The 272907-nt window shown below is 40.7% G+C and overlaps 14 protein-coding genes across 18 annotated transcripts; 6 read left to right on the top strand and 8 right to left on the bottom strand.

The window, feature by feature from the left end:
* Positions 1–356: 356 nt before the first annotated feature.
* On the bottom strand, positions 357–3263 carry mrps25 (mitochondrial ribosomal protein S25). Its single transcript, XM_069723974.1, has 4 exons — positions 3044–3263; positions 1542–1648; positions 1362–1449; positions 357–836 (listed from the first exon to the last, which is right to left on the bottom strand). Exons 1-4 carry the CDS (start codon positions 3175–3177, stop codon positions 647–649), a joined length of 519 nt encoding a protein of 172 aa, XP_069580075.1. The 5' UTR covers positions 3178–3263; the 3' UTR covers positions 357–646.
* Positions 3264–3474: 211 nt separating this feature from the next.
* Positions 3475–17266, bottom strand: nr2c2 (nuclear receptor subfamily 2, group C, member 2). Its single transcript, XM_069723987.1, has 15 exons — positions 17084–17266; positions 14421–14505; positions 14060–14155; positions 13647–13847; positions 13376–13481; positions 13047–13226; positions 12169–12325; positions 11967–12057; positions 11733–11878; positions 10891–11062; positions 9884–10005; positions 8496–8635; positions 8002–8139; positions 7224–7329; positions 3475–6705 (listed from the first exon to the last, which is right to left on the bottom strand). The coding sequence occupies exons 2-15, from the start codon at positions 14478–14480 to the stop codon at positions 6531–6533; spliced, it is 1890 nt and encodes a 629-aa protein (XP_069580088.1). The 5' UTR covers positions 14481–14505; positions 17084–17266; the 3' UTR covers positions 3475–6530.
* Positions 17267–18870: 1604 nt separating this feature from the next.
* b3galt4 (UDP-Gal:betaGlcNAc beta 1,3-galactosyltransferase, polypeptide 4) lies at positions 18871–21766 on the top strand. Its single transcript, XM_069723999.1, has one exon. It carries the CDS (start codon positions 19605–19607, stop codon positions 20718–20720), a length of 1116 nt encoding a protein of 371 aa, XP_069580100.1. The 5' UTR covers positions 18871–19604; the 3' UTR covers positions 20721–21766.
* Positions 21767–22463: 697 nt separating this feature from the next.
* On the bottom strand, positions 22464–31588 carry wdr46 (WD repeat domain 46). The gene is made up of 14 exons (XM_069724022.1): positions 31521–31588; positions 31099–31260; positions 30449–30529; positions 30241–30353; positions 30046–30133; positions 29317–29378; positions 28577–28681; positions 28302–28452; positions 27254–27489; positions 26248–26401; positions 24082–24229; positions 23669–23859; positions 23124–23237; positions 22464–23020 (listed from the first exon to the last, which is right to left on the bottom strand). The coding sequence occupies exons 1-14, from the start codon at positions 31572–31574 to the stop codon at positions 22901–22903; spliced, it is 1779 nt and encodes a 592-aa protein (XP_069580123.1). The 5' UTR covers positions 31575–31588; the 3' UTR covers positions 22464–22900.
* Positions 31589–33715: 2127 nt separating this feature from the next.
* Positions 33716–37015, top strand: LOC138636169 (cytosolic sulfotransferase 3-like). Its single transcript, XM_069724046.1, has 8 exons — positions 33716–33805; positions 34210–34348; positions 34821–34949; positions 35615–35715; positions 35926–36052; positions 36156–36253; positions 36353–36527; positions 36609–37015. Exons 2-8 carry the CDS (start codon positions 34210–34212, stop codon positions 36719–36721), a joined length of 882 nt encoding a protein of 293 aa, XP_069580147.1. The 5' UTR covers positions 33716–33805; the 3' UTR covers positions 36722–37015.
* A 272-nt stretch (positions 37016–37287) lies between these two features.
* LOC138636144 (proline-rich transmembrane protein 3) lies at positions 37288–54300 on the bottom strand. Its single transcript, XM_069724010.1, has 4 exons — positions 54046–54300; positions 46278–47199; positions 45856–46176; positions 37288–41920 (listed from the first exon to the last, which is right to left on the bottom strand). Exons 2-4 carry the CDS (start codon positions 47116–47118, stop codon positions 39915–39917), a joined length of 3168 nt encoding a protein of 1055 aa, XP_069580111.1. The 5' UTR covers positions 47119–47199; positions 54046–54300; the 3' UTR covers positions 37288–39914.
* A 4289-nt stretch (positions 54301–58589) lies between these two features.
* ogg1 (8-oxoguanine DNA glycosylase) lies at positions 58590–61738 on the bottom strand. The gene is made up of 7 exons (XM_069724035.1): positions 61325–61738; positions 60838–61196; positions 60564–60743; positions 59735–59913; positions 59497–59644; positions 59345–59394; positions 58590–59267 (listed from the first exon to the last, which is right to left on the bottom strand). The coding sequence occupies exons 1-7, from the start codon at positions 61432–61434 to the stop codon at positions 59049–59051; spliced, it is 1245 nt and encodes a 414-aa protein (XP_069580136.1). The 5' UTR covers positions 61435–61738; the 3' UTR covers positions 58590–59048.
* A 259-nt stretch (positions 61739–61997) lies between these two features.
* qars1 (glutaminyl-tRNA synthetase 1) lies at positions 61998–69814 on the top strand. The gene is made up of 23 exons (XM_069724137.1): positions 61998–62172; positions 62604–62754; positions 63169–63278; positions 63370–63445; positions 63529–63593; positions 63704–63757; positions 64161–64224; positions 64311–64385; positions 64864–64949; positions 65049–65135; positions 65219–65318; positions 65412–65490; positions 65570–65809; positions 65895–65987; positions 66077–66214; positions 67035–67122; positions 67225–67371; positions 67474–67575; positions 67674–67766; positions 68552–68679; positions 68765–68831; positions 68919–69044; positions 69191–69814. Exons 1-23 carry the CDS (start codon positions 62062–62064, stop codon positions 69239–69241), a joined length of 2331 nt encoding a protein of 776 aa, XP_069580238.1. The 5' UTR covers positions 61998–62061; the 3' UTR covers positions 69242–69814.
* Positions 69815–70693: 879 nt separating this feature from the next.
* LOC138636231 (transcriptional regulator QRICH1-like) lies at positions 70694–77761 on the top strand. 3 transcript variants are annotated; one of them, XM_069724148.1, is made up of 12 exons: positions 70694–70900; positions 71664–71954; positions 72048–72143; positions 72238–72378; positions 72472–73260; positions 73361–73538; positions 73703–73857; positions 73984–74098; positions 74596–74704; positions 74928–75076; positions 75178–75268; positions 76476–77761. In XM_069724148.1, exons 2-12 carry the CDS (start codon positions 71700–71702, stop codon positions 76660–76662), a joined length of 2265 nt encoding a protein of 754 aa, XP_069580249.1. In that variant the 5' UTR covers positions 70694–70900; positions 71664–71699; the 3' UTR covers positions 76663–77761. The 3 variants fall into 3 exon arrangements, with proteins under 3 accessions (XP_069580249.1, XP_069580257.1, XP_069580267.1); XM_069724156.1 differs by having other exon boundaries at positions 72472–73248; XM_069724166.1 differs by having other exon boundaries at positions 71725–71954.
* A 139-nt stretch (positions 77762–77900) lies between these two features.
* Positions 77901–83415, bottom strand: LOC138636246 (receptor-type tyrosine-protein phosphatase V-like). Of its 2 annotated transcripts, none has more exons than XM_069724189.1 (11): positions 83163–83415; positions 82794–82895; positions 81391–81490; positions 81219–81309; positions 81045–81121; positions 80778–80912; positions 80097–80219; positions 79796–79956; positions 79498–79633; positions 78603–78664; positions 77901–78510 (listed from the first exon to the last, which is right to left on the bottom strand). In XM_069724189.1, exons 2-11 carry the CDS (start codon positions 82796–82798, stop codon positions 78279–78281), a joined length of 1122 nt encoding a protein of 373 aa, XP_069580290.1. In that variant the 5' UTR covers positions 82799–82895; positions 83163–83415; the 3' UTR covers positions 77901–78278. The 2 variants fall into 2 exon arrangements, with proteins under 2 accessions (XP_069580290.1, XP_069580281.1); XM_069724180.1 differs by having other exon boundaries at positions 77901–78513; positions 83163–83412.
* Positions 83416–84747: 1332 nt separating this feature from the next.
* Positions 84748–92613, top strand: LOC138636260 (periphilin-1-like). The gene is made up of 7 exons (XM_069724198.1): positions 84748–85107; positions 85939–86034; positions 86150–86253; positions 86348–86541; positions 88982–89040; positions 90984–91139; positions 92049–92613. Exons 1-7 carry the CDS (start codon positions 85072–85074, stop codon positions 92259–92261), a joined length of 858 nt encoding a protein of 285 aa, XP_069580299.1. The 5' UTR covers positions 84748–85071; the 3' UTR covers positions 92262–92613.
* A 1844-nt stretch (positions 92614–94457) lies between these two features.
* On the bottom strand, positions 94458–131895 carry LOC138636215 (prickle-like protein 2). Its single transcript, XM_069724126.1, has 9 exons — positions 131436–131895; positions 103581–103765; positions 100337–100450; positions 100078–100215; positions 99593–99796; positions 98327–98513; positions 97714–97868; positions 96761–97562; positions 94458–96676 (listed from the first exon to the last, which is right to left on the bottom strand). The coding sequence occupies exons 2-9, from the start codon at positions 103710–103712 to the stop codon at positions 95718–95720; spliced, it is 2691 nt and encodes an 896-aa protein (XP_069580227.1). The 5' UTR covers positions 103713–103765; positions 131436–131895; the 3' UTR covers positions 94458–95717.
* A 24327-nt stretch (positions 131896–156222) lies between these two features.
* Positions 156223–163843, top strand: LOC138636176 (rhodopsin). 2 transcript variants are annotated; one of them, XM_069724057.1, is made up of 2 exons: positions 156223–156388; positions 162807–163843. In XM_069724057.1, the coding sequence occupies exons 1-2, from the start codon at positions 156337–156339 to the stop codon at positions 163841–163843; spliced, it is 1089 nt and encodes a 362-aa protein (XP_069580158.1). In that variant the 5' UTR covers positions 156223–156336. The 2 variants fall into 2 exon arrangements, with proteins under 2 accessions (XP_069580158.1, XP_069580166.1); XM_069724065.1 differs by lacking the exon at positions 156223–156388 and having other exon boundaries at positions 162719–163843.
* Positions 163844–166204: 2361 nt separating this feature from the next.
* LOC138636199 (membrane-associated guanylate kinase, WW and PDZ domain-containing protein 1-like) lies at positions 166205–204691 on the bottom strand. Its single transcript, XM_069724091.1, has 22 exons — positions 204576–204691; positions 202530–202718; positions 201099–201366; positions 200749–200796; positions 200392–200474; positions 199871–199909; positions 196692–196749; positions 196361–196473; positions 194404–194526; positions 193608–193793; positions 192805–193416; positions 185613–185647; positions 182679–182934; positions 180016–180107; positions 178963–179158; positions 178509–178811; positions 174986–175189; positions 173733–173817; positions 173568–173625; positions 171311–171454; positions 171039–171177; positions 166205–169481 (listed from the first exon to the last, which is right to left on the bottom strand). The coding sequence occupies exons 2-22, from the start codon at positions 202603–202605 to the stop codon at positions 168355–168357; spliced, it is 4245 nt and encodes a 1414-aa protein (XP_069580192.1). The 5' UTR covers positions 202606–202718; positions 204576–204691; the 3' UTR covers positions 166205–168354.
* Positions 204692–272907: the final 68216 nt, after the last annotated feature.

Consider the following 272907-nt stretch of genomic DNA (forward strand, 5'->3'; position numbering starts at 1 on the left):
TTAAAAAATGTTTTCAAATTTTGTTTGTTATTTTTAATCACACCGTTTGTTTTTTGTTATAAATTAATTATTTGATGCTATAAAAAGGTGTGGCGGTGTGATTGACAGCTGCTCTGATTGTGGTAGTTGTTGAGACGGAGTCAGACAGGTGTAGGCTTTGACCTTGACACTGCAGCTCCACCCTTCGATTGATGCTGGGCTTTCCAAATGACATCAGTAACTTAAGATGGCTGCGCCAGTATCGGGGATACTTCGGCTTCACTTTTGTACAGCGGGAGGAGGAGATGTGTCATCCATCTTTACAAAGAATCTATCTACAGTCTAGAATTATAAATAATAAGCTTATTACGAGTGAAAAATGTAGCTCGGGCAAATGCAGCTTTTATTTGTATTTTTACATTATGGTGTTCAGTTCTGGGTCGACACCGCTCGAAGTAAATCGCATGAGGACGAGCTGATTCTCCAACCGGGTACCACAAAGACAAGTTGTGGTGTCGGGTCGTCCGAACTAAGCCCAAAGCACCGACTGCCGTCATGTACTGGTTCCCGCTGCTTCGGGTGGGGGTGAAGTGTCAGTCTTTCTTATGAAAACAGACCAAAAGTCACAATGTTGTCCAGTAAATGTTCAAAAGTCCGCTGTCACTTCTCACTCCTGCGACGCTGCCATCCGGGCACGGTATTTGCCCGTCATCTCCTTGGGCAGCGGCGTGGTGCCAGGACACGGCACCTGGCCCGCCACCTCGCAGATACACTCCCTCAGGCAGTACTTCTTTGGTCCGAAGTTGGCGGGGTTGGAGGCCTGCATTTTGGCTCGAGCCTCAGCTTGTAACACTTCTCTGTGGAGAGAGATACATGAGCATAGAGCTGGGCAGTACATCTTTCTCATATCAATATCACGGTATGAGAGTACATATCTGTTTTTTTTAAAAGCTGCATTACAGTAAAATTAGGATCGTACCGGACTGTTATATTATTTGCCTTTTCCATGTAGTCAATATATCCACACAGCGGATTATTTATTACAAAATCTCACCGAGTTAATATCTTCTGAAAACACCAATAATCATCCCGATGGTATCATCGCAATATTGATATTAATGTATTTTGTTATAATTCGAACACGAACATTTGTTCTGATATGCAGAAAGCAAAATGCACCTGATCACAACTCGGAGCTGCAGAAAAGTGTCTGAATATATAATCTGAGTATTTCCAGTTTTTGATTTTTAACAAACCATTTTGGATTACTGGGTGTAGATTGATGGGGGGAAAAAAATGACGATTTTAAGCATTTAAATACGTTAAACAGACAGGTGTCATGAAACATGGTTCACGCATAGAAATAACTCTGAATATCTTACTCTGATTTGCCTAAAATCTTCTTGACATGTTGTGAAATTTGTTTGTGGTCCTTCCCTTCCACGTCCACCAGAACCTGCTCCCCTTCATCTGCACAGAGACGGACGGAGGACATAAGCGAGAGCCTCATTTCCAGTTGTACATTATGATGCAGTGGTAAGAGGACACTGAAGGATACACACCCAGGTAGAACTTCAAGAACGGTGACGGTGTCATGTTCTTGAACATCATTATTTGGACCCACGGGTTTTTGTACTGAATCTGAGGAATATTGAAGAACACAAACTTTCTGTAAAACACACACAGAGAGAGAGAGAGAGAGAGAGAGAGAGAGAGAACACAAGTTAGAAATTGCTTCACATCGCAGTTGTTCAAACTCTATACTTTATATTTACTCAACTTTTAACAAGAAAACTTTCAAACAAATGCTGCATTTGTTCCTGGATGTTTAAGTTACCCTTCCGCGTACGTTCTGTAATATTTGTACTTATTAACAGTCATATAAGAAAAAGGACATTTACGATTGTAAGTAGGATTGTAACAGCCAAGTTATTTGATGTAGCCAAGGAAACAAAAATCACAGTATTCAAGATGTTTGAACATTGCCTTGTGTGCGCATAATTATATCACTAATGGCCGGCTGCTATAAAAGCCCAGTAAGTTTGTGTTCCATAATTATATATTTTTATTTCTAATACGAAAATGCATCGTTGTGGAAATATTTCGACTTGCTGATGTAATGGTGTCATATCACTGCATAGTGTAATGGTGAGTGCGTCCGTAACTCGCACAGGAACAAGCACGGCGGCTACGTTTTATACACAATCTGCATCTGGTTTCTGTTTGGTTTTAATTAAAGTCTGAAGACAAAATGTGTTTCCTGATTTAGGCGTGTTCATTTCAACGTGTGTGTGAACTTAAAAGCTCATTTGAATTTACCATTTATAATTTGAGGCACGCTTGCAATATTTTTGGTTAGATTTGCGTACTTTAAAAAAAAAAAAAAAAAACATGACTGGAGTTGTGGCAGCTGGATAGAAAGAGGACTGGGGGGAGGGGGGTGGCTGAGGAGTCAGTGATGCAAAGTTAGAGCTGAAATGATTAGAAGATCAATAGGAAATCGATTTCCAACTATTTTGATAATCTATGTAGTTTCTAGTTTTGGATTGTGGCATGCCATTTTGTTGTCGTATTTTTTACTCCCTGAGATCTCCTTGAGTTTGGAGATGTGTCGGAGCAGTTATTAAATCACAACCTGACCCCCTTAAGAACATCAACACTTAAACAAGTCATGAAAGGACTTTTAACAAGGTAAACTGTGAAATAAATCTTCTACTGGGTTTCAATTACAACTGAACCGATCAAGAAACAATCTGGCAGATTGATTGGAAATAATTGTTACGCGAGTAACATCTGGTTCCAGATGCGCAAGTCTCGTCAGTGACGGATATTTACACGCGACCCCGTGACTTTATTATCGTCTGACACAGATTCAGGTCGAACCGCTGCGTCGTAGGAAGAAAAACTGAAGCTAGTGGTTCTCAGCAGTTGTATTCTGCTCTGCCATCTTTGCTGTGGCATTAGATTCATTTCTATCAAGAGTAATCTGAGAGTAAAAAAACAAAACAAAACCCCCAGATGTGTACGTGCTCTCCCGCCGCACGGCTGGCCCGTCAGCTCTGACCTTGCTCCGTCGCTGAGCTCTCCGTGCGTGTTGTAATTCACCGTCACGATCTTCACTCGGTTCTTGAAGATGATGTCGCCCTTCTGGAGATAATCCAGGGTCCTCCTGATCGGAAACCTTCCTTTCATAGGCATTTTGAACCGGGTTTTTTTTTTTTTATTTACAAGATACCATCAGAAACCCCGACAGTTCGCCTGAAGTCGACGCGCACGCGGAAGAAGACGCATGCTGGTGACGTTTTAAGTCGTTGCCTCCTGAACTACCGAGGGACGACTGTAGTTGTAGTTTTTACTGAAACTCTACTACTGTTGGATATTCGACAGAAGTGTCCACATTTCTGAACGAAAAATTACTGATATTATCCACACAAGTCTTTGCCAAGAATAATATAGACTTTACAAATTTTTTTTATTTTTTTTTATTTTGGAGTTGTTAAGAGAGCAGTAGAATACTTTTTTTTTTTTTTTTTTTATTAGAATCACTGAATCGATGAGGCCCAGAATACATCTCAGATATGCTTTAAGAATATAAATCGGTTCAGGGCTCTTCGATTCAAACCAAACGTGGTGAATCAGCTTTTAGTGATTCATATTACAGTAAAATTCTGGCAAACCGCCATCAAATCTGACCGTTACAGACTGAGAGAAACAACTTGTCTCATCCATTTGCATCATAAAGAACTTGAGTCATTTCCTATTTCATGAATAACTGTTTATTTTGTTTAAAATGTGTGGCTCCAGAGAAGTCAGACTTAGAGACTGGAATGCCGTTACAAGAGCTCAGTCGTTAATACATATGTTTTATATCTTCATCGATGTGAGGTAGAAATGTAGAGTTGTGACCAACTTCAGCAAAACACAAATGCCATTTGAATTTCTCAATCGCAACGTTTGAAGAAATACATTTTACATGAGCAGGAAAACAAAGTACATTTACACAGTATAAAATTTTAACCATATGACACTCAATCCACAAAAAAATATTAGAAAATAAAAAAAAAATTTAAAAAAAAAATGCTCTAATACCCTCTAAAGTGGGAGCTGCTCATGGTAAATATTTTAAAGCCACAACATTTAAGTTAACATTTTTCAGATAGCATTTAATAAAATGCGCTTAAGCAAAAGTTTTTCATGCATTGCAATGCACTATAAAAAAAAATGATAACAATGCTCCTCATCAGGGCAGACAGCGACAAGATTAGAAAACCCTGCTTAAAAACAACATGCACTCATTTTAATGAAATTACATGTACAAAGGTCATTTCACACCAGTGCCTTTACAAACAGTCGGTCTGGGTTTTCAACCCAAATATTACAATTGACATTTATTTCACAAGACATAATCCTGGTTGACTTATTTACATCCTCATTATCATTCATGTTGCTGCGGATGCGTATTCTCAGCCATTATACAGGAGGGTAAGCCGATGCATATCTCCAGATTGTCTTGAAGACGTCGATGCACTCTCGAGACTCCAGAAAATCTCACTCTTTTTTTTTTTTCTTTTTTTTAATCAGGGAAACCTGCCCAAAAGTACTTTAAGTACACTTAGTATGCAACAAGCAAACTTGTTTACAACAAATGAGAGTTTTCAGAAAACAAACAAAACAAAGTTTCCGTCAGCACCGACGCGGTGGAACGCCACAGAAGCTGATTGATGTGCACCAGAATGCAAATGCAAACACAAAAACAGCAGCATAGCTACACGCGAGTACGATTTCAATTTCCTGGGAGGAAATAATCGCCATCGATAAATACACACAGGAAATGCAGATTGAGCAGCCCAGTTATGACACTGATGGGACAGAAGGAAACAACATATAATTGATTGTCACGAAGGGAAAAGTGATTGCACAAGGTTATATTAGCAACATGTTCATGATCACCGGGAAATAAATGTACGACATAAAAACACGTGCGCATAAAAAAAATCTCTGAGATGTCGTTCAGGTCAAGAAACGATATCAGGTCTGAGTGGCTTATTCGGCCCCCGGAATTTAAAAGTAAAACTGAAAGACAGGATGAAATCAGACACCTGATTGTGTTGTGATGAGCTTAGAATGCATGTTGCTTTCATAACCAGCCTGTTTGAATACTGCACAGATTGAGGATTCAGTAAAACACTCTACTGAGGTTTGGTATTATACCTGACTGAAGTTGCCTTTCAAAGTATTATTAAAGAATTCTACATTAATGTCAATTTCAAAAGAAAGAAAACGTACAAAACAAGATTAGAACGTCCGTATGTAGGGCTCTATTTTAACGATCTGAAGCGCACAGCACGAGCGTGTTTACGGCATGTCCAAATCCACTTTTGCGAGTTTAACGGTAGATAATCGGAGAGCAAAAACGCTCATAGGTGTGTTACGTGAAATACAACAACCAGTGTCATCTCCCATTCCCTTTAGAAGTCAGGAGAGCTTGAACCCTGGCAAATTCCAACATAACAGCGGATTCGCAGAGCGGGAATGAACACTTGACTGCAACAGACAATAATAATGTTTCACCTCTTATTTCTAATCTTTTGCGTATCTGTGTGTAACGAGCAGAGCGGAACTCTGCTGTGCGCCTCACCACGAGGTACACATCACTACGCGCACTTGAAATAAAAGTGAGAAAATGCCGCGCTGCTGGCGTAAATACATGTTTGTTTTGGTCGATCGCACAATCGCTTTCCGCCGCGTCACGATGCCAAAAGTGCACCTGAACACACCTCATTTTGAGGGCAACACTCCCGCCGGTGCTCAGACGGGCGCAAGTACATTTCCTATTTTAAATAACGTTGGCGCTGGATTGCTAAAATGACAACTGCGTTGGTCTGAAACCAGCAAAGACACTTGCATTGTACTTGGTGCTGCTTTGCGCCGGGTGTAAGATAGAGCCCTTCGTCTTTGTTAAAGCCTGAATTTAACTGCAGTCATTAAACAGACCAGTTCAACATAAACAAAAACTTTTACTTCAGTTTTTTTTTTTTTTTTTTTTTTTTTTCTTAAAAGGTGAAGTTCTTCATGTAACATTTCTGAAAATGAGATTCTGCACTGTTTGTGCATCTCATTCTGATACGGGCATCCAGAGCCAGTGTTAAATTATGTATGTGATCAACATGAGAGCACGGTAAGGCTTAGATAAATCGAAAACAATTCAAAACGCTTCGGTCAAGAGGTGATGTGATGAGGCTGAAGTGCTATAAAGACATTAAAGGAGACGAGCACAGCGGCAGCCGCAGAGCATTCTTTTTTTCCCCCATGTAGTTCAAAGCGGCGGACTTCATCAGCCACAGAAAAACATTCCCAGTCATCCTGGCTTTCCAATGGAATCTTGATCCACCAAGGACTCCTGAATGACTCTGCACCATGCGTCTTTAGAAAACGAGGGGCTGCCGCAGGACTGCAGCTCAGCACTGCAACCCTCGAGGGATAAAGAAAGTACCTGAAGTGGAGACTCACTCATCTTTAAGCTGACAGTTGTGGGTGTGGGAGACGGGGTGTCATTCTGCAGAGTCACAGTCCTGGCTGTTGTACTCGGCTGTCTCCATCTTGAGGATGTAGGGAATGATGCTGTCAATGGAGACGTTACCTATTAGGCCGGTGAAGAAGAGCTCCTCTGTGATGCCGGAGTTCATTAGGCGCAGGGCGGGGAGACGAGTCAGGATACGCGTCAGCCTGGAGAGACAAACACACAACAGTTCCTGCAGAGTCTTCTCCATTTCTTCTATTCATTTGTTGTTGTTTTTTAGCAGTTTTTTTTTTTTTTTTTGTGTGTGTGTGTGTTTCCTCACATTCTTAAAGAGCCAAATTTGTGTCAATTAACCAGACAAACACACGCCTACTCCTGAATAAGACCCAGGACGAAGCCTCTGCTCATTCTGACGTGCTGCTGCTGTGTGCGACTCATAATTGGCTCTCCAGTCATGCTTACCCAGCAGATATTGCTGACCAGCAGCAGAGTGGGGGTGTGACACTTTTATTTTAGTGTCATATGCAGACTGGGACATTAATACGACAGCCTGCCGGCGTTTCGACACCACTCATGGCAAACATGAGTGGTGTCGAAGCGATGAATTCCTGTTGTGACAGCATTATCAAGATTAAACTAGTTGCCATGTAAAATGTCTTCGTTCATTTTACTGTCACCTGTGATTGGTTATGTTTTGAGAGTTGTACCGCAGCTACCAACGCACCTGTAGGTGTCATCTGGATATGTTTTCTGCACGTAGTCCTGCAGCTCCATCAGAGCTTTCTCCTGGAACTTCTCGATCTGCCCGCTGCTGTCCACGCCTGGGTGGTCTGACGAGTCAAACACACAAAACGGTTTATACTCCAAAATGCAAATACTCGTCATTCACTCAAACTCTTGTGTGAAGAATCAGACAAGCTGCAGTTGATTTACAACGCGGCTGCCGGAGTCCTCATGAAGACTAAAAAAGGAGATCATATCACTCCAGTTCTCAGATCTTTCTGCTGGTTTCCACGAATTGATTTCGAAATGTTACTTTATAAAGTCCTGAATGGTTCAGGGCCAAAATACAACATGTCTGTGGCAGGTCTGGTTTCTGTCTCCAGAGTCAAAACTAAACACGAAGAAGCAGCGTTCAACTTTTATGCTCCACATATCTGGGAAAAACTGCAGGTCTGCTACAACTCTCAGCTCTTTTAAATCAACACTGAGGACTTTTCTGTTTGTTACAGCCTTTTATTAAATCAAGTAATTACTCATTTCTTGCACTGCAATGTAACTTTTACTTTTGTATTTCCTATTTTTATTTTCTACTTTTTAATTTCTGTTTCTTTTACATTTTGTCTTGATGCATTTTATGTTCTATGTACATGTTTGAATTGACTTGTTGCTGAAATGTGCTTTACAAATAAACTTGCCTTGATTTCAGTGGAATCGCTTCAATATGACTTGATCCAGCTATTATGTCCATTTATTTTTCTGAGGAAGAAAATCAGACTCACCGGGGCTGAACAACACTATAGCCTTCAGATAGGCGTATTCATAGCTGTCAGTCTCCAGCCTCGTCATGCTGTTACAGAACTCCTGGAACTTCCAGATATGCTCCATCACCTGCTTCACCCTCTCTCCTGACAGCTTGTCTGAGATGGAAGAAAATAACCAGTTTGGTGTATCAATACTCGTGGCTGACTGATTTTTGTTTAAGCTTTATCTAATGAGGAAAGACACTTAGCGACACAACAACAACAACAACAACAAAAAACATGACATCATGAAAAGATGCATTTCCCCAACTGTTTCTTTGTATGTCTTTATTCCTCTTTATCGGTGTGTGTGTGTGTGTGTGTGTGTGTGTGTGTGTGTGTGTGTGTGTGTGTGTGTGTGTGTGTGTGTGTGTGTGTGTGTGTGTGTGTGTGTGTGTGTGTGTGTGTGTGTGTGTGTGTGTGTGTGTGTGTGTGTTCTACTGTGAAATGAAGATGAGCTCTGTGGTCCATACCGTCCTGGATGTTGCTTTGAAGGTGGTTGATGATGGCAGTGAGGATGGTGGAAAGGTTCATCACATGAGCGCACTGAGCGAGACCCAGAGTGAACAGCTCATTCCAGCAGGCTCGCACCAAACTGGTGTTTGCTTCCTGGCTGGGAAATACAGAGGGAGGAAAATATAACTAAGTGTGACGCAGAGTGACAGTAGTGCACTGCAGTCCGACGGTGTTTGCAAAGCTACATCTTGGAAAAGCATCATTCAACAACAATGGGGCTTTCGCACCATTCGGTGCTCGTACCCTAATTAAAAGAAATGAGGAAAAATGATGTCAGTACAGAACCTAATGATATAAAACAATTAATAATAGGGGCATACACTGGTAGCTCCAAATCAATAATCTCACAACTTTACCAGAGAATTACAAAAGGTAGAGGAACTACCACAACCTATATTAAGGAGAGATGGGGGAAAGAATTAGAAGATAAAATATCTAGTCACCAATGGCAGAACATGTGGGAAACTGTTTTTTTCTACATCTTGTTCTATGTATTGCCGGGAGTTTGGTTGGAAGAACCTCGTTCGTTTCTTTGTTTCTCCTAAAATGAAAACACTTAACTACAACAAGCCATACATGCTGGGGAAATTGTGTGGATGGGTGTGATAAACCATCACCACATTTGTTTGGAGCTGCCCCAAGATACAACTATTTTGGGAAAAGATTTGGAGAATTATGCATCGTACTCTTGAGCAGCAGATCCTGTTCACATGTAAGTCACTTTATTTGGCCGATCTACCGGAAGGAATAACAGGAAATGACAGATACCTCCTGAAAATATTAACTGTAGCCGCAAAAAAAGGCAATTACTTATAAATGGTTACAAACCGACCCACCTTCAGTAGAAAACTGGATTGAAATCATCAAAGACATTCATGATATGGAAAGATTAAGAAAAGACACATACTTAGCAAGATGGATTAAAAATGGATCAAATATTGGTCAGAATTAGGAAATTGACTGGTGACTTGCCCTCCCTAACCTCACACATGATTTCTTCTGTGTCTCTCTTAAAATGTCAATTATCTCCCTCTTGCTGGATGCTATGCCATTCGTGTATAATTCGATTTAAGTTTAATTATTGCCGTGCACAGACCCCCTTGTATATATTGCTTAATATATGTTTGTTGGACTAAATTTATGTATGACATAAGCGTCCGGAAAACTCGTTGATGTGCTGTACCGCTGCTGTTTTTTTTTTGTTTTTTTTTAATTTAGTTGCTTGTTTTATTCGTTTTTTTGTTTGTCTTTTTCTTGCCAAAAAAAAATACTTAAATAAAAAAATGTAACTAAAAAAACAAAAAAAGCTATCGTTTAAGTTTTCTTGCGTCAAATGCTTTCTCACCCGAGAGCAGAGAAGGCAGGGATGGAGCGCGCCCAGTGCATGGAGAGGAAGAGGAGTCTGGAGGCTGACTCACAGATGTAGTGTACATTCAGATACTCGGGCATGGGACTGGGCATGGTCAGCTAAAGGAGAGAAGCAAAGACAAAGAAGGGCATTGCAAAAGGTTATTACGTTGTTTTTTTTTAAAAGCGCACTATTAGCAACAGATGAATGGCAAAACAAATAAAATACTAAAAGTGTCTTAATTGGGGCGACCTAGTATCCTAATGGTTGGGAAACGTCGCTCGTAGCGCTGGGCAACATATTGATATCACGAAATGAAACTAGATGAGGTCTTTTCTTTTCAATGTTGTGGTATTGTGATGTGGGACAAGAATTGCATTTTCCTGGCTTTAAAGGCCGTCATACATTAACGTGATGTATTTCCGAAGCTTACCTCCAAGAGTCAGCTGTTTTATTATTCTCCCTTAACCCGCTTAATCTATATATCCACATTACTCATGATTATTTATGAAAAGATTTTGTTAAAGCACCAATTGTCATCTCTAATACTCATAATGAGGTGTTGGTCAAAATTATTGTTATATTGTATTTTGTCCGTATCACTTAGCCCTGATCCTTCATAACTGATTTGTCCTCAAATTGACTCCCGGCCAAGGAGCTGCATGTTATATGTCAAACCCTTCTATCTTTCTGCTCACATTTTCTGTCTGTATCTCTACAAGCTCTATCAAATACAGGCAACAACACTAAAAAAAAAAAAATCATCTCATTAAAAGTGTCTCAACTCCACATTGGAACAAGTCACATGAATACCTACATAACTGTTATAATAAAGGATTTCTAAATCTTGACATAAGAATATTGTATGCATATATATTGGTCAAATAACAGTAAACACATGTTAATAAAGATTTATTTTTTTTGCCTCTTCTTGATATATATATATGTATATATGACTATATCCCCCAATTATCAATTAATGTTCATGAGTGGACTCCACCCACCTTAAAGCCGACATGGCTGTCTGTGAGCAGCGGTCCTTCCACCTCAATGATGGGGGTCTCTTGGTCTCGACCAATCAGCTGGATCGTTGTCCCACCGACACACTTATCAGCCAGATTCTGTCCGACCCCGACCTCAGGAGGGTTAAAGACTTTGGCCAGAGTGTCAAAGGCACTGTGTGCAAACACACACACACACACACACACACACACACACACACACACACACACACACACACACACACACACACACACACACACACACACACACACACACACACACACACATAGAGACACAAACACACCTTTAGGTTCACTAATTTGACAGGAAGCTCTCTACAACATAAATACATGTTTCCTTCTCATGTACATAAACTTTGAAATATACCTGCACAAAAACAGTTTACAGCGCTTTTATCATCTAAGCTTTCGGTTACTGTTTTTTGTACGCAGCGCTTTTTTAATTTTGTGGTACTGTGCGGTAGAGTTTACATAATTTCATCACATTACAACCCAAAATGTTGGTTAACTGTGGCCTTCTGGTTTGAATACGTAAACATGATTCAGACTTATGGATTGATTTACTTTTTGTTACATTGCACTTCAAAATAAAAGTTAGAGGAAGACTTTTGTGGAAGTCATTGTTTTATCTTTGTTTTTTTTGTCGTGATTGATTTGTTTTGCCTCGGCAGAGACAAACATGGTTCTTTTTACGAGGCCACTAACCTGACAAGTGAGACCAAAAATGAACAAGCAAAGACAAGACTTTACAAAGGGCCAGTTAAAGTGAGTGATGAAACCCCTCACGAACACAATCCCCTCCTTTCTCTGCACGGCTGACTGACCGTGTTATCTCGCTGGTAGACTGCTCCTCGTGTTGGCTGTCTGACGTATCGCCATTGTTCAGGTTTTCTTTTAGTGAGTCACTCAGGTTGGCCAGTGATGTCACAACGTTGGCTAGCGTCCCCAAGTCTCCGTGGCCAGAATCCATCTGAAGACAAAATATATATACAAAACGGAGTATCTTGTACAGACTGTCAAGCTCAAACAAACACGGCCTCTTAGATGATCCGATGTACCTTCGAGTCAGTCGCCAGCAGCAAAGTTCCGTCACTCTGGATGACCGGCTGCTGGATGTTAACCAGCATCCCCTGATCCAGCAGACTGGATCTGCACATCACAGAGAGCAGTATCGCAACAAGTTAACACAACAACAACAAGATTGTCCAACTCAAAGAGCTCAGGTCTGACGTTTTGTCTTTAGGTCTAATTCCCACTGACCTGGAGCCATCTGTCTCTGTGTCGGAGATGAAGGTCGGCGTGGCTATGAGCGGACTGTTCAGGTCTTTTCGGATGTAGATCTTCTGGGTGGAGGCGGCGCAGTTGGCATGTTTCTCTCTGGGCACGATATCGATGGGCTTTCTCTCACTCTGGACAGCTGATGATTAACAGCGAGCAGATTCAATTTATATTTTACCCATGCTTATAATGAATGGTTATACAACTACTACTACCACCGCTACTACAAATAATAATAACAACAGTCGTAATATATGACAGGAAAGCAAGATAAAAGAAATCCAGTGTCTTCTTGAAGGACACTTCAGTATTGCTGCAGATAAAAGGTCCTATATTTTAAATGTCCTGTGGTTTAAATGGGTGGAATTCATCAAATTGTTCAAGAACCACATTTTAGAGGTTGAAGCACGGCCTCTGTTCTCTCCAACCTCCAGCTGAATAAAAAGGATTTCTGCAGTGTTCACCAAATTTAAGTCTCTCAACACAGTTTAAAATGTAGATTTGTAGATTAGACTGGATGGATCGATGGATGGATTGATTAACCAAATAACTGTTGTCTATTATGAGAAGTTAAGCTTTGTAGCTACTGTAGCTAGCTTTAGTAATAAGAGTTTAGTAAAGATCTGATAGTGCCGACTGAACGGCCTCCTGCAGATTCATTCATCCACTGTCTCACTTCTAGTTTATGCAAGAAAAGCAAGAATAATTTAAAATATCCAAGACCTTTGTGAATGAATTTAGAATAACTTTATAATTTGTAAGGGAGATTAATCAATTCTCTCGAAGACTTTTTTTTCCCCACTTGTTTCTGAGTGGGCCTCTATTTTTGTACTGTGTTCTGGATTTGGCCACAAACTCACACTCGGTCTTCATCCCCATCTTAAGGCATTTCCTCAACCGACAGAACTGGCAGCGGTTGCGGTGGTGTTTGTTGATGACGCAGTCCTGCTTGCTGCGGCAGCTGTAGGTCAGATTCTTCCTCACGCTTCGCTTGAAGAAACCTTTACATCCCTCACAGCTGACCGCTCCATAATGACGCCCTGAGCACAAACAGAACCAGTCAGAGCACCTGAGTCACTGAGCAATGCGTGGCTGAGACTGCCAACAATGTGAAGCCGAACATACCGTTGGACTGGACATCAGGAAGCATTCGTCAAAGTACATGCAGCTGCAATGCATGCTAGAGTACCTGAAGCCTTGTCCCCGCACACCAAACAGTACTCCACCGGCTGTGGTCGGCTCAGATCCCCCGACTGTCCTAACAACCGTTCCATTGACACTGGATCAGTGACAATCTGAAAAGTCAAACAGAGGCCATTAATCTGGAGTTTCACCTTCACACATGGTCAATATCCTGGTTTTAACAATATGTGAAAAACAGACGAAAATATACAGACCAAGATATTACCAGTAGCACTGTCACATTATGTACTGTGGGTTGACATTATGGGGGATTGTACCTGTATCCTTCCTGGCATCAGGCTGTCTGCAGCAGTGAAGATGAGCTGCTTAGTGCTGTGACTGTCTGGTGAGGCCAGGATAACCTTGCCTGCCCCTGAGCTGTCAGCTGTAGTCAGAATGAACTGCCGCTTTGGAGCACTGGACGGGTTCATCGCTGTCACTATCTGGATCTTCTGACCAGTCTGCTGGTCGGTTACAATCTGCGGGCGTTAGAGATGGAAGAGGCAGACAGAGAGAGAGAGCGAGAGGGAGGTGAACACACACCAATGGGGTTGAAGTAGAGAAAAGAAGGGAGTGACATTGATGGAGCTCAGTCACATGTTCTAGCATCAACTTGCTCATTGCAGCTAGTAAAAGGGCAACAGGTAGTGGCAGTGTCACGTTCTCTGAAGTTTAAGAGTGCAGTACTCACCTGTATTCGCTGTGGTGTCGTGGCAGGCTCAGCGGAGATGACCTGAAAGCGCTGAGGAGATTCGCTCATCACTGAGTCAGATGGAGAGGATGACACCTAACGGCGTAAACAAATACAAATGATCATTATCAATAGGTCTGCCACACAAATGTAATTCATTTGAGTTTGTGTGAAGCAAAACATTTTGTTACTACACACTTTCAACACTTTTATGTACAAGCAAGTGCACACACAGCACGGCCACAGAGTCAAAAAGAGTAGCATGGTATTTTCGATTAAAATACTTTTTATATGGGTTATATGGAACAACTGACACTCATAACAAACAGGACATCATTAAACTGTGCCTCTGCCCACTCACCTCTGCCTCGTGCTCGGAGTCCACTTTCTGCTGAGGGAGCAGATTCAGGTTGCTCGTCATGATGATGTAAGGTCATTAGTGAGGTCTGTTTGGAAAGATGCCACAGACGTGATTCAGCCACAGAGGTGCAAAGATGCTTGATGACAGTGAGTGACACAGAGTGTTATATCTGTCATGAAAGGTAACATCTCCTTCATGTCCTTTTCTGATTTGTGGTACTTTCTCACTGGGATTACACCGTTTAGAGGCATTATAAAACACAGCAGTTTCGAGAAGAGGTGACACAACAACCACCAAATGCACGCCCCAAAAGATTCCTCACAACTCATACAGTCTTCACGATCACATATTGGTGTCCTCAAAGAAAATGCTGTCATAAAAAAAATACTCAAGGCAGAAATATAAAAAAACAAAACAACAACAACAAAAAAAACTCTTTCTCAACACATCACATCACATGTTCATGAATGCAATTATTTAACAGTGGCTGACAAAAGGCCTGTCACAATTATTAAGCAATTATCTAAGCTGACCACAATCATTTCACAAAATGGTTTCCAGTCACTTTGCATTTCGTTGCGCAGAAGAACTGCTGTGGTTGAAGCCACATGAGTGATGAATTAGCTCCATCAACTGTTTATCTTGAGGCACTTAACTTCTAATATTCAACACACCGCATTTTGATGAGCATCTACTAAAGTCAAAACCACGGTTTCAGCTGCAAAGACAAACAACACAATGCTGCTGTCGGCACATTTCAGTTTTACGCTAAATAACGTTGTAGGAGGCGATCTGTCACTTGTTGGTATGTTACAACGTTTGATGCCAAAAAATGGCTCTTGTTCTTCATAAGGTGTATGTTTATCATTAAACTACGATTAGGCTTGTACCTTAAGAGTGACATAAAATAAATAAAAAGAAGGCGATTGAATCGTTAATTGCAGTTATGAAAATAAATAATCAACTAAAATGTCATGATCGTGACACCAAACTGAAAATACAATTGACCAAATATTTTAAGCAGTCCTTTTACTGCCCCTACTGAGAGTAATTATTCTACATGTTGCAAATGCAAAGTATAATGATTTTCAAAATGTACATGCAAAATCAAATTAAAAATTAAAATTAAAACATATTTTAAATGGAGCAATGCCAGCAATTCAGTCAACTTAAGCTGCTCTGCTCTATTGATGTGACACACCTCACTCTCCAAAATCATCTAACATACACACCCTCCCAGTTTGCCGGTCTATTTATTTTTACAAAAATCTTCTATTTCTCCCGTTTGTCTGTCAACAACTCTGCTGACTGGCATGCTGTTCTTTCAGCCTCACCGCCACCCCAGCATCCACCTGCAGGCTCTGGAGGAGTAAGCCTATGATTATGTTCTAAAGCTGTCGTAAACATTTCAAACCTGAGGTGCCTCGCTGAACTTAGGTTGTCTAAAACATGCTGTTTACTTTTAAGTAACATTTTCTTTTAAAGAGACCTGTAAGGTCAGATTTATCCTATTCAAAACAGACTTTAATGACGCACTTACAGAGACAATCCTGTCAAATTTTAAACTGTTTCATTTAGTCAGGCATTTGGTGTAATTGAAGGATCATTTTTATCCACCTCTCATATCGGCAGATATGTTCATTTCGGGGTGATGCTGATATTCAATTTGTATGCCTTTATCAGCTGATACCAACGACATGCCAATAATATACTATATATAATATATATACATCCCTAACATCTTCCCTACACATTGGAAGGGTGTTTTGAAACCTGTGCATCAGTTGTGAAAGCCATTGCATAATTTCCTGGTAGAATTAAGTAACAGGTTCTACTTCATCCATCAACCTCCTCCATGCAGTTGTCAGCTTTGACTCCGTCTTTGCTGATATGGTGTTATATTATAACAGTGATAAAGAATACAGTACAGTGAAAACTAATTGACGATTCTGCAGCATTAACACAGACTCGCTGAGCAAAGGGAGGAGAACGCAGCTTCATGTCGTTTATTCATTCGTCTTGAGTGTGTTCATCATTACCACAGTCCCCAAACGCATCACAACAGAGAACAAAATGGAGACTCTGGCAGTCAGCCAAAAACACCGGAGACGAATCGTTATCATAAATATATTACGGCAATTTTCTTTCCACCCAGCACAAGCGGGTGTCTGCTGATATCCTGACAGTAAAAGTATAAATGCAGCTGTAGTGAATAAAGACAAAGTCACAGTGGGTTTTTTAATCCGCCGCCGTCCCCGGGATGGCAAAGGTAAAAGGGTCGAGTTCATCTGCAAGCAGCTGCAGCTTCCTAACGTTAGCCGAGACGCGACAAGGGGGCTGCAAGTGAGAGCCGCCGGTCTCTCCCCCCCCCCTCCCCGGTCTCCCCACCGGGTCTGTCTGTTTAGCAATGCAGAGGGGATTAACTCAGGCTAAATCCTCAGCGGTGTCCGCTCGGTGACAATTAGTTAAGCGCGGTCAGTGCGGTCGCGCAGCGCAGCGCCCCGGCGTCTCCCGGTCCGGATCCCGGATCCCGGAGACGACGGGCAGGAAGGGAGCTCTGCAGCGGCAAGCTAACGGGCTAGCCGGGAAATTAGCTGCGCTCTTTTCTGATCCAGTGTCACAGAGAGCTTTGTACTGTTTTCAGTCCGGGGCTCAACACTTACCTCCGGGAAGCGGCGGTCACAGGTTTTGAGCGCTCGTCTGTTTTATAAAATATTTGTTTTGGTTTTCTTCTGTTAAAGGTCATAGTTCGTGACCCCGCACCGACAGCGCGTTGATGATGGTTGAGGTTTTTTTTTTTTTTTTTTTTTTTTTTTTTTTTTTTCTTCTTCCTCTTTCGCGTCCCCGCGTGCCTCCAACACCCCCCCCCCACCCCACCCCGCTACCCTCGGCGCGAGCCAGACAGGACTGACGTCATTATGTCTGACTGTCCAGAGACTTTGTTGTCAAATTATACGTCACAAGAAAATGGTAGAAGAACATATTTAATAACAAGCATATTAAAAACTAAATAGAAGTACACTTTCTCCGACAAAGTATCATTTTTCTGCTGTCCTCAATGACATAATAATGCACCGTTTTTAAGTCAATCAGGTCATAAACGAGATGTTATATTACAACTAATGTTATTATAAATTGTAACATTAGTGTTTTGATATGGAATTAAATTTTCGCAGAGAGAAATTGTCAAATTTCAAGCCACGTTTTTGTTTATCATTTAACATCATTTATTGCACTTCCAATTGCAATTAAAAGAACTGTTATATGTTGTTATTACTAAGACAAAACAATGCCTGAGTTGAAGAACAAAAAACAAATATGACATGACTTTTCAACAGCGCATAATCAGTTACTGTAATTCAAAAAGGCCAAACAACAAGACGATCTACAAAATTAATATTGCTTTAGCAAGGAAAGAAAATATAATGAATATGTTTCAATAGTTTTTCTCTCATTGCTTTTACTATGCTATATCTTTATGAATATTACACATCTGAATTATTGAGATCTGATATAATTAAGTAATTTTTTTTAAGTATTTAATTAATTAGACTAGCATCACTTCATAATCATGCCTATTCAATTCTGTTAAGTTTTTATATAATTATCATGAGACACACACACATACAGATACATTCAAGCAATAAATGACTTACCTGCTCAATAGAATTGTCCAGCATTACCACGGATATAAAACAAACAGTCACAAAACGCAGACTTAAGCGAATTAAATTAAACATGAAGACAATGATCAAGGAACAAAGGACAAGGAAAAAACACATTAGAAGGCTAAAGCTTGAAGTAAAGATTGGTCATATCAAAGATACTATAATAAATATAGTCTACCATATGCCTCAAAGTATAACAAATAAACAAAATGCTTCTTTTGTCAGTTTGTGGTAGAAGAGAAAAGGGGTGGTGGGCTATCGAGGGGCATTTTACACATTTTATGCTGTCGAGATTTTACTGAATTACTCAATTTTGTCCTTGCACCGAAACGTGTTTTTTTTTTTCATTGTTATTTGAATGTATCAGCTTCGCTGTGCAGGTTATTTTAAAACTTATCTGATGTGGAGGAATTTCTCTGACATCCACTAAATCCTAGTTTTACACTGCCAGTGCCCAACTGTGTGTGAAAACAGTTTAAGATACTTGTTGGTATCAAGATTTTAAAATTTGCTGCATTTCTTTCAGCACTGAGCTAACGTTAACTGCACCGCCACTATCAAATAAACAACTACCCTATTGTAAATAATAAACAAATGACTCAACCAGAAGACAGAAAAAAGAAACACACACACAAGATAAACACTGGACAGGAAGTAAGCATTGCCGTTAAATGACCGGCAGGTGTCGCCATACGCCTCCAGGTGTGGCAGGAGAACAATGAGCGCACGGCAGCGACATTCATTCAATTGAAGTATCATAGAAAACGTCTCTTAAATCTTTACGCTTCCTTTGGATGTAAACTTCACATTGGTCTTTTGTCCACCTGATTTAAGGTCTTTTACAGACATTAATTTTTTTTAGATCTCCATCCCTGTAGCCAAGAGATGCTTATACTAGGTTATATTTTCTACACAGTGCAATGTGGGACCAGTTTTATTGTGAAATAGCATTTTAATAATCAATGCAATTTGATAAATACTATCTAATAGGCCTGAGGAAATGCAAACATGAAAATATTTGGCTTTGGCATCAAGCCAACATCGATGAGCTGATGCAAACAGAATTTTGGGTTTCCTGCGGAAATATTGTTTACAGGAAAGAACTGCTCATCGCATGCAAAAGCGATCATTGACTCTGCTGCTCTTTCACAGATCGACATCAGAAGCTCCACGTTACAGCAAAAGAAAAACTGCTTCAGGCTTTAGTCGAATCGACTGCTTCATTTGCGCAGCTGCGTATCACACGTTTTTAAAAGCGGGTCGGCGGCATCAAACACAAAGGATATCCGCTGCTTTACCGCACCCTCAATGACACTGGCACTCTCATTCGGCTGCTGCTGTGGTACGCTGACTCTCTGAGCAAAGGTCGGACGAGGAGATCGAGAGGTGAGGAAGCGCACAATAACGCAATGACCGTGGAGAGCTTCTAGCCGTAGACAGGGGAGGAAAGAGAAAACGGGGGAGTTATCGCCGCTATAGTGGTCTTCAGAGCTGCGCAGTGGTGCCAAAGGAGGTCATGGTCGGACGGGGATTGTGGATGTGTAAGCACCGGTTTGGAAAGCGAGGGAGCAGCCTGGGGATCGTGCCTTTTCTGTGCGCGGTGACAGCGGGCGCAGCCCTGTTGGCTCTGCTCTTTGTGGACTTCATCGAGTCATGGGTCACCTCCATGGGCCTGAACACGGCGGTGGAGCCGCACGCGGGCATCATCCCCCCGCAAAGCGTCCCTCCCACCAGACCCGAGGAGTTCCTGCTCATGCCCAGCCCGCTCGTGTGTCAGCGTGCCAAGCCTTACCTCATCGCCATGGTTGCGTCGGCTCCAGCCAATCAGAGGGCCCGCCAAGCAATCAGGGACACCTGGGGAGGAGAGGTGGAGGTGAGAGGCCTGCGTGTCATGACCTTCTTCATGGTGGGTGTGGCATCTGACCCTGGACTAGCTAAACTGCTGATAGAAGAGGCCCGGGAGAGAGGAGATCTGATCCAGGGGCGCTTTTTGGACACATACTCCAACCTCACTCTGAAGACCCTGTCCCTGCTGGGCTGGGCCCGCCGGTTCTGCCCTCAGGTTCACTTCATGGCCAAAGTGGATGATGATGTCCTGTTCAATCCAAGCACCCTACTATACTTCCTGAACAAGAGCCGTAACCCATACGAGCAAGGAGACTTGTACCTTGGCAGGGTGCATCTTCACGTGGCTCCGGACCGTGACCCGGATAGCAAGCACTACCTCCCTGCCGGGGCCTACCCTCCCTCAGTATTTCCAGACTATTGCAGTGGTACAGCCTACGTCCTTTCCCGCTCTGCATTGCTCAAAATCTCCCTGGCAGCCTCTGCGTCACCTTTATCCACACCTCTGCCCCCTGAGGATGCGTTTGTTGGTCTGTGTGCCCGGGCAGCTGGAGTGCTGCCTTCACACTGCCCGCTCTTCTCTGGCGGTCCAGCTGTGCCATACGGGCGCTGCTGCTATCAGGCAATGGTGTCCGTCCACCACATCCCACCCAGAGATATGCTGCACTATTGGGCTGATGTCCATTCATCACCACCTTGCTCCTGGCTGAGTGTGCGAGCCTCTTTGGGGCTGTGCAAAGTCAGGTCGATGCTGGGCTCAGCTCTGGGTCTGGAGCAAGGATTGTGAGGGCTAATGCGGAGTAAAATTGCACTTATTGGGGCTGTGCCTTGGCTCAGTACTGTGAACTGCACAAGTGCTCTTCAGGCTATGAAGCTTTACTATGTGCAATGAGAAAAAAATGTCCCTTTTATTTTTATAACTTTATTTTTTTAAACACTACAATGTATTCAACTGGCTTTTTTGCAGAAAAGGGGATGATCAGCTGGTAGTTTGGAGAACTGTCATCTTTAACCTGTCTTTAGACAGCACCCTGCATTATTATACTGACACAAACTGTAGATGTAGAACAAACGGCATGCTGATATACAGGAAGGAAACAGCTGCTTATCTGAATGCACATCAGAGCAATGTTTTTTTACACACTATGTCTGACATGTACAAGCTTCTGCCTTCATATTTAACACCTGTGTACACCATCACCAGGTACTTTAATTCTAGTAGTTAGTATAAATGCATGTCTCCAAAAATAGATATTAAATCACAGGTTTATTATACCCAAATAGGAAGGAAGCGTTAATTGATCAAAACCTGTTTTCTGGAAAACAATCACTAAGACTTTAGTGAATGAATTGAATTCATGTTGTAACTCAATAATGAGGACGTCATGATATATGGATTGAAAAGCCATTTTTGAAATTGGGTACAGTGGGATCTATTTGGCACTTCTGAAAACAGACAGAAGTTGTTTTCTTCTCTTCAGAGGCTCAATTATCTTGCATCTCATCACCTGATAATGGGAACTACTGATCATGAAACCGATGTGATACACAGCTATAATGCCACTGAATACAAATATTTGGAAATTCCCCGTTACAATATCTGCTACGCCGGGCTGGGATGACGCACATTTTAAACGATGGTTTGTAATTTCTCCAGTATAGAGCGTCAGGCTGTCGTGCTTCAACCACAAACAGAAAACGTCAGTGTGTTAACACTCAGGAAATATATGTATGAATGAAATACAGTCGCCAATAAACCACTCTAAACAAAAAACATGTCTGCAATGGTTCTATTAAACCGTATTTTTATGCTTCTCCATGACAAATGAAGTAAAGTAAAGTAAAGTAGTTGGGCGGCACGGTGGTGCAGTGGTTAGCTTTGTCGCCTCGCAGCAAAAAGGTTCGGGGTTCGAATCCGGTCCTGGGCCTTTCTGTGCGGAGTTTGCATGTTCTCCCTGTGCTTGCGTGGGTTCTCTGGGTTCTCCGGCTTCCTCCCATCATCCAAAAACATGCAACTCAGGTCAGGTTACCTGGCGCTGTGCTAGTGGCAGCCTGTTGCAGCAGCGCCCCCTGCTGTAGCAAAGAAATTTCCCTCAGGGATTAATAAAAAGTGAAAAAAAAAAAAAAAGGAAGGTAGGTAACCACAAGGGAACAAACGTTTGGGCGACATGAACAGGCAGTTTGATTATTTATGTTAACAGATGAAGATGTGGGGAAATCATTATTCTTTGAGACCAGAGTTGCTTTTCCACAGCTCTAAGAACCATTAGGAGAAAGTACACTTTGTTTCGTGTCTACGCTGCAGGAAATGAAACCATTGTAGTTTTTGGAACTGTTTTAGTCTTTTACTGACGTAAAAGGTAGTTCACAGTTCTTTATTGCCAAACATACTTCCTTGATGATGTGCGGTATAATAATGGTTGCTACAAGAGGAATTTGTTCACAAGTTAGCTAAAGTGCTGACACAGTGAACATACTCTAGCATGTTTTCTATTTAGTTGTGATTATAAAAAACAGTGTTAATTCAGAATTAAGTCATTATATTGTTTATTTTTAGACCTCATTTATATAAAAACATATGCTCAGTCAGTTCAGGCACCAATGAACTCCATTTGACAAGGTCGAAAATCAAAAAATAAAGAGACAATAAATGCAACTTGACACAAATTCTGGATGCTACCCACGCCAGCTTTGGCACATCACATGATCTTCTTATGCAGACAGGAAGTGCTTCGGGCTACAGGCATTAAATAGCAGTGGACTGCTCCAGCACTTAACATTGATTTGTTGAGCTGTTGCCTATCAGAATGAGACCTTACATGCCGAGAGCATCCAGACTTTCTGCAGTTGGTGTTTTGTTCCCACATGGGAGTAATGTGTCCAGAGAGTGTGTCCTTTATGTGAAGTTCAAAGGTCACTCCCACAGAATGTCATTGGGTTTGGAGCTGCACAAAGGCTCCTGCTTTTCTATTTTTTGAATCTGTCCAGAGCAGATTTCTGGCTCGATAGTGCAGCCTGCTTATCCTCCCTCTTCTTTCTTTCTTTTTCCATTTTCACTTTGTCCTCCACGGTTTTTCTGATTTCATCCTGTAGGGTAAACAAGTTAAGTGAGATCAGCCACAGACTGCAGATACAACATAAAAATTACCGTTATTCAGTCAAACTCCTTCTTATATTCTGGGCTACTTACCCTCTGGTCCTCATGGGCCACTTGTTTCTTGCGCCTTTCAACAGCGCCAGCAGAACTACGACCTTTTTTCTTAAACTTGGGAACAAACTTTTCTTTAGCAAGTGGGTCAAAGCCCTGAAAGAGATAAAACAGGATTTTGGAAAAGTGTCAATAATAAGTAAATGGCCAATTGTGTTTCAAAAAATGCAAATAATAGTTTTGAAGATTTTCATTTAAATAGATACTTGTCAAGTCACTGTCTAAGGCCAGATGAGATAGCACAATGGTAAAAGCCTTTGCATTTACAGTATTACAAATTAAACAAGCTGAATGGCTTTGGCAATATTCCCGCAAAAATTTACAAGCAGCGCAAAATGGGTAGGCGGAGCTAAAGGAACAGGCTCGCTCTTTAACTGGCAACTGACTGAGGGCTCACAGGTGACACTGTTTGGATATCTGGGAAGTATAGTCAAGTGAAACACAGCTGCAATTACTGCTTAGGTGCTGCCAAAAGAACAAAACTTTGAGATTGTAACATTAATATAAAGATGCTTTCAGACACTGACCAGAGCTTGGACCCTGTCTTGATGCCTCTGCTCAAAGGTGCTGTGGTCAACTTGGCCCAGCTCAGTGGGGTCAAGGGTGATGAGCTCCGGCTGGATCTTCTCCAGCAGGGCTTTAACCTCCCATTCCTGCCTCTGCTTCGCACTGCGGAATGGATTTGCATCCAGACCATCAAAGTTTGGCTCACCCGCACCTATAAATGTAAATGAGAGATGACAAAGGTGGACAGGTAGGGCGGGAACAGTCTTAATGCACAGAAAAATGTATGCCTGTAATTTGCTCTTGTAATTTGTTTTAACGATCAGGAAACACATCACCACAGGAAGCTGCTTATTTTGGTCTTGACCATTTCAATGTGCCCTTGTTGTTCAGGCTACTTTTAAACATGCAAGTGTGACATAAAATTGAGTCTGACCTGGCACGAGCATGCTGGAGAAACCCTCTCCGTGCCCGACTCCGAGGACATCCTCAAATGGACAGAAGTGTAGCCCCCACACTGATCCCCGAACTCTGTGAGCCATGTAGGGTTTAGTCACTGGAGTGCTCCACACATCCCTGTACACCTGTAGGGAGACAAACACAGATTGACATATGGGTAAAAGGTCACCGGTATGCAAACAGATGCTGCCGTTTTTTTGTAAAAACTGCATTAATTGACACCTAAAGCTATACAGAGCCCCCAGAGGGTCATGGTGGGAATTCTCTTCTGAACTAATACATTTCCCCCCCCATAATGGCTTAGGAATTATGGATTCATGGCTAAAGACTGAGCTATAATATGATACAGCAGGGGTCTTCAATGTTTTTCAGGCCAAGGACCCCCAAACTGAAAAGAGAGATGGAGCAGGGACCCCCTACTATATATATTGTATAACATTGTGTTTTATATAAACTGGAGGAGTGCAGGAGGCTTGGAGGGAAAGGTCCAGGCTAGTCTCGCGCTGTGAGTGAACCGGTGCCCAGCTTGAGAGCTCCTGTGTGTTGCTAAATGTGTACATTTCTGTTTGAAAGATAACATCTTCTGCCTCCATTTATCCATTCGCTACAATATGTTGGATTCATGCTAATGTGTATTTAAAAACATTTAAATTTGTGGAATTTTTTTTTTTTTTTTTTTAAAAACCCCAACCAAAATGAAAACTCGTCTAATCAACCAAAAATTTCACGGACCCCCTGCAGTACCTCTGCGGACCCCCTGTTGAAGACCTCTGTGATACAGCATCCTGTATTATGTGGTAGTCTGCTGCTATGGTCTCAGTTGTGTCTGGCTCAGGCGTATCTGTCACATTGCAGTTCCATTAATGACTAGCAGAGACTGCTGAGGCCAAGTCAGTCTGCAATCATGGCTGTGGCTTATAATATGTGTAACACTAACTTCATGTAGGGGTGTAGAGTGGCTTGAGATTGCTGGGCTGGCTGAGCATTTTAATGAAGGTTGATGTATTCCTGATCTCTTGTGATGTTTTGGTAGCACAGCAGTTATATCTGATAGAAACACTGCAGGTTCTTGGGAAGAGCCAAGCGTAGCCACAATACAGCGACAGCAGAGATATCTGTAGCACCGTAGTTTAAACCACAAATGCAGCAGAAGCACGAACCATATCCAAATAGTTATGGCTTCAATCACCACAGCCCAGCACAGTAATGAGCAAAAAAATGGTACAATAGCACATTATCTCTTATTTCTGTAATATATGCAGGTTTTCCCTTGGTTTTACATGTGAAAAGTAATGCAAACAATGTTGTGAAGAAATGCAAAACTAAATACAAACTCCCACCCTGACATCACGCCATATGGTCGTGTTTAAGTAAAACAAGTTATAAAAGACAGGTGAGCCATTGTTAGCAACACCAGTTAATAACTCATTATGCTGTATTTTGCACATATAAAGAACATAGCAACAAGTCTAAAGAGAGAAGTTGGGCAGCACTGTGTGTATGACTGATTTAATTAGACATAAATATTAATAATGTGCTAAAAAAAAACTGTTTTACTACTACTGTTGATGTCGAGCTCGCCTGGTGTTACGACACCCAAACTCACTGTGCGGATATATTGGACAGGCCATACTGCTATCCCGTTATTTCCTTAAAGAGGGGCTGATAATTAACTGCAGAAGACACAGGCATACAAACACAACACAAGTTTTCAGTTGTAAATTAAGATGAGTGATTTCATATTTGGATTTTATAGTGCAGTTTCTTCTGAGGAAATTTATCTGGAATTAACAGCCGCTCATGAACTTATATGTGATTAACTGAACTCTAACATCTGCCAAAGAACCATTTTCACTGTAATGTCCAATTTAATAAATATTTACAGAAAACTTCCCCAAACAGCATCAGGAAATCAGATCAGTAAAGGTTTTAACTTCCAGCAAAAGTCCTTGATACTATGACTTTAATTTTTCCTTTTCTTGTGTCCCAGGTCTGCACTTTTTCTTCCATGGTGGTTTCACTGTTCAGGCTACATATCCCGTTATTTTCACTCAGAGGAAACCACTTCTCTAAATACAAGAAGCATTTCTTCCTGTGTGCCAGACTGTTATTCAGAAGTGTGCAATGTGGGTGTGATAATGACCTGAACAATATCCCCTGTAGCTGCAGACAGCAGTCCCCTCTGGCTCAGCGACAGACAGGAAGCTCCAGCAGGGAGGAAGTAGGACTTGAGAGGTTTCAAGGCTCTGATGTCATAGACCTTCAGCTTTTTATCCATACCAGAGGTCACCATGTAGCTGTCAAAAACAGGAGATAGTAACAACAGACTGCCCTCTGGTGGATGTTAAGGAAACTGTAGGTCACTCGTCACCACAGAAAACATAAGAGGCTGCACACACGTGGCATTAACATGCATCCTGTGTGATCCGATCACAAGTGGACAGCTCTAAGTAGATCAGTTCACACCTAGCATCATCATGCTTCTCCACACGTGCCCAGAGTGACCAGAGTGGTTTATATATATATAAACATGTACAGAAACGGGAGGAGTCAACGCACAAGGCATTGAACAAAATGAGATATCTTTACTCACTCGAGCCTCAATGTAATGCAGCGTTTACTAGAAATGTATGCCGTACTTCAAGCTCCAGAACTGTGGGTCTAAATTGTGTCCAAAATTGCATACGAGGTCAAATTAAAAGGTACTACACCCAGAAGATGCTTTGGTGAAAAAAAGCGTCACAAACAGCTTGTGTTTTTAATCACTTAATGCCAAAGCCAAATTTACAGACTGCTGCTATGGATTGTATTAATAGGCATCTGCATTAATGAGAACTCGTAATCCACTGCTGTGTGTATCCACAGAGTACACTACAATTTTGGCGATTTGGTCACAAAAATAATAAAGTTTATACGACAGAATCCTTAAAAATATCTTGTCTTGAGGCAGTGGGAAAAAATAATGTTACCATGTTAATGGTTACAGATGCTTCTTAAACTATAAAAGAAAAAAGTAAAATATTAACATTACTGTTTTTATTTGGGGAACTGTGAAACAGTATCTACATGAACACAGCTTCCTGCCTCTAAAGGAAACACAAGATCCACGTTGTTTTATAAAATCAGTGCAGAGTTTTGAAGCAACTCACGTGCCCGTCTTGTCCACAGCGACTGAGCGCACACTGCCCTGGTGGCAGAGCATCTTCACGAGGGCTTCTTTCTGGTTCGGTGACCAGAGGGTGACCGTGCCGTTGGGGTGGCCGAGGTGGATGATGGCGTTATGAGGGTTCTGGCACATCACGTCAAGTCTGCCCGTCTTGGTGCAGATAGCTGCCACCTCCTTTCCCACAGACACATCCAAGTACTGCAGGAAGCTTGTAGCACTCTGAAGACAAGAGTGAGAACAGGAATGTTAAACAGACCTGATTATTGTGGGTGAAATCAGTTTTAACGCATCTGGAAAATTGCACCAGTGGATTTATTTACTTTGTGAGACGCAGCTGGAGAGATGCGAGGCAAAGATATGGTGTCAAAAAGGGTCCTCATTTACATAGATTCAGTGTAACTTACACTCCCTGATATCATCATTATCTCAATAAACTTCCATAGATCCACTTTATAATTACAGAAAAAGAAACTAACTCTAACTCTTAATTATGTTGAAGTTTTCCTCAATATTAAAGTAATCCAGTAATTTTTTTTTCTGTACATTTAAAGGGAACTTGCAAAAAGGAACTGCTAATAGCTAATGTGGCTTACATTTAAAAGTGGTAATGAGCAAAAATGGAAACGAATAAAGAGGATAAAACCATGTCCTTTTTTTCTGTGAGGAGCATACAGTGTGAGACTGGCGTCAAGATAGCTCTGAAAAGTCGTGTTTATGTAACTTAACTTGATACTGTTTACACTCTTTTGCAGTGTGTGATAAGTTTGCTGGTGTTTATTGTCATTATGGTAACAATATTTCAGTGCTGCTGCTTCTTAGTAAGGTCTCTCTTGAATAATGAGACTTATACCTAGAAAATAAATGAAAGGCTTTACCAAAGAAAGAAAAATAACTGGTTTCAATTGAGCTCCTGATACATAACATCAGGATTTGTGATGGATTCAAGATTCAACAGAAGACAACATTCGTTATTGATTTAATACAAGTACTCGGGACATGATACGCTATAAGACTGCTGTTAATGAGCTCACCGCTGTTGCTAGCAGAAAGTGATAGGGGAGGAACTGCATTCGAAGGACGTCGTTGAATTTCCGTATGCAGTGAAGCTCTATTCCGTTGGAGTCATAGATATAAAGCCACTTCTTCTGAGCCACTGCGTACATCGCCTCACTGTGGAGCCACCTGTACAAAGAAACAAATGTGTTATAGTCTGGAGAAGATGTTGAATATGAATGATAATGATTTCAGCTGCTGGTAGGTTTTCTGCTTTGTGTGGTGTCACACAGTGTAAATGTGGATGACTTACTTCACATCATTGACAGACTCCATCACATTTATCTCACACATCAGCTGTTTGGACTGCCAGTCTATACAAGCAACATGGCCTCTCCTCCCACCAAGCAGCAGGTGACTGAAGTGAAGAACACACAAGGTACGCACAACTCAGACATGTAAAGTTTTACTCATCGATATCTTTATATCAACAATGGATGAAAGGAGTGTGACTTTGGGACTATGTCCATTTCAACTTCCAACGCCAGATGTAAACAATAAACATGGCTGACCGCAAGAAACTCGACATCTTATGAATCAGCAGAGCTTAATTATATATATATATATTAAAAAACGCAGAACAATAAATGAGAGATTTTAGAAGGTGCCCTTGTATTTTACTATAATTTAGTTACAATAGCCTAACAAGTTATTCTCCCGTTTCAAAAAGTCGATGTAATTGTTTGTCATTTAAAAAGACGAGTCGCCCAATGTTTATTAATGTCAGTGTCACTATAGTGAGTGACTTTATTTAGGGCTGAGAGTTTCCAATTTAGGATTTCAACTTCTATCAATTTTTTTTTATGAATTCCAGGTTGTCTGGAACGCAACATTAAAACAGTACAAACAACCCTGCTCTGCTGACCAGGCAGCATAAGAGAAAACACCTGCAATCGAACATCAAAAAGCCGGCCCTGAAAAGATGAAGTACTTGGAATTCCTTTTATCTTGTAAAGATTAAAAGTGTGCAGCCACACAGGCTGTGATACTAACCGGCCAGTCTTGCTGTAGTCCACTCGATAAGGTCCAAACTGAGACAGTTTAAGGTTGAAATACTGAGAAGGAAGAAAAAGAGAGAAAAATAATAAATTAATAAAATCCAAAACGGCCAGAATCTCCAACCTGGGGATAAATATATATATATAAAAACCTTCAAATTAAATATAATCTTTCCGTGTTTTGCAATGGTATGTTTATGACTGACTCATAAATGTACAACATTAACCATCTCATATCTTGAGCACTGTCCATGTAACAGTTTGACTCAGATACAGAAGACAAAGCACATAAATTATTGCTTAAAATGAACATTCATGTGTAAATGTAAAATTCAACACTAAAATGCATTTTGTTCTCCTTGTTTTCGATTATCATTATTACTATTATAATTTGAATGAAATCAAACTAGTGCTAATAAAAAAACATATTCAACATGCAAGAAGCTGGAAACCATGCCAAGGTTGTGATGTTTTCTCCTTGTGTAAGCCCGTGTATATACTGTTTTTGTCTGTTGTTTCTTTACTCTGATGTGTGTGCGCGCTTCAATTTACCAATATACATACAATATGTCTAACCTAGAATTTGTGTAGTAATAAACTAATAACTTCTTAAGACAGATTTGCTCCTCTGTCATGGGTTTTTCTTTAAATCATTAATTCAGATAAAATTTTATTGTAAAAAAATGTCAAAATGGAAATGTTAATATAATTAAGGCCCCAGTACCTTTGCTCCAGATGTTATGTCCACAGCATCTGCAATATCCTCCTGTGAGATTGTACATGTGTCCTCATCCTCATCTCCTTCTAGAAACCTGTGATTAGAAGGAAACATGGCTAAAAGGGACATTTTATATCACCTAATCTCGGTCACAGGATACACTCGAACGCAAAGAAGCCAGCATTTGTTAGCAGAAATTACCCTGCGTCCTCTGGTAGTAGGAGGTCAAACCGAGCAGCTTGTTTTTGGGCCATTTCTGAAGCTTCTTCTGAACGAGCAATCATGTCCCTCAGCTTGTAGTGTTCGCGATGAGGCTGAAACAAGTATCAAGAAATTAGATGTTTGCAGAGATGACAGCTAATTACACTTACAAGAAATGGTAAATAAGAGACCTTAGAGTGCCGTTTACCTTTTTCATTTTCTCTTTCCTCTTGAATTTCTGAACCCTGTCTTCGGGAATAGGAGCAGGCCCAGGGAAAGGGTCCGGTTTCTGAGGGAGTGTGAAAATTAATTAGCACAATGCAAAAAACAAAACACACTGGATTTACTTTGTTGAACAATAAATAAAATATATGTTCATGAAGATCCATTGACAATATAAAATACTGGAATTTTAAAATAGCCATTAAATAGTGTCTTCTTGTAGGTGGATAAGCAGCTTCAATGCATTTGAACATTACGGAGCTCTTGATCCAACATATGGATTTGATAAAACTACACAGTTAAAACTATAAACACTCCTCTGATGCAGATTATGCTGTATGGCAACATAAAAATACTTATTATGTTACACTGAAAGGTGCTGCTAATATTTTGTCACCCCTGTTCATATCAGTGAGGTTCCTAAATACCGCATTATACAAATCTCTATAAAACCACCAGAAGTTAACTGAAAATTAATCTAATATTGACAACTCCTAAAATTGTTTTAACAAAAATAATATAACCTCCATGAAAGTGATTATTGCCTTGACCGTTATAGTGTGGCATAAAATTATCTTTTGCTTCAGAAAGGAGACACACAATGAATCCTTACAACAGTCATTCTCATTCTCTCACCCCTGATATGAACTTCTTTCCATCTCTTCGATCCATTTCTAGCTTTCTTTTCTGTTTCTTCTGTTTCTTCTGCTCCTGCTGCGGCTGCGGCTGCAGAGGACGCTCAGTCTTTTGTTCAGATTTGTCATTTTCCTGTGGCTCCTGCCAGTAACGAGCTGCTGGCTGCCAGAGAGGGCCAACAGTTGCAAGTTAGCAGAAGTGACTTTAAGAAACGCGAAAGACGTTTCGATGCATTTCTTCACCAGGATTCCGAACAGAAAATAACCACGTGAACTGTCTGGTGCTAACAGATAATGAACCCCGGTTACTTTTAATCTGTCCGTTTAAAAATGTCCATGATGGCTTGTGTTGGCTACAGACATAAAATGCCTAACATGACGGCAGTAACGTCCTCTTACTGACGATTTTTTTTTCGTATTTACCTTCTTTTTCCCCACGTGCGATATCTTCACCGATGCCTCGCCGGGATCCGCCATCTTTGTTGTATACGTTTGCCAGTTCCGGTGACGTCACTCCTGGCTCCATCACTTCCGGAATCCAGAATTATTTTTTTTTATTTATTTATTTTTTTTTAATTTTTTTTTTGCGATTTGCCTCAAGTGGCTTTGTGCCCTTATATTTACTCTTTTTTTTAATTTTTGTTTTAAATTATTTTTTATTAAATCCTTAAACGTTTTTAGTTCATATTGTAACATGTTTTTATTTGCATTTCATGCGAGGCAATAACTCCTGACAATCTTAACTCAAGTTCCACTTTTTAGCATTTTCAGACCTTTCAATCACATCTACTGGATTTTCTGATACAAATTTTCACTGTTTTTACTGGAATATCCTTTTCAATATTTATTCTGCATTTTCAAGGTACTTTCTAGTTGACTGCAGAAACACTAACACCAACACACAGTATATACAGTCAGCCAATATAGGCTTATGTATTTATTGGCCCAGCTGATTTATTGCCTGGTTTAATCTGGCTAACTCTATAGTCAAGATTTTTTGTTACAATGTCAGAATAAATCAAATGGAAAGAAACAAAATAGAACAAAACATACATAGTTGATAATTTGTATATTTTCACATTGCTAATCATTGTGTGGAGAGGAATGTGAGCTTTGCACTATCAGTGGAAATTGTTGTGCAACTTCCAAAGTTCAGCTCCTGAAGAGGCATCTATGTTTCCAAGTATACACTCAGACTGAAGCTATTTTGTTTTTCTTTTCGTAAAACAGATTAAGTAGCATTAGAGCCTCAGTTTATAAAGATAAAAGGCCTGATTAAGCAGCTTCTGTAAATCTTTTTTGCTTCTGTGAAGGATTAAGTCAGAAATGGTGTAAAGCTGTTTACAGAGTAATTTGCTGCTTGTAAGACTCATGGAGATAGTTAAGCAGGGGCAGTGGCTGGACCGCTATGCCAATTCAGCAAGGTGGTCCAGCATGTGAAGTTTTATCCTCACTCGTATTGAGAGATATAAGGTCAAACAGAAATGATTTATACTTTGCTTTGGGCAAGTAGCAGTTCAAAGGGGCCTTAAATCAGTGATAGAGAATGATTTCACCTGCCAAAGGGTTCAGAAGACTTATGAGAGCGCAGATACTCAACGCGGGACTTAATGAGACATTATATATAATAGAAGTGGGAAGTGTGAGCATATTGTTCATTAATCCTCCAGAACGGAGCCTGAGATCTAAAATGCTTTTCTTCCCATATAGAATAACCTCAAAGAGACTTTGAAGGATAAAGAATAGCATGTGGTAGGAGTTGGAGCAGCTCACTCTTCAGGCAATTCAAAAGTGACTGCATTGTTTTAATCTGCATACCACATGTTTAAAGCTGTCCGGAAATCTGGGGGGCCCGAGAGGGGCGGGACTTTCAGATAACATCCTGAGACATTATATACAGTATACTGTATATATATATCTGGGGGGCCCGAGAGGGGCGGGACTTTCAGATAACATCCTGAGACATTATATATATATATATATATATATATATATATATATATATATATATATATATATAATAGAAGTGGGAAGTGTGAGCATATTGTTCATTAATCCTCCAGAACGGAGCCTGAGATCTAAAATGCTTTTCTTCCCATATAGAATAACCTCAAAGAGACTTTGAAGGATAAAGAATAGCATGTGGTAGGAGTTGGAGCAGCTCACTCTTCAGGCAATTCAAAAGTGACTGCATTGTTTTAATCTGCATACCACATGTTTAAGCTGTCTGGAAATCTGGGGGGCCCGAGAGGGGCGGGACTTTCAGATAACATCCTGAGACATTATATATATATATATATATATATATATATATATACATATATATATAATAGAAGTGGGAAGTGTGAGCATATTGTTCATTAATCCTCCAGAACGGAGCCTGAGATCTAAAATGCTTTTCTTCCCATATAGAATAACCTCAAAGAGACTTTGAAGGATAAAGAATAGCATGTGGTAGGAGTTGGAGCAGCTCACTCTTCAGGCAATTCAAAAGTGACTGCAACAATGCATACCACATGTTTAAGCTGTCCGGAAATCTGGGGGGCCCCAGAGGGGCGGGACTTTCAGATAACATCGTGAGAGGAGAACATGCTATACCAGTGGAGTGTTATGTAAGGAGAAGAGAAGGGGGAAGTTCGGTTGTTGGGTAAAGAATTTCAACAGGAGAAACCAGACAGAAACCAGGAGCAAACAGAAACACTGACAAGGTAATGTGAATAAATCAACCTTAAATTGATACAGTATGTTTTACTTTAAGTTTGTTTCTTGTTAAGCATACAATGCTTATTTTAATGTTTTAAATGCATGCGAGAGCTATAAAGTTTGAATTGCTTGTGCAAACGTTTAAATATTTCAGACCCTCCTTTCTTCAGTCAGCACTTCCTTCTTTTTAACAACATAACTACTTTTGGAGTATTGATTAATTGTTTTCTCTCCCCCCCCTTTTTTTTTAAGATGAATAAAAACAACCCTCAAAGACAATCTGTCTTCACTATCTACATCTGATAACACAGTTTTTCCCTGTTCTGTTTTTCCAATTAAATCTCTACAATTGGAGATATTTTGTTTTGATTATTTTAATTCTGTTCTTTTCTTTTCTTTTTTTTAAAAGATGGATTCACCTTTTCGACCACAACTGTTTGATTTCCATGGAGTCTCAATGACCCATTTTTTCACAAACAACTGGGAGGACATTCAAAACTTTCAGGCCAGACCGGATGATATACTTGTTGCAACATACCCTAAAGCAGGTTAGTCCACAAATGTGTGTAAACGCTTTATAGCTCATAAACATGTACATATAGGTAGGTAGGTAGGTAGGTAGGTAGGTAGGTAGGTAGGTAGGTATATACTTTATTAATCCCCGAGGGGAAATTTTTTCACCACAACAGCATACATACAGGAGCAATAATAGAAACAATAGAATAAAATAATAATAGAATAGAATAATATAATAGAAAAGCAATAAAATAAAAAATATAAATATAAAATATAAAATGCACAGTACATACAGTATATATACAGTACATTAAATATCTATATATATTATATACAACAAACCAATAAACACAGTCAACATATATATATATATATATATATATATATATATATATATATACAGTATATATCTATATATATCTATATATATAATATACGTATATATAGTATATATATATAGAGGTGAGGAGTTGGAATCTTCTTATTGTCCTCTTTCTCTTTTAGGGACCACGTGGGTCTCCTACATCCTTGACCTGCTGTATTTTGGTCAGACATCTCCAGAGCGTCAGACATCGATCCCCATCTATAAGAGAGTGCCTTTCTTGGAGATCAACATCCCACATGCAGCTACAGGTTGGCTATCAAACATTATCACCATAAAAATCTGCAGTGCAGAAATTTTTGCCCCTTCTGCCAGTGAAAGTAGTTTCAAAAACCCTGTCAACACACTTATGCTGATGTCATATGTTCCGCCACTCAATTATTACTGTTGCAGCCAGGAAACAGTGGATAAATTATGGGTAAATTAAATAAACAGCATTACAACTCTTCCATTTGATCCATTCGGTCCAATAACATTTGGAAAGTGAAGAAGATTAGCATGATTGGATTATTTTATACCCATTCAAGTTAACATAAAGCTAATCTGTAAATTAATTGGCTCGGCCGGCAGAAGTTTATAGTGTGCATGCTCAGTTTGCATTTGAACGTCACCTCAGACAAACAATGTAAAAACTCTGTTTTTGTGAGATAGACAGAGAATTATCCAGCAGTGGTAGATTTAATGAGAATTGTGTCAGTTTATCAGGTGTTTAAATGTAATGGACATTCATTTATATGCAAAAATCCTGCACTACAGCTTTAAGCTTATTTACACATCAGTATACCCTGTGGTGGCTTCCTATTGCTTAAACCTGGCTGAAATCACACCATCGTATCACAATTTTCTCATCGTATTCCAATAACACTTGAAGTAGTTACAGGATCAGTGTTTACTCACTCTTCACCTCTTCACACAGGAAAAGACCTGGTAGACAAGCTCCCCACCTCGCCTCGACTCATCAAGACTCATCTTCCAGTCCAGCTTTTGCCAAAGTCCTTCTGGGAGAAAAACTGTCGGGTACAGTAAAGCCTCCGTGTTGTTGTCATTGTCTGAGTGTATGATCATAAGAGGCTGTGACACCAGATGATGGAGCGCAACCTAGGGCAGCAAACCGGCTTCGGCTGCATCTCGGACTCATATTTCATTTGATATCAATGAATGACAACATAGAGGAACATTCAAAATTTTTGTTTCTGGCTAACTGTTAAGTGTTTTCATTCTCTATAGGTAGTCTACGTTGCCCGCAATGCAAAGGACAACATGGTGTCGTATTTCCACTTTAATCGCATGAACATGATTCAGCCAGAGCCTGGAGACTGGAGCAACTTCTTCCGTAGATTCATGGAGGGAAAGAGTATGTATAAAATACGATAATTAACTAATAAAGTAAGTTCAGTGTTACAGAGATGCAGCTTAATGTTCCACACTGCTCTTTCTTGTATTATGCATCGCCTCAGTGGTGTTTGGATCCTGGTACAACCATGTGAGCAACTGGTGGACAAAGAAGCAGACTTATTCAAAACTCCATTACATGTTCTACGAAGATCTGATTGAGGTAATTTACCTGTGAAGTTGGTTCTCTTCCATTTCAGGCCACTTTTATATAAAGCTCCAGCTGGTTATGATATGATGATATGTAACAATGTGTTTCCAGGATACGGGCCGGGAAATAGATAAACTCTGCTGCTTCCTTGGTTTGTCTCCTTCAGCTGAGGAGAAGAAAGTAATTATAGGAGGAGTGCAGTTTGATAACATGAAAAATAATGAGATGGCCAACTATTCTTCAATTCCAATGATGGATTTCAAAATTTCCCCCTTCATGAGAAAAGGTATGGTGGACAATAATATGAGACCAGAAAAAAAATGACTTTCTTGCACAAAGACCTGACAGATTCTCTGTGGTTCTGCAGGAAAGGTTGGTGACTGGAAGAATCACTTCACTGTGGCCCAGGGTGAAGAGTTTGATGAAGACTACAAGAGAAAGATGACGGACCCCACACTTCAATTTCGCACTGAGGTTTGAACAGGAAAGGACACACATATGTATACGTGTCCAATTTGCAAACTTTATCTGGAGTACATATTATGAAGCTCAAGAAATGAAATGATTAGCCATGTCCAAAGAATATATGTGGAATATATGTGCAAAAAATAATCAAAATATATTCTGTAGTTAATCAAAAAAGCTGTATAACTGTGAGCTGCATTTGCACTGATGTGCTGAGACTAGTCTGTTCACTAAAATGCATGGGTATCTATATATATATCCACATTTTTTTTAACAATTTTGTATTCATATTAAAACAATTAGAGCTTATTTGTATTAGTCATATTGTTTTCTTATGAGTGAAAGAAATATCAAAATTTGACCTCCTTTGCCACCTCTGAGTAGTCAGTGATCATGGATTTATCAGGAACTGTAATTAACATCTGCAGCTACAACTGCAGGTTATGATCCACAATTTTTGTCTATCAGTGTTTACCACAACACAAGGGGTCAAGGTGGTAAATGCAAAAAGGGAGCTTTTCTTTCAAGTAGTTGATTTTACTCACACTAACAATTTAACACACCATGTGACAGTAAAGGGATTTCGAGTTTTCTCATTTTTATTTAAATCCAGACATGAAACGCAGCAAGAAATACAAGAACAAAACTTCAATGAGCAAAGTAAACAGATGAAACCAACACTGTTTAACATTCTTGCAAAGTGACTATGGACCGGAGGGGGCACATTGATTGTATTTTCTATGGCACGTACTGATTTGTGGGAAAATACTACAGCTGCTGGAAGAACCACGGTAGCCATGGTGTAAGTACAGGTACTGGCGAGTACTGAAACAGTGAAATCACACAGGGTCATTGGAATGTAGACAGCAACAAAAGGCCATTGTACTGTAAATACTAAACAAGTCAAGCATCTCACAACACTGGAAGGTACTGCGAGTCACTGAGGTACCAGTAAACAAGCAACAGACTGGCTCTAATTAGGAACATAACTAAGCTTTACTTCAAATGCTGTTCAAACACCTTGAAAAAATTTCTCTTTATCGTTACACATTCAAAACAGCATCCCAAGATAGTATTACAGGTATCAATCTAAGATTGATCAATCAAGTCTTCTTAAAAAAAAAAAACAATGATAGATATCTCATGTTGGAACAAAGCCTTTCAAATCTAAGACTGAGGAGGGAGCCACCAGGCTATTGTCAGGATCAAAACAGTTTCAACGGAATTAAATGACCAAAAATACTTTGTCGACATTTAAAGGACCAGTGTGTAGGATTTAGGGGGATCTATTGACAGAAATGGAATATAACATTTATAATTATGTTTTCATTAGTGTATAATCTCTTGAAACTAAGAATCGTTGTGTTTTCTTGCTAAGAATGAGTCCTTCATATCCACATTAGGAGCGGGTTCTCTTCCATGGAGCCTGCCAAGATGATTCTACTGTAGCCCAAAAGGGACAAAACAAACACTGGCTCTACAGAGGGCCTCGTGTAGTTTGCAAATCTTGTGGCTAAGATAGATACTCTTACACACTTGAAAGGGGAGGGTGCGGCGAGTGGTGCCTCTAAATCCTACATACTGCTCCTCTAATGATTAAAAAAAAGAAAAAAACATTAACTGCACATTATACAAAACCTGCATCATTATTACAATCCTGAGCACAGCCCAGAAAGTCCTTGACAAAACCCCAGGGGTCAAGTATCAACTGTCACAGCTCTGCGTGTCCTAAACAGGCCACAATCTGACATCAAAATAGCATAACTGTCTGCACATTTCAGACACATAAGCAATACCACTTTAGATTGTCTTTCACAGTAACAACTAGGACTATGTTTCAAATACGCCTTTATTCAATAACATCAAAAATAACAGTATTTACATTGTTGCTCATACATCATATATTTTTGAAAGGTATTTTCCTCTTGGGTAGTAAAATACTTCAGTCTAGTGCTCAGGCTTAAAGTTAAGTGCTCTGTTATTGAGTTAGGTTTAGTATAAGAGTTCTGAGGTTCATGCCAAGCCAGTCGTATGTGTTGCAGCCTTGCAAAGCTGTGTAGCATGTAATTAAATATCAAACAATTTGAATTGATTCAGTGCAACTGATAAGAGCATAATTATGATGTATATTCATATTCAGTCTTTGCAAAAGGCTTCAATTATGCATGATTATTGATTGTGAAAGCTTTGTCCAGCAGCAAATTAATATAACAAAATGTATTGACCTCACAGGTGAATTTCATTTTAATATCTGGCAATTTCTTCCAATAGCTAAAAGCCTGAGCAGCAGTTTCACATGTAAGCATGTGTCTGCATGTCAGCTATGTCTCCGACTTTTGTTTACTACCTGTCTTGACGTAACCCGCTTTAACATACAAGGCAAACTGGACAAGTACAACAGCAGCAGCATGTTAAGAGCTTAGACGTAGTAATCTGCAGCTGAGTCACTATGATACTGACACCAGGGAGAATTAACCCAAATAATGGGTCTACAGATCCATTAAAAATAGCACAAAAAACAACCATGATTATGTATGGCACATCTTTACATCACATAGCAAACCAAAATATGGGAGACAGCGAGTAAACTCTATTTAAGCAATTAAATTCACGATCAAATATATGCAGATATTTTTTTCATAGAAACAATAAGACTGGGACTTACAGACACTTTGGGCCACATATGTCTTTTACCTTTCAAACTTAAAGGTGCTAAGTATGTTCCCAGACAGGGAGCTAAAGGTCTAAACATATTAAATGCATTTCAGACTTAAGCATGGACCTGCTAATAGCCGTTCTCAGGAAATGTACGTATGGTCCCAAAGTACTCGGAGTTCTATCAGTGTTATACAGAGAAGAAAGAGGGGGAGATAATGAGTGTGAGAGAAAGAGATGGAAAGAGTTATGAGTGTGTTGTGTTGTTTATGTGTGCTGTTTCTCCCATTTTTGCTCCCAGAGTAAAATGTTTACCATATCTGTTCCACAAACACAGTTGTTGCAACCTTTAACAAAGTAAAAGGCAACTAGGGGATACATCTTTTACGTTCCTCACCCAGGTCCTCTTTTTGCTATTTTCCGTCTTCTGAAAATAATTTTTTTTTAGGCAGTTTAATGACCAAATCATCCCAATATTTGTGACAAGAAACAGTATTTTTTTAAATGGATGTGTTTGATGTGCAGTCATTGGTCCTTATCCCCAAGTATCAGTTCATAAGTCAATAATTTCACTGCTGACACTGGCAGAATCGTCATGTCGACTGACTTCCAGGTAACTGCGCGACCCCACCGGCCTCCCGGCTCTCCCTCGCGCCCTCTCAGAGTCTGGGGTGATAAACGGTCGTGTGTCTTCCACTCCGTCCTCCCCCAGATGTCCCGTTGATGTTCTGGAGGGACGGAGTGACACAGGGCAGGACACTGATGAAGGGACGCTTCCCATCCCATTCCCAGCCCACCTGTGACCCTGGTGGGAAGGTGTAGGGGGAGCAGTCACCTGCCTGCTGGGCACGCTGCTGAGAATGCTGCCCCCTAGTGGCATGGAAGACTCTGTCGGGGCCTCGCTGCTCTCAGAGAGCATCTGAGGATCACTGTTCCTGCGAAGCCAGGGCCCCTGGCTGACCCCTGAGCCTTGAGAAGGGGATTGTGAAGTTGGGTTCAGAGGATGAAACAGACTCCCTCCTCCAAGCAGGTGTTCTCTGTGCAGAGCCTCGTCAATACTGCGGGTCAGGTCAATGGGGGAGGGCGGTCGCAGATCAAACTCATAGAGAGACAGGGAAGTATCCCTGTCCTGATCCAGACTGCCACTCACTGAGCGCTGAGGAGGCCGGCCCAACGCCTGCAGTCTCAGCAGGGAGCCAGTAGAACCATCAGATATGCCCCGTTCTGCAGAGTGGCCCCTGTGGTTGCGTCCCCGGTTGCTGTCTTTGACGCAGCGAGGCTGGACAGTGGCCTGCTCATGGTTCTGGTTCCTGATCAGACTCTTGCTGATGTCAGCTCCAGGACGCTCCTGACCAGCCCAGTTGTTAGGCACTTCTCCTACACCTCCTCCTACACCATTACTGTCAGACTTTCTACAGGGCTTCCCTCTCAGGCTCTGGACTATCTTAGACCAGCAGGTATGTCTCTGAGTGGAGCCTACAGACTGGCCGGGGGATGGCAGGTCTCCTGCTGCTCTGCCATTTTGTCCACCTTCGTCCCTTCCCCGCCAACCCTGAGGCCTCCAAAACACCCAGGAACTCATGAGTAGGAGGGAGAAGCCCCAGGCCAGCTCCAGGAGCCGGGCCCAGAAGTGCACTAGCCACCATCCCCAGTTGAAGCGTGTCCACTCTCCTAACAGTCCATAGAGCCACAATGTAGCATGGACATGCAAAGCACAACAAAATGCTCCCATAACTGCGCACACTGCCAGCACTCTGCCCAGGACCACTCCTATCCTCCCGCTCCCTGTCCAAGCCTTCCTTCTGGGCTCTTCAGGGATTCCAGGGAGGGGAATAGGAGGACAGCGTATACGTGGAAAGACATAGCAGAGGAAACCCAGACAGAGAGCCAGACCCCAACACAGGGAGAGGACCTGTAGGGTGACAGGTACCAGAGGAGACAGGGCTGTGGAGAGCAGATCAGCAGCCAACAGCAGGGTGCACTGCAACACAACCAACACGGCCACCAGAGGAGGACGCTCCAAAGTTGAAGGTAGCACACTCACTCCTGCCAATCTCAGTGCCAGCAGTGCCACGGCAGCCTGCGTCCATACTAGCAGGTGCAGAGGTAAGTTGTAGAGGGCTGTAACCGCGGTGCGAGGAAGGACATTTCGTGTGCCATAAGGGTCAATGAGAAAGAGAGCTGCTCTGAGTCCTCCAGCCAGAAACAACAGGGTGTTGGCGAGTGCAAGAGCACCCCGATGAGGACAGTTCGTGGCAGGGGACAGGGTGAGGCCAAGAGCAGCTCCAGCGAACAGGAGGAGGAAGAGGCTCGCTGAGCCGTAGACATGCAGTTCCCAGACGAAAGCCAGCGTCCGGCTCAGATCACCCCAGTAAAGAAGTGTGCTATTAGGGGACGGCTTGGCACTGGGGGAGAGGGCTGGATTAAAGGTGGAATAGGGAGCTTGGTGAGGACGTCCCAGGTGAGATTGGTTTCTCTGATGAATACCAGGCTGATATGTGGGGCCAAACCTCGTTTGGGTGCCAGGCACAAAACTGGTGGAAAGGAAGGTAGAGGCCCCTGGAAAAAGAGAAAGAAAAATTAAATACATGAGACAAATATGTTAAATTGTTCCTAGACGCCATTAATCTGAAAAGCAGAGTAATAACACAAAAATACATGAAGTACTACTGAGAGCCACTAGAGGGGTGTAGCTCTCCATCAAAGTTACAAGCTGGAACTATCTGACAATCTCAACTGTTTGTAGTAATTTAATCAGTTCTGCAGAGACACATTGTCCAAGGTCTAAATAGCTTCTCGACACAAAGACAAAAGTCCACATAAATAAACCAATCTGTACATTCTCAGTAAAATTTATATAAAAAAAATTGGACTAAATTTGCATCAGTTTCTTTTCTCTCTCCTCTCTGTGAGGATCAGGTTAGTGTGCTGCTCCATCAGCTGTACAATCGTTTTAAAAAATATGGCCTAAAATGCAAATAAAATAAACTAATCCAGACAAAGTGTACAAAAATTTAACAAAACTGAACATATTATGCCCCAAAAGGCCTAATTTCAATGCTAATACCAACATACAGCTGAAATGGTTAATCATATCTAGCAAACTTAATATATAATGTGTATGTACATCACAAGTTGATCATCCCCTCTATATTCATAAACACGCGTGTCTAAATTAGCACTCTGAATCACCTAGAGGTTATTGTGTGTCTTAATTGGATTAGATTATGTCATTATCAAGAACATCTTAGTTAGGCAACACAGTGCAGTGTCACAATGGATCTATCAACCAGGTCAACCCTCTGTTCAACGTTGCCGTTGTACGAAACAAAACTCTGTCTGTTGACAAGACACCTTGACAATACGGTATCTCACTCTCTCTCGAATTTTCTCATGCTCACACTGACTTGTGTTTACTCAAGTTGCTCCACCTTATCCTGCAGTAACACACTGGAAACACCCAACAGCATTCTAATCATAGGGCCATTCTTCCCTCAGTGCTTAGTGCTTGACTGTAAAGATAACAAACAGCATAAAAACACATAACACAAGAGTCGAGTAAGAAGCAGGAAATTATGTAACTAACAGTACTACTAAGTGTAAAAATGGATGAATACCTTTAAGGAAAACAGCAAATAGATCAAATTATTTCTTAGGTTTCGCAGTTTTAAAGCTGAGGGAGGGTGTAACAACACAATTAGTGGTAAAACATTAAAACAATCAGTCACTTGGAGGACTTTAAGCTGTCCTCACCCTGTAGAAGACACCCATAAAGCTGATACAAAGACCGATGACTCACTCCTGCATGTGTTTCACTTCCTAGCTTTCTCCCTCACTCTAACCCTCCCTTCACACACACTCCCATCACACACACTCTCACACACGCACACACACACGCACACTTTCAGGCTTCACATAGGTGGGCGCTGCATATAGATCAGACACACTTCTTTATTTTTATAAAGGTATGTTTTACTTCCTTCCCTCAGACATTTCTTTCTAACAGGAGCAAGATCGAGACACATTCCAGATGTGCTGATCACATTACACAGCTGGATACACTTAAACTTACCCCTACCCTTGAGTTTTCTCTGTAACACACACACTGCTTACACTGCTTTATATGTCAACATGTTGCAATGAACTAAAAAATAAATATCCTGTTCCATCTCATAGGAAATACACTCATGTTTATGATCCAGTAATAAACGGGCACACACATGCGCACGCATGAACATGCGCACACACACACACACACACACACACACACACACACACACACACACACACACACACACACACACACACACACACACACACACACACACACACACACACGCATGTACGCAAACACACAAGTATACTTGACTTAAAAGAGTAATAATTAATAAGTTTGATGGACTGGCCAAACCAGGTGACTACAACTTAGTGTTCATCATGTGATGCACACGGGTCTGAAATGCTTTTTACCCATACACAACTGTGGAAAAGAAGAGTGGCTGTAAATACATGTTTCTGAATGTCACAAAACAGACTGTCTCTTAGAATTATCAGAATTTGTTTAATTTGGTCCAATAACATTTGGAAAGTCTCAACAACTCAATGTTTATTTTAATCTAAGTAAAGTTTTGAGCATGCACACTCAGCTCGACTGAGAAAAACTCAAGAGCTAACAGCTTTGTGAAACTTATATCAGACTCTCTTTTTCTCCAATTCTGGTAGTCTGTTGGAGCTTTGACAGGCATTAGAAACACATTTATGGCCCTATGACAGAGTTTTGTTGTGGTGCAGCGGAGCTAGGAGCTCTCTAAAAGCTCTCTACGAGAGGTTTCCTGATGTGTCTGTACGGGACGGGGGTTAGATTTACCGAGCCCTGTGTTGTTCGTGAATGTTTTCTTCAAAACAACAGCATTCATATGCAATTTTCAGCAGCAAAACTTTCAAATGATCAAAAATTATTAGTTGGGCGGTGCAGTGTCTAGCACTGTAGCTTCACAGCAAAAATGTTCTGGGTTCGAACCTCTTGGTCCAGTGTGGCATTTTGCATGTTTTCACTAAGCCTGCGTGGGTTTTCTCAGGGTGCTATTGCTTCCTCAGTCCAAAGACATCACCAATACAAAGATTGGTCATTCTAAATTGGCCTCGTGTGAATGTGAGCATGAATGTTGTCTGTCTCTCTGTGTGCCGGCCTTGTGATGGACTGGCAACCTGTGCAGAGTGTACCCTGCCTTCACCAAAGATAACAGCAGGATGAATAAACAGAGTTTGGCATGTCTGTCAAAGCAACAGCACCTCCGTTTCAGGAAGTCAGGGATTGAGAGGAATATAAACCATTTACCTTTTTCAGTTCAGTGAGTGGGATTATGTAGTCGACGCTCTGGTCAAGCAATGAACAATTCGGTTAATGAATCTTTTTAATGCACTGATTCTATTGATTTAGCACACTGAAAAGAACTTGTCTGCACATCGATTGCTGTATGCTCTTTATGACAACCAATGCTACTGTTTGTCAGTCCTAAACATCTTTTTAAGTTCATGGCCCATGTGTTGGCTTTACCACCACTGTGAGAATTAAATCGTGTTCATGTACAATTTGGTTCCGGTGCTTGTCAGGCTTGTTAATACCAATATCTCCGCAGATATATGTGAGAAACATAACCTAGGGCTACCCAGTGTGCTGCTTTTTACACTCAGCGCAGCAGCTGCAACCACAGTCGAGATTTTCAATGTATTTAACAGACCTCGGAGTCACAACTATTATGTCAAGGTTAAGGAGGTGCCAGAGAGTTTGGCTGAACCGAACACAGCTAATTTTGAACAGAAAAAGAATCGCCCCTAGCATCATATGCTAACAAAAATTTGGGATTATGTTCAAGCACCAACAAATTAGTGTGTAGCTCCCTATTTAAATGCGATCTGATGGAGAACATGGCTGTTTAAAAGTCATTAAGATGTTATTCTCTTGGTATCTAAGCGACTGGCTCATGTACCCCATGTGTCATGCTTTTCCTTTTCCATTTACTTTCCCTCATCTCCCCTCCCTTCATCTCTCTGCATCTGGTTTTCATTACCATTCCCACTCCCTGCCTTTTCTATGCCTGTACCTTCCTTTGACCACACTTTCACCCACCCTGTCTACTCTCTCTCTCTCTCTCATCTGTATTCCCAACAGTCTCTTTTTCAGAGCCTACTTTTTCCCTCTTGTCTCTTATCTCTTTGCCTGGCTGCAACTCCAACTTGCCCCCTGTTCAACTCCCCCCTCTCACCTCATACTTTCTTCCCTCACTGTGTCTACCCCCCACAACTGCAACCCTGCTTTCCATGGAAAAGTGTTTCAGCTTTTTCCCTACTTTGAAGCTGTTTTTTTTTTTTTTTTTTTTCAAATTCTTCCAGTAAAAAAGTCCCAGCTGTACAAATAATTCCAATTTATCATCAGACGACAGAGGAAACTCTAAAACTAGTCCACCACGGAACACAAGACCCTTTTTTCTTACCTGTCTTGGATGACTGCACAGTTGTGCTTGTATGCTTTCCTAATTGTGTCATTTTGCCGAGTGGAGTTGTTGTTTTGGAGGATGTTCTCACAACCTCCTGTGTAGTAAGCACAACAGTCGTTGATGTGCTTGTCAGTTGTGGTGTTGTGGTGTTTGATTGCAAACTCTTCTGGCTCTGGGCAGTATCTGGTTGTCCTACAGTCTGTGGCTGTTTATCAGTAGAACCGGTGGTGACAGATGTGGGCTGGGGTAACGTCACAGCAGCAGAGTCCTGCTTTGGACTTACTCCATCAGTGGAAGGAGTTTTGGATGTCAGATCACCTAGAAATTTGAGGAAAAGATACATTTATGACATGGTGTGACATCTGATCCAAACCCTGTAGTGTCAACAAGCCTTCATTCTAACATATTTGGTGTCTCACCTGTTAATACTACAATCTGAGGTGTTTGTTGTGTGACCGCAGGGGACAGTGTGGCTCTTGTCTTTGTCTGTAGTGTTGTAGATATCGTACTGGTTGTACTGGTTGTTGTCAGCATGAACAGGTGAGGCTTCACAGTCTGACTGTCCAGTGGCGGAGTTTTTATATCAGAAACTTCAGATATCACCGTCTGTGCCTGTGGCCGATACTGTGCCAGTTCATCATCAGCCGTTGGCACAGGAACAGGCGATTCCTCCTTCACAAATGTCACAGGTGGAGTGCTGCCTGATCCCAGGTCCTGTGACTCACCATCCTCTGTCCCTTTGATTGATCCTCCCTCTGGATGTCCTGCTGTCACTGGCTTATCACCTGCAGGCTCGGCGACAGCAGTGGAGGGCAAAGTGGGCAGAGGTGGAGTTGAGCCTTTTGTTGCAGCATCTCCCTTTGTCATGGCCCTGATGAATGCTAAACTATCTGTGTCAGTCCTGGACCTGGAGGCTGTTGGCCGAGTTACAAGTGGCCCGCTGCTAAGGTTTTGCGGAGAAAGGGCAGACATCAAAGAGGGACTGGTCTCCGTTGTCGGACGGGTCATCCCTTGCTCCTGCTCCACAGCATTCATAGTTGTTATCCTATCCCGCATTGTAACTCTGATGGGCACATCACTACGGCCTCTGGTAGGCAAAGAGGGCCAGTATCGAACAGTCAGCTTAGTCGGTGGAGGTGAAGGAATCCCAGGCAGGTCCAAAGAAGTGAAGGAGGAGGAATAACCAATGACAGTCTGAGCATCTGACAAACAGAGGAAGGACAGGAGGTAGGCCAGGAACAGGACAGACTTTTGGGCCATGGTCTGTCTCAGATTGGTGTGCAGTGACTGGTCCCTCTGGATGTCTCAATCTGTCTGTAACACCATCCTTCCACTGCGTTTCTGTAGGGAAAAACAAGCATGTAAATCTCATCAATATGACACAAGCATAGACATAGACATGAAACACTACAACAATGTAGAAATACAGTAAAAAAACATATTTATTACGGTAAAGTCAGCACACAAAAAAAAGCTTGACTTCTTTGCAGAAGTCAAAGTATTTTTGTCATTTTATCTGCAGTGGTCTTGCTGAAACTGAATTCATGAAATAATGTCAATCAGTCAGAGATTAAGGTTATATATAATTTAAGGGATGCGTGTTGCAGCCTCGCTAAGCTGATTCAGAGGGCATGTCACTGAAACTCCTATACAGTTTTAGCAGCATGACAACAGCAGACAAACAGGGTGTGGTGAGGTGTATGGTTTCAGAAAACATTGCACATATTCTGACACAAGAACACACACAAAGGCAAGCTTGTATGGTATATAAAAAGTAGCACCCTCAAAATGATCAAGCCAAAAAAGGGTAGGAGTCCCAGATGGTTTCATTCAGTGGCAGATGGACACATTAACATTTGTCCTCACTCTGTGTGCCATCAAATGTTCTGTGGAAGAATATCACTTTCTCTCTCCTCCAAAGTCTTCAGGATTTTGTTTTTATTCAAAGCAGTGGGACTCGACTTCCTTTACTGCGACTTCTGTTTGAGTCATAGACGCCACGAGCTGACAGCTGTACCACCGAGTGTGCTGAGGCTCAGAGAGCTCAGAAACCCCTCAGGCTCATGAGAATTACACAATCCCACGAGTCATCTAGACAAACAGCTGCCAGTCACATCTCCGAAATGAGCGCCCTTGTTCTCTGTCTCTGACTTACACAAACCTCCCTTCTTGTCACTAGTTTCCACCTACAGTATGGCTCACAGTAGGAGATAGCATCAGGGTGCGTACTCAGGATTAGACCAAAACTTGAGCTGAAACATTAGGAGGGAAAGCACAGAAAATAGAAATCAAGTGACGATGGGAGAATTCATTCGGCTGCTTATGAGTCACCTTAGGTCCATTCACAGCCACGATGTGCAGGTTTCAGAGATGTTACTGCAGCTGCACACCATAGCTGGCATGTGCTCATGAACATGTGTTCAAGTGTGAGTAATCTGTGTGAGTATATGGAAAATGTGTTTATGTATGTGTGTGTGCCCCAAGCAAAAAGTCACACAGTATACTGTTAGTTGGGATGTGAGAAATATCTGACTAGTGCACAGCAAATCACAATCTTGTTGCCACACACGAGCATATGAAGAGAAAAACTGTCAATGAGTACAGTAACATGAGAGGTAGTATATCTCAATCTCCACCTGCTCACAGTAGCCTCAGTGTTTATTTTCCTTTCTGTCTCAGCCTCCTCGTCTTTTCTCTCTGGTGGGCTGTTGGCTAATCTTCGTTTTCTTCCCCCTTTTCTTTTTTATTGTCTCTTGTCCCTCATTTAACTGGAGTTATTTTAACACAGCCCTCCAGCATGCTCCTGGGCGAGCGTTGAAAGAAAGCCCTGAAGACAGAGAGATGGGTCGAGAAAGAGTAGGTGGATGTACAGTAATAAAGTGGCTCACAGAGAGGATGGGCAGAGGGGGAGAAACAAAGATGGAAGAGTGGAAAAGGTGGAGGAGGCTTGATGTGATGAAGCTGACTGGAGGGTACGGCGAAGCGGGGGAGGAGGCGGGGGGTTGAAAATTGTGACAAATTTAAGACTGAGAAGGAGAGAGGGCTGTAAATCTAGAGCTTGAAGACAGAGCCAGCTAGTTGATAGAAACTGACAGAAACCAAGGAGGAAAATATTTGAGAAAAAAAGAAAGAGTCACAAGGAAACTATGTTTGAGTATTAACAGGTTTGTTATGGTCCCAGTGCAGATACATCCATCTATCCAGGAAGGCATGCGGAGAAACTGAGCCTGCTTCACCTTTCCTGTGAGGCTAACCGGCAGGTGCGCGGACTTTGGCAGTCGAACATAAACAATGTGACTGCTGAGACGTGGCTTTTAGTAAACATACCTCTATCGTGACCCAAAGCAATCCAGCATGTGTCGGGCTACGTGTGTGAAGATAGGTAGTAGAGATTAATGAGTTTCAAAAGGCATTTGGCCAAATAATCTTCAGCGAGAGAGGAGAAACACTCGGCTGCTGTATTTGAAATGCTGTCAACATAAATCTCATCTCCACCCATCGTCCAAAAGCACAAGCACGCAGCCCACACACACACACACACACACACACACACACACACACACACACACACACACACACACACACACACACACACACACACACACACACACACACACACACACACACACACAGAAGCAGCAGTTGCCAAAAATGTCCTTCTTGACTGGATCTGGGCAATTTGACTAGAAGTTTTCATTGAACTAATGCAAACAGGCTCGGAGACTCAAGCAGTCTGAAGACAGGCCAGGAACAGCCTTGTCCGGTGTCACTCCTAACCAAACACTACAAAATTAGATCAGTGTAATCAGATTTTTGGGGTAATTTGGCTTGAATAAAAATGTACTCCTTTAAATCCCTCCATGGCCCATCTTTGCATATTACATCCTACAGTACTGTGACTAAAGCACACACACACACACACACACACACACACACACACACACACACACACACACACACACACACACACACACACACACACACACACACACACACACACACACACACACACACACACACACACACACACACACACACACACACGAATAAGACAGAACGTCCCTCTGTGACTGTCCAAGAGAGAGAAGGCAGATGGGAGATGGGTGCACTCTCAGTCAGAGTATTTTTATCATGTTCAGCCCCTGGGGGACAGGGGACACATCACTCTGTATGTCATTTGCATGATGGTGAGCATGTTGTGTGTCTTGAACAATATGTGCTTTGTCCAGAGCAGGAAATGCCCATGGATAATATCCAATATTACAGCAGCAAGCAACAATCTGAAGATTACTATAAATTCCCTGCCCACAATATAGACCTGCTGGTTACACAATCAAATGACTCAGTACTACAGCAGCTGCTACTAATCAGTTAATCGGTGCTGTAGTGATGTCATGTCTACGCCAATGTTTTAATAGGAAGAGGTAATATTCCAATATTGCATTAGGAACCAGTCAGTGGGGGTTTACAGTCAAGTTTTCAGAGAATCTTCTCTGTCTATGAAATGTTTTCTTTCTCTGGCAGATTCCAGACAGGCTGGACTATTTCCATGGGCTGATACAAGTCTGTGGACAGAAGGATATTTGTCTTTTGAACAAAGACCGATCTAATGCTCGCTTGTCTACATCAGGGCTGGGTATCGAACTTTCGGTAATAACCGAAAAGCGTCCTGAAAAAACAAAAAGAAAGTACCGAATGTCCCGTCAGAAATCTTGTTTACTTATTCTTTGATCAGATGGTTCATGATTAAATTCAAAAGATTGCTTAAACTGTAATTTACTTAAGCAAAGTTCTTGCACAGCTGCTTCTGATTCAACAACAACATTTGAAATCGTTGGCTTCTTTTGAAAGGTTTTGAATTAAAACATGTTGATTTTCACCAAAGTCTCGTGTCCAAGCAAATGTTGCTTTGTTTCTGCTTTGGGTACATCAGCACAAATACTGCAATAACAATTAGATTACAGCCAGGATAGCAGCTCTGTGAGGCACAGTGGCACATTGAGCTGAGAGATATATTTCAGTCTGGACTGACCAATGGAGCCATTACTGTTATTGTGACTAAAAGTTCAAATTATAACCAGCCCCAGCCTCCATCACTGCTTATTAGAATATGTGTGGCTGCAGACTTTATTATGCAAGGCCACCCAATCATAGAGTGAGCACACAATACCTGAGTGAAGTGGTAGGATCTAGTATCAAGATGGCTCTTGAATGAGCCCACAAACATGCACAGAAAAAAAATAAACATTTGAAAAAACTAGCAAGACGCTGACTGTAAGAGAGAGAGAGAGAGAGAGAGAGAGAGAGAGAGAGAGAGAGAGAGAGAGAGAGCGAGAGAGACCATTTCTACAGAGGGAAAGAAAAGACAGAGGAGTAGTAAACATGGACAAATAGAGAAAAAAAAGATCAACACAAATTGATGGCAGACATAAACTGGAATAAACCAGCTGGGAGCTGAGTGTCATTGTGGACCTCTGTACTGCCACACAGTTCAGTTAAGTATTACTGCTTGCCCATCAGCTTCCATATAGATGTGTAACTTGTTTGTACTGCGTTGTGGAGGGAGTGAGGTGAGACTGAAGCAGTGTAAGCATGTGGATATGTGTGTATGTGAGACAGAGAGACAAACAGAGAGAGGAGGGAAATGGAAGAGGGAGTATGTGTGGTTATGTTGGTATGCAAGTGGTGGGGGAGGCCGCTGGTTTGTCCGTTAAAAATTCCACACCTTGAAAAAACATATGGATTGCAAACAGCTTCCACAATATTCTCGTGCTACAACATTAAATCATTTTAATAAAACGGGCACGTAACTATTCTGTTTAAACTGTACTGATACATATTAAGACATACTCGAGCTCTCAATATGTATAATAGATTCTCCAGAAAGTTTTCCAGGTGAAGTCACCCAATTTCAGACTGAAGCTGTCCATTTAGCTCTTAAGACAATCCAAGGCCTGTTAAAGATGCTTCTCCTGAGGCACTCTGCTGCCTTGAGAGGGTGGGAGGGGGGCTGTCAAACTCAAGCAGAGCAACAGACCACACAGCGAGGTCATGCTATATGAGGAGAGGAGGCTCCTGAACCAATCGCTGATGCTTTTGATGCCCACTTGGAGCGGATGTCCAGCTTAAAAGTGCTGAGCCCCACAACATCTTTCACTGATGTTCTACCTTCACACGGGCCAGAGATCAAAGGCTGAAGGACAGCCTTAAAGGGTAAGGCACTTGAACTGCACTATGACTCCACGCACACAAGTCAGACACGGCCTTTCGTACACAAGGATAAACACAGACTGGGAATATTGGCAAACGACAGGTGATCATGGAAAGAAAGTTCACCAGAAATGTTACGCTGTTCACACCGAATTAATAAATAAACATGACTTGACAGTGCTCATGTCGAAATGACTGCTCATGCATTCCTAGAAACGGACCCTGAAAGACAGTGAGCCTGGTGACTGACTGAGACTGCGGCCAAACCATGCCAAGCCACAAAACACTTTCAGGAAAATAGATTACAGGCATCACAAGTCATAAACCGTTTGCCTGTGATAGGGGGTTAACCACAGCGGCACTTTAACCCAAGACTCTCACATTGTTACAGCTGCATGCAATAAAATGGTGATATGTGGTAATTACTGGGTTGGTAAGTAGGTTGTGTGTAAAATGAAGTATTATCTTGTGAGAGAGTGCTGGTGATGTGTATTTCCAACTTTAAAAAATGTAATAACGCATTAAGTTGGACTTCATCTTCTCATAGCCAAAAATAGCTTACTTAGATTATGTTTAGTGGACCGGTGCTTTGTTGATAAATTATTGTTTTGAGTTATGCTTTATTTTCCACTAACAATTCAGGACTGTCTGTTCTGGCAAGTGTGTCCCCTCAGCTGTTAACTGGAAGGTATTATTTAAATATCCTGCCAGTTTATAGGCCTCTCGCCCAAAATATGAGCGAATGATAACCTGTTTAAACAACATAATCCACTGCAGTACACCATTTATGGGATATTCAACACAGAGGAATGCAGTCATGGATCATCTTCTGTCCTGTCACACCTTTTTACTCCCTAAAAATCTCACTTCTCCATGAAAACATGTCACAGCAGCCAGTAAATCTGTCTCGATCTGCTTTAGAAGTAGGCAGGGCCCTTTTCTCCTGTCAGTAGATCAGGGTATGTGTTTGTTTTTTTTAGTTTTGTTTTTTTTACTTAAAGTCATCTGGCAGGGCTCTGTGTTACATCCAGTGGCACCTTGGAGCAGCTCTGTTGTTGTGCGTTCAGGGAGAGGCGCATTGGATGGTTTCCCTACACTGGTCTTCTCCCTCTACCTTTTGATGCGTTCAAATTCCGATAAGGAAACCGATAACTTCAGATCACCTGAATAGACTATGTGAGGTTGTAAAACCCTCATAAATACACTGTGAACACACACATAGACACAACAGGTCGCGCACCTGCCAGCGGTTGCCAATTAAATAAATAGTAGCCTACTCCACTTGTTGCTGTCTCACCGAAGTACACACAGGTTTTTCTTCTTCCTTCATCTTAGATTTCCTGGGATATTTGAACATTTATGTCGGACTGACGTTCAAATAAATTTACGAGGGGAATGTCAAAGTCTGAAGTTGTTACTGTAACGTGTCACACCGTTATGTTTTTGAGCTGTTCCCAGTGTAACGTTAATTGACGGTAGGTAAAACAGGTCCGTTTAAAATTAGTTACTGTAGAGGACTGTGGTAGTTTTTAGATGAAAAATGAATTACATTCATACATACATAAATAGGGCGATAAAACTCAAGACTAGTTTTGTATATTTCCGCAGTCGAGCGTTGTTCCCCGCTGGTCACGAAAAGCAGTAACAGCGTTACGTTACCGTCCTTAACGTCAAGAAGACGCTGCTAGACCTTCAGCTGCAAAATTCACCTAAACTGCCGCCTTCTTTGTTCATACGATGGAGAGAGGAGCTCTTACTTCGTGCTCAAATTTAAATACCACAAATGAGACCAGGCATGGGTAAAAAAAAAAAAAAAAAAAAAAAGGTGAGTTAAAGCCGTAGTGTATTAAATTGACGTAAACGTGAGCAAACGGCTGTTACCGCGGCGCAGGTAGAGACAACGTGCGCATGGATCACTGCGCAAAGTATCGCCGCATAGCGGCTCCCCTGCCATCCATCCGTTACTGGCAAACGTACCTGCGGCAGGTCTGTGCGGCTCCTCTTCAGTAGTGTCCGCTGTGGCAGGATATCCTATAAGGACTAGGACATGAGCGAAAGGAAAAGTGTAGTCCAGGTGCGCAGCTTTTTACCCGCAGGATACAACCGCCGGGGGTGGAGGTGAGAGACTGGTCTTCTGTCGACATACAGCAGCCTTGTACTGCTGCCAGCTCTCTAGCCATGAGTTAGTAAGGAGATGTACGCCCCCTCCGATCGCTCCATCTCTCTCCACATCGCCCCCTCCCTCTCACACACAGCCCCCCTCCCTCCCCTCACAAGCGGATAAAACACGATTGCCTACCTACCTACCCACCGCCCGGAACGTCTGTTACGCAACAGCGGTCGAGCACGCAAGCTATCAATTTATCTACCTTGACAAAGCAGCCTGTTTAGACAGTGCCCACTGAAAATATGACGACACTGGCACTGACATCATCACGGCATGCAGTGCCACTATGCAGGTTCTGGGGTTTTTCTCAAGATTGTAGCTGGAAAAAAAAAGATGTTATGCACTAAACTTGGTCGTTAAAGTGGCCTTGTGGTGGAGAGGAGACAGATGAGAGGTGATACAGCAGCGAGGACAATACGTTGGGTACAGATCTGCACATGAAACCCAAGCCTCCCTCTCCTTTCATGCCCTCCAACCACGGTTTGCAGACAGGGGAGCAGGCCAGAATGAGCCGAGTTGACACTGTTTCCTCATGCTGCACCACCTTGGCTCAGTGCCTCTCCTTCATCCCCCACCTGATTGTATCTACACAAACATAAAATTCTAGTTTGGACATGCAATTGAGGATTTGCCATGACTGAAACCAAACACAGGCATTATTGCAGACAAAAGTCTTCAAGCACACTGTGGACTTTAACCTTGATTGTTCTCAGTAACCATTCTCTGCGTTTGTCAAATTCATTATGTCATCTTGACTGTACAGCCGAGTCCTAAAATAACTTCAGTGCTTCGGAGGATTGTCCTAATGCCATTATATTACTACTGAGCCAGCAGGAGACACTGAAGGGTTTGGACAGGTGGAGCTAGGACACCTCAGGATAGTGATCACATTATTGTACATGGATTATGACTAATATTCTATAGGTAAGATATCAAACCTTACCTACGTGAAAGCACTCAACGGATATAAAAGAATAGGAAGTGAGTGTTATGCAATCGGTGTCATGTAATTTAGATAATTAGCACATCTGCATTTTTGTGTCTTTCCTATTGAGTACAGTGGTTATGAATTCATATTGTCTGCTCTCTCAAGATAACAGTAATTTTATTTTACAGCATGTAGTATGATAACAAAATTTTATTATACAATATGTTCTGTTCCTGTCACTTACTCCCCAGTTATCTTTGGTAGCTTCTTCAAATTTGGTTCTCATAATTCCAGATGGGATGACCATCATCTTTTTCCTTTTAACAAAACAAAATTTGGCCAACATCCCCTGAAATGTTCTGTCTTATAGATTTAGAATGCTAAAGTACATATTATCAAGGGTTTGCTATCTTAAAACAAAAAATAACTATCATCCCATTTAATTCATGATATCGAAATGAATCTTCATAATATTTAATTATTTCTGTGGTTTGTATATGCATTTTTATTTTTACACAAATAATCAATGTTCCTCGTTTCTATATCAATCCATTTTATTCATTATATGCTGTTGTATGTGTGAAAATACATAAATGAAATAAAATAAAATAATAAGAGATATTTGAACGTTGGCGTTCCTTTTAAAATGAATACCCTGACATGAGCCAATTTGTCCTCCTGTTATGAGACATAAACCACAGTGAAACAGAGAAGCCCCACCAAGGTGGTCCTCACCTCACAAGTATGAATTTTCACCGAAATAAGACTTACATTTGATTAAATATCACATTACTCATTTGTTTTTGCAAAATAGTTTGACCTACTTTAAAAAAAACTTTTTCTCATTTACAATAAAATAATTGTTATTTTCCTTATGACTGAGAATAAAATAAATTAGTGTATGTTTGCCCCTCTTATGGTGAATAAAAGAAGATCAGCCCTGTGACGTACATGTATATGGAGCTGACAGCTCTTGATTCATGGGGGGGAATATGAGTGGGCTTTAAATAAAGTGAGAGGGGAGTTTTATTTAAAGCTTGCTAAATGAACAAATTCTTAAAAAGGAAGGAGTTCGCTTCACTGACATATGCCAAAACCACACATGGAACTCATGCTACCCCATATATACTGTGGGTAGTATTTCTATACCATCTTTGTCCTGGAATGTGGTGAATACTTTCCACTTAGTCATTAGAATTGATCCTGGTAGGAGCTCTGAAATACAACGCTGGAGCAGACGGAACTGTTTCTTCCTCCCAATCTACAAGGCGTTGAACCTTAATCACAGCCAGCCAAGCAAGGATCCTATCAGATGGTAGAAAGTATTCATTTTTTCCACAATATAAGCCTCTTTCATTAAGAACAGCCAAGACAGTCATATGCTAACGTCTATCCACACTTTTAAGTCAGACATCTACAATACCTCTGCCAGCTCTGTGCTCAGAGTCTTTCTCTCTGTGGCTTACTCCTCACCCTATGGTTGTCTAGACACCAAAGAATAATCTCCCCATCTGTGGGCCCCAAGGACACACTTCCATGTGGGGACTGCCTCCCCCGTCCATCAGGCTCTTCCCACAGCTGCCTCCAGCGGCATTTGATTTCACCACATCTAAGGTGAATAAACTCAACTCTCTTTAAATTGTATCCATCTTACGGAGTCTATCAGATACGGTTATATAATACGGTCTGTTACTATTCAGAAATAATGACATCCATCATTTTAAGTGGTAGACAAAAAATGTAGAGGTGCATGGAGACCATTTTTGGGCTCAAAGCAGAAAGAAACTTTCACAGTCTGGATATGAAAAGAGATTGTTTTGAATAAATGGATAGTAATACTCTTTCTTTCTTTCTTTCTTTCTTTCTTTCTTTCTTTCTATCTATCTATCTATCTATCTATCTATCTATCTATCTATCTATCTATCTATCTGTGTTGATATGTCATTCATTTAATTTACAGGTTAAACCAAGGAGAACACAGACAACACGATCTGGTTGTTTTTTCTATTAACAGTCCTTGTAAAGATTTTAAAATATTTCAGACAGTTTCATCAGATAAACCTGCGAAATCTGAACTTTTCCACCATAAATCCCTACTTTACAAAATAATAATGTGATAGACAACATAAAAGAGGAATTCAATCTAATTATATGTATATTATTAATGCAGTCCAGTAGCACCACTAACTATATGTGACAAAATATAGAGCTGCTGTGGTTCACATTCAAATGTATAGGTGTACCTATGGCAGGGTACAAGGTATAGTAATGTTTAGTGTGTACCAAAAGGTATCACCCACTTAAAGTGGATCTGATTTTGACAACATATCTCTCTAGGTCAGCTACCACAAAACCCCCTCACCTGCCATCATCACTACAAACAAACAGTCCAGCTGCTGCACTTCTGCAAGTACATGGAGGCTTTTTCCGTTGTGCTGGAGCTCCAAAAGTGGCGCCTCCTGGTGCTTGTAGGAAGTAACGGTGCCCTCTTATTCGAGGAAAGAGGAGATGTCCTTTCAACTGAACAATCCTCGAGGGCATAACACAAGCTGAGACCCATCTCTTACATAATGTACAGGCCACGGTTGCCTTGTTTCAGTCTTTGTGTGCCAACTACAATTCCTATTCCTCCCCCCAGTACACTTTCACCTATCCTCCCCCTTAGCACACTTTCACCTATCCCCCAATCGCTCCCACTCTCTTTTTTTTCCTTTTTTTTTTATTTCCTGTTCTCAGCTCTATTTTTATTCTTTTCTTCTTCACTGTGACTCTGCCCTAAAGCTGGGCCCCAGCTTCTGCCCAGCTCAACTGGAATGAGGATGAAAGATGACTCATATTCATTAACACACATGGCTGCACTCTCCTCCCCAAATAAAACACTTCTATGGATGCAGGACACGCACATACAGACACACACACAGATGCAACAACTAATGCATCAACTCATTTTAGCCTGAAGATATTTCTCAAATTAGGTCTTGATAGAGATGTATGCTGCTTCCGCATTTAAACAAATTTGGCCTCTGTATATTTTAAACAAAGGAAAATATTGCTCTGTCATTGCCGAAAAGGAACCGTAATAAGTCAAACACCCAGAGACATGACCGTGCTGTCACAAGAGAGAGTCACAGTAGCCCCTAGCACTGACAGCAGATAACTGCAAGCCCTGCTATAAAAAGACCAGCTGACACAGTCAACCAATGCCTATAGATAAACATACAAGCAGAATGGCACATCATAGCCACCCAGTTAAACCAGATTTTATGATCCGACCGACAGAAATGCTATTTTGATGCAGGGAGTGGACTGAAGAAACACACAGCACCATTTTGGCATCCTTTGACCTTTTCCAATGTGCACACAAATGTCAGGATGTGTTAGTACATGGTGGAACAAGAGCCGGGAGGCTTGACAGAAAGTATTCACTCAGGGAAAAAGTGCAATTTATTCTCAAATATTCAAAAAAGCAGGCTACAGAAAATGGCCTATGTGATATGGTCTTTGAGAGCAATATTTTGTGATGTGTAGTGCCACCTAGGGGCTGCTTCTGGCAATATGTTGAAGAGCCAACATGCCAGTAATGGATTAGGTGGGCTTGGTGAGAATGACTTGTTCTTTTTTTACTAAAAATAAATCACTAGAGTGCCCTATTTGTACTAGAAAACTAGTAGGAAAGTAGACTGAGGAAAAGTTACAGTAAATGACAAATTATACAAAAAACCCTGAGAAATCTATACAATAATCTGTTTTATGATAAATTTCTGAATAATAAATCACCTATGCATTTCATTTCAGTGGGTTTTGAATTGAAGCTAAATCAGCAATGTGTGTGAAGATGTGCAGTAATAAACTGTGATGTGAATCCTGATGTTAGAAGCTTGTACCTCATACCACCTTCTCTTTCTTTACGGACATCTTTGCTTTCTTGTGACATGCTGACTTGGCTTTCAAGGTCTTCACAGTTCCATCGTATTCTCTCTTTATCTTGGTTTTCTTGCACTCTGCTATTCCTCCCTCATCATCCTCTTCCTCTTTCTTCGGCTGCTTCAGATGTGCCCTTTCTTTTAGGCTTTTGAACTTCTGGAGATCAGCACAGAACAACACCTAAAACAGAGAGACATTCTTAGTTTACAGAGGACTAAAATAAAAGACAGTTACAGTTACAGGACAATAACACTCACCGACTGTGCCCAACCAGCGTAGGGTCCCCACAGCTTTCTAAAGAAATCCCCTGTGTAGAAATATGAGATTGCACATTGTATTAGCATTACCTGGTGTTTACAATCAGTGTAACACTTGAAGAACACTACATAGCAGGTGTGTGAATACTAACCGATATCTCTGTGAAGTTGATCTGTGATGCTCTTTTGTCTATTGTTTGCACCATATTTATAGTCACGCTTAGCAATCTGCCACATGTGTGTATCGATGGGTACGGCCTCCAACTTATCCAGGGACATCAGACATACACAGTTTGCCACCTACAAGATGACACGTCAGCCTTAATTACATGCTACTGATACCATACAAGAGTATCTGTAGGAGGCTAACAGCTTCTGTTGCCATTGTACCTTGGTGCCAACACCAGGGAGAGTCCGAAGAGCATCACAGGCCTCCAGATATGGGACTGTGCGCAGATCGTCAAGCCACTGGACCTTTTGGGTGTCAAGAATCTGCTTTGCACTCTGCTGGAGAAACCGAGCCCTGTATCCAAAACGAAGTTCCCTGAGGCATGCCTCTACATTGTCGTCTGCCAATAACAGTGGAGAAAACAACACAAATACGATGACAGTAAGCGTTTTGTTTGCATGTACAAGTATTTTTTTAAAACCAAGTTAAAGATTTCTGATGTCTAACCCTTCCCATAACAGGTGAAAATTACTTTTCAAGGCAGAGGTAAATGTACGCATATGGCTGTATGAAATCTTAAGACTTGAAGAAAAAAACTGTTGCTGCGGCAGTGCCGAAGAAAGGATTATATATCAATAATGATATATTTTTCTGGTATAGGGGGAAAGAAAAAGTCTGGCTTGTTTATATATTTTTTAAACCAGTCACGGGAGGCTTACACAAACATATACAGACATCCGGTGAGTCCGACTACTCAACTATCCACTAAATGAGTAACTCCACTGTAGGTAATGGTTAATAAGGCACTTCTTTCTTTTCTGTAATATGACTGAGGATGAAAATATTGTTTAATTGCAAACAAACTTGGGACTCCTGGCTGGCTCCCACTGAACCACGACAGTAACACAATGACAAAAGTAAAGGGACAAATAATATCCTTGGAGATCCAGGGTCCTCCTGGCACAGTTGTAAATCCTGCATGGACGACAGCAACAGTGCTGACAAGATAATACGCAGGGGTGTAAGGTCTGTGGCATAAGTTTAAAGCACCTGCGAGTGATGACAGCGTAGGAAAGTCGTAGTAAGAGGTTTGATCCAGCTGGCACAGGGGGGCGCCCAGAGCCTCGCAGAGTCTGTCCACCATCCCCTGAATACGAGAGACGTTGTTGTTGGAGGTGCAAATGATGGAAAACAGGCATTCAGTCGGATCCTGGCGTAGCATTCGCACGCCTGGAGAAAGACCAAACAATTTAAGCAAACATTTCAGTTGTGATTTACGGTGTAGTAATAAATGATAGCCTATCAAGCGTGCGCAAACACTGACCAGTGAAGATGTTTGCTATGTGCTTGAAATGGCAGTCTGCTTCTCCCCATTCCTTATACAGATCAACCAGCTTCACATCCAGCTGGAAGTAATCTCTCAGCATATCTTCTTCCACTCTCTCGACTAAAGTAACATTCAGCGGCTCATCTTCTTCCTTCTTCACAGCCCCTTTAAACCTCTTCTCTGCCTTACTTTCCTGCAGGAGGGAAACACCAGCTCCTTTGTTCCCGTCACCTCCCATCTCCTGTTTGTCCTGTTTTTTGTAAACGTGGTACCAAAGAGTGTCATCTGTTTGGGTCAGAGTCCACACTCGCCCTCCCATCACTCCTGTCCAATGTCCGTCTGCAGTTTCTCTCCAGCTGTGTGATGAGATTACGTGTTAACGTAGAGAACACAGAGGATGATGTAAACTGTAGTAAGTCAAACATGTGGCGCGCATGGTACATTTAATGTTTAGACACTGTATCTGAAAGTTTAACCAACATACCGGAAGGATTGTCCACAGGCAAGAGTGAAATCCAGACGCAGCTCTAACTTTGAACAAGCCATAGATCTCCACATTTTATCCCCCGATGACAGCACAGCATGTTTAGCCATTCTTGTTTTGATGCTATTCGTTTTCCTGTTGACTATTCAGAGGTAATGTAATGAGATGTATATGGCAACGTAAACGTAAAATTATTTTTTTTTGTTTACGGGGAACTACAGCTTCCTGTTTATGGCAGTCAGTGTAAATAACTTTCGCGGAGTTGTTTTCGGTAGCATCGCTTGCGATGGACAACAAAGACCTTACACCGCGTTAGAAAGACGCACATATTTTTGGAGAAAAGTTTTTGAAAAGTGCAAAATTGAAGAAATATGTATTTAAGACGCTGCCCAGTCTAAATAATAAGTGATAATCGTCCTAATTTACTGTTAATAGTCAGAAATGACTGAAATGTTAATCTGATGCAACATTACCGCTTCCGGTAACCGCCTCCCTTACTGATATCAACACAGCTGCTGATTGGTTCATTTTTTTTAAAGTAGGTGGTAACTTTCAGCTATCTCATTTGCCATTGGTCAAAATCATCCGCGCTCGCGGTGCCCTATTGGCTAATATTTTGTTCTGCGCTTTCTTTTTCTGTAGCGTACAGGAAGTCGTCCCTTCTCGGAGACGAAAAGTCGTGTGTGGCGGTGGCGTGTCTGTCTGGCTCCGATTTACCCGGTGAATAAGGTGGACAAATGGCGGATACGTTGACGCTTTTCACTTCAGTTGGGCTCAGTGAGCAGAAAGCGAAAGAAACGCAAAAAAATGAAGCCCTGAGTTCTGCCCTGAAGGATGCAATTACTCAGGTAGGACCTCACGCATATGGAGAAACTCAGCTGCCTGGAGGGACAGCTGTGAAATGTGGCTGTCATTGACTTATGCAGTTTACTTCTCGTGTCTGTTTTTCTCATTTTAAAGTTATTCAAGATATGGTTTTAGGATACATACGCACTTCATTACCTTAGCATACAGTTCTTATAACTTTTATGTTTGTTGTGGCATAGTTCTTTTAGCTTTAATTTATTCTACGTATTGTGATGTTTTCATCTGGACTTCAGTCTGCAATGCAGTTTTGGTATACTTTCATTTTCACATTCCTTTGGGAGTTTACACCATGTCCTCTTAGGTTCAAGATAAGAAGCAGTGATTGTGTTTGTCTTATCTTTAACACAGACCATTACACAGTTTTTGAAGGAGAAAACAAACAATTCTGCTCTTTCCTCTTTGGTTTCAACAGGCGAAGCGTGTCCATGGGGCATCAGGAGTGGACAAAGCCATGGGCACATTGCTGTACAGCATGGCGTCTCGCCTCAAAGACACCAAACGCCTGGCATTTCTGTCAGACATAATAGCTCAGCGCAAAATCTGTACAGAGCTCCAGCTGGCAGGTAATTTCAAATATTTTGAGACATGTTGCATCCTGATTGACAAGTTACCAAAACAGTGTAATTATTAAAAAAAATGTATAGACATATTTTTTTTAGGACATAAGCTTAAATCATTGATTCCAACCTGATCTGCATTTGAATCTGGTCACTGTGGCTCTGAACATGTAATAGTATGGATCAAATTAAAGCTTGACACAAACTCCTTAAACAAAACATCTGCAAAAGACAATATACAAAATGTTGAGACCAGGGAGGCACAGCGAGTTTGAAGGCATCGTGACCGCTGGAGTAAGCAAGAGGGACTGAGCACCTGCCTGACATATGGACTCTATGGATGAATTAGAGCTGACATGAGTGATTGGATCAAATTATTTCCGCCTGCTCCCTGATATCTTGAGCCCCATTTCTTTGCAGCTGCTTTGGACTTTGTGAAAAATCATCCTCAAGACCCCATCAACCAGAAGGAGTTTGATGAAGCATGTGGAGTGGACGTAGTCGTAACACCGGAGCAGATTGAGGACGCAGTAAGTGCATGATCTTACACTGACCAAAAGTGTGCAGTTTTACAAGCTTTACTGGCCGCGGTGTGTTCGGTGACAGTGGCATGTCATGCAGGTAGAGTCCGTGATCAAGAAGCACAAAGAGCAGCTGGTAAAGGAGCGGTACCGCTTCAACATGGGACTGCTAATGGGTATGATCTCACGGACAATATTGTAACCATAAATGCATGATAGACAACCAGAAAGTGTAACCATGCTTGTGTGTGTGTTGCAGGTGAAGCCCGTGCAGCCCTAAAATGGGCTGATGGAAAGGTGATCAAAAATGAGGTGGACATGCAGGTACGTTTGGAAACAGAGAAGTGTTCTCGGCAGCTGTATGTCTGTCATTGTGATTGAGGTTGTTCTCATGGCATAGCATAATAATCTCTGGTTTATTTAAACTCTTGAAGGTTCTACACCTCTTAGGTCCCAAAACAGAAGCTGACCTGGAGAAGAAACTCAAGGTAAGACAGCTCATATAGTTTAAAGGAACAGTTCAACATTTCTGGAGCCACACCTATTCACTTTTTTGCTGTGACACGCAAAGAATGTCCAAAACATACCCTCATGTAAAACCCCACTTTTGGTTCAGATTAAAGAAATGATTTACAATGTAATGTGATCATTAATGAGCTTCAGAAGTGATATTTTTTTAACCTTTAGACAAAGCCAAATTAGCTGTTCCCCCTTAGTTCCAGTCTTCATTTAAGCTTCAGTTTTACTGTACTGGTTTGAGTTTCAATCATCTCATTTAACAGTGTAAAAAAGGCAATGCACAAATTTTCCAAAATGTCTAACTATTCCTTTAAATTGCTGCACCCTCAATGCTTTAATTTGATCTGTGGCTAATCTCTAATTATCTTGCAGCCACAGAAAGCTAAAGCCACAGAGAATGACGTGAAGGTTAAGAAAGTGGAGGTGACAGCTAATGGTAAGCAGCAGGGAGAGTGGACAGCAGGCCTGAGGCCTTAACTGTTCAAGTGTTCTCTTCAATAACTGCGTTTATTCGTTGTTTAGGTGATGTGATTTCTGGAGAGGGAAAGTCGCTAATGGAACAGCTCAGAGGAGAGGCACTGAAATTCCATAAAGCAGGTGAGAAAAAACACTTGAGGAAATTATATTTTGTGCAACTGAATAATATGAACCCCAGACAATGTTCTGAGTAAAAGGTCTGGACTATGTCTATAATTGCCCTTTTACACAATGAAAGATTGTCTATGTCGTAAAAGTTCTCATGTTGTTTGGTTTAGAGAGCAGGACTTGACGCAAAAAGTACATTGCAGAAATTGCATTGTTTTGTTTCTAGTAATTTGGTCATAACCAACTGAGTCATCAACATGCACACTTGCTCACTTTGAATTCTAAAGACAATGACCTGCTCTATTCACACACGGGCTCAATCGGATGTTACACAGACTTAGTACTAGAGGGCTGGCAGGGTAAAGTCTGTTTAATGTACGTTATGTTTAGGAGTTTAGCGTTCTTTAATAAAGCTCCGGGTGATGTCTCGATCACTTCAGTGTTGCAGGTCATGTGTGTTGACTTTTCGTCTTCGCCTCCCATCATGCAGGAGAGAATTACAAAACTGAGGGCTACGTGCTCACATCGAACACCATGAACTTGATTAAGAAACATCTGGAAATCACTGGTGGACAGGTACAACGTTTATATGAGTCACCCTAACTTTTGGAAAGGAAATGTGCTACTTAGAAAACAATCACCTGTACTGATTTATCTGTGTCTGAACGTCTTTAGATCCGCAGCCGTTTTCCTCCTGAACCCAACGGTATCCTTCACATCGGACATGCCAAGGCTATCAACTTCAATTTTGGTTATGCTAAGGTAGGAATCAGTTTGTCCTCTTTTACGGCGGTATAAGCCGCTCTTGTGCAGCTGCTTTCTCTAAACCGGGTCCCTTCCTGTAGGCAAACAACGGGATTTGTTTCTTGAGGTATGACGACACAAATCCTGAGAAGGAGGAGGAAAAGTACTTCACCGCCATCAAGGATATGGTGGAGTGGCTGGGTGAGTTTAATCGATACTTGTCTGATCTGATGCTTTCAGGCTCCCTCTACATTCACAAGGCTGGTTTCTGATCATAGTCTCTGTATTACACAGGCTACAAACCTTACGCTGTCACACACGCTTCCGACAACTTTCAGAAACTCTACGACCTCGCTGTGGATCTTATTCGCAGGTGAAGGTCGGATGTGAAGCGCATGTACGTGTTGGTAAATGTGTGGACAGATCATGTTTAATTCTCTGTCTGCCTCCAGGGGTCATGCGTACGTGTGCCATCAGAAGGGTGAAGAGCTGAAGGGCCACAACGTGCCTCCATCGATGTGGAGAGACCGACCCGTTGAAGAGTCACTGGTGTTGTTTGAGAGGATGAAAAAGGGCCTGTTGGCTGAGGGGGAGGCCACACTCAGGATGAAGATGGTCATGGAGGATGGGAAGATGGACCCTGTGGCGTACCGAATCAAATTTACGTCACACCATCGGACAGGAGATGAATGGTATGAAAACCTGACCTGTGTTATTTTTCTGATACTTTCATTTCAATATTTTACTTACACTTGCTTCACTTGTCTTTCTCTGCAGGTGCATCTACCCCACCTATGACTACACCCATTGTCTGTGTGACTCCATGGAAGATATTACACATTCACTGTGTACCAAAGAGTTTCAGGCCAGGTACACATGCATTCTTTGATATGAATTAGCTCAGCTTCAGAGGCCTGCAGGCTTGATGTCATTGTTTTTTCTTTGTGATTGTCTCACAGGCGTTCATCCTATTATTGGCTGTGTAATGCTCTGGATGTGTACTGTCCTGTTCAGTGGGAATATGGGCGCTTGAACCTCACCTACACTGTCGTGTCCAAGAGGAAAATCATCAAACTGGTAGAGAACGGTGTTGTCAGGTAAAAGGATGTTTCTTTTTGTTATTTGTTTCCAGTCTGATCGTTTTTTTTGTTTTTTTACTATTTATATTACTTTTTTAAATTTTCTATATGGCTACACTATATGCTAAAAATTGGATAAGCAAAGAAGGACCACTTCTTGTAAATGTCCAGTAATGTCAGGATAAAGCTGCGAGTAACATGTAAAAATAACTGAATGACAAAAAAACCCTCATTTTAACTGCTGCATGAATTCAGCTATCAAACATATTAAAGGCGATCAACACAAATCTCTTGCTGCAGATGGATAAGTCAACCATCATGAGTGAATTCAAACTATATATTCTCCTCACATTCTGTTGGAAAAATTACTCAGAGGCTTGGTTCAAAATCAAACACATCGGACATTTATTCTTGCAAGAAGGAGCAAATACATGCCACCCTCAAAGAGAGGTGTCCAGCAATGCTCCCCCCAGCAGTGCTCCCAGATGTCCTCCGCTTTTATACAGTGTGACAAACAGTTGACAGTCACCCCCATTCCCTTTGTATCTGCTTTCGTATGGTAATACTGAGTTGGTTGTAGGTCACAAGACAAGGACACAGGGGAGTCGTCAATTAGATGCAGAAAGTAAAACAAAAAGGAATCACTTGCAAATAAGAGCGAAAACAAAAGAGACTTTTCAGAGCCTGCTTGAAGAGAGACTTTCCGGAGCCACAATGCAAACAAGAGGAAGAGACAAATCTTTTTTTCCATCACATTCTCCTCCAGAAGTGCTTGTGGTTTCTTGTTAATATTGCAGACTGTGACTTAACTGTTATAATGTATCTTTTGTAATTGCAGAGACTGGGATGATCCCAGACTCTTCACCTTGACGGCACTCAGGAGAAGAGGTTTCCCGCCAAATGCAATCAACAACTTTTGTGCACGGGTACGAGGAGTGGATCGAGCGATGGCCGGTTAAACAGAACAACAAGTAATCAAATATGAAAGCATGGTGCTGTTGGGTAATAATACGTTACCTCTCGTTCAGGTGGGAGTCACAGTCTCCCAGACAACAACAGAGCCCCACCTCCTGGAGTCATGTGTGAGGGACGTGCTGAATGACACAGCGCCTCGAGCCATGGCCGTGCTGGAGCCGCTCAAAGTCACCATCACTAACCTCCCCGAGAACTTCAAGGTTTGTGCATTTCTTAAACACACGTAACAAACGCTGTCTTTTACATTATATTCAACCTGAGGACCTGCTGCATTATCCCACTGTCGTCTTCTTCTCTCCCAGTCAGACGTACGGGTACCAGACTTCCCTGCCAACGAGACCAAAGGCAGCCACACGGTTCCATTTACACGCACGGTCTTCATTGAACAGAGCGACTTCAGAGAGGTCAGACTGAAAAACCCTCGGAGTAAACAAAGCAGTCTTTCTTTGTCTCATTTTTGAACTGTGGACAGAAGATAATTGTGGTCTCTCTCCTCTTACAGGTGATGGAGAAGGGCTACAAGCGTCTGACCCCAGAGCAGTCTGTGGGCCTGAGGCATGCTGGGTATGTCATCTCTGTCCAGAAGGTCATCAAGGTAAGAATCAAAGTTTTCTTACTCAGTAGCTCCTAAAGACACAGTGAAAAAGAAAATACATTTTCCAAACTCTAACCCTGTTTCGTAGTGTTAATTATTCAGTCATCTCTTGTTGTCTTTCTTTCTCCTTCTGTAAAACATTATGACATTTTTGAGGACTCAATGTGACTCATGGGCCTCTACGTATATATTTATCCAATCAAATGGATTTGGGTCGAGAACCAAAACCTTCTTATCCTGAAAAAGCCCAGGTGGAATCGGTTGTGCAGCGTTGTGATATGGAAAATAAAAAATGGGTAAACGGAGTCCCAGAAGTGCAACAAGATATTTTGATGTACGCATCATCAGTTTTTTCCCACGTTTTATTGTACTCTTGGTAGGCAATACCAATTGATATCTGATTTATTAATATTTCTGCCTCCTAATTGAACAACATGGATGAAGGCTGAAGACTAACAGTCCTCTACAGCTCTGTCCAAGTGTCGTCACAACCTGATTTACATTCAAACAATCTAATATAATCTGACAGTAATAATTCTGTTTGGATATATCTCAAATTATGGAAGCGAAAGACTTTGACTGTAAGTTATCTATAATAATTTTACTGAACCTTTTTACAATAAATGTTAACGAAACAGCTGATCATGGTCATTTAAATTCTTAGTGGTGTTTGCTTCCCTCTGTGCATGTCTCTAATTCCATGTATTTTCCAAGTAAAACACTGTTTTTCATGCCATCTGGTTCATGTCCATAAACACGTCCTGATTTCTTTCGCTGTCTCTCAGGACTCTCAGGGTAAAGTAGTGGAACTGGAGGTGACCTGCTGTAGCTCTGAGACTGCAGAGAAACCAAAGGCCTTCATCCACTGGCTCAGCCAGCCACTGACGTGTGAAGTGCGACTCTATGAAAGACTGTAAGTTACAAACAATCACTGTTGTTTACAACTAACGCTCCGTAAAGAGAACTAACTCAACCGAAACATCTCACCGTCTGTGTAGCTTCTTGCACAAACATCCAGAGGATCCATCTGAAGTGCCCAACGGCTTCCTGAGTGACATCAACCCCGTGAGTCTCTGAGTTCTTGTTACAGAAGGCTGAGATGTGTCAATGGGAATACTGATTGTTTAATTTATGTCTTGTGGTTTTATTTAGAATTCCATGCAGGTGATCAGCAGTGCCTTAGTGGATACCTCAGTCAAGGGAGCAAAAGTTTTTGACAAATTCCAGTTTGAGAGAGTTGGATATTTCTCCCTGGATCCTGACAGCACCGCAGACAAGGTACAGTAAGACAATTAAACACAGTTTTATACTACAAATGGAAGCTTCTGGTTTGAGTAAATATTTGTTACATTGACTCTCGATCTGGATTAAAAAATATTTACGTAATATGAGCACAAACTCTCATCTTTTTTTTCTCTCTGCAGCTTATCTTCAACAGGACAGTCACCCTCAAAGAAGATCCTGGGAAGATCTGATTGACTCTCAAGATCAAATCTGCACTTCCTGCTTCCCATGAGCCCACGGATACATGTCCACATTGTTTGCATCGCTCACTGTGTAACCCCAGCCAGGACACAGACTGCTCAGGCTGAGATTAAGTCATATCAGATACTGGAATATTTGCATGGATTGATCTCAAGGAAACTGGAAAATGTCATTATTTTCCTGGTTGTTGGTTGTGGTTTCTACACCAGAGTACTGTGGCTAAATTATTCACTGCAGTACCACTCTGACTCTAATCTCTTTGCTTGGCCAGTCAGTGTTAAGAGTGCTCTAGGGTTTTTTCTAACATGCCACAGTGGTATTCACTGACAACGTTTTCTCTTCTTTGTTGAATGTATGCAACTTTGATCGTTGTTCAACAAAGATCTGGTGTAAATTTGATATTGACTCTAAGCTGGTGTTACACAGAGGAGATGCTCTCAAATGCCTCACAGGACTTTCTGACAAAGGCGGTGGGACACTGCTAAACCACCATGTGTTTTAAAAAAAAATTCAGATGGGTCCTTTTGACAGGAGGAAAGAATAAATAATACCATTAAATAAAACTATTTGTCAGTATTAATGGCATGAAGTAGAGACATGCATGTGTTTTAATATCCATATAAATATCAAGGATTTTCCTTTGTGTTTTTTTTTTTCCCCCGTTTTTTTTCCATTTTAGTTTTAATGCCTTTTTGTGAAAGCAAGATCTCAGGAATTTCTTGAGGGAATTTATTTATAAGGATAGAATGAAATGCCATTTTATATCCAAAAAGTAAACTTCACTGTAACATCAAAATGTTCTGCAAAGGCACTTTTCTGTCCATTAATCAAGCCATGACTCAGAAACAGAAGGGGAGAGACTTTAAATTGGTTGGCTGATCTAACAGCTATGTAAAGCAACCTAATCACTGACAGAAGGGATCGATTGGGTCAAAGAGGATGGCATACCATACAGGAGCAGTACGACTGTTTTTAGGCTGCACAGTAGTTTTGATCTTGTATATATTAATCTGAAAAAGTTACAAAGCGTCCTCCACTTTTCCCGGTATTCGATAGAAAGGTCAAATAAATACTCAAGTACATCTTTAGTCCATGACAGAAGTCAAGAGTGGGAGCTGCAGACCACGCTGAACTGTAGTGCGTGGGAATTAACCCTCAACTGCCCGCAGCCTCCTGAGCACCACCCAAATATTCAGCGCATCTCTCGGGGACCACCTTAAAAGATTCAGAAGCCAGTGAACCACTCGGAGCGTCTGTCTTGGCATAACTGCGTTTTAAGGTGGACTCACATCTAGCGCATCTTCCCGGCTACTCCGCTCCGCGTGTGTCGCCTTTAACGGAGTACCTTCCAAGCGTCAAGTTCTCGCGAGATCACGTGGTGGAAATCCCGCGATAACACGACAGAGTTACAAATCGCTCGCCTATTGGTCTGAGTGGACTGTCGTAAGATGGCGCCCAGCGAAATATGAGTAGTCTGGAGAAAAGGGAAAAACCACAGCTAACGAAAACCTAAAAAAAATAAAATAAAAAATAAAGAGTAAAACAGCCACAGAAAAACACCAGTTTCCCCTGCTCGTCGGAAGAGGAGCGCCGTTTCGAGGGCAGAGAAGCAGCGCTTTAACCCCCCTCGGCCCGGCTGAGGAAGACAGGTAGCTAACGCGCCTGCTAACGTTAGCCTGCTAGCTGTGGAGAAAACAAGAGTAATGTAATCTGTGCAACGATAACCGACACGAGAGAGTCAGCCCAGCTTCCGCCGTTGTCTGTACAGACACCCTCTATTACGAAGCGAACTTTTTTTCATTTTTTTTTTTTCATTTTTTTTACGGCTTGAATCTCTTTTATTTCCAAACACAGTTGTCGGTTTTTTTTTTTAGGGTCTTAATTTGCAAACAACACGCGGCTAGTTAGCCGTGGACCTGGCTAACCTAGCTCGTTGTGTAATCAGCTGTTCGATTGGTAGTTTGGGAGTTTATTGCTCCGGACACGTGGTAATAACTTAAATGTCGCTTAAAGCCGGCGCGTTTTTTTGTGTGTGTGTTTTTTTTTTTTTCGTGATGCAGCTGTTTCCGCCGCTGCTTTGAATACCGCATCGGATTTGGAAAGTGACCGCGCTTTTGTCCCAGCTCGTTTACACTCAGCCAGAATTAACCCTTTCGTATTTACCATCCGTCCGCGTCGCCGCTGGACACCCAGCTGCGGGTCTGTCTGTAAAGACGACTTTAAACTGATGTCAGCGAAGCGATTTTGTTGCTTTTGTCTCATTTCATTTCGTCGAGGTCATCGGCGTTTAGAAGTGTCGACTGGGTTACTGAGATTTGATTCGTTGCCATGCCTTGTTAATGCTGTCACAAATGCATGATCCTTGTATTCATTATACTCGATGGTAAATAAAATAAATAACTTCTGTAATAGGTTCCACCTTTTTAAAAGAGAGCCCTGTCAGCGGTAATGAATAACTCCCTGGATGGTACAGGCTCCTATGAGGAGCTGGTGCGTCAGAAAGCTCGGAGCATCCCGCAGCATCGCATGAAGGAGTTCCTGGAGTCCTTGGCCAGCAAAGGTCCAGATGCCCTGCAGGAGTTCACCCAGCAAAGTGGAGATACTACGACCACCACCACCACCATGGTCTACCAACAAGAGGCTAACTGCATCTACACAGACAGCACAGAGGTGGCGGGGTCATTGTTGGAACTGGCCTGTCCGGTAAAGACGCATACCGAATGATCATAAAGCAGCGTGTTCAAGAAAGAGTCCTTAAAAATGAAGCTCTCTGACAGGCAATGTCCTCTGATGCAGGTTCAGGTGCAGGTCCACCCACAGCAGCAACAGATACAGGAGTCCACGTCTCAGCAGCAGACCATACAACAGAATACAGAGCAACAGATAGTGCAGGTCTGTACCTCTATTGCATATTTATATTGAGTGCATCAACGAATCCTGCTCTATGTAATAATTAAAGGTTGGCCTATAATTTTTTTATTCTCAGGTGCAGATCCAGGGTCAGCATCAAGGTCAGATGCTGGGTCAGGTTCTCCAAGTCCCCTCTGGCTCCCATCAACAGCTACAAGGTGTGACCACTGCACAGCTGATTCAGCCTGGGGAACTGACAGAGGAGCAGCATCAACAGGTAAGCATACAAACAACTCAACATCATTTGCACGTTTTGTCATTAATCGCCGAGTTTAATTGACTGTTATCATCTTCATCCAATGTGTTTTAGCTGCAAGCTCAGTTAGTGGCAGCCGTCGCAGGAGGACAACAGATCCAAATACAGACGGTGGGGGCCCTCTCTCCCACCCACCAGCACGACGGTGTAGAGAGGAGACTAATGGGAACCACAGTTGCCACATCCCAGGGAGCAGGTGTCCTCCAGCCAGCCAAGAAGCGCAAGGTGGACATGCCCATCACTGTGTCCTATGCTCTGCCTGGCCAGCAGGTTGCCACAGTCCTGGCTATCCCTCAAGGACAGGGCCAGCAGCAAAGTTATGTGTCTCTGCGGCCGGACCTCCTAACTGTGGACAGTTCCCACCTTTACAGTGCAACAGGCACTATCACCAGTCCCACGGGAGAGACCTGGACCATCCCTGTGTATTCTGCACCTGCTGGGTCTGGAGGCCGTGAGCAGGTCACACATATCGCCATCCCCCAGGAGGCTTATGGAACCGTGCAGGTCACTGGGGCAAACACTACAACAATGACCACAATGCCAACACAAGTTACTGTTGAAAATGACAAGCTGAAAAGCCCATCCAGTCAAAGTCAGACTGCGCAGGCTGTTTCCAGCATTACAAGCTCTGGAGTAATGGGGAGCCAGGAAGAAGTGGTGCACACACTGGCTGCAAACACACTGTTCCCTGCCCAGCTCATGAATGGCAACATTCACATCCCAGTGGCTGTACAGGGCTACTCCAATGCCACACAGTCGCTTATCTGGGACCCACAGCAGCAGGTGCTGCACACACAGGGGCTGTCGGGACAGGACGGACAGCAGCTACAGGTGATAACACAGGTGTTCACCTATGTTGGATTTTCATCTTGACAAGATAAACATGTACATGTGTATTTTAACACTGGCTGAGGTAACCGTTTGTATGTCTATGTCTGCGCAGGGTCAGACAGTGGTAACAGAGGTAGATGGTCAAGGCCAGCAGCAAGTGCAGGTGCAGGAGCTCCTGCTGCCGGCCACTCTGAAGCCAGAGGAGGGGCTGGATGTGTGGCGGGTTTGGGCTCAGCGGAAAAACGTAGAATTGGACAAATCAGATAAAACTAAATTGGCCCCAATTGGCCGTAAGTGTGCTTACCCAATGCTTATAAACCAGTGACACCAGCATAAACGCGTGCATTGCCATTCCAACTAATTACGTGTGTGTGTGTGTGTGTGTGTGTGTGTGTGTGTGTGTGTGTGTGTGTGTGTGTGTGTGTGTGTGTGTGTGTGTGTGTGTGTTTTTTAGGACGCCAGGCACTGCGTTTCCAGGAGGACTTGGTGTCATGTGCAGTTGCTGAGCTCTGCATGGGTCTCTCTTGGATGACAACAGAGGCCCGGGGGCTGGAAGGGGAGGTTTATGAGGCTGATGTTCTTTACTATGTGTTTCTTTGCTTACAAAAAGTAAGTCCACCATACATACAAATACACAATGTCCTTGCAGCATTCATGAAATCTCTCTCACTCCTTGTTTGTGATGTGGCAACACTGATGGACCGTATCTTTCCTTTTCCACCTACGTGTCTGCAGTATCTGTTTGATAACGGTCGCGTGGACGACGTTTTCTCAGATCAGTACTACACTCGCTTCGCTCATAGTCTGCACCAGATCCTGGAGCTTTGGAGACCATCTATTCATCCGTTAGGTGAGAACATAAATAGTTTATCAAACTCTTCTAAAATAGACCAAATGTTTTATCTGCTAAATTTATCTCAGATACAGGTTGCAAGAATGAAAATAATAACTTCAGGAATGTCGGCGAGTTTCTGACTCGATCTTCATCCAATCTTATATTTTCCCGAAACGACAACTGCATTGCGAAACCCAAAATAAGCCCATATTAGAATAACTGAAGTTATTTAAGTTGTTCTGCCTTAAGAACATTTTGCCTGTATTGGTTTCTGTTTGTATGTTGTCCAGTGGCGTTTCTTGTGAAATCTGTTTGGAACTAATTGTCAGTCTTCCCGTTTTTTGGGTGTAAAAAGTTGGACCGGGTTCGGACAGCATCTCGGAATGAAATCTAAATGTTAAAACAAAGTTTTGACAAACACAACTTCAGATATGTGGCATTCCTGTGTAATGAAAAATAAAATAAAAATATTGATCATCCAAGTCTTCATAATCTGCTGTTTCCCCTCCCAGGTTACGTCATCCCCAGTCATGTGACGGAGGAGATGCTGTGGGAATGTAAACAGCTGGGAGCTCATTCTCCCTCAACACTGCTCACAACTCTAATGTTCTTCAACACAAAGTGAGTTTCACGGCGCTTACTGGAGTCATTTAATGTATCATATTTGTTTACGATTTATCCTTACTGTTAATTGGTTTGAAAAAAATCACACCCATGATAAACAAGAACGAATGTAGAGCGCAAAAAAAAAAATCCCAAACCTACAGTTATACAAAATACAATTTGATGAAGTACAGTTTTTCTTCATGACTGCTGACATCAGTGATAATCCATCTTTTTGCAGGTATTTCCACCTGAAAACGGTGGATCAGCATCTAAAAGTGGCCTTTTCGAAGGTGCTGAGACACACGAGAAAGAGTCCCAACAACCCCAAAGACAAGAGCACCAGCATTCGATACCTAAAGTCCACTGAGAGGTTCATAGGACAGAAAGGTAAACGCGTGCATGGATCTCATTTGTGCTGTGATGTCCGAGTGGACACACCATTTTAAGACTGAACTAACAATTACCGTTTGGATGCTCTTTTGGTTCAGTGACTGACGACATGTACTCAGAACAGCTGGAAGACCCAGAAAACCCGCTGCGATGCCCCATCAAACTCTATGATTTCTACCTCTTCAAATGGTAAATATGAACCTTTGTGAAGGGTCCTATGAGATATCGGTGAAATAAACTAGGAAGTGAAAATATTTTGTATTATAATTTTGGATGCCCATGGAAACATGACTGAAACATACATCCAATATTGAAATGTGCAAAAACAGTAAACGGTAAGAATGGCAGTTTGAATTACCGTGTGGTGCTTTTGACCCTGAACAAGGTTGGAGTGAACAGAGGTGCCGCTACCTTCTAAATAACGTGTTGTTATTGACGTGGGACGTGGATCACACATTGCACTGTGTTGAAGTGCTTAAATGTGTGAGTACACTGTTGCTAGGCAACTGGTAAAAACTCTTCCTTTGCCCTCATCTCCAAAAAGGTGAATCATTTTCAGCTTTCCTCCTTTCAACATTACATCGGATTAAAGCTACTAACTTGTTCGGCGTTCACTGTTTTCAATAAATGTCAGTGTCAATCACAATCTGTTAAAATGGAGGAAAAATACCATCGAGCAGATTGTTCATAAATTTGGAGTAAACGCAACCAAACCCCAAGTTATTTTTGTAATCCTATATCAGTTTTGGCCACCAGTTCTTTCATTTAAAAGACACCTTAAATATTAATATTTATGGAACCAAAAACCAGTTTATCAGGTTCACCTTGCTAAAACTAATACAACAATCCTGCTGTAGATACAACATTCATTAAGGCAATAATGTTTACTTTTTTGGTGAAAGTATTTATGCTTTTGTGGTGGTGGTTAAAAACTCTATTGACTCGTACCAAGAGGTGTTGTTCAGCCTATCCTCATTGCTATCAATTAGGTCGACAAATTCATTGAAAAACCTCTATAAATTTATACCACAAAAGCACGACAAGCTGCTCCTCCCAAGATGACAAACGGCTCTCTAAAAAATATGAACACAAATTAATCAGTATTGCACAATTGTTATGTTAGTTTTTTGTACTTAATAAACAGACAATTGAGTATATGTTAAGGTAGTAACGGCCCACTCTAAACTAATAAGACCCAATTGTATCTGTAATAACTTAATCTGCTGTTATAAAAAAAAAAAAAAGAAGGTAGAAATTTGATATAAAAAGCAAGCCTTCCCTTCACCCCTCCCTCTGTTCCCACAAATAGCAATTCATAAATATGTGCTTTAGGCAGTCTAAAAACTAAACTTTGACATCTAATTAATGATATCCCCATACTGTGTTTTCTCGTCAGTCCGCAGAGCGCTAAAGGCCGCAATGACACCTTCTACCTGACTCCTGAGCCCGTGGTGGCTCCAAACAGCCCCATCTGGTACTCAACTCAGCCAATCCCAAAAGAACAGCTGGAGCAGATGCTCACCCGCATCCTCGTCATACGCGAAATCCAGGAAGCCATTAACATGTCAGAGAGCGTGCACTAGTTGGACTGGAAGAGAATTTAAAAAAGAAAAAAAGAACTGGACTTTCCTCCTTTTCTTCACCCAGCCTTCGATTGCTCATTACGAGTAGTTTTTTTTATTCTCTCACACCCTCTTGTGGTCTTAAAGGGTGGCATGTATATGTTTATTTTCATCACGTGTCAGCATATCTCACATGGATTGTATATACACATACAGCCAGTACACATAATGTTTTGTCTCATTGAGGCAGTCACTTTTTTTGTTCTTTTTTTTTTTTTTTTTTTTTTGGCCAAATGATGTAGTGTCTAATCTTTTTATTGAACCTGGACTCTAATTTAAATGGTATTTTAACTGTTGGTTCTCTTTACCGATAGTCTGGAACAATTTTCTTTCCTGTTTTGTTTCAGTCTGTAAAATATTTCAGATATATTTTCACAGGGTTTGGCCTGTGCTACGCTGCTTTTCTTAGACATCCCTCTGCGTTGCTCTGTCTGTCCTTCATCTGCCTTGGTCACTGTTCGGTCTCACAGTGAATACCTCCAGTGGTATTAAAACTGCATTAAGTAGCCAAACGTTAGCTAAAAGCTCATTCCCAACGTTTGTGGATTCTCTTTCTTTGTATTTCACTCTTGTCTGCCTCCGAGCTGAGTTCTCATGCGGACACACTGAACTCTGGGGAGGACCGGCCTTGTTGTTGAATGCTGCTTTGGGCCGTAGCACCCCCTGTTGGACGAGCTCAGCAGCATCGACTCGCATGAGGACTTTCAATCTGCTGTGAACTTGTTGGCAATCAACACCCGACCCGCAGCTACTAGCACTTGCTACGCTTCGGAGAGTACGTGGCAGAAGGATGACGAGGGGATGCCGACTGTTGCTGGATCTTCTTTCCTCGGTACATCACCAACCCCGAACCTAACCTGAAGAGGCATCTCTTGTATCATACATGTCTATAACATGACATGAAAGACTCTTTAAAAAAAAAAAAAAAAAAGTGACTTAGCACTTAATGTTCTATACTGTATAATATTCATAGCTCCTTCATGTACTGTAATGGGTCAGTCATTTAAGGAGAATGGCAATGCCTGTGTGTTTTTGAAACATGACCTTTTTTGTACAGTCACTATACCATGCGTCTGCCTTTCTAGCAAAGTCCCGTATCAATTCTGCCCATGCATCCTGAATTACTGATAGCCTGCATTGTGTGATATAAGTTGATGCACAATGATTTTTTTTTTCAAAAAAAAAAACCTTAATAAAAGTCATCTCACAATGGCACTTTATCAATAGTGGAGGTAAACAAACATTAAAAAAAAAAAATAACAATGTGAACTGCCCAGCTGCACAGAAGACATCATGGGGTTAACATGAGTTACCAGTATTTCACTGCACACACAGGTAGCAGACTCTAATGTTTCTCATGTATCTCGTGTTAAGTAATAGTCGAAGAACAGGTTTGACCTGATATGGCAGGAAACATTCTTCCTGCATTTTGCCGGGTCAGTTTTCCACCTGCAGGGCCTGTCCTCACACGGTACACGCAGCATTATTTCTGCAGTCTTTATCCTTTCGCCCGAGCTACTGCGAGAACATTTAAATGTCCTGTGTCTTTACACACAAACATCTTGCAGTATGTCAGTTCAAGAAGTGTGTGAGGCTGGATTCAACTGGAACGAGGAGGGCAGTAGCCTCCTCAGCAGGTTCCCAGGGTGTAAAATCTGCTGCAGTGTGTTCTGTGGTTGGTCTGCTGGAGGTTTTTGTCTATGGCGGTGATGTCTCCTCCTCCCTGCTCGCTCTCCCCGTCCTGAGGAGCTCTGGGATCGATCCTGAAAGTGGTGGTTAGCACTCACACTGGCTCCCTGGATCTGTGGGCTGCTGGAAAAGAGAAGACACCTAATTAAAATGTCGCCATTTGTTACGGTGACTAATGGTACTCTGCTGGGGGCTTATTTCTGTATTCTCACCATGCAGAGGTTCCTCCACTGAGCCAGTGTAGCAGACAATGATGAACAAACACGTACTGCTCCTGAGTACAAACAAAGGAATGAGCTGGTAATGAGGATGCCTGGTCATTTATTTGTTATGAACTAGTAGTGAACAGTGTTTATGAGCATGGAGGTGGCAGATTTATAGTAAGCATGAGAGCATACGAGTGATTTATAGGTTTGCATTTAAAAACTTATAATACTACAGTCTTAGGTGGAATATGTTGTGTTTAACATGACTATTGTGTTTATTTTATGCTACAGATGCCATATTTTGCTTGCTTTATTTTATGCTATAGATAAGTTGACAGCCTCATTCCACCTGTGCTCACTTTTTATGCTAAGCTAAATTTAGTTAACTGCAGCTTTAAGCCAGCTGTTCCTACCTACACTCATTTTTTGTTATGCTAAGCTAAGATAATAGGCTGCCTTAGCTTACATGAGAGCAGTATCACTCTTGTCCACTTAACTGTGAACAAAACGGCAATTAGACCGTTTCCCCAAAATGTTAAACCATTCCTTTAAACCAAACAGTATCTCTACTTCAACCAGCTAAAACAAATATGCTGCTTACACGTTGAATTATGAATAATAATGTGATAACATAATATGTAATAATGTAGGACAGGACAATTTCCCTGCATTTATGGGTACTTTTGATATTTAGAGTCTGCACGCTTGTGATTTTTTAAAAGAAAACATGCTGGTTTATAAAATATGAAGTACTGTTATGATGTATCAAAATAATATGATTAATGTAACACTCTAAATGGTGCTATTCTGTATGAAGACATTTTTCTTTACTGTTTTATTGCTCCTTTTATTTTTGTAAACTATCTTTTACTCTTACAGGTGAGTGTTATTATGAACTGACCAGAGACTGGACCATCCACATCCGATGCACCCGCAGGTCCTCCACAGCGGCCCGGATATCAGGTCGGATCCCCCTGACACACAGCTGCATCAGCCACAACAATGTCACAAATGTCCCTGACCGGCCAACACCTGCACTGAATTATAAAAAAAAAAAGAAGCATTGGCTTTAAACACCGTCTCATGTACTTATTGATGGACCTCTGAAAACTGCAGAAATAATGCTGACAGAGACAAGTTGTTAACACAATGTGTTTCTTGAAGGAGAGGAGAGATGGACTTAAAGTCAGAGGTCACACCTGCAGTGCACCACAGCTGGCCCCAGACAAGGGATGCCTTCTAAATGTTGCCGCACATGCTCAGTGAAGGCACAGAGAGAGGATGAGTCTTTTGGGATGCCCCGGTCTGGCCAGGAAGGGTAGTAGTAGTGTGTGATTATCCTGTCTGTCGGGCAGTCTCTCTGAAACACAAACACTTTCCTTTGACACACCCACAAGGAGCTACTTCTTTGATTGATTTCAGGTCCGGTCAGTGCACACAGAAGTCAACAGCGGCACTTCAAAGGCACCAAAGTCTGAGATGAATGTGTCTTGCACTCACCTGTCGGAGGTGGATGGTGGTGACAAAATAATTGGGCCCTTGTTTGCGGGACACTGTTGTCACTTGCATCAATCCATAATAAACTGTCCCTGGGTCCAGAGGCCAGTATTTATCACACAGCACCTGCACACACACAGGATCAGAGGGAGATGCCCTCATATTACTGTACAAACAATAAAAAGAAAAAGCATGGGAACCCTGTGTGGGTTTCTGCATTAACTAATAAAATATGATCTGATCATCGTCTAAGCCACAAGTACAGACAAACACAAGGAACACACTTATTTTCTTTTGACACTGTATAATAAAGGGAAAGGTAGACATTTTGGGAAATACACTTATTCACTTTGTTGCTTACAGTCATGTGAGATAATGGGTACCACTTTCATATCTGTATACCTGTGCAAATATTACAGTCAGCAATACATTATGTTTATGTGAATTAAATTAATAGTTACATCTTATTTGTTTATTTCATCTACCGGTAAATGGAAATAATATAAAAAGAGTTGTAGTTTTACAGAAGTTAAATATTTCATGGGAAACTTCCTTTTCTGTCTGTCAACCTTGCATTAACAACCAGCTCTGGTACATATACACCCGCATGTATAAAAAGGCCACACACAAATCTGCATACAGACTGACGCACAAACACACACACAGATGGAATGTGTCTCTCACTATGTCCTTGTGTCTCAGGGCTGTCACCATGACAAGTATTCTGACGTTTTGCTCCCACACCATCCTCCAGAAATCGGCCGTGGTGTTGGGCAGAGGACCCTGAGTGCAGATGAAGTCTCTCTCTGATCCTCCACCCTGAATGCAATCACAATAACAGATGCAGACAGATGTAGAGACAGACAGACAGACAGACAGACAGACAGGGTGCCTGAATAATAAGGATGCCCGACTAAATGAATTAGGTTGAGGAAGTGAATGAGAACTTACAGGCACAAAATTGGCATTGATGTAGTCGGAGTGTGAATAAGAGCTGTGAGTCGACAGCCTCACCCGACAGTGATCATCTACAACCAGATGTGTGAAGCAGACAAATAAAAGTTTTAAAACATTGCTGCACATACCTGCTGTAATCAGTTCCAGTATGAGGAGTTTTGCACTTACATGGTAAAATGTAGGGGTATCTGTTCTTTTCTCTGTTGAGCTCCAAGTCCCCCGCTCTGGTGGGGAGGTCTTTGCCAACTTCGTTCAGCTCCTGCACAGAGCCAAAGACTTTAACAAAAACTTTACAAATCGTAAATGTAATCTAGGTTGCATTTCTATACAAAGTAGTCACCTCAAACTCCTGTTTAAAGCCTCTGTTGTCGTTGGCAGCCAGTGCCTGGCATTGCAAATTAAACTCCTGTAGAATCTGCGCCCTTGAAAATGTTTGCACCCTGTGAGAAATGAATGTGACATTAAACCATATGAGATCCCAGATATACCCAAACAATGAAGATAAGTCTGGTGACAGTCTATATTTTTCAAAGTATTAACAAATGGAAAGACAAATAACAAGTGTTCACTGTGGAGCCAAAGCTTATTTTTCTGTGCCACTGTTGTCCAAAAATGATAAAAACACAGCTAGAATCATTGCCACAGGGTTGTTTGCCTCTTCTAACCAGTCAAGTACGAGTTGACATCCGTATCTGTCCAGACTCATTTATTATATGTAATAAAGAATTTGAAGGAATTTGGTCAAAAAAATGGTGTTCTGATAGACCATTAAGTTGTAGCCATGACAGTAATGCTTTCAATAGAGATGCTGCTGTAAAGATGCCACAAATTCTAAAATGCAGATACTTCAGACACATCTTCAATCTGATAGAACAGAAGATTTCCACAGTCACCAAAGTTTCAAGGTGGACCTCTGAGAATATTATCACCATTTCAGTGTTGTGTAAAATTTTAACGATCTCTCCCTCTGATCCTGAGTTACAGTGTTGAGTAATGGCCAGAAAACTGTTTTTGCAGATCATTTTGATGCGCTATTTGACCTTTGACTTTTAGATGCAAGATGTTATTAACTTATAATGTTATACCATTAGGCATTTATGTGAAATTATGTCATAATTAGTGAATCAATTCTGGGGTTTTGGCCACAAATGTGTTTTGCAAATTCACACTGACTTCTGACCTTTCGCTACCAAGATCTAATCACTTCGTTCTTGAGTCCAAATGGACATTTGTGCCACGTTTGAAGAAAGTCCCTCGATGCGTTACTAAGATATTGCATTTACAAGGAGAATGAGGCAGTACATGCATCTAAAAACATAATCCCTCTGGTTACGTCTGTCGCCAGTGCGGAGGAGTAAAAACTCACCCTGACATGTTACTTTATTACAATGAACTTGGCCAATGGAGTTTTTTTTTTTAGTCAAACCAACCAATGAGCTGCTATAAACACTCACTTGAGTACCAAATTTGTAGCTGAAAATAGTCCCCAGTAAATGTGTGTTATTCATGTTTGAGTAATATTTTCTAGAATCCACGATGTCGACCTCTTATTAAAAAAATTAATGAATATATTATGTAACCACGTGTCTTCAATTAGAGGCTAAAAGCTGAAAGCCACAGACATGGTAGGAAATACATATATTGTTATTCTTGTATTTTAATAGATTTAGAAAACATAGAAAATCAGCAGTTTTGAGCATACGGAGAATTGTCGGGATGCTACAAGGAATTTTGCATTCTTACCTCATGTCTTTTCTTATAGGTGATCTTGTACAGTAAAAAGAAACTTAGTTGGGAGTGTCAAATGAAGCCAGGATAAATTCAGTGTTGATCATGTGAAAAATCCTGCAGGATAAATTGAACATTTTTATGAAGCAAACTGAAAAAGAAAAGCTGAGAACATTGTGTTTTTTTTTTTTTCCAGTTGTCCCCTCCCCCTCTCAGTAATTAAAAAGGAATTTTACCTTCTCAACAAAGTCATGTGAAACCAGAAAATATTTTTTCTGTATCAGAAATTATTTATTGCAGGTACCGGTATACTATACCCCTCTTATAAGCTTACATACCGAACACAGCCCAACATTAACACAGAACAATTGGTACCATACTGACCTGACAAGAAAGAAAACCTGCTCCAACAAGTTGTCAACCCCAACACCAACAGTGGAACAAAACAGAGTCCCGACAGCGTCAGCGTTGCAGGATTACCTTTGTAAACAGGTCTATCCTTAATGTTTTAGGTCTGCCACGAGCAAAAGAGAAAAAGTAGAGGACCACATAGCTCACAGTCATCTTAAGGTTCTCTGGCTGGTTTTAATAAAACTGTGTCTCTCTCTTTCCAGACAGGAAGAGGTGTGATGGGTGGAGACTGTGGGTGGAGAGAGGAACACAAAACTTCAGGGGAGGGATGTCAGCATATGATGACCTCAGCTATTCTTTATTCTCACACTCACCTTGTCATTTCTCGCACTCGCAAAACAAAACAAAATGTCTTTATACATACATTTGCAAATTGTTCCTTTTGTGTGAGGGAAGATAGTTTATTGATGTATACCATACATTCAGGTATTGTTCCAGCGATATAGAAACAGACAGGTCTAACGGTGTCCAGGAGAGAAAAATCTATAAGATATATGATTAGATAAATTATGTGCTTTATTAAAATATCCTACATTTCTGATGATCAGCATGGGAACTTCATGGGAAGCCTGTTTGCTGTCTTGGCTCCTAAATGGTGGAATGAGCTCCCCAATGATATCAGGACAGCAGAAATTCTGTACATCTTCCACCGCAAACTAAAATCACACCTCTTCCGACTTTACCTTGAACAGGTAGCACTTTAGTAGCACTTAACATGGCACTTACTGATAGCACTTTGTAGTTTGGCTATCTTGAAGAAATTGTATTTTCTTGATTCTTGTTGCTCTGGGTTTTGTACCCTCATGGTTGTAAATGCACTTATTGTAAGTGACTTTGGATAAAAGCGTCAGCTAAATGAAATGTAATGTAACTTGAGAACTTGTTAAGTATGTGAGTTGAACTTGGGGATAAGTGACAAAGTTCTGTGCTTATACTGTGATGTTAAGGTATGTCATCATCACAACAGCATTTGAGTCCTTGTGTGGTCAGGAGGATATCAATACAGTAACAAAAGCCTTTGCATATTTATATTCTAAGGATTCGTCAGCACATGCAACATTTCGTTACAAAATAATTTTTTTTAATTTTTTTAAAAATATTTTTAATATAATCATTCTTATCTGTACAACAGTTGTATTGCCACACAGAGTCACAGGTTCCCACCATAGGTCTTTTAAGATGCAACATCAATTTTATTTGACTACAAGTTCACTAACAAGAGACCGTGTTAATGGCAGGAAGTGCGAGGTCGACAAATTGGCCACTGCCCTTTGTGTTGATGTTGAGGAGTGTGTTGGACTACATTTCTGTCACAGATACTCATAGAGGTCAAAGTCTTTAGGTTTCCGTGTGAAAAAAAAAAAAAAAAAAAAAATCTAATCTGAGCACCTCTTCCAAATGTTGTTGCAGAGTGCACATCGGCACACCGAGCCGGGCCGGGAAATAAAGGTAAAAGCAGGCGACAGCGTGGGGTAGATTGCGTGGGGTAGATTGCGCCTGCGCGTTTTTAAAGAGAAACGCCTGTTTTTTTTTTTTTTGTGATAAGCTTTCATGCCTGCAGTCTCAACCTGATTGGGCGGTTGTAGAAAAAGGAAGTAAAAACATGTTGCGTTATTTTCCTGCGCAACACACCATAGGGAACAAGTTGTGTTTGTCGACAATAGGAGACATTGAACAACAAGTTAAACGTTTTAAATAAATTGTGTTTACGTTGCAGCCCGGGAGATAATAGGTTACACAGCGACAGCAATGCAAATGTTGTACTTTACAGATGGACAGACGGGACGCATTTGAGACATCACACGCACTTCCTGGTCTGTTGGACACGAGAGAGGATTAAAGTCTGTCATACAATTTCAATCAGCGCTACAAACAGGCAGAAATGGACTCACGACCGCAGGAAACTCAGGAAAACAAGGTAAAAAGAAAAAAAAAGTGAACAGTAAACAGTGCCCGCTGTCACAAACCGTCTCAATGGTACATATCGAAAGTGTTGGAAATTTAGCGGAGCTGCCTTTATTTTCCACTTTACTTTCATTTCAGAGAGAACTTGATTCGATTTCCTGGTTTGCTGATTCTCAGTCTGACACTATATTTAAAGCTCCAAGTGGAGACTGAAACTCTTGTGGAGCCTACTTTTAACAATAAAAAAAAAAATTCGGAGTAAAACCTGCATCAAAACTGTTTCAGCATGGGCTATTTGCACAATCTGTCCAAGACTAAAACTAACAGTCATTATCACTCACTTATCTGTCAGTACTTTTTTTTTTTTTTTTTCTTTACTCAGGCATTTGTTTATGAAATTTGAGTTTAAAACTGAAAATGTGATTGTTTGGACTTTTGCTTTGAGAATGACTCATTGATTGTTAAAATATTGTTTGTTAGAAAAGAATAAAAGATGATTTCTTGTGTGATTGAATCTCAGATATAAATCTGATGGTTTGATTTGATTTGACTGCGCAAGTCTTTGAGTTATCCACGAACTTTGACAGCAAAATGTGTTAGGCACGGATCAAACAGGTAAACACAAGGCCAGCCTCAAAGTAGGCAACGGGATTACAATACAAAAATGTTGAGCATGAAGACGAACCGGACAATTACAAGGTTTTGGCCAATAAATATAGAAAAAAACAACAACAACACGCACATATGTTAAAATTATTCGATTATTTCCGCTCTAATAATATCAAATACTACTTTACTGTAAAATTATAATACCTGTCAATAAAACTCTGCTTTTGCTCCTTAGGACCCCGTGTCAAGGTACACAAATGGAACACAATGGGAGCGCAGTGATGAGCCTTCCTACCAGACGCCCGCTGACAGCGCTGCGTCTGACGCACAGGTACATCCTGTCTCGGATGTCACGTCTCAAAATGATCCTCTCGCACCGTACGATTGTTCTGTTGTCTTTGTAAAGCGCCAGAGTGTGATGAACGGGTTCGCCTCTGTCCATTCAGGACGACAAGAGGCCGATCAGGAGAGTGCGGAGTCCGACCCGGCCGAGGGCATGGTTGTCCAAATCTTACAAACCGAAGCCTGGCGAGCCCTTCAACAGGCCTCGGTACGACTTGCGGGTTGAGAACAGGAAGCACTTTGTTTTTTAGTGGGTCCAAAGTATTGATCGCTCTGAAAGCCTTTTTCCTCTAATGATGCAGTTTTCCAAGGGATGACCCTTCATTCTACAAACCTGGCTTTAACAACCAGAGACGCCAATACTTCGACCCCCGAGCTTACGGCTTGCAGAGGGATCACTTCCAGCATAAACGTCACCACAGCACTCCGAGGGAGAGGGAGCGGCACGAGCAGAGAGAGAGCACTGATGGAAGCTCATCCCCTAAACAAAACAACAGTGAGTTTTAAAAAAAAATCTGCAGCAGAAGCCTGTAAAACAGTTATAAAACATGCAATGACACACACCCTGAATCCCTTTTAAACATTTACAATGAGATCAGATCAAGACATGGACAAAATGTTCACTTTATGGCCAAACATTGATAAATGATTTAGTGAAGAACTGTTTCAGCATAACGCCATAGATTAGGTGAAGTCCATAAAAAATGTTTTGATGTGGAAGAACTTGAATTCAACACTATCCAGCTCTTGTGGTGATTAATATGTTGACCTCCTGTATTTTTTTGTGCTCATAAAGAAGTTGTGACCGCACAACTTCACTCAAATTTATGTTCAGCTAGTAACGATGGGCTACAGTGAAATCAGTGAAAACACAGACAGTAAAATAAAGTTTTTGCAGGTAAGGCTTTCACAATACCAGTGCTTATCTGCAGAGACATAAATTGGATAAACTACTGATACAATACTGTAAATGAGCCAGTTTGAAACTGTAAAATATTAGTTTTTTTTGTTTTCAAGATTTTCAAGATGTAATTCCTCCTTGATTGAAGATCAAATCACACAGGATATTAATGGGTATTAAAGTATGAAATTAAATTGTACACGATTCCTAATTGGCCATAAACACCCGCGGGGCAAGTTTGGCCTGTGCTGTCTTTGTTTTGTCCCAGCACGGTATTTGAGCTCATGCTTTTTCTCCTCATTCTTAAGTACTGTAAAAATCCCAAATTGTAATGACTACCAACAGTAAACTTTGTGCACCTTAAAAGTACAAAATGACTTTAACAGCATAGAGCTGTTAAGCTTCGCTATTCAATCACTTTGGCTTACATCTTATCTACAAAGAATAATTGTATTCTCTCTCTCTCTCCTCTGCTAATGCTCATTATCTGTTAGTGTGTCCTACGTCACTGCGTCTGGGCTGCCAGTCAAGATGAGACATCCAGGCAGTGGATTTAAAATGTAAATTTTCTGTAAAATATAGAAGATTTTAATGAAAGGTAATTTCACATGACAAACATTTATTTTTGGCGCGCGGCCCTCCGTCTAGATTATATTTGGCTGTTTACAGGAAATAATTTTTGCACTGATGTAGTTTCAAAAAAGCCTTTGGTTAAAGGGCTAAGATGTTCGTCAATTAGATACATATGAGTGTCAACATACTTTTGGCCATGTTGTCTGTGAGTTGCAAGAATCTTATTTTTCGGCACTGTCAACCATGTCAAGCACTGGAGCAAACTCAGTCTCTTTTGCGAACATAAACATGCTGGTTAGACACTATGACTGCAGCATGCTTACACTGTAATATACTTTAACAGAACAACACCACAAACCACAGCCTGAATTTTTTTTTTACATTTCCAAGCAAATAACTCTCCGACAGTCCCAACAAAAATGAATCATTGTTAACATTTCAACATGTTAATGTTATTGCATCCACCTCTCCTATATATGATCATAGTCATAGATTACATAATGTACTCTACAAGCTTTGCGTGATCTTCTTGCAATTTTATCAAATGACCATCGGGTGGCAGTGTAAGCAAGCAGAGGCGCACTCACGCATTTTCATAAGCACTTTGCATTACAAATACTTGGAGGGCATTTTGCTCATCGTGGTATCTGGTGGTTGTGGTAGCAACAAACCCTTGTTACATAATGCTGATCACTAAGATGCTTTTCCTGGACTTGATAGATTGATTATGTCATCAATGGACTGCTAGTAGTCAGGCCATCATACAGTCTGTGCCTCGTGTGAACTGTGTGGTGTAGTTAGTCAGAGGTGGGTTTGTTAGACACTCGAGAGTTACTTTATCATTTGTCAGTGGGAGGAGTCTGAAAGTAAATCTCTTATTACAACGTTTCCTTGGTTGTAACACTAATCGTAAAGTCCACGTTTGAGATTTTCGCTCATATAAAGTGGAATAATGTTTTGTTTTGAACCGAGCTGCTGGTACTGTATGTTTTTATCTTCTCCTGCTCACAGCCACTGTATCTGTGTGCGCACTGCCGCACTGTGGAGGTGTGTGTTTGTGTATGTGTGAGTGTGGAACAGGTTTTTTGTGTGCCTGAGTGATGGTGCGATGATGGTGACTCATCGCTGATTTGTGTGTATATTGCGAGTGAGAGAGAAAAGGAGAGGGAGAGACTAGCCAGCAGTATATAATGAGCCACAACGAACCTATTGCTTCGCATAGGAACACTGCAGTCCAACATTGCAAGGAAAATATCCCAAATATCAGCCATGTTCTGCCAAAACTTGAGCTGGGTTCTGGCACTCCAGCCTAACATCAGTGGTGACATAAAGATACTCCTGGTACCTACAGGCCTTGTAAATACAAAAAGGAGACCCTGCTAATATGTAGAAGTCAATTTGTGTTTGTCTAAATTCTCTTGTTGTTTTGTGGTGTTGACCTTGTGGTTTGTCTGTTTTCCAGCTACCAGACCTTTCTTACCCAGGTCTGCTTCCAGCAGAGACAAGGACACGCAGTTCACCGTAAGTTCACCAGCCCCAAATCCACTCTGATTTCCGTTTGGTTATGAAATGTTCAAATATCTAGTGGTCCTTTCAGAATCAGATAATATTGTACTATTCTTTCTCTCAAAGTATTAGTGTGGTGTAGAGCAGCACAGTCCAACTGAAATATAATTAATTCATAGAGATTTTTTGACAGTTTTGCGTTGAAAAATCAAAAGATTAAAAGATGACAACAGCTGGTATGAAAATGATTTCTTTTTTGTGAATTACAAGTGCAACATGTCAGTTAATCAATTTGTCTTTAAAAATAAAATTACCCAGCAACTGTTTTGATAATCATTAATTATTTCAGTCATTTTTAAGCATTAATACCAGAATATTTCATGCTTTTTGGTTCTTAAATGTGACTATAGACAGACTACACTAAATTTAAAAACAGTAACTTGTGCTGTTGGACATTGTGATGGGCCATTTTATTTTCCTCAGTTTTATTATGTTTTATTGACCAAATGATTAATTGTAAATAAAATGAAAATAGAATAGAATGAGAAATTGCACCCCTGCTGTGAGTGAATTGATTTCCTGTCGTGTGTGTGGTAGAAATAAGGGCCTCAACTAACAGGGATTTTCATTATCATATTATCTGTACATCATTTTCTTGATTAATCTCTCTGTTTACAAAATGTCAGACATTATTGACAAATGCCCACTCCCTAAAAGCTGAAAGTAACATTTTCAAATGTCCTGCAGTGGCTGATTTATTTTTCTGTTCATTGATCAACTGCTTAGTCCCCTAATTGTAATAGTAATGTGTATGTACATCCGAGTAGATGGTGTGTTTGTTTTTTCATCAGACAGGAGTCCAGAGCACAGACTTCAAAGCAAACAGCCCAGGTGCTGCAGAAAAGGCTGAAATCAAATGATCACATAAATTTCTTGGCTGACCTTAACACAGCACGGAGCAGAGAAGCACATGATCAATCGCAGCTGGTTACTGTGGCAGTGAAGTTAAAGTGAAGAGGGAAATAGAAATCCAAGAGTGACAGTCTGTTTTTTTTTTTTTTTTTTTTTTTAACCACATCAGTCAATATTAATCAGCACAGTGATCATAAATGTGATCTAGCTGTTGAGAACATTTGCTGCTTAAAGTTACAAATCTGTCATACACGGGTCTAATGTCATATAGGTGTTTTCCTTTCCTGATGTTTCGTTATGATTTGGTGAAAAACCCAAACCCTTTTTTCCATTTAAAAGTTCAACAAGCCATGATTTATAAAGTCTGAATTTAAAGTTCCTCTTTAAGATTATGCTGCTAACACTTTAAAAAAAAAAAAAAAATCGTCCATAGTTCAACTTTTTAAAATCTTTTTTCTCTATAATTCCTGTTGACGGCTAATGAAGTAAAAAGCACAATGTACAATGTAGTAAAAAGGTTTAAAAAAAAAAAAAAAAAGATTACCGAACATTTATAAGCTTATTAGAAGGTGAGTAAGTCAGTGACTCATTAAATCTGGATTAAGTGATTGTGTTGTTCCCTTGAGGGCAGCGGAAACAGCCTGCGGAGGCAGCACAGATTTATCATCACCTTATAAAGATGAACAGAAAACAGTTGCTTATTTACACTTTCAGCAGGTGACATTAACCCTCATTTGGAGTCGAGTTTCTGGCTCCGTTTTTGGTCTCCACCAGCTCCTGAGGAAAATGGATTGCACATGGATTCACAATGAATTGCATGCTTTCTTACCTGTGAACACGTATACAGTCAAAACAGTTGCAGAACTTATAATTCACTTGGCTCAGTGTTACGAGCTGACATGTGACACTTCAGTCATCTCCTGTTAATTAGCAGCTCAGTCATCAGCACCGTTTGTACCCGTGTTCTTTGACCAACTGTTTTGATTACTACAGTCTAACAACTCCTGTCTTGCTTTTTTTAATTTATTTTTTTGTTTTTTGTGCAGGTGCAGAACGACAGGAACCAAAGCAGAGAGAGCGATCACAGAGGGACCAAAAGCAAAGAAAGAGAACGAAGCAGAGACTGGGAGCTCCCTTCAACTGGGAGCCAAACGGCAGCACGAGACCGAGCCATCCAACAGAAGAGGAGGGAGATAGATGAGGTGGTGCAGCGTTGTTAGACGAACACACACACACACACACACACACACACACACACACACACACACACACACACACACACACACACACACACACACACACACACACACACACACACACACCCCTACCTTGGGAGAAGGGATAGTTATGAACAGATAGAGGAAGAGAAGAGATAAGAGAAGCTGGGATTAGAGAGAGAGGCGGGGGGGGGGGGGAATCTTAGAAGATCCGGGAGATACGAGACAAGGAAAAAAAAAATGTTTGTTTGCTGGAGTCTAAAACATTTTGAAATGCCTGTGGCAACATGAGTGTCATTACTGGCGTCACTTTGCTGAGCCCGACAAAGAAGGTCTTATTCTGTGTTTGACATGATTAATGATGCTATTCCTCTATTTGCATTTTTCCAAGTGATCAAAAACATACAGCCAGGCAGGCTCACCTGCATCAGAGCCTCTAGCACGTGCTTTAATGCTGCCTTCAATGTGACAGACATCACATGTGGCTCTGCTCATCGTCTGCTGCGTGTTTGCGCGAGAGAGTGCGTGTGTGTTTCCACCCACTTGACGGAAAAGATGGCCTCTTGCTTTTCACATCTCCATGGTTGCAGGATTTTAGGGGCACTGCAAGGAAAAAACAAAACCGTCTGGCAACAGGTAGCTGATGCAGAAAATGTCCACAAATCTCCGCACACACAGCACTTGTGAACAGCCTGTGTGCGAGCGCTTCCGTGGTTAATCCATTCAGTGGTAATTGGGAATGCACGACAAGACTTCTCGGCTAACGCATTTGTTCTGCTCTTCTTCTCCTCCAACACTCCCACTTTCTCCTCTGTCTGTTGTCCCCCTCGTGCTTCATCTCTCTCCTTCCGGGAGCATTTTTGCCCTAAAACCGTGATTGTGTTTTTCTTTCAGGTGTACTATCAGGAATGTGAAACATTTGGCCTCGTAGCAAAGATGCTGATTGCAAAGGATCCGTCTCTGGAGCAGTCCATCCAGTCCTCGCTGCAGGAGAACCTCAGGGACATCGGCAAGCGCTGCGTGGCGGCCATGGAGAAGTTCATAGAGAACTACGACTCCAGGGAGCCGTCGCACTGCTCAGGCTCTCAGTACTGCCTGTATCCTTAGCATTTTTCCTTCAATTTAAACTGTCGAGAGTTTTATTCAATTTGATTGGACACGGCTTTTGTGTCGTCTTACTTGTTATAATTTTGTAAAGTCTTGTCTGCTAGCTGTAGTAAATCCCACTTCGTGTTCAGTCTCATGCTGAACATTTGTGAAAAATGAAAGGGAAACTTTGAAGATTTGTTTGCTGCTTCCAATTTTGAGAATGTGATGACGATCATAAAACATACACTGGTTGTATTGCTATTAAGGTTTTTTAAGAGTTCAGAAAAGTACTTTGACATCTGTTTGAATTTGTTGTCATTTGCCTTTTAATTAATAATGTTGTATACAAAATAATAAACATCTAAATATTTTCAGTGATTTATTCATGGTTTTATGGTAACATCAAATCATAGCAGGGAATACATTAATGGGTCATTAGGTGACTAGTCCACACGATGTTGTTAATGGTTAAAGCACTTGTAGAATGCGAAAGAGAGCTAATATTTTTTTTATGTTTGATCCAGAGCCTGACTCATTCCTCAGCATGGCTGATAGGCTATTGGCTTATCATGGAGGTTTTTTATCGCTGTAAGTGTGAGCCAATAACAAAAAACTGCAGCAGAGAAATGCCAAACATATGTTTGAATATTGTTCAGAAACATGCCAGATTTACAAGATTATTTAATTTCCCAACTCTGTTCAAACACAGATGACCCAAAACATCATGACATGATTATCTGATAACCATGTGAAAGTCCTTGATATTAGATGGTAAATGAATCGTTGATTTTCCTTGTTAACCTATTGGATGTGTGAAAATGGACATGGTCACACAACTGGGTCTCTGAAACAGCAGGGCTTGGAGGTTTTCCTGGTGGGCAGTGACGAGCGCCTCCGAGGATGGACCAACCAAAAAAAAAACAACAACAAGGTTTTAGGAATTGGCTGGAACAGGTGTGGTCCATGGCAGCTCAAAATATCAGCTCACATTACTGAGAGAATCTGCTACTATAAAGTCTCATTGCCTGACACCACAGAGCACTTTCAGGGTCCAAGTCTCAGTGGGTTAGAGCTGTAAAAGCCATTTTCAAAAGACTTAAAGGAGCACGCCACTGGTTTGACACATGGTGTTCAATTTGCTATATATTTTCTTCTGAGGCTCTGGAGGGAGCTTTGTCAAGCATTGAAAAAGTAACACAGGTCATCATCCAGTTACATTGTGGGAATTGGAATCTTTCTTTTTTTTTCTTTTTAAAATTGTTCTTTTTTTTAAAATTTTTTTTACTTTTGCCCATATTAGTTACTAAAAGTTGGGGTATCTTGGTTTCTGCTGCTTCTTTTTTGATTAATCTCAGTCTGAGTCCGGAGTACCCTTTGCACAACAAATATCAGATAGATTTGTTGTGTATTTGATGTCAGTATCAGTTCAGTAAAGAGTGAAGTATCGGTCAGGCTCAAGTTTGATAACATTAAACTGCTGTGTCCCAAATCTATTCACAAACTCTACAGAATGTAAAACACTATTTTGTTCTGTACACAAGTAATTCAACAAACTGACATCACCGTTTGCCAGAAAATAATACAGAATATGTGTTCAGTCGAACTGCTACTCCTAACTTCATCTAGAAAGCCACTGACAAAACATTGCAAAAAGAAGAACTGTTTCTCAAAGATTTAATGCATATTATTAGCTTACTCATTGGCATGGTGATTACAGTATGACCATCTTTGTCAAGACTGAAATGTCTCAACAAATATTGGAGAGTTTGTGGTGAAATGTGGAACAAATATCCATAATTCTGAGAAGATGTATCTTTCTTTACTTTGGTTACCCCCCTTACGGTTTCATCATCAGTTCAATGATTTAAAAAAGAAATGTATTTTGCACCTGTAAGCAGCTCATTCATTTTCTCTTTGCCTTGAATTGTGTTGTGCTGTTTAAAAATGACAACATTCCATTTAGCTGAGCCAAGCTGTGCTGTCAGACACTCGATGGAACATTTGTTTCCCGGCGCTTTCTTTGCTCTGCTAAGTAAAAAAAACCCTGACATGATCTGTAACATGCCGAGCAAAGCTGACCCTTCTCAGTTACCGCTTTATCACTCCTCCAATGTTTACAAAACCTGCTGAGAGATCGTATGTAGTACGCCTCAATCAGAAGTCCATCTCAACCGACCACAGAACTCAATACAGCTTATAAATACAACTTCCTGGTTGTTCATTGAAGTACACTTTATTTTCAGTATGAGACAACAACAACAAATGAACATGCAAGCCTCCCTATCCCTACATCATGTTATACAAATAATGATTCTTTAGTTACAAAATATATAAATATTTAAGACCATATGTACAGAACATTTACATTACTACATCCATTATTAATGTTTATTACTATATATACATCTAACAGGTATTATTCTTTAATATTATTATCATTATTATTTGCATTATTATGATTATTGGTAGCATTATTATTCTTATTCTTATTCTTATTCTTAATCATCTATAGGTTACTCTCAAAAAACAAAGCATGTTGCAGAAGAGAAAACGGGACCATACCTGACGTTACTGTGCCTGAATGGTCAAGGAGCAGAGGCTGTCCGGCGCTCTGTCCTTGGTAAAGCATGGAGAGCTGGCTATGTAGAGCACAAGGTTCAACAGACTATTTGTACATGGTGGTAACAGGGCTAGCGAGCCAACACTATATTCCAGCAGCATTTGGATTCCACTGAGGTAAACAATGACATAGCTTGGAATCTAGCACGTAGCTTTCACTATCCCAACACAATTTATGGTTTGTCCACACAGAATAAGTTTGACTGCCCAGGGCTTGGATCTCTGAGCTGCGACGTAGGCGGTCACGTCACCGCGGCTTGACCAGTGTTACTTTCCTTTTCAGAATATAAAGGAATTGTTCATTCTCTCTGTAACATGGATTCACACACAGACACGCACATACATCATGTTATTTAGCCTGACCGCAGTGTACTTAGTAGTCAAATTCGTCGGTGCTTCCTGGTACCGTCAGCGGAGTTGATCTCCATCACTGTAAACATTCATGTTGTGTAAGCCAGCTGAGCTTCCTCTTATGATTAGATCATTCTGTGTAGGTGTACACAAACACTACCCGCTGTAGAGTTGTGTAAGCTTACAAGCACAAAAAAATAGGCCTTTTTTTTCCCTCTTCAACCCCACTACACACACACACACACACACACACACACACACACACACACACACACACACACACACACACACACACACACACACACACACACACACACACACACACACACACACACGCAGACAACCTCTCGATTCACTCTCAACTGTATCACTCTCACCTTCCCACTCCCTCCGTTCCTCCTCTCTGCCGCTTTAACCGTCTTCTTCCCTTTCTCTCTCATCTCTCTCATCTCTCTCATCTCTTTCACTCTCCTGCCCATCCCTCCCCATCTCCTTGATCTATATCTAGGAAATGATGCAGTTTTTGCTCTTCCTCCTCTGCCGTGTGTGCATCTGACCATGAATCGGTCCGTGCAGAGGTCCATGATGGCCGACTATCCCAGAGGGGCTGTAGCGATGGCGCAGCTCCTCGTTGTTGATGTAGCACAGCTGCACGGGCCGAGGGATCGGTTCACCCAGGAAATAGCCCTCATCTCCCTCAGACTCAGAGGAAGAGGAGCAGCTGGAGCACCAGGGGTCAGCAGCCTCCATATACCCGTCGCCCCAGCATGGCCCACCCAGTCCCGCAGGTTGCCAGCCAGCATTCTGCAAGGTGAGATCAGAAGTGGTGCGGGGACAGGGCCGGTGGGGCTGCTGTCGGTACCCGCCTGGATCCAGGCCGAACAACTCCCGAGCAGCATGACCAGAGGGGAAGCGATCATAATCCTCCTGAACGCGGCGGTAGGGCAGCTCCACCATTTGGGTGGGCCGGTCTGCCACGAGGTGCAAGGCGTTGTCAGAGCGAGAACGGCGAGAGCGTTTGTGGTGGCGGCCACTGCGGTGCTGCCCGCTACCGTGGTTTCCACGATGGTGTTTGCGGCGTCTTGGCTGTGGCTGCTGTTGCTGGGACACGGGTTCCTGGCCGTTAATGCGTCGGCGGGGCATTCTGTCGCTCATGGGGGCCATCCGCAGGTTTCCGCTGCTGCCCATCACGCCGACGCGACCTTTGCCGTCGAAGCCTAGCGGCTGCGGTCCATCCCAGTACTGCAGGGGGTAGCCAACTTGCAGTGGAGTGTACATGTTGTTGTTGTTGTAGGGGCGAGAGGAGGACAGCGACTCTGTGCTGTGGAACTGGACTGAGGAGCTGAGGGTGCCCATGTTGCTCTTCTCAGACACGTTTACACCGGAGTCCTTACTCAGGTCGGGCATGGAGAACCTCGACAGGTGCTCCTGTCGCTTAGTGACCCCATCCAAAGAGTTACCTGCTAGAATCACAAATCAAATGTCAGATTTTAGTATCATGTAATATTACCATCACGTGTCATTCTGTATCATTAATGTCATTGTACCTGTAGCATTGGACATAGTGAGGGAGTCAATGGATCCACGGGGGGTCTGTTCTAGAGGAGTGAGGGGCTCATTGAAGCTCATGGCGTTGATGGGATTCCTCCTGGTCAGCGGGGGTCTGCCGTTCTTCTGGAATCCATGCAGGCTGATGCTCCTCTTGTCAGAGATACCCTGGTTTTGGCTGGACATCTCATTGAAGCTCATCTGGGTGCGCAGCTTGTTGGGCCTGAACTCATCCTGGCTGTGATGGATCCAATTTTCATTAAAGGAGTGGCCTCTCAGGGCGGCCATAGGGGTCCTCTTGGCATTGCCCTGTTCCTTCCCCCAGGAATCAGGCCTCTTAACTGGGTTGGCAGGAGTCTGGGCAGGTGGATGAGCATTTGCATTGGGATTGTATCCTTGCCTGGCGTTACACTGACCCAGCAGATGTATAGGTGCAGGGGTTGGGGAGGGCTCCCGCTGGGGGCCCTCATAGGTGGCAGGGATGTAGGGTTCATCCCGGCTCATCCACACCTGGTTAAGGCTCGGGGCACGACTAGGAGTGCGGCTAGGCGTGCGGTTTGGTGTCCTGCTTGGAGTCTGGCTCGATGAAAGGCTTAAACGGTCCATCTGAACAGACATGGGATCAATTTCAGCGGACAGGCGGTCGGGCATGGGTGGAGGAGCTGACTGGCGGGCCTCGCCGCTCCGACGATCCTGCTCAGCATTTCTGCGCTCTTTTTTTCCAATCTTGGTGCTGTGCCGGGACTCACGGGAACGAGCACTTTGGAAAGCAGAGTCTGAGGAGTCGGACTCCTCTGGATCCTGCTCGGTTCAAATAAAACAGATTAATACAATTATGAAACTTTTGAAAGGTAATATTACTGAATATCCAAAAGTAGAAAGCTAAGTAAATGTGATTTGAAAACAACAACAATACAACAGTCTAATAAAATTCTAGCTGTGGTTTCCTTACCTGTCCAGCACTGCAGGATCGTGAGCAGAAGATCTGCCCCTGCTTTGGCAGGAAGGGGCGGCCGAGCAGAGAGCGCTTGCAACGGGCACAGCAAAAACATTCCTCAGTTGCGTGCCAGTGTTGCCCATCGTATGTCATCTGGCCTTGGTCAATGCCTGTGGTGAGATGGGAAAGATTTTTTTTTTTTTTAATTTTTTTTTAGCAAGAACAGAACTTTTTTTTTTCTTCCAGAAGTGAGAATTTGTGATTCCATACCCATACATGATCCCTCCATTTATAAGAGGCACGAATACATTTCAGCAGCCCTGCTCCCCAGCTAGAGGAAGTAATCATCTTTTACCGCTCCCATCTGGATACAACATGGGAGCAGCCTCTGAAACACACTCTTTCACTGTTACTGGAGCTTGGGATGATAATAACCATCCACATCTCAGCGCACTAGATCCGCCTCTCCACAGCTGTGGCACACGAGGCTCACAGAGCGGATAACAACCACACTTATAATAAATGGCTGGTGGAGGTTTTCTAGCATCAGAAAATATGTCCATGTGTTTCAGTAACAGCTCATGTATGTTAGAGGACACTAAAAAGGTGTAGAAAACATGTGCTGTACCTATGTGTTCTCCACATGCATCGCAGTACTCTGCATAAAGGGACTCAAAGCAGTTGCAGCAGTGCGGCCGTCCGTCCTTCATGATGTAGCGCTGGCCACCGAGGGTGGTCTCACATTCGTAGCAACAGAAGTGCTTCATGTGCCAGTGCCTGCCCTCCGCCTCGGTGCATTCATCGGCGAAGATTATCTGCATGACCCAGACATTAGCAGACACGACACATTGATTGTATTGAGTTTAATGACATTCATGACAGAATATTGTCAAAAAGATTTATTGAAATGGTTTTAAACTGGTTATACAAACATTTGCAACACTGACTTTTAATGTTGCTGCAGAAGGATTATCTTATGTTGTAATTATGTTTGGCATACCTCAGTCCTCCATCCTTGGGTCATTATTTATTTATTTTTTTAATCATATTATTGTATGTTATCCTTTGGACAACCTTTTTGTTTTTGGACAACCTTTTTGGCCTGTATGACCCCTTAAAATGAAGCAACATCTACCTGCAACCAGTCACATATTGCATATGTCAGTGAGTTGTTAGCAATTCCACCATAGACCGATTTTTTTTTAAATTTCTTCTAATTGGATAATTTAGAACAATAAAATATAAAATGTTTTGTTAACAGAAACATATACAACTGTATATTTTGTGAAACAGCTGTCTGTCTTAACTGTTGTTTTCTACTTTCTTATTCTGTTAATCATCATATGACACCTCAGATTTATTCATTAACCACTGTCCCTCAACATATCATTCAGGAAAAAAAGACACTGTCTTTCATAATAATGAAATAACGTTGTACATCCTTTCTGACTGTAATTTTTGACATTCACACTGGATGTCACTGCGAATGTGAAGAAATATATAATATATTTACACTAAATTCAAAGAAATCCTAAATGGTTGATATCATAAAGAAAGTTATCATAAAGAACTTTTAATGTCACCACATGGCAGAAACTCTCACATCTTCATCAAATGAAAATGCCCACGCACTTTGATGAAAATGGACACCTGGGCCACAACATGCTTCATTGTTTACCTAAACCAGCCTACCATCGGGCCAGAGTTAATGACATTGTTATCTCAGCCCTGCCTGCCATAAATTACGGTTAGAAAACAAGCAGACTTTCTGAGATGGCAATGATACTGAGACATCTTTTCTCTCCAGACCGGTTTCAACCCCATCCAAGTCTGAGAGCTGTGAACCATTCAGCCATTTCCAACCCCGAAGGGCTCTGAGCCCAGACAGGCGCACCTCATCACAAGCGCAGCAGCGGGGTTTCAGCCTCTCGGCATGGTGCCGGCCGCAGAAGACCTTGCCATCCTGGTGGAAGTAGATGAGATCCACCAACAGTTCCTCACACGTGCCGCACACAAAGCAATGAGGGTGCCAGCATTTTCCATGGCCTGCCCTCGGAGCAAAAACTACAATGTCCCCTCCGTTTATCTGACCACCACACTGTAGGAAAGGAAAGGAAAGGGACGGAAAGAGAGAGGGGAGGAAAAGAAAAAAAAGTGAGGGGGGGATAGGAAAGGAAAGCATGAAAGGAAAGGAAATCAAGGGAAAGGAAAATAGAGGAGAGGAATCAAGTCAGGGTGGGAAAAAAGGCATGACCCCTTTAAAGGACTGAAATATTTCCATAAAGAACCCTTAAAGTTGTTTGGTTGCTGCTGATATCCTCAGTAAATAAAAAGTAGGCCAACAGGACGAGAAGAAGTAATGTTAATTGTTGGGCTTACCTTATCACAGATGGCCCCGTTGACGGTGAGGGGGAAAGGACGGACGTTGCCTCTGCCCAAGTTATCCTTCTTCCGCTGGTTGCTGAAGAGCTTAAGCTCTCGTTTCTCCTCCTCGTCCAGCGCATTACAGTAACGTACCTGAAACATCACGGCTCATCGTCAGACATCACTATAAAAACTAGAAAGCTTCCAAACTGCCGGAAATCAAACGTGTTCATGTATAAATGAGAAACTTGCTGTGCGGTCAAGTAAGTTTTACCTCATTGTCATGTGGTGGCAGCTGCTGAAGCAGTTGTTTGATGCGATATTTCTCTCCAGGGCTGTTAATGTAGGGGACCTTCTCTTCTGGCAAGGAATTATAATACTGATGCACCTAAAACCAAATCATAAATGTGATTCTGATCCTGCCAGAGAACATTCAAATATATATTAAACCTGCATTGTTTTGACAGATTTTTGGAAAAAAATTGCCAACAATAGGGACAAATTATCACCTTACAGAGTTTTATGATATGACAAACTTGTTAGTACACAGTTGCCTATTTGCACATCCAGCAGATATGAAGCAACATAAGCATTCATTTCAAGGTGTGTTTTTAGACACTTGACAAATGCAGGGTCAATGTTCACTCTCCTTTCAGCTCTGTGTTTAGTATTCACTAGCCCCGAGATAAATACCTGGTGCTCGGCCAGTAGTGTACGACGCTGATGAGAGCAAACCAAAACAACAACAGAAAAATTGCGAGAGCTGGAGGGAACTGCAGAGGGATAATTCTCTGTGGGCTTGGCACTACAAGCGACACTGTTCGCGTACAAATATGTGATCTATTGTTTGAATTTAAAAGTGATAACTAGTATAAATCTGACTTACACAGTGCTATCTGACTCACTTTATGTCTGTTAATTAGAGTAAAAGGTTGGCCAGTTTACATAATCTACCTCATTCTATTAATTCATGGTAACAAACGCACCGAAATGAATCTGAAATGACTTTCAAATGAATTCTTCATGGTCTTCATGCCAATACAATTTGTCTTTGTTTTGCTCTTTTGTCATTGCCCTTGGAAGTCAGTGTCTTGAATTGAAAGTGAGCGGCACAATGAGCTCTGTGCTGCTGCTGCAGACACAACCTTGAACAGTATCAGGTTCTTTAAATTTTCAGCAGCTAATATTCACTTTGCTTGAAGGAAATCTCAGTTACCCTTTAATTGGAATTCACGATGCGATAGCACTTGGAATGCACGGCCTGAATATCCTTTTGTATTTACATGCTAGAGGGTGAAACAGAGAAAACCTTGATTGGCGTTCGAGAAGTAAACACTCAAAAGGACAGAAATCAATCTTGTCTTTCATTTCTGATTTTCGGGAAAGCGGCCTTTGACACAGTGTTCTGACATTCAGCGCAGTGTGAAGATCTGTTTTTTTCAAGTTTTTCACATACAATTTACATAATCAGTGAGAGGGAAAGCAAGTGACCGGTGAATGCTGCCCTTGATGTCCACTTGTTTTATTATACGCTGTGGAGGTGACATTGACCGTTATGGTAGATTTGAAAGTCAAGATGAGTAACTTTTCTCCAAATTCCTCTCCTTCACATGAGCTTCGAATGATAAGAAGTGAATCAGCTTTAAAGGACAATTGCAAGTGAATTAATGTATTTACTAATGAATATTAGTAAATTCATTAATAATTAGTCACTGTAGATTTGTTTTGGTCAGTCAAGCTGCAAAACCACTAAATGAAACACTTTTGTGTGATGCAACTAATAATCTCTTATTTTTTCTGTTTTGGTAAAAACAAAACTCACTTTAGTACAGCCAACAGTTAAACAGTTAAAAAACCAAATGTACATAATTTACTATTAAAGAAAAACAAACTACGAGTATTCACATCTGAGAAGTTGGAACAACTGAACTCTTGGTATTTTTGTTCAGAATTTTTTTTTTACAATAAACTAATTATCAAAACTAATGCCAATGAATTAATTAAAACATGAATCATTTAGATTTTGAACGGACTGGAATCTCTATCACACAATATCCTGTATGCTGACGCTCTTGAAAAAACTAGATTTATTTCAACTCTTTCCATTGTGAAAAAAGAATAAATAGGTAAAATATTTCTTAATGTGTAATGTGTTAATAAATATTGAGATTATCTTCCATGAATACAGTTTGTGTCTCCTGGAAACTGGGCCAGAGTAGTCGGCAGTTGGGAACAATTTGTCAGAAACATGGGAAACAAAACATTTCATTGAGCCAACCCTGCCTCAAATTAAATTTTTTGACTGAGTAAATGTAGTGCAAAACTGGGGATTTTGAATTCTGACAGCTCACTAAATGAAATGAGGACTTTCTTTTGAAATGCGAGTCTCTTTAATGACATTGCACTGACAAAAAAACAGAAGTGACAGGATTAAAAAATCATTACATTCAAGTGCATTAATAAAGGAACAGGCAGCTACAATTGGCTGCACCTCCTGTTGGATGACAGAGGCTGGTGCCTCTTTCAGCATCCTGTCAAGATGGCTGACTGGAGAAAATGACTGTTATCAACCCGTCCTGTCATCTGTTAACAGAGCCCTCGGAGGTCTGTTGCATTAGAGTGCCTCTCTCACTAAATAAAGACAGAACTGTTTATACTCAATATAGTTGAACACAACAGTGTTTATCTTATGTCAGAGCTGACAAAAACAGGCAAAAAAAAAAAAAAAAAAGTAAATAATGAGGAGATATCTTCCTCTGCATTTGAAAAACGGATTACATTAGCTTGGTCATGCATGCAATTAGAAGGCATTTAAACTGCAAATGAGTCCAGACAGGGAATTGTGAAACCTGCATGCATAAACACATTGGCACACATTTTCAATTAGAGTCATCCAAACATTCACAGATTCAAATTACTTCCATTCCTCTGGGTTTAAATTTGCAAGCATACAGTAAAGTACAGAAAAAACTGAAGCTTAGCATACCAGAAGCATCACTAGATGGAAAATTACTATATACCGTATACTAAATTGTGATGCATCTGCATATCTTATCTCTAAAAAATAAGTAATCATGTACTTGTTAGTGCTTTTGGTTAAATGTAAAACCTCCTAGAAGAACACAAGCAATACATTTGAACATATAAAACAATAAAAGATTGATTAATACACAATGTCATACTTGTGTGACAAAGCGATTCAGACATTTGATCAATTTATTCATGGCTTCACATCTGTTCTCCAGACAATGAAATCAACTAATCAGAGTGTGGTTTCTTTTCACGATGGCTGTCATTCTGTCTGACTGAACTTAGTTCCTACACAGCGTTAGCTTTAACACTGACAGCTGAAAAATGTCTTTACAATTATTCTTCCCTTGAAATGCCTGACAGCTAAGTCTCAGTGATTTGTATGTCATCCCCGCACTTCCCTTCTCCCCACTCCAACCCAAAGAGACTAAAAGTGGTGGGAAATGGGTGTCATAAGTGAATTAAATAACTTTGTCGAGTTTGTGTACCTGCTCAGGACTGAGGCCGGGGGGAACCCAGGCGTATTCCTCCAGGGCACATCCAGAGTCATCATCAGAGGTGGAGTTCCTCTGGAAGTCGTACATCAGCTTGGTGATGGTCTTCTCCATCTCCAGAGACATGGCTGTCACAACATGCTCCACTACACAAACCTCTTCTGTGGACACAGGTATTCCTGTGGAGGAAACAGACAAGAGTGACAGCGAGGCAAAAAGTGAAATTCAAATATAAAAGACAGAATACAAGAACCCGAAAAGGCAGGAAAAAGCGGATTCTTTTTTACTGGTATTTCTGGCCATACACGGGCAGATTTAGTTTCTCCAGAGGTAAAAATTGAGAGTACCATGACTATAGATAGTTTTCTCGCTCACTCTCAATAAACACATGAGTGGTCTAGAACTGTAAAAGGCACTCGAGGTATATTAAAATTAAAAGTCTACAGCTATGCCAGCGGCTCTGAGATTTTTGAGCGAAACACTAACATCACCACACTTAGATGCACCTTAGCTTAGCGTGATAGCATGCTAACATTTGCTTAGACAAAGCAGTGACAGGATCACCACAGTTATTAACGTTCATCCTGAAGGGAACATGAATATCTGGGGGAAAAAATGAATGGCAATTCAGCAAGTATTTTAGACATTTCTAATGAAAACACAAATGTCAAGGTGGCACTGGAGAAACAGTTAGAGGATTTCCAAAGTACCGCTAAAAATGCCAGTACGGAATTATGTGCAAATCTGTTGGGTAGATTTTGTGATTTTTTTTTTTTTTACAGGATAAGTGAACATTTTGTTTTGCTGGTGGCACCAGAGATAAAGTCATGATATCACCATAGTTAGTAGGATTAATTATCTGGGGATGATGACTGTCTGTACACGATTTCATAGCAATCCATCCAATAAATATTTCAGTTTAAACCAAAGCGGTGGACAGACAGACGGGGTCAAATTTCCATCAGTGATCCAAATCTGTAAAATGTATTCAAAGTACTTCAGATTGAGATAAGAATCAACACAATATGACATTAGTAATGCAGCCCCAAGACATCATTATCAGCAGACGCAGCTTTATCGGCATTTACTGGAATGTATGGATTAGAAATTAATTTGATCTTCTCCTCCTCCGTCTTTCCATCTGAGAGGAGAACAGCTGCACACATTAGTGACTCATGAATAATTAACAGGAGCAGGTATCGCCTCCACCACCAAACTATGATAATCAAATGCAACTAATTTTGCAGACATCGAGAATATTTAATGAGCCAGCCATGAGCGTAAGATTGAGTTGTGTTTACATCTCATGGGTTGTTATTTTGAAAGCTGAAGATTGGAGCGATATTAGAATCAAATAATGTAAATTAGAGGAAACAATCATTGTTTCTAGCAATGTAAAATACAAAGTGGATACTTAACTTGTAATGTAATCAGAGAGCGCAATCTGTCTAATGTGGAGATGCCAACAGAGAAAATGCGACAGCAGATGAGGACGTTTGTTGTGTGTCTGCAGGTCACGTTTCAAGGTCACAGCAGTTCACAGACAAAAACAACACTGGATGATGGTCGGTGAGAAAGTGTGAACAGGCCCTGACATTTATGATTCAAAAATGATTTCTCCCAAACTAGGAGACAAGTCCTCTCTAACAGTTTCAGACAGCAACACTATTTCCCACAGATTAGAGATCACAGAAAAAGAGTTTAAGCAGCAGCCAAGGAACAGCAGACATTTCCACAGACTGAGCCAGTGAGTCAGCCTCCATCCAAGCAGAGCTGAGTACTGTTTATCTCTCTAAGATGGGTGCTGCTGATTTCTTTGTGAAGCGAGATCACAGGTATGTAAGATTGAGTCTCGAGCCTGGCCTCTGGCTGTTCGTCATTAGTGCATGGAGGCTGAGGGCGAGTGGACCTGCTGGGTACCCTGCAGCCTGTTGAGCTAGTTAGACATCACTTCAAACACGACGTATGCTGGCAATATAAAATCAAATCAGTGATTCAACGCCGAGCAACCTAACAACAATTTTAGCTACATTCTGCCAGTAATAGAAATATTACTTTTCCACCATCTACTTAGAAAGGAAGCTGGAACCTTACGTGGCCATTTGTTGTTATTGTCAATATTAAATAAATATATATATATAAAAAAATTGGGGTTCTTTCTTCTACAAGTCTGATTACAGTAATTGACAAAAGCTGAGTGAGAAGCTACAGCCAGCAACTGGTTAGCTTAGTTTAAAGACATAAAGACTGGAAACGGGGGAAAGATCTAGCCTGGATCCGTCCAAAAATACCAAAATCAACCTAATAGCACCTCAGACGCTCACTAAATAACACATTATCAAATTTGTTTGTTGAAAAGAGTCCATATAAACGTCGCCCTCACAACCTCTGCATTTTCTGAAAGCTGCAAAACAGTTGTGAAGTGTTTGCTGATGTTTTCAGGAATTTCAGAGGCCATGAAAGTAATTTTTTCATTGGATGGTGAGATAATACATTCTATTTTTATTCATTTTTCTCCATATTTTAATAATTTGTCTAAGGAAAATGTTGAGATTCCAACAGCCTCGTCTTTTCTCTCTAACATCATGGCTTTGCATTCCTGCATTGAATTAACCACCACTAGCTGGCAAAATGTTTACCCTTTTAGACACTATCAATATTGCTGTAGCCTTACAATGGTGTACTCATGATTTATCCACTTAAGAGACATACCATGCACACGGATTTGTGTGTTGTAACCACCAGCACACAATTTCTATTTGAGGGAAGAAAGGGAATGAGTGTATTTTCCAACCTGTCAACATATTTCGTTTTAAAGATTCCTATCACCAAGAGCACATTAAATACTTCTAAGCTAAGCAATTGCATCACCGTTCATAATGTTTGTCAGTAAGATTGCATCACTGTGACAGCCTGCTGATTATCTCTATGGTTTTGTAGTTCTTTCACTAACTTTTAACCTCAAACATGCTACTTGTATATTACATTTGATATATCTATAGTATGTTTCAGCCTCCAGTGCTTGCAGTTTTTGATTTAGGATATTCAGATCAGCCGCAGGATTTGGTGGTGACGATTTTTTGTCCAAGTAGTGAACACCTTGATCTGACTAATATTTTCAGAAAGGAGAATGTGTTCAGCCTGAAAGCATAGGAGACACAGCTAGCCTTCATCTAAATACATAGAATATGACAACTTCAGCTGTGTCTTGTGTGCTGAAATGCCAGCCAGAATTAGATAAGAATAATCTGAGGTTTGCTTGGTTAAAGTGTGCAAAACTGGTGCAAAGCTCACTGTGGCAGGATTTGAAGAGGTTGCATGTTCGGCTGCACCGAGCTCCAATCTGTAAACTGCTCGTTAAGCAACAATATCTTGTTTTGTATGGTTGCAAGTGTTAACCACCCCCTCCAGTGAAAACCAAGTTTTTAACCTTGTTAACATGTCCATATGGTGTCTTTTTAAATGCTATAACACATAACTGTGTCCTCGGTAAAATACCCAGTCAAACCTATGGCTGAGCATTTATGCTTTCACAGTGTGCCACTGACAGTAACAGAAATGGGCCTGGGTTTTTTACGTCACATGCCTAAAGAACCAATCTATTGCAGAGTCTGGCTTTTGATGTCATCAAGCCACAGGCAAGCGGTAGAGGGGTAAAAAAAAAAAAAAAAAAAAAGAAGTATTTCGATAACCAATGATGAGATTTTTGGGATTAATCAGAAAACTTGAAAAAGACTTTAAATACGCGAGATACAATACGTGCAGTACGTCAGCATGGGTGAAGTTGGAGTACACTTTTGGGAGAGTTAGCCTGGTTGTTTCTCCCTTTCTAAATTAGATGGAACTTGACACAGAGGTGATTCAGATGAGAGTTATTATTCTGTCCTTTTACTTCAGGTATTTCACATAATGTCATCGTATTCTTTAAAAATAAATAAAGTTTGCAGAGTGAAGGTATATGACCCAAAACATTACATTTTTAATAAGTCTTTTTCACAGAGGACCTTTTGACGGGTCATAGCGGGAGCAAGGAACAACATTAGTAATGGCCGAGGCCATGTAATTGAGCAGGCTGACTCTGTGACAAGGTTTCTTTCAGTCAAGTGAAAATATCTGCTGTGAAAAAGATCTGTCAACAAGTGTCAATTTATGTGTGAGTGTGGTAATGAAACTACAAATCAATACTAACAATGGAGAAGCCAACTGGTTTTAATAGAAGCAGCGTTCATCCTTTCCCTCTGTAGGCCAACATTAGTACAACCATTGAGAAGCTTGTGCAATTTATTTTGCACACACTCTGCTGGAGGGAGCGGACGACAGCATCACTGTTCGCACCAGTGCTTCGATTAATGGTCCCTTCACACCCTACTTATTAAGATGTACCAAAAGTCTCTACTGAGCATTGTCAAACAAAGACACAGCTTTAGCAACCGACAGCTTCAACACAACGGTTCGTCTTTACACCCAAACTTTTGACTGAATGCATATTCAGCTGGTACAGAAGGCTGCTGATGAGTGTGTGACTTTTTGACGTAATACACACTCGCCAGGCCGACTGGTTAGTCACAGCACACTCCTCTGTTCTTCCCCACCAACACAACAAGAAGTTGTGAAGTTCTGTTTCCTGGAGGAGGCTACTTTTGGGTTATTCATTTTTCACAAGGAAGTGGTAATATGTTTAGGGAGAAAAATAAATGTCTCAGAGTTTTCTGGTTTGTTATTTTCCACATGATTTGTTTTTGGATGTGAAGCTTTCGTTTATTGTGCTCACATTAAGAGGCCTTAGTAAATATCCATTTTAACAAAGTTGTGCTCTGTCGCGTAATGGTTGATTTGCTGAATGCTGCGTCTGTTTTGTAGCAAATCACAGTAAATCATTAAGTGCAATTAGTTTTTTCTCTTAAGTGCATGACGGTAATCTTTAATTTGAAATATTTTTAAGAGTTTATGTTCCAGAAACACTCCATTCATGTTAATTATTTAATGTTTAAATATTCCCTAATTATTTTATCAATAGATAACATGCAGAAATGACTGGAGACACTGCTTTCAGACGTAATTTAGTGCTCCAAAGCATATTTGTTTGGCATTGTACGTTTTTTTTTTTTTTTGAGCACAGGATGCACGCCTTGCTAAATAACTGTGTGTAAAGGAGAAGTAAAAATAGCCAAAGCTGTGCAGGATCAAGAGATTGTGCAACCAATCAATACACTTTTAACCAGACCGAAATAACTAATCAGTGACATCACCTGAAGGCATGATTGGCAGGAATGAAAAGCTATACTATCTGCCCTCCACTGAACATATAGCCTACAATAATTTCAAATCCCCCCCGCCCCCCCAAAAAAAAAATCGTTTGGGATTTTTCTCCAGTTTTTACTCAATAGTTGACCTTTATACCACAATGGTGACCCAATTATAATCTATGATACTGTATCAGAGACACTTTCTGGGTCAGATGAAAGTAAAAATATCTGACATTCGTCTCATGAGGAAAGACAGACTATGTATGATGTGTCAAATCTTAACTCATGGTTCATTACAGCAGTGATGTGAATTTGTGGGGTCAAACTATATTCATGAAAAGTTGCACCGGACAGGAATCATGAAGGTAAATATTGTTTGATGTCACATCTTTATATTCCCCCACTGATCTGTCTTCACAGTATATTTAAAATAATGAGTTATAAAATTATGTATGTAGGGTCTATACAATGTTTTCATGCTTTATAAGGCGGTTTAATGGGGATTTTTTATTTTGACACGGATCAACAGAAAAAGTCCCATTAGTGTCAAAGAGTGACTTTTTCTTCATCACTCTCCCATAATGCTGTGACTGTCGAAGCACCAGGCCAAATATAGTTATTCAGAGTTTTTCTGAGGTCTCTTGCTGACCTCCATCACTGGTCTACTTCTTGCAAGGTCACTCAGGTTTTGAGGACAGCCGGTCCTGGGCAGCTTTACAACTTGTGTCATACTTTTTCCATTTTTGAATAATTAATTTCGTCCGACTCTAAGGGATGTTGACTGACTTGAAAAGGTTCTTGTTTCCACTTCCTGACTTGTGCCTGCCAGTAAACTTTTCTCAGACTCACAGTAGACTGAAACACTTTGACGACACACAACTAATTGGGTCACTGATACTGCCTTTAAATGGGGTCATGGTCAACGTGTTTACGAGAAGAGTCCATATGAAGGTCGCCCCTTTGTGGTATTTACAATATTGGAATTTTCTGAAAGGTCAGAGTTCAAATATTTGGACGAGATTGGTGATGTTTCCAGAAATGGCAGAAGCCACGGAAGTTCATTTTTAGTTGGATGGTAAGCTAATATATTGTAATTTTAGTAATATCGAGTATTTCTTTGTTACTTAAAAATAAAATATCTTAAGATAATGTTGGTGTTCCCAAAAGCCATCTCTTCTCCCTCTGTCATTATGCCTTTGCATTTCCTGTATTATGTTACCTGCCTGATAGCTTGCTAAACTGTTAGCCTCTGTAACTTATAGACACTGTTCATTGTGTTTTCCAACCAGCAATGCTCTTATGACTTAACCACTCGAACGCCAAGCATACTGTTCACGCAGTTTCTCATGTCATAACTGCTTCGTAGAAATATTATTACTGTGACTGTGTGTGGCTCTGTCAAAAAAGTGCACATTAATGTACTTTTATTCAATCTGTTGGTAAATAATTTGTACAGGCACTAAAGTCATTATTAACTCCAGTATATTTGAAGAACCAGCTGCTTTCAAGGTACCTTTCAATCAGGTCAACCTGTGCCTCCGTGACCAGATAATGATGACTGAGTGATGGATTTACAACGTAGTTTGGAAATACAGATTTTATTTAGTTACATAATGATTCCACACTGATGGCTGCTATTTTAACCAGGTGCAGTGACGAGTATATAGAAGAAAAGACGACTCATCTGAAGTGTACCTCGGTGAGGCAGCAGTCAGCTAACTATAGGTTAGTTGGAGAAACTCTGCAAGTTGCCATGGCAACCGATTGTGTGCACAGTCTTGAACAACACCCATCTACTAGAGTCAGTAGAAATGTGTGATTTTATTGATTTAACAATAAAGTACAAGCGGAGAGAGACCTGTGATATATTTTTCTTTCGGCCTCCATCTTGGTTGGGAAGCATGAATCTTCCTTCCACCGTTTTTTTCTTTTTCTTTTACATACTGTGACAGGTCCATGAAATAATGGATAATGTACATGCTGTAGGCAGATCGTGTTTTAAGAGATCATAAATCATCACTCAACCTGGATTTAGTTTTTCCATAATTTGCCTCTTCTTCAGCTGAATCCAATTAGCAGTGTCTTCATTTACACATAAATTAAATGAGATTAATCAACATCTCTTTGCCAGAGGAGAGAAGATCTTCACAACAAATTGGGTAATTTTGAGAACAAAGAGAAGACGCTCTGCGTATAAATTCACAAAAGCTTCAATTTCATTGAGAGAAAATACTCTCGAAAACATACGGTATCTGGAAAGCGAAGGAGAGAAGAAGAAATAGAGACAAACACTAGATAAAGGGATGTAGATGCAGTGTTAAGAGCAACGCTTTTCCTTTTTCACGTGTCATGCATCACCCACCTCCCTCCTTCCTCCTCCCATCCTCATGTGCCTCTGACAGGCTCTGTGTGGGTGTGTATGAGAGAAAGAAAGAGAAGGAGAGGGAGTGATGGAGAGAAAAAGCTCTTATTTATGTAAAAGCTGACACGAGAGGAGGTGCTCGGCTGAAGCACAGAGCCTGACCAAGGCTCTATTAACTCTTCACAGTCAGCGCAATACCAATCACACCAACTACATGCCCGCCATGTTCGCAAAAATAAGACAAAGCTGACTTTGAATCTCTTCATCTGTTATCGCAATACATTGCGTCAACTGTAATTGCAATTTCCCTTTGGCTGATGAATTCCCTGCCGCTTTAGATTCATGATTGTCCCTTTAAAACAAAACCAAAAGGGAAATGAAGCAGAAATTGGAGTATTAAGCTCTTCATGGATATGTTCAATCAACAAGAAAAACTAGTGCTTTGAATTTAATCAAAGAATTAGACCAAAAGTGGCAATCTGGAAAACTGGCAAAGGGTCTTAAATTGAATGTGTTCACTCTCCTAATGCACAAAGGTAAAAAGTGGATATTAATTGTCTCAACAGGTTCTTGGTTGTCAGCCACTGTCAGTGCAGTATGTAGGCAATTATGTCATTGTAAACAAACACTGCGTGGAATTATTATTCTAACATACAGTCATTAATCACCCTTTGTCTGTTGCGGACTTGGCTGCAGTATTTTGGGAAACACATCTGTTCAGGGTTTTAAATGCTGTTAAACCATTTGCTGTTACAGCAGCCTGATGCACAATAGTGGAAGAGGCGTCCTGGGTCTCATCCTGTCCCACACTGGATTAGACATCAAAATGCCTGAATTCAGATGTAACATTCACTTCATTCACGCCTCTCCATTGGTAATGGTAGCACTTTACAACTTTCAACAGCTTCACTTCTCAAAGACTCAGCACATACATCCGATGGAATATTAAAGGAAGAACAGTGGGAGGTTTGAAGCTTTTAGCTCATACTGTACATTTTCTGTGTGTGTGTGTGTGTGTGTGTGTGTGTGTGTGTGTGTGTGTGTGTGTGTGTGTGTGTGTGTGTGTGTGTGTGTGTGTGTGCACTATGTGTAGTTGCTAAACATATGTTCAAGAAGTGACAGTGGTTTAATTTCGTCTGCAAAAGAGAAAAACACTAACAATGCCCTGGGAAGATTGTGGCATGCAAATACATGATGTTTCCAAGAACATACAAATTATTGCAAAATTGAAATGCAATTTTCTTTGAAGGAGACTTCAGTGTAGCTCAGGAGGAGAATAAAAAGACAGAAGTAGATGTTTCTGTGCTTTAATGAACTGTCTAAGCAGCCAGGCCTCATTTATTTACTCATTAATTTTACAGATCCCACTAAAGCAACGGATTATACAGAGATATCAAGTGGCTGAGCTGTGCTGAACTGAGAGCGCAAAAAAAAACCAATACAGAATCAGCAGCCTACATTTGGCAATATTTGTTTAGTAGTTGTCCAAATTTGCCTAGAAAACACCACTGAAACAGCGCAGTTGTTCTTTTTTCTTATATTGCTCTTACAGCATATATGATGAGGAAAATATTCACAAACAGCACCACTTTGTATTTTCCTCTTCACCCTTAGTGGTACAGCACTTCAGATGGTAGTTATCTGTAAGTAGCTTTCAATAATCAGGTGCTTTAGCAAAACAATAATTTAGATTATAGCTAAGCTTTAACAAAATAAAAAGATAGAGTAAACTAATATGCTTTGCTATCCATTTGTTAATATTTGTTTCATCAATTGACATTGGGATCCTTCATGATGCCACCCGCTGCAGTACTGTGAAACCAATTAGGTGGCTCATCTCATCCTTCACTTATATAATCAACTGATATAATCAATTTAAGGGGACCACAGATGGCTGAAATCTGGTATCATTCTCCTCACCTCTACCAGTTTCCTGATGCAAATGGCTCTCAAATGGCTCCGCGGGTACAGTTTGGTTTGGCACTAACGGTTGAGTGTGTTGAATTACGGTCCAAGACACAAACAAGACAGATCTCGAAGTTTAAGAATAATCCTGTTGGAATCAGCCACAATGCGACATCCTTTCACCAACATTTAAATACATGCAGACAGACTCACTGTGACACAAGAAAGCACAGGTGGCAGGACTGAGACAGTAACCTACTGCTGCACTGACGGTGGAGCGTGAGCCTCCCTGCTGGACTAACAACAGCCCAAAATGTCAACCTTTGGCCTCTTCCCCTCTCCTTCTGCCCTCACAGCTATCTCTGATTAATAATAAATGGTCATAGACACACACACACACACACACATATATATATATATATATTCTGCCTGCGCACTTCAAAAAGTCTCAAACTGTGAGTCTTTCTAGCCTGTCCTCCAGTGACGGGAGAATTATCCTACACAGCGGGGAACAAGTGTGCCAGAACACAGTAACCTTCTATACAGGATAATGGTACGGGGGTCGGTCGCCATGGAGTCAGCCTGATTCAGTAAATACAGTAACCTTTGCCCAACTCTCTCATATATACACTCATGTAATAAAAAATAAAAAACTTAGTCCCAACAGGGCAACCGAGCAAGAGGCTTGACAGGAAATGTGCGTGTCGTTTATCTAAATGTAAGTACAAGCATGCCGGAGATGACAAAGTTGTTTGTGTATTCTTTGTTTTGAGAGGGATAGAAGATGTTTCTGTCAGATTAGCTCTCACTGAGACTAATAATTATTTTAAAATGGAATCTCTCAAGCAAGTTCAGTGTCCTTCAATCGTCCATCTTGTTTCTTAATCCATAATGCGCACAGAAGGGTGTGTGTGTGTGTGTGTGTGTGTGTGTGTGTGTGTGTGTGTGTGTGTGTGTGTGTGTGTGTGTGTGTGTGTGTGTGTGTGTGTGTGTTTGTGTGTTCAATGGCTCTCTGAGGTCTGCATGGAAAATGATTATCAAGGACACTCATAAAATCAGACAGATACCCCGCCAGAACTTGTCTCTTGATAGAGGCCAGAAATCATCTACTTTTTCAGTGAAGACGAGTTTATGATTTTTAATGACGGCTCATTAACTGGTCACCGTTGATTGGCTGTCTATACAACATCCATCCAGAGTTATGTAACCCATCGTTTCACTAACAAACAGTTCTCTCGTAGCGCCAATCAGCTCATAATCCAGTTATGAGGATTAAATTCTTACTGCAGCTTATTTGGATCAGGACTAACAAGAAATTAATTGAAAGGGGTTGACCCTATAGGAATAAAGCTCTGCAGTTCAGCTGGCAGAACAGACTGAGAAAAGCTCAGAGTGAGTGGCAACACTGGTGATATAATTGGGAACATAACACACACTCTAACTGGCCGTCTGTATTACTCACACGGTGTTGTCATCAATAGGACATAATTCTCATGTGCTGAAGCTGTGGATCTCCAAAGAACAAGCAACACACACACACACACACACACACACACACACACACACACACACACACACACACACACACACACACACACACACACACACACACACACACACATAGACACTACTGCTCATGTCCCAGATGTGCTAATTGCTGGAGGTGTGTTTTCTGAAATCCAAAGTGGGACTCTCTTACCTACAGACGCACAAAATTTCACAAGGACCTGAAAAGCTGTAATTAATGGGTGACACATTTCTGCTCCTCTCCCACTGTGTGTGGGATGGCCTGAAATAGAATTGCAGGGTTTCAACAGGCAAATCGCAAACTATACCGCTGCACAAGCGCACATCCTGCGACACCGTGAGGGGAAACGGATATTGTCTGTGTTCGCAAAGCCTCTCCTTCTTTGTGGGGATTTTTACCAAATGATTTGACAGACAGGCGTGATCAGGTATGATGACAGGCGGGGCTGAAGAGGAGCAGCAGGCTGCCACAGGAGAGTGAAGGTGTATGGAATGGCAACACACACACGCACACACACACACACACACACACACACACACACACACACACACACACACACACACACACACACACACACACACACACACACACACACACACACACACACACACACACACACACACACACACAGTCAATCTCCAGTCCGATCCTATGACCTGAGCGAGGAGTGGACAGCGGCGCATGTTCTCTCGAGTGCTGCTGGTGATTCATAAATTGAGGCTAATTCCTGTTTCGTGATGCCATTTACATCATTCGCCTGAGGGTGCGTTCTTTAATATAGGGCCATTATTATCCCACAGAGTCTTGTGTTGGTGGTGGGGTGCAGGGTACATGCGTGCTATAGCTGTGCAGGCGTGTATTTATTTGTCTGTGCATGTGTGTTTGTTGATGTGCTTGCGTGAGTCTGTGAGAGAGAACAGGAGAGAAAGAGTCTGTTGCTATGCATTTTTACACGTCCTCCCACTGGTCTCTTCACATGAAACATCATGGCAGAGAGGAATCGAACACACAGAGCTGAGCCATTTTCCTCTGATGCCTACAACAACATTTTAGCAATAAAAGCGCAGAGAGGTGTAGCGTAGCATTAAAGGTCGGGCAGATCCCTGATCCGTCTTGATGCAGTGAGGGAAAAGAGCCTGACCCCCCTTAAATTGCTTGTTGTTTCGCCAGATTGCTCCATTACTTCGATTGATGCCAGGGTTAGAGCCACGGCTGTGTTTTATCATCGAATCAAAGCAGTGTGTTATTTTGCAGTTTAACCTGGGGTGAAGAGTCATGTAATACGGCTTATTATGTAAGTTTGGAGTTACGTAATGGCGCAAAAAACTAGGCAAACGTGTGACTGAAACAATTTTGCCCATTCTTCCACTGACTGACTGTAAGCAAAGTAATGATTGATGTTTTAGTCAAGAAACAACCAAACAGTGTCACCACTCTTGTTCTCATGCTTGAATACAATGTTGAAACAAATTCTCTGAATTAAATGACAAAATGTCTCACGTCCACGTCCAATTACTTTGCCTTCCCAAACCACAATAAGTTTGTTGATAGATGAATCTTGTTGACAATGTTACAATGGTTTAATTAGATTTAATAAAAAGATTATGGTTTGGCTAAAATTTTTACTTTTGTGGAAGCATTGTGGTTTGATCTAAAATGGCTACTTTATTGAATTTGGGCACTTAGAACTGTACCTATATATAAATTGGAAAGATTTTCTGGGTCTAAAAATAGAAACCCATGTGGAAGTGACTTAAGCTGCAATACTACTGAGGGCCACAAGGGGCTGGCTCTAAATTGCTGGTATATGTGGGTAGGGCATAGTGTTCTCGCTCCTCCCCAGCTCGTCCCAATATGGTCACTTCTGGCTCCAAAAAAACAAGATGGTGTAGCGTAAGGGTGGGCTGCCACTTGGTTGGCCATCCTTTAGTTTTATGTTTACAACCATAATTGTGTGACTAAGGTTAAGTAATGACAGTGGTCATGGTATAAAAAACAGTTGAGTCACAGTTCGAAATAAAATAGCTGCAGTGACCCAAGGTAAAGTCGAACAGCCCACCATCCTAACTTCTTCCCTATATATGCAGACCTTGTCACCTGACTTCCTTTGTTTCTGTCTGTTTCTTCCTTTGGCTTCTAAAGTGCTTTGTCACATGGAAACAAGTGGCGCCCTCATTTTTCTTGGGATAACAGTCTCCCTTGATAAATCTGCCACAACTAAATGAAGGTAATTTCATTATGTTACTTGTTGAGAGTAATTAAATCAGTGATATTATGCAACCTCAAACTCATTGAATTACGTCTGAAAATGGCACACATGAAACGGCAGTATCCATGTACTCCTAATGTGATGAATTATACGAGGTAAATTATTTAGGGCCAAGTAAAGAAGGCATTTTCCTTTGACCGATAACAACTTGGCTTCGATATGACAGCACTGTATAAATTTTACAATCTCAGCACTCTCCAGAAATAATGTTATAAATCTCAATATATTTCCATAATCTCTCTTTTACTGGCAGCGAACTGGACGCAAATGTTTAAAAAAAAAAAAATCAACACAGAAGGGCTGACAAATGTGTGGATGCTGCCATATGGGAAGCGTTTACTTGTCTTCATACATGTGTAAAGTCCTGTCCATATGAGAGACGTCTCTTCAATGTTCAGTCCATAGATGAGTCATCACGGCCCTTAAGATGTTCTGGACTGCTTTGTCTGTGTCACCATGACAAAGTATATGATTAAGCTTAAGGGAACTAAGTATTCACATTATTTTACAAAACACTGGATAGGCCAATGATGTCTAAGTTGGGTGGAGTGTTGTTTTAAATGTTGCTTTTGCCCCACAAGTTTCTACACTGTTGTAGACATTGACTGTATTTTAAAATGGACGTAGTCTTCGGGTCTGAAAAATGAAACCAATGTGGAGTTGCCTTGAAGTGCAATACCACTGAGAGCCACTAGGGGCTGCCTCCAAAAAACCTCTGGCTCAAATAGACTCATATTCAAAAAGCATCAGGTTTCCTCATGAAATACAAAGTCATTACATTTTTACCACAAATCAATATCATTTTATGAGCTGAACTCCTTCTGACCAAATGGTCCCTCTTAAAAAAATTCCATAATTATTTAGATATTAATTCTCAAAGAGACGTATTTTTAGGGGCGTGCCAAGTTGACAGTCTTCTGGTTCTCAGTCAGATTAACCCGTCGCTCCTCACCAACTCATCCAAATATGGTCACGTTGGCTCCAAAAAAACAAGATGGAGACAGTCAAAATGACTCAAGGCTTCAAAACGGCAGTTCACAAACCAGTAGGTGGGTTGCTTCTTGGTTGTGAAAAGCAAATTACAGATACCTCAGTGTGGACTGAAAGAAAACATTCACCACCAAGAACATCTTTTTGCCAATGAACCCTAAGTTTAATTTTTTTAATTTAGAGTCATGTAGAAATACCAAATTCCAATCCAAATTGGAAGAGGTGGAGAGAGTGGCCACTGAAGGCATGATTCATTTGACATCCTCTGTCATTGTTGAAGCTTTTTTTGAAAACCAGTGCTTTTGTGGAGCGACGCACTCAACAATGGACACGCAGTGACTCATGCCAGAGTCGTTCAATAGCAAACAAAGACACATAAATTGAGTGTGACAGTACAAAAGAATTAGACAATGAGAAGGGACAAATCGATCAGATCTCAACGGATTAAGTCAAAGCCAGACAAAGGTTCTGAAAAGGATAAATCTGTATATGTATGTGATGGTCTGAAGTTGCTGCAGGTGTTTTCACAGGACTTGTAAATCTATGAATCACGTATACCAGGGGTGTCAAACTCATTTTAGTTAAGGGGCCACATGCTGCCCACTTTGATCTCAAGTGGGCCAGACCAGTAAAATCATAGCATACATAACGACAATATTTCTCTATGTTTAAATCATTGGTGAAGGTTTTTAGTTGATAAACTCTATTTTAAGGTCTTTCTACAATAAACTAGAAACATAAAGACCAAAAACTCAGACATCAGCCCACTGTTTATCTGCCTGGGCTCTCCTCTGCAGATTCCCTCGCTTTGTGACGCGTTTGACGTCAAACGCGTCACAAAGTGAGCAGTGAGCACTGCTGCCTGTCGCAACGAGCGCTTCTGCCTCCGGAGCAGACATCGCATTTACGCTGTTTTTGAAGCAATTACTGGATCGATTAAAAAAAATTACAAAACGTTTGTACTCATAAACCTCCATATTCTCATAGAAATGCAATTTATGTCTTTCTGTAATTTTCACACTAAGCAAAGTCATCCGGCGGGCCGATCTGGACCCACTGGCGGGCCGGATCCGGCCCGCGGGCCGCATGTTTGACACCCCTGATGTATACCTTCATAACTGGAAAACTGAAATTACAGGCTTTGAGGAAAATTATACTGGACTGTTCCTGGTAACATGATATGAGTACATATATCCCATCAATGAAGGCGCCACCATTATTCCTCATATATTTTTTTCACCATCCTTTCACCTCAGTCACTCTGAAATATGATGCTGCAGAGAAGTTTACTGAAGTTCACTAAGACAAACACCAGCTGGTCTGAATGAAGACTGCAGCTAGACACAATAGACGGCCATGAAAATGCAACAAGTGCAAAAAAAGACCAATTTTTGTCTGTGTACAAAGGTGATCAGTTACCATTAGCCTAAAAGCCATTCAGCTAACAGCTCAAAGCTGTAGACATTATCGCAAAACACAATTAACTAATGAGAAAAGACTGGTCGCCATTAGTGGTGAGTCTCTGCAGCTGAATGGCAACGGCAAGATGCCGCACCTAAATGGGTTATAGTATAGCACCAGGGACGAGTGTGTGTGTGTGTGTGTGTGTGTGTGTGTGTGTGTGTGTGTGTGTGTGTGTGTGTGTGTGTGTGTGTGTGTGTGTGTGTGTGTGTGTGTGTGAGTGAGTGAGAGAGAGAGACAGAGAGAGCGTGGTGGGCTGAGATGGGGTGGAATAACAGGAACAATTATGATATCTGCTCATTTTGTGATAAGAGCTCCTTCCAAGCTAGAAGACAAATAAATATATTAAGCAGCTTAATAGAGGGTAGATAACTGAATATGATTTGGTGAAAGAAAAGACTGAAAGTGAGATGGAGATTACGTGGAGCAACATAAAAAAGGATAAAAGGATAACAATGGAGGTGAGGAGACAAGGGGTCCAAGGGGAGAAGTCTCTGTTCCTGACTGAACTACAAATGAAGACCAATCAACCTTGAAGCTGCCAGATATCAAATTTAAGAGCGACTTCAAAGCTATAGATCTGTCTGGAGCAAAAGACAGCAGTAGGTCTATCAGAGTTCAAACTTAGACTTTTTTTTTTTTTTAAAGATATTTGGGTAGTTATCTAATCTTAGAAATGTAAAAGCTGGCTTTTAATTAGTTGTCAAAAGTCAATTTTTTGAGTTTTCTGATTAAAAAGGGAATCATCAAACATACAGTTCACTACTTTGTATATTGATAATTCACAAACTTTAAACTTGAGGCTCCACAGGTTCTTGTCAGCAAACACTGATGTAAATTTAAGTGGATTGGTGAAACAAATTCCCTTAGTAGTTAAAGGTACAATAATCTAAATCGGGCAACAAGCAAACTAAAATGTGACAGTATAACATAGCAGCTTGATCTCATTGAGAGTCTCAGCCTTTAATTGTTTTTTAACAATGCCACTCTTGTCCAAAGGCAATGAATCTAGTCTAACATCTGTTCAGTGAAGCCTATAAGGCTACACAAAATGGAAAGTTGTGTATACGTTGTTGGATTAACAAGTGCCATTAAATCACGCCTGTAAAAAGAGTAAGAAGTACTTGGCTTCTCTAAAGCCATTATTGGATGATTTAGGGCTCGCCTGAGCGACGCTGCATGGAGGCCATGCATGACGCTGCGAGCCCTGAGAACGGGGGAGCATCGTGCTGTTGGAAAAATCATTAGCTGAAACCTGAAATTAAATTACTTCCTTGGTAGTGGATCTCCCCTGATAGGACTTTGCAGCCAAAATAACTCCCATTACTCCTCCACTTCTGTGATCTCCCCCGACAGATGAGAGGAGCAGCATCAGGAGCCCCCGTCGACGGAACAACACAATCAGAAATACTGAGAGAAACATTTGGGGACTTAGCGGGGAGCAGAGAGAGTAAACAAATACAAATCAAGTCCAAAATGAAGGAAGCATGATTAGTTGTGCAACAGGAGTGACCTGCACGATGGGACAAACATGGAAACATCAATTTTCATGAATTTCATGCGGCTGTAGAAAGGAAAAAAAATTTCGGACACAAGTTTGTTGGAATTATTCAGCCCGGTATCACTCGAAAGCGTTCCATAGAGGACGCCGCGTTAGTGTCACGTTTTGTCCTGCAAAGGTTGAGTTGAAAAAAAGGGTCATGTGACAGTACAAAGAATGATACAGTTCAAACACAGCACTTTTATTTGGAAGATATGGTGTTCACATCCACCAGAAAATTAAAGTCATTATGTATTTATTATTATTTTAATTCCTACCACGATCTTTTCTTAAACCTAACCACGTAGTTTTTGGTGCCTAAACATAAGGCGCCTTCATTTTCACAATTCGGCGAGGCAAAACGTGACACTGACACTATGTCCTCCAGTGGAACGACAGGAATGTTACACAATTTGGTGTGATGCTTGTAACCATGTGAGATGTTTAAAAATGAAACGTGACACTGATTTTCTGTAAGAGGTCACAAGCCAAACAAGTTGGAAACCACTGGTTTCATCTTTAACATTGTCATATAATTAATAAGTGTATCAGATTTTCTAAAGTAAAATCTCCATCTGAAAAGTAAATATTGGCTATAGCTGTTGCATGAATGCTGTAGATTATTTCCCTGAAATGTGGTGGATAAAGACGCATAAATGGGAAATACTCAAGTGAATTACCTCAAAATTTGACTCAAGAATATCAAATATCTCCCTTATGTGCCTGGCATGTCCACCAGTGTACTAACTGCATTTTTCTTTTATTGGAGAAAAATAAAACATGAGTGAAAAGTAAATATGTATGTGTATATAAAAAGAGAGCAAAATAAAGCCAGAGAGGGAGAAGCATAAAGTGAGTGTGTAGGCTGAGAGCACCTTTCTACACTCTTGGCTTCCAGGGAGCCCTGAGGGAACAGCTGAGCCCTGCAGTGGGAGCACGGTTGATACGCCATGGGCTGAGACAAGTGGATTAACAGTGATCTTTATTCCGCTTGATGAGGGGGTTGATGAGAAGCAGGTGGTGCAGAAACAGAAATGATCTGTTGGTTTGAAGTATTTGAGTGTGTGGTTTTCACAAAGGAGGTGTAATAGTTAATAGCTTTGCCCGCATCACAATCTCGTCTCGTCAAAGCTGTTTAGAGTGACGCAGAGCTCATAAGAGGAAACCAAAGATTCTGGTCTGTGAAGTAATTCCCCGCAGCTCCATGCCAGTGGAAGATTAGTGCATCACCCGGGCATTGTTGACTTTGTCTACTTCTCTGAGGAGTAGCGGTAATTTGACATTTACATACATAATATACATTAAATTAAATCAGCTTAAATTGAGAATAGCCTGTAACTTCTTCCATAAAAGGTATGTTTTGGGGGGTGGGGTTGTACACGTTTTTAGCAACACTCTAGGAATGGCCAATGTTTGTATGTCGGTCAGCTGACTTTGATCCTAAATGAAATCTATTAACAATTATTGGATGATTGCCACAATATTTGGTCCCTAAAGGAATGTTTTCTGAATCTTTGATGGTCCTTTGTCTTTGAGTGAAAGATATTTATTTTGGGATGGTTTGTCATTAAATTTGCTACAGACATGCACGTTGCCCTCAGGATGAATTCTAATGACATCTGGCACCATTTCAGGTCAAGATTTTAACATTCATCTTGTACAGAAGCCCACTTTGTGTTTAGAGCTAATGTTGTATGTAATGTTGGCATGCTACACATGCTATACTAAGACGGTTTTGTTCTTCTGTCTTTCTGCCTTTGGTTATTCAGTTTATTCCCTGTGTTACTCTCTCCATCAACCAGAGATCTCCTGTTTCTTTATCTCTCTGTGCCCAGTCACCTGCCTGCTAGGCCCCACCTCACCTGCTCCAAGTTCCCTGATCACCTGCAGCCACTCGAGCCTACTCAGTATATATACTCCCAATCTGCCAATATTAGGCTGCTAGATCCTAAGTTTTTGCCTTAGTTTTACAAGTGCGCTGATTGTTAGACAGTTTCTTTTCAGCTTTGAACCCGGCCTGAACTTTGGACTGCTTTCCCTCTGTATTTTGTTCACCTACCTGGTCTTTGTAATTTATAAGTTGCATCACTACCTGCCTTGGTGTCGTAAATTTGGACCCTGTCCTTTGTGAAACTGTGATAGAATGTTGTATCAAGTACATATGCAAAACAACAACATATTAGCATTGTCACTGTATGCAATGTTGGTACGTTGAGCATTTAGCTCAAAGTAGGCTACACTGTTAATAAGTAAAACCTCATGGAGCTGCGAAAATAAGTGGTTAAAGGCACCAACATTGTAACAAACATACAGACTCCCTTTTTGGTCTTTGCATTGAGTATTAAGGTATGTTGGATGGTGACAACTATTACATAATTATATTTTCATAACAGTAATAATGATAGCATTGAATAGCTACTTGAACTGGTGTCTCTAACTAAAATTCAGCTAATCACCATTTTGTTTTTGTCTGAATGACAATAAATCCTAAACTACTCTGATAAACCCTTATCCATCCAATACAACAGTTTACTGAATATCTAGTGGCCACAACAACCTAATCATAAACTGCTTTTTAGAAAATGGAATTTCAATGCAAATGTAAGAAGGAATATACTTCACATTGTTTTCATGCATTGGGAATTGTACTAGAGTTGAGTGGGAGATAAGATGAAGTCATGAGACTGATTTCAGGAGACAGATAAGAAGGTGAAAAATATAAATTGGAGAATTAAATTGATTTTAGATTTGATATTTGTTTTTCTAGTTGAAAATGGCAGAGTAGAAGAAAGTATAGAAAGTATAACTATAACTAATAGTACAGGAAATAGAAGAAAGAGGAGGTGAATGCACAAAATAGCAAAGGTTTTGGGGGCAGGACATTGGAGTATTTGTTCCAGCTCTGTATTCATACATCGTTGTCCTTTCTCTGTGAACTGGAAACCAATTAAGGACAACTGTTTTTAAATGTTACAATGAGTACAACGTAGCTGACAAAGGGTACAAACCCTTCCAAGAGAACTAGAGGCAAGAAGAAAAGTGTGACCTATTTTGAAACTTGTAAAAAAAATAATCTTGAAACATTTTTAATTTTTTTTGCATAATTACATAAAACGTTATTATACTAATACTCTATTTATATTTAAGAGCAGAAAACATGCTGTCAATGAAATTTTCATATCTTACATTCAACTGTGTTTTATTATATTGTCATTATGTCTTTGTAAACCAGCTGCAACTCATTGATGTCCACCGGGACCATTTTAGTTCCTGACAAAAATATTAGCAAATAATAAACAGGTGTACCTGCTCAAAACAACATCAAAGTGTGTCATGAACTTAAATTACATTTTATTTACTGCTTATTAATGATGAATAGGGAGGCTTAAAGTGTTGACATAAAAGTTTAAAAATATTCTAATATTTTTCATACAAATTACCAAAATACATGTTTTAGCGTAACATTTTTACAAAGAGTTTCTTTTAGAATCTACACATTAACGAGGAATCTTTATAAATTCAAAACAAACTGTAATATTACAGTCAATGGTCACAGTATTAACATTATTCCATTTTGTCTTTATTTATAGATTTAATTATGCAGATGAAATTTGTCCAACTTGATATCTGGCGCATTTTAAAACATAATTTAAGTGTCACATAAATATGTCTGTAATGTGGGCCCTTGTTTTGATGTGGAATCATATTTTCATCATGGTCACGTCAGTTACAGTAAAGTGAGGAAAACTATTAGATATTGACAGATTGTGTCTTTTATAAATCAGTTATATGATGTCATATGGATTAATATCTATTACCACAGTAAAGGAGCTCATTGTGGATGTGTGGAACTACAGAGTACTTTATAACACGCATCCTTTTTCCACATCCCCTTTGTGAAACTGAAGGAAATTTATACGAGATTAAAGAATGAAGCTGAAGATTCACTTTCAAATACAAGATCAGTGACAATATCAAGCTTCTTCAAGCACCGTCATGTCATAAAGACAAAATGTAATGTGGCTGTTATGAAATGACATTACTCTGACTTGATACTTGACATAATCAGAAAATAGGATGCACGTTATAAATGTTCCTCCATCCTTTCATGTGAACTCCAGCTTATTGATGGAGATGACATTCACTTAAGTACTTAAATCAGCATTACAAAAATTGAAATATTTCAAAAATGTTACATTGTAATATTCACTTGTATATATCGATGTAATATTGATGGAGTAAAATGTCATTTTTCTGAGTAATTGGCTGTATGCCTTTCTTAATCTTAAAACAGGCATGCAGAAACTTTTACATAGCCTGATTAAATATGTTTTCATTGGGCATTTTATTTGTCAATCTGAGAGTTTTTGTGTGTGAAGATGTGCTGCCTTGCATTCACTTTGTGTGTGTTTTTGTCTATATACGTTCTCATGAGTATGAAAATGCTATTTCTGAAGCCCAGTAATGACGCCATTAGTGTGAGGATGGAGTGAGTATTAGACCTCGGGGCACAGCAGCACCACAGATGATTCCCCCAGAGTTAACTTTCCTCACATCCATCAGTCAGTGAGGCCAAACTAGCACCGCAATCGACACCGACAATACCACCGGCAGCAGCAGCATTTACATCATGCTGTCACTCTCCCTGGCAATAATCCATACACCTGCACTATGATTGCACCCTCCCTCTGTGCCTGATTCTGTCTGTAACTTTTAATTTCAGGGAAATAGTCTTTCTCTGACTAAGCATAAGCTATTCATTGTTCTCTTTGTGATCCCTATCGTAAGCCAGTCAGCACTTTCTGGGGATACACAGAGATTGGGTGGAAACTGCTGAGACGCAGACTGAGAAGATGCACTGTGGTGAATCGAGTTTAAACCCCGAGCTTTACGAATCTCTAAGTCTCTCTGTCCTCCTCGTCTATTCCTTCAGTCCACCCCCTTCCTTCTTTTCATCCAACAACAGTGTGTGGGGGCCGTTTGAACAAGAAGCCTCACAACTGGCCAATGAGAGAGCAGAGGAGCAGATGGTAGGAAGAGTGGGTCCAGATGGGAATTTTTGGCCAGAACAAGCTAAGTTAGTGCAGAAACACCCTGACACTAAGTGCAGAGGAATCTTTAAAGAACCAAAAGTGAGTCAAGATGATGTTGCTGATGAATCCTGAATAATGTCGCCAACAGGACCATGACACAGCTTTGGGAACAATTGCAGACGTTTGCTATGTTCAAGTCACAGCGGTCTCGGCACTACAATAAGCTTTAATGAGCAAGTTAATGATTGGTTTATTCTAACCAATTAAGGGGCTTTAATATGGCACCTGGGAGAACATTAGTCATCAGACAGCAGCCACCCTCAGGGAATCATCCAGGATCGACTTCAAGAGGAGCTTGATTGAGGTAACGACCGGTTGGAGGGTAAATATGCACCTTTCATTCCACATGGAAATCAAATCAAGCCTTCTCCACCTGAGACAGAACACAGAACACGATTCACCTGATTTACCTCTGTGTATTTTAGCATGTGGGTAGCCATGACTACCTGCATTAATTACATGTGGCACATTTTTAGGATGCTACCATTACCCAATCCGTCACCTGGCTAGTTCAGGTACGAGACTGGGGCCAACTTATTAAAACATAATCAACAATGACTGTTGAGTGTTGTGAGAATAGAATCAATACAGGAAGAAACTATCAATAATCATAAATACACTCACGGAAGCAAAGTAGAAAGATCTCCCTGCATGAAAACTGAGTTCCACATTATATCATATAAACAAAATCAAGAACATAATACTACTTTATACAGTACACACAAGGTTTACCAGCAGTTTGTCTCTTAAACTAATAGGTATGTTTGTTTCCTAGGTGTAGCCATTCAGGCCAACGCTACAGGTATTACTAACAACTGCAACAGCGTTTTTCCAGACTACTCTATTTGGATTCTGGTTGTGTACAGTTCCTCAGTGATTTTTATGTATAAAGATAAGCCTTAAAATATTCAATATTTTCATTATTGTAAGAAAATCTTATCAAAATACCCAAACCACTGATGTGTTAGCCTGTTTGTCTCTCAGTACTTTCTGACTGCCTTACCCTGTTTGTGGCTTGCAGCCCAAGCCTCACTGGTTCCTACTGAAGGTGTAAAAACACTTGTCAGTGTAGTTTTTAGCAAATGTTTCTCAAACAGGTGGAAGCTGTGAATTTGTTGGGGACCACTTTCAGCTGTGAATTTGGTGCCCTAGTAAGAGTTTACAGCAGCAGGACTGTATGTGGTATTGACTCAAAATCTACCAAACTGGCTGAATGTCATCTAATGCAACAGAGTGGCTCAGAAATATGGTTTATAAGGAGGGTCAATGATGGTTGTTTTTGGTATTTTTCTCAGGATATGCTGTCAATAATACAAATTTAGAATATCACCCAAGTTGTGCAGTTTTTACTGCTGTCCATTATGAGAAGCACTTGTTCTGGTGAAGGCTGAGTTCCAGGTAGATCACTTCAAGCGTGGTTTTACCCTTAATAGTCACAGTCATGCTACTTTATTAATATGATAAATCAAGTTGATACTATAACCAACTGCTATTACAGGGTACCTTCTGCTGTTTGTCCTTCTAATAGTAGATCTTCCTTAGACAGTTTTATTTGGTTCATTATGAAGACTTTTTTTTTTTTTTTTACAACTTTTTGTAGCTTTATATCATAGTTTCACATATTCAAAAGGGAAATTTCCCCTCTGAAGTCAAACCTGCTTCTTAAACTTGGAGCATGAGTGCAGGAACTTTTCCCTTTTCATTTACCTTCAGGCTGATGTCTTTTATGTATGTTCCAGGGATCCTTTGTAGCATTAATTGCATGTATGGTATTATTATTATTATGAGTTTGTTGCATCATAGTGAAGTTACACATGATCATCAAACTGATACCATGGGTTGTCATTATGTGTGAACTCCTCCTTATACATTTCTGTGGAAAAGTGAACAATAACAGCCATAAAATAACATGACCTGAGAGGCCCAGAGCCACAGAGGGACACGGGACAGTGTAGCAGAATAAGTCAGTCAGCTCGCAGCACATAGCGTCATGCTGCATGCCATACTTTCCTGCTCTACTTTCGTACATTGTGTAAAGACTGTTTCTGTTTTTAGTTTTTCACTTAGATGACAGTGTGAGTGCTCTTTGTTCTGGCTGTGTCTCGTGATGGGTCTGCAGTGTGCTGTATGAGTCTCAGGCTGCGTCACCACTGACTGTAATGCCTGAACACTGCAGGGTGGAAAAAAAACAACCTGCAACCTGCATATATTTATACCTTTTTCTAGGAAACAAACATTTTATCAGATTGAACAGTGTCACAAGCAAGTTGTAAAGATTCTCATTAAAGTCACAATAATCTTGATCCTGTTTGAACAGTAAGTGGTAAAAACACATGAAAAGTGTGTAACATTTTTCGGAATCTAATTTGTCAGAGATGCACCACAGAAAGAGCTTGACTCTGTGATCAATAAGGTATTTACACAGACAACACAAAAACATTGAAAGCTTGTGTATCATGGTAAACAACAATTTAGACAGAACTGTTTTTCACCATTACCTCCTTAGTGAATACAATTCCCATTTTAATTTAATCAGGCACAGCAGGACAAACTCATGGGGTCCTGCTCGGAATTGACTGCGGTGCAACACAGGTTTCATTTCCTTTTCAGGAGTCTTTCTAAAAGGCAGTTTTAAGCTACTGTACAAACTATCACCATGGCAACCAGCGCTATTCCTAAAAATGCAACAAAATGGATAAAATGACAACACAAAACAAAAGCCACTTCTGATAAATTCATCTGTGAATACAGAAATAAATATTTTTTCTGGCAGTCACTATTTAAAAAAAAAAAATTGTTCTCCTATTACGTAAGGGTAAGAAAATGAGGTAATTCATAATAAAACCAATTATTTTAACTGCGTTCTCTTCAATGCAGTCCTTTACTCCATCACTGTTATTCTGTTTCATCAACCTTGTGTAAGAGAAAGGTCAAAATATATCTATTATTAAATGACTTGGTCATGGTATATTGCATTATTAATCACCTCAGCGCAGTCTCTAAACACACACAGTGTGATTCTGACCCAGGTGTCATATATGTTTAAAGAAAACCGGGCGTGCAATCTCAAACTTAATTAGAAGACAAGTCAAGAGACTGGCATTTACGTCAGAAACATTTAAAAAAAAAAATCTCTTCATAAAATTAGCAACATAAAACCCTAAACAAATCTCCCAGCCCTAGTTATTTGTCAGCGGGCAATGAAGAAGCTGCCTGTGATCCATTGTTAGAAGAAAGACTGAACATGAATGCCAATGCAACTCTAAATACTGAACACGTCCTCTGAGGGAACTGAACAAACAGGCTTTGTGTAGTTGATACGATTGTATAACATCTGACTGAGCCACCTGAACTGTCAGCATATCAGGGCCATAAAAGCAGCACAGAAGCAGAAATGTACTGTGAAAGCACCGCATGGGGCAGAGCAGCAAGAGCTCTGAGACACCCGCCCACCCTTCCTGAATCAGCCGTTTCTGTGGCGACCAGAGCGGAGAGGGGTGGAGGGAAGTACTCGGTGAAAGTGAAGAGACAAACATTTGAAACCTGGTGGGAGAAACATGAAGGGATGGATGGATGGATGGATGGATGGATGGATGGATGGATGGATGGATGGATGGATGGATGGATGGATGGATGGATGGATGGATGGATGGATGGATGGATGGATGGATGGATGGATGGATGGATGGATGGATGGGTGGATGCATGGATTGATGATAGATATATTGAGGGGGTGGGTGATAAAGGGATGTGGCAGGGTCAATGGGGAGCTGGAGCTGATTCCTCAATATCACAGTCGGTGACAGATTGACAGTCGGAGGCAAACAACAGCAGCATCCACAGTGAGAGAGACAAACACTGAGGGGATTTTTCACTGTCAATGCCAGCTCAGATCACGGTCATGGCTCAAGGGTTTAAAAGCATCTAGACAGTGACAATGTCTCTCTGTGAAATCTCATTCAGCCATATGCTTCTATTCAAAGACTTGTATTTCCCTGTCCCCTAGTCACGCAAATAATATAGGCTTGACGAGAGCCGTGGCAGATTTAGACTTCAAAAGAAGTTGATTCAACAAGTTGTGCACTGGAAAAAAAATTCTGGACCAACCAGCTGATTCCCTGCGGTAAACACTCACAAGCTGCCATTATACACAATTACAGCCCAGGATGCAGCGCAAGCGGCAAGTGTTACATACTAACATGGAGGCGAAGGTACTAAATCAGAGCACAGCTTTGCTTCACAATACAAATAATGAAGTTTGAGCTCAGTCATGGCCAGAGCAATTAGTAAAAAATACAATCTACATTTATGTGACAAATTAAAACAGTGGCATCTCTTTTAGATATTGAATTTTTTTTTGACATAAGTTAAAGAGAATCAACCGTTCAATACGACAACTTTATACCAAATTATCAACACATTGTGCAGTGTGTTTGATACTCCATAAAAAAAATTAAAAAAAAAAAAAGCCACGCATAATCTTGCTCATTAGACAGATCTTTGATTTAATGTCAGCTCTGTTTCTGCAATCATGTCAGTCTGCTGAGAACCTTATGTAATGGATTAGAGGGTGAACTGAGAATATTGTTAAAATCTTATACTACAGTCATCGACTGTGTGTGAAAGCCACAACAATTATGGATTGATGCAGTAGTTCTCTTGCGCAGTTGAGACAAAAGGCTCACACTAAGCTCAAGAAAAATGGTGTAAATCTGAAATGTAAACACCCACAGATATTCCGAACACTTGCCGACAAACTACTGTGTCCACACTGACACATTGCAGGCTAAGACGTACGCACATTCTGCATTCCATCAAATACTGTAGTCCGCCTAAAGCCCTGCATCTGAGATGGCACTGTCGTTTTTTTTCTCTTCTGTTTCTAAACAAGACTGCGAGAACAGTATAGGAGCTGAAACAGTTCCCACTCCACCCACTTCTTTCTCTTTCAGGGACACATGGATTCACACATGGGGGGGGATCAGAGATGAAAATCAGACGCAACGTTTTCCCCAAGTCCCGGTGGTCTTTCTCACTTGTCAGTCAAGAGGTAAACAAGCCTTCACACAAACTAACGCACACGCAAGCATACATGTAAAAACACCCCCACCTGTCACACACACACACACACACACACACACACACACACACACACACACACACACACACACACACACACACACACACACACACACACACACACACACACACACACACACACACACACACACACAGAAAGGTGGATACATCTCATTTCTTTAGAAGTTTAAGCAATCAATGTTGGCATTTGTTAAATCAACACATCCTTGCTGTATAATCTAAATATAGTAACATATAAACATTATTTTAAAGGCAACAATAAAATACACATTCATCAATAGGAATCACAATAATAATCACATTGAAGTGTGAAGTCAAATTGGCGTTACACTATGACAAGGCTGTTGAGACTCACCTGTTTGTACGGCTGCTGTCAGAGTCCTGGTGTGCGAGGCGGCTGAAGTGCGCAGGAAGTGGACTGAGCGGCTCACACTGGACACATAGCAGACTGGCTCTGCTCCTTCTCTGCACTGCACAGCTCACAGCACTCTCCTCTCCCCCTCCGAGTCTCAGAGACTAACAGCAGCTCTGCCTCTGCCGCCTCTCCCTCCCTGCCTTTCACACGTACTGTAGCAGCAGAAGAGGGGAGAAGGCTGGGGGGCTGCAGACTCTAGATCACTCTCTTCCTCTCTCTCCTCAAAGGCTCTCTGTCTCTCCTCAAGTATGGCTAGAGGCAAACCATGGCTGCAGAAGGGGTACATAAATAATGGTGAGCGTGTGTATGGATTAAGTTTGTAAGTATTTACGTTTGTGAGTGAGACACAGCATGCGCGGCACACAGGCGTGCAGGCGGTGGGAGAAAGCTTTACTCCCACCTCCTGCTCCCCTTTTTCACCACCACCTACCCACCCCTTTTCTTGCCAGCCCCGCACCAGCCTGTTGAAATGAGTCATCAGCCATCAGCCAATCATACGGTGGCACACAGCCTCCGATTAGAATAACAGGAGTATTTATGCACTCCTGTTTTTAAGGAGATGTAAATGAAAAGGAGAATTGCCTGGGAGGACTTGACATACTTTGCTTTGGGTGGGGAACATCAGGTGATAGTAAAAAATAAACACATGATTTTTCATTTTACAAAAGAGAAAAAGAAAACAATATGCCACTGATTTTCTTCTTAAAAGTGATTTTATCCCTTACCATTTTATAAAATGTCTGGTCTAACATCTCTAACTGCTTAGAAAAGCATTTCATGATGATAATACGTGATTAAAAATGTACTGTATTCATCACCGCATCACTTGTGAGGTGTGACTCACTGTGGTACATGATTCATTCAATCATAGCTGCATCCACATTTGAGTTAAGTAAGGTCTGACCCTGGTAACTTTCCTGGTAAAATGAAGGTAAGTGACTGGAATTGTGTAAAAAAAAAAAAAAATCACTGCTCCACTATTGCGTTCTGCAAACTGCAACTACGCAATGCTCCGCAGTGAGCCAAGTGACCTTGTGTGTAGTGAAGTGGGAGGAGTTATTTTGGGCGTTCAAGGTACCAGAGGTTAAATATATTTTTTTCTGCATAGACAAGGTTTGATAACAGGCAGTTGGAGCATTACTTGGATGGACAGTAAGCCATTCTGGTTGATTCATCAGTCCAAACAATTCATTTCAATTCATTTCAATTCAATTCAATTCAATTCAATTCAATTCAATTCAATTCAATTCAATTCAATTCAATTCAATTCAATTCAATTCAATTCAATTCAATTCAATTCAATTCAATTCAATTCAATTCAATTCAATTCAATTTGATTTATATAGTGCCAAATCACAACAGAGGTTATTTCATGGCACTTAACACATCAAAGTCCTTACAGCAGAACTTTACAGTATTATACAGAGAAATCCAACAATTCAACAATTCCCACATAAACTAGGAGGGGAAAAAAACCTCCTCTTTAAGGGCAAAAAACCTCCAGCAAAGGGAAGGAAAAACTCCCTCTTAACAGTAAGAAACCTCTGAAAGAACCAGGCAATCTGCAAAAGAAAGAACAGAAACTATGCGAGCGAGGGAACTGAATGGAAAGACAACAGACAATAAGCAAAAACTATCAGATACAAAAAGATGGTGAGGTATGAGTCTATAGAGAGTTAAAGAGTAGGAGGAAAGAAAAGAAGCTCAGCGTGTAACGAGGTCCCCCAGCAGCCTCGGCCTATAACAGCATAACTAAGGGTTGGGTCAGGTCCACCTGAGCCGGCCCTAACTATATGCTTTATTAAAAAGGAACGTTTTGAGTCTAATCTTAAAGCTAGAGAGGTTTTCTGCCCCTCGAACACAAACTGGGAGCTGGTTCCACAGGAGAGGAGTCTGAAAACTAAAGGCTCTACCTCCCATTCTACTTCTGTAAACTCTAGGAACCACAAGCAGACCAGCGCACTGAGAGCGAAGTGCTCTGCTAGGATTATATGGTTCTATAAAATCTCTGAGATACGATGGAGCCTGGTCATGCAGAGCTTTGTAAGTCAGCAAGAGAATTTTAAATTCTATTCTTGATTTCACAGGAAGCCAATGAAGAGAAGCTAAAACAGGAGAAATATGATCTCCTTTGCTAAATCCCGTCAGTACTCTTGCTGCAGCATTTTAGATCAGCTGCAGGGTTTTTAATGAGTAATTTGGACATCCTAACAACAAGGAAGTACAATAATCTAGCCTGGAAGTAACAAACGTATGAATGAGTTTTTCTGTGCCATGCTGAGGAAGGATTTTCTTGATTTTGTTAATATTACGTAGATGAAAGAAGGCAATCCTGGAGACAAATCCTCATCAAAGATGACTCCAAGGTTCCTCAGTTTTGCTGGAGGCCAAGACAACATCATCTAGAGGAACTAAGTGATTACAGAGAGTTTCTGAGGGTGTTTAGGGCCAAATACAGTAACTTCTGTTTTGTCTGAATTTAGAAGCAGGACGTTTGTGGTCATCCAGGCCTTTATGTCTTTTAGACAGGCTTCAGGTTTTACTAACTGATTAGTTTCATCTGGTTTTATAGAAAGATATAGCTGCGTGTCATCTGCATAACAATTGAAGTTTATGCAGTGCTTCCTGATGATATCTCATAATGGAAGCATGTACAAAGTAAAAAGTATTGGGCCGAACACTGAGCTTTGTGGAACTCCATAACTAACTCTTGTTTGTCTGGAAGACTCATTCTTGACATGGACAAACTGGAATCTATCTGATAAGTAGGATTTGAACCAGTCTAATGCAGTTCCTTTGATCCTCGTAACATCTTCTAATCTCTGTAATAAGATCGTATGATCAGTTGTATCAAAAGCAGCACTGAGGTCCAGAAGAACAAGTACAGAGACAAGTCCATTATCTGAGGCTATTAAAAGGTCGTTAGTAGCTTTCACCAGTGCTGTTTCTGTGCTGTACAATGAGTTTCACAGGTAAAAAACAAACAAATGCAACAACATACAAAACATGTGATTCACCCTCAGTCCACGAAAGGATTGTCAGTTTTGCCTCAACTCGACGTAAAAAGTACACGCATATATGACCAGGGTAGTAGAGGGTGGTCATTTGTTGGTGGTCAAAGTACCAGCAGTGCTAAAGTCAGAGTAGAGAGGAGGTTTGGGGTGGTTGGATGGAATGAACACTGGATTTTCACCGATGTGAAAAATGACCGATGTTGGTAGAAAATGTCAATGTGGATTTCTTTAAAGAAGTTTTAGTGCCCCCGACCAGAAGCACGTTACTTTTCAGGGAGACAAAACGTGACACTGACAAGGCATTCTCTAGTGGACTGATGTGAGTATTACATGCTTTGGCTGAAATTGGGTTGATACAAAAATAATTAAGGATAGACAGGTTTGTTGTAAACTGAATCACAAAGTATAAAAACTGAAGACTCACTTCCAAATAAAACCAACTTTAACTGACAAGCCATACAAAAAGGCAGACAGGGGACTGTTTATCCTCCCCCTTTTGATGACCACATCAGATTTATGTCAGAATGACAATGTGTTAGACTGAAAAATACAGATTGATGTATAATATAACATTGTTTTTAAACTTGATTAACATCCCACTTACTGAATAAATTGATTATTTTTAGTCGTCAACGGCACCTATGACTGAGACAAGATTTAATTTGAGGAAAATCAAATAAAATGTGAGACATCTGTAAAGTGTGTAGCACATAACACAATAAATGTAACTCAATAACTGTCTGCAAAAACTGTTTTAACGCCTGTAGACCTGAAACTGTGGTGGTCTATTGTCAGGGTCACACACCCAAATTAATTCCTGCCATCTCTGGTCCAGCAGTAGAAATGATTTGAGCCAAAGGGGTGCAAAGGCGAGGAAATACAGATAAGGTAAGGAGGGCCAGAGGTGTAAAAGGAATCAATAACTGATCGTCTGAGAGCAGAACGGCATGAAAAGGAGAAGCATTTGAGGAGAACAAATAGAGCCGATTCCATATGAGTGAAAGAAACGCTGCGGTGTAGCTGTTAAAAGTCATTTCCTCTCCACAGAATTTCTGTTGCAGGCTGCAAATAGAGCCTTCCTGGCATGTTTTTTCTTCATCCTCAAATTACCATCATCTGCAAAAAAAATTACTGATGGAGGGCAAAATGATCATTTTTGGTGTACCCGTTCAACATGGGCTGCATAAAAAAATTAATAAAGCACAAGAGTGAGATCACTTTCTTTACATAAAGGACTCCTTCTGTTGAAAATTCCCCTTGTGAATAATATATATATCACAAGGGTCACAAGATAAATTTGAGGGATTGTGAGATGAAATCTGGAATTCATTCTTAAAAATGAGGGAAATAAATCATTCATAAAAAAGTGTTCATGTTAGATTTTTATATTCCTTTTTGTAGAGCATTATTGGATAAGTTGACCTCTTTTAGCCAATTATTAAATAAAACTAAGAGAAGTTTAGAGGGGAAATCTGTCTTTGGAGGGACAGCTAACAACTCATTTGAAACATAATAAGAAAGCTTAACTATATATATTATATTTTTTTGTAAGAACCCAAAAAGGTTGGAAACCACTAGTTTAATGTGTAGTTCATGATATCAGAAAATTGTCTATCAAATATGGATGTCAAGCTTTTTTGAGCTACTTGGTCCAAATACTGAATGCTGTGGTTCAGTACTATAAAGCTGATTATCTTAAATTACTGGCATAATGTGAATGTAAATTAACTGAGAAAATGCTAAAATTGGTTAGACGTGATCAGCTAGAGAGAAAACGCATCACCGTGTCATGACAACAATGAAATCACTCACTCCATTCACAGTTGTGCAGCAGTGTTACTGTGTGGGCTTTCTTCCCTCACAAGAGATCTTTGTAGTTGGCAGAAGGAACAAAAAAACCTGACAACAGATTGAAGTTGTATTTGGATCTGTCATCAAGTTATATATGGAATTAACTTTGATTAGGGACAGCTAATGTGACCTGCCACCAGCGTTGTTTAAGATTGCTATGTCAGGTTCAGACTATATGTTATTTTTGGATCATCAGACTGATAGTCACTGTTTCATTACTGCCATTACTTGGGCGAAACACATGACAGACCTCATGTTGGTCCCTCCAACAATCATCACTTGCTGTCTTTCAGAAAAGTAAGATTCACCCCTCGCTCCTCCCCAGCTTCTCCAATATGGCCACGTCTGGCTCCAAAACAAACAACATGGCGACGGCTGAAACACCACACTCCAGGCTACAAAACAGCAGTTCACCAACCAATAATATAACCAAACAATTGTGTGTATTTTACTGCCTGTTTTGTATTCAGAAAATTATTGAAACGTAAAGAAAAAGTAACTATCCATGGCCCACCTGACTATGACAAAAAGAAGACCTGGAGAAAGTTATTCATGCTTTTATCTCCGTATATGTTGGACTATTGTAATTCTTTGTATGCTGGAATCGGCAAAAATCTTTTAACATGCCTTCAGTTGGTGCAGAACTCTGCAGCGAGGCTTTTAACTGGTACACGCAGGCATGAACACATTTCACCGATCTTAAAATCTCTTCATTGGCTAGTACAGAATTAATTTGAACATTTTTATGTTTGTTTTTAAGTGTCTAAATGGATCTGACCCTGCCTATCTGTATCTCTCTATCTACAGACCACCTCGCTCCACCTCGCTCACTCAGGTCTCTCGAACAACAGTTTTTAGTTGTTCCTGGAACAAAAATGACAACCTGGGCCGACGGCGCCTTTTCTGTTGCTGCCCCTAAACTCTGGAACAACTTTTTCCTTCATATTAGGTTGTCATCCACCTTACCAAAGTTTAAAATCCATTTAAAAACCTATTAATTTTCACTGGCCTATCCACTTTGATCTTAACTTGGCACTTTTGTGTGATTTGTGTTAGTTTGTCTTGGTTTTAACGTTACTTATTTTTTATTAATCCAGTCTTTTCGAATGTATGGCTGTTTGTCTATGTGCAGCACTTTGGGCAACCTTTGTTGTCTTTTAAAATGTGCTGTACAAATAAATTTTTGATTGATTGATTGATTGATTGACAGAATAGATTTGCTTGCTTATAGTTATCTTTCTGTTCGACCTGTTGTGCCTGTGGAGTCTGCTGGAAACATCAACAATTGCCACTGGCTAAAATGTAAAGCTGCCATCTGATTGTGTGCAGAAATTACAGATTTGTTGGCATCAGAACTACAATAATTCGTTGTATTTTGGCAGCCAGTCAATGAGAAGCAGTCCCTCACATTCATACACTAATTTTCAGTCATATATGCCAGTAAAATGCTGCAACAGGGCGTGATTGGTGTAAAGGACAGCATCTTTGCAAATGCAGGCAAACACAGAAGTGTATAGGAAAGAAAGGATTAGACGTTTATTTTTAGATAAAGCCGATCTGTTCAAATTTACCCGCATCAGCAAAATACCATCAGCAGGATTGTCTGCAGACATTTCTGGTCAAACTCTTAGAGGACTAATTAAAACATCACTAAAAGCGTTTCTCTTCATCGCAGACATGTAATGGAGGTGAATACAGACTTAAATGATAGCGATGTGGAAAATATTGGCCTTGTGGTTTAATGCAAAGCAGGGAGGAGGGCTGTGCTTATCCTTATACAATAGAGGACCTTGTAGAAGCAGCTGTATCCAGACGAGAGTGATAGATGGCATGACAACCACATAAACTATGCTTGACATTTACATTGGAGATTTGAAAATATAAGCCGAGAAATGAAGACATTACTCATCCCAATGATTGACCTTATGTTAATGGAGCAATGTTTCACAGATCTTTGACATATAACAACTTTTGTCAAGTAAATGTGTTGGAAAGATGTCATACAACCCCTTGAAATATTTATGAATATTATTGATGATCAGGAAAAAATATTATGCAGGAAGGAAGCTAATTTTTCTGCACATACTGTAGCAGCCACAGCCTTTTTCCATAACACCATTATTCACAATCATGAATTCATTAGGGGCAATTGTCCACCAGAACAATCATGTGAGTTGGCTTGGTTATTTCTCATTCTGTGGCCTGAGCCTGATCAATGACCCTTTCTCATTGTAATTTTTGTCAGGCGTCTGTGTGATGGGATTACTTTAAAAAGATCCTCAGTGATTACTGTCTGTGTGTCAAAGGCAGGCGACCCACCAGCCAGGACAAGAGACGCAGAGCTGCTCAGTGTCAGGCCGAATCAAAAGAGGAACAAAGAAAACAATAAAAAAAAAGATCAAATCTGATCCACCTGAGATTATTCTGACCAGTATCTGCTTGTCAAGGTACTCACAGCCCATTTGGGATTTCTTTCTCAGTCTGTGTCTGTCATATTTTCACCCACAGTGGTCTCTGGACTCCCGGGAGGACCACCAACGTCTGATACCAGCACACTGATGTTAAACACTCCAAACAGGGGGGAGTGCTCCGTCCTGCCATACTCCATTTTTGCTCCTGAGGAATGCTTCAGTGGCTCTAGGGGACTGTGAGCAAGACACGGGGGGATTTTTTTTTTTATCTGCTCCATCACTGTGTGGTGTCTGGGGATGACAAAGCTGTCAGGCCCCAACCCTGAAGGCTTTACATTTAAAGAGGTGTAACTGAGTGTGGGTTTGTCAGTGTGTGTTCAGTGAGACAAAACAGTTTGTGTGCCTGCATCAATAGCAGACATGTATAGTATGTTACTGTGTGTATCCAGTACTGTCAGCTGCATGCGCAGGCCTGATTCAGCTCCACAGTGACAAAACTCTTTACACTATAATAGACTAATGACCCATTGTGCAGAGTGAGCTGTGTTACTGAGGCAATGAGGTCAATGGAGAAGGGAGATAATGAGAATGACAGTGATATGTTGCCTCTATTAGTGTCTATGTCATCCTGCATGCCCTTTGATTTGATCACACAAGTTCCACAGGCTGATAAACAGGACTCTCATCGCTCACTGTCACCGTGACAAGGAAACCCGACACCCAGAGTCTCTCAACAACAGAAGCCCAGGCACATAACAGAACAAGCAATGACTAAATTGGAGTGGAAATACAACAAACTTATTTGTCTTAAATAAAATATTTCTTTCTGTTGAGAAGACAGATGCCCCTTTGGATGAATCTTCCATCTCTTTCTGTCATTCTCTGCATTCGTTCTCCTTTCCTTGCGACAACACCTCCGTCTGCCTGAAATGTGGACCAATCAGAAGGTTCAGTCTTCCTTATTGAAGTTGGAAGTTGAACAAGGGGGATATAGTAGAGCTCAGAGCCGTACTAATACACCGATGGGCTGATGTTAATATTGATTATTATATTCTATCTGTATAAATGTTGGGAGATACGCAAAAAATATATTTCATTTTTTTAGGCAGCTTTGTACTTAATGTATTTATGTCTCAAATCAAATTTAATGTATTTTGTTTAGAATGTATTTTACACATTCATAAGGTTTGAAATAACTTCCAGACTTTGTTATTTATATGGCAAGGTATCAAGTCTCAAAGGTGATTCACATTTTGGTCAGAGGAGGTTAGATTTAAAATCAATTTATTTTGTATTTTTGAGTACAGTAACTAATTAAATAACTTTTGGGGAAATTTTGTTTTGCTTGATTCAGTATCGTTCTAGTACAACTGCTTCTGTTTAAGAAACCTTTTGGCTCCTTTTGTTGTGAAAAACATGTTTAGATTTGAGGTATTCAAAATATTACTTTGGTCTTCGTACTGTGGTACTTGGTGGGTACTGTGTTGTATTCAAACAAAACTTAGCCCTAGTTGTCATATATTTACTGTAACTGTTGACTTTAATGCATTTGAAAGATCCTTGCCAAATATTTCTGGAATACTGTTATGCACAAAAAGCATATATGAGCAAATATATGATGCTGCAGGAAGGTACAGTCTATGAGCTGCTGGTTATTTTTTACATTAGTCGGTTTTGCGCCGTTCTCCTGATACAGCGTTCACTGAACGGGCATACCAGCGTTTTTTTTCTGATCACTTCCTGCAGCAGCTCCTCCACTTCAGAACTACTGTAGTTGTTTTTCCTCTCGGAGTCCGCTGCTCCACCGTCTGTCAGCATTATTTATGGTTCTCTCAACTATCTGTAACTCTGTGTGCACACGGCACTGCAGTCTCATGCCCTTTTATGGGCATTGGCAGGGCGTTCACTTATGCAAATTAGGAACAACTGGCAGGCGCTTTCAATTTAGGAGGACCGTGGGATTTATCAGTCTAAACAAATCCGGGGTTTAAGAACACGTCGTGAATCTGACGTAGACTTTTTCTAAGGACAATTCTTCAGAACAAATTAAGAAAAATCTTCGGAAGATATTCGTGAATGAGGCCCAATGACAACACAGACACGTCGATGGCCCTCCATGATCCTCGTTTGACCTTTAGACTTTTACATTTGTAACAAAGCGGCGGACCAACTAACTGACAAACAGGTTGATATTGCTTTGGAGTTACACTGTTTGTGAAGTTACATTACAATTATGACCACATTTGGTTCCAACGCAGCAACAGCCATGCTTATCTTTCACACCCAGCAGAAACGTTGGAAGACAAGAATGACAGCCTTTTTCAGCTGTTATACTCAGTTTGGGTTAAAAAACAACAACACAGACAAAAAAACATTTCCCTCGCTAACTCTGCTACCATTCAGCTGAGACCAGATACAATTCACACTGTTGTTCAAAGGGTGAAAGACCTTCCCTCCCCTTCTGAGAAAACACAACATGCACAAAGACCAACATGAGAAATACGTATTTCCTCTGGGTGGAACAGGTGTGGCCTGAGACACATGCTGTGCTCAGTTTTGTTCGGCTCTGCTTTTTATAGATGACCTTCTCCATCTAAACAAAACATCACCATTTCCGGGTAGAGCTAGTTTGTGCCACCAAAGTGTGAATATTTACAAGCCATACCAGGATTGTGATGGAGCGATTATGTCCCAGTGGCCCTTTTCCAATTACCACGCTTGCGTTTAGTTGACAAAGGTCTCCGTTTGTTTGGGTTTTATTGTCTGAAAATATCAACCACATCACTGAAATCTAATAAAGCTTGAAAGAAATCATTTTTCCACTCCGGTAAATATTGTTTTAACTGAACATGTTTCTAAATGACGCCTGTGGCAAAACATGAAATTTGATGCACACAGACAGCCAGGATCTTTTTAATTAGTGCTAATTGTTTTGAAGAACTAAGATGAAACAGCAAGTAAATTATGTCTCCGTCATGAATATATGCATTAGAAAATGAGCTATTTTAACTTTGTTTGGGGTTCGATTTGATGCTATTAAGTATCTGAACGACGGCACCTGAAGGGGTTAACACTCGGTCATAACTACTCACGCTTAAGACCACTAAGAGCTTTCAGGAGATGAGCCTTTGATTCCCTGGTGGCTCAATGCACAAGTGCACAGCCACAATATAGAAGGAGGAGAGCCACACAACAAAGATAATCCACTTTCATGGGCCAGAAAAAGCACGTGGATCACAATATATAATTCAAAAAGAAGATTAAGGTAAAATTAGATGGCTGTTTTTGCTAAAAACTGAGAACGCACAGGGCATACATGTAATACATCTAGGCTAACAAGAATATTAGCAGAAAAAGCCATGCTGAATCTTTCGTCTCGTTGCTCTAAAAACATTCTCTCTCTGTCTGCCTATTTCCGCGTCTTTCAACCATTCTCAGTCTATTCACACTCATCTCCTCCACATATTCCCATGTCCACTTGTTCCCTGAGACTGATAAACAGTGTTATTATGTCGTAGAGGAGAAGATGTCAACCAGCAGACATCTTTGAATGATAATGTTTTTTATCACATCTCCCTGGGTACACAGCTAGGATTTTTTTTCACAAAAAAAAAAAAAAAAAAAAAGGATTCAACTGAAAGACAGGCACAACACAGATGCATGCATCCACATACAAATGGACACAATGCTCTGCAGGAGAACACTCAAAATAAACAGCAGGATGAGATGCAAAGACATTAAAGATGCAGCTAACACTCCCTTGCTGCATATTTTTTTATCACCCGCTTGAAAATCTGAGTTCTGTGGCTGTGTTTTTATTTTTGTACGACTTTTTAACTGAAACAAAAGCCTTTATGTGGAGATTCAACACAGATAACAATGAAATAAATTGTGCAGGAATGGTAGGCTAAGTCTCTGGCTGCTTTTCTTTCAGAATCCATCGTTGTTTCATCACGTGCTACTCTCCATCTGTCTGCAGTTCAAAAGATTCACTCTGACCGCAGCTATTCGATCTTTTCCATAACCTCCATTGAAATGAAACAAAAAGAGACCATATAGAATAAAGTAATGTACATCTGTACCGCACTAGGAGAAATTACTTAAGACACTTATTGACAGCCCATTGAATGGGTCCCACATGGGTACTGTGTGCAGTCTGCCCTCTAATTCCACCTGTCTGTTACTACTTTCGCACGATGCCACCCTCACAAGAAACATGCAAGAGACTATCACATGTTTGCCAGCCTCCCTCTCTCTCATCTCTAGCCACAAGTGCACTATTAGATCTCATAAAAGCAAAGCTGCAAAGGTTCAACTTGAAACTATGAATGCACAAATTAGTCCAATGAACTGCAAAACCGCATAAGCATTACTATAAACTGCTATGTGAGGCTGAATAAATCCTGTGTTCTGCACTGCAAAGTATACAGTACGTCACATGATTTGATCATACAGCCATTTATCTGTCCTGTGAGGGAAGTAAAATATCTCTGATTGGGTCTCATCTGCAGCATGTGTTTTCGAGACTGCAACTTCAACTTCAAGCCCTCCAACCCACCCATGCTATGATGCTTAGTAAAAATGATGGGGGGACACTATACATCTGAGTCCTCTGTGAATAATGTGGCTGTCTGTATTGATGAAAACCATGAAATCTTCCTGGATATATTTTCTACGCACTGCATGAAAGGATGCGGCACATAAAGGTAAAGAAATCAGGATAATGATTTCTATATGAGGTGTTATGAAACAGTCACCATTTGCATTTCTATTTCTGTCTGCTCTCAGCCACATCTCTATGACTGTCGTAGATTAACAGCTTCAGGAGGATGTTACCCCAACAAGCAGGAGGGGCAAGTCATCCTCACATTGTTAGATCCGGGGTGGAAGGGTCATTTGACCGAAAAAAGCTTAGTCCCGCTCCCCGCCAAACAGGCTGCCTCTTCATATCCCTTTCATTACCACTTACTATTTTGGGAAGAGAAGAGAAAGCTGCAGTTTGTGCAGGCAGGATTAACCACACCGCCTCACAACGCCTTGTAAAGAATCAACTGAAAACAGAAAGCACTCTTTTTGCCTTTTGGGCCACACTCCTGTAATCCCATTATCAAAAATACAGATCACTTTCAATATCAAGATCCACACCCAAAATATTGTTTATGGTAATATCAGAAAAATTTCAAATTTTTGCAATTATCTAAATATTTTGAATTGTTGACGTAACGTATGTCACACCATTATGCTGCAACATATGACACACATTACAGCAACAACAAGCATGGCTGAAAGTGGCTCCACATGGCGCTGTTCTAAAAACATGGGTGTGGTTCGGTTAAGGATCAGCTGTACAACAAACTGCGGTAACATGGTAGTTTGTATAGAATATTTGAAGGCAAACTGTTACTATATGCAGACATATAAAACTATAACACTTATATTGTTTACATATGTTATTGAACTGATTAATAACATATTCATATATTCATATTGAGATTATTGTTATCAGAAAAATACCCTTCAAGTATTGTGATTTTATTGAGCAGCTGCATCAGGGGTTGGTGCAAGATTGGATCAGCCTGAAGGGATGCTGTGGTGACTGGTTGTGACGGGTTGTTTCGCTGTCATTCAATTGATCCCTAACCCTTCCACAGTTTAAAAAACAATCACAGCCCTCCCCCTCCCCCACCAGTTTCTCTAAAAGGCTGCCAATGTTTGATTCATTTAAAAACACTTACCATTTAAACAATTAGATGTTTTGTAGAATCCCCATAGACACTTGGCTGACAGCTGCCTGGGGAAGAAGTAGAGCCACAGCATGGTAAACGAGTTTTAATCTTGTTTTTAAATCATTCAGTGGATGGAAATAATATGTATCCTGATGATTAGAAGATTAATTAAAACTTAAATCTTACAGAAACCGACGGCTAGCTCTCAATGTATGCTAAAAAAAAAAAATTCCCCTCGGGGATTAATAAAGTAAATACCTACCTACCTACCTACCATATGAGAGGCACTGGCTGACATTACCTCGCATTTAGTAATCAGATGATGTGGCGCCACTAATTTCCGACACAGTAGGCGGCGGTACGCACCTTTAGAGCAGGTTCGCAATCCGCCAGTAAACCAAAAGAAGAAGAAGTACCTCCCCTTGGACAGGTTGCACCGCCCGGCGCGGACGCCAAATCGAACACGCCCACAAGTGGGTCCGCGCGACCGGCAGGAACCAGCAGGTGGGAAGCGTGTTCATCAAAACGGAGACAGCTGAAGTGCAAGTAGTCGATAAGAAATTTTAAATAAAATTTGCAATTTGGAGGAGGAAGTTTCCAGACTGGAGTTTGGCTTATTATGTTGCGGTGAAGAGCAAAAAGGTGGCCAGCTGCTGGTTGAGTGAAATGTTTGTGGAGGAGCAGCAGCTCTTTGCAAGTCGTTTGACAACACTTAACGCGGCTTTGCAGAAATGTACACGTTTCTTAAATATTTTTTGACTCATTTGGAACAAGGATTTTAATTTGTTACCAAAGTTCTGATAAAACGTCTGTTAAACAAAACTAAGATGGTAACCGGAAGTGACTCAAGCTGCTTTGCTTGTCTCAAACGGACTATCCCTAAAACGGGTCCATTTATCTGTTAGTTTAAGTTTACAGATACAGTAATCTCGTTAAAGTTTTTATTTGCGTAGATGTATATCAACAAAAACGGCCACTTGTTTATTAAAAACAATGCTAAGTGTCGCAAAACAACTCGTGGTGTAGGGCAGGACTGCGGACAGGCCGTTTGAAATTTTCCGGGGCCTGCCGGAGATGCCGGTCTGCCTGTTTACTTTTAACAAATATACATATGGATTTATTAAAAGCACCTTATGTCCGCTTGGAATTGTTTTGATAGCATCATAATCGGGTGTGAATGATTTCAAAACGGTCTTTAAATGCAATTCACCTACTTTTGTGTAAATGTTGTGGAGGCGTTTGCTGAATCTGTTTGTGTGCCATTTACGCCATGTGTCGTCCGCTGTGGTGTCCATGTCTTAAGAGTTTGTTGTTGGTCACATGTGGGTCATAACTTGTTTGCTCAATGACTTTGTGTTGTGATATAATAATCTATGTGATGAGAAAAAAAAAAAACTTCTCCGCCATCAGAGATTTCGACACGTACTTTAAGACCAAGATATCTCCCGTTTTATAATCCTGCTTGCATTGTGGCCTTAATCGCAAATCATGGAGCTGGATAGATTGACAGTATACGTGTTTGATTTTGGCATTAATGCTTTATGATTAAACTCATTGATTTTTCAGGTATTTAACTTGCTTGGCGAGTCAAAAATACATTCCTAACTGGTTATTTCATTCAGAATGACTTTTTTTAATTTATATTTTTTATTGATAAAAGATCTCTTATCGGCGTGCCCGTGCTCGGCATTGCATATGATTGACACGGCTTCCCATGCTTCTCATAAATTTTTCACAAACGGGTAAAGCCTTGACTCTGCACCGTGAGCTTTACTGCAGGGTAGGATGGCCTGCTTGAACAATCTGCAGGTTATCAAACTGATATACTATCATCATTTCAGAAGGTAATTCTTCGGCTGCTTCCATCCTTTATGTACTCATATCACACAGAGGTGTGATGGACTGTATTCTTTGCGGTCAATTTACTTTTATATGTTGCCTGTACCAAACGGTCATAAAGCAATTGGTAAAAGGGCGTTGAGGTCGGTGGCAGGTGTTTAGATCTGTAGTTGGGGGTGTCGCCGCTTGGACTGATGCTGTTGGATCCATGGCTCGTAGGCTGTTGCTCTTTTATTCCACGCTGGGATGTGGTACCTTATAAATATGTTTGTCTGTTTTTTTTTTTATCTGTTTAACTTTATTTGTACTTAATTTGTGCTGCTGCCTATTTTTTGCCAAGACTCCTTTGAATTTTTTTTTTTTTTTATTTAATTTTTTTTTTATCTCAATGGGATCTTTCCTAATCAAGTAAAAGTCAAATGAAATAATAAAAAAAAGAAAAGAAAATAGAATGCAAGATACATATACGCTACTTTGATAAAGGATTTGATCCATATTGCCCATTTCTAAAAATAGGTAGTCTGTTGCACGTAAAAACATCAGTAGAAAAGTATTTGCCAAGCATAAGATCTGAATTGGGCAAAGGATCGTGCATCATGCACTGGTCCAGCACTGTTCTCCCAAGCGTAGTATTTTAGCGAGGATCACAGTCATTACAGTGCTTCTTGTGTAAAATATCATACTAATTAAGGCACATAACATTTCATCTCATAAATTTGCTAATAGTACAAGTATTATTTCTGCTTTGACTAAAACGTTTTCTATCATGCATATCACCATCTCTCATTGTCCATTTAGAAAACTTGACATTTTTTAATGTAGCCGAGTCAATGTTTTATTTCGACTTGACATCAAAAGATTGTACCACTGACACCCGGGCGGCTGCCACCACGGGGAATGGCTTAAGTGGAGATAAATCCTTTCAGATAAATTGAAGAAAAATGTTTGTTTCAGAGACTTCCCCAACTGCAGTTAAAAAAATAAAATAATAATTTAAAAAAAAAGGGCCATTACTTGTACAGTTGCTTCAATTGCTGTTAGAGGTTTTGCGTTTCTGCTAAATAAGACAATGAAGAGCACTACAAAAGCCAAATTTTGGTAATCTTGCTGTTTTTTTTCAAACATACACAAAATCAAATAGATTTTCTTGCATGCATGTGATAGGCAGAGTTTTAATTGGCATGATAAAATGGAAGAAGGGAAACGGGGATTGCTGTGCTGTGTTTTATGTTCTTATTTCTTATCACAGAGGCTTTGCTGGGTTCTCCTGCCAAACACTTTGGAGCTACATGATCAAGTCAAAATCAGCTGCTCTGTCTTTGTTTCATATGTGGTAGAGCTGAACAAACACAGAGACTTGTACTAGCTGAGCGCAGTAGAAGTTGAAGTAGAAGGCCGGCTCCATCATTGGCTGCAAACTGGACAGCCTGGAAAAGGTGGTGGAGAGGAGGACGCTGAACAAACTATTATCCATAATGGATAATCCTGACCACCGTCTCCACCACCTGCTGCAGGGACAGCGGAGCACGTTCTCCAAAAGATTCCTCCAGCTCCGTTGTCACAAGGACAGATACAGGAGATCATTCCTGCCGACCGCAATAAGACTGTACAATAACTCACCTCTGGCAAAATCCATCACACAACAATAACACTGTTGGTTGTCTGTTTTCTTGTTTGTTTAAATCTTTGCACTATTGTTTAGTTAGTTTTAATTTAATTTAATTATTCTATTTTATTTTATTCCATTTTATTGCATATACTGTGCATTTTTATATTCAATATTTTACTGTTGTTTTATTGCTTTCCTGTACCTATAATGCTGCTGTAGCACAAAAATGTCCCCTTGTGGGATTAATAAAGTATCTATCTATCTATCTATCTATCTATCTATCTATCTATCTATCTATCTATCTATCTATCTATCTATCTATCTATCTATCTATCTATCTATCTAATCTATCTAATCTATCTATCTAGTAAGTACACAAACCTGCCGTTGGTTGCTGCGGGCCTGTTGAAAGCTAAGGCCAGAGCAAGGCACGACTCAAGGCTGTGTTACTGGCAAGAGCTCCTATAGTGGGTGTCTGAAACTGGGCAGACTGGTGCTCCGTAAGACCACGAGCTCAACGGATGTAAGCACACCGTTTGGCCGCGATGTGGAAGAAACTTCAGCAGACAGTGAGGCGCTCCGTCTCCTGCATGAGCGTAGAGCTTTGTGGAGGTGTTGCGCCAGCCGATTCCAGCCGCAAACAGATCTGAAAAGTCAGAGCTTGAACTGTGTATCAGCAGAATCATGAAAACGAGAGCAAAAGGGGTGAAGGACAGCAGTACTTAACCACTCTGTTTACGCGAGTACCATCACTTATGCAACCAAGTACTGGATCATCATGTTAGCATTTATGTTATTCATTTCTATTCCAAGCCTTGCAGAGATTAGTGACGGGGCTATCATATTTTTGGCAACATCATTTAAGAGGAATTATCTAATATGGGCTGTGTCATTAAGTGTGCAAGTAGGATGAGACCGAAGGAGCCCAATTGTGTGTTTATAAGAAGATGGAGGAATGCGTGCGTACAGTGTAGTATTACTGTGTATAAAGTGGCAGGCTTTAACATTTTAACAGTAGTTGTACATAATTAGATGAACACCACAAGATACTGTGCACCTTTCATTTGTGACTGGAGATATAGCCTTTCATTTCACACACACACACACACACACACACACACACACACACACACACACACACACACACACACACACACACACACACACACACACACACACACACACACACACACACACACACACACACTATACATATTCATCTGATCCGGCTTTAATCAGTCACCACACGTAAACACACGAGGCGCTCTGTAAAGCCTTTCGAAGGCAAGGAGAGAGTTGTCAAAAATGAAAACTACATCCATCCTTGTTAGAAATAATCAGCACCTCCAAAGGCACTGAGGATGAATCGAGCACGTTTGTTTGTGTGCATGTGAGCAGCTATTCCCTTTTTATTGTGTGGTGAAAATCTGTTGTGTTGCTAATACAGGATTAACACCTTCTTTTCTGTTCCCAGATTTTTTTTCTGTTTGGTTAACTAAATGTAAACATCTACTCTTTGCTCTCATACCTTGTCTGTCATAATCTTTGAGTTTCATATTTGGCTATGTCCACTGTCAACATGCAGTTGGAATTAATAATTTAGGAAGACTCAAAGAGTGCACCATTTATAGCCACAAATGGCTTTATTTTTGTATTTAAGATATAAGATGCTCCACTCAGCATTCAGGCAGCAGGAAATGCAGAGAGGAACAGAACGGCCGACATGTTTCACCGAGATGTGACATGTACATAATGCACAAGGCAAAGAATACCACTGGATGTATGATTAATAAGAAACCAAAACACGGGGCAGGAGGTTAGGAAGGAGGAGGCGTAAAGCAGCAGCTGTGTGTAGCAGGTAGAAGCACACTGCATAACCAGACACCGCAGCAGTAATGGCCAGCAGAGTGCGAGCCTGCCAGATAATACATAATTGATACAACTTGACTGCAGCTAATAATTATTATTTTTTGCTTTTTAATCCCTTAATCGCTTTCCATAAAATAGGGAAAAATGCTCATCGCAGTTTTCCTGAGCTCCAGGTGTCATCTTTTAATCCCTTAAATTGTCTGGCTCTGAGATATTCAGTAATAATCAAAAATTGTTTGGCAAGTATACTTCATAAATGATTTGGGTGAGTAGTTAGTTCTTTGATTGTTTGATTAGTTGATTGACAGAGAAATGTTTGGGCACTGTCTTGGCCATCTTTTTTTAGGAATGGTAAATGGTTTGCTTTTATAAAGAGCCTTTTTACATTTGCAGTTTACAATGCCACTCTTTCACAGGCAAACACACACATAACAATGGTAGCAGAGCTGCAATGCAATATGCTCATCTGCCCTCGGAATAAACAGGATTGAACCGCCAACCTTATGATAAGTGGACAACCCGCTGTTCCCTCTGAACCACAGCCACCTCACAGCAAAATGGATTTCAAAGATACTTTAGTTTTACGCATATATATATTTTTTTTTTTTTTTTTTTTTACATTTACATTTTTTACTTAATTAAATCAAGAAAACAATAATCAGATAAATTAGTGAGTTATATTTTTGGTGGTTTCAGCACTAAATCGATGGGGATTTGTGGTTGATGTTCCTTCTGAACATATTGTGAATTTACTGCTTCTGTTCCTGCACGAATATAAACTTAAATATGTAAAACATTGTCCTACGTCAAGCTCTTTTTTTTTTTTTCCGAGTGCGAACAGAAATTGGGAGAGACTGCGAGATCACAAATTGGCAGCTGTCACTTTGTGGAAAGCGTTACGTACCGTTTCCTGGTGGCATTTCGACTTTTGGTATGCTCTGCCTTCCCTAAGGTGCCATGTACGCCGAAACTCTACCACCGCTGCCATTGTTGAAACGACCCCTCCCCCCCCACCCCATGTAATTCATTGAACACCTGAGGCCTTCTAGTCCTGCTGCTTCTGTGGGGAACTCTGTCTAACTAGCACACTTCAATCAGCTCTCAGATGGTAGTCTGAAGCTCCTCAAATATAACTGTCAGACTTCAGAGCCTTGAGCGATATGCAGAGAGTTAGCGGAAGACAAAATCCTGCCGACGAGGAAAGGGAGTTTGATCATTTCGAGTCCTTCCGCTGCCATTTAGAACATTGTGACTCTTTTAATTTTCACACACACCCACAAAAAATATATATTTTAAAAACATTTGATCTATAAATCAAGGCACTGTAGCAACATTTCCTCTCCAGAGGAGTCAGGTCAGGTTGCCAAACAGATAGAGTTTAAAGCCGTGCTAGTGTATTCCCAGTCACACCCCGCTGGATCATCTGTTGATCTGTCTCCGAGGCTGTATTAGTCCTTCCCTTTCATTAAGGAAATGAAAGCCTTAATTGGAAATTGTGTTAATTCTCTGACATGTTTGAAACTCTATCTTCTGCTAAATTGGAAACACACTTGACAAATTTGGGGAAGCAACTCCGCTGATGCATACCCTGGTTGAATGTTTTCATCTTCACCCACTTTCCAGTATTCACACCACATTATGAGCCCAATGATTAATGGCGTCAAACATTACAAGCACACTGCTTCACCAAAACTAATCTGTGGTGGAAAATTGGAATGAGTAGTGCCGCGTTGCTCCAACAGTCATGCATGAATACGAATTTTGTTTTGAGCAAAATATATTCATGTGGATGACTTGTACAGAGGGGTATTAGTTGGTCACTGCTGTGCTAATGTATGACAGAATAATAAACCATTATACTTGAAAAGGTAGAGTTTAGAAAATGCCTCAGGCAAGTACTGCTGTCAGAATTGGGGATGTTATTGCTAGAAGCAATATTTTTGAAATACTCAGATAAACCTGCAGACTCTAGTTTCTGCCAGATCTGCTGTCATCTGGATTTGTTTTATACCATGTTTTTATTATGCAGTAGGCAAAAGAGAAAGAGGGAGAGGACCACTGTGAAAAGTGTTGCAGAAAATATTGTTGTTGCCAGTAGAGACAGTCGATGAATATACTGGCACAACACCTCCCCAAAGCTCTCTGCTCGTCCGGATATTAGCTTATTGAAGACATCTCCGTGTATGTTGACAAACAAGCAATTGCGGTCCAGAAATACCACAGGTCACCAAGAAACCGTGTCTCCATTACATAGTTGTCCATTTGAGAACGCAGACAAGTTTATTTTTAAACTGCAAAATGTTGCAGTAACTTCACATCTTAATTGGATTCTTTTAGACGAACACTTTCAGAGATTTTGGGCTCCAACTCATTATTTTTTAGCATCAGTTTGCCAGTCCATTGTTTTCTTGCCTTGTCAATGGATTATTTGACTGTGACATGAAAATACACCCTTCAACACTTTTTTTAAGGGTTACATTGACATTTTTAGCTGTCTTGTTTTGTCAGACTGAGAGTCACAGATATTCAGTTTACACCCAAGAAAAGCAACAAATTGTCACAATAGAGAAGCTGGAAGTCAACAGAAGGGTTGACAGAGAAATGTCTGAAAAGACTGATTGTAAAAATAGTTGCAAATTAATTGTCTGTTGATCATTTGATCTGCTAATTAATTCAGCTCTCTTCGAATCTGCAATGTTTGTTGTGTACATCCTTATATGTCGATATTGACATCTGCCTCAAAAATCCAGTACTTGTCAGTCTTAAGCAGGGCTGCATAATTCATTATATTAGAAGCGCAATCTCCATTCACACCTCTATCTCGTATGTAAATGACAACAAATTGGCTGCATTTTCATTTAAGACATCAGTTGCAAAAAAAATGGTGTTCCTGCTTTCTGCATCAACAAATGACCAAACAGCCCAGTGAAATAAACCCAGTGAAATAAACCCAGTGAAATAAACCCAATGAAATAAACCCAGTGAAATAAACCCAGTGAAATAAACCCAGTGAAATAAACCCAATGAAATAAACCCAGTGAAATAAACCCAGTGAGAACGAGTGCCAGATTGCAGTCGTTGCATTTAAACAAAAGCAACAGACACAACACATTTGTTTGTTCTGTTTCCCTCTGTATCATGTAAATAATTTCAAAAAAAAACTATTTATATTGAAAAAAAAAAAAATTCACCAGAGAGAATCGGCAACTTCATTTTGAGCAAATAAATTGTGATTGTCATTTCATCCAGAATCGTGCAGCCCTACTTTATGGTTGCCAGGCAAAGCGGAGCAGTTTTCACCTAAAGGCTGACACGCATGTGTACATGTCCCACATTTTGGATCTACATTTGAATATTCCTATTTAGATGCCAGTTTGCCTCAGGCTTCGGAGGGTGTGGACTTTGGATAATTTGGGCTGAAATTCGGCATCCATTAGTGGATTTAGATCATTTTTTTCCCACACTGACGGATCATTCATGACATGTCTGACCTGAATCCAGCAATCAGTAGCGCTTGATTTTTAAGTCCCTGTTTGTCTTTCTGGCTCAATGCGACACCACATTAGAAAGACTCAGGATGAAAATGGACAAAGTGGCCCTCCAACAGTGTACCAAAAACAACACATTTGTCTATACGAGCTTAATGGAACATCAAAAGCCAACCGAAGCTGGAATTAAGCCTGACCCAGGTGTTTACCTTACTAGCTGCCGTGCTGTAGTTTACAACCCTAAAATCTGTGTGGCTGTTTAGCATATAAATGATGAGATACGATAAAAGGAATTTACAGAGGGTTGATGAATATGTGGCTTTGAAGCGGTTGTTGTGTGATCGTGTGCAGATGAGAGCGTGGGAGGTGTGTGTGTGTGTGTGTGTGGGGGGGGGGGGAGATCTGGAAGTGTTTGCTGATGAGGGTGACATTTGTGCGCACAGTAAGAGGTTTAACTACCAGCATCTGGGACTTCTTTCTCTAAACCCTAAAAACATCAAGCCAGGTGAGGTAAGAACCCGAGCTCAGCCCAGGAGTTTATTCCCATTTTTGCCATACAGTGTGTGTGTGTGTGTGTGTGTGTGTGTGTGTGTGTGTGTGTGTGTGTGTGTGTGTGTGTGTGTGTGTGTGTGTGTGTGTGTGTGTGTGTGTGTGTGTGTGTGTGTGTGTGTGTGTGTGTGTGTGTGTGTCAAACTAAGGATATTGCTCTCCATACACTCCACAGGATTTCAGCACTCTGCACATACACCGTGGATTCATCACCCTAGCAACCAGTCCATTGAAAGATGATGAATCATGCCAAAGACTGCTAATTTCTTTGCAGTTGTCAAACATGAACAATGGGTGGTAAGAAGGAGTCACGGAAACGTCACCGCAGACAGAATGTTGTGTGCATGAACTTGAAGGACGACCATAAAGAGAGAGAAAGGAGGAGAGGCAAGATCGAGGCTATTCGGGGGATGGAGATAGAAGGAAAGACGAGAGTCTCGGTGCTTGTTGTTTATACTTTGATCTAGCCGAAAGAAAAACCCTGTGAGCTCCTCATCAGCTTGCTCAAGATGGATTCTTTTTCTTTCTTACACTGTCAATAGCTCTTTCTAAAAGCATTTAGAGGTTGTTAAGAGGTCAGTCGCATGCAGATTCCAACCGGTGTACATTTGATTGCACAGCAGGGATCAGTAGGTCTTACTCAAATGTAAATATAGGTACAAGTCTGATAAATATTCAACCCCCTGATAGTTTTGGATGACAGTGGACGGTGTTGATGCAGAATGATTTGATTTCCTGCAGGTCCCCAGTGAATGAAGCTGTAATAAGTACCTGTGACCTCATCTTCTCTATATCTTTAGATGACTGAATGGGAATGGATGCTCCTCCAGACAAATAGCATTCTTTGTTGACCAGAGAGGTGGATCTGAGAGGTCTAATAACATACATTAGTGATACACTATAATAGCAGAGACGGTGTAAAAGAAGCTGGTTTTGTTAAAGAAACATGGACATGCGTCAGCTGCATTACATCAGTATTCAAGAAAAAGCACTGCCATTACAGATAATGTGAATAATGTATTACAAAAAAGAGACAGCTTGACGTCCTTGAATTATGCCAGCCTGAAATGGTGCTACAAATTCCGCAACAAAATGCAAATATTGCTTTAGTTGATTCCTGTGGAATCACTGGTAATGCAGAGTGTGAACAGTTTATGTCATGCAGTGTACTGCAGGCAAACAGCTCCCACTGCTGGTGAACTTGCTGAAAGCATGTGCAGCACCGGAGATTTGCACTGATCTTGCCTTTAGTGGAGCTTTGATTGATTTCCAGTGCTGTTTTCACGTTTGGACTGGCAGTGAAAGCAGAGTCTGTTTTCAAGGGTTGATGAATTATACTGATTAGTCATAATATTAAAACCACTGACGGGTAAAGCAGCAGGTATTTCAACTGAACATTATAATCCTCATGAAGGGAGAATTTAGGCTATTGCTGGGCTTTTGTAGTATACTTAATGATTCACCTTTCAGTGGTTTTAATGTTGTGGCTGATTGGTGTATATAATGTTTATATTCTATGCACTGCCTGTCGGTTTGCCTATAACACGACCCATGTTGTCATCAGTAAACCACTAATTGCTTGAAAGCAAATTATAGCTGAAACTATTAGTAGTCAGGCATCATTTTGACAGTTACTCATTTAGGTCATTTACCAGTTCTCTTCTGTTCTCCCTTATATAACTGTACATGATAAATCAAATTATTTCACATCATCTTGCACATCATTAACATTTAAATAATCCTATAACCAAATTGTGGAGAGAAACTATGCGAATGTCATCGGTAGCAGCACACCTTTCTCTCCAGTTAGTCACAGCTTTGTCTTTTAGACACTAGATTTTGTCTCTCGCATCAATACAAAATGTAAAACCAAGCAACATTTATTAGTTAACAGTTGCTGGTTTCAGCTGCTGCTTTTGTTTGTTGAAGATTGTTTATTTGTTTGTTACTCAAATGTAACACTTGTGGTTTTTGGACTGTTGGCTGATCAAAGCAACAAATGTGAAGATGTCACTTTGGGCTTTAGGAAACTGTTTGTTTTTGTTGCTGTTTTGATAAAAAAATTTTTTTACAAATTTAATCATTTGATCATTAATTAAAAAATAACATCAGATTAGGACTGCAAATAACAAATCATTATAAATACGTTTTCTGATTATTTTCTCAATTAATTATCTCTGGCAAATAGGTCATGTTTTCGGTGTGGTTGGTTGGTTGGTTTGTTTGTTTGTTCCAGGATTACGTAAAAACTACCGGACTGATTTTTATGAAAGGGGAAGGTTGTATAGATTGATGAAGAACCCATTCCACGAATCCAGAAATTACTTTTCACTTTCCTACAATGCTACATACTAAATACCATACGTCTTAAAATCCAGAAAATCAAGTTTATTGGTGACAAAACATGGAGCATTAAAGAAATATGACGATTCCATATCACAATCCGCATTCTTGGGCTCTGGGATACACATGTAGCTCAAACTAAATGCAGCGAGCTGTTGTTATGGAGCACTCAAGGGTCAGTGGTTTAATCGAGGAGAACTGGAGCCGTTCCAATTGCAACATCGCCACAGTTTTTGCACATCAGAGAACGGTGCACTATTGGCCTTTTACAAAGGTCTGTGCGCTCCCTTGTAGTTGGTTGATAGTTGCGTTTATATAAAATGTCTTAAAATTGTGAAAAACAAGTTGTAAGGTTGATGCTAATAATAACATGCGACGATGATAACGGTACTTTTCTATCGATTAATCAAGTATCCTTGCAGCTCAAGATGAATTAATAATGAAATTGGTTTTAGTTAGCAACCCGGAACTAAATAACAACGGCGATTCTTTTTAGTGTGATATGTAAAACAGTTTAATTTCCTCAGATAGTCAGACTCCAAACGTATCTTGACATGCTCGACACCAGCTGATGTTATTTTTGCTCTTACGGGGCATGATGTATAGCCCTGCAGTGTGAGATGTACGTGGGGGCTGGAGGTGTGGAATGTGCCATGTCCTGGTCACAGTGTTCCCTCCTCTCTACCGGTCACTCAGCAAGAGAGTTCCTGTGGGCAGAGTGAGAGAGCATCACACTCTGCCCACTCGTTTGTCCTCCAAAAACCACAGTCATCTACATATGCAAAAAAAAAAAAAAAAAAAGAAAAAGAAATCGGGCAGTTAGGCTTTAAACATAGTCAAACTTTTATTTGCAAAACGCATGAAAAATAAATGGTACTATCAAATGAGACTCATTACTGTCTCTCAATGTAGTTAAGATGTCTGATAATTGAAACATTTTAATGCTTGCGGTCCTCAGATTGAAGATTTTCCACATTCAAATCTCAGAAAATGTGCAATCGATAAAAAGGCAAACATAAGCGAAAGATTAAGTTTAGTAACCACTCATTTGCTCTAAAATAGTATTCGAACTATGCTTCCTCCAGACCATTTCAACCTTACAAATAAGCACACCTCAAGGCCGTAACAGTACATCTCCCGTGCTTATATGCGTTTCTCTTCGGGGAAAAAAATCATACACTATTCATACACAGGCTGAATCTTGATGTATTATTTATTAGAGAGATCCATGTCTGAGGCATCTACTATATAACGTCAAGGTAGATACTTTTTAGGCACCACAATACTGTCCATGTTCAGTCTTTGCATTCTTTAAAATAAGTTTGGTGGAAATCCAGCAGTTCTTTAAATGGTGTATAGCACTAAAACGTAAATATCTCAATGTGAAGCAATAAGGAACCCAGCAGGTTTCATCAGGTCATTTTCTGATTAAAATGGTTTGTGTTGCAGCTTCATTCCACTAGTTTACTGCTTAAAGGAGAATTCCAGTGTTGACAAGTGCAACATAAAAATCTTATTGGGTTTCTGCTTAATCTAGAAAACCAAAACACTACAGTACCAGACAAAATACGATGAACTGCTATGAGCCCTTTAAATTGTAACCTCAATACAACCTTTCTCTATCAAAGCCCTGTATGGACTATAACATATGAACATAATTAAACAGAAAGATTTTGATGGAGGAAGTATTATGATCCTTAATGTAAGTAAGAGTATTACTGGAGGCGCAGAATTGTTATTAGCTGAATATATTTGAAATACCATAAATTAGATATACTCATACTGGAGAGAAATGGCCCCTACAAAGATTTCAAATGTTTTTTTTTCAGTATGAAATCCAAATTTGAACAGTAATGAGGGACTATTAGATTAGATTTGATTAATCCCACAATGGGGAAAGTTAGTAGACTACAGCTGCCAGGTATATGTAGTGGAATAAAAAGTCAAGGTTTTCATTTTTAATTGGAAAAGATTAGAAGCACAAAGTAGTCATAGTCGTGGAGTACAGTGTATATGTAGCTTTCCATCAATGTTTATTTCTCTACTGAAGCTCAGGGAGTGCAAGGACTCCTACAGGAGGAAGCTGGAGGCCAAACTCCAGCAGAACAATGTGAGAGAGGTGTGGACCGGGATGAAGGAGATTACTGGCTTCAAAGGGAGAGAGAGACAACCAGGGGGCTCCCTGGAGAGGAACAATGAGCTAAACTGTTTCTTCAGCAGGTTTAGTTCACCGCCCTCATCTGTTTCCTCCACAGACCACACCTCCCAAACACCTCTGCTGCCTTCCCCCCTCTCCCCTGTGTCCCCCCTGGTGAGTTGCATGGACACAGAGCCCTCAACTTCAAAGGGCTCTTCCACCATTGACGCCATGACCCCCCCCCCTCTCTGTGACGACTAGCCAGGTTAGGAGACAGCTGGAGAGACTCCACCAGCGCAAGACTGACGGCATTGTTTAAATCTTTGCACTATTGTTTAGTTAGTTTTAATTTAATTATTCTATTTTATTTTATTCTATTTTATTGTATATACCGTGCATTTTTATATTTAAGATTTTTTACTATTGTTTTATTGCTTTCCTGTACCTATAATGCTGCTGTAGCAAAAAAAAATGTCCCCTTGCGGGATTAATAAAGTAACTATCTATCTATCTATCTATCTATCTATCTATCTATCTATCTATCTATCTATCTATCTATCTATCTATCTATCTATCTATCTATCTATCTATCTATCTATCTATCTATCTATCTATCTATCTATCTATCTATCTATCTATCTATCTATCTATCTATCTATCGATCTATCTATCTATATATATATATATGAAATGAGTAAAGGTTAACTTCAAAACGTCAAGCTTAAAACTTTGAAAAATGATTATGGTTGGAGGGTTGCTCATATTAACAACAAAATGTGCTTTTGAAGAGATAACTCGTATAATTTGGATTTACGTGCAAGTGTATTTGCTTCGGCTTCCTGAAGAGGGCAGCAAAACACCTGCAGCTCTGTAACAACAGGGTCGAGACACTTTACAGCTCAGCAACAGGTCCGCCCTGATCTCCTGCAGGATCTGTAAATCCTTTCCAGTATGTAGATGGATATCAGATACACACTGTAGCTCTCATGTCACTTACTGGCTCTGGTCTTGTTTTGCCTTTGACTCATTGTTTTGGTGCCTTTTTTGTTTGTTTGATATCTTTAGTTTAACTACTACATCAGACAATAGTGAGGTAATTTACTGTAACACCAGTATGCCTATTGACACAGTTTGATTTCTTTTTAATAACTCACAAACAATAATAATTTTTTTCAACTTTATTGGAGACCCCAATAAACATTCACAACCCTTCCACATTGAACTCTAGCAGGCAGACAGACATCATAACTGTTCTGTGAAATAGCTTCATAAACTTGGGAAGTCCTTTTTTCCCTCGATGGTGGGAAGCTGTCCACAGAGGCAGCAAAGCATCCCCACAGTCATAGTGCTCCTTTCACCGTGCTTCACTATTGAGACGGTGATTTCATGGCCTTTTTAGGCCATAAATTGTGCTGCATGTTCATCCCCAATCATTCAATATTACAACAAAGCATTTTTCAAGTAGTGTGTGTATAGAGATTCGTCTGTGATCTCTTACCATGGATGCCATTCTTCATGATCTAGGATTTGCACATGACAGACGAACAGATGTAAACCAGCTCCAATGATTCCTTTAAGTTATACTATGGACTTAGTTTGTTACTTCGTTGAGCATTCAGCATTGTGCTTCAGCATTGTACTCCTTCATTTCCTTTTATAGACAGTTGTTCTAATTGTGGGCTGATGTATATCTAGACTCTTTTAAATCCCTTATACAAATCTGTAATTATTAAGTGTTCATTTGAGTTCAGAATTTTTTTCTTTGACCTTGTTTACATCAGCAGTTCATTTTTGTGAAATTATTATTTTTTTTTTTTTATAAACCAGATTAGCTAAACCCTCACCTCAAATTGTGCTTCACTGATTTCAGTTAGCTTTTGTTAATGTCAATTGCGGATGGGCTCTCATACGTTTTCAAACCTACTCTGAGATTTGTCTGTATCACTGGACGAGCTAAACTCTTATATTAATCACATTGTCCATTTCACTATTCTCCACCAGAGAGCGCAGTTTGCTGAAAAAGCCCATCCAGAAAAGAAATACCAGTGTGTAGTTTTGAATGTCAATTAGCTTGATGTCCTTTTCTGTTTTTAGTGCAGTTTTATTATTAAAAGAGAAAGAATTATGAATTTAACCGTGTGACATGTTTTTAGGGCCCTTAATGAGGGACAAATATGTTATTGGTACAATTTGGCTCAGGAGATCATGGCTGAAACAATTACTCAATGAATTGATCATGGAAATGTATCTGCAGCTCTCCTAATTATTCATGAATCTGTCATGTCATTTATTTGAGGCTGGCTTTAAAAGGTTTAAAAGTTACCAATTGTTCTTTATTTTTATTAATGTTTCACTCTATGAAATGTCAAATAATTGTAAAAGAATGATCATCACAACTTCCCAATACACATGATGATGTTGTCAAATATGTTGTTTTGTTTGACCAAAAGTCCACTTCCTGAATATACGCAGTTTGCGTTAACATTACAAACATAAATGGAAAATCCTCTCATTTGAGATGCAGGGACCATAGAAATTTAGCAATTTTTTTCTCACAATTTTCCTTTTGAAAATTACAAAACAATAATTCATTATTAAAATAGTTATTGATTTTTTTTCTTTCTATTGACTAGCCAACTAAAAGTTTCAGCATATTGCAGCCCTGCATGATATTCATTAGAATCCTAATTGAGGTCCAATGCTATCATCAAGTATATTGTAAAAAAAATAAACACCCAATGAATATGGCTGGAATAAAAAGATTAATTTCACACCTGGTGAATATTTGTATAGTTCTTTGTTCCCTCAACATAGTCGTTGCAATTAACCACTTGACACCAAAAACACCACATAGTATCACGAAAAAGGAGACAATTTCTGTCACACTAAAACTTACACTAAAGTAGTAGTAACACCTAGCAGCGACCGGTTTACACTTGAACTCCTGTTGCTCCTTCCAACGGGAAGGAAAGCTGCAGAACAGTCTAACAAATCTTTACCATCTTGTATCATCAAGTCACACTTTTCTCTTCTGCAGCAGAAAATGACACCATAATGAGAGCAATTAGAGTTAACCACAAGTGAGGTTACGGGCCAGACAGCTGAAAAATGTCCTCAAACACAAACTCTATAAAGCCAAAAGAAGCATATAATTTAGATGATAATTCTCTGCAAAGTTTTTTTATTTTTTTTTTTTACTATGGGCAACTCCTGTCACATTGTCCCATTGTTTTCAAATTGACATTTAATACATAATTGAATTTTCTTTTAATATAGCTACGTGATTAAACTTATTAGTAAACAATTACTGACACTTCAATGGTTTCACAATGAGGCCAGGTTGCTCATAATGGCAAAATACTGTAACTAATTCAAGGTTTGTCAAAGTTCATACAGTTTCGTTATTCTTTTGAGGTACCCATTTATGAACACAATTTACAATAAGAAGAACAGGAAAGAAAAATAAGGTATCACATCTGAGTAGTGCAGCATCCTACTGAGCGAGATTGACCCACTCGTCTACGACATTAAATCCATTACAGGCTTGTGAGAGGAACACTTCTGTAAGCCCCAAATCTCTTTAATACAACACCCATTAGGAAAGTGCTGAGCTCTTTACCAACAGATAAGATGGTTCACCACTCAGCAACACCACTGCCTCTGTACTATACTAAATGCTCTACATTCTGTATAGTAGACAATCCCTACTTTGCACATATTAATATACGAGACCAGGATCCATTTTAAGACATTTTCAAGGCTTGTTCCTGTACCGATACACCTGGGTTGACACTAAATTTGGTCTATACCAAATAGCAAGTTCTTTGCAGATATTTCCCATAATGTTCCATGATTTGAAAAAGTGACTTGGTTAATAATTCATTTTTAGAATAAAAGGTGCACTTCAGTTCAGGGGTTTGGAGGTCTCACAGCAGAAGGCGCCTTGAAAAGGTGACCGGTCTGTCACACGGGTAAAATCGATTGGCACTAATATTTACATACAGTAGGAGAAAATTAGTGGTTACATTCCTTTCAAACTCCAAAGAAGTTGGGAGCAAGGAGAGGGAACGTGCAGAAGTATAAGGACAGACTCCAACTCTGCACAGAAACATCTTGGCTTTTGCACAAAACGATAATTTTCTTTTCACAAGATACCCTGTCATCATTCTTTAAAATAAACAGTTATTGGATAGGTACAAGACAGGCATGAGCAGATGTAACCTTAATATCTTGATGAGTGATCAGTTATGTTTGCAGTGGTGGCTGGATTAGATATTAACTGTGGCCTAAATCAATTTGTGCTGACAGATTTGGAAAGTGATAATCCAAGGTGTGCCTTTTAAAAGCCAGGCTTGGGCCACCTGGGTCCATTTGTCGCAAGGTCCCTCATCGCTCTCCCAAACAGCCAGAAGAAACACCACCGAAGGGCTGATCGCAACCGCAATCTGCAACCATGAACGGCACCGAGGGGCCCTACTTTTATGTCCCTATGTTAAACACCACGGGCATTGTCCGGAGTCCTTATGATTACCCGCAGTACTACCTTGTCAACCCAGCAGCCTATGCTGCTCTGGGTGCCTACATGTTCCTGCTCATCCTTCTTGGCTTCCCCATCAACTTCATGACTCTCTACGTCACCATCGAGCACAAGAAGCTGCGGACCCCTCTAAACTACATCCTGCTGAACCTCGCTGTGGCTGACCTCTTCATGGTCTTCGGCGGATTCACCACAACGATGTACACCTCCATGCACGGCTACTTTGTTCTCGGACGCCTTGGCTGCAATATTGAAGGATTCTTTGCTACCCTCGGTGGTGAGATTGCCCTCTGGTCACTGGTTGTTCTGGCTGTTGAAAGGTGGATGGTCGTCTGCAAGCCCATCAGCAACTTCCGCTTCGGGGAGAATCACGCTATTATGGGATTGGGCTGCACCTGGTTGATGGCTTGTGCTTGCGCTGTACCCCCTCTTGTCGGCTGGTCTCGTTACATCCCTGAGGGCATGCAGTGCTCATGTGGAGTTGACTACTACACGCGTGCCGAAGGTTTCAACAATGAGTCCTTCGTTATCTACATGTTCACCTGCCACTTCATCGCTCCAATGACTATCATATTCTTCTGCTATGGCCGTCTGCTCTGTGCTGTCAAAGAGGCTGCTGCTGCCCAGCAGGAGTCTGAGACCACCCAGAGGGCTGAGAGGGAAGTCAGCCGCATGGTCGTTATCATGGTCATCGCATTCCTGGTATGTTGGTGTCCCTATGCCGGTGTGGCCTGGTGGATCTTCACTCATCAAGGCTCTGAGTTTGGACCAGTTTTCATGACCCTGCCCGCTTTCTTTGCCAAGAGTTCCTCCATCTACAACCCATTGATCTACATCTGCATGAACAAGCAGTTCCGCCACTGCATGATCACCACCTTGTGCTGCGGGAAGAATCCCTTCGAAGAAGAGGAAGGATCCTCTACTGCCTCCAAGACCGAGGCCTCCTCCGCCTCCAGCTCTGTGTCTCCTGCATAAAAGGGTCATCAAGCAAAGGCTCCATGATCCACTATCCAAGAAGACTTCTGCTCCCTCGGGGAATCGACTGAAGGCTAATGTCTACAGAAATAACTTCCTTTTTGTACTTTTACAAACGAGTTGGTTCAACCTAAAGACGGTTGCAGGAAAGATCAGCCCATTACAGAGTTGTTCCTGTATGTACAGAATATCCAATTTAACAATCTATGAGAATTTCCTTTTCATGGGAGGAAAGGGGAAAAAAAAAGTAATCTTTCACAGTTGGATCCTAAATGATACTGGCTTATTTTTGAATGTAGAGGCATGTAATCAAGGCATCGTAAAATAAAACGCACTTTGCAAATGACTCATCCTGTTTATGTTTTACTTACCATTTGGGTGGCAAAGTTCATATGACTGTAGTATATTTAATTAAATGAGTAAATGTTAATGACCTATTCAGAATGCATTTATGTTTTGAGTCAATCTCTACTTTAGAGCTAATATTGCAGTGAATGCGGCTCTTCTGTTGTAGAACTTGAACACTTTAACACAACAGTACAAAAACGTTTGAAGTAATGTCTGAATTGCTACTGCAATCTCATATCAATCACTGGTCACCTTGGACTTAGAGCTTGGCTTAGTTAAGGGTTTATGATATTAATCAGGGATGAACATGACACAACACCCAACTTTATCTGATGATGAACATTAATCCCATTAATTAAAGGTCAAGAAAGACAAAGATTTATTGGATAAGACAATCGGTATTATCAAGACACCTTGATGCAAAGGATATTGATATAGACCTTAAAATAAAGTCAAAGGAAGAATTGATTACACTTTACTAAAAGTTGCCTTTCATGGCCTTGATAAGCAGTATAAACATTTAATGAAAGGTCTACAAAATGTTACAATGTTTTAATAGTATAATAGTAGTTATTAGCAGATATAAGTGTTTATTAAAATATTAGTCAACAACTACAACTCACCTTTGAGTGCAGGCTGGTATTTAAACAGATAATGAAGGACAATATAGTAAAACGGTTGTAATATTATAGAATATATACTCATAGTACAAGTCATAATTTTGAACAAATAGAATTGAGTTAATAAATCCTTAAAATGGCCTTATCGGTCCGCATATATACATTAGTGTATTAAAAGGAAGTATTTAAATGATTAATTCTTTAAGAAGATTTGTATTAATTCCAACAGAGGTAACCCAAAGTAAAGTGTTACCAAAGATAGGTCAGTAACTGGAAGAGTAATTGGGAAAGCTAATAACTGCACAATATTTCTCAATAGATTTTTGTTATGTAGGCTAAAGGTTTTCTTTTGTAATACACTAACTGAATATTACTCAGACTACAGAAGTACAAACGGAAGACATCGTGGGTTAGTTCATCAATGTATGTGGACACTTTCGAAGTTACATCGTAGTAACATTGTTTCAATACCTTTAAATTATTTACGCTGGGCTGTTTTTAGTCTTTGATTGACAGCCTCGGTGAGTTGCGCTAGTATGATAAACGTCAGAATCTTGAGTAATGACGCTATTCCTCCTACTCGGTCCTTGATTGTGCAGTATGCTAGACTAGGGGTAAAAAAAACAACACCTCGAGATCCCTCCCACAATGACCTTCATGCGTAGCTATAGCAACCATAATACCAGTGTCTCTTTTGTGGAATAAAGATATGCTCCCCGACCAGACTGAATTCAAGCTCCAGTTGAGAGTTTAAGGGAATAAAAATCGGTCTTTCACTGCATTAATTTTGCACCAAAAAAAGAGAATTTCTTCTTGGTGTAGTTAGACAATAATACTGTAAAATATTGAATTATAGTGTTTTAAAAAAACATTAAGATACTATTTATTTTTTTGTAAATGAATACCATTGTTAAGTGATGTTAAAAATTGTATAAAAATCCTCTCAGTTGCCCATACATGTATCCACTGATATGTCCACTTTTACTACAGAATTATTATATTGTACCATTTGATATGACACAATATGCCATTGGCACATCTCAGGGAATATAAAGAGGAATGAATGGAGCGAGGCAGTAGTGCTTTTACTATCTATTGTACGCTATTACTTGATGTGTTGTACACAAGGTGAAATAAGTAAACAAGGCAGGCAATACAGTTTGCAGCCCATACTGCTGACTACTATTTTTCTATTTTCACGTTACTTTTATGGATTTTTCAGAGTGTATGAATTAGTGTACAGTCACTGTTAGATGTCTTCTTCAAGCCTCCAAGTCTCTAAAGCTGCATATTAAAACATAGCGTGACCACGACTGACACACCAGAGTGATTTAATCAGAAAGACTCAAAAGCCTCTCCTAAGACATGCAGGCATGTAGAAAGTGGAAATTCCTTTGAATTTGTATGGAAAACTTTATTTGATAATAAAAATAGCATTCACAGACTTCTTTTGATAGCTACATATACATTGTAATCCATCTCAGGGAAAGAAGCTGGATAAGTCCACATCTACTTGTACTTTGACTAATGTTATGTATAGCTTCATGGGTCAAATAAAGCTATGAACAATGTAGTATTTATATATGCATAGTTATATAAAAAAGATTGGCCCATATACATGTACTGCTTTTATCAACACAGAGACAGCATTATGTCTGGAGCACATTGCAAGAAATAATGCTTGAAGAACACAGACTGCATACAAGTGCTTTATAATACAAAGGCAGGCTAACCATCGAGAGAGATTCAAACCATCAAACAGTTTCTGATTGACCAAATACAGTCTTTCATTTTTAAAATGTCTTTACATACCTGATCCAAAGTAAATCAACATATTTCCCATAAATCATCAGGTCCATTTCAGAGATATAAACACAATATCACATTCCTCACTGCTGAGGTTTTTCATAAATTTCTCTTTTGTACAAGAAAAAGGCAACATTTTATTCCTCGACAGGTTCCTAGTAGTTACATTGGAAAAATTCTTTACAGGTGATGGCCAACAGGTTAACTTTTTAAATGTGATTCCTTTTTTTTTTTTGTTCTTTTTTTTTGTTAAATACAGTACCATGGCGACAACAGTGATCAAACAATGCATTTGTTGTGTTTTATCCAATATATTTTTAGTTCTTAAATGAAACATAAAACAGAGAATACACACAAAACACATTTAGAAAGCAGCAGTCAGACTCCAGTGGCATGACGGCATGGCTCAGCATGGCAGATTTAGTCGTCTCCTGTACCGGGACTCTCCCTATGTTACCAACACGACAAACCACATCAGCTCCTCGTGTCAGGACCCATGAGGTGGTCGGTGCGCAAATGTGGGTGTAATAAACATGAGGACAGGGCTAACAATTACTGTGGTTTAACTGTGCATGTTTCTTATCAATTTATTCTCACTCAGTCCTATCAGATAAGCTGGTTAAACTACATTTTAATTCACTCATGCATCTTGCACAGGGATAATTTACATATTTATTTGCTCCTTTTTTTTTTTGGCATATCTGAAAAATCATTCTTTATGGCAGCTTTAGCTGGTATTATGGCATATGCAGACTCATCCAAAGTATTAAATTGCTATTTTCATTAGCGACGAATTTTGATAACTTGTATTTTTCCAAAGCAGAGAGCGGTGTTGCCTGTGGTTCAACTTCCTGTCCCACTTCTTCAGTACATATTGAGGAAAAAAGGTTACTTTTTGTAATCCTACTCCAGGGGGAGTGCGAGGGGGACTAAAAATAGCAGCACCAATTTTTACATCACTTGTTTGATTTCTTCATTTCTGAAGTGTGTGGGTGTATTAAGGTAAAGGAGGGTGAGCTGCAACACATTTCATTGATGCAACACAAGTAAGGGGGTACAGCATGCTTTCCCATGTACAGTATACACTTCCTCCTTAGCGATTTAATGATGCTTGCTCAAGATATGTGCCAAATTTTAAATAAATAGTGAGCAAATTACATAAAGGTCATATATTATATCTTAGAATTATCGATCTAGTTTTACCATCAGATCGTAAATTTAGATTTTTGCCTCAAGTCCAACGTGACTTTCACAGTTCTTGTGAACCGTCAGTGTCTTTGTGCTATAGTTTGTTCAGTAAAGCAATTCAGGAATGAAAAAGACATCTAAAAACAAGTCGAAAACAAGCTTAGTAGCTCGAAGTTACCACAACTGGAAGCATGTTTCATACCTCTGAGGGAACAAATATTTAGAGTCAGCAATGCCTACAAAAAGCAATATCACTGATTTCATATGCAGGCACATACAATACCTTTACTATAGTACAACAACCTCTGTTATGTTCAAAATAACTATAACAATGACAAAACAACCAGTATGAACTGATAGAAGGATTGTACTCCTGCTGTTTTATGAATCTCTGGATGGGATCACAAGTAGTTAAGTCAATCAAATCAATCAATAAACCATTCCACCAAATAAAGCACAAGAGTTAGTATCCTCAGAAGTCCAATTCCAGTGTATGGTACATAGTTTGCCCGGATAGAGGAGAGTGGCGAGGGGGATCTCTGCTCTGCTCTAGATACTGAGGTCTTTGTGGCTTTCCTTGTACAACCTTCTCTTGGGCTCAGGGAGCTGGTTTGGGCTGTGGCCCACTGCGTTGTTGTTGTGGCCTGTGCTGTTGTAGGCAGCATTGTTGTGTGCAGCGTTGTTCTTCATCATGCTGTAGTAGTCCTTCAGTCTTGGTGCCGCTGCATAGTTCAGCTCATCCCGGCTGTAGTTGCTGTCAGGGGAAGAGTCCCGCTCCACTCTGTATCGTCTCTCCGCTGTCCCGTTCATTCGGTAGCTCTCCTCCCTCCTCTCTGAGGAAGAGTCTCTCAGAAGATTGCCGTTCTTTGATGTTCTATCACATGTACGGCCCCTGGAAAGAGACAAGGAATCCCCGTTGTTGATGATGGTGCGCTCGGGGGTTGTAGCCTCTTTGACTCGCCCAGCCACCTGCGAGTCCTTGAGGAGCCTCCGCTCGTAGAACTTGCGTTCAGGGGTGACTGCGAGGAACCCTCCGTCATCATACTCCCTCTCGGGTGTTCGGTCACGATGTGCTCGCTCTGCCCTGCGGTCCATCGATTTGGCCCGTCGGCGATCAGGAGACGAGGTGCGCTTTCGGGTTGGTGAGCGGTCAAGGGAGCCACGACGCTGCAGATGAAACCTCCCGTCCAAAGTAGAACTGCTGTTTGAGAGCTCTCGCCCTCTCAGTTTCTCGGCAGCCGCAGCCTTTTTCCCCGAGCTGTCTTTCCTCAGAGTCTTTAGGAGTTTAGAGATGCCGCTCTCCGACTCAGACTTTTTGACTTTGCGGCCTCGGCTCTTCTTGTTGCCACTGCTACTGCTGTACCTGTTGTCAGGAGACTGCTGTCCGGGGGTACTTTGACGATGATTGTTATTCCAGGTGTGATGATGATGGGGGTTAAATTGCCGGCCTTGGTAGTCCATCTGATCTGTCCCAGCCCTGTCCCTGTCCCTGTCCCTGTTCCTGTTCCTGTCCATGTCCATGTCTCGGCCACGCGCAGGGTCATCCTGGCGTGATGGTTTGTGAAGGTCTGGTGGATAACTGGACTCCAATGAGGTGTGATATCTGGGTGGCAGCGTTCTCACTTCCGGAGTGTTTTGTGCCCCGGGTGTGGAAGGGTGCCCGTCACTGCTGCCGTCTGCAGAAGAGGAAATAGAAAGAGAAAAGTGCTGACTAAAAATACCAAAAAGAGGAATGAGAAATACTTTTACATCAAAAACGTGACAATCGTGTTCAGCAGACATGACTTTCCATGTTGGTTCATGTAAGCTCTTGCATTGACATGACAAAAGTCAATGCAGAGGTTTATGGAAATCATGCATACATATGCTCTTTCATATGCTGTATATATTCCAAGAAAGAATCTAAACTGATGTGTAAGATTCTGTTATCGACACATAAATTGCATTGAAGCGATAAATCACTTCAATATGTTTGCTCTATAGGGCTGCGGGTTGAAACACAAGGTGATGTCAACCACAACAGTAGGTGCAACACATCAGCAAGTGTAGGGCAGGGGTTATCAATGACACAGCAGGCACCTAGAAAATCATTCAAAACAAAATGGTGAACAACTCAATGTGCATTGATTGGAAGAACAAACAAAAAAACCCCACTTGTTTAGCTGAAGGTCTGCCAAATTAAGACAGGTTGCTATGGCAGCGGTGTGTGATGAGCAGTAGCATTAAATTAGTCCCATAAAAAGAAAATATTTGGTCCCAGGCTGGCAGAGGGGGGAGGGGGTTCGTACGTTCAGGCATGACAAGACATGAAGCATGTACACAATGTAAACACATCCACGCGCACGCACACAAAGTGGGATGCAGGTGGGGATGAGCTGGAAGGAAGGGTGAATACGATCGAAAGGAAAAAGATGACCGGGAGAGTGGATCGGGACAGACTTTTGGCTACAAACCGTTGTCTGATTTTGGCCCATTAGGTAGAAACAGGGCTCTCCCATCTTGTCATTCCTCATTGTACCAACAGCGAGATGAGGAGCCATCATCGCTGGAGAGAGGAGGAAGAGCCCAGCGACAAGAGACAATCAGAGAGAAAGAAGGAGGAGTAGAGAGAAGAAAAGAAATAAAACAGACAAGAGGCTGTTTTACAGTGCATCTTAATAGAGAGAAGAAGGGATTTGTTGTGAAAGACAAGAAAATATTACACTTTACGCGGCATTGAAAAGCAATCCGAGAGGGGGAAAAGTGCCTGAAAATTAAACTCCAGATAAACCAGGAAATAATGCTGACAAATACAGCAATATGACTTAAACTGTGAGAGGAATAATCCATCAGCAGAGGACACAGCTCTAGGGAGGGAGGTATTACTGCAGCTATAGAGCATCTGGGCCACAGATCCATCGAGTATAAATCACTTAGCACGATTTTGTGTCGAGCATCCCTTCATTGATCAATAATATTTGACAGCTCAATCTTGTGCTGAAACATCACAGGCTGTTTATTAAGCAGAATCAGAGAGTGTCTTTATGTTAATTGTTTATCATACACAGCAACATTCAATGTAAATCAATTAAAAAAGAAAAGAAAAAAAAAGAAGAGATTACGTCCCTGTGGTGCTATAAAATGAAAAGAAACTTTATTCTAGCACAGCAGCAACAATCAAAGAGGTTTCAAAGCTGGCATAAGCAGTGTTAATTGTAGGAACAATAGTAAAACATTGCAACATGTTTGCCTACCATATTCGGGTACAGATCCGTCGCCCCGTTTGAGAACGAGCCGGGCCCTCCGACCGCCATTCTTGATCAGTTCAATGGCACGTGAATGCTTCATGGTCTTTGTGCTCTCACCATTAATCTCCAGGATCTCATCTCCCACCTAAAACAGAGAGGCAGTGTTACTGTGACAGCTGGCTAATTGTAGTGTTTCATCAATAGAGTGAAAAGAGGACATTGAGTTTGCCAAACTGTACATCGAAGAAAGTCAGGAATAGAACTTCTTAGTTTCATACCCTCATCTTTCCATTTCTGACAGCAGCTCCGTCCTCAGCTAATCTCAACACATATAGGTCCATGTTGTACTCTCGTCCTCCTCTCAAACTGAAGCCAAAGCCTTTACTGTCCCGCTCGAGGTCTACAGAGTAGAAGTCTTTATCCTATGAGACAGACATGGAGACATAAAGAGAAAATCAGAGAAGAGTGACTAATCCATAGTGCACGGAGGAGTCGAAAGGTGAGTCTAAACTTCAGGACTAATCAAGCCGTGTCCCACAAAAACTCACAAAATGTCAATGGCAGTGCAATATCCTAGATGCATGAATAATTAATGCTGCATGGGCCTGTGAGCGGGGTACAGATCACTAAGCAAGGGCACCACAAGGGCTGGACCCAAAACTTACTACACTCATCAAAAGTTTTCTCTCCCAACAAAAAGAGTTGTCTCCCCCAAAATAAATGTGTCTGGTATTTACAGCTCCAAAGCTTTGTTCTTAATCCTAGTAGATTATTCACTCATTTCAATGTCATGGTTTAACAAATACTATAGAAATTTTACTGAGGAGCCCAAAAAAAAGATATATATATATATATATCATAGTATGCATTTAGTACATCTGAGACATATAAAGAAGGAATTGTAAATAGTAAAATAGGAGACAATATAGTGATTTGTGTGGGGAATATCAAGGGCTGGGTGACATCTGTTGATTTTGAAATAATATTGTAGGGATACTACTGGTGCCTCCGTAAAATATTTACAGAGATTTTTAATAAATAATAATGAATAGACTTAGACTAATGGGAAATTTAGTCATCACAGCAGCATAGAGACACAAAAAGGTGCACACAAAATTAAAAAAAAATTACAAATACGTATACATAAAATAAGATAGATCAAAAATAATTATTTTAGAAAAGAAATAAGAGCAATAAATAAATACACACACACAGACTATATACACAAATAAAATAAATACAGCTTGGGATGAATGGAATGTTGATATACTGACTAAGTGGGTACAAATGAAGGCAGTTTTGTGTCTTTTCTTATGCAAGCATAAGAAATTGTTTTAAGAATAAATTTCTCATACAAAAATCTAAATTGTAAGAACATCTAGGGTAATGGAGGAGACGAGACTTTCTATTGATCGGTTTGACTGGGATCCATAGCATGACGATCCCTGAAGCAGCATATACGTAGTGATATGCTGCTAGTATTGCAGCTAATAAAACAGCTAGAACAGTTTGTAAGTAAAGAAAATTACATCACCTTACTGTAATGCAGGAAAAGAAAACACTAATACCATATTTTTCTAAAATATAAGACGATATGTAGCCCCCTTACGATTTCAATATAATATCAATATATGGCCCAGTCCTAAGGATATCTAAATTTAATAGAAAAATAGAGATGCTTTGGGATATAAGGAATACAGGAATACGAATTTAAATCTCAAGAGCAAGTCCAGGCACTGTACACTATATGTGTAAACATAATCTTTATACCCAGTTTGAAACGGACCCTTGTCATTATGTTGGACTGCTGTTCAACATGCAGTCTAACAAACCTGAGGTCTAACAAATATGTGCATTGCATTTCCTTCCTCAAAAAACATTTACAAAACCGCAAAGTAGTTTACATCCACGTTTACGAGGGTTAATTGGATCAGGCGGAGGTACGTGTGCGGTCGACAGTAGGCTGCTGTGATTGGTTGTTTCACTCTCAATCAACTAGTTCCTAACCTGAATCCTAACCTTAACCCTCCTACAGTGTAGCAATCAATCACAGGCAGAATGTCCCTCCCGCTGATCCAACCTAGCACCAGTCATTTACTAGCTTGCATTCTGCTTCTGCTTTGCCTTTGCTGGCGTATTGTATTGGTCTGTTGCTGCCACCTGTTGACCAGTTAAATAGCTACCATTAGCAGCATTTAGTATTGTGTTATACCCATGTGCATGTGTACAGGATAAAAAAAAAAAAAAAAAAAAAAAAGGGGGGCCTATTCATACTGTAAAAATAAGCTCTGAAGCACGACTAGTCGTTAAAAACTCCTCAGGGATTGTCATCTACTCGTTTGGTCGATATAAATATCTGATTGTCTGAAAATGTGCATCATTATTTGGCAATCAGATAAAAACACTTTATAGAGTAACGATCTGTAGCTTTCCTGTTTGTTGCTATAGCAATGTCTCATGGTATGTGACTGATAGTTGGTATTTACATCAAACCCAGATAATCATTGACTATGGAGTGAAAACATCCAGTCTTACCAGTGATTGAGTTTGTGTGGGGGGAGGTGGAGGAGCTCCTTTTGACTTTGAACTATTCCTTTAAAAACAAAAAGGAACTCATTGGAATACAAATTGGGAATCTACAATATACATTGTGCTGTATATATGCATGCCTAGTTGAAAAACTGAAGCGTCATCACCTACCGGGACTCTGAGGATTGAGGTGTGTGTGTGGTGGTGATGGTTGCTATCTTCTCAGCATTGGTCAGCAGAGAAGCATTGGAAGATTCTGAAAAGAGACAAGAAAAAAAGTATTTAAAAAAAAAAAAAAAAAAACTCTAACAAAGTGAATTCTTTTGTTAAATACATTTGCCTCTAGCTGTGTTTTCAAAAGACACTGTGGAGAACAAAATGTTACTGTCCAGACAAGTCCCCTCAACCACCCACAGGTGCTTCTATTCAACCTGATGCTAACTGCCTGTGATGTTGTCATTTGCCATTTGCTCATGGACAACACTGAGTGAAAGAAAAACAGCAGTAAATAAAAAAAATCAACAAAATCATTACACGCATCCTTTTGTTTCATCTGTTATTCCAGGAGGGAATAAACAAGGACAACTGTCTTTTCTTGCCTTCCTTTAATTCCCTCTCATCACCAGGGAGACCACAGCGGAGCATATTAGTTTCCAGAGACACTGGGAGGAGTACAGCTCTGTGTTTAGCTAGAACATCAGCCTGACTCATTCGTCTCTGGCTGCTTATTTACTCTTCACTCATTACTTAAAAGAAATATGACTTCCTCACGGCCACCTCTGTCTCTCCGAGGTGAACAGTTTGCCGAAGCCACACTTTCTGAGCAAACTTTACATTCTCCACGCTCCTGAGTTGGTGAACATGTGTGTGGGGGAGTCCCCCCCCCTCCCCCGACCTTTCTCCCCTCCAATCTTAATTAAGCTTCATTTCATGTCTCCATGGAGGGCCTTGTGGCACAGCTCTGCTCAGTGTCTTTATTGGCTGAACAGTGGCTCTGTCCGTAACAAGCACTTGACGTATTTTGTCCAAAACATGGAGGTTGGGGTCACAAACTGCTCATGTGCTGAAATAATATGCTGTTCTATTTCCTTTTCTAGGCTAAACTGAAGAGATTAACACCAACAGGAAGCACTTGATTAAATGCGAGCAGTGTTTTTAATCCTTTCTTATAACATATCCAGCAGATAAATCCTACAGAAAGCAGAGAGAGGTGGTGAACTGTGGTAGTGCTACAGTAGTTCCAGGGGAGTAACTTCACCTCCATCCTACTCAAGTGACTCACTTTCTGAGACAAGGGTTTACACCCTGATGAAAAGTGCTTTTGCCTGTGAAGATGCCCTTCACTTCCCACTACATCCATGAATAAGTCACAATTGGGCTGCATTATGAAACAGCCGTGTGAGGCTGGAAGCCAAGAGCCTTACCATCACCCGGTATGATCCTGAGCGAGACTGTGTTCCCGGCCTCCTTGATCAGGTTTACGATGTCTGAGTGGGACTTGTTGGTGATGGAGCAGCCGTTGACAGCCAGTATTCGGTCCCCGACTTTCAACTTCCCGCAGCGGTCCGCTGGGCTGCCCTCGATGATGCGTCCTATTTTGTGGGGCATGGCCACACAAGCATTTCCAGCTTTTGTATTACCATACATACATGTTTGTTTGCGTTTGTAGTTTGAGTGTTAGAAACGGTGTGTAGCGATTATTTTTGTTTGATTGTTTTGATGTTATATTGATTTGTATTTTATAAAACAAACAAAAACAAAAAATGGAAAAAGAGAAGAAACAGGGAGAAAGAGAAAGAAGAAATTGGATTAATTATCCAAATCGTCATATCCCATTTCCCCCATAGAAAGTCAATAGGTTGTCTGCAGGTTGCTTGTATAAAATACTATTTGCCCTGTAAAGGAGGAGAACATCATGATAATGTCAAACACACAATTCATGAGCGCTTTGGGAAAATGCAGATGATGTCCTGTGCTCCCATGGTCTAACGTGTTGATCAATGAGCTGTGACGCATGTGAATCACTGGTCAGAGCAAACGCCTGCCTGCCTGCCTGCCCTGAATCAATGAGCCAACAGTCGTTGTTAGATGTTCAAGTAATTGAGCCATGGGCTCTTGACATGGTCAGAGAATGATACAAATTCTCCAGCCTATAGCTTATATATGACACTAAAAATGTAGTCGATGCAAATACCACAAGAAATAGAAGGAGCACCGGTGTGACAGAGTTCAATACTGCACATCTCGTTTACATCGAAGCTCTGAACAGACACTGGGGATCTCCACCGCTCCTCACCCTCTCTCCCTTTATCTCTGCTCCTCCCCAAACTACCCCTTCCATCCAGTATTTTTTTTTGCAGCACCCGTATTTATTGCATCACCTTCTTTCACAGTTACCCTTCCTCTGTCTTGATTGAAAAATACACTCGTATCCTGTCACTCTATCTAAATAATGAGATATGGGACATTACAGGGTGTGGCAAGGATTTAATACCCAATCTGCTAAGAACAACACCAAGCCCAGGTCACGGGGGGGAGGGAGGGAGTGGGGGATGGGCCCTGCTGGGCGGGAGCAAAATGCTTTATAGGTCCCTGATGTATCGGAGATTGAATCAACTGAAACCGCTTTGTTTTTCCCAGGACTGAAAGCATTCAGAAGAATTCGCAGAGCAATGTCATGCCATGTTTTTTTGTTTTGTTTTGTTGGTAAAACACATTCCTCTGTCAGATTTCAGCTTGTGTCGAATCCATTAGAAGAGTGAGCGTGGGATAGTACGCCATTCATCTGGTCCTCCCAAGAGGAATAGTGATGGAGCTGAGAAGGCGAGGCAGCAGCAAAAACAGCAGCCTCAAAAGGTTAGAAGACTTTTCGACCAGGTTGTTGACGAGTGCTGTCGCAGGTGTCATTATAAATAACACATTAATTCTTGCATTGCATTTCACGGAGCAACACCATTAGCCCATGGGATCAATGAAACTTTCCCTGGGCGGTCAGCATGGCTAACGCATCATCCATTCTTGTGTTTCGCCTATGACACGCCACAGTACATCATCATAATGGCAAACTACACGAGGGACCTTGGAATGACATTCTCGTTGGAAATTCATCACTCAGAGGTTAATACCAAATTTGTTCAAGGACGACGTTAACAATTCCTCATCAATGCCTGAGCAACTTTAATACACGCCACTCTGCTGTTTTACTGTGATACATAAACAATGTAGACGGCTATGGACTGCGCTGAGTAGACTTCAATTACATGCAAAATGAATCGGCGAGGGCCGCTGCAAGGCATGAATCTGTGATGATGGTGTTTGTGATAAAGCTGCAGCCAGTCCCGTCCTGAGGGAGGGAACTCTGCACATGACGAGTTTCTTTATCCTTAAGCTCATGATAGTTCGTCTGTGACCTCAGTCCGTGGCACTAAGCACATTCCTGTCAAACGCCTTTCCCCTGCTATTCATAAGTGGAGAAAACTCAATGACGAGTAAAAACATTGTAATTCTTCCAGGAGATGGCATCAATCATTTAACTCTGGTGCTGTCATACTTTCTGTGGATGTATCTTTGCTGGAGTTCTGCACTAGAGAAGGAGGCGGTTTCAAGTAACAACTTTTCAACAACAAAACAGCAACAACAAACAAAACTCCTGTGGATAGGAGCAGAACTTAAAAAGCCTGAAAAGTTTTGAAATGATCTCAATATTTTGTGAATTAAAATTTCTCTAGTTTGCAATATGCAGTGATGGCACATAATGTTTTTTTTTTTTTTTATCTGATTGCAGGCTGTCAGTGTACACTATACACCTATAAACTACAATGGGATTATTTAGACTGTGGATCATAGAGAGGAAGCTGTTTCGAGAATTTAAAAGAAATTTCAACTATTCATTCTCATAATTGGAAAATGTCAACGATAGTAATGTCTGTAAGTAGACATCAGTGTGTCTTTGTGTGTGTTTGTGTAGTACATGTGAAAATGTGATATGATCATTTATAATTTCAAGCCATATTGTCCCTAATGAAAGTCCCGACAGAATTTCTGCTGTTGTGCTTTAAGTTTGAAGGCGTTTCCTATGATGCAGCTCCGGTGCAGGAGTTGTTTGTTGCCACCATTGTCATGACGGTAATGACTAAAACCGACATTCTCACGTAAGTTAGCTCTCATTCAGATAAGTTTCAAGAATCTAACTTTCACTGTATGAACTAAAAAGGCAGACTTGAGAAGTTTTGCCAGTTTAAACTTGTTTTAAGAGCATAAATGTCAGTAGTTTAAGATAAGTCTGCCTTTTTGATTGCGTTTTCAGCCTGGGTTTTACTTTAGTGACCTTTTTGTTGTTGTTTAATTAATGCTTTGTCGGCATTAAGTATTACTGCACTATTATTTATTAAATACATTTTAGTGACTCAATTAAAAAACTTGGGTTGTGAAAATGTTAGTCTCGAGGCTACCACTTAGGAACCACTGTTCAATACTTTCTTTATGTTTCTTAAAACAGGCCAAAATTCTTCAGCTCTAAAAAGGTCTTAAATTTCACTTGTTGAACACTGCAGAATGCCCATCAAATAGGGAAATAGTTTAAAATTGCTATCAGGAAAGTATTATCAACAGCGACATGTAGTGACCTTGGAAGAATGTTGTTTTGAGTGCAAAATATGACTTAGTTCAAAAGTTATCTGTGCATGCTGCTCACAGCCAGAAAGTAAATTCATCTCAGGGAAAGATAAAGATGATCTTCAGAAAAGCTCTTTGCACGTAACATGCACCAATTCAAACAACAAATGCCCAAACAATCAAACTGCTAAGTCAGATTAAAGTCTGAATTGAACCATGTTATCCTCTGACATCAGACAGTCAGCTCGTAGTAAACAAAATAAATTCTCGTGTCAAACTGAATTGAAGTCCATGTCAATCTCAGCTGGCCCCAGCTCAGCCTGCCTCACTTACCGAAGGTGGTGCCGGCGTCAGGCCTGGAAACAGACGATACAATGACGAAACCGAATCCCTCGTTCTCTCCTCGCTGGATCTCCACGTCGTACGGCTGCAGGGAGGCAGGCACCACCGCACTTCCACTGCCACCTCCGCCGCCACTGCCTATGCCGCTGGTAGATCCGCTGCCGGAGCTGACGGTGTTGAGCGAGTTCTGGCTTCCTTGCGGAGTCCGCTTGCCCTCCGTCAGACTGGGCGCCTGGGTGCTGCTGTGGTGGGAGGAGGCCGGCGACGGGGGAACATCACCTTCTCCTTTTGACACTGGAGAAGAGGAGGATGAGAATAGACGGGTTAGACTATGAACGTCTTCACAGGTCAGCCCATGCGGAGTGCGATTCCGGTTACATAACATGCACGCGACCGTGCGTGACACACAGACGAACAAGCACGCTTTATGTAAAACTCCCATCACCTCCGTATCCGGTGCTCTTGCGTCTGACAGTGAGGTTGACGTGGCCCTGTTTGGCGGCCTGCTGCATCAGCTGCACCACCAGCTGGTGAGACTTGCCCACTACTGCAGTGCCGTCCACGCAGATGAGCTCATCACCCGACCGCAGGCGCCCATCCTCATCTGCTGCCCCATACTTCACTATGTGACCTATGTAGATCTGCAAACGGCAAGCACGCACAAAGCACGAAGTAATGCAATTTGTTGTAACGTATTTTTGTCTATATAAAGAAAGACATGACTACAGTAGGTGTGTAATTATGATACTAGGCTAATTAAGAGTCATTAAACGGGAGTAAATAAAACCATCACACAATAGAGAGCGCAGTGACTCAGTGTGACTTATTTTCTCCTGATTTTAATTCAATCTCTTAAACACAGCAGTCTCTCGGAGTCTACTGTTGCATCACTTCAAGGTATCTGCGGCTGACATAGGAGAAAACCAAGAAGGCCAACACAGCCCACTGGGGCCGCGGAGAAGCTCGTGTGCTTTAGGCATTGTGTGGGAGTGCACACACAGCTCTGACAGAAGCAGGCGCACAAATACCATGCAGCATCTTTGGCACAAACAAAAAGTACTAACTCCTGTGGGGTAGACCTGATGCCTGCTGCCATTTTATTTCCCTCTCTTCTTCAATATCTGCCTTCCACTCCTCCTTTTGCTCCCTCCTTTAAGGCAAATATATGGCGCACAACCAGAGGGATTGGTGGATAAGGCCTTTGCTTCTCTTAACAAGCTGTCTGTATGATCCTCCAGAGAGCAACAGCTCCAGTTAGAGAGAGAGAGAGGATGATGTGTTAGGACTTTGTGCTTCTCCAGTTTAAAGCCAGACTAAACAGAAAGGCAAAAGGAAAAGAAAAGGCCGAATCAACTAACGAAGCAAAGAGCCTCTCATGAGACAGAGCATTCAGAGATTGTATAGTTGCTGTGTATGAGTGTGTGTACACTTTAATCTTTCAATTCTTTAACTATTACAATGTACTGTTGATGAGATTCAGAGGTGAAAGGATACTTACAGGCTCCCCAGGCTCATTTCCTCCCAAGATGCGAAAGCCAAAACCTGTATCCTTCCGCCAAAGGAAAATGTCCTGTTCCTGGGAATCTGGCACTGAAATACACAAGGAAAACAGTAAGAGGACTTCATGGAGATCGACCACCAAACCCATTTAAGATATTCAAGCTCCGCTAGTTTCATTAGAAACTATGAAGTTTCTTGTTGCTCTGATCAACAAGTTCTATCGCCTGTTTCGCCTAATTATCACAAATCCACATCCAGTTGCGTAACCACTGATCAATACGGTGTTTTCTTTCTTTCTAGTAGTGTCAGAATGAGATTAGGCCGGATCAGCAGCTGCTCCTTCCCTCACCTCAGCCCGGCTTCATTGGCTCCTTGTTATCACATGCAGACCACAAACCAGGCTGCAAAGTCTCATGCTGTGTCCTCGTCATGCTCCCAGACCTGAGATCTAAAATGTACTCAATGCAGATGCCTATTATTAGCCCTCATTTACCACTGAGTCTTACTCGCATGCATCAATTTGTAGCATCCCTTCCCTGTGTACTGTATCTCCTCTGCATTCCATCAAACACACACACACACACACACACACACACACACACACACACACACACACACACACACACACACACACACACACACACACACACACACACACACACACACACACACACACACACACACACACATTTGCATCTCTAGCCATGGACAAAGCAGACTGTGGAGGAGGACACAGGCTATTTGGTGTCAGTCTGTTCAACCCACAGGGCCAGTACGCACAGGAGGCACAGGCCACTTCTTGCACCGCCTGCTGTCGACACGGCTGCCACGCAAGGCCAGTAGTGGACCCATTAGCGCCAGCTCTCCGGTTTCTTCCGATAACTTGCTTGGTGTGTGAGTTAAGCAGCTGCTGCTAGACTTGTAATTAACCCTCCGCTGACCTGCATCTTTAGAGTCGTGATCAAAGCTCAGCGTAAACCAGCAGTAAGAGTTACTGATGTCTGCTGCATCGAGCGACAGGTGACACGAAGCAACATTCACCAAAAGCTCACCTTTCAGACACACTGTACTGCCACCGAAACAGGGCTCTTCTAGTCCTCTGGGTGGATGCATGAATGCGCCTTCTCACAAATTCAAGCAGTGTGCACTCGCATGTGGCAGCGTGCACATGAATATATATGAAACTACAGACAGAGAATCTGGGCCTCTTTGTCATTCTTTGTCTCCCTCTTGCTTTCTTGTTTCATTGTGTCTCCTCTCCTCCCCCGCTGAATCAAAAAGGGTCTGCAGCTCCTTCAGGGGTTATCAAACAGATATACCAATCAGCTGCAACTTAAAGCATCCCTCTCTAGGCCCAGTTAATATTTAATCAGCAGCAGTCCTAGATTCCACAGGCAGCCACGATTATTAACCAACGCTGTGATGCACAGCGTGTGCGCACATCTGGCTGGGAACAGTCACAAAATGTGTGACAAGTACCCAACACAACAGACCTGCTGTAGACATCACCCCTCTATGATCACAATGCAATCTTTTGCAACACAGAACCTATACAAACCCGTGTGCCTCTTAAATATCACCACTGGTCCAAGTAGAGGGGCTTTGAAAGATGTAATTCAACCAGAACAGGCACATGAACCCTGTATTTTGAAGGATCTCTGAGACTCTCTCCTCCTCACAGGCTCCTCTATTAGAAACAGATAAGTGGTTTGACACCCTTACAGTGTTTCCCCATGAATAATGCAAGAATGGGCCATGACTGCAAATGATACTGAGGAGTCTTGCAGAGAGTATTATTTCTTCCTGGTGTTCCAGATTTGGATTTTGGATGCTCTTGATTTCACTTGACTAAATATAGCATGATACAAGCCGTTTGACTGCTAACAATGCCAATAATAGTCACTTTTCTATCTTTAAGGAAAGGTGAAAAGTGCTTTTTCTTTCCAATGGATGATGTGCAGTCAAGTGTGCACACATGTACTTTCAAGTTCTTGTCAGCAGGGAGGGTGGAAATAACAGAGTCTGCAACAGAGCTCATCGGCTCACACTTGTGTGTTTTCAAGGACACTTCTATCTTGGAGGCACCTTTTGTCACAAGATCAGTTGTGACTTTGTAAACACACAGTTGTTTAGCAAACACACACAAAAAAAAGGCTTTCACTGCCACAAAGATGTGCTCTGTGGTGACCAAACTGAACACTGAACATCAAACTCTTACTTAATTCACAAATGCAGAAATACGATTGCTAATGCACTTTAAGCAAAGCAATTTCCAGGGCGTCTCATCACAACATCAAAAGGGTCTGACAATTCAACCAGTGGATGTTATAGTTTAAAAGTTTCACCCAGCACTTTGCTGTTAAACATAAATTTTGGATTGAGCTCCATTTCTAATTCCAAAATCATGCTGTAAACCTTTTTATATACCACTGAACTGACAGCGATTTAACAAAATTCTGTCATCTTCAGAGTCATAGATTTTCAGTTTTTATCTGGAATATAAGCCATCACGTCTCCTGACAGATGATTTGAAACCATATTCACCTTTACAGAAGGTACAAAAAAAAACTGTAATATTGCTAGAGGACAAACTTTGCTGACTGTTGAAACTCTAAAGTCAGCAAAGCACCCTAAAATAGAAGTAAAATAAATTCAACTCACGTCGACTCTCGTACATGCTCCTGGACTGGGCCCAGATCTTAAACGGGTCTGGCTTCTTCTGAAGGGTGAGGGTGCCATCTGCAGGGTCCTGAGGGGGCAGGCCTGGCAGAGGCTGGGTGGGGGCAGCAGGGGTGGGAGCCACCGCCTCGCTGGGCATGGCCGAGGGTGGGTGGCTGGGGGAATCGGTGTGGGTGCTGCGGTGGCTGCACACACTGTGCTGGGAGCTGTTCTGACTGTCTTTTCTCTCTAACTGGTGCTAGGTGGACAGAAAGAGAGCGAGAAAGGTGTTATGTGTGTAAAAAGGATGGAGGCGGATATAAACATATAAACAGAAGATGTAGATTGAGGGCCGAGAGAGGAGGAAAACATTTAAGAGTGATAAGTGAGTCAGCGAGGCAGAGGACAAAAGATATCAGTGAGGAAAGTGTTGATGAAGGACAAAGAGAAGGAAAAAGCATCCAAGGGCATTCTTTTTAGATATTGCAGTAGAGCATCTTTCAATAAAAACGTAGCAGAAACAACCTGGTTTCCATGGTTGCCAGACAAAGATGGTTTGAAACATGAAGGAATTTTGATGAACAAACATAACGCCTTTTATGAATCCCACGATTCTTTTATTATTGCAGAATGTCCTCTGCATGGAAAATGAATCAAGGTTGGACTCAACCAAAACAGCAAATTGTAAAATCTCCACTGCAGAGAAGGAAAGTAAATTGTTTAAAATATCTGACTGTTTTAATAATAAATAATGTTTTTACAATGAAATTATTTAATCTTTTGTATCAGGTTTCATTCAGACCAATTTAGGCTCTGCTTGCAAAAGTTGATGGTAGATTCCTTTGTAACAGCTAAAATAACTTTCCATAATAACTTTTTGGTTTACTCCAAATCCCGTGACAGCGCAGTACAAACTCCACTACAGTGTTTTGACATTTGATATGCCTTCAAATTCTCACATCTGTCACTCCAACTGGATTTACTGAGTCATATTTAACTTGGCACCTGTGCTTCAAGCAACATATCCCCACCAACAAAACCCTTTTTGTTATTTTAATGCAGGACTGTTTTGGTTATGAACACTTGCTTGGACAATATATAGAGTGCAAAGATATTTTATGGCCTTTAAATGTGCAGATATCCCCCTTATCGTCTTCTATAATCTTTTTATTCTTATTCTGCAACCACAAAATGTACATATTACCACATTATTATTTGCAGATGCACATCACAAAAGACTTTACAGCTCAATAAAAAACGGGTCTTACTGGGAAAATGTAATTACTGACAGTGAAAAGGGGCAAATTTGACACCGTAATAATTTTTTTATCTGATATGAATAATAAAGCAGTGCATGATGAAGCCATAGCTCCGTCTCAAGTCATCACACTGTATGAGATGAAGGATCAAATTCCAGTAATGCTTTTTAATGAGGACAACAGCCATGTAAAATTGAATTCTCATTTGATCACTGGAGACTTGCCTAATGAGTTGAGACAGCGCAGTCTCTCTTGCATACGAGAGTTTACTGTGAGCATCTATTTAGACTCTGAACTGGAGGCAAAATAGTTGTTCTGGCCTGACACAAAATCGCATGCAGCGTGACATTTCACTGACACAACACAGAGGGGGGAAAACTGGCTTTTCCTCTGGAAAGCTAATCCAGAGTGACAGTCAGGCAGGGCCACCATTGGTCCCACTCGACCCCCTTACAACACCCACCCTTCCTCCATCCGCCACGCCATGTGACCTGAATAGGTAACACCCACAGTTCTGACGGATACCATTTCAAACTAATCCTAATCCTAATATCCAGACAGCTGAGGGGAGGGCTTTTAATGTCAATCAAGAGACACGGGACAAAGTTCTCCTCCTCTCAAGTGGTGGGAATTGAACCTGTCACTGACCTTGGATGAGCCTGTCCGAAGGAAACATTTTTCTGCTGTAACTCGGTGGCTTTCCAGTGGTGAAGTCGGGTGACAGTAATTTAAAGCTGCACCTGCATCTCTTCTGAGCCTGTATTGATTTTTTTTTATCAGGTTGCGATGAGTAATAAAAATGAGGAGGTGTTTGCTCTTTAAACTCCTGAATAACTACACTGTCCCCTCAGAGACACTCGCGCTGCTCACAGAACTCTTATTTCTGGTGCTTTCTCCCCTCTTTTCTCTCTTATCAATCACAACTACGAATCACATTGCAATCTGTTGCTATCGTTCCCTCAGCACCCCCAACCTCCCCCACTTTCTTGCTTCCAGCTCACTCTGGCATCATTGCCCCCTTCTCCCTATCTGTTAGCCTCAGTGCTCCCTCTGTGTCTGTGGGCCATCATAGTGATTCACTGCTGTGGGACAAACCATTTCCACGCTGGTCCTCCCCTCCCTCATCCTCATCCCTTTTTCCTATCCTTACTTCATGCCTCTTTCTCCCATCTCCCCTCAGCTGTGGCTGTCTGCCCTCCCCAACAGCTGGTCACTGTTACACTGCTCTGCCTGGCCTATTCTTAATCAGTCACAGGCTGGCAGCATGGCAGGAGTGGAGGGATGAAGAGAGAAAGCCAGAGGATATAAAACAAAGAAGAAAAGACAACACAAAGGCAAGAAAAGCAAAGAAAAACTGACAGATAGAAGCATGTAGCAAGAATCAAAGTGACACGCTAAGAAAGAAGTGAAGAGGGATGATGGCAGGAGGGAAAAAAATGGGAAGATTTCTGAAGCTCTGGATGCAGAACAGTAGAGTCTGATATCATATGTGTGCCTTTTGTTCTTTAAATAGCACACATGTCACTCAGTAGAAAGCACAAGGAATTACACGCGCGCGCACACACACACACACACACACACACACACACACACACACACACACACACACACACACACACACACACACACACACACACACACACACACACACAACAGAGCTGAAGATCACAGTACTCACCACCAGCTTTGGACTCCTCTTGGCTGGCACCACTCCTGCAAAACATCGGCAGAGAGAAAGAGAGAGCATTAATGACCTGCGGTGCTCTTCCCTTGTCCCCTCAGATCAGAAAACTCCCCAGGACAAGTGGATGAACCCTCGGTTCCTGATGCAGAGCAGAGCGCAACTGGCCCAGCGCTCTCTCCTCTTCCTCCCCCTCTCTGTTGCTTTCTCTCTCTCTGAGCAACACACTGCGCTAGGCTGCTCGCTAATCTAAGCGATCTCCTCCCCCTGTGCTGTATCCAACTCCACTCAGCGCTCTCACCCGTGCTATTAGGAGAGGAGCTGCTGATCTATCTGCATTAGACAGGCTGACCGATGCTGCAGCAGCCCCGGACTGCCGGTACGAGCTACAGGTACCCACAAGCAGCCATAGATTGCCCTCCACCCTCACCCCACCTCCAGTCGGCTCGCCAGCTGTCTTCCACACGAGCTGCCCAGCAGAATCTCAACTATTACCCACAGAGAGGAAGCTCAGTAGTTGGAGCATCATATCAAAAGAGAGCCTGACTTTCTGCACATCTTCTGAGTAACTACAGAGCTGTTTCCTCTCCTCTCAACTCCACTGCTTTGGTTAAGGCTTACATTGAAAAAGAAGATCTTCTCGCTGCCCTTTTTTTTTGTCTCTCGTTCCCTCCCCCTTGTCTTCTTCAGCGCATCATGCCTCACTGTGCCTCTCTCTCTCTCTCTCTCTCTCTCCCTCCACTATACCACTTAACACACTGAAAAGAGTCACCAAGATCAAGCTCATTTGTGCTAATAAAATATTAATACTTGAAGCCAGTTGTCAGGGGAGATGATTCACAGCACACTCAATGTAGAACATAATATAGATTCCCTCTTCACCGCTTTTTTTCTAACATCCATCTAAATCATTGTATTTGGTAGGTTCCTCTGCCTCAAACATATTAATACCAAAAGACTCCACCTGATTATTTCCCCCCCCCCATGCACACACACACACACACACGCACGCACGCACACACACACACACACACACACACACACACACACACACGTGTGTGCACGCACTCCCCAAGAAAACTCTTCCTAAAGCCCCTTTTTTTTCCCTGCCACTTACTACAGCACAAGTATGCTGAGACAAAAATAGACAAATGAATGCATGGATGACATGAGGCAGGATTGGGACTTGGAGTTGCTGTTGCCAAGGCAATCAAGTAGTTCTGTATACAATGGCAGCAATGCTTTGTCAAATATGAGTAGTGAGCAGCAGCAGCAGTTCAACTCATTTATATTAACTGTAGAGACCTTTGATCCCTTACAGCCTTCTTCCTCTTCATTTATGCTGCAGAAACCAGCAAAAAAAATAGTTTTTACCATCTAATACCTAGCGTGTTCATGGAGGGATTAATGGAATGTTCCAGTGACATTAACACACGCAACAGCATGCAAGCATCCATCTTAGGCTCTTTCTGCTGCACTGGCAAAAAAAAAAAAAATCATTAAATGTTAAAACTCTCTGTTGCTGCAAAGCCCCTCTCTGTACACGATTCATAATTTATCCCTATTTTCTCTCTCTCTCTCTCTCTCTCTCTCTCTTCCCCTCTCAGATTATGGAGTGCCAGCTACTGGAGCAAGTGGAACATCTCGGCTGCTCACGTGGTAATGAATGTTATTTTTTTGGTGAGTCCGAGTGATTGTGCATGCATTTGTGGGTGTGTCTGACACAGGAGGGCTATAGATCACGAGGTCAGATGTCAACAATAACTGTTTCTCATTACAAGAGCAGGTTATTTGACCCTCGAGCTCCAAATTGCACAGCGTGGAAGGTCAATAGAAACCCTTAACTTTAAAACAACCTCACAAAATCTGTAAATTATCAGCGAGGTCCACCTAATCAGCATTAGGCGAATAGAAATTGAATCTAACTACGGCCATACGGTTAGCAAATTATAGTGTTAAAGGGGAATAAAGATTTAAGGAACTGGCTTCTATTGACCTTAACTCTGAATTCATCCACTGTAGCTTGTGTCACCTAGAACAGCTGATTTACATGCTGCACAATGCAAATACATCTTCATGCATGATGCAGCCTTTAAATCTGCTTAACTTACTCTCACACTGTGATGCTGATGTATACTTGTAATTCAGAGTTGATTGAATCTGGTTGAATGTAACATTTATGAGCAGCTGAAGCTCAGTGAAAGAAATATGGGAACTGCATGTTCCTGCACACATGCAACTCCGAAGAAGCATCCATAAATGCATGCATGCTATACATATGTAATATCAGCACGGCAGGTATGCAAGAAGGTGCGCATTTATTTATGCAAAGGCAGAAATACTGATGAGTGTGCAGAAACACAGCCTTATACTGTACACACAAATGCACACAGCATTTACATTATGCACTGCTGCTGCAATCCTGATATTCTTTTACTCTGCCGAAGCTGCTGAATGACAGTAAATCTCTGCTCAATACCCCGCAAATAAACACGGCTCCGTTTCAAAGAGTCTAAACTGTTTACTGAGAACGCATGACTGACTTAAAAGGCTTGATTTTATTATTACCGAGGCAACCTTCGCCCAGCATGACGAAGAAAGCCTCCATCATCATTCAAATGAGAATGGAGGTAAATAGATTGAAAGTGAAAGCGAGCACTGTTAGTGGTTTGCTGACCTAAACTGTCTTTAAGCATCAGCGTGGAGGAGGCTGCTTCCTCTCCTTTTACAGTACACAGTGAGCTATACACAGGAAGCCTATAGGAGTACATGTTCATATTATAAAGCAGCAATTCGCGTATCCGCTCAAGAGCTTGAATAGTTTTTATGTAAGTACTGTTGATGAAGGAGGGGGCCTACTTCTGTCTTGATTTGTCTGGATTGTTTTGCCATCTGTCATATCTCTCAATGCTATTAAAAAAGAAGAGACTCGATTTTTATAAATCTCACTGAAGTCCAATAAAATGTAAGTTAAATGAGCAGTTTGGCATTGTTATGGGGTTATAAAATATGTGTATGTTCTGTGTGGGTGTGGATGGGGTAATTTTTTCATCCTGTAGTAACAGGAGTGACAAAGCTTGAGCTTTTTAAACTGAATCTGCAGCTTTGTGAATGGCCCACTACTTGAATATACTGCTGAAGCTGTAGCCTTGGTGAGTCTGTGCAGAGCCCACACAGTGAGCGAATGGTCCTTCCTCCGGGTTTTCTATATACATTGTCAGAGGGCATACAACGTGAGTAATGCTCTCTTGTTGAGCCGAACCTGTAAACATTTGTCCTTGCTCTACTTATAAGATTGTCTCTTTATCCGATAGTCTTCGCTCTTCATCTACTCTAAACGATATTGTCTCGTTCTTCCTCTACTTCTGTTATTATCATATTTCAATGTGTTGTCTTCATTTCCCCTACGTTTTATTTCCCTTCTTTTTGTCTTTTCATTTTCTCTCTTCTTTCTCTCTGTCTCTCAGGGGACAGGAGCACGGTGCACGATTGTCATGGCAACAACGACGGGAAGACAAGATGGAGCAGTCATAGCTGGCCTGGCCTCCTTTACAGGGGAGGATCCTGCATGTGAAAACACTAGATGTTGTTATCTTTAAAATTTTAATGGGAAATAACATTTCTCAGTCTAGAAATCTAAAATTAGGTAATGATAGATATTGTAGAAGGTATTTTTAACACAAGCAAAATAAATAAATCATAAAGTGCATTCTGAACATCACACTGGCTTTAAACCTTATGGTTCACTGCACATTAACTGGATGAAGGTTAAGACGTGCACAGAGTTATTAGATCTAAACAGGCATTCATGGTAAAAACAAAAAAATTTGAAAGGTTTGAAAATACCCATTTGACTGGATGACAAACTTAATTTTTTTTCTTTAAAAAAGGTCACTCCAGAGTACAACCAGCTCTACCTCATATCTATTTCTATAGCAAAGATTACATGCTGCCATTCCTCATCCTCCAGATCCTCAATGACCACAGTGCATTAAGGCAAGAATTAAGGTAAGTACAAAACGCACAACAGCCATCTGCGAATGCTCTGTGGCAAAACACATTGGTTCTTTGTATTTGTGAAGTTTCTGAGCTCACCGTTTATCTGTGAGATTAGCCACCAGCAAACTATTCTGACAGTTTTCAGTTCAGAGCGACGCTGCCTCAGCGATAAGGAATGAACTTGTGTAGTATCACAAAAGATGTTTCACCTTTTGTTGTGCACATCTGATAATGCAGACAACTCAATCTGAATCTTGGGAAAAAACATTTCAACTGAGGTAGATTCCATTTTTTTAAAAACATTTTGTCACCCTATATATTATATAGGATGTATTAATACATCTACCACAGAATATTTTTTTTAATAAATTTTAAAAAAGCATATTCAGAAAAAAAAACATAAAAAATAACTGTCGTGTTTTAGAAAGAAAACGGTCCTGGTGAAAAAAAACACTGATGTTCTGACCTTGTGCTTTGTGGTCTCTTTTAAAAACGGACTGTGCTGACTCTTGAGTCAGACGGCGCAGATTGATGAGTCACAGATGAACAGATTAAGGCTTCTCCTCCTCTAGCTGATATCCACCTTGCCCCCCCCCACCCCCACCCCACACACACACACACACACACCCTGCCTTCCACTGAACATCTCAAAAAACCAATCCCCTCATATACGCTCCCCTCTCTGAACTTCCAGTGCTGTTCAGCAAAATCTCACACTCTCTCTGCTAATCCTCTACCTCCACTTTCTCAAAACATGATCCCTGGCTCTTATATTTCTCATCCTCTACGCTTGCTCTTATCGTTCTCGTTTTAGCTCCCACAACTGAAGTTTGTGAACAATGATGCTCTAGCTGCCAGTGATCACTTGAAAGGTCACAGCATCATTCTCAGCTGAAAAACCAAGCGCAAATCCCAGTCTCAGAAACCGGTAATATTGAATGATTTTTTTTTCAGAACGGATTAATCTGTCATGCATATTTTAGATTTATCTACCATTGTTGACAATAAAACATTGAAATTGTTGTAATATACAATTTTCCAGAACCTGGGGTGACATTTTGTGTAACAGTCCTAAACCTTTGCATTTTTGCCTGATAAATGACATCATAATAATAATAATAATTCCTTGTTAGTTGATCGATTAAAGGTGTCTTTACGCTATACAGCGACAACGATGTTGTGTGTTAATTGCATGTCACATTGTGGCAGTTGGGGCTGATTAAAATCTCGATCACAGTGTCAGACTTTGCCATATCAGTTTGAGGCATCGCGGATTATTTGAATAAATGTTCTGTCGGTCAGTGTAATCAGCATCATTTCATGTTGTATTTATGATGTTTTGAGTTTGAAGAAGTCAGTCACATTGAGAGTTTGGTCCTACATTTTAGACACTGTTTAAGTTTTGCTGCAAGTCTTTGGTCATCGAATTTCCGAATCGGCCATTGGTGGACAGTAAAATGTATGACCAACATTTAGTCATAGAGGCTCAAAGATTTCCCCACATTTATCTAAAAATTATCTGCTTTATCTCAGAACGCCCTGAATTGCATAAAAAGCCTTAAAGAATTAATTACCCAGTTTCATCTGCACCCTTTGTAGATGCTGCACGTCTACAATAAGCGCTGCATATTAAATATCAATATTGCGTGTCACCTGTCTCTGAAAGCTGGTATCAAATGCTTATTCAGACTCCTGTTTACTTCTTTGAAGGGACATTTCAGATTTTAACCTAATTTAGCAAAAGTTAGAATGTATTTTATTAGAACAGAAATCTTATAAATATTACATTAAGATGACATTTGAGACACCTGACTAAATTTGTAGAATAAAATACGTTTTGTGAAAAACATTTACATGATGTACATTACACTGTTTAAAATGGTATCAGGAAAAATCTAATTATTTTGTACTTGACTGGTTCAAATTTCAAACAGTACCCACACAAACAATACAGAGAGGAACTTAATTATCTAGAAACAAAGTGCCTGGTTGCCTGTGGGCGTGTAGTTAGTCCCTTCTCACCTGAACCCACAGTAATCACAGGCCTGTGTCAAAGCTAACAGAGATGATCTACGTTTCTGTCAGTCACCCTGCCGGCCTCAGTGACTGTCTGTAGCCACCTTCCCACTTATCCTCTCCTATATTCCCTCTCTTTGTACCTGTCCCTCTCTGCTCCAGTGGCAGGAATATCGCCCTGTATCCATATTATTCTCTCTCACATCCACAGGTCCATAATGATGCTGACATTTAACACAATACAGCAGTGTTATTCCAGCAGCGGTGCACAAGGTCAACTCATTAGAGGACATAATTGATGTGGGGTGCATATCCCAACCTGCCACTAATACAGATCTGGGTCAGCTAACATGAATGGCAATTTAACAACAATAAGGACCGGACACAAATGAGGGACCTCGAATGTCATTCAGTGTCTGCGTGGATACTTTACACCCTGGCATACAATTTGTTTTGTTGACATTTCAATGAGATAAACATTTATTTCTGGGTCATTCCAGGTGAAAAGTGTAGCGTGTTGGAACATGAGCGTTAGTCAGCAGCCGGTGAAAAAGTAAAATAAAAATCCAGATTAATGATGTGACTACATAAGCAGAAATCGACAAACAATGACCGTCGGTCCTTTTCTGTTTCAATGAAAACAGATCTTAAGCTCTTCTCACTTATTCATTGTAATTTGGAAATTAAATACACAAAAAAGGCAATTTATACTTTCATCCTTCACAGTACCCGACATATTATATAGGCAACATAAAAATGTAAACGTGAAGACTGACAAAGTCTGATATATGAGTCCTTGACCTAATGTGCTCCTCTTCTCCTTCCCTCTCATTCATCCATCTCAACTCTTTACCCATCCTCCCACTCCTTCCCACACTCATCTGCTCATCCACAGCCATACGAACTCATCCCATCGTCTCCTTACCTCTCCTCATTTCATCCCATCCAGTCCGAGCGTTTTCAACCTGCCGCCTACTCTCTTCCTCACTTTCCTCTCCTGCCTTTTCATTATGGCACTTTTTCCATGCCAACTGTTCAAGCTGTTGTCTGTTCAGCAGAAAACAGTACATTCTTTTGTGTGTTTGATCTCACAGCCTTTCATGTCAAAACTGCTGTTCCTGCAGCTAAATCTACCCCTGCTGGAAGATATCTGACATCAAGATGTGATACATACCTCTTTGCACCAGCATCGTGACCTCACTGCCTCTGGGACATTTGCTCAGCAGATCCACCACCTGGTTGTGACTCATGTTTTGGACGTTTCTCTTGTTGACCTCCATCAGAATGTCCCCCTCTTTGAGCCCACGGCACCGTGGATAGTCCACTATTTGCTTGACCCTCTGCCCTCCACCTGTTAGGCTGTCAGCAATAGTGAAGCCGAAACCTTTGTCTCCCTTCTCCATGTGGATGGTGATGAGTTCGGGCTGGGTGGCTATGGATGAAGCCAGGTTGACCACATCGCTGGAGTAGCCATGTGAGCCGTTAGAGGCCACCTCGGCTGAGGGGCTGTGCGGCCGTGGCTCCCGCATGCCGTTTATGGGTCCGGCCTGGTTGGAAGGCGAGTCAAACGTCTCTTGTCCGTTGACGATGATCGGCTCCTTGTCCAAGATCGCCACTGATGTCACCAGGCTGGTGTTGGGGTCATCGGGGTCAAAAGGCAGCGGGTAGCCACGGCATAAAGCCAGGTCCACCATGGAGCCGATGGGGATCGACTGGAAGATCTTCACCACCTGAGCGTGGGTGTAGCCCAGCACAATGGTGTCATTCACACTGACTATCACATCGCCTGCACAAAGGAGGATCATACTGTTAGTAAGGCTGTCATTTACACAATTAAAACAGGTCATTTCATATTACACAGCTTGTAACATCTGTTACTAGTCCACAGTAATGGTGAAGTTTCAGAGAAAAGGGATGGATGCACTGTGTTGTTAAATGAAAACAGTGCCCCCTGTAGATGGTGGTTTTGTACTGCACCTGTCTCCATCTTGCCATCCACGGCCGCAGGCCCATCCAGCACCAGACTTTTGATCTGTAGAAACTCATCTGGCTCATCACCGCCAACAACAGTGAAGCCGAAGCCGCGACGACTTTTCTTCAGCTTTGTGTTGATGAAGGTTCCTTTCAGCTCTGCTGGGTTTCTTGTGAAGAAAGGTTTCCCTCCTGCAGTGTACCAAAGAAACAACTCTTATCCTTGTGTGCTTTCTCATATTTTAAATTTCACTTAATTAATATTTTGTGTATGTATGGTGGTAATCAGCTTTTTGAGACGATATTGTTATATCTGGACAAATTTGCATGTTCAGAGAGGAAGAGGAAGGTTAGAACAGAACAACAGCTGATTCAAATGGTCTCAGCACCATTAACACCTGCTGTGACAGGCAATGAAACAGTTGATTGATTGTTCCGGGGTTTTTGTTGTGTTGTTGTTGCTGATTCATGGACAGCTTGGATGGTGTCTTGCTCGGCATGCATTTATTTGTCACTTCCACATAGAATAATTTCCAAATTCAATGGTGTTATATTCAAATGTTGCGTCAGAAAACAAATCACTGAACATTTTCTGTCCAGGAAATAGAGCGACAACCTGTCAATGCACAGTTGGAGTTTCCAGACAGATGTTGACAAAATCATTTTTTAAATTGCTTCTATTACTTTCCTGGTTTCATTTGAACTGCGTGATGTGTTTTTCAGCCCCTCTCTAGAGCACTTAGTTGATAAATCAAGCAGTAGTAATGAATTATATCCAGGGTCTATAAACATAAAGACTTACGTTTGACTCCTGCGGGGCCGGGAGGTAGAGTTGGTGGGACTTGTGGGTCCCTGTAGGTTTCCAGGTGGTTTGGAGCGTAGTTTGCTAGTGGAGCTGCTGCTGAGGAGTGCTCCTCTATCCACTCTGCACAGACACAGTCATTCACCTTTTAATCCACACACACTCAGAACGAAAGTGTATTTACATGCCACACAAATGCACACATATAAACATTTAACGGCAGCACAGGTACAAACACAGAGCTTGAAGCAAATACTATTAACACTTTTTATCTGATTCCTTTTAACGCCTCGATTCTCATCAGCTCTTCATTTATCAGCTTCTACTATCGTTGTTAGTTGGATATGATATTTTTCTTGAAGCTCTTATGTAAAAAAAACAACTATATCTGATTTTAGCATATATAATGTAGCAAAAATAATGTTATTTGCACCTACATTAGGAGAGGTTTCCCACATGGCACAATCATCTGTATATGAGTAAAGAGTGTCTGTGTTTTAGGAATAAAAGAAACATTGACTGGACAAAAAGTGTTTCTAACTTTAAAAAACAAGGAAAAAAAGTTAGTGTTAATTGATGTTGTGCCTTACTTTTCTTTGACCTTATATCATGCAAAGTTTAGATTACAGTTTTCATATCTAGTGGGGTTTGGGCTTTGCAAAGCGGAAGTAAAATGCTGCCATGCAGTCAGTGAGTTAGCTCTGGGCAGCACCATTTTTGAACCTATGTTTGTTTACATTTTGGCACCATATAAAAGTGTGCTGAATTTGCAGTTCCTGTTTGCAATGTACTCGTGAATGCACAGTCTGTGTTCACTGAACTACTGTGACACATTCTGGAGTTATAGGACGTGTCTGCCTTGTAGTTCAATGTCAGTGCGTTATGAAGCGAATTTATGGGTGTATCCGATATGACATCTGTCATGATGACATCCTTTAGAAAGTATAAACTGCACATAATCTAAAAACACGAGTATCATGTTTGTCTGTTTAGATTTGACTGATTATGACACTGAAAACGAGTACACTATGATTTTTTTTTACACAAATTTCAGCAATCAACAGCTCCAACTCTTGACAAGTTGATAAGCGGGTTATGTCAGTGAGCTACAATATTTCATGGTGTTTCTGCAATAACAATATTCTTTATATATTCTTGATGATAAAAAAAAATACTGCAAAGTATTTATCAACTTCAAGGACATACAATTGTACCAAGGGATGTTTTGTTGTTTTTATAAGCTTAACACTTCGCCTTCAGATATTTAGTAAAAACTAAAAAAATATAAGACATACTGTTTTGCTCGGTAATGGTGCGATGTCATTACGCCAACAATCCTGAATATTGCCATTATCACAATAGGATTTTATTTCCATCAAATTAAAAATGATGCTGATATTATTGTGAAAAATATAGTATGGAAAATCCCTACCCAAAATACAGTAGTTAGAATTACAATTCATGTTGTTTATAGTCCACCATCATGCGCCTCTATATTTCACCTTCCTGAGTGTCTTCGCCTCACCTCTCTCACTCTCTGCACCTGCCCCCCCCCCCCACCCCCCATCAACTCAGAGTTTGAAAACCTCAGGACTAAACTAAAAATCTCTTCCTCGCCATTCCATGGTAATGCAAATTGAATGATCAAATACAAGATGGTATGTAGCATTTATGATTATAAATCACATAAATTAAAACCTGAACACCAAAGACGACAGATACCGGGGCTTAGGCCAGCTCTACTAAAGTAAAACTTTGAAAGAGACTAAAATTTTGACTTTAGTGATTAACTGCTTGTTTCATGATGTCTTGACAAGAAAGATGAAGTCCAGTAACACCTGAGAGAAAAGTAGTCTGGCCAATAACTCCGGAAAAGCACGAGACAAACTAGAAGGACGTGACACTGACAGACATGAAGAAAGAAAGAAATGATGCCGTGCCAGGGCAGGAAACGAACCTCGAATATACCGCTCACCTTCTGGAGGCTGCGGCTGTTGCTGCTGCTCCAGGATTTTTCGACGCCGCGCCTCCACCACCGGGTTCTCATATTGTGTCTTCCTGTTTATATGACTATGACAGACATAGGGAAACAAGATAATTGAGGTAATGACTGATTAGAAAAAAAAAGAAGAAGGAATGACAGTAATGGTATAAAAAAAAGTTGATCAGACATGCTCTTATCAATATGAAGGTTCAGATTCACTACAGAGGAGAAAAGATTTGTAAGAGGGTCTTTAATATGTTGTTTGTCTGTTCGAGTTGATGTGTGAACAAGGTGATTAACTTACTCTACATAGTACACCCCGTACACTGGGTCATCTATCCTCTCCCATCCTGGAGGTAGCTCTGAAATACAGATGCAGCATGAAACACCAGATCACACTTTCACTTCAATCATTAGCAGAGCTACACGAGTTATTATTAGTCATTATTTTGCTTATTTTTACTGTTCATCCACAGGTACAAGTACTTCACAGTTAGAGTACTCTGACTGTTTCCAGCGTGGTTTGTCAGAACATGCTCTTTATAACAGCAACTACAGATGCTGTTTTGGATTTTCCCATAAAATGCCAAAATGCAATAAAATACCAGGAAAAACACCACCGGCTGCAAAATCAAATTAAAAAAATTCAATGGCGGCAGAACTGGCTTTAATGGACCCTTTTCCCTCTTTTATTGTATTTCAGAAATTATAGTTTTGGTTTCCGCTTGTGAAGATTTTAAAACCATTTTAAATTCTCGAAAATGTCAGTTTTTATTATGATAAAATATGATGTTTGGAGGCTGATTTGTCTAGTTCAGGTATAGAGAATCTACCTGTGCCAGTAACGCATATTTACCATCAATGCAGCTCAACAAACAGGTGCGGTCTGATTAAAAAACAACAACAACAACAAGAAACCCTGAAGAGCTAACAGCTTTGTCTGCATACTGTAGGTATTTTGATCAATTTTACCGTAGTATTCTCAGCTCAACGTTGCATCTGTGTGCAGACCCATACACAATGCACACACACACACACACACACACACACACACACACACACACACACACACACACACACACACACACACACACACACACACACACACACACACACACACACACACACACACACCTAACCACACTTTATGAGAATAGACAGACAGATGAGGCCCATTAAACTGACACATTCCCATTAGGATGTTCCCCCCTCACTGTATTTGATTTCAGACCAAGACATTACCTCCTTGTGTTCCTGTGGGCTCCTCCCATGTCCAGTAAACACTTTCATAAGAGACTAGATTTCACAATCAATAATCACAGACTGTCTGCATCGTCGTAGCCAGCAATAATAAAGGCTCACAGCCAGACATTTCAAAGTCTTCAAAGTCTTGTTTGAGACTTTACTCTCGTTCCATAACAGGGTTGTTTGTGTGACTTGCAAATGGGATGAGAATCAGGAGTTTAGCAGTTTGCCAGTCTGTGAAGCAACCCTAAGAACATATATGCCCCTGCAAGAAAAAAATAACACCCTTTGTTGACACTATAAACTGTGAAGGAGTAGAGTATTATTTGCTACTAGAAAAGCAAACTAAATGACCCATAAAAACACAACCTTAAGATTTGGGTGTTAGAAAGAAAAGCAGAGCTATGGTTAGCAATGTGTAGCTAAACCACATACACTGCATATCACAGTAAATGATGGATTTATGCCAAGAGGCTCCATTACACACTCCACGGTTAGAGGGAAGACATTTGGCGAGCAGAGTGAGAAATGTAATAAAACCAACGGCCAAAATAATAAACATTATTTTTGACATGGACAGATTCATATATTTTGATGGTCAGGATTACATCATAGTATTATTTTACAATTACATAAACTGAGGAAGAAATCGTGAGAAAAAAAACATCAAAATGTATTACTATACCGTATTTTTAAGGATGTTCAGATACAGTTCTGTTTATATTTAGTGTTGCTCAACTTAACATAAGAAGGTACAGGAACCTTCAGTTCTCACAGCTTGCAGTGTTAATGGTCTCCGGCTTATTGGTATCATTTTCCGCATCATTGTTGGAGACCTAGCATTTTTAAAAACTGTTTGTGGCTAACGATAATCAGGATGAAGTGACCGAAGAGATTTAATGATCTAATAGCAGAGTGCAGGAGCCAGGCTTTGTGGTCCGTTTTTGCTGAGAACTGCAATCAGAGGGAATTTGAGACGGTCAAACTCTTTAAATACATCAGCAGACTAATTAAGTGGCAATCCACCCTGACGTCACCCATTGGTTTGTGAGCTACTGATTTGAAGCTTTCGAGTCTGGAATTTTGCCCTCCACCATATTTGTTGTTTGGAGCCAGAATTCACCATGGTTGGACGAGCTGGGCAGAAGCGAGGGATGGATCTGATTGACAACCTAGGGACACTATGCCCTTCCACCTCAACTGGAAACCTGACTGCAAGGTCAATCAAAACAGACACTAACCAAAACATACCCCTCTTTGAGGCCTAATATCTAATTAATTAATGAATTATTTAAGGAAGCCCATCAGAACTGATCAGGAGTGAATTTAGCCCATGACATCATAATGGCTTGTGGAAAAAATGAATTGACTTAAACTTAAGCTTCTAAACTAGAAGCTTCTTGAGTGAGAGTCTATTGGAGCCAGATATTTTTTGGAGCCAGACCCTTGTGGCTCTCAGTGCACCCGAAGGCACTTCCATATTGGCTGCACTTTTCAGACCAGCATGATATGTCCATTTTCATACGCAGCCTTTGTGACTCATCAGCCTAATCTTCTCGAGACTTTGACATTGATATGGAAACATATATGAAAAAGTGCCAGAGAATCTTTTACTGCTGGGAAAGTTCCAGGACTTTAGTTAGGAGATAAAAAGTCCTGGAACTTTTGGTGGAAAAACAAGGAGCAGGGACTTTGGGAGGGTAAAACTATCTTTCCACAACTGAAATTAGTGAAGTGAGTTCCTTTGTCATTTTCCTCTGGGGAAGTTCCTGTTGTGGAAATACATCTATTTTGTAGGCTTTAACAAACATGTTGAAACCTCCAAATTACTTTTTAAGAAACCTTCACTCATTCTTGTTTCTCAGTCATGTAACTATTACAGCACATTACTGCCAGTTGCCAATATCTGCCACTGCTTTCTGCAGCTGACACAAGCATCTACTGCATCTCATGCGTGCAGCATGCAGAACATGAGATGGTAGAGCACAAAATACAAATATCACAACATTGCTCTCGCGCACCACCCATGGTCAAAATTTCATTGCAGATCTCTTTTCTTAAAACTAAATCAAAAAACCTCCCCACTTGCAGTGTACTGACAGGATTTAAAAGTTTGGATTTCAAACGTTTAATTTAATAGATGATGAATTATAAAGAGCTTTTTGAAACTGTTATCTTAATCCAGCAAAAGATCCTCAACCAAACCTCAGTTTGGGACACAAAATTCAAAAACCTTACCTAGATCACTTTCCAGGTCCTCTGTATGTATCCCTTCTTCTCCAAGTTGAAAGCAGGATGAAACAAAGAATACAAAGTGAAGAATAGAAAAAGGGGGATGGACAGCAGAAAAGAGGTGGGTTGGGGATGGAAGAATCAAGAGCAAATAAAGGAATGAAGTGACAGTCCAGAGAAAAAGCAAATAGAAACAAAAAGCCCTTAGAAACTGATAATCACAGGAAAAAACATCTAAAAACAAGCTCAGCAATATAAAGTGCACTTTGTTGCTTTCAGTTTCACCACTTGATGGTGCAATTTTGCAATTTGTCATTTGGAATTTATCAAACATCTTTTGCGGTATTTGTTTTCAATGGCAGTAACATTTACAATGTGACAAATGTAGGCCATAAAAATCAACAAATCTTACTAAGTAGTAAAGACACTACGAGAAATTAACAATAGCATACCACTTGCTCTTTTTAAACCACTACACACAAGTGTAATGTACACTTTGGATTTGTAAATGATGTGCAAAAGCTTACCATCATCATCACACTCTTCCAGAGGCCTGGAGGCTTTGTCTCTACACCGAGGATCCAGCCATGATGTGGTCTTTGTGTTGTGGCTGAGAGGAAACAAACAAGACAACAGAATAATTCAGCACAGGCCGTCAAACTGACATATAAATGCACAGCAGGGGCGCACGAAAGCCTCAATAAGAATTAGAAAAAAAAAAACACGTCAGCAAGTTTGCAGAGGACAGAAGGCGTCTGCTGCAAACAGAAGTGAAAAGAATAGAGCGACACAGGCAGGACATCAACAATAAACAACCTGACTTTTTTCCCTCTATTGTCAAACAGAAACATACTGTAATTCAGTGATAGCAGAAATGAACATACAAGCTCTGAAAACACACAGCCATGTCCTGGTGGTGTGCCTTTGCCGTGCTGCAGAGAGGACAGAGAGGTGGAGGTAGTCAGGTGATCAGGATGTGATCTCCTTTTGAGATCGGGACATGCAGGGATTAACAGGAAAGCAGTGGCACCCAGGGGGCTGGGCAGGTTGGCTGGGGAGGCCTAAAAACCAAATCATGGGGGAAGACAAGCCACTGGACGCACAAAAGGGATTATAGTGCAGGTAAAATACAGAAAACAACTACAGCATGAGCTATGGTGACAAATGCTTATTCAGGCAGTGACAAAACTAAGACGGATTAAACTGTTGCGTGTTGCAGGTTGTTGATACATACTCTATGAAGTAAAGTTCTCCGTTCTCAGTGTAGGCCATCTCCCAGTTTTCAGGCAGCGGTCCCAGCGGTTCTTCTGGGGAGACCTGCGGTTCTGCGAGGGTCTGCTGCCCGCTTTCTGCGGTGGAAGTGGGCGCATTGTTCAGAGCACAGGATAGAGCATTATCACGTGCAGGGTACGGCCGGAGGATGCCGCCGCGGCTCTCGTCCTGGTCGTTAGGGTTACCTGTGCACAACAAAGGAGAGGGGAAGAGACTACGCACTAAGGATCCTGGGTAACACAACAAGTACGACATGGAACAACAATGACAAAACAAAAGAACAAAAACAGTTTATGTCTGGTGCATGCAAGAAGAGAGCAGGTGCAATACATATGCAGCTTTTACCACACCAAACTCCCAGCAGTTTCCCTTCCCCCTATTCTAAGTTTGTCTCCCGCCCATTTCCAGTGCAATGAAAAGGGTCACAGGAATATGCTAATTCCTCCAGCAACAGTCTTTCCCAAACTCAATTTGAACCCCACCCGTTTTACCTCTCAACCCATAAGCCTCTTTCTCTTACAGCTAGCTATCCCCACCCCCATTCCCATTCGCTCCACAGTTCTGGCCAGATATCCTCCGCCACTTCCGTAGGCCTTTCAGGGTTGATCAAATGCAAATTCAACACTCTGGCAGCCTGGCAGGCGGACACAGAGAGGGCATAGATTCACAGCATCGAGAGAGAGGGAAAAAAAACACACCGTCTCTTTCAGTCAGAGCAGGATAGAGCTTTAATAAGAGAGGAAAGGACGGGAAACTTTGCCTTTAAAATCTCGTAATGTCGTTTGTTTTCTTTTTTTGAATTTATATTATGGAATTACTTTACAAACATACAACACCTCTCTAGACATGTAGCAGGCATAAGTTAGTGAAGGCATGCCACAAGTATTTCAGTTAGAAAGTACAGATACATTAAAATACAGGTGTATTACATTACATTACATTTCATTTAGCTGACGCTTTTACCCAAAGCGACTTACAATAAGTGCATTTCAACCATGAAAGGTGTAGGGAAAGATGTGACGGATGTTGCATGATGAGAATATGATGGATTTTGAGTGGCGCCTGTAATCTACTTCTTCCCCCACTACACCCCTCCTCACAGGCAGATGGCAGTGTTTAGAGGCTCACGGAGAAGGAATCAGCATCACAAAGACATGATGTAACCGCCAGACACCCATCACCGTACAACAGAGGAGAGGTTCATAAACATACACACATTATCTGTCTCCTTCTGTATTCCTAAACTTGGACACACACATGTACACACAGACACTCTTAAATAAGCCTCCGAAGGAGTACAAACACAGCAGCACAGATAGAGAAGCAAGAAAGCTGCAGAATCAGAAACTTCAACTAGCAGAGAGAGGCTGGAGAGGTGCAGCGACGCCCTCACCTGTAAAACTGTTGTTCATTTCAGTGGCCTGGTCGTCATCATCGTCGTCAGCAGGCACTACGCGGGCGTTTTGCATGTCATTGTAGGACTTGGTGCGTATTGGGGTGGACTGATGGGAGCCTGCATCACTGAGAATCACTGTCCCAATGATGGGCTGCCTTGGCGGCTTGGGGGTCCCATAATAGTTACCTAGGCAACAAGAAGGACATTAGCATGCTTGAGAGAGACACAGAAGGAGGGAGAAGGAGAAACAGAGACAGGAGAGAGGAAGCCGGGGATAAAAACAAGCAGAGCAGGGGACGGAGATAGCAGGCAGAGGATCTATGAAACCTCCTGATCTTACGCTCAGAGGAAGAGACATAAAGCTGGATCACAATGTGACTACAAATCGTGGAAATAAGCAGCTGTTGGGAAAGCAAAACAATTGTAGTTTGTATTCGAGGCTGTAGCTATGTACTGGACTCTGAAAGCATACTGAACAACACAATGGATCAGCTCACAACACGCAGCTTGTTTTAGTAGCTTTTTCAGCCTGAAATCGTTGTTTATTTGTCAGTGGAGCAAACAAGTTATTTTTTGGGGGCATTGTAACAACCATGGGTCCATTTTTTTTTTTTTTTCTAAATACATGAGAAAGAGGTGCCATGGTAGCCTAAAGGTCTAATGCATGCCACTTAATGGCAATGTTCAATCAGTAGTTTAACATTTTTAAATGACAATCAATAAAGGATGGAAAGCACTTTTATTTCTGTCAATGGAATATGAAACTTGAGCCAGCAACCAGTTATCATAGCTCAGCATAAAGATGGGAAACGGCAAAAATAGCTCTAAACATAGCTAACAAAATACAGCAACCAGCTAGTTTAATAATCTTTTAGATCTCATTTGTTTGACCTGTCCAAAAACTAAAGGGTAAAAGAGATATGTGAGTTTTTTGGCCAGGGGCAGTTAGTTACTGGATTTGTTGCTGGTTGCCGGGCGAAAATATGCTTAATTACTTTCTTGCAGAAATTTTAATGAGATCCAGTGCAGCCAGTTATCTTAGCATGGCATTTAGACTGGAAGCAGGGGACAACAGCTAGCGTGATCGCTCCTAAAACAAACAAGATAAATGATTAGCAAACTTTAATCTTTTGTTTCCTTTTAACACAGCCAGGTAAGCTGTTTATTTTTTTAATGCTAAGCTAACCAGCTCATATTTACCGACATGTGACTGGTATGGACCTCCTCATCCAACTTTACCCCAGAAAGTGAACAAAAATATCTCTATTCTTAGGCTACTATCAAATAAAATAAATAAATAAAAAAGATAACATTTCCCAAGGAAATACTTTCAAAAAGTTACATACAATCAAACACATTTTTCATCCAAACATATATCCAATAAAAATCTTTTTACTCTGAATCGATAATCTGTTCTTTCTCCAGTTGTCTGGATGGCCACAGACTCCTGTGGACAGGTATTTGACATTGTCTGCATGAAATGGAGAAACGTGCCAACACACAGCAGAACTGGTGCCAAGCAGATTAATGTCGTAACATTCTCTCCCAGCCCCATGACCACAATCACTCACTCACACAAGCGGGCGCACACACACACACACACACACACACACACACACACACACACACACACACACACACACACACACACACACACACACACACACACACACACACACACACACACACACAAATCAGACTTAGCCCTGCGCAAGACACAGCCACACAAACAAACACGCACACATGTTTACACACACACACACACACAGGTTTGTGTCAGAGTGAGACTTAGCGCTGCACAACGCTGTCCTAATCAGAGTGAGAGGGGCAGATGTGGAGTGACCTGCTGTCTCCTGAATGCATCTCCCCTCATCATGCACAGTCTAATCAGAATCAACTGAGTGCACGGTCCTACAGCCGGCCTGCATGTTGGAAAAAATACATTTTGACGCTCGTTATGTTTGTGGAGAATGAGGACACCTGCGCTTAACATGAGTCACATGAAGTGCCAGTTATAATCATTGTCATTGTCATCATCCTCACCGTCATACGTTCCTATTTCCAGTAGTGTACCACTCTCCTCAAGTTCTAAGAAGTCCTCCACAGACAGGAAGTTGTAATCCACTCCTGGGACCTCTCCGTCTCGAGGGGGGCGGGTCGTACCTATGGACAGGAAGAAAATAAACAAAGTTTAAGTGGCTGCTAACAACCTGTTTAAATCCAAGTCAGGTGTTTACTGAAGGTGAAATCAGACTTTTCCCCCTGGCACTGCATGCTCAATATGCTTCTCTCACTAACCACAAGACTGAAAGCCTATCATTAATGTTAAAAAAAAAGCAGCCGGCATCCCAACACTCATTCAGCTTTTTCAGATGATGGCCAGCCATAAGAAAGGGTTCTGAAATGAAGAGGGTGTGATTGTAATTCAGCGCCTTCATTGGAAGCGCAGTGTCTGTTGAGTGGCTCCGAATATTATGTCAGGAAATTAAATCAAGGCTCGCATCTCGAGCTATCTCTCTCTGCCTCATGGGAAACTGCTGCCTGCTCAGTCAAAATGATAAAATAAAGGTCACCTTTAGCAATGCACTAACCGTGATACTGTTATCAATCTATCAATTCCTTCATGGGGAGTCTTGAATTGTAAAACTAATTCAACATATTGATACTCTAGCCGTATTGCTTAAGCTGTTATTGATTGTTAAAGCTGCATTGTTCCTGTTACGACTGCATTGCTCAGCAGCTACGCTTACTGCATTCTATGGTGTTGTTTGGATTTACTATAGTACAATAAAAAGCCTTTCAATTGGAGACAATATAAATCTGGACTTCTTTTCTGCAGTTAAACCAGAGAAAAGAAAAGACAGTGAAACTCAATATATTTGACATAAATCTAAAAGAATTAGAAGTCCAATAACACTCCCAATCGACTTTTTGGTTTCAAATTCTCTTAACAGGTAAATCGTCATCCACATTTTCCTTCACTGGCCCCACTGCCCTCAGCCTGATCTCTGACTGGAGTTAATGATTAGTGGTCTGCGGTGTTTTACTTTGTAGTGCGAACACTTTGTAGTAGGAAGCTGACACCAGACAATAGAGACAGGGGCTATTGTGTCTCTGTCTTTACAAAAAGGGAGATGACATGACATGCCAGATGGTTGACGGAAGTTGTAACCCATCTGTGATCAGGACAGGAGGGTTTGCATGCACACACACACACACACACACACAAAAAAACACATACATAAATATGATGCACTCCAACACCCATCTTAAGCGAGGTAGACTTGACAGCAACGTATGCAGCAGTGTGAAGGTCACATTCAGCTGCACCTTACTGGGTCTCAGAGAAACATGTTTTACTTCTGGAAAAGAAACAGCTACTTTATTACAAGGTTATGGTTCATGAGCAACTGGGAAGTGGGAAGTTTCTGACCAATGAGTTGGGGAATGCACATTTTTTTTGGGGGGTGGCCATGTTGCCTGTTTGTTTTCGTCATGTGAACACTGTCTACTAGGATGAGGGACATTCCCAAATTGGAACTTTTCAAATTGCCTGAACTCATGATAAAGCTTCAGTATACTATATCAGAACTGCTTGTTGGATCATCAAATATTCTTCAGATTAATTGCCACTGCACGCAAACTACAACTTGGACAAACGGAAGTTTAAATCTAATGGATGTGGATGAACAGAGGATGACCATAGTTGTTACATTTCCTCCAGAGGGCACGTAGGTGTCTGGACACACTTTTATGACGCACTCCCCCCCCCCCCCCCCGAGACATTTAACTAGAAATCACAAATGTCAACCTCATGGTGGTGTTAAAAGAAAGGTCAGGATACAACCACAGTCAATATGATTCATTCTCTACATGCCACGAATATTATCTGCACGAACGTCTACCTCAGTCCGTCAAGTGGCTGTTGAAATATTTCAGTCTGGACCATATTATTGCTCTTAGACAGAAGATAAGTGCAGAAATTATAGTTCATCTCTCTTCAACTACTTTTACATCATCACTGCATTTCTCTCTGTTCTATTCATCTCTGCATTCTATTCTAAACAAGGGAGAAAAACAAAACTGTTTCATGTCTCAGTGTTTACCTGAGCCTCTCCAGTTTGCAAGCTCACACTCCATCCCTCAAGGTACATTCAGCCCACAAACACCTTGTAATAAGCAAAGCTTTACCAAGCACTGCTCAGTCCAACACCTGCACTCCACAGGAAACACTGATGATACCTTTTCTTCCTGCCATTTTAAGAAAGATACTCAAGATAAATTGACACGGTGAAGGGAATTTCATTAGATAAGACATGGTGCTCAGACTGTGAGCAACAAAATTCCTCGGATGCAGAAAACAACAAGATAAATCATCTAACTGACCATTTACAGCAGCAGCACACAGGCACAGTGCTGCTTTGTATTCACCTCAACGGATCAGATGAAAGTGAAGTCTGGGAGTTTGAGTCATAGGGCTGGGTGGTCCCATGGTGGAAGATGATGTTTCTGAGGCTCAGTGTGCTCTAATGACACTGTCTGCTGAGCTGGGAATGGAGCTGTTATTCCAGGCTATTCCCCACAGTGGAAGGCTCTGATAGGCTGACTAATTCGGGTGTGCCTATATTGCAGAATATTGAAGCTTTCGTTACATCATCTTCCTCACATTTTTAGTTTAAAACAACCATTTCTCGAAACATTTTATATCTTATAACCCCCATGAGTGGCACTGCATCAGATTCTTTGAAACTTTGACAATCTGAGCTTTTGGGTTGCATAAGTGCAGCACAGTCAGAAACTGCTTTTGTTGCATGGGAGCAATCCATAATCAGACTGTTGACATATTGTGATGTATTTAAAGAAGATTTTCATTTCAGTAAATGTCTGTTAAGTAACTACTATTTGCTGAAAGAAATAACAATGTTCTCTGAGCCTGTGGCCCACAAATGAGAGGCCTTGTATTGAAAGTATTACGAACTGAACAAGCTGAGTGGCACAGTTAGTGACGAGTTTTCTATCACACAGCAGTGGTTGTTCTGACATAGCGGGTGGGCAGAGCTAAAGCAACAGGCTTCAACTCACTTGTATATGAAGCGGTGAAACTGCCAACTTACAACTTACTTGAGTTTCAGTGTGTCCAGCTGCAGAGGAAACCATTAGCAAAATCTCAAAATGTGTACTGAAAAAGTTATTGATCATATTAAAACCTCCAAAAAAACTCCAATTTTAGTCCATGTCTTTTTTGTCACGTCACCACAATGAAATCACCTCTTAGATTAAATAATAAAACAAACCATGTCTAATCTCTGAGGATCTACACTGATATAATACAGCCACAATAAGTCATGCACTGATCTTTTGAATGCAGCCACACACAAAATGTTAGAACCAGCATTGCTATTTTCTCATGGTTAAAAAAAAAATGAAATTCAACCTTCCAACTGTTGTCCAACATTACACTAAACTTGACTCCCAGCACTTTAAAGCGTAACTACTTAAAAAAAAAACTGTTCAGTAAAATGTCTGAAAACAAACTAGTATTCCACACAGGCTGAACTAACAGGAGGATCCTGCCAAACAGGAAGACAGTATAACCTTACTTCAAAATCAATGATTCAGAATGTGATTCAGAAGCTGTTATCATCTTATCATCAGATATGATTTTTAGTCACTTTATTTGATGCTCTTTTCTCTCAAAAATGATGAGGGATGGACTGGTCTTAAATTAACACTAGTTCAAAATGACTCAAAACTGTAGTACCAATAAGCTGAAGGAATAGGAAACAGACAATAATAATCTTTCACATTGTAGTCTTGTTTCTTTTTAATCTCTTGCATGTTTGTGTGCTGATGCATGTCCCTTTGTGTGCGTGTGTGTGTACATATATATGTAGGCGCATATTACCATCTATATAATGCACCCATAAATTTGAGTAAAATACTGCACCACTGACTTGCAAACATTATTCAGAGCTAAATTGGTTGATTAGTTAATCAATCAATTGACAGAAAATGAATCATTGATTCATTATTCAAGTCACTATTGAAGCAAAAAAGCCAAACATTCACTGGTATCAGTTCCATGAATGTGAGTATTTTATTTTTTATTACAAACTTTCTCTGTTTTATATCACTGTAAACTGAGTATCTTTCATTTTTATTCATTTTTCCATTTTTTCACAAATTTCTGGCAAAACAATGGATCATTTATTCCAAACAATAATTATCTGATTAATCAATAGTCAAAAGAACAGTTAGGTGCAACTCTAAAAACCCTGTTCCGTTATAAAACAATCCTTCTATCACTGACACATGCAGGGATATTAAAGGATTGGCTACCATGGCACAGTAAAATAGAGTTTAAGTTGACAGATTTATATTGTGTCTTGGTTGACATTGTCACATTGCCTGTTGCTATTCCACAGGGAAAAAATGAAGCTAAGGATATATTTAAAACCTCTCAACATCAAACAGTTTATTCGATGATGAAATTATTGCTTTATTGTTGCCACAGAACAGATGACGTCTTTTTAGAAAAGGCTATTGTGCCACATTTATAAACTAAACTGAGGACATTTTGACAAGTGTGGGAGATAATCGCCGTTGAGTACCCGGCAGCTTGTCTTCATGTCTGTCAGCTAGGGAGCAGAGAGCCTGAATGCCTCATTGTGCGACAGTAACAGTGAGGTCAGGCTCGTTTCCCTACTATCATTGTGGTTAGTCTCTATTTTCTCTACCCAGAGAAACAATGACAGGGCCATCATCAGCCCTAACCCCGGCTCTGAGGAACTAACTTCCACTGACAGTCATCAATGGGCTCCATTCTTTCACTGTGAGAAACCAGCTTGTGCGTGCATGAATGGAAAATGTAACACGACCACATTTAGAAACATCTTCAGCTTTTAAATACCAGTAATAGTCGCTTAAATACGAGCTGGGATCTTATTCATCCAAAGAAATGTTAAAAAAATAAACACACGACTATTCATCTTTCTCTCAAACATGACCTGTAAAACCAGTATAGACTTTTCAATAAGACGCGCAGGAACATATATAAAATAAAAGTAAAGTACGATAACAACACGGACCATGTCTTAAAAATAACCAAAAGACTGAAGCATATCTCTCTGTGACTAACACTAAACATTATGAGCAAACTTGTATTTATTCCAGGGCAATTGCATTGGATTTAATTTGTGGTGTCCACTCACTGTATTTCTTATTTCCCCTCATTAATATCCAAACACCAGTCAAAAACATGAAAGGCTTTATAAAGCCATCATCATACATTCCTAAAAATAATAATAATAATAATAATAATGATAATAATACAACTTAAAGATCTTTGAGCGATTGCTCGTAGATGAAAAAAGAAAATCCCATTTCTTTTGAAGTGCAGTGAATTAAGATCTCTTCTGTTTTCTTCGGTGTACTTTGTTTTGCTCTTGGAAAATCAAATATGACAGGCCTGGGCCTTCAACTACAGGCATCACATATGCACTAGAAAGCCACTTTTGCACACTGCATTTCAAGTGTAATAGTGTCACTGGGTATGTTTATACAATAAAGAAAAGGAGGCAAATCTGTCAGTGGGTTTACTGATGACATTTTACTTCGGCACGAACAGTGGCTTACTTGTCCCTAACTGTGGTGCACTGAAACAAAAGGATGGCGCACGCTTTCTGAAGCTGGTCTGAATGCACAGTCGCCTCAACATTTTATGTCCATGACTTTGTTCAATATTAACTGTAGAGTTACAAAGGAGAAATTCTACATCTTTTAGCCTGTCCTGTTTCTTTGTCTTGTATTTTTCACATTGTGCCAAGAGACAGAAATGGCTTACTTACATCAGTGTAGCTCGTGCTATTCATAAACAACTTAAATAATACAAAGAGAGGTGGACTAGAACAAAGCTGTAGTCTTATATAACAGTGATAGGCTGAGACTGTTTTTTCAGAGAGAGTTCATGTCTACACAGGATCTTCTTCAACAGTAACCCAAACATACTAATCTTACCCAGACTGAAGCTGCCTCCGGAACTCACTGCTGACAGTGTGTTCACTACTGGTTTCAGCATTTGTTGTAAATCCACCAAATGTTCAGACCAGAACTCTGTCTTACTGCACTCCATTCTTACGTGTGTCAGTCAGTAAGGGTTTACAGATTGCTAACTGTGTTGAGACTGAAGTGCTTACTGATAAATCAATCAGTATTAGTAGAACACACTATTCAGCAGTGACCACCAAACACACTGTGAGGGTTCGTTACTTAAATTAATAGTTGGACATTTTGGGAAATATGCTTGTTTTCTTTAATTCCACCGTCAGATTTGCGACCAGATGAAACTGTTTCAGAACATTGCAGAGAAAAGTTGCAGCAGTGCGAACTGTTCCGTCACAGCTTGATTTAAGCCGGCGAAGTGTTGCGAAGTGTTGCCTGCGAATAAGCAAGTAAAGTTGCCAGTGGGCAGTTTTATAATGTAGCATGTCACCCCTTTCAACAGCCAATCAGGTCGTAGAAAAGTCCGCTGATCAAAAAGTTTTGGATGGAAGAGAGGTTCACCTCAGCATCAATTTATTTGATGAACAGCCGAGTCTGTATGACATTCGTCTGTATGCCGTTCATTAAAGCATCCATTTGAGGCTACATATTCTTGACATGCTTGTTTTTTTTGTTTTCGCTGCTTCATCACTATCTCTATTGTATTCATTAATTAGTATTAAAACATTACAGATTATATCCAGCAATGAATAAGCCTGAAAAGTCATCAGTTAATATGTAAGTACAGTCGTTGCTATGGAAATGTTACACCGTCTAGTCTGGTTGATTTACTGTAAAATGGCAGGATTTACAATATTTCAGACTGGCAAATTGCGAGTACTTGCAGGTTTCAGATGATCTCGTCACTAATCTTTGTTCTGAACTGACCTTAAAACACACCAAATAACATGTTATATCTTATTTGTTTCACCTGTGCAAATATTACAGGGGGAAAAAACAACTGGGTTTAGTTGTCTTAGCCGTATAAAACACAACTTGTCATTTATGTTAACTAATGAGAATCAGAGTTGCTGCTGGTAGGGGACTTTTGCTGCCTTTGAGACTGATGTCGGTCTGCTCGTCTAACTTTAGCCGAACCTTTCTTTAAGCAGATCTCTGAGTCGCATCTAATCATATCACTTCACATACCAATTTCCAATAACCTAATTAGATATAAAACTTATCTCCAATGATTAAAACTTTCTCTGAGGGCATACAAAATGTCAGTGTTGACGATAAAGGCTCAGTAACCATCGAAGTTCTCCAACTTGTTGATTTTGCTATGGTGACCAATCTGTAAGTGAAGCATGTTTTTTTGCTACTTTTTAGGATAAAAAAATTATAAATGTCTAACTCATTTGTTAATTCATGTGAGGTAATTGTCAAAGAGAAAAAAAAAAAAAAGTTTGTTAAAGCAATCTATTAACAGACTGATCATTTCGGGACAATGATGAGACAATTTCTGAATTTAAGTGGGAGCACAGTGAACAATAACATAAAGCAACACCATGAATGCTGTTCAGAAAGTAGCATTCAACTGTAACTGCATCTCGTATAAACCACACGGCATTGATATGCACAGCCACACAGGAAATCTGTATTTTAACAGAGAATATAACACCATTCAGTAATTTCACCTGAGACTCACAGCCACTTCTACTACTAAGAAAATGATCACCGTGAATGACTTCTTCAAGGATATTTTTCCTTTCAACTCGCACACACAAGTTAAAACATGCAAATACAAACCTGAGACAGTGGCTGACAGAACAGGCAAAGAGATTCAAAATAACAAACCTCGTGACGAGGAGATGGATGTGTGTGAAGTCTGCTTGAATGCAACACTCACTACTGAGCGATAAATTGAGATTTTGGACGCTTCCATACTAATACTTTACATTTTGTGTCAACATCATCAGCTGCTGAGTCGCACAACGGCCGTTTGGGCATCATTGCATAGCACCAAGTAGTTTACACGTCACGGTATGTTCCAGCACCTCTGTACTTTAGGACAGCGGTAGTTTGGCCTGTCACAATTATTAGGTTAGGTAGTTACTTTATTAATCCCTGAGGGGAAATTTTTTAAGATAATTGCCTGTGTGCAATTATTTGGCATAATCATTAAAATTGTTTCCTTTCATGTGTGTAATTTCCACATCGTTTTCCCCTCTTTAAGGTTTAACTAGCGCTCTTTTAATGACGACATCTCGCTGCGTCCCCTTCTTCTGCTATGGTTAAATCATTAAAGTCATAAGAATCTATCCCCTGAGGATCTTAACAAAATGTCGTGACAATCCATCTGTTAGATGTTTATATTTCAGTCCAGGCTGAAACACTATGTCGAGATGACTACTGCCTTTTAAAAAGGAAGATTTTGCACAAAATGAAATAAATCCAACAATAGATTAAAAGTCATGTGATGCCCGAAGTGAAATCTACAGCCGAGTGTTTGACCTGCTACTAGCTCACAAATTCCCCCAAATTACAACCTGATCCACTGTCCCTTTTGAACACAGTCCTGCTTGGCTTTCATAGTTCAGTACTATATGTACAGAACAGATATAGTGATTAGAGTGGGACGTTAGAAATGTGCGATTTTGCTGTAGCGCTTATACTAAAGCTGCTGCAGCCACATTTTCATGCTTTTCATGGTGTAACCTGTATTTTTCACTCAAAAAAGATTTTCTATTTTTGACCTGGTGCTCTCAGGAGGACTTTTATTCATGGGTTTTCGTGGGCAGACGGAGCAGATCATTTCCAGGTGACTGGAGGTGACCACGACAAAACGGATATTTCCCTGCAACTTGGGAGAGTTTAGAAAGTAAACAGACAACATCCAATCAGTGTCAAACTCTATCCTAACAACAACGTCAATCAGCAGCTCCAGTGTGTTCCCACAGGGAGAGGACATACAAGCGCTGTTGTGACAGGGAGCATCTGCCAAATGGTGGAACAGCACAGAGGAGATGGAGAGAGTGAAAGAGGATGAAGGCGGTGCGGACACACAACAGGAAAAACAATTACTTAATGGGCACGTGAAATCCCTCGCACAACCGACTGCTCGCACTTTCTCCCTCATTCTCACCTCTCGCTGCCTGACTAACAGACCTCACACAAACACACACACACTACCTCTGGCTTGCAGTGCGGCACACTCTCTGCTGGTCCCACCTTTGTGTCTGAGCATTGCGTTATTGAGTGAGTAGCATCTTGCTCTCTTTCTCACGAAAAGAGGTGTGTGTGTGTGTGTGTGTGTGTGTGTGTGTGTGTGTGTGTGTGTGTGTGTGTGTGTGTGTGTGTGTGTGTGTGTGTGTGTGTGTGTGTGTGTGTGTGTGTGTGTGTGTGTGTGTGTGTTATTGATCCAAGCACTGCTAAAAGGATAAAGGAGTCCAGGCAAGCTTGTCCTCGCCTCTGTCGCGTCATCAACATTGTCTCTGTGTGTGTCACTGTACTGCTGCACCACCTAAAGCTCTCTGTGCAATGTAAAACATACTATAGCTTAAACATGCACTCAATTAAGTGATTAGCGGAATGACAGAAAATCAATTAGCATCAATTTTGGTTATCAACTTTAAGTCCTTCAGCAAGTAAAAATACTCAATTTTGACTGGTTCCTGCTTTTTAAATATAAAGAAATGTTCTGCTTTTAGCTGTTTTAAAGCTACAAAGTAGCTTATGATTATTTTCACCTCTGATTTCACCTATTGATTACTTTTTAAATTACTTAACACGGTTTAATCTGTAATACATCACAAAAATGCCACTATTAGTTTCCCAGAGCACAGGGTGACATCTTTAAATTGCTTTTTGGTCCAACCAAAAGTCTGAAATGACAAACTATAAAATTTACAAATATAGGAAAAAGAGAAAAGCAGCAAAGCCTCACATTCAGAGGAGGAGCTGTAACAGAAGATTTCTTCTGACATTTTCCCTTGATTAAAAGACGTATCATTTCAGTAGTTATAATTATTTTTATTGCTGTAAATTTTTTTTATTTCATTGCAAACTGAATATTTATTCGGTTTTGGACTGCTGGGAGACTAAACAAGCTATTTCAATAAATTGTATCAGGCTTTTAGACAATAATGTGTTCATTGTTTATCAAAGAAATAATTCAGCAATTAGTCAATAATAAAAATAGTCTTTAGTTGCGGCACTAGAATGTTCAGGAAGTGGACGCAATGTTCATTTACAACTTCAAGCAATCTGATGCGATAACCCTGCTTGTGTGAAGCCTTTGAGGTTCAAATATCAGAAGGTTTTAAATGTAATGCCAGAAAACTCTTATAGCTTTTGGATGGTAATGCGTTGTATTGTGAAGTGTTAGTGTTATAAATCCCGGACTCTCTCACTCTCTGTATAGGAAGCGAAGTACAAACCTCAGGGGGATGTTGCGTGCCTGCTTACTTTTTATCCTCATTGTACTTTGCTCTAAATTTCGCTACAGTCTGTGTATGTCATAAAATGTCCAGTAAACACACAGGTATGAACGTCCACACTGACACAGACTCACAACTAGAGACAAAGACAGATAGAGACAGAGATAGAGGAGAGGAGTGTGTAAACACACATAGTCTATTCAGAGGGTGGACTATAAATATCAGGTTGGTGAAGCCAGTTTCTGACCTCACTGGCAGTTCATAAAAAGCTCCAGAGCCGGGGACATGTGTCCCTGAAGTGGCCTGTTTGAGTGCATGCTCTGACCCACATCCTGTCTCCTAATACTGGGCCACTCACTCACTGCTACTGAACATGCACCATAAACTGCAAGAGGAGCATCAGAGCTGTGCTAAGACATTAATTACAGTCCTTGAAGTTGCATACCTCAGAGAAATGTTATCACCTTAACAGAGGCTGCTGTGCATATTTGAATCGCATGATGTTAAATGGAAACTTCCAGGTGTGTCATAGTTTCTATTCATTCACACATGTAGTAAACACCTTTGTCTGGGAGAATTTTAAGGGTTAAGAGGATGTATACGAGGAAGATTCACAGCACAGACAGAGAATGAACTTCAAGTTTAGAATAGCAGCAGCATCTTTCAATGAAAAGCTGCAGATAAGACCAAAATGCACAGATAAGACAGAGATGGTTTTTATTAGAGCAATAATCATCATCATAAAGGTGTTGGCTTTTTCCTACACAGTGACAACGATGTCCTGAAACTGATAGATTTGTCAATGTACTCTCTTGATATCTTACAAAACAGAGTGACTATACTCTAGACTATAAACATAAGACGTTTTGAGCTCACTTCTATCTACAAAGCAAATAATTAAAAAAAAAAAAGAAAAAAAAGTCTTATCAACTTCAATCTCGAGTTTGCATTCACCAAATGTTTTTGAAGGCATCTGCTGCCACACACTGTAAATGAGCTTGCATGCTAGTGGCAAAACGTTTAGAGGCCATTTCATCTAGGTTCAGAGAAAAGCAGATTCTAAGGCCATCTGGCCACTGAATCTTTTACAATGCACACGGCTCAACTTTCACTGTTTTGGCAGGCGAAAACTCATATCTTCCTTCTTATAGTGCTCCACATCATTTGGCATTTTATCATCACAAATACCGAGCTCACACTGACCCAGTGGAATGAGTATTTCCACAAAGGTCACAGATAAACATAAAGAGGGCTTTTCTTATGCCAAACACAGTCTTTTACTGTGAACTGTGGAAAAGAAAAATTGACATTTCTGCATGAAATGAAGTTGCACTGTAGCCTTTTTCTGGTGGACTGACTCAAGCTGTGCCAGTTTATACAGAGAGAAGCTGTTATCTGTGGAGGCTGACTAAATATTTCATTCATGTGGCTGAGTGAATGTTTGTATTGTCTAAAAGTGGCTCAAGCCTGCCAGGGATATCCACATATAACATAATGTACCATAGAGGCAGAGAAGATTTAAAATGTGTGATCTGGGTATAATGTTGAGTTTTAGAGATGAAAATGGGAAGAGTGCATCTGAAATAACATTTCACAAATCTTCAGTTTAAATGACCAGTATATAGCATGAAGTTGTCGAGGAAAGCCAATGTTTTTCGAATGGTTTCTCTATTGGATGGGTTGTCATTTGTTGAAGACGTGTGATGATTAATCCTATTTTATTGATCTTTGATTTTTTTTTTCTCTCGCCCCACCAGAAGGCTAAATTTCTTCCACATGATGTGACCGCATTTGTGGTTTTGATTGAAACGTCTCAGCAGCTATTAGATGCACCTCCGTGGTAAATTTTATAATTGGCAGATGTTTGCTAGTATGGTGAATTAAGATGATGAACATGGTAAACATTATACATGATTAACATCAGCATGTTAGCGTTTAGCTCAAACGGCTGCAGCGCAGAACCCCTTGCATGGCTGTAAACTCAAATTCATTTCTATAGTATGTTTAGACCCGATTTAATCTCCATAGATTTGCATGTACAGTAACCCTAACCTGGACTTTATGTCCATATACTGTACCCAAAACTGAACCCTGAATTTTTTTTTATCAAACTGTTGTTTCACCTGAGACTTAGATATGCAGTCGTCACTTAATAGCACTGGATTGTTCCTGTGTGTCATTTAGAGAATCCTTCAAAAGTCAAAAATAAAAACATGTATTTTGTTCGTAGCAGCTAAGTAAAAAAAATGAGGGGTGTGGTTTGAAGTGTTTTCTGCTCGAGGGGAGCCATCCAATAACCCTTTCAGCTTTTCCTGTTTGTAGTGTAGGATTTTTTTTTTTCTCCTTGTGTTTTAACGTGTTAGGATTCGGCTCAGACTTTTCCGACATTTGATGTGTCTATTTTGTATTGTTTACACAAACAAACAAGTGAAGTGCAAGATGTCAGGCTGACAGTGATATCTATCTTTACATGCGCTGCAGCCTCTCTCCGGTTGTCCTGTCCTGACCTCTGGTTCAGTTCGGTTCACTGTTACCTGGGGGCCGGGATAACCTGAATACCTCTCTGTTCACACTCATGACCCCCAGCTCCTGCTCTAATCTTTACTCCTCTGACAGCTGTCATCAGAGACACAAACTGCTTCTAATCATGTCAACAACAGTGACAGTGAAAGGCAAGACACCACATGCAACTATATGCACACGCCTGCACCAAAACAACAATCACACACACACACACACACACACACACACACACACACACACACACACACACACACACACACACACACACACACAAGCACAAATCCAGGTGAAAAACTTCCTTGTGTGTATTAACAATAGGCAGTGGGCTGACAGCACTCTGGTGACATCTGATACCCCTCAATCGCCTTCCTGCTGTTGATGGTCTGGGGAGCTTCCACTCATTGTCCAACACAGACATACGCACACTTGTAGACACACACAGAGACACGCACACCGGTTCAGCCAAACATCTGCTGTTTTTAACCCCTGCTGGTTGTGAGTGTGAGCGTGGTGGGGGAAGAGCACACGACAACGAGCACTGACCTGGGAGTGAGGTTAGCCTGATGGTGAGACTTGTGCAGGAAAATAGTTGTTAAGCCAAACAATACTCTGATAGTTTCATGGATGAAAATAGCACGTGGATTATATTGAATTACAGTCAAAATGTAATAAAACAATGCACTTAATATTCTTTAAAAACTTAATCTTATCACCTGTGCTTGTAACTGTCCCCATATGAAAACATAGGTATAGCATAAGTTGAGTCTTGTTTCAAGAATAAACACACGTTGTGTGTTGATTGGAAAGTGTGTGTTATGAAAACAGAGGCTGACAGGTGACGTGAGAAGAACTTATGTGCACATCTCAGCGCAGACAGAGCAGAGGAGGGGCAGAGAAAGCAAACAGTCACACAGGGAGTTAGCATGGAACTCTCCTGGGCCTCTAAGCCAATTACTGGAGCTGCATTGATTGAGGCAGCACTTTGAGGCCTCATCTACACAAGTAGTCCGTTAATACACTGGTCAGATGATGGGAGCGTCTCAACCACAAACTATGGATGGATAGCCATTTACATCCATTATGGTGTCAGTGGGACAAATCTCTTTAGAGACGCTAATAGGACTAATACACAATATTACAACATAATTTTTCAATTTAAGATTTTATGAAACATCTGAACATAGTTTAAACTTAAATTAATTAAAGGATGTGTCCTCCATCTTCATGCCGCAAGGCTAGAAGTCTACTGCTGCTGATCAGTCCTGATCAGCTGACCTGCAGACCAAGGTGAGTATTACGTCCTGAGTGCGGTGGCTGTGTTCAATCATCACTTCCATCCCCCCATTAAAGGCAATGCTGGCTCATAATGATTTATTAAGGGGAACAAGGAGAGAATCAATGTAGCAGAGGCCCTCAGATTAATGATTAAGAAAATAGCAGTCCCACTCTCTATCCTATCGGGGGCCGAGGTGCTGTTAAGAGTATGCCATGCTGTCGTAGGTTCAATTAACCACCGTGGGTTTGCTGAGGCTTCAGCAAGGAGCTGCAATACTTCCTCTTGTCTTTCACAGCAAAACACACATGCAAAACCGTGCACATGTTTAGACGGCCTTCAAAACTTATAATCAAAGAGATGTTCTTAGATTTTTTTTAAATGGCGTGTCAGTGCCACATTTCTGCATGACGTCACTACGTTTTTGGTAGCAGTAAAAATGTGTCCATACAGAGAATCGACAGCTGTTTGTCAGATGACAGAAAATTATTCTCTGACTAAATTATTTGAGTCATTTTTAAGTAACAATGTAAAACATTCTGCAGTCTTTGCTTTGTCAAATGTGACTTTTTGCTACTTTCAGGTTTATAAATTGAATATTGTTATATTTTGGACAGGCAACTAACTGGAGACACCATTTTTGGGCTTGGAGAATTTGTAAATAAAACATTTTGTCACAAATTTTTTACATTACATAGACTTAACTATTTTTTTTTTTTATTTAGAAAAATAATCAATACAAATACAAATTAATTAGAATAGTGGCAGCACTACGACAGAGTACCAAAAACGGATTCATCCAATTCACACAGTACCTGTATTTACTTATTCTTTGATCAGACCGTTCCCGATTTCATTCAAAAATGTTCCATCTTCAAACTAATTTGTTGAGGAAAAGTTCTCGTATGACTACATTGGCCAGAATGCTGGCCATTCAGGATTGTAAAGATTTTAAGGCCTATTTTGTGAAATGAAAACAGCATTTTATAGAAAATCCTCCTTTTATTTCTCAAGATCTCTAAAAGACTGTTTCACCAGTATGTGTATCTTAGGTATTTATTGGCACTAGAACTGAAAGATTTCAAACAATACAGAGCCTTATACTAATGTAAAGGGTACATTGCTCATCAAACAGCCTATTTTATTTATTTATTTTTTTTTATAAAAAAAAGAGCAGGTTCCATGCTGTGATTGTTTGAATAAAGGGATGATGGAGTTGCCCATTAAAGAGGAGAAGGACAGAGGGAGAGGGAGGCCAGACACACAATACGGCTGCTGCCCAACACAACAGGCCATTCTTTCAGCTCGGCCACAACACTCCTCACAGCTGAGCCCAGCCGCTATTCTCCTGCTGTTTCCCCTGCTCCCTCCCCATCTCTCCCCATTCAATATGGGGGAGAAGAAAGAGGGAGGGGGACTGAAAATGAATAGTGGGCAAGCACATGCAGTTTGAAGCGTCATTAGCTGGAAATCTCGTAAAATGACACAAAAGATTGCTTTTTCTTTCCCTCCTACGAGAAGACACCACTGTTTACTGGAGAAAAAAACAAGATGGAAAGAAGGGGAAAGAAGCTTTCGTTTAAAGGGTAAAGCTGAGAGGAGAGCAGAGGAGCTAGTGCAGAAGGAAGGGTGACTCAAGGAGGTAGAAGTGAAGGGAAGACAGAAAGGAAAAGATGAGGGGAAAGATGTGGCTGCAGGAGTCAGTGGCTGGGAACAATGTCCTCTAACAGCAGGCGAGTCTGTCAACAGATCAGTGTTTAAATTCAGCCCCTAACCAAACACCATCTCAGACAGACAAACATGCATATGTGTGCACGCATATATCCGCCATCATCAAAGATACACAGCACAACACATCACAGCTTATCAATATCACACCACAAATCTGCATTGGCACTGATTCCCACAGTCTCTATATAAAAAAAAAAGAAAGAAAAAAAAAGATCCACCTGCCTGTATTTCTGCCTCTGTGTATCCATCTATTCTCCCCACCCACATCATCTCTTCCAATCTAATCCCGAAAGCCAGGGCATCACTCCCAGGAGAAGAAGTAAATGTCACAGAATTACCTCTACACCACTGCTGCTCCTGTTTCTTTATTCAAAAAGATAAATCCAAGCAGGCTGAATTCTGCTCTCCCTGCTCCATGCAAACCATCCATGGATCATCCAGCTGTCTGTGTTTGAGTGCTAGCTCCCAGCTTGCAAGCTCATTCCGGCAGGCAGCTAGTAGGCAGCTGCCGTTTTTCTTCAAAGCCCCACAAGCAGAGCAAATTAGAGGTCCAGCCCAGCTTAGAGGCTAAGCCAATGTGAGCTATTCGCACTCCAGTTCCTGTCTGAGGCCAATGGCTGCCCCCCCCCCCACCCCCCCATACTCCCGCCCACTGCCTGCCTGCCTCCCTCCCTCTCCCTCTCTCTCTTTCTTTCTCTCTCTCTCTCCCTTTCTCTCCTCTGTCTTTCTCTTCCCTTCTCCTGCTATCTTAGCCATAAATATAGACACTTGACATTACCTAACACATGGTCCCTCGTGATAAACAGCCAGCCAGCTTCGTGCAGGTCTCTTGACTGAGAAAAGCTCTCCAGGGGTGAACGCTGGGTTAAAGAAGTGTGTAAAGGGCAGAGTGATGGGAGGGACATACAGTAGAAGTAGAAGATGTAGCTGATTGTGAGAATAAGGCAGCCAATTGTTATGACAGTGTAAAGGCTTATGACTGGTGTTTTAGTACATAATTGTTCGCTGGTTGGATTTTCTTTAATGTCCTTTAACCAGAGAGCCTGAATTTGATTAGGACTTCGGGAGATTAAGAGCCCAGTGTCTGACCAAAGGAAAGCTTGTACCTGGCAGCACAGGCCTGTACCTGCATGGACATGGCCTGCTGCCCAGGCAAGCGAACCACAAAAACCCAGGAGCTGCCCTGAGGGGAGAGGACTGCAGCTTTCTGTTTGGATTCACATGGTCCAAACTCAGCCACATGCCCTCATTGTAGCACAGCTAAAAGTAAACAAAGTAACTTTAACAGCACTCTTGAAGTGAATTGACAAAATAGGGAGAGTCACTAAATATGAAGCCCGTAGATTAGCCTTGTTTAGCTTCATGACAGGAAGCAGGGGGCTCATTCTAACGGCAAAATGATTGTGACTACCAGCAGCTTTAATTAACATGTTATGTCTGGTTTGTTTCATCTGTACAAAAATCCATAATTAAAATTTTTTTTTTTAGGGCGCAAACAGATATAATGTGTGAACTAATGAGTGCTTTCACCCTATTTCCTATCTTATAGCTTTGTATTTAGTGCTCAGATTGAACAAAGATTTCCCAAAAAGTCAAACTATACCTTTAGGATTCAACTTAATGGTAGTAGTATGTAATATATATCATTTACAGTTTGCAAAATGGCCAAATGCACATTGCAGCTATTCTGAGAGTAAAATATTAAAGCAGCAAAAACATAAAATTACTTTCACTGACTTCTTAAGACATAATAAAAGATCTGCAGTCCTGAAGGAGATTTTTTGGTTTGTTGGAGTGAAAATATGTAAATTAGTAAACTGCACTAATGGAGCAAAGACTTGACTACTAAACTTGCTTTATTATGAATAAATATTCAAAAAGGCCTCGGGAAAAGAGGAGTGCTTAACCTCGAGTAAAGATGAGTGAAAACTCAACACATACTGCAGCCACATGAAAACAAAGTTCAGTGTAGAAAGTTAAAGCTTATCCAGTGATAGATCGATGTAGCAGGATTACTGCTCGGAGGCATCGAGGCTAGCTCGGAAGTCTGCTAGCTCGCCACCATAACAGACACATATCCGAGTCATCACAAGACACTCACACACAGATGAGTGTTCGTGATCATGTTCAGTTAGTGAATTAACACACATTTCCTTGACCTTTGAGACACAGTTATCATTATCAAGCAGCCAGCTGTGTGAAAAATGATCTTTAAACAGAATTCACACCCGCTTTGATCAACAGTCCAGAGCTCTCTTTTTGCTCCATGTGGTGGACAGGACTCCCAGTTTGGCTGAAGTATCAGTCAGGTCTGAGCATGCAGAGACCGCAGTCCCTCCTCAGCGATACAGAGAAAACTACCTGAAGCATTTCTTCAGTCGTAAGACAGGACAGCAGCTCATTAATCTGAGGCTGATCACTTTAATTTGACCTGCAGTGACCAGGGCTGATCCTGTCAACAATCCTCACATGCTGATTTGAGTATTCACAGGATCAAAGGACCATTCACATGAGCTCTGTAAAGGTACATGAATAGGGATTTTAAATAACGATAACGTTATTGTGAACTACACTTCATGTTCATGATCACAGTGGTAGTTGATTAGGATTGATTAACTTCATCTAAGACCAAGTTCACCTTACAGTTTGTTCTAAATTAAAGGAGCAGAAACTGCTGCTGTAACGGTATCTTCTGGACAATGTACCGTCAGACGTCTTTGAAATGGGCCCAGAGGAGATTGTCAATAACAAAACAACATCAGCCTTCAGGGCCACCTTACATCCACTTGCCAATCACATTGACAAAATAAGACAGGATATTTGCGGTTCCTTTGGCCTGCATGAGGCATGTGATTCATTTTAATGCTGACAAATGATGCCTGTTTGACTGTATTCTGTAAGACATGCTAAATATGGAACAGAATACACCAACACATGCAATAAACATAAACCTCACACACACACTGTCTTTGTAAACACACAAACACAGAGTCGCACCTGTCTTCATATCATTACTATGCAAAAACACATATTTGCCCAGCTTCCTCAATGGGCTCAGAAGCTGTCGTTTTTTCTATCCCTCACCGTTTCCAGAGAGAACTGTGTGATATTTGGCCACATGAACAAAATATAAACCGTGCGTATGTGAAAAGCAGGCAAATAGAGGCTGGGGCCCACTCATCCCTTACAAGAATGAATGGCCATCATTAGCATGAGGCTCCCCGGCAGCACCCTGCAATGCAGCGACACACACAATGGCGAGTGCCACGCTTCCCCCTGCCGTTCCCCCAGAGAAGCCCCTTTTGTTTGAGCAGCATCTGGACCTGACCTCCATGCATTCAAGGCTGATGACACCCACCCCCCACCCCCTCACCACCCTTTCTCTGTTCCCTCTCAGCTCCTCATATCTTCTCCTCTTCTCTCCTATCCTAACCGCCACTTAAAAACATGCTCTGCTTCTACAGCAACACCCCCTTCTTCCTCCTCTCCTCTCCTTTCCTATACCCTGTCCGTTCTTCACACACAGATCCCCCCCTCCCCCCCAGCTGAGGAGAGCAGCCATCTCTTGCTTCTTGAAAAGAAGGTCTGTGTATTAGTGGGCCTTATACAAAGCCTGCAGGGTGAATTAGAAAACCAAAGAGGAATAAGCACCAGGGCTACTGGCCATCTGTCCCTCTGGGTTGGACGTGCCTGCTCCGAGTGTGCCTGACCCCCCCCCCCTTCCCTCACATAATTCCCACCCCTACCCCCACCTTCCCCGAATCCGTTAGCCTATATACACAGCATCAACCACACACATACACACTCCCTGCCATGCATATATCACAGGCTTTGGATGGCGTATGGTGGTGAGAGTGGAAAAAAAACAGAAGAAGGAGAGAATAAGGAGAGAATAAGGAGCTGCCACTTGCCTGGATGCAGAGCGAACCCGGAGCCAGCAAATCAACTCGTAATCCCTTTCTTTGTGTGAGCGGCAAACAGAGAAATTTGTCTCCCTCAATGATTTCCCCGAGATCGGCAATGGAGTGGAAAACAAGACAGCGAGGGAGTGAAAGACAGCGAGGAGGGGAGGGAGAAAGAGAGAGAGAGAGAGAGAGAGAGAGAGAGAGGAGGAGATGGAGGGTGAGAGCAGCAGAGGCAGGGAGACAGTGGGAGCAGCTAGAGTGTGACAGAGAGAGACAGAGGAAGGCAGCAGCCACTGCCGAGCCACAGGGACGCTGACACTCACTGGAGGGTTTGAAGTGAAGAGGAGAACGATGGAGAGGGAGCGGGGAAAGAGAGGGAGAGGGAGGGAGAGATCAGGTGGGGGAGGGAGGATTGGTTCACTCCGTGGCTCAAACGCCGTGGGATAACGCCGAGATAACCCTCATCCCCGAGCAGCAGCTGTAGACGTGAGAGGCAAATGAATCCCACGAGAGAGCGACTTCTCCATCAATTGTGACTTTTGCTGCACACGATAACAATGGCCATCTATAGCAGCGGGGCTACGAAGGAGAGGAGGGTGGGTAGATTGGGAGGGGGTGCTCTACCTATAAACACACATTCACACGCGCACATGCCCAAAAGAGAAGGAAAAAAAACAACACCTTGGCCAGTGGTGGAGGGAAAAGCACCTGTTCGAGTCAAGCTTGAGGAGAGGGAGCAACACATGTACTCAGGAGAGGGGGAGGAGACACACAGACAAAGGACAAACACAAGGCTGAGAAGTGTGGCTTTTATTTGACTGTTTTGGTCATTCTGCCTTGTCATGCTAAGAAAACATTTGCATGTGTGGGAGAGACAATAAAAAAAGGAGGTGGTGTTGATAGTAGGTCACCAAGAAAAGGTCAGAGAGGGAGGGAAAGAGAGAGGGTAGGGGAAGCCAGTATAAACATATCTGGCCAGTATTGTGTCGTGATCCAATAGCAGAAAAAAAACATTAGAAAACACAAACAAATTTAACTTTAAAATGACTCAAACAAATTTGAAATCAAATCAATCAAATGTAACTCAAATGTGATCAAAAGGTTTGCAATACATTTTCTGTGTAGACAAAGCATGACACATCTTCATCCTCTATGCCACCGACTTACATTGTTGTCCAAAAACTTTTAATTTCAACCCATAAACGAGCCACACTAGTTCACCAGATGACATGTTCCTTTATCACCACAAACATGCTCACTGTAATTTATTTTAAGCTGGTACCGCACAAAGTCCTGCTGCTGTAAATGCACTTACAAATTCATGTCCACCCTAAATCAACTGTTTTGTTAACTTTAGTGTATACATTATACATTAAAAAAATAATAATAATTAAACTACATTTGTGAACTCAGCATTTACATCCTTGGTAGGAATCTGTGAGTTCGGAGCAAGCTGTAATTAGAATAGGGAAGTCAGTAAGTAATAAGAGACACATTGACTCTTTTCGTGGGAAAAATAAATAGTAATGCTAGCCTTGTCCTTAAATGATTTATCTCTTCATGAGAGTCTATTCTGTGGTGACTGAATGATGCTTTATTTGCCTTTTCTATCAACCAAGAAAAGAAAGTGAAATGTTTGTAATTGATGAATAATCAAGGAAAATCTCCTGCATTAATCTGCTCAAGTGGCTGGATGTGTCAGAAACATACTGCTATGATTTATGTTCCAAACAAATAACAATACTAAAAAGATGTTTAATCATTTTTTTCTCCAAAACAAACTATTAAGAGTCTGCAGGATTTTTAGTGCTCTCTACTTTATATAGCTTATTTTTCATGCACTATAGGTGTTCCCTTAACAAACCTTCAATGTGACCAGCTTTGAGGAAAAACTCAGGTTAATTTTAACTTTGTTTACATTTGTTAGTTTAAAAACATGGGTGCTGGAAGTGGTATTGCAAAAAATAATCAATAAAATAATAACAGTAGAGCATTCCAAATTTTACATTATAAATATACATAATTATTGGAATAGAAATGTAATTTCTTTGCAGTTTAGTATTTAATTGTTAACGAAACAACATTTTAATTACCTAATTTAATCTACTTATTTTGGGATTTTAATCTATGATAACATATTTTATCAGATAATAACATCACATATCAAACATCTCTATCTGTAAAGTAGCTGTTCAATTCATGTTAAATTAAATTAATCAGAAATTTAGTCAAGGTATAAAGTAGGGTAATCTTGAATTTCTCAAGTAAAGTACAGGTACCTCAAAATTGTACGTAAATACTGGTGAACACTAGTTTAACAGCTTTTTCCTTCTTCTTCTTCTGCTCTGTTATTTGTGGACAAACACAACTTACTGAAGCTGTTTCAAACTAAAAGATACCAAGTGTTTTTGTAATCTGCGTGGTTGTAGGGGTGGTTGTAGGGGCTGTTATTCTGTCAGTCTGTCGGTTCACCACTTTGATCCAGACTGGACTATCTCACAAACTGCTGCCTGGATTGCTATGAAAATAGATACAGATATTTATGCCCCCCCCCCCCCACACACACACACACACACCCCCAGGGATGTATCACAATCACCGTGATCACCTGACTTTTCTTCAAGTGCCATTAGTGCTAACATTTTTTAGTTTGTTATTCAACTTGGTTTATGACCACATACCTGCAAAACTAACGATATCCGGGTCTGTCATAACTGCTGGTCACTTGAAGTTTATGCAGGGCAAGTTGATGACGGGCTGATGATGGCCTATCTCTGAAGTAAGCGTGTTTTAGATGATGTCATTGTTGTCAATATTCAAGGCCGTTGAAATCGTTTGTGATTACCTCAAATACACGAGGAAGGCGATACACATTGTGCGATGTGCTCTTAGCTCGCCTCAGACTCTGTCAGTACAGGAAACATCCGAGGCAGTGAAAACAAAGACGGACTTTCTACTTTAGTGGAAGCAACAATACAGGTGGCTCGCGGAAGCAGACAGAAGGAACTTGAAGTGAACATGTGTACACAAATGCCATCATATTCTTTCTTTCCTTCTTCAATCTTAACTACAACGTTTTCCATACAGAGACTACTTGAGCGGTCAGTACAGGTATCACCAGTCAAGCAGTGCAGTTAATGATCCGTTTCTCCATCACTCGGCAGTGGTTGCTCTGACAAAGAGAGACAGGCTCACTCTTCACCTGCCAACTGACTGACATCACACAGGCAACACTGTTTGGATCTCTGGGAAGTGGAGTCAAAAAACATGGCTGCTATCAGCCTATATTGCATCTGCAGTGCAGCTAAGGAGAGCTAAATAAAGATCTTTGACATTGTAACTTCAGGCCAACCCAATCTGTCATTCTGGGGCTTTCACATTTCCCCTTTGGTCGCTTTTATCAGTCAGCTATGATTAAAAAAAAACTAAAAACTTACACCACTTAACACTGACACTGTTGTCATGGTTATCTTCTAAAATTAGTGAACGAGACAGATGTGCAATGGCTCAAGGATTATCTTGTTATTGCGAAATACTACTTGAAGGGCTTCACTGAATCTATGGACAGTATTGTTTAAACCGGCATGTTATGAGGGTCAAACTTTTTAGCTTCATCTTAAATGTGGTTATGGGTGAAAGGCTTTCAGAGGCATGAGGATTTGATCATATCCAGTATATAACATATTTTAGATTTTTCTTTTTGACTTCAAGATATGAAAGTGTGCAGTATTTTTTTTTATCCTAATGATGTTTAAGATTTTAGAGGCCTCCAAATACAGTATTTCATTTATTTTAAGGGATTTTCATAGGCAGAAGGAGGTAGATGTATTCAGTATTTTACTGGGGAAAACAAGTCAGAAAGGAATATTGAATATTTCACTCTATCATCATATGCTTCTCCTTCAGACTACCCATATACCACCACTTTAAAATATTTAGCTTTGTATTTTGACTATGTTCAATGTTTAAGTTAACACAGTCTATCCTCTGCATGCAAGGACCTTTACCATCACACTGTGACCTCTGCAAGAGCCCAACGTGCTCATCACATAATCAGGCAGGAATCTATTTTCAATATATCAGAACATCATAATCCCAGTCAGGGCAACGGGGGAGGCTCAGAGAGGCGGATTTACCAGTCACATGGCTGAGCCCAAGAGAAGGACAGACAGCCGGAGACTCAGAGGCAGAGTGAGAAAGCAAAAAACAAGAGAGAAAGGGAGAGGGGGAAAAAAATCCATTAGTCTAGAAGCCATGTTATATTAGAGATCACTGCAATGCAAACACATGCAAACCAACACACAAGTCCCTTTCCACAGAAGCAGGAGGAAGTGGTGTTTGATGAGATTGATGATCCTTTTTTGGCTGGTTAAATCACGTCTGTGCATATATATGATGATCAAATCAATTTCTCAGGGGGAAGCACACATAAACACACATGCTCTTTGCATCCACAATAGATCCAATCTGCTGTCGTGTTGAAACACTTAGAGCCTCGAGCCTTCTGGCCATCACAATTCATGCAAAACACTTTGAAAACACAAACATGACATGAGTACAGTAGGAAAATAAACTGAGTGGGGCTGGACTGTGTCACCCAGCCGCACATCCAACTGTTTGTGACGTAACCAAGCCCAGCTGTGGAGTCTGGCACGGTGCGGGGTGTTTGGCTCGAGCCACACTTTTTGTGTATTTCACAGCTATGTGAGACAGCTGCGTAAATGGTGCTCTGGTGCAGTCAACACACGAGAGGCTTTAATAGGCAGTAATAACTGAAACTGAAGTGAGGGAGTTTATAAAAATGTATGTTTCTGTTTTCATTTATTAGTAGCAGAGCTGGTGAAGATCTAAAATGCATAGCAGGATGATTTATGGGTGAGAGAAAGGAAAGAATAAGACCAAAAGGAGATGAAACGAATGAGACAGAAGCCAACAGAAAGTGGGTCATTGGGGTAAAGATGAGGAAATGATGTTAAAGAGTCGTTAAAGACACAGCCAGATGTCCTGATTTAAGCCTCCAGCATCACAGTATTATAAATACTAATGATTTTACTCACAAGGCACAGCATGACGGTAGAGATTGGCTCGGATGGTCTTCTGCAGCTCGTGGTCGGGGGAGGACTTCTGAAACCTAAGGCTCAGGTACTGCTTCAGGTCTTTATTGAGTTTGTGACCTGGAAAAAGCAGGGAGACAAAAACAGCTTGGGTAAAGAAACCTTGACATAAAAAAAAAAAAATGGTCATCTCTTCACTAAGTTTTTTTTTGTGCCCAAAAGTAAAGTCAAGAAAGAGAGTGACATTTCCATTGTTCAAAGACTGACAGAGAACAAGAAGGGCCTTTTCGACCTTCCTTAGATGAATGTGTGTAGGCTTTTTTGATACCTAAATTCAATGTATTTGAAGACAGCAATCAAATCAAAACTCTTTAAGTTCATGTGATGCCATAAAGATAAGGCATCTATACCATGCTTAGCAACTCCATGAGGCTAAAGCAAAGGGATGCTTTAATCTAAATGTAGATATTTACCAGTTATAATGTTTATCATATCCACTTTCTTAATTCAGTTTTTTTAATTTTTATTTATATATTTTTTTGTAAGGGTAGTCTCCAGGTCTCTTAATCTCCAGGTGGAAATTAATGTGCACTGAATTTTATGGCAGCCTTACACTCAAAACAACAAGTGTAAAGTCATGGTGGTGCTCGGAGGCAGGAAAAGTCAGAGGATTATCACTTAAAGTGACCATGCGTGTCTGTACATATCCATCCCAAAGTTTCTGAGATATTTCAGTCCAGACCAAAGAAATGGACCCTCCAACAGTCTTAAAATTCAGCACGGTGTGACACAGTCAAGAAACAGAGACAGAAAACATGACACCACTCTCTGTTTCATTAGATGGTTGGGAGGAAACACTGTGTCAGCAGTTTCAGCAGGACAGAGAAAGACACACAGTATGTAACAGGATGGTTCATTTCGTTGGATAGGTATAGACTGAGGCAGGGTTGGGTAATTGATTAAAAGAGCTTCTGATTGGCTGGAATTGTCCAGCATACTCATATTCCATCCAATCAGGCGTGCTGATGCTGTTGGCTGAGTTTGAACAGAGCTGCGGTGCTCACAATGGGGCCAGATGGTCAGAGCACGCTCTCACGCCAGGGTCTCATTTAGGACCATTTAATGATCTCCAAATATATCATCCATGTCTGGGAGAGCTGGCAAGCAGTTCTTGGGGGAGGTGCCACGGCCTCCTGTTGGCCTCAGATCACAGTGGAGGAGACTCTCCTGGATGGCAGGGTCAGCGTGCTAAACGGGTGGGGAGAGTTTACTGTACTTTCCAACTGATGTGAGTCACAGTGAAACGCCAGTTGGAGCTTCTTTAGCTTCTGTGATGTGATGTATTGAAACGTGGTCAGGGTTAAGTCACCTGAGGGATTTAATGACAATCAAATTTGAATAAAAGTGGGCTCGGCTTTGCAAATGCAGAGTGATATGGTGTTGTAGACTGTTGAGACGCCGCCCTCACCTCCCTCAGCAGCTGTTTTCCATCAACAGGTGCAGGATTAGGGAGGAATGAATAAAGATGACCTCAACCATATTCTTTGGAAATGTAAACAATGTTTTTGTGATCCAGCCGATCCATGATTTTACAAACAAGTCCTCCAACCTCAATGATCATATATTCTAGGTTTGTCTCTACTCTGTTAATATGATACATAGGAGCAGTTTCTGAATTAGCATACCTATCATCGGCAGGCATATATGGAACAGATATTATTTACTACTCTTTGGTTAGGATTAAGCATGGAAAAATGTGGTCAGGTTAAGGGAAAGTTCAGGGCCTGTGATTAAGTAGATCACCTTTGTTTTCATGGTGACCACAATAATGATGTGGACATGCTTATGGAACAATGATGGCTAAAATAAATGTTGGCTTTTTGTTTGAAACAGGGAGCGAACGTCTTAAAGTCCAATGTTTCCTATTTATAACTTTGTTAAGTCACTTATGTCTTTGCTTGCGTCATAATTACCAACTCAACTGTTACAATGTGATAAGCCGCTCACACAAATGACCTATAGGGTTGTTGTTATTTTTATGGGGGAGGAGCCTCAATATCATTCAGCTAGTTGCTAAGACCCACAAGCTCACTGCCATGTGTGGTTTTATGTGATGGTGGGGTTACTAGTTGGTCCAAATCACATTTGATTAGATAAATTAGATCAGGATGAAGTTTAATGAGTAATCAAAAAGGAGGAAGATTTTTTTATTTATTTATTTTATTTACAAAAATAGACCTACTTTTATGGAAAAACTGAAGAAAATATATGTAAATATATGTAAAAAAAACCCAAAAACTTCATTTAAGTGTCAAGATTAGACACGTATTAATATATTTCTCATTCTTGTTAGGACTTTTTTTTTCCCTTCCTTGCCAAGAGTTAAATGAGAAGATCAATACCACTGCAGATGATTAGCTTACCTTAGAATAAAGACTGAAACCAGTAGGAAACAGCATACCAGGCTCTGTGTCAAAATATACCTATTAGTACCTCTAAAGCTCACTCATTCAAACATCATCTATCATCTTTTTAATATGTGCAGAAGCCGGGGATAAGAGAGAAAAGGATGATGGTTTGTGTGCTGGAACCAGATGCCAGGAAATCCAGCCGATGCTAAGCTAAGCTAACTGCTACTGGCTCCAGCTTCACATTTACTGCACGGATTTTCAAGTATTGATTGCTCATCTAACTCTCAGCGAGAAAGCAAATAATCATAATTCCTAAATATGTCACGCTATTTCTTTAAAGTTTATCGGGAAGTTCCCACAGCCTGAGAGGAAGTGCTATTAAGAGACCAGAACAGGATAAAAAAAAAAAAAAAGGAAAGACAGATCAGAAGCGTTCGTGCAGCAGCTGAGAAAGTGAAAACTGCTCTTAAAGCAGAGAAGTATCAGTCATCTGCCCTGAGGTGTGGCCCCACAGTGACATCATCATCTGTCAGCCTCGGCTTATCACCCACCTCCTCCCACCAATGGACATTACTATAAATACTGAAGCAACACTGATAATGTGAAACACAGAGTCTGACAACACAAGCATCCAATACTACAGGGACAACAACAAAGAAATATGACATCCAAACCAAATAGACCACTGCATTATGTGGTCTATTTGGTTTGGATGTCATAATGAAATGCAATGAATGACATTACAGTTCCATTTGTAATAGAAATCCGAAACACATTGAAAACAGTAACAACATTGAAAATTACAATCAGCTTAATGTTTATATTTGGAAACACAGCTATGCTAATATTATCATATCATATCCTTGAATCTGACTCTGGTACAGGGTATTTTCTGCCCAGAGGTGGAGATACTGGTTTGCTATTCTACTTTGCTGTATTTTTCCGTTCCTCTACACACGCATGCACACAGCCCACTGTGTAATTCGGTGCAAGCAAAGCACAGTCAGGTAATTGTTACCTAGCAACCAGCTAGTGCTGACGACCATCATTACGGTCCCTGCTAGGCAAGCAGAAGTCAGACTGTAAAAGAAAAAACGGATACAACAGTACGCACGCGCACACACTAACTAACACACAAACTAACATCCACACTCACACACACACACAAATTTAACATGTACAAGCATACTCAGTGCATCCTCTGCGGCTCCATTGCCATAACTCTGTAGCAATTTGATTTATATAAACAGCACCTCATCATAAATAAAATACATTACACATACATTAGTGTTTGCCTTCGCTGTCTTGTCAGTTTTACTGGCTCAGATGCTTTCTTTGAGATAAAGACTGCTGTCAAGAACAGCCCCCCTCCCTTGGGTACGTACAGCGAGCAGAGGGCGGGCCGCCCAGGTGTCATGCTCCATCAATGAGAAAGTCATCAAATATTCAATATTTATGAGGATTAAAGCTGTGTGGATCAGAGATTACAGTCACACCACTGTGGCGTGTGTGTGTGTGCAATTCATATGCTGTTTATTTAGTCTTTCCCTGGATTTTAAATTATAAACGCTGTTTCGTGAGACAAATAAGCAGATGTTCTGGTGCTGTAGGTGCAGCAAATACTGTCTGAAGAGCGTGTCAAATTGCAAAACTTAAAATAAAAAAATAAATCATATTTCACTGCTCAACAAAGTAAAGTCCTCTCAGATCCAGACAGACTGCAAATTCATGGATTGAATTGATACATGTCTGCTGTGTAACATTTTGACACATTTTCAGTAGGCTACAGGAAAATAAGGATTTATTTTCTATTTATAATAATGTTCAGCTTTCCAAAAGTATTACATGGAGTATGCAAATTTAGAATAAAACAAACAGGTTTTTTTCTTGACCCATTTAAAGTGGTTTCCCAGCAGCATGTAATAAAAAAAAAAAAAAAAAAAAAACAAAGCTTTAAAATCCAACAAAAACAACCAGATGTGGTGAGAAAACTGGAGATATCATCTCAGCTCAGCAACCACAGCGCCCGTGTGTTCCGCTGATTTTTGAACAATACACATAGTGAATTGTTCAATTCAGCATGCTTACTGAATAGATATGCCTGTATTGTGTGCAATAAGAGCGGCGTATTGTTACTGGGAATGAGCTGGACGTTCTGATATACTTCACGATTGTCTGTCTCTCCTAAATATAGTTTGGATAATCCTGATGTTTTTACAAATATTGAAAGATATTACTGGACTTAACATTTAGTGACAGATGAGACTGCCAAAGAGATGTTTGTTTTAACACAATCAGTCAATCGGTATCATCAGTATAAGTGTATATAATGCAAATATATGTGTTTGTAATGTATATTGTACAAGGACATTTAAATCAACACTACAGTTGCAGTGTGTATAATGATAACAATGTGAGGCCGTGTATGGACCTGGAAGCGCTTTGAGCTAATACTAAAAGTGAAAATGTTAGTATGCTGATAATTAGCAGATACATTTTTTCCCTTTTCACCATCTTAGTTTAGCATGTTTGAAAGCTAGAGTTGGCTACTTTTGATACTAAAACAGGGCTTAGTGTTACCTGAGGAACTAATTCGTTCTGCAGGTTATTTAGGTTAGGTAGTTACTTTATTAATCCCCGAGGGGAAATAAAAAAAAATAAAAAATGTGTCCATAAACTGAAATGTTAAATGACATTTTGATGAGATGATCACGCTAAACGAAAAGTTAAAGCCTCACCAAAGCTATTAAAGGTCATCCTGAGAGGAACACGAACATGTGAACTAAATTCCGTGGCAATCCATGCAGTTTGACACATTTCACTCAAAATTACAAATATCAACGTCATGGTGGAGTTACTGGAAAAGTCAGGGCATGAACAAAATCAGTACAATTCACCCTCAAAAGACCATAGACGGTAGAAATGTAATGTTAATCTATTCAATAGGTGTTCTGATATTTCTGGACAGTGCAGAAGTAGAGGACTAACAGACAGACACTTGTAGAGCCACACTGCAAGGATATGTGAGAACATGAGTTGATTTGTCAATTAATCATTTTGTCGATAAACAGAAAATTGATTTGTAACAGTGATGCTAAGTGAATGGGTTTTTTTCTGGACTGTTGTTGGTCAATGAATCTGTCCTGATGAAGGTCTGAGGACCAAAACATCGTCAAGTGGTCAACAGTGTGCAGGGCTCACGAAGTAATTACTAATGATTTGTTATTTTGCAGCCGTAAAATGTTATTCTGTCAGTGAAAATCACAGGCAATTCATCGGTCTTTAGATGATAAGCTGAATCCGTTCAGAGCTTGGAGAGGATATTCTCAATTCTCTCCACACTAAAATCACTCTATCAGGGAAATACTGAGACACCAGAGATACTCGAGCGTTGAGAGATGGTTCTTGAGAGCTAAGATGTTTGTGGAGCCGGCTGGTAAAAGACTGAGTGTGGCAGAAATTGGTGTTTTTCAAGCCCGACGAGGCAGAAGAGTGATGTGAGGATGTGAGGCCTCTGTCCTTTTACAGATAGAGAGAGAGATGGATTTAACCCAAACAACAGTGGATTATACACATCCTCCAAGCCTCCAGTCAGCATTACATAACCTTAAATCTAGTTATGCATCCCTGTCTCATTTTGGAAATGTGGGTGGGGAGTGGAGGGTTGGCAGTGTGTGCACTTAAACATCTAAAGAGATATAGGATTCACACATTCTCACATAAATTTCTTTAAACATTAAATCACAGATACACACACAATATATGCATCTATGTCTTTGGAATTTGACCTGAATAGGAGGCGCTATCATAAGATCTCTTTTTTAGCACGGTATAAAAGAAGTGATATTTTGAGAAGATTTAACAAAAACTCAAGCATGAAAACATGCCGGCCAGATAGCAGCAGAGCACAGACATATAGTGATAGCTGCCTAAAACATCAGCAGAAGACTGGGCCAAGCAGCTGCAGTCTATAGTACCACATAACAGCTGTCATCACTACAAGTCACTGCTCAAGCCTGTCAATCATGCATGTGGAAATAAACACACCAGGTGGTTACCATTTCAAAGCACAGCGCTAGACATCCGAGCAGCAGTTGTGGTGTTTGTGATTATTTGAATGTAAAAGTAGCCAAGTTAAATCAACAGCTTATACAGAGCGGACGTTCATTTTAGGAAACGTCTACATCAGTGTGTGTGTGTGTGTGTGTGTGTGTGTGTGTGTGTGTGTGTGTGTGTGTGTGTGTGTGTGTGTGTGTGTGTGTGTGTGCGTGTGTGAAGCTCCAATCTGCTCATCTGCTGATTGGGATTCAGCAGCCGTCCACCGGCTCAACACTGCCCTCTGTGTCTCCAAGCCTTATAACCAATAAGCCTGCTTCACGCAGACCTGTCGCCATGGCAACCCACAGCCAACCAGCGCCTGAGCTGAGCCATGTGTGGTCATTATGGGATGCTGCCCCCCAGTGGTGGATCTTAAATCCTATGAGGGTGGGGGGGGAAAATGTGACTTAAAAGATGAGGCTCTTAATCTCTTGTGATGGCACTTGGACTTAATTCATGGATTCAAAACGGCCTGCAATATCAGCTGCTGACTGAAAAGTGAGGAGGGCTGTCTGTAGTACAAATGTGAGGTGCATCTTGTTTACCTGGGTTTTTACACTTTTATTTCATTACATTTTAGAGGAAAATATTTTTTACCAGCTGTAAATTAGCATTTTTTTTATTTTAAATATGCATCTGTATTAATACGAGGATATGCTGTTTGCAATATCATAAGACTCTGAAAGAAGCTCATACTTTTACTTTTTATAACTAAAGTACGATTCAAAATTCAATACTCTGTTGCTATATCAACACAATTGACTGGTCTGAGTAAATTCACAATAAAAACAAATATTTTGAACCATTCAGTCATTCTGCACATAATACATTAAAAACGTAGAGGACAGATAATTGAAATCCAGTCCATAAAACTAATTTAAAAAAAACATAAAACAAGCAGGTAAAATCAAATAAAATCCATCACGTAAGAATAACATAAATCACACACACCAACTCCTAAATTATACTCATTATAGTGTCTGCTCTGTACCGAGTATTTTTTTATCAAGCAGTATAACAGACAGTATGAGTACTTATTCCATAGATAGATAGATAGATAGATAGATAGATAGATAGATAGATAGATAGATAGATAGATAGATAGATAGATAGATAGATAGATAGATAGATAGATAGATAGATAGATAGATAGATAGATAGATAGATAGATAGATAGATAGATAGTTACTTTATTAATCCCACAAGGGGAAATTGTTTCGCTACAGCAGGTACAGGAAAGCAATAAAACAACAGTAAAATATAAAATATAAAAATGCACAGTATATACAATAAATAGAATAAAATAAAATAATTAAATCAAGGTGTTTGTGTTGCACCTAAAACTTTCTGCTAGTTAAAAACAGTTGGATGGCAGACGCCAACAACCGTGCTGCAACCAAGTTATGACAAATCTAGAGTAATGGCTTTAGAAAACTAACAACACAACTGTTTAATTTCAAGATACAGACCACACATGCAGGTGAAGCTTTATTCTGGCCACAGCAGAAAAAATATCCCTAAATTATAGCTGCTGTCTGGGAGAATGCTACACAGCTAATACTCTGCAACAGATAGGTGAGTAATTACTGTAAGCAAAATATGTATTACATGATAAGATGAGCAGGGTAACATTGGAAACATTAAACTCTTGTTTGCCCACTCTATTTACATTAAAACAGATTCAAAGCTAACCAAAAAAAAAAAAAAAAAAAAATCCCCAAACAGAATGCCGTAGCCTGAGAGGAAAAAAAAACAACCACAAAGACACCACGAATCTGCATGCATGCGTCTAGTCACGGCGTCAGTGGTCGATGCGTGTTGAGAAGAGTGTCGGTCTTGTGTCAGGCATGTCTGTGTGGGTTTCTCTCTCCCGTGGAAGTTGCTGCTGGCACAGATTAGGTGTTAAATGACAGCCGGGTTGCCCTTACTTTGAGTAGAGCACAACAGACAATCCTGCAGTAACTGGAACACACACACACACACACACACACACACACACACACACACACACACACACACACACACACACACACACACACACACACACACACACACACACACTGCTCTGCCTAATGAAACGCCACCTGTAGTGATGACAGAAAGGATTATGCTGCAAGACAAGACGCCCTCCCAAGCTTGATCCCCAGCAAAGGGTGTTGGACTGAGGTGACCGTGTCGAGATGTCTCGGTATGAAAATGTCAGGTGTGCTGCCGATCGTTCTTCAGACGTAAGGCAACTGATGTGTCACGCTTTAAAGCAATAGTTTTGACATTTTGGGCTTATATATCTTCCTGCTGTTTGAAGTTTAAAGATCAGCACCTGCCTCATATGTTTGTCTGAGTCGCGTGTGCTGCAGTAACAGCAGGCTTCTCGGTGTGCAAGCCGGCAAGCTCGCGTCTACCGATAGCCTGTGAGGCATTTCAGGGACATCTATTGATTTTAACAACAGAAAATAACCAGGGTTACACTCTCCCCCTCTAAAATGGATGAAAACTAAAGATTTGTACCGCAAAACGTAACATCATTTTCTTTTTCTTAAAATGGATTTTATATAACCAGTATTTAAACATTTGCATTTAGGAACCAGTATCAGTATAATGGTATCAACAATATTGAGCAATACCCAGCCTTATGCCCTCTGACATAGCCAACATAGCCAATTGGCTACTAGCTGCAGCCCCACATTTACTATACAGACATGAGTGGTATCAATCTTGTCCCCTCTAGCTCTCAAGAAGACAGTAACATGTCTGACCAGTCTTTAGGTTAGGTTAGGTTAGGTTAGGTAGTTACTTTATTAATCCCCGAGGGGAAATTTGTTTTTACACTTTAACCTAGGGAGCACACAATTCATGCAAATGTATTCAGCATTATAATACTGAGCACATCCGGATGAGATAACAGGGCAATCTGTTCTAGAAAACTAGAGACGTAAAAAGCAGGGGTCAGTTGGGGATTTTGAAAGACCTGTCTATTATCACATTTTGATTAAGAGGGCTCCAGTCTGTCTGCATCCTTCTATCTGCTGTGGAGTTGTGGCACAACAGGAGCAGCTAAAACTAAACTACAGACACAAAATCACACACTGATTGTCCATTACAGTAGAATTCATTGGAAGCATCTTTGAAACCTTTAAATGGGTTTCTCAAGCCATATTGGGCGCATAAAGCCAAGCTCAAACAAGGACAAAGAAATGGTATTTCCTCCTGAGGACAAATAATATTGTATTTCCTCTGGCTGATTCCAACTAATGGCTACAGAGTATAGGAACTGGAAATGCTGCTTCTTTTTAAACAGTAAATTCCATTGTTTCAGCAGCTTCCTGTGGGTCTCAGGACATCCCGTCAGTCAACACTGGACTCTCCAGTTACAGATGAGAGCATTTAACTCTACATTATCCAGTAGCAAAAAGGAGGGGCTGTCTCAGAGAGGTGAACATCGTGGGCAATGCAAGAAACAAAACTAATCAAATACGACTGCTCTGAGTGAAGTGCTTCACTTGGCTCTCTCGGTGTGATAAAGTAGCGGCAATCTCCAGCTATTACACAGCCATTATCCTGACTGAGAGAGTTCATGACAGCTGATACAGAAGACATGATAATAATGATATTAAACATGGGCTCACTTGTTTCGTTCTCATGTCAATTAAGCAACATAATCTCCGTCCCTCTCTCATGCACATACACACATACGCACACACACGCACACACACAGTGTATTTTACGGCAACGGCACAGGTTCACCAGTAGCAGCCGCTGTCTTATTACCGCCTGTCATGAGCCCTGCAATCAGAGTGGCAGGGGTGGAGAGGAAAAAACAACAATCACAGAGAAGTCCACTGTGCAGCTCTGGACTGGTCCTCTGCCATCTCCTCCTATAATTACCTCCTTAACCAGCCACACCCAGAGCGCCTTTCATGTTACTCCCACTCTAAGACCTCTCAGTGGGTAAGCATGGAGAAAACAGACAGGAGCCCCAAATGACACTTTCATATTCGGCAAAAGTTGTTTTCTCTTCCATATTTCTTTAAGAACGTTAACTTTTAACTTTATTTCTAACCAACGGGACAAATTCATGTGAATCAAAAATGTGACTTCATGTCCATCAAAGAATTGGCTTTCCCATATTTTTGCCTAAATACTAGAAAAGTGCATGTGCTTCATATGACTGCTGTCCCAGAGTGCATGCCAGCCTTTTATCTTCCATTCAGACATATAATTGTATTGGTTAATTTTAGTATATCTTAAACATTCTATTTAATTTTCTTTTATTTGATTTAGTTTCCTTCTCATATTTCAACTGTTTCACGTACAAGTATGATTGTGATTTTATTCCGCTGGCTGTTATGAAAGGAGGTACATTCACGTGCTAGTCAGAAGCTCTGGATTTTTGAGAGATACTCATATTTATAACAATGTTTCAACAAATTCTGACAACAATAAATCTAATAAACCTACCATAAGCAATATTGATGCAGATCTCTTATGTTCATTTTGTAATTTTTTTTTTTTACTAGAATTTAACCCTTAAGTAAGAGACACTGTCTCTAAATTACACCAAATCTAATAATAATAATAATAATAATAATAATAATAATAATAATAAATTGTATTTATAAATTGCTTTTCAAGATAATCCAAGACTCTTTACAGGTTAATATGATGAAAGTAACACAGTAAAAGCATATAAACTATATATCTAGTCATTCGTTATTTGTTCGCTCGCACACTCCAAAAAGCAAACGTCCACTGATATAATGGCGTAGCTGATCTAACACTATTGAACTGACAGCAGCAACATCTGTGATGAAAAAAATAAGCAAATTCCCCTGAAGCAGTGAATGTTTTCTTATAATTTTGTCATCTGATTGATTTTTGGACAACATACTGTATCTCATGAGTGCCTTGCTACAGTCATGTGACACAAAAAAAGGAATACACCTTCCGTTAACACTGATATGATCCAGAAAGGACTGTCTAAGGCCTTACTTTGCTTTAAGATTACTCTGACAATTATTTTGTCAATTAACTGACAAAAAGTCTCAAAAAAGTCAAAAATGCCCATCACTATGTCCAAGGTGACTTTCTTGATTTGTCTGACCAACAGTCAAAATCATATATTCAGATAAAAATCTGTGCATTTAAGAAACTGAAACCAGAGAATGTTGCTGAAATGATTTATCAGTTATCAAAATAAGTGATTTATATCTTGTTGGCTGAGTCAGCGATTACTTTTAATTAACTCTGTCTGGTAGGGTTAGAGTGAGAGTGAATTTGTAAAGGAGAACTCCATGTTATTTTGGACGGACGCTCTGCTTTGGACTATTGAATGTAAAAATGTATGTATGTATGTATTTTATGTATGTGAGGAGACATATGGGCGGGCCAGTTCTGACCCACTTCTCCAGCGTCGTGCTGCTGAGTCAGAGTCAGCAGTGCATGATGGGAGAACTGGTTTGAAGGAAGAGTCACAGACAAAGACACACACAAACACACACACACACACACACACTGAGGCGAGCAGAGGCGGTATGTTCCGCTCCAGTGCGCTGCATCTGTTCATTGCTAAATATAACCAGAGGAACCCAGGCCTGCCGCTCTCTCTGTGTTACTAGCTGAGTAGGCCAAAGGATGGAGGAAGAAAAAAGCAGGCAGGGAGGAGAAACAAAGCTTAGTGTATTTGTAAAGACCAAAAGAAAATCGTAAAAGCTTGAAGGTTGAGAAGAGGGCCAATCTTGAATGATGTGGGCACCTTCCCAAATAAACAAAGATGTGCTATCTGCCTGTGCAGAAAAACTTTTTAACACAGACTAAACATGGACAGATATTTCTGTCAAATACTGGAATACCTTACTCAACATACTCCAGATGTAAAGATCTCCATTCTCATCCCCTGCATTCATCTGAAAAGTAAAAGTAAATCACTTCTATGTGCCATGTTTCAAAAAAAAAAAAATGCTCACAAAGCAGCCATTTTAATGTGTCCATTGTATCATTTTTCCTCCCATGGGCAACACGTGTGAAAACACTGACGCTCAAAGCAACTTGAATCCTCTCTGACGCCGATAGCATCAAGCATCAGTCGGTGTGTGAGCATGCCATCAGTTCTAACTGGCTGCCTCTGTTAAATGTCATTGCCTGCCTGGCTGTCACACACAAAGGGTCCCTCTGTCATTAAAGTCCCCTCTTTCACAGGAGCCGATGACCACGGGCAACGAGACGGAGAAGAGATGCACATCCCCCTCCCCTCCTTCCTCCCTCCCTCTTTCCTTCGGCTGCTGCAGCAGTCTGGAAAACATCACACCACAGCGTGTCATCACAAGCCCGCTAATATGATGAAAGACAATAAAATACAAGAGAAGAAATTACCACATTAGGCTTGAATAATGGTTAATATGCGTACGGATGAAGCAGTGGAAAAAGGGAAGCTTTCCACCAGGTGTATTAGCCACTAATTTGTACCTTGAGGGTTGTAATTGGAGAGCCGGCAAACAAACCAGTGGAGTTAACTTGAAGTGGAGACATCAAGTGACCTATATATCTGAGCTCTCTGCTGCGTTAAACCTAATATTAATTAAGATATATGGAACACCACTTTTATAAAGATAGCCCCTCTAACTAAAAGGGCTATTCATCAGATACACAGGGCTGTATGCAGGGGGAGATAGCTGACAGACAAGAAACCCCACAGGGAGATTCATTAAATTAATCTGTCATGTGAATTTATTGAATTTCTTGCCCGATGCATGCTGCTACCAAAATGTTTTGCTGAGAGGAAGCACTATTTCCAAAATGCAAACTGGGCATGTTTGTCAGAGGATTTAGCTATGCAAAAAAAAAAAAAAAAGTGTTCTTAGCCAGAAAGTGAGGTAACACTGCAAAAGAATTACAGTTTTTAAAGCATCGAGTTTTCACACAGATGGAAGAAAATAATGCAAGAATGATAGACTTACAGCGGAGCACGTGTCCTAGTCTCTATCAAAACTGTCTGAGAGCAGAGATAACACACAGCAGACTGACAGCTGGGGATCAACAGCTGAGATAAGATTAAAAGAGAGGCCTTGGATCTCAGCAGCCAGCCTGGTTATTATGATGCTGAAAAACCTTCATAGGTGTGTTTCAGTTCTGCCTCTTCAAACCTCACCATCCTCAGCCCACATTAGACAAATTCTATTTCCTTTTTCTTTGAATCATCAAGTTTTCATACAAAGAAACAGTAAGGAATACTAAATGTCAATCACATACTGATGCAGAATGTAAAAAGCAAATAACTGATGTTATGTTGTGAAATGCGACTTCCTAAATTCAGGCGCTGTTTTTGTCTTTTGATGATGCAAAGTGATTGATTCGTCGGGTAAATCTAAGTATCCCATGGGTGGCAACATAACAGATGGTCCTAAGAACAGAGGAGTCTGTTCTTTTTTGTGAGCATGTTTGAAAACAGAAACATGCAAAACTGAACAGTCTTCAACCTTATTGCAGACCGCAGATAAAATGATGAAGACAATTTACAAGAAGATGATGACATTTTCTGCAAAATGTTCACTGTGCCATCAAAAAGACATTTCAAGTGACACAACCATGTCAACTGTTTTAAGATCTGCGCTCAGTGCTCAGTGAACTGGAGCGTTCATTAAGCCACTAACATCTCTGCCTCGAATGGTTGAACTGCCTCAAATTAAAGGTGAATACACGTCGGTGAGGAATGTTAGGCTGCAGCCGCACACCATGCGTCCTTCGTAAACCACTCGCCGTAAATCATCATATATCTGACCTTCAGACTGTAAGAAATCACAGACCCTCATTCACAGCTGAATAGCGCAGAACACAGAGATGATTGCGAGACATTTGAGATGGAAGTAGGAGGAGAAAACCCAGAGAGAAAGAAGGGGCAAAATGCACGTGAGGCCTTTTAAAGAATTGGAGACAGCATGAAGGCTTCATTAACGCTGCTGAACCAAGTGAGCACAGATGGAAAGAATGATGCTTAAGATGGAAAGGCCTTTGGATGTTTTTTAGAGAACTGATTAAATGTTTTCAGCTATTTTCTCAGCTAAAATGCCAAAACATTTTTAGATGCCAGTGACTCAAATGTGGGTATTGTCTGCTTTTCTTTGTCATAGATGGTAGAAAACTGAATATTTTGGTGTTTTTCGATCGATTTCAGATCAAATTAAAACTGCAAGCAGTGATATGCGGGCCCTCGCACGCTGCACGTCGGGGAGTCGGCGGCCTCGACCCGCTGGATCCCCGATCCCCAAAAATGCTATAGTATGACTTTTTTTTAATATTTTGGACGACGTGCTATAGTATGAAATTTTTTAAAAATATTTTGGACGACATGCTAAATAATACTACATGCTATAGTATGACTTTTTTTTGGTCATATTTGGGCGACACGCTATAGTATGAGTTTTTTTTTTTTTACTATTTTGAACGACATGCAATTTTGTGGACCCGACATGCTTGTCTCCAGCAGGAATCAAACCAATGACCTTTTCACTGAGAGGCGCCAGCACTAACCTCCGACTGGATCCCCTACGTGCAGCGTGCGAGGGCCCGCATATCACTGCTTGCAGTTTTAATTTTGCTCTTACATTTCAATGCCAGATGGGAAAATTGGCCTAGTAAATGGCATTCATTTTAAAATCTAGTACATGGTTCTAAAGTTAAATGGAGACAAAACACAGACTATTGACTTAATATCACAATCCACATTCGTAGGTAGCAGTAATCCTCTGGGATACACATGTACTTGCTCAAATGTAATGTAAGAAACATTCTTTGGAGCACTTTGAATAGTGGTTTCATACTGGAGCTGCTGCAACAGCTTAGATTCAGCTGGCCACATGAGAATGTTAACATCATTAGTAGTTTTGAAAATAAATTCAGACATGTAAAGTGGTTGCAGCTGCAGATTTGCGTTTGATAGAAGGCTGGGATTATTGGATGTGTCGTAGGTCTTCCAGTTGAAACTCTTTTTTTAAGAGACGTCTTGACTTAATTTACGAGACTGTAATCTACATTTGAACTGTATAACACAATATTGAGAGGCATTCACAATATTTAGACAATTTATATAAATGTGAACACAAAATGTTAAAAACATCTCAGTATAATTCAAGACAGTTTAACAGCAATAATAATAGCAGGATTGAAATCTATAAGATTTTGAATATAGTTCTGTTTGACTGTTGTGTTTGAGCTTTTGCTAAATGTTGCTAATATCCGGTCGCAGCTGAAAAGTAAGAGCTAAATGTCTTTCCCACGACATCTCTATATAACATTACTGACAGTGTTTGCGGTTTGTTGATAAGCAGTACAGATCAGGTCAGCTGTATGTGACGAGATCAATCAGCGCGTCATCTAGCTATGTACCAAACTGCTAACAAACCAAACATACTGGTCTTGTTTGGGTTATTCAAAATGGATTTAGTGAAGGAAATGATGACAAAAAACATCACGAAAAGCATTCAAAATGACGTTGATATTTGGTTTTGTTGTGGCTGTTTGCGTGCTACTATGGTCGTGCTAAAAACAGACATAAGCAAGCTATAATATAAACTATAGCTATTTTTTGTTGTCAATCCACTGCTACGTCTGTGCAATCAAACTTTACAGTCATCAGTTATAAAACAAAGTCAACTACATATCAACAGCGGAGCATAATTATGCAAGATTTGACAAAACTGCAGAAACTCTAAGACCTAGGCTGAGGACAGACAGCTTGGATGCTGCAGTGACTCAAGATTGCCTCTTAGCGTATTACAAGACAGGACTTTATTTTAACATATGGCATCTTTAAAACTCAAAGAGAGGAAGGAGACCAGAAGAGTGAGTCAAAACAGTAACATATTAAGTATTTAGTTTAAAGCAAACTGTCGGTGTTGACTGTTTGATTAGTAAGATGGACAAAGTGTTTACAATTTGATAATTAATAGAATAAAATGATCAGCTCTCTGGATCAGGAATGATTACATAATTACAGTTATCATTAATATGTTGGCATGTCTAAAATGAGATTGAGTGTTGCCCCACGCTTATTGCAGTTCTGCCTCTGTAGTGTTTAATTGGCTGCTGTGAGTGCCTTAATGAGGCAATGATTCATTATGTTTGATGTGACATACAGTAATGTGTCAAGTGATTGTCCTTTCGAGTGCCTGCTGGCATCCAAAACTGGCGACCATATATCATAGCACAATATATCAACCTAACTTTATCAGGCACATTTATAAAGGAATCTGATGGCACCACATAAACAGTCAGCACTGTCTGAGGTTTTCCATTTTGTAAAATATTTCCGTAGCCTTTTGTAACGCGTTCTCTGTAGCATCAATGCTACATTCAAGACTATTGTCACATGAATGTTAAAACCTGATTAGTAATTTCTTCCTTCCCACATCCACCATAGTAATGACAAGAAATCTACCAGATCTGGAGAAGAGCTCAATTGGGAGCCCCTGTCCCTTCTGAAAGAAACACATGTCTAGGTCAAAACCTTGTATATGGCTGGACCCTGTGTAAAACTGGAGGGCTTTTAATTTGAAAAGTCCCTGCGTTCAGTCTAACTGGGGTGTATCTTTGATCTCTCACTCACTCAGTGACAAACACTTGCTTTATAGCTCTCGCCCTGCTGCTGTGGTCCAGCCATGAATATTGTATTTATATTATTAATCTAATTTATGAGCACTCATCTCTTTCCAGCTCAGTGTGATAGTCTTTTCTACGTTTTGCAGGTGTACTGCAGGTCGCGTTTTTGTCCTCTGATTTCTGAGTGTCACTCAGGGCAGAGCTCAACCTCTGCTGCACTGACACAATGCTGAGTAGACGCAGGTGAAGGAGAGCGAGGGAAGATTGTCCACTCGCTAATAAATCGCATTGATAGCGTTGTTCCTTCGGACAGGTTAAAAAAATTTTAAAAATGCTGAAGTGGATGAATGTCTGAGAAATATCAAGCAATTCTGAGTTTGTCAAGAGAAAAGACAAAATATATATATGTAAATAAATAAAAAAAGCTTTTTTTTTCCCACTTACTTTTTCATATCTCCCATTTATCTAGGAATGTTCGTATTGGGTATAACCGCCTCTTTAAAATGATCTAATTTCTGTTCCAGTGTTAACTTCATCTCAAGCTCAGGGTTAATTTTGTGATAACCGTAAACTGAGAAGGAGCTCTCATCACTGAGATCACAGCTGCAGCGCAGCCAAGTCCTTCTATTTTTATCATAAGAATTATAATAAACTCTTAAATTCCACTGAAACTGCTACATAAAATATTAAACAATAGTTGAAGTATAAATCATTTGTTTCCAAGAAAAACAAGCCTGACTAAAATCAAACTAAAAATAACAATGACACCGTTTCCTGACACTGAAAGCTTAGTCTGTTTGAAGAGGATGTGTTAAATGCTAACCGCAAAACTATGAAGCACAGGTTCCTTTTTACAAACACAATTGCTCAGTTACACCACAAACACACACAATGTGATGAGCTGCAGTTTTCAAATGACTTGACAATATTTGGTTAGCGTGTGTCACCTTTGGCGGCCAAGAAAACTCCATAATGTCAAATACAATACAAGACAGAATCCAACTTTGACTTTAAAAAATAAATTCAAGTATTTATAGTACTCATGTAGCTTACATTTAGCTGGAAATATCCAGTACCGTCATTAACCCCGTTTTTATCACATTCTTAGTAATTTGAGTATTTGTGTGTGAAGTTTTTTAACATATCCCCAGTTTACATCATCAAACAGCATTTGATTATGAAGACACTATTTTATGTTATATTTCAAACTATATTAGCAAAGTAATGTTACCTTTTCTCAGTTCATCTAGCTATGCAACTCTCTACATAAGATCTAATTCATGTGGTGCAACCCTGTATTAATTCAGTAATGTGTAAACAGTTAAAGATCTGTGGATTTGCAAAGTCAGCCCAGTAAATCCTGTGTGCTTACAACTTAAATTACTGACAGACATCTACCAATTCATGCAAGTGACATTGTAATTTTTAAATATGCCCACCTTTCAGTTTTATTTAATTTTAATGCACTACCAAAAGCAAAGGAGTACCTCTGCAAAGTAGTGACACTTTTAAGAAAATGTCAAATAGTGGATATCATGATGAGAAGCTCCGACAAGACAAATACGAACAAAATACACAAAATCAATTTAAAGCAATTATCCTGAGGAGAACGTGGCACGGGTTGGCTGCTACTCAGGTCGATCAGATGACGAAGAATTAACTGTTTAAGTAACTTATTAAGGGGAATGTTAAGTTTGTAGTGTCTGCAGTCTTTTCCTTAACTGGTAATGTATTATAACTGGACTGGACCAACACCAACTGTTCACTGTGTGGAAGTAACGCAAAAGTAGTTCTCAAAAAAGTTCTCATCATGACCCTTTAAGGTCTCTGAATGAAGCCGTTTAGGGGTGGAAGCATATAGCAAATATCAGAAAGTGACATCTCAAAACAACAGTTGATAAAGTCAAAGCTAAATTCCATGGATACTTTCATTCTATTTGGATGAACTAACTTTTTAACATTGTTGGATATTACCATCCTGCAGTTGCAAACAGGGACAGTTTTCAGAAATACTCTTTCAAACTGAAAACTTGTTTGCAAGCTCAAGGATCCTCCAATCCTCTAACATGAAATATTTGGCTGCTAAGAGACATTGCAGCGATGAGGTATGACTTCACAAATCAAAGACACATGACTACCACACACAGTTTCCTTGAGCTCACCAATATGGATGGTTTGTAGAACAGTCCAGGCTGCAAATGCATCAGCAGGTGATGATAACTTCAGAATGTGAATACTAAATGTTCACTGTATTAGCAAATGTCATGGTTCTGCTGGAAATGGCTGGCAGGGATTTTAAGAGTTAAAAATGTATCGTTAATACACTGAACGATGTCAAATCACCAGTATTATCATAACACTTTAATTTCTCTCAATTTGTTAGATTAGCAGCCGGTCTCCCTCTCTCTCACCCTAAATAAACTACTCTTTAATTAGAGGAAACATTACAGTCCTGTCCTCTATGTATCCTGCTTAGAACAAAGTATTTCTCCCCTTGGTGCTCCCACCTCCTCCTACACCACCACCACCACCTCCACTACCTCAGCCTTCAGCACAGGCAGATGCTGCCAACTTCTGCCGAACAGCTGCAGCCCAAGGTCACTCCTTCTCTCGGACTGACGGAAGCATGCAAACAGTCCCAGACGGCGTTCGTGTTTATTTGATTTAACTTTGAGGAACAGCAGAAGCAGAAATGTACCTTTTTTCGTCTTATAATGCTGCCTGCTGAGGGTTTTATAAATACTCTTCTGTATCTGCCATTCATTTTGAAAACGGTTATCTGAAGACATTTACTGATTAAGCAGACTCGACTACCATATATAACCTCACACTGAAGCTCTATATTGAGAACAGAGATAAACATGAAAGAGTAAAATATTGTTTTCCTTCTGAGAGCTCAATGAGATTTGAGTCAGTGTCAGGTCGAGTTTACAAAGGCAGCATAACAGAAGATAAGATGGCGAGTGAGCTGCACAAGTTAAGTATTCAAAGTGAGTTTAGTTGACTCCAACTGCTCAAGAAAAATGTTTCCACCATTATCTCAGTTTGTCAAAGAGTCTAAATTTACTCTGGAGATGCAGTGCTTCAGAACCACAGCTGGAAGAAAACGGAAAGTGATTTGATAGGTGGAGGCATGTGTCAGATTGTGGTAGATTTGTACGTGAATGCAGGCCAGAGGACTGAAGAAAAATATTGGCTCAAGTGAAATGTTTACCCACTGGTCACGACCAGAGTCAGACGTGGCTTTTCTGAAGCAGGACTGCGGAGACACTCTGCATAAATTCAGAAATTCTATGTTTTACAGGGGTGAAATGATTAATAAGGTCGGCATTATTAATAGTTGATTAACCAAATTTAATAATGAGTTCATTGAACCTGAGAAAACCGGCCCGTCCTCAAAAATGACAACAGTGGTCAGTTGTTTTAAGGTTGCTAAAACGACCTACATTTCGGTCAAGTGGCACACCAACTTGTCATCAACCATTGGTTTGTGCTGTTTTGAAGCGCTCAGTCTGTCATTTTGGCTGTCGCCATCTTGCTTTTTGGAGCCAAAAGTGACCCAATTTGGACGAGCTGGGGAGAAGCAAAGACACTCTGCTCACTCACAATATTTTGGAAACTTGACTGCACACCCGACATGTCAATCCAGTCACACCCCCAAACATACCTCTATTTGAGGCCTAATATCTAATCAAGTATGACATTCTTTTCAGAAGGACCAACAGAACACTGATGAGGAGGAGTGAATTTAGCTAATGACACCATTAGGACCTGTAGTGATAGCTTATTGAATTAGTAGTTAATGAGAGAAGTTGAAGCTTTTTAAATGGGAGTCTGTTGGAGCCAGAGGTTTCTGCAGCCAGCACCTGGTGGCACTGAGCAGTATTACACTTTAAGGCCTTTCAGCATTATCGACTGAGGTTACGTCCATTAAATTATATACAGTCTATGACTTGTGTTTATTGTGACATCCAGAGGTCATATTAATTATGACAGGAGCAATGGAAGAAGTCAGGTGTCACATGAAGAGTAACAAAGTCTGCATAGTGGTTGGATGAATCAAATGAAAGATTTTCCACCAGGAGCCTGCCGTTCATGTCCCGTGTGAAACCAAAAGTCAACGTTGACACATCATAATTTGCATAATACATTGAACTTACGTCACATAGGTAACATTACATAATCACTTCACAGAGCATTCTGTAATGTTATACATGTGACAAAGACAGTTATTTCAACCCAGACCTTTTCTTAAACCTAATAAAGTGGTTTGCCTAAATCTATCCAAACTTCAACGCTTTTATAATATTAACCACATGTTCATTATTGTTATCGTGACAACAAGGTCTGGTACACCTGTCATTAGTCCTTTCTGATTTATGTCAACATTTTTCAGTTAAGTGATCCATTTGACTGAATGATGCGAACGCCTTATAGTGTATAGCAGAAATGTGCCTCATTTAGTTGGAGAGGCACAGAAAACTTTGAGACATGAAGTGAAACTTAAGAGACACAAAGTGTCAGGTTGGGGATTGATCAGCCAGTTATGCCAGTCAACAAAGAACTGTTTCATGGGTATTATGAAGATGAGTTCCAGCAACACACGCAGCTGTTTTCATGCCACATCAATCAAACAATGTGAAATTGCTACACATATGGACTATGGTGTTGATTTGTATATGTTCATTCCTTGTCAATGGTAACAACATATCATTTTCTGTTGTACTTTCTGCCGATTTATGATCTTACATGAAGCTGTAGGATCATGAACACTATGACAGAGAGATTGACGACTAATGACCCTCATTGTTGCGGCCTTCTTCCCTTCCTTACTGTGACTAACTCAGACCACCACAACCGGAACGGTCTTCCAGCCTCTTGACAGTAACGAGCATATCAGATGGAAGAAGGCAGTTCTTGTTCTTGCAGATCTGCTTTGATTTAGATAAGGCGTCCCTCCAATTACCACACAGCACAGATATACGACTGAGAACGGAGGATGTAGTGTGGCCGCTGTGACCCACCATCACACACACAGAGCTCTTGAAGGTGTTTGAACTTTTTTCCCCACCTGTTCAAAGTTGTCAGTCTTCTGATGGGATTTCACATTTTCACCTATTAGAGGGTAAAAACTCAGGAAACAGGATCATGGGAAAAGAAGGCCGGCTCCTCTAAACGTGAAAGATCAAGGCCGGCTCTGCTTACCGACTCTAGCTCCTGTGTATATGATCGGCTTTAGGTGTAACATAGAGAAGGGACCCTTTCCTTGAAGTATCTCTGTGAACTGCACCACCTGAAGATGCCTGATATAACAATGTTACTATATTCAATGATTAATAGTGATTATTTTTACACGCACAAATGTTCCATTCTGTAGTGAAAGCTTCAAATAATAATCAAAACAAGTGTCTCTCAAATTCTATTCACCGATACGCTGCAGCTTTAAAGAGACATAATTAAATAAATGGACTTTTAGAGCACACATTTCAAATATCATCACTAAAGCAGCAATGTGTGGGTTTATTGCATGCACCTTCAAAATAAAAGCTTGTAACTGTATTCAAGCTTAAACACTGTATTCAATGATAATACTACACTGCACTATTTAATTCAAAATGAATTAATTATCTTAAATAAAAAATTTTTACAACAGGCCCCTCCTGAGTCTTATGGACTTACTGTTATCACACTACAGGATTCTACCACTGGAGGGCTCTGCATTAGATCATCCAGTGATGCATTTTTGCAACCACTCCCAGCTGTTTTGTAAAAATGCATCTCTGCTATGAAACTCGTGACATATATCAACATATACAAAGTTATTGAATGCTAACCTTGCAGTATGAAGGCCTTCCTCTGTATGTGTGTGTGTGTGTGTGTGTGTGTGTGTGTGTGTGTGTGTGTGTGTGTGTGTGTGTGTGTGTGTGTGTGTGTGTGTGTGTGTGTGTGTGTGTGTGTGTGTGTGTGTGTGTGTGTTGGAAACTGTCCCTGCTTTCTTTGAGTGTGCTGCATTTTAAAGAGGAAACAACGGTGGCTTGTTTGGGATAAACAATAGTGTGCATGGATGTCTATGTTTAGGTTTCAAACGGAAGTTCCTGTCAATGATTCTACCTGGATACATTTATTTGATCTGATTAAATATTTTTTTTAAAAATCCTATAATTTGTAGTACATTTTAAAATATTGCACACTGTTGGCAATTAAGTACAATGAAAAAGTAAATCAAAGCTATGAAGAGTGCATGCTAGTAGGACTGCAACTAACATCTGCTTTCATTATTGATTAATCTGATAACTGTTTGACATTTCACAGACCAAAAGATTACTTGAATAATCGCATTATAATCGCTTCATTGTTCCCCTGCAAGATTGTAGATTTGGAATATCTGCCAGGGCAGACAAAGTGTCTGGACTTTATGTGCTGAAGCAGATATGACCAGCTGAGTTCTCTGAGGATGTTTCAGGAAAAGTATTTTGAGCAAAAACGCCTCAATAATTCCTCGAAGCCAATTTGTTGTTTAGAGTTTTGTGCACAGAGGTTGAAAATGTCCAGCATCAGGTCCATTTTTCAGTGACCATCCTCCCCACACAAAAATTCCTCTCTTCATTTTCCTCCTCCATGTTCTGTTGTTAAATAAATAAAGCAGCAATCCTGTGACAGCAATAGACATTAGAGGTACTCTCCAAGTCTGAGCAAGTTAACCTCTTACAGCATTAACACACAACCATGTAACTCATTAAATTAGAACGAGGCACCCTCCTTCAGTCCTTCAACCCATACAAACATATAAGTCATTTATTCCTGCTTTCAAATACGACCCACAGATGTGTTCTCGAAACTAACGCCCCTGGTTAGGTTTAGGAGCAAAAACCACCCTGTTAGGGTTCAGGAAAGATAATGTTTTGTCATCATGGCGTGGTTGGAAATGGAAAGAGATTATTACCGTCCTCCTTGTTGTATTGAACCATCCACTAACAAGGAAAAACTCACATTATATAGACAATAGCTGAACTGCGTGGAAGTCGCTTAATTTTAAAACATAATGGTGGGTCGTTTCACAAAAGTCAATGGGGTATTTCTCCACTGGATTCTCTCCGATTGGTGATGACAATTTTCAGAGAAAAGTGACTGGTCAGTCAGCGGTACGTTATACGTTTTGATATCTCCAACATAAACTGCTCCGGACACTGACAACCCTGGCTTTAGTCTCAGCATACCTCGCTAACCTACTAATCTCACTTCGTAGTACACCCCTCTGGTGTGGTCATTGCTGATGTTTAAGTACAACCCAGGTAACCCAGCTAAAACTGCAACTCATGAACTAAACCAGCATTTCTGTACCAGTTATTGGGCCATTGTGCTGCTTTAAGAATGAGTACAGACTGTGTGAACCTGAGCTATAGGATCACATAATATGTTTTCTATTCAGTATTAGAAGTATGGTTTCAGGTTAAACAGCAGTGCGAACATTAGTGTCAGGATATCAGATGATAATGCATAAAGCATTTTATACACAGGTAAACCCTGCCGGGTCGGGTCAGCCTCTCCAGAGTTTATGAGCAACCTGAATCTCTGGAGATTGACAGACGAGGAAGAGGAGAGGGATAGAGAGACCAGCAGCATGAGAAATCCTCTAAGGATAATCTGCAGACCTTTCCCCTCGACTGAACAACACACCAAGGTTGACACAATAAGAATAATGTTACAAGGGTAGCACCATTTTATTTTAAAAACAGTCGAATGAGCACAGACGATTCCTTTGTAGAAATATTTTTCAACTCTACATGGTGTCCTGTACCAGCTGATGTAAAAACTATACTGATGACAGAGGAGCTTTTGGGAAAATTTGAACGTTTCACACACTATATGCAATTTACCTCTTAAGGAAGGTGTAATTACTGTGCCTAAAAGCCACAACAAAACCAAAGAAACAGACTAAAAGTAGAACTATGATTCATGTGTATAAAAGGCTGCCTGTAATGGAACATAATCCCCTCCAGATGTGTGACTGTAGGAGGAGCGCAGCTTATATGTCAATTTATGTTGTCTATGTGAGCCTCTCTTGCAGTGAGCATAGGCGCCTGTGAGTTTGATTGACTTTATAGGACAAGTGTCACTGCGTACATGCATGTTAGTACAGCTGATAGAGACACACTGAGAGAAAAGCTACTAGCAAGCTCTTAAAACAAAAAAATCTTAATGTATGTTTTTTTGTTGATTACCTGATTCAAACAATCATACAGAGAGGAGACATTAAGATTTAGGTTAAACAGCAGTTTAATTTTATCACAAATTGACCTTCGGTCATATGATACAATCATACGGGGGGAAAAAATGAAGTTTCAGCTTTTAATGTCTTTTAAGAGTGAACATCTCCCAAAATAGTTCAAATAAAATAGTCTTAAATTTCTATTACTTTTCAGCTAAATCAGGAACTATTTGAACAGAGATAAAAATCAGGCCCAATGTTTTTGGTATGTCTTGATTCCAACATAATATACACACACAACAAACCACTGTTACATGGCCACACAATGGAAACAATGAATGCCTCTGCCTGCTGGAGCATCACATCCACAGCACTGATTCTTGTTACTCCGTTGACCCGCGTTCCATCTTAACCTCATTGTTACAACACCTGAGGCAAAGTATGCGAATTACACATCCATTTGTTCAAGCTTAAATGACACAAGCTGCTTGTGTGTGGCAGCACAGTTCCTTTGCCGGTATGCCATTGTTAGCTATTTAAAGGAGTCACTTCATCAAGGCCACAGTAAAATGTCAGTTTATAAACCTTAAAAAAAAAAAAGAAGCATGCACTCACGGAGCATGTCACGCGACCAAACACAGCTATTCAGAAAGTTATTTTGAAGACATCCACACCGAAGTTTCTTATGATGTCAAACTCCTGTTCTGTGCACAAAAAAAGCACAGAGCATATGAAAAGACAAGAACACAGAAAACATTTTAAAGGCTTCACAGCTGTCTAAAAACCCTGAGCTCAAAAAAGGAACGGTGGTTGAGGAAGGAAACAGAAAAAAGCAGAGGGAAAAGAGAGGAGTAACGATAGCTGTAGGATTCATCGCGAGCCTTTGACAAGTCTTTCAAGGATGTACTTACATGCAGTCGGTCGCATTTAATCAAGACTGACAAAGTCGTCATACTTAAGAAAATGCAAGGGACGTGCATTCTGGGACAAACCCATCACTGAGGAGATCTGTGTCTGCAAAGCCTTCACATCGTCTGAATGTATGTAAGCCTTCTTAACCACGCACAAAAGCCACAGACACAATTTCAGGGACACAACTTAGTGCAACCTTTACATAAATCAGCCAGTTTGAAGATGCACAAAAACACAGAATTTAAAGTCCAACTGAATTTAAAATTATTTCGGTTTGTTAAACTTGTGGACTGGTTGGTAAAAGCTGTAATTATTAAAAGAATACATTTTTTGTCTGCAGTCATAGAGCCCCCTTCATTATGTCTATTCTCCTCAAGGTGTGAATGACATGTTGATCCAGTATCAGTGTTGTCATCACACCCATTTAAACAGCCTTACAGGCAGTTAACCACTTGCCAACATTGTTAACCATTACTTAGCACCATCTGGGTCTTACATGACGTGACCTCCAAATGGTACTCAGGGACTCTGTATGTTTCTCTTCATCATCAATCAAAACACTTCTGGTTATTTGCCGTCACCACATCCGGACTCCTGGAAAAAATAAACTGCTAATGCCAGTTAGCCCCTTTCCATCCTAAAATATGGGACACACACAAAAATAAATGCATCCATGTGTTTTAATGTGCATTTTTCATTTGTGCATGAAAAATGCTGGTTGAGGTATGATAATAAAAGAGGCTGGAACATTCCTTAAATTTGAATAAAACATAGTAAATGCCGTCATATTTTTGACATTGTTTTGTGCTATTTGAGCTCTGAATTTCTCTCTCAACATCTGGCTGTGCCAACTCTTTTGCAATAGTTTAAAGGCACCCAGCTGGAGAATTAGCACCTCCAGCTATTTATCAAGAGGTGTTCAGCTTTTAATATTTACATAATGGCAGTGGATGATTTATATTTTATTATGTATTTAAAATTTCCCTTTAAAAGAACAGAACAATGTGCATCTCTAATGGCCTTTTCTTGTGTGTAGGGTAGAAGGTGAACATGAAAAGAGTGAGTGTCCAGCGCATAGAAACACACTCTCTCTCACACACACACACACACACACACACACACACACACACACACACACACACACACACACACACACACACACACACACACACACACACACACACACACACACACACACACACACACACACACACACACACACACACACACAGGCTCTCCAAAGAGGAATGAGGATAAAGGAATCAGTTTAGTGGTACTGGAAGTGTAGGTCTGCTATTTCTGACCCTGAAGTTGGTATGCACTCTTAAGTTCTTCAAAAGGACACTTCAGCAGGAGAAATGCTTACTACTATGAAAGGTTAAATAATTAAAGAAATGGTCTCCCTATGATCACTATACTACTCCAAGGAGCGGTGGGAGAAAGAAAGAGATGGCCTGAGAAGAGCCAAGAAATAAGGACAAAAATGAGAAATCCATGTATGAAAGGGTTGTTGGTTTCACCAGGGTGTTACAGTGAACTCCTGGCCCCACCTCTCTGGAATGCCTGGCATCCAGCAGGCTGGCCCAAGTCCCTCTGGCTGGGTTCATTTCAAGGCAAGATCTAAGGGAACCAAGGGCCATTTGTCCTGGAGATCAGAAAGACACCTGGCCAAAACCCTCCCACGATCAGACCACCATAAACCCCCAGACCCTCTAGGTGCTGGAGAGGTTTGTTAAAAGATAAACAACTCCACTGTCAAGCAGAATGTCCACATTGTAAAACTTTGTTCACACCCATTCCTTTATACATTTCACTCTCACAGGCGTACACTGTTCACTAGCACTCAGTCTAGTAGTTATATAACCTGATGTACAACCTTTGAACCTTTACAGCCGTGCCACAGTTATCAGGTGCTCACTAAAATGCAGTCATGACACAAGACAAAGTAAACAAAACCTTTCATGTGGAAACCGGATTAAACTAATGCGAACAAAGAAGAGCTTTACAGGGGGCTCATAGTCTTCACATGTCTGAAAGTACTCCCTTTTTGTACTTTAACCTGACAGTTATGACGCACCATAAAACCTTTTGTCATTCACCTGATCTGTGTAACTGATTTTATTACATTAGGAGGTGACCACATCCCACTGGAAGATTAAGAAAAAAACATGTTTTCTTTGTGTGTATTTCAGGTTGAATGAGCCAAACTGCGAAGGAGAGGCCAGAGGCAAAGATACTGCGTGAGGTGAAAGGGATAGGTGTATGCTGTTGTTCTAAATAAAATGGGAAGTTAGTTGTTGTAATCTTTCAACTGATTTGACCCCGTTTGCAGCACAGCCAGCAGCTGTGGCTGTAATATAAACCTCATGGGGGCAACTGAAGTACTTTAAAGGAGCAGTGTGTAGGATTTAGTGGAAACCAGCAAAGAGGTTGATGATTGCAACCACCTGAATAGCACTAGCCCCACCACCTGTGTATCAAGTGTATCAAAAACATGTTACACGAGTTTCAGATTCAAAGTCAGATAAACAAACAAATTTAGCGAGAAATAAACAAGGCTTGAATAATAGTCTACAGTATAACTAAATTACTCCAAAACAACATGATGTTTGCAGTTTACATCTTCCAAAGCCTTCATATTAAGGGAGGTCTCAGTTTTGTATGTGAAAGGGCCACAGTGTCAGACTTTGTACTATTTAGCAATTGGCATATTCTACACCTTCATAAATCTCAGAGTGAAGACCACAACAGTCTAATATTCCACATTCTCCGCAGGAATGCTTAGACTTCATTCAGGTTGTTTTCTGTCTGCATTCTTCTGTGGGAGCTCCACACCTGTGGGCACAACACCGACTTGTCTACCTGCACCCACTGATAGTGTTTCCACCTACAGTATTGAGGTGATGTGGCTTCACGTAACATGACCCACAGCTCTTTGTAGAGAAAAGAAGAGAGATCCAATTCGTCCCAACAGCCTGTCATCTGGTCTGGGACAACTTGGATCACTATCCCTTACCGGTTCTGCATGAGAGCTCAACAGATTGCCGGGCACAATGGACGTCTTGTGAGGGACTCAGTTAATCGAAGAATATCCCCCCTCTCTTTAATTAGAGACGAGGAGAATCTGCTGATTCATGCAAGAAACTAATGACAGATGGACCAGTAGATCCTTTATATCTGTTGCAGCTTTTTTTTAAAAGCACAAAGTGTTTCCATAGGAGTTAAGAATAATTAGAAAACAGTTTGTGGATATTACAAATTTCCCATGGTATGAGTCGAGTCTCATTTATACGTCGAACAAATGCCTGTTCTGTAAATGCACAGCTGCAGCAGTGCTGAGCTCTTGTCCCAGGGGTCGAGACCTCAGTTTCAGAGGTCAGAGCTCCACTGTGCAGACACTAATGGATATACAGTACAAAAGAAAAGATGCCACACTGACTCTGAACCACAGTTACATAACACAGTTAATGATTTCCCAGGAGAGGAGGCACCGTGAACTTTGTCAAATGTTGTGTACGTATGAGTGAGAAAGTGAACGTGAGCATGTGTGAAAGACACATTTGAGGCGAAATATACAAAAGTTCTCTTGACTTATCATTGTTGACTTGTTATTCAACAATAACTCAGATTTAGTTTTTTTACTCAGGCATCACAGGCCATCCAGATTTGGCTATGATGATAAACAACAAAAGAAACATGCACAGTACTCGGGAGACTGAGAAAAAAAAAACTAAAGTTTGAATCTGAGGCTGCGTCCCTCTTTCTGTCTCTCAGACAGATGTAGACGCAACAGACCGTAGGCAATGGGGTCAAGCTCGTCGAACACACGGAGCACTTCCAGAAATAACTGCTGTTGCCCATGAATGGTCTCTCACCCTCACAGACAATGCTCTCCTCAGTTTACGTAAAAGCAACATTAATTTCCAGGAAGAAGGACAGCAGCTGGAGTGATCTGATTAGTCAATTGAGCAAAAACAGTGACATGAGTGAAATAATGCTTCACTTTGTCACGTTTCATATCTGAGTTTTGTATCGGTGGCCTGAAAAAATAGACACTTGAAGTTGTCACTTTGCATTGTGGGAAATTGTGGTTGGCATTTCTTTCACATTACAGTGAAAATCTGAAAGATAAACCAGATGTAGTCTCAGAGAAACAGTGAAATTTTGACTGCAGAGAAAATAAGAAGCCACATAAGGTGACAGTGGCCGATAAGCTGCAGGCTTTTTGGGAAGGCACCAAAAATTTGGGATTTTGCTTCATTCACACGCCACAGAAGTCGACTGGCAGAACACGGTGCATGCTTGAAGTGTTGGAAAATTGCCTAGTTAGTGTGAGTGGCCTAATCTGTGACCCCGCAAATCTGACCCAGGGCGGCTTTAGCAATGTTAGACAAATGAGGGCAGGATGACTGTCAGGGCAGCTTCATGTCAAAGCCTTAGAAAACTCCAGGCTGCTGAAGAGGGAAGATGAGCAGCAGCAGCAGCAGCAGCAGCAGCAGCATCACTCATCTGCCCTACTTCACTCACATCTCCATTTTCTTACTTCATGCATGAGTGTAATATTGTGCCACATGGAAACAACCTCCTCTGGGATATTTCAAATCTTTTGCATGTGTGTGCGTGAATTTTAATCTCACACACACTCAGTTCTATCACATACACACACATGCTGCTGACTTTTTACTACTTTCTATATTTTGTATGTGTCTTACCTTGACGCACAGTTTTCAACCTGACTGGGCCTTTGCAGCAGTTGATCACAGTAAAAATGTCATAGAGGGGTAATCCAGACACAGACAGTCCCTCCACCTCCAGGAGCAGCTCTCCCTCGCAGAGTTTACCGTCCTGATAAACCACAGCATCCTCTCTAACTTGTTCGATGTAGGGAAACTCTCCATTCTCTGCTCCGCCGCGCAGCTCCACGTTCAGCTCCCCACACTCGTCCCGGATAATCGCACACTCGTTCACTTTGGTGACCCAGTGGTTCTTCTTCTGAATAACTTTTGACATGTTTATTTTAGCACCAAACCAAACCAAACCTGTTAGTTCCGAGGAATGGTGTAAAAATCAGCCGATTCATAGCACTGACACTGTCCCAGACAGAAAACTTCAGGGTGTTTGGGTCCAAGTTGAAGCATTTTCACCCTTCTCCTGAGCCAAGACATGCTGCTCACTGTGCACTTAAATATCCCAGAGGATCAAAATCCAGATTGTTGTTGCCTGTGATGTTGTTTCCGCATCTTTAACAACACCAAACGCTCTGAATCCTCGCAATGGGATCTAATCCGCTCTCCGATTTCCCGCTTTACATTCAAAGACTCTTCTCATTAATCTTTAGCCTCCTTCCTTCGAGTATATCTCTTTTCTTTTTTTTTTTAAACTTTCCATGAGGTAAAAACTGTTACCTTTGACTATCCCGTCAGCAGGTTGAGCTTTTCACACAACCGGCGGCGCCTTTAAGCAGGTAACACGACAAGTTCATCCTATTTGCTCTTGCGCTGGGGATGGAGAAATAGTGGAGGGGGGCGCATGCGTCCAGCTGCTACTCCACGAGTTAAAAATCCTATTCGACTCCACACCTACCGGGTCCTAAAGCTCCTCCCACCCGCCGCCCAGTGGCGTTTCCAAACGCAAATTACATCGATCTGTGCGTCTAATCCCCCATCAGATCCAGCCTGTTGTCTTTATTCATAAATAATAAAAACACGCAGCAGGGACAGGTTCTCTCTGTTCATGACAGCGCTGACAGCAGGTGTATTAAAGTTGGTGGTTCAAACTCCAAAACCAGCAGATGTGACACCAGATGAGCCGCAAACTGATTAGTTCATGTGACCCAGTCCCACTTTGTGGTGTGTTTTTTGCTGGAGAGGTGAAGTTAGAGATTAGAGCTGCAAATCCAAATCCAAATTGTAATTTATATTCACTGTAACTATATAAATTTGTTTAAAAGAGCTTATATAACCTCATTGTAAAATAAATGAAAACATCAAAAGTGATTCCTTTTATTTTATGTTGTAATATATCTTATAGAGCAGTCTAGTTTCAGAGCGTAGTAGCAGTAGCCCCTCATTGTTTATTCAAGCCTTTTCTCTGATATTGATATTGATATTGGAACAGTGGTAAAAGTACATGTTTTTGCTTAAGTAAACTTAATACCATACTGTAAAACAAAGCAAAAAAAAAAAAAATCAATGAATAAAAGTAAATGTCCTGATTTCAAACTTTTTCTCCACTAAAAATAATAGATAATTATCACAATGCACTTGAATACAGTACAATCAGAGAATTTGATCTATTATATTTTATTTGGCAATCGAATGTGTGTAAATCTGAATTTGCAAAGCTGAACCACAGAAAGATGTAGCAGAATATAAAAAGACCCATGTTTAACTTTGTTTCATGTATCTTAAATGTTTGATCAGGTCTGTGTTGTTTACCCTGCTGCAAGAAAAGATATATAAAACATGTAATCTTCTGAAATTATAATCCCAGCAGTATATAAATGTACTACTTTGTGGCCTGTTTAGTTTGAGGCACCAGTTGCTGCCATCTAACCAACAATCATATCCCTACTTTGAGTTCTTTTAGTGGCAAAAGCCTACAGCTGGTGGGAATATTTGCACCTGCAGAGGAAGTTTCTTACTCACATTTCCATGGATGGATCAACATGATTTTGTAAGTGCACATCTAAAGTAGTAACTTCATGTATAACATTGAAGGTGATTCTCAGAGGAGCACCAATGTGACTTACATCATCTTCCTGCAAACTTCTTTCCACTGAAGTAAAACAGTAAGAAAAAAAAAAAAAGAGTATGGAAGTCACTCAAAGTGATTTAGAGAGAGAGGATGAACCCTGTGCTACATCAACCTCACTTTCACAAACAGTTAGAGATGCACAACCTTCTCACAATATTTTTGTGTAATTGATTGTATGGATAGGCTGGTTGTTGTGTCTTTTTGACAAGCTAGGACATAATTGTGTCTTGATTATTGACTGATGTAAATATACATTATAAGGATATATTGTCTTGAAGTCCCATAGTTTTTTTAGTTTCTGAAAAGTTGAGACTTTGTAGGTAAATTAGGTTTTCCTCCGACCAAACCAATTTGACTTTAAACAGAAAAAGAGTCCACACTCTCATCATCTTCAGCGATGAAAATATCTGTGGCTTCTGCAGTTTGGAAAGAGTGAGGAGGGATCAGGTGAGGAACACATGCCAGTGCGAGGGGAGAACAGGCTCTCTGTGTTTGTTCAGATAAAGTACAGGAACTGGCACTCTACCACTGCAAGGGCAGTGGCCCGGATAGCAGTGCATGAAAGGCAGCTTTACATCCCATTTCATCTCAATGTTGAGTGCTGTGAGTTTTCACGTTGATTCACTTTGACCTTTCCAGAATATGGTCATCATTCTTTTTATTTGATGGTTTACATTAACTCGATTCATACATATTCATATGTTTATGTTCATGTTGAATGAAAGATTCATGACAATCTGTCATTTGCTCTATGTGTTGCAAAGTGGCCTCAGTTCAGCCAGTCACATGTCACATGACATTCTCAGCGGGGAGAATTAATGGCTGCAGGTTACTGAACATGACACACATCCAGGGCACTGATGTGCTCTGACTGCTGAGATGAACACTATTTCCAACATGATCAACATACATCAAATCATCGTCTGAAAACTACATTCATATGGGCCTGATCTGTAATTGCACAGTGTACATGAATGATGCACAAGACCTTGAGAGGGTGTGTCAGTTGCTTTTTGATTGCTTGTATATTATGCGCAAATGCTGCCATAAAGGGAAAAACTCTGTCAAGTTACCAGTTTAGAAGAACCAGTAAGTTTCTGGGTCTTGGTCCAAACTATAGTATCTATATTGGCTGCGTGAGTTTGAATGCTACAGGACAAATCTTTCTTTTGGGGCCCACTAGTAGGTAAAAATCCGGCCATAATTCTCTTATAATCCAATGCAGCTGCATTTAGACTGTAAGGTGTTGAATAATTTGTGCACTGATGCAAAAATATAAGTTAAGTGTTAGCGCTTTGTTTGTTAGAGGTACAATATTTTGGTCACAGGCTTTAAAATCACAAAAAAACTGTCCAAAATGTGTGAAAACACCCATCAGTCCACTAGAGGACACTGTGTCAGGGTCATGTTTTGCCCAAGCGGCAATCAGCAGTGACCTCACGTATTGGTTTGTGCACAGCCGTTATGAAGCCTCGAGTTTGAAATTTGGCCTGTGCCATTTTGCTAGTCTCGAACAGTTTGGAGCAGGAAGTGACCATATTTGGGCAAGCTGGGCGGGGAGGGGGGGGGGGCATTGGCCTCAATTTTTAGAGGTAGGACATTTGAATAGAGCAAAACCATCATCAATGTACAAGGTACTGTAATGACCCAGTACAGCCTACCCAGCCTGACCTCACAGAACACAACAAAACTATAGTCGATTGTTTGAGAAGGTTAACGACGAATGCTACCTGTACCTTTACCATACCTGTAGTGGTCCTAGAAATTATGATGGGAGGAAAGAAGAAAGTCAGACAATTGAGTAAAAGAGTTGAAAATCAGCATAGGGAGGAGATCGTAGGCAGTTCAATGGATCAAACACAGGAATTAAACCCAGGAGAGTGCTATTTGTGTCTAGTGTGAAAACAGAATTCAGTACTGACTTATTTTAAGTCACGTTAGTATGTTAACTGACATAATGTAACAAATGTACTTATTTTAACCCAAACAGTGGCACTTTCACAGCATTAACAACGGTTGTGTTATCGTTATTATGACAAGAAACGTTTGGTACTCCTGGTACTGTCCAATCGTCTTATACTGTATGCCGTTTGCCTAATGAACACTATTGTTCAGGTATCAGGATGTATTGGTTCTACAGAACGCAATGCAAACGTTCATATGCAGTAAGTGGACATGTTTATACAATGAGACATATAGATAAGATTGTTGTATAATTGTTGAATTGTCAGATTAACACAGGTTTCATTTTATATAATTTTTAGAATAGTTAATAAAAGAACAAAAAAGAGATAACAAACCCTTGATTCACAGATAAAATATAACTTCTTTTGTCAGTTATATAACTCCTGTGATCAAAACAATATATCTTAGAAAGAAGTCTTGTGTGGTCTGTTGCAAACAAAATTAACAACTGTGTACAAGGATAAAAAAAACTCCTCCATTTAGTGACACAAAACTAAATTTAGGAATTTGAACAAACTGACGGTTTGACGGTAAAAGAAAGTAAACAGTAACACATTGTTTACTTTTCCACTTTGTTCAGACAAATGAGAAAAACCTGACTTCAAGTGGTAGATAAAAGCCAGCCTGCAGCAAGGACTGGTGGAGAAATGAATGCAAAGCCTCCAGTATTGTGCAACAGAGACCTTGTTTAACTTCATGAGTGACAGTAATTGGGCGTCCAAACTTCAGGAATAGCATGAGTCCACAATCAATAAACAGTAATTAAATATTAACCAGCATGTCAAACATGGCATCGATCTGTTGTGGCTGTCAGGTAATAAAACACACGGCATCAAAGCTTTCGCTAGTGATGACAACGAGACGGTGCTGCGATAGCTCAAAGTGTTTCATTGAACGCCATCATTCACACTGCAGAATATTCTCTTTACTTCTGGTGATTTATTTGTTGTACTTCTGAACGTATCTATGCATTATGCACTGCAACACAAACACAGATTCTTTTGTAAGCATATCCATTTGGTGTGACTGAATTACATACTCGTCCAGTACAATAATACCTACAACAAAATGGAACCAAGAAAAAACATGTAAAAAGTATTTTTGCTATTGAACGCTTCTTACAAACTATTAACACATAGGACAGTTTGAAGTAAGAATAAACTACTTGTTAATACTTCTTATGCTTCAATTAATATAATGGGACATGTTACCAGCTTGTTTTGCTCAATGCTCAATGCACAATGTCTAAAAAAAAATCCTTACTGACCAACTGCTCTGTTTCTACATGACAATTATTTTCCTAATTTAACATTGTGGTGGCGGGGTGTGGTTAGCTCAGCTGCAGGGGGTAGAGAGTGGGAGGAGTGGTTCAGGGAACGGTGCCGGGCAGGTGTAATGAGCACAGCTGAGCCAAATAGGGACTGATGAGCTCTCCCCTATAAATGGAGCAGGGAGAAGAAGGCTGGGGGAGAAGTGGTTGCACATAGACATTGGTGTATGGACAGGGCAAATAAAGGCATTTTACACCCAAACGTACGACTGAGCGTGTCATCTGTGTCCAGGAGAGACCCCGGTAGCACCAACCTTGCTACAGCGGCACCCAATGTGGGGGCATGGACACAGATGACACGCTCAGTCGTACGTTCGGGTGTAAAATGCCTTTATTTGCCCTGTCCATACACCAATGTCTTCGTGCAACCACTTCTCCCCCAGCCTCCTTCTCCCTGCTCCATTTATAGGGGAGAGCTCATCAGTCCCTATTTGGCTCAGCTGTGCTCATTACACCTGCCCGGCACCGTTCCCTGAACCACTCCTCCCACTCTCTACCCCCTGCAGTTGAGCTAACCACACCCCGCCACTACAAACATGAATACAACAAAGAGTGTAGAAAACTTTTAGCTCTTTTGACTCTTTAGCTGCTAAATGTTCCACCGTGTTCGGCAGGTCTTCCCTGTCTGTGTTGGGTCCTGGCCAGTGTACAGTGTTTCCTTTTTTCAGGTGATAGTTCTCTGTAGATTCCGAAAAGTAATTCCTTCTACGCTGTCATTTTATTCCCAGCGCTTACAAAAATTCCAGTAGCTGCCAACAAATGTTAGTGTGGAGTCCCGCTCACTGTCTGAGTGGTGGGCAGGCTGATGCCTTCTTGTGCATGTGAGAGATTAGTGCAACACAGTTGAACAGCTGGTGAGTAGACTTTAGCAAGATTTAGTTCTGTTCCTTATGAAAAAAAAATGCCCACACGCCCTGACTCTGCAATGCACACGCTGTGTTCTTTAGCACATCAAATCAAGTGTTGAAAAGCAGCGTTTAAATATGGTGAAAAGTATTCGTTAATTACCAGACAGCAGGAGAAACCTCAGATACAACTTCAGCTAGTGAAATACAAGTGTATTGACACAATGAGGAATTCAGTGGCTATTTGTAATTCAGAGAAACATCTGAAGGGCATGTGTTTGTGTGGTGTAAAATCATGAGAAACAGACTCATATGCACCTGTGAAAGATCAGATGGCTGGGGGGTTTGTTAAATAATAGTTATTTTATTCCAGATCTCTCACAGGATACAAATCTTCTCTTTTAGAGAAATCTTTTGAGCTGCAGTTACATTTTAATGAGCACAATCTTCACTTTTTTGTGAGGACATTTTAGAAACGATTTAAAAACATTTGTGCATGCATAATATTATTGTAGCAAAACTGGAAACTAATAATGATCCAAATAAAGTGCTTCTGAAGAAGTCTGAAATGGTAATCATGATTGTCTTGTCAGACTGTGTGCCTGGCAAAGAAGACCGAGGAGAGAGTGGGGGTGGGGATAAGAAAGATAAAGATAAAAAAGCTGAAGGCAGATATGGAAAACAGACTCACAACCACGTCAGAATGACAGAAGCTGAAATATCAAACACGAAAAACTGTTTGTGACGACAATGTTGACCGCTCATTAAAAATTAAATAGGCTGTATCACATAGAAAGCAGGCGTGGGGATGGGGAAGACACATGATGACAAAGGGACATGAGTTTTCATGCAGCGGATGTTGCACTCTGGCCATCCAGCCCCTTCCCTTACATAAGACACACGCTTGGCTGCGGGCGTAGAAAACAAGGCCTGTCCCCATCCATTGAGCCTTCCCCTTCACTGGCTCTTAACCATGCAGTACACAACAGGAGCAGACAGTGAGCAATATTGAATTATTCAGGCACAGAGAGCATTGCAGCAGCAGCAGCAGAGGGAACAGGCCTGTGTTGTCTTTGGTCTGCAAAACAGAGCAAAGAGACTTTAAAAAGGCAAAGTTGGTCATTCATGCAAATTCCCATAGTGGAACATCTGCACGCTGTTTGTTGTGAAAATGTTTATCATGCATATGTGGACACTATGATAGAAGGTAACTGTATTCACCTACTACTTTGTTACCAGTTTTAGTTACTTAAATTAAAACTGCAATAATCTTTTTTTTTTTTTTATTTTTTTTTTTAAATTAACAATCAATCAAATGACTGCTTGTAAGTTAAAGGTGTCACTAGTAGAGGATCATCGGCTGACTCTGCAGTTCTTCTCAGCTCTGCAGCTCATTGTCTTGGCTTTATTACTTGAATCAGTCAAACCTCTCTCGTACCATCATTTTTGGTGCACAGAGACAGCTGTTTAAGCTATTAAGCTCATCTATTCAGCACCAAACAAACACAGTTAGCAAATAGATGGAGATGATTGTGGAGATCTAGTCCTGTTGTTGACGTCAACACTCTGTACATTACTTTTGATTTAGTATCACCATGTTATGCAAACCTTCAGGAGTACGTCAAAATGTGTATTCAAATATCTGTTATCCTGCAGCAGTTTGTGTCCTCGTACAGTAGGTATTGCGTGTCTCGACATACAGTATTTCTCCTCTTGTGCTCGGAATGATAAAATGTTGGCCCTCCAGGCAAAACAAATGTTTAAATCCAATATTTTCCCGGTCTGCTCATCTTCTCTGGAGAGTACATTAAGTCCACTGCACAGAGCGCAGCAGTCGGTGGAAATATTAGATTTAAACAATGCTTTCACCCAGCTAAACATGTTAGCTTTCTGGGAAAAGAGCAGACACCTGTGTGGTCACAAATCTACCTTTCACAGTAAAGTCTGCAGCAGGATAAAAGGTAAAGGCTAAAATTACTCCCTCACAGTTGTATGCCCCTGCCAACCTGTCAAGTTGTAGTTTACATCCATATCTGTCGAGATTCATGTAATATATAGTGAAGACTTTGAAGGTATATTTTTATATGTGTCAACATGCTTGGCCAGTAAAACTGATTGACAGTCGACAAGGCTTCGAGTAGGGATTGTTGCTGCAAAGAAGCTACATATTCTAAACACATCATCAACATGACAGTACAAAATATCTATACTGTCACCACAGTTTCAAGGTGGACACGTATGGTCACAATCTCCTCTTCTGTTCTTGAGAAATAGAGTTGAAATAATGCCCAGAAAAGAGTTTTTGCAGCACATCATGATATCACAGAAGCTGACCTTTTGGATAAATGATGTTATCATGTCACAATTTTATTCACTTTGTTATTTGTGTTATTTTGTCCTTATTAGTGTTTGAATTCTTATGGCCACAGGCAACCACAGGTGATTTGTACGATAATATTGATCTTTGATTTTTGACCTTTGACCCCTAAAATCGAATAGGTTCACCCTTGAATCCAAATGAACTTTTGTGCCAAATGTAAAGAAAAGATCTTGAGATGTTCTTGAGATATGTCACCCAAAAAAATGGGACGACAGGACAACCCGAAAACACAAGGCCAAGAAAAAAAGTTTCTGTTAACTTCATCCTCCTCTGGTGTGCACAGAAACACATTCCCCGCTGACACACAAGAGCAGAGACAGTGTCATGCGTTTCATTACCAGCCACGAGATTCACATCACCCACAGGCCTCATGCCTGGTTTAAAAATATTTCACCAAACAAGATAATATAACTTTCTTCCACCTTTACACACAGCTCACAAGAAGAGACAGACAATCCAGCTCAGCCACTAAAATAGGCACAAAATTTAATCACAATAATTTCTTAATGAGGACAGTGTTTGATGAGAATTTCCTCACAAATCATGTTTGTATTCAACAGTTTGAGACTGAACAGACAGTGAAAACTTACTGTATGTGCTAAATAAACTACAATCTTTATTTTTTGACCATTTTTATAGGCAAATAAAATCTTAATTCTCCTCCATCTAAATGTCCTCAGTCTGTGGAAATGTTGATATTGTTCGTCTGGACACATTCAGATTTCTTTGAAATCAAACCCTCAGCTCTGCAGGATATTCATGCATGTTAATGAGCAGTACGTCCAGCAAACCACACATTTTTCATTTTTCCTATTTTAATCCACTATCTATGAAATCTCATGGGGAATTATAAATAAAGGACATTTCTGCCTTTGAGGCATCTTCACTCCACCTGATGAGGACTGACAGTTTAGTAACAGAAGGATGAGTAGCTCTGTAAATGGAACAGGGATGTATATAATAGAGTTTATATTTGGATAACACAGAAACATGAAAATAATTAAATTATCTGGAATCTTTGCATCTTTACTATAAAGGTACTAGGTTTTATTTAGTCCTCTGGCTTTCATCAGGACAAGACTATGTTCATCTGAGATCGATAGCAGGCATCAAAAAGGTGTTTCATTTGTTCGGATGTGCTCTTTCCCATCAAGCATCACATGCTGTATCCACATAAACAGCAGGTTTCCTCCTGAGACAGACAATAACTTGACATCTACAGCAATCAAAAGATGGAAGACTAACACAAATATGCAGAAAATACATCTCCCTTTTGAATGGTTTATTGATCCTCATATGCGTTTTCTCTTTTTATGGAGATGATGTCTGTTTTCTTTTTGCCTTTATTTAGCTTTTTTTGCTTTTAATTGCTTCTAAATAGAGCATGTTTGTTTCACCCTCACAATAATGCTTCTCATCGCTTATGTCTCTGATTTGCACTTAATACCAAATGTGATTGATACCTGCATTTGTTTAGTTTTATTTGTGAAGAACATGTTTTATTTATGCTGATGTAAACCTTGCGCTCAATATCAGCATAACCTCTTCATTGCATTTACATTTGCTTATAAACATTTGACAACAGACAAGATTTGAGGGTGACAATGCTAAAGTCACAAGAGGAACCACTTTTTTATAGATTACTTTCTAAGAATGATTTTACAGAGCCCCTAAAGGGTCACGGGGGAGGATTTTTTTCAGGACTGCTTTTACGTTCACTCGCAATACTTTTGCGTGGGAACGCAATACTTTTGCGTTCAAAAGTCATAGAAGCATCGCAAATACAAATAGTAATATCTAGAAATATCCATAACATTACATCCTGAACCACAGCAACAGTTAAAGTCCAAACAATAACCAATATAGCCCCAGCTTTACCCACAGTAGACAGAGCAGCTGCAGCTCTGCTCACAACAAGAAGCTGAATACTGTCGGTGATCTGCCTTTTAACATGAATGGGCACTAAATGCACAACTTCTTACAGCATCTCTAATTCATGTAGTATCTGAGTGTTACAGCTGACATGAACCAACACATTACTGTTCATGAGGACCAGAGCAGCTGAATACAAACAGACATATGGCTCAGAGCGAACGGGAGAAAAGTTGTCCTGAATATAATCTTGACTGACCAGACAACAGAAATAAGCAAACATACTAACAAAACCCAGACAGTTAAAGGACAAAGAAAGATAAATGATCATACTCAGCAAACCTACTCAGAGGCAAAGTTATTGTCTTTGAGCTAAAAGTAGAGTGAACACGGGCATAAGATGAAAGCCTTCAAAGATGAACCACTGTACTGATATGAATCATTTTCTTCTAGGCTGATTTTACTCTCAGCCGCAATTAGTGTCTTCATCAAAATTGTTATGCTGTAACTGAGTACAAGGTTTTTAGATAAAATTTTATGAGCTCACAGCCCAAATATTTCTTCAATTTAGGAAAAAATGATTGAAAAGCATTTTGGGAAATATGTGTATTCTCTTCACCAAAATTTTGATGATATCTCCTAATCTCAAATTCCTGTTACAACCAAGAGACGCTTCGCTTAGTTGAGCCCAGTTTAGCATAAAGACTGGAAACAGGATCAAAACACTTCTCGACTATATGCACTGAGCCTTTCCTTGGTAATATTCACCCATGGACGTTTCATGTCAGTTTGGGGGATTTGATATAGCCTATTACTTAATAATGAAAACGTGATAACCCATTAATATTGTGTTGTGTACATTTTTTTGTACACTTTTCTCACTTTAGGTGCTTCCATTTTCCCACATCTTTTTGTTTTTTTTTGTTTTTTTTTGTTCTGTTTGTTCTGCTACCTGTGATTTACTTAAATACATTGTCTCATGCTGCATTATGTCGTTGAATCTGTAAATCAATTGATTCTACTAAATTAATAAAACTTTAAATCCTCAAATAAATCCCACATCTCTACAGCTCAATTAAATGTTACATCTTGTTTAATCTTTACATAAACTTGAGGGTGAAATCACACCTGAGTCAAATGATATCAGACTATTAAATTAAGTTGTTATCAAACCCACTATGATGTTTCTTATGGGGCAAACTGCACCTACTAGAAGGCCAGAAGGTTAACATTTATTTCTACCTGTAACCACGGCGACTTGTATCAGTCAGCATAGGGAAGAGGTTGGGGGTGATTGGACAATTAAACACAAGATTTTCACTAAGGAGACCATTGATTGTGTCACTTGTCAAAAAATAGCCTCAGTCAATATTGACTTTTTTGAACACATGTACATAAGTTTACTTACATAACATATTTAATTTGAGCAGCTCACATCATATAAATGACTTATTTCAACCCAAGACATCTTCTTATTCTAAACATAACCAAGTAGTTTAACGACCATGTCAAAACACAAACCACTTCCTCATTATTGCTACCATGGTAACAAAAGAGGGGTTCACCTGTTGTCAGTACTCTCCAATGGTCGTAAGTCGTGTGATAAATGTTTTCTGAGACGAGGAGGGAGGAGGGCCTTCTGCTCAGTCCTGATTAAAATGGATAATAATGATGTAATAAAAAAGTAAGTGGAAATACAGTACTGTAAAACTCCGAATTGTTTTTTTTTTGTGTAGTTTTTTTTTTTTTTAATAAAACGTGATATAATGTTTTTACTAGTGAGCTTTAGAAATGCCGTTAGTCCGATTTTTACATTTTTTTTTTTTAAAGAAACACATGACTTCATGGCTTTAGAAATTAGTGGTGATTCAACATAGCTTGCAGGGAAATACAGAGCAAAATAAGAAGCAGACAGCAGAGATGACAATAATAGAACTGATACAATGAGAGATTTCCATTGTCTTCCTGCAGAGTTGAGTCAGCCTATTACTGTGAACAACACACAGAGGATGTTTGGTGGGTGCGAGGATATGGACACTTGTTGTCCAGGAAGTCACAAAGCCTAGCAATTAAAGGAGGATGTCTTTTTTTTTTAATGAGGA

The sequence above is a fragment of the Brachyistius frenatus genome, unplaced genomic scaffold (genome assembly GCF_029030835.1).
Source record: "Brachyistius frenatus isolate BFR_SWC_R1_liver_20210118 unplaced genomic scaffold, ASM2903083v1 Contig_6, whole genome shotgun sequence".
NCBI classification, from domain to species: Eukaryota; Metazoa; Chordata; class Actinopteri; family Embiotocidae; genus Brachyistius; species Brachyistius frenatus.

Coding starts and splice junctions, on each gene's coding strand:
- ogg1 (XM_069724035.1), bottom strand. CDS start 61,434: ATGGCTAAACATGCTGTGCTGTCATCGGGGGATAAAATGTGGAGATCT. Junction 59,914..60,563: donor TACGCTGTCATCACTCGCAG/GTGCTTTAAACT, acceptor TGTTATTGGCAG/ACGACAATGTAGAGGCATGC. Junction 59,645..59,734: donor TCCCTGGTGTTGGCACCAAG/GTACAATGGCAA, acceptor GTCATCTTGTAG/GTGGCAAACTGTGTATGTCT.
- LOC138636199 (XM_069724091.1), bottom strand. CDS start 202,605: ATGCAAAACGCCCGCGTAGTGCCTGCTGACGACGATGATGACGACCAG. Junction 185,648..192,804: donor CACGATGCTGGTGCAAAGAG/GTATGTATCACA, acceptor GATGTTTTGCAG/GAGTGGTGCCAGCCAAGAGG. Junction 178,812..178,962: donor CAAGAGCACCGGATACGGAG/GTGATGGGAGTT, acceptor CCTCTTCTCCAG/TGTCAAAAGGAGAAGGTGAT.
- LOC138636246 (XM_069724180.1), bottom strand. Junction 79,634..79,795: donor CCAGCTGTGGTGCACTGCAG/GTGTGACCTCTG, acceptor TTTATAATTCAG/TGCAGGTGTTGGCCGGTCAG. Junction 78,514..78,602: donor AGTGGAGGAACCTCTGCATG/GTGAGAATACAG, acceptor TCTCTTTTCCAG/CAGCCCACAGATCCAGGGAG.
- LOC138636144 (XM_069724010.1), bottom strand. CDS start 47,118: ATGGCCCAAAAGTCTGTCCTGTTCCTGGCCTACCTCCTGTCCTTCCTC. Junction 46,177..46,277: donor TCAGATTGTAGTATTAACAG/GTGAGACACCAA, acceptor TCAAATTTCTAG/GTGATCTGACATCCAAAACT. Junction 41,921..45,855: donor TGTGCAGTCATCCAAGACAG/GTAAGAAAAAAG, acceptor CTCTTTTTCCAG/GGGCCTCTACCTTCCTTTCC.
- LOC138636231 (XM_069724148.1), top strand. CDS start 71,700: ATGAATAACTCCCTGGATGGTACAGGCTCCTATGAGGAGCTGGTGCGT. Junction 73,858..73,983: donor TGTTTCTTTGCTTACAAAAA/GTAAGTCCACCA, acceptor ACGTGTCTGCAG/TATCTGTTTGATAACGGTCG. Junction 74,099..74,595: donor ACCATCTATTCATCCGTTAG/GTGAGAACATAA, acceptor TTCCCCTCCCAG/GTTACGTCATCCCCAGTCAT.
- b3galt4 (XM_069723999.1), top strand. CDS start 19,605: ATGGTCGGACGGGGATTGTGGATGTGTAAGCACCGGTTTGGAAAGCGA.
- LOC138636169 (XM_069724046.1), top strand. CDS start 34,210: ATGGATTCACCTTTTCGACCACAACTGTTTGATTTCCATGGAGTCTCA. Junction 35,716..35,925: donor TCTGGGAGAAAAACTGTCGG/GTACAGTAAAGC, acceptor CATTCTCTATAG/GTAGTCTACGTTGCCCGCAA. Junction 36,254..36,352: donor TCTACGAAGATCTGATTGAG/GTAATTTACCTG, acceptor ATGTGTTTCCAG/GATACGGGCCGGGAAATAGA.
- qars1 (XM_069724137.1), top strand. CDS start 62,062: ATGGCGGATACGTTGACGCTTTTCACTTCAGTTGGGCTCAGTGAGCAG. Junction 62,173..62,603: donor TGAAGGATGCAATTACTCAG/GTAGGACCTCAC, acceptor TGGTTTCAACAG/GCGAAGCGTGTCCATGGGGC. Junction 67,123..67,224: donor TCAACAACTTTTGTGCACGG/GTACGAGGAGTG, acceptor CCTCTCGTTCAG/GTGGGAGTCACAGTCTCCCA.
- LOC138636260 (XM_069724198.1), top strand. CDS start 85,072: ATGGACTCACGACCGCAGGAAACTCAGGAAAACAAG. Junction 89,041..90,983: donor ACAAGGACACGCAGTTCACC/GTAAGTTCACCA, acceptor TTTTTTGTGCAG/GTGCAGAACGACAGGAACCA. Junction 91,140..92,048: donor AGAGGAGGGAGATAGATGAG/GTGGTGCAGCGT, acceptor TTTTTCTTTCAG/GTGTACTATCAGGAATGTGA.
- LOC138636215 (XM_069724126.1), bottom strand. CDS start 103,712: ATGTCTCTGGAGATGGAGAAGACCATCACCAAGCTGATGTACGACTTC. Junction 100,216..100,336: donor TGCCACCACATGACAATGAG/GTAAAACTTACT, acceptor GTGATGTTTCAG/GTACGTTACTGTAATGCGCT. Junction 97,563..97,713: donor GATCCTGCAGTGCTGGACAG/GTAAGGAAACCA, acceptor TGAACCGAGCAG/GATCCAGAGGAGTCCGACTC.
- mrps25 (XM_069723974.1), bottom strand. CDS start 3,177: ATGCCTATGAAAGGAAGGTTTCCGATCAGGAGGACCCTGGATTATCTC. Junction 1,649..3,043: donor GAGCTCAGCGACGGAGCAAG/GTCAGAGCTGAC, acceptor TGTGTTTTACAG/AAAGTTTGTGTTCTTCAATA. Junction 837..1,361: donor AAGATTTTAGGCAAATCAGA/GTAAGATATTCA, acceptor CTCTCTCCACAG/AGAAGTGTTACAAGCTGAGG.
- wdr46 (XM_069724022.1), bottom strand. CDS start 31,574: ATGGCGGATCCCGGCGAGGCATCGGTGAAGATATCGCACGTGGGGAAA. Junction 24,230..26,247: donor CTACAGGGGATATTGTTCAG/GTCATTATCACA, acceptor GTCTCCCTACAG/GTGTACAGGGATGTGTGGAG. Junction 23,860..24,081: donor CTCCAGCATGCTCGTGCCAG/GTCAGACTCAAT, acceptor TTACATTTATAG/GTGCGGGTGAGCCAAACTTT.
- nr2c2 (XM_069723987.1), bottom strand. CDS start 14,480: ATGACGAGCAACCTGAATCTGCTCCCTCAGCAGAAAGTGGACTCCGAG. Junction 13,227..13,375: donor GTGCGGGGACAAGGCTTCAG/GTACTCTAGCAT, acceptor GTTTGTGCTCAG/GGCGTCATTATGGAGCGGTC. Junction 7,330..8,001: donor TATAGTGTTGTTCAGCCCCG/GTGAGTCTGATT, acceptor TTGACTCGTCAG/ACCACCCAGGCGTGGACAGC.
- LOC138636176 (XM_069724057.1), top strand. CDS start 156,337: ATGCAGCGAGCTGTTGTTATGGAGCACTCAAGGGTCAGTGGTTTAATC. Junction 156,389..162,806: donor GGTCAGTGGTTTAATCGAGG/AGAACTGGAGCC, acceptor CCGAGGGGCCCT/ACTTTTATGTCCCTATGTTA.